The sequence below is a fragment of the Drosophila simulans genome, chromosome 3R (genome assembly GCF_016746395.2).
Source record: "Drosophila simulans strain w501 chromosome 3R, Prin_Dsim_3.1, whole genome shotgun sequence".
Lineage (NCBI taxonomy): Eukaryota > Metazoa > Arthropoda > Insecta > Diptera > Drosophilidae > Drosophila > Drosophila simulans.
Window position 1 is genome coordinate 17,099,183 of NC_052523.2, and position 220,676 is coordinate 17,319,858.

The window sequence follows — 220,676 nt, forward strand, 5'->3', positions numbered from 1 at the left end:
GCCAGCAGCATCTTCATCTCGTTCCCAAAAAATCCCCCCTTTTGGAGAAAAAAAAACCGCCATGAGATGATGATCAGAACCTTAACTTAAAGCTCATTACGATGGTTATCAAGTGGTGGGGTTAGGGGAGTTGGGGGATTCTGGGGAGGAAGCGTGGGTACAGCAGGCGAAATAATGAAGCAGAATCGCCTGCATGACAATGATTACTGTAAGCCAAACGAAAAAGAGAAAGAAATAAAGAAAGACACGGCCCGCAGCACTCGCCATCCCACTTCCACTCGAAGATTTGAAGAGTCGAGTTGGGAACCGCTGTCGGTTTTTTTTTTTTCAGAATATTTGGGCCAAAGCGCCAAATGTAAACATTGAGAAAATAAAATGGAAAAAAACTCCACTGATGATGATGGTTACTTAACAATGTTGAACAATAAATGAGCTCCAAATGTGCACGTGTGTGTGTGTGTGGGTGCCCAAAGTGATTGTGGGTGTTGTGAAATCAGAAATGCGAAGAAAGAAAAAGAGGGTATGCAGGTGCCAAAGGGTTTTACCCGCGTTGAGTCATTCGAATAATTATAAAAGCAAGTAGCTATAAGACTCAAAATCGAAATTATACAATAATCCAAAATTTGTGAAAATGCTTCTATTCTTATCTCTAAAAACAATCTCTCGCTCGCTCCAATTTGGCATGCAGCCCATGCTTTTTGTTAAGATTTAATAAATTCCCAAAATTAAAAAAATGTATACATCAACTTATAATTTCTTTGCATTGTATTCTTTAAGCTATTGTGCTTCTACCTCAACAATAAGGCCTTCGATATGATGTCATATGGTATTTGTCTTGGCCAACTTATGAATACACAAACACACATTTCATTTTTTTTTTTTCTAAGCATAATTTATATTTGGGTGTTCCCACCTCCCGAAAGTCTCCAGATTCTGCTATACCTCTCTCTTTTTACTACTCTATGTATATTTCTGTCTCTTTCGTTTTGTGTGTGCCCATCTCTTTCAGGCACAATTTGCAAATGGGTTTTTGGTTGATTCTTTTGGCTCTGACTTTGGCTTTGGGTTAATTAGTGAGTATCTTTCCTCAGCACGCACAAATAAGAGAACAACAACAATGCTTTTGGCGTTTGAGTTGTATATATTTATTTTTTTATTTTGTTGTATTTTTATGTGTGTTTGTGTGTGGGCAATGGCGGCGGCATTGCTGTTCTTATTAGCGTTGTAGCTTTTAAGCTTAAGCTTGCCCCTAAAATCTGGGTCACCAGTGTCGTTAAAGCCACTCTTCCTCTTCTACATACATATGTATGTGTGTATGTATAGATACATGTGTGTGAGTGCGCAAATTAAATATTCACAGCGTTGGCTAAGCAAATAAAATCTTTCAAGCTCTTTCGCTTGTTGTTGCATTTCCTTCTGGCCACTTTTGTTAGCTGTTTTGTCTGCCTCTTGTTTTGGGCCCGAACAATCGGAGATGGTTCGGCGCATGAAAGTGAATCAGAATGTTTTAGCCATTCTGTGCAAAACAAATGAGATCAAAAGTGGGCTTTTGTCGCATCTCTTTAACCTGAATATGTCAACCCCACTTATTTCGCTGCTTTTTAAGCGAATTTTTTCGTTTTGCCAAAAAGAAAGAAGCCCATGTAGCCAATATACAGTATTCAACATAGCTAAAAGCCAAAAGAGAATGTTTTCTTAAAGAATCACCAATAAACCGGATTTAATATAAATAAAATATAAATTTAAATAATTAGCATTTTAAAATTAGCTTAAAAGGCTTTAACGGATAAAATGATACTTCAGATTTGCATCAAAGATTTGTAAAAGTTGTCAGAATTTTGAATTCAATAATTCCTTCGGCAAATACTCGAATGTCCAGATGTTCTGTTTACATTCTCTGTGTAATCTCGCAATTTTTGGTGTGGATTTGTGAAAAAATAATGAAGCAAGAAAACAGAATCGCTGTGGGCGTACCTTATTATGAGTTATATGGATGTACATATGTACATACATATGAGATGGACAAGAATTCGGCGTTGCCGTCAGCCGTTGGCTATAAAGGGGTGTGCCATGACCCAATTTTGTTATTATTTTTATTTGTATTTTTTTTCTCCTCTCAGTCTTTCGCTACCTTGCCTTTGTTTATTCACGCATGAGCTCAGTATTACGCGGGGAAGAATTTTTATAGTTCAAGGGGAGTAGTAATAGTAAAAGCATTCTTAACCCTTCGCCGAGGATGTCATTAAGTAAATATCCATGCCATGCATTTTGCATCATTCGGCGGCGGGCAGGTAAAGGAGGCGCAGCACAATGTCAAAGGACGGCAAACGGTGAAATTTACAATTTAATGGCGGACTTTAAGTGGAAAACGGCAAACAGTCAGTCGGAGGCAGAAACAGCGGTTTTATGGCCATGACAAAAGACAGCCGGCGACAAATGTTGCATCCGCATTGCAGCAGCACCATCCTCCAGCAGCAGCACCATCCACTCATGCACCGCTGTCTTCAACTGAAAATCTGCAATGGTATAGTGGCTCATTCTCTCGCCAAGTCGTAAATCATGCGGCAATGTTTTGCATGTGACACGGACCGAGTGACAAGAGATTGACCCAATTTCCCAGACTAATCCGCAGCGTAGCCGATCTCGATTTCCTCAGCCGCCTGGCGAAAACCCTTCTTGAAGATATTTGTGTACAAATAAAGGCCTTTGTGAAGGGCAGGTAAACAGATCTTCAGCTACATACATATATCAAATAAGTATTTGGAAGAAAGTTTATAAAATATATATCAATTCCTTGGTTACGTTATTTGATACATGAGAGTTATAACCGCTCAAATGCCATAATAAAATCTTATCTTGAGTACACTATAGGCAGAATTTGTCTCAGTGTAACAATTGACCTTCAAATGGTGCAATATCCACAGATTAAAGAATGTTTTTTTTTTTTCAATGGTTATGTAATCTGCTGACAAAGTCAGGAGTGTGCCTATTATCCCTTTTGTGCGGCACACGACTTACACACATGTGAGGAGTAGAATGTTGCATGGGTGGCAAAATTGCGCAACCTTCAAACAAATTAGTTAACTGTGAATGAATGAGAAGGGAAAATGTTCTTTGTCCTGCCAAATCAACAAATTTCTTTCAAAACTTTTAAATATTGGTACTAATGCCATATTTTTTTTTCACGAAATGGTTCTAGCAAATCAAAAGACTTGGGAAGCGAACTTGATGATAATATTATTTTATTCACAACTAAAGCACTGAGTTAAGTAAATGCCAAATATTGACAAATACGAATCTTGAAACATGTTCAGCACAAACAGATCCAACAAAAAACGTACTTAGTGTAATGACTCAAATTATGATTGCTCGAAATGGGAGAGTTTTCAATGGCAGCCAGTAGAAAGACTAAAAAATAACAAACGGATACATAATGGTGGAAGGAAAACTGTTACTTTCACATCAGCTAAAGGCCAAGATTATACACAGCAGCAGCAACAACAACAAGCGAATAATAGAAGCGTAATAGTTGCTAATTTTGTGCATTGCTCTGGCCCCAAAAATAAAAACGTCAACAAAAAGGGCTAATTATGAGCACACTTTCGGCCAAAAACGGACGGAATGAGCCAGCGAGCAGACAATGCAAAAGAATCACGTCGTTATAAACTGTTTTTGCTGCCGCAGTAATTTTTTTTCGTTATTTATTTTTGAGACGTTGATTTCAATGGGATTCGGAATTTCTCGGTGTTGTTGCCACTTTTTGGGGTAGTGCACAAAAAGGTGAGCACTTAAATGAAAGTTGTTCAACTTGCTCACGGAGCCCTAAATTGTTGCAGTCTTATATGTGCGTGTGTGTTTACTCAAGATGGGGGGTAATTGTTGTGTCTGAAATAAATAAGGAAATCGAGGACATCACAATATACATTATGCTATTCGGCAAAATAAATTATCTAAATAAAATAAATTATCCAAATCATCTGGCTTCATGTTCTTGTCTTCTGCTGCATTACTTTTGATGTATTCCCCTATTTTAAGTTGTATTATTCTAAATCTGTTTTATATGGCCGCAAACATCGGGTACATCACAGATAGTATAATTATGAAGAAGCCCCAAAATAATTATGCTTTCGGCTCCTCTCACCCGTGGATGAATTTGGAAGTAGCTGGAGGAACAGCCAGGTTACCGTAATGGAACCCAGGTCTTGAGTTGGGATCGAGGAATATAGCCAGAGGTTTGTCATGCTTATTAAACTTTTGGTTCTGTTCCAAAAACTATTTTGGGCGGCCGCACTTTATGATTGGTAATTAAAAATATATATTTCTTCTTTTTTTTTTGGTTTTGTTTTTGCCACTTTGGGTACATTGTGTGCGTCTGTTTTTGGGGGCCGGGCCAAGTCATGGTTGGCTTAGTTGCGTCTTGACTTGGCTTGCTCCCATTGACAGCAAACGGGTTGCCAAAGTGCGTAGAGTCGAGGGCTGGCGGGGATGGGCATCGGCGGCAGACATCCCAAAAACCAACAAACAAGCAGCCAAATGTTGCACTACATTTAGCTGTAGTTGCTCCTGCACCCGGATTTCAAACCGGAGTCGGAGCTGGAGCTCAGGTTGGCATCGTCATCGCCGCAGTTGCCAAACTTGTTGCACATGTCGGATACTAGTCAGCTTTTTTATTGAGGGGAAACTGAAGACAGTTTGGAGTCGCCAAGACGGCTATATTTTAGCGCATTCTGGCTAGATGAATGGCTCCATACAGGAAAATTACTAAATTATTACAATCTTTGTGAAAAATTGGAAGTTTAAGAAAATGTAAATCATAAATAAGCTGTATTGTATTTCGAATTAAATCATATATATATTATATTGTACTTTTATTATTAAATAAGTTTTATGGTATTTGAAATTAAGAACATTTTATGAGATATTTTTGGGCCAACACTGAATTCAACACGTAGTTGAAGTTGTTCCAGGCTGAGGCTGTTCCTAGTTGTATTAAAAACACTTAACAACTTGTAAAATTCTCCGACTGCTGCAGTTGACACACATCTGTCAAAGCGGCCAAGTGGGTCAGCTGGTGGGGCAAGTGGTGCTGCTAGTGGAGTGGTGCGATCTTGTTAATCGTTTTTGATTGCCGCGTTGATGTTCCACCACCTGAAGCACTCAAATGATGATTGTCGTTTAGAGCGTCGAGCCGTCGACTGTCACAGATTCTTTACTTTTACCCAGCGCGTTGCTTGCTTTCTTGATTGTTGTTATTATTTGTTATTGTTATAGTTGGAGCGGCTATTTTAGTGCCATGGCTTATTATGTGCATTATTAGCTTGGCTAGATAGCTTCTGGCCTGCCTATCAGCTTTTGGTGTTTAAATCGTGACAAAAAAGGGGGAGATTCTTATACCTAGCTGTCATGAATGTAAACTTAACTATTTAGCTTCGAATGGCTGATTATACTAACAGCTTATACTCAATTTAAAGAACCAATAATATTCTTACAACTGAAAGTTTAAGTTCGAAATATGCCAAGAGCATTAAACATTTTCTGACCATATCTCATACAAAACGTTTTCTTCCAAAAGCACGAACTTTTTTATGGCTAAGTAATTTTGTAATGATTTAATGTAATGCACTGGCCCTACTTTATTAACTACCGCATTTATACAGGAAGATTTACGTGTCGCAGCCATTATAATCGCATAAATTCTGTATAGGAAGAACCGAAACGGCCGAAAAAATAAGTCACACAATCAGAATCAAAATCTCATTCTCTTCTTTGCCCCGCGGAATGTAAAGCCGAGCCATGCCCACTTTTAATATTCAATAAACATTTAACGAGACATGTTAAACGCTTTTGCAGTCACAGAATGCATAAATAATTATAGAATTGAGCAACAATTTCAGCAAAGCCATAAAAAACATCAAGACAACAAAGAAAAAAAATCAAGTTGAGATACGGCAATTAAATTCAATTTCGTGGCCAATAAAGATGAGAAAGAGTGAAGAAAGAAAGAGCCAGAATATGGAGGGGTTGTGTGATGTACCAGGAACAGTTATGGCCAAACACTGAGATAATAATTTTGTTTAAATTTAATTGTGAGTTATATTTGTACGGTAAATCACGTAGCAGCATGAAACGGTCGGATGGCAAGGGGAGGGCTCAGATACGGGGCATAATAACCATGTATTGGTCATGGCCCAAGGGGAAGCCTAATTGGCCAAATTGATATATTACTATATATGTCTTCCTCTTGGCGGCAATTGAAGCATGAATGCGGCAACAGAACAACAAAGGAAGAAATGTAAAGAAAAGAATTAGTTGACAAAATAAAAACTTACTAATATTATACATATTTATAACCCTGTAACTGTCACTTTTAAATCAATTGATAAGGAAAGAGTGGCTTTTAAACGTGCTAATTTATTTTTTCTCACATATTTGCCATTTGCGTTTCTAGGAAAAACACAACCAAATAGCTATCGAAAACCTTTGGCTCAAAGAAAGAAATTCTCTGACCAATCATAAATAACTTAAGCAAAACAACAATAAGCCAGAAGTTAGCAACATAAAAGGAAAGGAAACGAAGAAATGTGTGCAGAGAAGAGCCAACAACAAAAACTCGGTCATGAAATCGCAAGTGACCCACTTGGCAAGCGAACGACGCAAAAAAAAGAGGTATCAAAAAGAAAAAAGAATGAAGCGGAGGAAAAAACGAAAGACTCAGGCAACGAACGCGATGCAGACAAATATGACAAGCGACGCTAGAGCGAGCGATAGAGACAACACTTGCCGCGCAGAAAGAGACGGCAAGCCAGCAGCAGGCATGGTAGCGAATCTAAAAGAGGACACCATAATTGGAAAACAAGGGGGCTCTCAGGCGGGGGGCACGGGGTAGACCCGCCATGAATGACTCGACCAGCTCGCAGCCGGACCTGTATGCGTCACTAAACTTGACCAAATTGTGTGCATGTACAAGGAAGTCTGCAGACTCCACCTCATCATGGCTTACCCCGCCTCCGCCTCCGCATACGCACTCCACTTTGCTTTCTAGTCGTGTTAGCTAATGACATTTTTAGTGGACCTGGATCGTCCCGGGCACAGTCTCCGTCTCCGTTGGCCGTCTGAGTCTGGGTCTGGTCAAAACAGCAGGTTCAAGTCAAAGTGCGGGCGTCTTGGCTCGCTTTTTCATGTGGCGATGGGAAATTTCCTTGGGGCACGAGGAGTTTCCCAATTGGGGGTTTTTCTTAAAGTGAAAGCAAAGGAAGACATTGGGCAGCGGAATTTACCATTAATCGATCACGAGTGGGTTACATTCACATGGGTGGAAAAACTCTCAAAGCTAAAATCTTTATTTAGTGGGTTAAAATCTTCTTGGCTGAAAATAAAATTATTGTTAACACAGCATATATGGTATTAATAATGATGGAGCATTAGAATTGTTAGAACTTAAAATTAGCTGCATGGGTATGCAATTTTTAGTTTTTATCGTAGAAACATTCAGTAAGTAGTTCTAGTAGGTAAAACTAGATGCAGTATTATTCAATAAATTATTTCGATATTTATAGCCCCAATATCTAAAAGTTTTAAAAGCCAACCCTAGGCTTTATTTAAATCGGAGTGCACCTCGAAACTCTTAGCAACGATATTATAATAAATCTTAATAAACAATTTCTCACAGGCTCAGCCCCTTTGGTTTTTTTCCAGCAATTTTCCCAATATTTCCCCCGCTTTTGGCCAGACTTTGAGCCGCTGTAGACACGGCATACTATCCACCACTAGCCGCATAATAGACTTGGCCTACATACGAGGCACTCAGACACTCAAGGCATTCTTTACACACACTCTCCGCCTCTTTCACTTTTACTCTCGGCTCATAAGCATAATCATGCTTACTCATGATAATCAGACTCTGTTTCTGTTTCTTGGCTGCTCAGCTCATTACCATGCCGAGCCACAACAACAACAAAAAAGCAGCAACGATAGTAACAATAACAATTATTATACCGACTTTAACTAGTTTCCACACTTGGCCTGGTCTAGTCCCAGCCCGCACAATTTTCCATTTCCATTTTCTTGCAAATGCGGTCGAGCTGCCGGCATTTTGCCCGCCGTCTTCTCTCTCATCCAAAATGTGGTGAAACAAAAAACTTTTAAAAGAAATAAAAAATACAAGTTCTCTCAGATTGGTGGCGGCCACTGGGGAGCTGTTTCCTGATGTGCCAATAATTTGGGTAATTAAAATTACTGCCCCAAGCCGTGGATCCTATAAAAAACGGTGGTAAAGGAAGTACATTTACATATCTTTGCTAATGGGTAATACATAATATATATAAACCATGGGTTCATAGAAAAAAGTTTGCATACGCTATTAAATTTTAAATAAAAAGTTTCTTTATGTTTTAATATGTTAGGAATTAAATATTATATTTGTAAATATTTAAAAAAATAGAGTGATTGCTGTTTACAAACACCTAACAAATAAATAGTTTACTTTAATTATGGTTTTTAAAATGCCTTGAAATACATGAAGCGCAAAGAAACATTTGCATAAATAGTATAATTATCAAAACGAAAAGCTATCAATATACACTCGCATCAAAATACTATAAAATACATTCATTTTATTTATCACTATAAGCTTAACGGAAGCAAGAAAATAAATAAATACGCACCTAAATAATAATCGGCAGTTTAAGGAAGCAGGATGTACTGCCAATTTGGTTCCACTGTGCTGCGGCGGTATACCGGTATATATTGCAAGTTGCAACTCAAAAGAAGACCGCTACACACACACACGCGCACCCATACACTTGCACTTAAAACGTTTTTCGAATATTTTGAATAACGGTTCATGGTGCATACCAAAATCAAATCAAGTGGAATCGCCGTGGGTTTGGCTTTATTTTTGTTTTTGCTTTTGGGCTTCGGATTTTTTGGGTCTTGGAACCCCCCTTCCCCCCCTCTCACCACTTGACCAAAAACCCACGAAACGACAAAACGAGACGCATATGAATTTTTTTTTCTCCATTTCTTATATTTGGTCGATGGCAACAAGTGCGCCGACTGACCATACAAAATCCAAAACCGAAACCTGTTGGCCCATATCACGTACCTTCTGGCCGCCTCCCCACCACCCCGCCAATCCGCCATTCCAGCGCACCCCATTTCCAGCTCCAGCTCCAGCTCCTCCTTGGGAGCCACATAAAAAGTTGGAACGCCGCCGCTTGGCGGAATTAATTATGTAGCCCAAAGCTGAATTATATGCGAAAGCAACTACCCACCACCCCATGCTGCCCGCAACACCCCCGTCTCCGCCCTCCGCCACCACCACAGTATCCCAGATAGTCGTTGTGTTGTTGTCCCCCTTTTTCAGTTTATCTTCCGAATGCGATGCGAAACTTGTTTGTGCATTTAATTTATGGGCGCGACGCGAAGAACAGAAGACCGAAGACGGCGGCCAGAAGAAGCGGACTCCGGGAAGACAAACGCACTGCACTTGTTCGAAGGGGGTGGGGTTTAGTTGGAGACGGAGTGCGGTGGACACCCTAACTTACGCACACCCAGCCTCCGGCGGCCTCTGCGGATCACGAACGGCCCAACAACGGAAAGATGTCAGATCGAAGCACGTGACCCAATTTGTGATGGTTCTTAATGCACACTGAGAAAAATACGATTTAACTGCTTATTACATGTTTTCTGAAATTGTTTTTTAAGTACTTCAAGCTTTAATAACTGGGTTTTCGATGATTTATGTTTAAATATTATTTTGGAATTTTTGTAAGCTTATCTGTTTTTTTTGGCTGCAACTGTGTAGAAGGAAAGGTTAAAGAGACTGACTTGAAATGAGCAGGATACTATAGCATCCTTTGTCCGCTTTGATTATGTTGCGCCTCTCATAATTGGGTTAATTTTGTGTGGCACCATCGAGCGGACAATAATTCGCTTCATTTTTCCCCATCATCTCGCCATTTCTTTTATTTCGTTTTTTATATTTTCTCATTTTTTTTTTGACAGCGCCTGACAGGCGTTAAGTTTTGGCCAAGATTTCTGTGCTGTTGTGGTTAAAGGTGAACAGCGAAAGATTCGCGCCGAGTTCATATCCGAGTGCTTCCTCTGCTTCATCGCTTTGTTGGCGTTTGACAGCCGTGACGCGTGCAACATAATGTAAGAAATTAATGAGAATTCGAAAAGATTCAGATGCGCCTTTAAGACTGATGAAAGAAAGGCTACATCTGTGCACTTTGTGCATTTAACTTTCTGTGTGGAAAGCTAGCTAAAATCTTTGGCAAATCAAAAGACCTAGGCAACGAACTTGATTTCAAATGCCAACTATTTCTTAGAAAGAAAATCTTAATTCAAATATAATCTTTTACATTTAAAAAAGAATTAATGTCTAACATGTCTTTGGAATTATATTTATATATATTATATATATCGTACATCGGCTGCTTGGCTATCGGTGTTGCAGCTGAATTTCTTTTCTGCCACAAAAACGTGCCAGGCAAAGTATCTGGCAGATACATTGTAGAGTTTGTCTGAGGCCCGCTCAATTTAATGGCAAACTGATTGTAGAGTGACACCCGCCGATATGCTAAAAACTAACAGAGAAGTGCACCAAACAAGAGCAAAGATATTCGGTTGATATGGATACCATTTGGGCCAGAAAAAGTTGGTACCATTGCGTCGGATTCGCTGCTAATTGATTAATTTGCTACGCTGCGGCTTGAAGCAACGGTAACAGAAATGTTGGAGGTAAATAATAATGCCCTTTCTGATGACAATCCAGCAGTTGAGCCGCTTAAACGGTATTTACTCCAAAAAACATTTCCCGCTGCACAAGTAGAAGAAAATTCAATTAAAAAGCCAGTGAAAAGATGAGCGAGCATCGGTTTGTATTTGGCCCTGTCATTGGTATGGTCAAAATGCATTTGAGCACCTTCGTATCTTGTAGCTACGTGGAAAGTGAAAAAGGTTCCGTTTTCGTTTGTCGGTTCAAATAATGCGATGCGCTTCTTCATCGAACATTTTGGGACTTCACCGTTATGATTGCTAGTGTGAAGGCAGTTCTGTAAGCTTGGATGCCCTTTTCCAGTTATTCCAGCCGCCAAAGTTCGTTGCCTGAGTCAGCCGGCGGGACAGACGGCGGTATATAAAGGATGATATAAAATATATAATCCTAAATAGTAAGAGAATATTATAAATATAATTATTATTTTATTAATATTTATAAAAACGATTGCAAAAAAAAATATGCAAGCTCTTCTTCGCAACATATCAGCCGTAAAATGTATGAAAATGTCTATGGGTCTCATATTTCACCTTTTCCTCGTCGAATGGAACTTCATTAGATGCAGCAGTTGGTTTGTCAAGAGCGAAGTCAGCCAAAGTCATGCCCATGACACTCCACACGGCACGCAGACATAGAGCCAGCCTTTTGGCCACTCGTCTATCTGGCCAACATTGCCGACTTGGGTTCGCCACCGCCAACAGACCTCCTTGGTGCCCCGCACCCTTTGCTCTTTGGGGGCCATTGGCAATGTTAATGGTGTGCATTATTTTCATGTTTATTTATGTTGCTGGCACACACAGCATGGAACAGCACACGGCATCTGCAACATGTGGCAAATGCAATTTGCATTTGCATCTCAATTGCATTTTGCATTGTCTGTTGTTTGTTTTGTGTTGTTTGTTCGGTTGTGGTTGCTGGTCTTGCTGCCTGTGCTGTTGCCATTTGTTGTTTATCTCTTTCCATACACAGCTGCGTTTGAAGCGGATCCGGTTTTCGTTGACCCACTTCCGGTGCTGCCAGTTGCAGTTGCATGAGGCTGTGAATGCGCCTACCGCGCTGTCAATTGCGTTTCGTCTTGACCTTTGCCTAGCTGCAGAGCCACCCACACAACCACCGAAAACCACAAACACAGGAAAAAATATTGGGCCAATTTGGAAATTCTTAAAAGTGTGCGAATTTTTTATATAATATTCAAAAGGTAATTTTATGCACGGCTCAAACCTGCTTGTTCATATGGTTAAACTAATAGACCTATTAAAGAACATTTAAGCTTATTTTAAGGATTTTTTGAGCTTGATTTTCTGTCTCTGTAGACAGTCACCCACCCGAAAGGCCTCCCACACTTTGCACTACATTCATATTTCTCCTAGATCCATTTCATCGCTTCCTCTGTCGCACACATGTAGCCATTTATTTACCATTTTTATTGCCGCCTCGTTTTGTTGTTCTCGTTCTTGCTTTCTTTCACCTTTATTGCTTGCTTCGGTTTGTTTTGTTGTCTTTTGCGTGTTATTAACGTTGATAAGCCTCCATATTGACAGCGACTCCAGCGTAGATATCCACATGGCAATGTTCTATAGCCATCTCTTTGTCTCCCCCTTTCTGGGCTAACTGACGCCCGCACCTTGGCTCACAAACAAAGTCAAGAGAAAAAAAAGTGGTAGAAGTGGTTGAAGAGTACAAAATTATGCATGCCAAATTTGCATTATTATTGATGTTTGTTCTTGTTATTGCTGCTGTTGTAGCTGTTAGATATGATGCGAAATTTATGCAACGTTTGACATCAATTCGAAGATTTGGTTAGAAGATACACGAGATTTGGGCATGGATGTGGTAAAAGAAGGATTTGTAAGATCTAAAAATGGGAATATTTATGTATAAAATGTATCTAAGCCACATTGTTGATAGTAAAAAATATATATTCCTAATTTTAGAAGTAATAATAGTAGTTATAAAAGGGCGAAAATTATAACAAATAATAAAAAAACGGAATAATAATAAAATGTGTATGTATGTAAGTTACGTCTATCAATACCATACAAAAGACTTAAGCGACAAACTGAATGGAAAGTGAAAGAAAATAGAGAAACAGTTTTTCAGTAGGCAAACTAAACTAATTTGAGACACTTAAGGGTACATAAATTCTGCCTGTCGAATCGATGCTACCTCTCCCACAATGTCCACCCCAGGAGCACTTGTTCTCCTGGTGTTTCGTCTCCGGATTCCGTCACATTTGCAGTTCGTTTTCGGTCTTATTTTGGGTAAATAGAAAGGTGCAGCTCGCAGGCGTTGCAAATTGCGTTGACTTCTGCGCATTTTGTTATTTGCACCTCAATTTACAGATCTTTTGCGGTCAAGCGAACTGAACCGCCCGTGGTGTGTGATCTCCGGAAGATCTTCATTTTGTTTTGGGCGCATTTATTTTGTGTTCAGTTTGTCTAACCCAAATGCGTGTGAGGGGCACTGAAGCCGAATCTACTGACAAATGCACAAATCTTGTTCTGAGGGCCTGACCCTCGTGTCAATATTTACACAATGTGCGGTTGAGTTTTATTTTCTTTTACTTTTTTACCGTTGCCCCATTGACCTCTCCCCCCGGCCGCCACTCTATGTTTTTTCAAACTCTTTGGCGTTTGCCTGAATTTGATTGCTTGCCTTTATTTGCCTGGAACAAAATGCTTTGACTGATGGCTTGACTTCAGAGGCACTTACCCATATTGTTCGGTTTGGTTCTCCGTTTTTCATTTTTTTTTTGGGTGAAGTGTCACGCTGTCCAAGTTCAATTAGTTTTGTATGCGCTCCTCACAAGTTTTGCCGAACTTCTTTAATGCCAAGATTGATTCCGTCTGAAGCTGAGGCTCTGTGTATACACATATGTGTATGCAGATTGACATTTGACGTGCATAGAATTTGTCTAACTGTATTTTTCCCTTTGCCAGAATGTTTGCCTCTTGTCTCGGCTTTTGCCATAAAAATTATTGATCTTGGGACGCAGAACTTGGCAGGAGCTTCGCTTGAATTCGTTTTCTTCTGGGGTAAGCAATTAATAAATTCCGTTTTGTTCTGTGTCAATTTTTTGATTGATTTACCAATTGTTTCACACACAAATTGATCTGAATGTGTAAAAGGCTTTATAGAAATTTGTTTAAACATGTATGGTACTTATTCTAAACGGTGTAATAAGTCATTATGCAGAACCTACATATTTTTCACATTTATTTTTATATTTTTTTTTATAATACTGCAGTTAAATTTAATTACGCAGATGCTTCCCAAGTATCTATTCAAAGAAACCATTATATTCAAGACCATTCTTTTGCTAGCAATTGTTAATCATACGCCAGCCACCGAGCCAAACAAAAGACTTAGGCGGCAAACTTGGCCATGAAACCTCCTTCCCTTCGAAGTAGGTGACAAAGTTCAAGACAATCCCAAGATAAATTTTTATTAACTCCCATGAGTCACGCATGGAAAGAAAACAAAAATATTTGATATGAAAAAAAATTGGCCAGCATGCATATAAAATACTTTTGCGAAATAAAAAACGCAAGTTAATTCCAGCGAAGCAAAATCAGACATCACAAATACGGACTATGACTGCGGTCCAAAAAAGGGGGGAGAAGTTGCGGCGGCAGATGAAAAACAAATCATGAGGCATAAACATGACCAACAATCCAGACGGATACGGCGGAGGCGACGGGGAAAGTATCCATAGCCACCAAGTCCGTAGTGACGCAGTTGCATTTTGGTCAACACGGTGATGAGGCGGCTCTTGTTTATGCTAATGCCAGTGCCAACCAACAGAGATACCAACTTCCATATGGGATTGGTAGTACCAAATGCCGAATAGTCAAATACCCTAATAGTCGTCCAATAGTTAGTCATATTCACCATTATAGAACTAAGAACTTTCATATGTACATAAATGTTTTTTACAAATATTTTACAATCAGAAATTAATATATGGAAAATGATAAAGGCTCTTAAAATATATAATACTACCAATTTGGCAGAGTACTGAATCAACAAACAAAATCACAGCAACTGCTGTTGTGGCAAAAAAGTCGTGAGCAAAAACACAAAAATCCACACAAAACTTTGCAACCTGCGAGCGCTGCTCGGAGCTTTCATTTTCGAAGCGATACCGTTAACTGCACGGGCACTGCTAAAACAACAACAACAACAATATTAGCAGCAGTGTCAGTGGCAGCAATAACAACAATCAGGCTAAAGAACAACAATGGCAAGTGCCAAGAAGGAAATGCAGCCGCTGCTGAATACCATATAAATAATATATGAAATAAGTATTTACTTTTAAGTGCTAGAAAAAATGATAAAAATATACTAATTGGTAAAGAAATATTTTACATTCTGCAGACGTATTTTTAATAATTAAAAAATGAAAATAGCATTGGTAATACAAATTTAACATAAAGCAAGCTATACGTTGGCAACATGTTGCTGGCCCCGGCAAACTGTAAATTGCTGGCAACATGTTTATAAGGCGGAATAACAGGAAAAAATGTTTAAATTTTTACTAAGTAGGTCAAGTTGCATGGCAGCTTCAAACAGGTATGAGCTTGAAGCAGCACATGAAATTTAAGGAAAAATAAATGTTAAGATAAGCTTGAGATTGCAATAGAATAAATTTATTAAAAATGTTCTACTTAAAAATTAATTATTTGGAAAAGGTAAATTAAGCGATGTGACCGAAATAAAACAAATTTTAAACACTAAAACCTAATATTTCATGCACAGGGCTAAATATATTTACAACTGCAAAGCATTACAAGTAACATGTCAATTGATTTTATATCGAAAACCCAAAAAATCTGCCGCTTTTGCCGACATTTAAGCAACATAAACAAACTTAGCCCTGACTTTGAACTCACGTTGGAGCCGAGGTCTGCGCTTCGAACATGTTGCGATGCTCTCCGGCGCTCCGCTCCGACTCGGACCCGAACGTGATTTGTATCTTTGTATCTGCGCGAGCGTCGACGTCGCCGTCGCCGTCGCCGTTGGCTCGGAAATTTCTTTTCGTGTTGCGCCTGCGCACAGTTGGCTTTCTACCTTTGACGTCTGCGGATTTGTGCGCACCCAGTGTCTGCGTTCTTTCGCGGTTCGGTTCGATTTGATTGTGGACGTGGACTTCTTCCACCTCTTCGCAGACATCTACACAGATAGAGATACAGATACAGCTACAGCTACAGTGGCGAACATGTGAAGTGGCAATAATCGAAAGAGCAAGCAACAGAAATTAGAACAAACGCACAGCGAAAATACAAGAGAAATAAGAATCGCAAAAGAAGTGAACAAAAACGCAAAATTTTAATTGAGCTAAAATGCGGCTAATAAATTGTGAAAATGGTTGACAACGAGTTAAAGAAATTGTCAAATACATTACAAATCCAACTACCAAAATCCCCAACAAAGTGCTAAAAGTGAACAAAAACAGTGCAATAAAAAAGGAAATACGCTAAAGAAAAAGTTAAAAACCAAAACAAAACATACGAAATACACATGCAAAATACTTCTAAAAACGCTGTTGTAAATATTTTAACCCGGAAATCGTTGATTTGTTTCATTGTACATACTGCAAAAAGTCAGATAAAAACCAAGAATATTGGAAAGCAATCCAAATTAAACCACTATCCACTACGGAACTATCATCCCAGATTGCAGTGCTGCAATTCATATCTATATCCCACACATAATAAACAATCTACTCGTACTACTACCCGTTCATTATTTTTTGCATAGTTTTATGTCTTCCTCCCATTGTTTTTGTGAGTATACAAAAATATTATTTTTATTTTTTACTCTCCTCACTTAAAGTTTCGGTGTTGGTCTTTTATTATTTATCCTCTTTTGGTGTTTTAAATTTTGCCCACCTCCTCTATCTTAAATGCTTTGAATTCAATCTGCCAAAAAATCATCAAAAACTAATATATATAAATGATAACCTAATGAGGATTTTTAAATTACAACCCCCAAGGATTATTATATAATTGAACACGGATTACCGCAAAGCAAAACTTAAACAGAAAGCTCCAGAAAACATCTGACACAGAACGTTGATCAATTTTTGGGTATATTTTTCAAAATGCCTATTAGCTGAAGCTGCAATTTCGTAACAGTAAGTAATCAATGAATGTTCTACCCCAATATACCAAAGCCAGTGCAAAACCAAACAAACCGAAATTCCTCAAGTCAACGGCCCCGCAAATAAGAAGAATATTCTCAATTCTGGCTTATAAACAAATCAGGCAAAAGTCATTGACCGAAATCGTTTCCGATATGTTCGTATATTACTCACCTGTTATGAAATACAAATAGACGGCCTTTAGACAGGCAGGTGGATCGCGAGGGGGGTTGGGGGATGGTGATTGGGCTAAGGAACGTGGGTTACCATCCGTAGGGCTCCACTTATGACAATTGTGAAATTCACATCCCACTAATGGGCAGTGACAAGGCATCCCGAGATGGATACAATGCTAATTAGAAGTGGGAACGGATTTTGGCGCTGAGTTCTTTTTTTTTTTTTTGAGGTGAAGAAACTATTGCAGAAAAATGTTCTCATTAGTCTAACTAGCTAGCTAATATACTAAATTCTTGGCTACGAACAGCCTCAGTAATTAAATTCAATGTTGTTGTAAATGTGTTAAATCCAAGTTTTTATAGGTCTGGATTGTTCCATGCCATTTATGTGAATAAACACATTGTGATCTCATTATAAAGATATGTTTAAGATCTGTTAATTCTTTTTGTAAACAATAGGATTTTATGTTAATGAAAACTTTAGGAAACTAAGAGAACTTCTACATATTAATTTTCTATTATAAAAAAAACTACAAGAAATTATATTATTATATTCCCGGTGGGGAATCTTGGAAGGTGTTCCTCAAACAAACATCTTTAGTTGATCGGATTTTACACTTTTATCGTTTAATCGATAAAATTCGGCTCTTCCCACGTGACGTATGCGCAATGTGCAGCCAAAAATTCACAAGCTGGAAAATATAATGATTCCAAAACAATTAAGCGTCTTTAGGCGACCTCAAAACGAACTTCAACTTGCCCACTGCAGTCGGAAGTAAGAAGTAGTGCTCCTCCTCTTCTCTCTTCGTTTTACAGCTAGCACTTAAGCGTTTTTTATATTTTTCGGTAAAAGGGAAGGGGAAGTTTTGGCGGGGGTTGCGAAGGGGGCAGGGCGGCTACTGTTGCCAAGCCGTTGGACGGGCTAAAAATAAACCATAAAACCGTTTGTTTGTCTGACAAAAATGGTCTAAAATACAACAACAATCGGCTGGTAAGAACGGAATGGCAATGCCAGCCAAAAAAAAAAAAATTAAAAAACTCCAACAACAATGGCAACAACAACAGTAGCGGCTGTTTGTACCGTTAGATGACGCAAAATTACGCTTACTCATTCGGCAAGCGGCAGTTCCCCCAAAAACAAAGCAAAGCGGACGAGATAGAGATGCACTGGGAAAAATATTAGGGTACAAGTTAGGAAGGCCAAATAGTCTTGGGTGTTTAAAATAGGTGATTAGCCAAAACAAAACAATTATTTTAATATAATAAATAATTAAGAAAAATATTATAGTTCAGCATTTAAATCTTTGTCTTGCCAATTTACTCCAATTTATTTCACATCTTTAAAAATAACTGAGTTGTATCCGATTTCCGGTTTATATCTTATACTTTTTAGTTCTTATCCGAATTTTTCTCAGTGTAAGCCAGAGTTAGCTGGTATATGGAATAGGCCCGGCATCAACATGAAGATCAACACCAACTCTTTCAGCTGTCTGGCGGCGTCAATAAGCGTAACAAATTCGCTGAGCATTGAGTTGCATTTTGGGTTAAAGATTTTCGTTGCTGCCTCCATATCTTTCTCTCTGAAATTTTCTGCTTTTTTCTTCATTCGGTTTTTAATTGAATTTCAAAATTGAGCTCACAATCGGCTGCGATTCGATCTTTAATTAAGAGGTGTGCTGGGTGAGTTAAGGGGGCCTTTTCCCGTGAAGACAGCAAATGAGAAGGCGAGCATAACATATCAATTACAAGAATTGTAACGAAATTAAGTTCTTGAGCTTGGCTTAGCCATAAGCTTTCGAATAATTAAGGTATCGCATTAATTTGATGCACTAATTTTGAGAAATTAGTATTTTTTAAAGGTGAAACTAAAGTATTTGTGCCTTGCTTAATTGTTGCTTCGGGCTATTACAAATTTTATATAATATTGTATGAAAAAATAAAATATTATATATACAAAATGTTACCTGAGTTATCAATATAAAAGATTTTTAATACATTTATCAATATTTTATGAACCCTGTAAAAAAACGGGGACTTTTGTCTGTTAATTTTTCTCAGCTCAAACCGACCAATCAACTTCAGTCATTATGTGATCATTACTAAAGTTCTAAAGATGATCAAATAATTTGGCAAATATGTTTGTATGTATGCAAATGAGTTCAGAAATATTTTTAAACCGACAACTGCCAAGGAGTCTCCTCATCGCAAAACTTTTATGTTTAATTTGCACATTTAGCTGCAGATCGAAAAGGAATACAACTACAAATGGAATAAACTACGCAAATATTATTCACAAAGCCAGCGGAGAGAAAAAAGTTCGCTGACCTGGGCAATGCTTTTTGGGACTTGCCAGACATGCTGTCATTGTGGTTGTTGTTATGGTTGTGCTGGCTTCAGCTGCTCTCGGATGACCACAACAAACCCACGAACGAGAAATAATAATAATAATAATAATAGAGTCTCGACACGCACACACACACGCACACACAGACACACACTGGCGGACCGCATTTAAATAACAACAAAAAAGCGGCGACTAAAAATAGTTAAGCATCATAAAAACTACACAAAAATTTGCATAGTTGTTGCTGGGCCTCCAGGGAGTGGATTTGGATCCGCTGCGTGGAGGGTCCACTACCCATGAAGAGTGCCAGAGTTCCAGTACATCTCTTTCTCGCATACAGCCTCGGTCATAAAAGTATCGCCAAGTCGGACCGAGCCAAGCCAAGCCTTCCTGCTGGCCTTTCAGGCCGGCCTTATCGCCATCGCCAACTTGTCATCTGGCTTGTTGGACACATGTTGGCCACAAAAAGGGAGTGGAGCCCGTGGAAGCTAACGGCAGTTGTAGTTCCCGACCAGACCTGGATGCCCGGGAAGTTATGTCGAGGCGAGTCAAGTGCCGACCAGAGCAAATTGGTGTGCCAGAAGTTCATTCATGGCTTAAACAAACCGCCGACGATAAAACCACAAGAGTTTAATGAAAGATTAAACAGATGTGTGGAGCGAAAGATACACGAATATCTAGAGTAGGGGCAAAGCAGGGAGACTAACCTGTTTATATCTGCAAAGAATTTTGAGCATTTCAGAAATTTAAAAAACATTTGGTTATCTCAAACAGGTTTTTTTGAAATTATTTAGAGCAAACCACAACATCTATCTCTCATCTCATCGAGAGTAGTTAATTTAAACCCAATTTACACTTCGCACAGCATAATTCTTGTGCAGATAGACAGCTATCAGGCAACTACGCCCACCCATTTGCTAAAGACTTCAAGTCTCTTGGCCGTATTCCCCTCGTACACTGAGAGAAAATGTTTAAATTGTCTTAGAAAAATGAACCTGAAATATAAGAAACTGTGTACTTAAGTTCGACTTCAAATTTCTTTCACTGTCCACTTGAGAAAACAAGATTTTGATAGCGTCTGTGGCGAAGTGCTGCGCCTATTTGCTGACCAGTCTGCATGGATGGGCTTGGCATTGGCTCCCCGTCTGTCTGTGGGTTAGTTAGTCATTCCGGCGGGGTCCACGAGGGGCATGCCACAATTCACACAGCTAGGCCATTCCCCACCATGGCACACGTGCCACATGTGCGGTCAAGTGCGCAGCTGCCAAGGAGATGAGGAACTGGAACCAAGAGCACAGAATCGAGAATTGGGAACCAAGCACGTTTCCCACCGCCACTGCCTTGGCCAGTCGGTTTTCCAGTTTTGTGCTTTCAGAGTCCGGTTCTTAATAGCTTAAACACCCTTTAAGTATAAAAGTATATTCAAAATTCCATTTTGTTTATCAATAAGTGCGAAACAAACCAATTGTGTGCAGGAAATCAGGTCAGTTAGCTTAAGAATTTTAGGAAAAACCACCAGCTTACTCCCAATTTTGTTGATAACCCAGACAGGCACCAACCAATAGAATTTAAATCGGCTTATTATGACTTAAGTAGGAGCATCCAAGAGTATTCAGGCGGCCGACTAGCCAACTGGAGTCTTATGCTTCTCGGCTCGTTCGCTTTTCACTGCCAACAAATTGTTGCATCCACATCCGAGTGGGCCAAGATAGATGAAGGGGCAGGGGCATGAGGCACGGTGGCAAGCTCACAGCATCGCAAACCTTCAATGACTGATGGCGACCTCAATGCAAGCCACACGTTTCCGAGGCTTTTTTTCGGCTTCTCGGTCTTGGTCAAAGTTTTTTTTCTCCTTCACAGTGGAAGCTGGTACGTGCGGTTTTTTTTTGTGTTTTGTTTTTTATTTTGATTTTCTTGCGGTTGTAAATTTTGCAATCAAATAATTTTTCATTCGCTTTTTCCAGCGATCCGCCTTGTGGCAGCCAATGCCGACCTGATTTTTCTTTTCATTTTCGGGTCCGTGAGGAGGTGGAGGGTGGAAAGTGTTTGCAGCTTGACTTTGGCCAAAACGTTTTGACCTTTGCCGCCGCATCGTGTTCGAACATTTAAACGGAAGTTGATTGCCGCCAAAGGTTAAGACCAATTTCCGTTCGAGTTTTCTAGGAAACGTTAAGAACTCAATTTCCATCTGATCAGCAGCTGTTGTTCGGTTCGTGTTGTTGATGCAGTTTAGAGTTCATTTCGCTGGTCAATTGCTTGGGTCAGACATTTAGTTGCCAGTTAGATGGTTAAGTAAGTTATTTTTTTGTCTTCGACCTGAGATAGTTGGTCGATCAATTGTCCAAGGAATTTGTGAAGGGATTTTGTTGGCTTATCTGTAGGTATTTTACACCATACTGGATTAGCAGAACGTTTATCAGATGGCGGATAGTTTCCCATAGTCTCTGAATATGACAAAATGTTACTTCAATGTTAACCGTTTCTTTTTATGGTAGTTCGATTGAGTTTGGTACCATACTAATATCAAGTTCGTGTCTTAAGTCATTTGTTTCAGTAAATTTTTTGCTCTGTATATACTCACAAGAAAACTAAATTTTATTATGCATTTTAACTAAACTATTAAGAAACAATTTAATAGATAGCTGTCAGTTATATAATTAAGCCATTGCCCGAAATCTAACCCCAGCGTCATCAACACATTAAACCGTATATGAAAACAGCTGAGCGGTCATAAAATCACTCGGCTGTCAAAAATTCGCACTAATTCGTTCGGAATAACCGTTAAAGGTTTTCGGCCCGGTTGACTGACATATAGCAGTAATTATAATGCCCCCACAGTCGATCTTTGTCGGCTGACATTGTCCATTGTGGAGGCTTCTGACCATTTACAAGCTTAAATTACAATAGAGGCCCATTGTGCGGCGCGCCCCCGCGATTTGTGTGATGGTGTTGGAGTCTTCCGAAGTGGGTGTGTGTGTGTGAGTGGGACGGTGGGCATTCAAATGCAAACGGACCAGCACAACACCGTTACAATGTGGCTCATTAAAAGCAAAATGCTCATGTAGCAGCCACAATAAAACGCCGGCCAAACAAAAATGTGTAAAATCTGACGCGCAGTCAAACAATAACAATAGGCGACTCTGATTCAGATTCAGAATGGGAATGGGAATGAGTGGCGTTTTTGTTTGCCATAAAATATTTCACGCCAATTATAATAGCTGGACTCAGTCAGGTTTTTAGCGCCCCAAAAAAACACTAAAACTATTGGGATTATTTTTAATATATTAATTGATATTTAAAAAGAAATTTATAAATTTGGAAAATTTTATATATATATTCAGAGAAATGTTCATTAATAATTTATAACTACTGTTTTCAAAAATAATAAGCATTTTCTTTTATTCTGAGTGTACTCATTTGCAATTTAAAATTCATAAAATCAAAGACGAGCTTAAGGAAACAACAACAAGAATCCCCGAAACTGTGCCAACAAAAAGTTTGTAATGAGAATGAGCGTGAGCATCCAAAAACTCCACAATTATTACAATGGCAGAGCGAGAGAGGGAGTTCCAAGAGAAGTAGAAAGAGAGGCTTAGTGGAGAGTGGGGGAAACAGCGAAGCCGGGCTTCGGCAAAAGCGTTCGGGCTTTGCCGATCGCGGAAGTATGTCAGCAGGTCTCTTCTTCTCGTCTCTCGGCTAACGGTAGTTTTTCTGCCGCTCCTCTGCCGCCACGCTTAGCTGCGCCTGCTTAGCTGGCTTGACTGAGTCGCTGTTGTTGTTGCCGCTTCATCTTCTTCTTCTTTCCGCATGCTAGCTGAACTGGCAACATGTTGCTGTAGATCCGGCAATATGGGGCTATAAATGTTGCCAGCGCCAACCTGTTGAAAGCGAAATTTTCTCTTTGCAGCTGGACAGTGTCTAGCTTTGATTTCTGCCTCTTCTTCGCATTCGTCTGTTTGGTCTTCTTCTCTCTGGCCAAGCCTCGAAATCAAGTTAACTGTTTATGCACAAAAGGTAGTGGAGTGATAGAGAGGGAGAGAAAAAGAAAGAGGGGGGTGTTGCTGCTTTACCGTTTCTTTCATTTCATTTCGTTTTGTGTTCCAACTAGTTAACCAAATGAACTTATACACTTTAAAAAAAAAGCTAAAAGTCTTGTATCATTATATCATTTAAAATAGTATTTAGCTTATATCCATGTTAGCTGAAATATTAATTACTAAATCAAACATTTTTTTATTTTACCACTCTGTTAATGTAACTAGTATTAAATATTGCTTTCTCATATTTTGTTCAGTGTATATAATTGTTGGTGGCTAGTGTGGGCCGACTTTGCTTCTTCTTCTCTAAGTTTTTTGGGTCTACACCTGTGTGTTTTTGTGGTGCTTTCGTTGTCGGTCTTTTATATGATGTCGCTCCGTTGAAGAACTTCCACTTGGGTTCCAATCAAGCGTGCACCATCGACATACAAATATCGACTACGATCGCGCATTCGTAGCCAAATGCGGTCTCTTTCCCACTTGGTATTGCCATCTCGCTCGCTCGCCACCAATTTATATGCTAATTTAACTGATTATTAATGTTTTGACCCAAATACCGGTTGGAAATTATTATTGGCCGATTCTGGTATCGATTTTCGTTTCTTCTTCGTTTCCTATGCATCCATCCCATGTGACTGCTTCTTTTCGTTTACGGACATTAAGGCTTATCGAATGTCTTAACTTAATCTCTATTTGGCTGGAAGAAGCGGGAGTGGGAAAGCCCCGTGGAAAGATATATTTTTGGTCAACGGGCGGGTCCGACTTTTGTTTAATATTTTCATATTAAAGAATCATTAGTGAGGGCTATCAGTGGGTCGGAATCGATGGGTCAGGTTGTCAGCAAGTGCAGGGCGGTAAGGTGGGTCGCCAAGAACCTGATATTAATTATATAGAGGTGGGGTCAGCACAGTGGAAAGCTAGTATGAGCTTAATTATTATCCAAGATTATTCTTTGTCTTAAAGAAATCTGGTAGATGTTTTATCTAAGAATGGATCAGTGGGCCAAGCTTAATTTTGATGAATGAAGTTCCACTTGATGTGGTAGTCAGAGGAATTTGGGATACAAGTTTAATTAATATGGGTTCATTTAAAGTTAATGCTTCATTTTTATAATTATTTTCGTATTTTTGGAAGAGATTAACATTGTTATGTTTTGTAGGCCGAATTTGGCAACTATTTCTAACTATTTTCTAACTAACTAATAAGAGAAGACTGCTTCTTAGCCCTCACATAATTTAAAGATTTTATTTGTTATCTAACCTCTTTCCAGTAAAAACTTGGACCTTGAATAGCGTAGGATCTGATAACACTCGGATCGCCGGAAGATTCGCCTCGATCGCCCGGGTCCACTGACAATGAAGTTTTGCAGCATGAACGGCCCAAGTGAATCGGAAGTTGAGAGCCTGCTGATGAGTCCGTGCTGGGGACCGCCCCAGACCTCCGCCCAGGATCAGTATCTGCTCGATGGACACAAGCTGTTGCTGGAGCACGACCTGGACTCCCTGCCCAGCGATGCGGATCAGAAGAACTCGCTGGACGTGCTGGACAATCTGCTCCTGAACGGATCGTCGCTGAATGCGCTGTCGGATCTAAAGCCACTGCCGCCCTTCACAGGCTACACGGGCCACCTGTCCATCAATGGGATCTCCGGCCACCATTACCATGCCATTGCCCAGAGGCTGCCGGATGAGAGCAACAACAACTACATGCAGAGTGCCTATCACCCGCAGAACCAATCGAATCCCACATCCACCACGCAATCGAGCGGAGGCAGCAATAGCAACTCCAACAACTCCAATGAGCACAACATAGTATCCTCCTCCACCTGCTTACCAGAAAGTGTACTCAGCGGGAGCGGCGGAGGAGGAGGTGGCAACGATGCCTGCCTGGCGGACGTGAAGCTCTTCGCCGATAGTCAACTAGATTCTAAGCTTTACTCCGTGGCCGATAGCTGTGTGATGAACGGATCCGGTTCGGGATCGGCAGCTAATGGCAATGGAGCCGGTCCCAGCATAGCCACATTAACGCCCATCGACCAGGTGGCCGATTCCCTGCACAATTCCGGCGTCCGCATCTACAAAGATCTGACGGAGTATGTGGACATGAACTCCATTGATGATATAGCCGCCATCATAGGTTCCGCAATTGCGGACACCACGGTGCCGAATCAACTGGACAAGGATGACAATAACGATACGCGGGACAGCTGGATGGATCTGGATGCCTGGATCGACGGCAATTGCATACAGCAGGAGTCGGCCAAGGTACTGGTCTCGCAGCAGGATTCGCTGGGTGACTTTATACTGCCACACAGTCCACTGCCCATGCATGCCAGTAGTTCCACGCTCCAGAGTTTACTGAGCCATGGCTACATGCCCCTGCTACAGAATCGCCTCCAGAATGGCCCGCCCAACGGCAATTCCTCGGGCGGCGGAGGAGGAGCGAATCAAGGAGCGGGGATCAAGGGAGATCCCCAGGCGCCCACATCTACCTCGTACTGCAATGAACTGGCGGCGGCCACCAGCAGCAGTTGTAGTCCACCCGGTTCGGTGGTCAGCACCACGGACAATCCAAATGGTCTGATGATCAATCCGCGCTACTTGAGTAATCCGACCAACAATCAGGCGACGGGGAATCTCCACCAGCAGGGTGGCTATTCCATGCAAGCATCGGGCCTCTCCCTCAAGGATAATGGCCTGTGCTCGCCGGATCTCCTGGGTAACTATCCGCATACGACAACGGCCAGCACGACGGGTTCGGAGATGCGAACTGGAGCGCCCAAGGCCAAGAGATCGCGATCCCAAAAGAAGTCCAACCAGCAACAGCAGCAGCAGCAACAGCAACAACAGCAGCAGGGCGAGGGCGGTGGACCACCCACCACGCCCCAAATGAGCGCCATTTCGCCCAGCGGCTTCAGTGCCAGCGATCTGAGTGGCCTGCTCGGCAAGGAGAAGCCCGTGCATCGGTGCAGCATCTGCAATCGCGGATTCCTCAACAAGTCCAACATCAAGGTGCACTTGCGCACCCACACGGGCGAGAAGCCCTTCCGGTGCGACGTCTGCGCCAAGGCCTTTCGCCAGAAGGCGCACCTGCTCAAACATCAACAGATACACAAGAGAATTGGGCGTGACTGACGCTCCTCCGCGAGCTTTATGTTATGTTAGCCGAACAACCAGTAGCATCTCCCAGGGAGAAATTCCATTCCCAGCACAGAAAAAATAAGATCATATACTGATTTGGCCGAAATCGGAACGGTTATAATCAGCTTTCAGAAATCACTTTGTGGACTTTTTGAAAGCTGCATTATGCTTACCAAAAACGCCAAAATTCAATAAGCAAAAATGCCAGAAATCTTTGTAGATCTAAAAACAATAAGGTCGGGTTTCAAAAGTGGGTAGTACCACCGAAGTCTCTAGGATTTAAAAACTCTTGAAAATGTGCCTAAGTGTATGCAATACTATATATACATACTTTGCAGCGTTTCAAGTGATTTCAAATCACTAAAAGCCTTAAATATTGTTTTCGAGTAATATGAAAATTCTCGTAAATTAGTAAATTATGTTTTTTTGCAATTTGGTTTCTCCAAGGATCTAAATAGTCTGTCGAATGGTTTCTCCCTGCGTTCTCTGTGTGTGTGTGTGTGTCAGTGCTGGGCCAGGATAATGTCCGAGTATCGTTCAGAACTCGGAGATTTTCCAGTCTATATATTAATATATATATATAGAGAAACACTTAAAAGGTCACGCAGTGACATACACACACTTTTTGATATTCGTTGTTGTTGGTTGCTTTTGATCTCTTCGCTTATTCGTAGTTAGTGAAAATTAAAAAATTAGAAAGAAAAAAAGAAACTACAAAGTAAAAACTCCAAGAAGGATAAAGGACACTTTGTTTACAACATTTTATAGCTAGTATATTTGATATTTTCGTTCAGTACAGACATTGCCCAGTTGAAATTTGAATAGCATTCTTAGTGCAGTTTAGCTTGACATCAACCTACTACCTCTTATCAAGAAAAGGGTACATTTTTCAGATGATTAGGAGTTTTAGTTTCAGAAAAGTTTAGTTTCGAAAATCCAAAGAGACCACAAGCAATGTAAGAACAACGAAGCGTCCAATTGTCATTCTGCAACTGTTGTTCTGTTTTGATGCAGGGACGCGAACTTCGAGCAACCAAGGTCCTGGCACAGGTAAATCATTTAATATTTAATAACAATCTAGACAATAATACCAATTAAGGACGGGGGATCGAGAGGAAGTTGTATAAAGTTCTGAATGTTGTCTGTACCTCATCATGTTGAAAACTGAAAAAGTGTCGCATACAAATTACATTTTAAATTAACACTAATCAAGCAGAAGCAATAACAATTTTAAATTAATTAATCGTAAAATGTACAAACCAATGGAAAGATGTTATTTATAAAAATGTATAGGCATAAGAATTTGTAGCGGGCTTGGCAAAATATTATTCATAATAATTAATTTGCAAAATATGAAAACGTTAAAAATCAAAATCGAAATCGATGGAAATGATGAAAATCGTTAGCAATGTACTCAAGTAATAAACTCGATTTAATTTAGCCAATATCGTAATGCGTTGTTAATTTGTTTTTTAAAAAGTTTGTTGCTAAAGTTTTAACGTTAATCTTAAACTTAAATTATATTCGATATACCCGAAATTATTTATACTTAATCCTTGGACACACTCAGCACCCGAAAAGAAACCCAACAATTAAAAAGCAACCCTAAATTAGTTTAATTTTTATTTATATGTATGTATCATTTCTATAAAGAAATGACAATATTAATTGTGTTATTTTAGTTATCGTGCAATTTTATTTATTTTTACAAAAGCAAACTTGAATTTTGTTCAACACATTTCGATTTGTAAATATTTATTTCGTAACTTTAATGCCTAATATTTAATTAATTATATTTAAATAAATTCAAATGTCATTCAAAATGTGCAAAACAAACTAAGCCTACGAATCGCCAGAGTGTTTTCATTTACTCTTTTTTTTTTTTGAGCTTCCGTGGTCCACATGTCGTATGCGTAATGTATGGAAATTTCAGCATTAGATGGAATCTCAAAGGTAAGCGAGTGACATTTGGGTGTTGCCCCATTGCTTATGCCCCACACGCCCCACGGACCCGCTTTTAAGGTCCCATTAGCAACCTGACGGCGTAGCATTGAGGCACGTTCGGCCACAAATATAAAGAAAGAAACATAAAATGGAGTAGTAGCCACAAAAATATGCGAGCAGCCCAGTCAAGTTGCGACCAAGAAACCAAACCAAACCAAACTAAACCGAACCAGCCAGTCGGCCAGAATCATTATATTGACCACAAAGAAAGCCAGCCAAAGAAGAAAGAGCCAAAGAAAGACCGAAGAAGTAGCGAAGAAATGAAGCCCACACGGTTGTAGGGGATATACAATATACGTATGTATGTAAGTCGGTATGGATATATAGCTTACAGATACGAGTACGACTACAGAAAAAGCTAAAGATACAGATACAAAGACGGAGCCGGAGAATGCCATGCATACTGTGCCACTGACCCAATTTCCAGACTCGTTTCCACAGAGAACCGCAGCGGATTTGAAATGTTAAGATACTAAGATACTTTGCTCTTTCACCGCAGTCCGTCTGGAGGTAGACACCGATATATACCCATATACTCTATACATTGTGTGCCTGTGTGTACCTGTGTGTGTATGTGTATATATGCGAAGTGGGGTCTCCAGTTCGCATCCGCATTTCTATGCCGCCGACTCCGAGTCCGACTTTGACTTCAGCTCCGAGGAGAGACCTCATCTTGTGGCGCGCCTGCTTCAGCTTCTTGATGTATCTGTAACTCGTTTCTGTATCTTGCGCCTTGTATCTGTGGCACTTAAATTTATGCAACATCATGGCTGCTGCTGCTGTTGCTGTTACTCCTCTGTTGCCTTTGCTGCGGCTTCGTTTTGTTCTAATCAAACTGTGCTACGTGTTGCGACGCGCGGGCTGTCATGGGTTAAGCTTTTCTTACTTTGTTATACTGGCACTGAGAAAAAATCTACAACATTATTTATTTGGCAAGCAAAAGTAAATAGAATTTCTTTTCTTTTTAAAAATGAAAATTTCTATAGTACAAAATGTCTTTTAATTATTATAAATAAATATTTATTTAAAGTTTTTCCCTGCTCATGAGATTTTGGCAAAAGGGCACCTCATGAAGTAATTTTAAATGCATTAAAAAAGTAAAAGACAAACCTCTTTGGAATTTCTTCTCCATTTTAAATTTATCTTTATGTCAATTAAAAGTAATTTTCCACTCTCATCTCATAGTTTTCGGCCACTTAATTGCATTCAGCTAACAATGTGGCTAAGCATGACCCAGATTAAGGTGTCGGCGTAGATAACACGACTGATGGGGGAATCCTGAGATTGAAGTGCCCAAGATAGCGATGCCTAAGCAGACATTTAGGTTGACTTAAGCAGCATGGCAGTGCTTAATTGATGGAGATGGAGAGTGAAGAAGATACTTCACAGAATGTAGTAGGACTAGATAAACTAGGGAAATTTAAAAAATAAATATACTAGTGATTTTGAACAAGTTTTAGGATAATCTAATGCTACACAGCTCATCGCTCGATTACTTGCCAATAAGATGGACATGTGGCAAGTGATCATCCAGATTCCTCTCGACCTTTCCCAGAAAACGAAGATCAGCTTTTGCTACTTCAGTCTGCAAGTTGCTTTGGTTTATTTTTGGCACTCGGCACTTGTAGTAGCAAGTGCAACAGAAAACGCTTCCCCCTCGAAATCTCCTGTTCCTTCGCTGAATCACTCCGCCTCCTCCTCTTGACAGACAATCAGGCTAGCTGGTGTTCATATACTCTTCAAAAGGGTGCATAAGCTATTGCAAGGATTTTAAAAATAATATATTTTATACAAATCTTTCATTTTCTTAAACTTTTGATATACTGCTACTTAAGCATTTTATGCTAATTAATGAATTATAATCAATTTCAATTAAATATATTTCAGTTAAAATGAGTTTTTGGTATGTATTTGTTTTATATTTATATAAGGTTGAGTAAAATTGGTTAAATATTATATGTTTATTTGAAAGGGTATGGGTTTTTCGGTAAGCAAAGGTTAAACAAACAGGCTTTTGTTTTTTGAGCAAAGTAACAAATCGGGCGTCGGTCGCTTAGACGATCGTGTCGAGTCGCCGTCGCATATTCATATTGTCCAGTAGTTGCAAGTAGCTAGTTGCTGTTGTTGTTGTTGTTGTTGCTGCTGTTGTTGTTGCTGCTGCCTTGCTGTTTTGTGCTGTGGCGCAGTTAAAGACACAATGACCTTGGGTGAAAGTTGCTCTCCATTTCTATTTTGTGTGTGTATTGTTGTTTGTTTGTTATTTTCTGTGTTTTGTGGCCCATTCGATGGGGCTGTTGCTGTTGCTGTCGCCTCTGCCATGCCATTTTTTACACACATATACACATGCATATATCTATATATATTGTTATTTCTAACGATTTTGCCTTATTTGCTCTTGTCGCGCCCCGACTTCTTCCCTTTTTGTTTACGGCCATGATTTGTGTGTGCTTGGCTTTATTTGTTCGGATTGTGTTTTTTCCCCCCATTGTCGCTATTAGTTTTGATTACTTTTGCTCTTGATTGAGACTTTGATTGATGCAAGGTGGACGGGCGCGGGCGGTGGTGGGTGGGGGGCAGGAAGCAGCAGAGCTGCAAAGCAGAACGGAAATGGATCGCGTGCCGGAAGTGGAGGAGCTGAAGATCCATACTTGGACTTGTTCGGCTCGAAATTTCGCAATTTTCATAATTTATGCACTCGCTCATTTTCGGCAATTAAAAAATGTAATTCATAGCCGAAGTGCAACTTTTGATTTTGCAACAATCACTGCACTTATTCACGCCTCGCCGATCCGCTGACCAAGATTCTAGCGAGAATAAATCATGTCTGTAATAACATTATAATCAATTATTAATATTTAAGTGTTGTTCTGGTTTTATTATTGTTCTTGCAGCTCTGCAGAAAACATTAATTAGCAGCAAAAGCAAACAGTGCACAACGAAAATCTTATGAAATACGCAATTAAACTTGATTATTGTTACGATCCAAAAATGTAGAAGGCTGCCAGTTGTTAAATGATTGTAACAAGATCAAAGGCAAGACTACACCGGATGCAAATTCTAAAGCGAAATAATTATTATTTAAATGTATGTTGACATTAGGGTTTTACAATGGTTTACCAAACGAGGTGCCCAAAATCACTTTACAGAACTTATATCTAGTCACAGGGAAAGTCTTTAAGCTCGAAGAGAAATATTTCACCATTTATTCCGTTCCGTTGTCAAGTTCGTGTTGCATTTTAATGGCACACACGATGGATGGCCTAAAACTGGTTGAGAACGGTTCAAGCCAAAAAATCCAAAACAGACGCGACGCGACTGCAATTAATTTACAATGCACAACGGCAACAACTACAGAAAAAACAACTAAAACAACAACATGAGCAGACGGCGCGTGATCTATGCGATCAATGGTCAGTGGGGTTCCGAGTTGGCTATTCGAGGGGCTTGCGGGAGGGGGGCTCTACTACTTCAACCGACTGGCCAACGACAAGTGACCCCATTTTTATTGGAACCTCTAAACGTGCGGCGTTGTTGCTGCCGCTGCCGCTGCCGCTTGTTCTACTTTGAAATTTCACTTTTCAAATCCCAGCTCGTGTGTGAGTGTAGTAGATGCGGCCAAGCAGGCAGGCAAAAAAATAATTAATAAGAAAAACATAAAAAACGTGCGAGCATGCGTGAGTTCAAAGTAATTTCTTGCCAAGTTCGCTGCCTAAGTCTTTTGAATGGAGTGCAGTCAGTGCAAGGCAGCATTCGATGTGATGAACAATAATGCCAAAAAAAACAGCATCAGGCACAATAATGCCGCACGAAATATTATGGGTATATTCCCCAAGAGAGACAGCCCCATCCACATCCACATCCACACAGCAACCAATGCAGCCAGAGAGCAAGACCAAGGCAACAACATTGACGATTTAACCTCAAACTTCAAAGTGTCACTGTCATGGCCCTTTTTACTACTCCGCCGCAGTCGAGCCGCGGCAACAAAAACAGCAACCAAGCCATCCGTCGTCTTCGTGGTAGTCGCCATAACCTGTTGGCAATTCAGTTTATGACTTTTTTGCCCGGCACAGTGTGGCCAAAATCCATAAATCCGTTATATATTTTGTATTTAAATTTTTCTAAGCATTTTTACAATTATAAATATAGTGAAAATAAGGTAATTTAATTTTTAAAATATTTTCTATTATTTTTCTTAATCGAACTGTTGCTTATATGATAATTTTAAAATTCTCATCTATTTTTATTTGTAAAGCTCGTAGATTTCACTAAGGTTTTGGCCCACTGTTCGGGCTCACGTATTGCCACCAAAAGTGGGTCAGCATGAAACAAGCCAGAAAAAAGTAAAAAAGCGGCAGCAGCCACAGCAACAATACTAATACCAATACCACTACCATTGGCAACTGCACAGGCAGCAACAACAACGCCAAATCACGCTGACGAACTGAATTGAAAAAAAAGACTGGCTCGAAGAAAGCACACACACCAGCGCACACAGACACACACACACACACACTCATAGACGCAAACAACTTGTTGAATTGCCAGAGCTTAAAGCAGTTGTAAATTTATTTTTGGGGCTTGGCCTTTAGGAATTTATGTAAACCCGTCGTCAAAGTCGCAGGCGCAGGGCTAAAACAGCCAAAGGCCCCTTTTTGGGAGGCTGGGTGGGCGAAAGAAATGGTTAATGGGTTCAAGTTGCTAGTTTTAAATTTCTTATAAAAAGTATTAAGTATTTAAAGAATGTTTGCAGAAATTATAAACCATATTCCAGGATTTTAAACTTATTAAAGCACTTTTAGGATTATTAGTTGTTCGGTATAAAATGTAAAACTCTCTAGTAATTATTAGCATTATATATTTACCTAAGAAAAAATTCCTTTAATTCAAGTCAAAATTAAAGAGCACAAATATCTAAAATCAAAATATAATAAGGACTTAAAATTTGAATTAATTTTTGATCTTACATAAAATGTAAGTAATAACAATATAAGATAAAAAAACAGTGTTTTTCATGCGAAATTCCACCACAAATTTAAATCAGAATTATGAATTAATTTGAAGTTAATTATGAATCAAGCAAAATACTGATGACACCTTCTAAGGGTTAAATGGATTGAGTCCCCGCTAAGCCATGCTTATCATGGCTCTGCACCTATCCTGGTGCACAGACATTCACGTGCGGTACACGTTCGATAGTATCGCTTAAGAATCGCCCAACGTTCCAGCACTAATTGTTTTTTAAGGCCCGCAAAAATGGACATCGGCGAACTGCTGGCGTTTAAGGTAAATATATGGACGATACCAATGATATTCATGCACCTGGACCATTCCAAACTGTAGCCGGAACAGACGCCAAAGCGTCCGCACGACGACGAGGACGACGACTTCGATTTGGCGAGCTCGCACGGAAAACGGGGCGGTGTCGATGAGAAAACCAAACGCATGCGGCGCATCGCCGAAGCCAAGGAGTCCGCACACTATGTCAAGCAAAGTGGAGGAGCCACCGGTGGCAGCGGCACCTCCGCCTTCGAATTCGATCCGGAACTGACGGAGGAGGAGCGCCTGAACATCCTGAAGTACGTGGAGAACGAGGAGGCCGATGGCGATGTTCTGGATGAGCAGAGCCTGAAGAAACTGATACTGGTGTTCGAGAAGCGGAACTTGAAGAACCAGGAGATGCGCATCAAGTTCGCCGACAGTCCCGAAAAGTTCATGGACTCGGAGGTGGAGCTGCACACGGTAATCCAGGAGCTGAAGGGCGTGGCCACGGTGCCCGATCTGTATCCAATCCTCGTGGAGCTGCACGGCCTGCACAGTTTGCTGGAACTGCTGGCACATCAGAACACAGACATAGCCGTGGCCGTGGTAGATCTGCTGCAGGAAGTGACCGATGTTGATATCCTGGGCGAAAGTCAAGAGGGTGCCGAATCCTTGATCGAAGCGCTGAGAAAAGAGCAAATTTGTGCTCTGCTTGTCCAGAATCTGGAGCGACTGAACGAACAGGTTAAGGAGGAGGCCGACGGCGTGCACAATACGCTGGCCATAGTGGAGAACCTTACCGAAATCGATTCGGAATTCGTGAAGGAAGCCGCTGAACAGGGACTGCTCGCCTGGCTGCTGAAACGCCTGCGCGGCAAGTCGCCCTTCGATCCCAACAAACTGTACTGCAGCGAGATACTTTCCATACTTATACAAACGGAGAACGAAAACCGATTACTGCTGGGCTCTCTGGATGGCGTGGATGTGCTGCTCCAGCAGCTGGCTGTCTACAAGAGACACGATCCCGCCAGCAACGAGGAGCAGGAGTATATGCAGAACCTCTTCAATTGCCTTTGTTCCGCCTTGATGGCCCGCGAGAATCGCGATCGTTTCCTCAGCGGCGAGGGTCTGCAGCTGATGAACCTAATGCTGCGCGAGAAGAAGATGTCCAGAAATGGATCGCTTAAGGTTTTGGATCATGCCATGGCTGGCCAAGATGGCAGAGACAATTGCAACAAGTTTGTCGAGATTCTCGGCTTGCGCACCATTTTCCCACTCTTCATGAAAACGCCCAAGCGCAACAAGCAGCGCCTGATCTCCGCCGATGAGCACGAGGAGCATGTGGCCTCCGTGATCGCATCAATGCTGCGAAACTGCAAGGGCACACACCGCCAGCGAATGTTGGCCAAGTTCACGGAGAACGATCACGAGAAGGTGGATCGCCTGCTGGAGCTGCACCTCAAGTATCTGGCCAAGGTGGAGGCCATAGACAAGGAGATCGATCAGCAGGCTAAGGTACGAAGTGAAGCTTTATTTGTAACCATAGACTAATCATTTGAAAACCAATATCATGCCACAGGATCCCAGCATTGATGAGGACGAGGAGGCGGAGAATAACTATATAAAACGACTGACCGGCGGTCTGTTCACGCTGCAGCGCATCGACTACATCCTGCTGGAGGTCAGTGCCACTGGCGACACCGTCAAGCAGCGTGTACTGCAGATCCTTAACTTGCGCGGCGCATCCATGAAGACCATTCGCAGCATTATGAGGGGTAAACCACAAATGGAATGCCCAGTAAAAATCAAATGTTAAATATTAAATTCATTCACAGAATATGCTGGCAACCTGGGCGACGGCGACACCGACTGGCGGGAACAGGAGCAGACCCACATATTATCTCTAGTCGATCGTTTCTAAGGCTCAACACAGAATAAACAAAACATAAATATGACGAAAATCTTTAAAAATGTGGCGGGTCAGAAGTTTACATCTGAAATTTGAGATTACAATTTTGAACAATGAAATTGTTGTGGATTTTGAATTTAAGCAATGGCTTCCTTCTTATTGATGGTGTAAGTCTCAAACACATCCGGCTCGATCCTGCCTTGTTTATTACAAAATGTGTATCCCTTTACTTTTTACCTTTCTTGTCGCAAATGTCTTTCTTTTCTTCCTTTTTCTTTTCCTCTTTTTTTGTGCAATCAGATTTCTTGTCAGCTTTCTTCTCCGACTTCTGGCCACCTTTACTGTCCGCCTTTTTTTGATCTTTCTTGCAATCGCCCTTGCCCCTAAGTTGCAGTGATTAAAGTTAGTAAGAAACTATTTAAAAATAAACTAAAACGCACTGTTTTAAGCAGTCTTTGGATAACGCAAAAGGCAGGTTCGGTTTATGATTGTTTGGTGTTTTAATTTAAAGCAAACTAAATAGCATAATACACAAGATGATGCATCTGCTTTAGAAGCAGCGTCGCATTTCAATAAATAAAATTTAAATGAACTTTTGCAAAAATCACAATTAAAACGTATTTTCATTTCCATTTTCTATTATTCACGTGCAATTAATGTTGACTATTTAGGATACAATATAGAAATTGTTTAGGTGCAAAGAGAACACTCAACTTGCTCGATTATTCGAATTATCTATGACATATCCTTAGGACTTTAAACAGCTTTAAACTTAACATTTTTGCAAAATTAATTCATCAATTGTTCGACCGATCGTTACGAATACATAATGCTCTAACTACGAACCGATGGCATAGTTTCATTGAGTAGTTTACGTGTGGCTAGAGTAAATGTTAGGTTTTGGTTCTACTTTTTTGTCGACTTTCATTTTGTGTCTGCGTGTGCTTATGAGTGTTGACTTAGCCGGTAACTGATGGAGCTATCTACTTTTGGGCATCGGGAATCTCGAAGTTCACGTCCATCTTCATTTCGCGGGCCAGTTTGACGATTTGCGCCAAGTGCACGGCGAGATCGGCAGCCTTGTCCAGATCATCGCGGGCCAGAATCTTCAGTCCAGATGTGCGAATCAGTTCGCGGGCCTCCTTGACTTTGGTTCCCTGCAATGCAAACCAGTTTTGTTTAGCATATCTCTGCAACTCAGCTAAATGCATCCACGAAAACTCACCTGAAGACGCACAACCACGGGCATGTTCAGATTCAGATCCTTGGTGGCGGAGATGATACCCTCGGCAATGACATCACATCGCATAATACCACCGAAGATGTTGACCAGAATGCAAAGCACCTTCGGATCGGAAGTGATGATCTTGAAGGCGGCCTTGACCGCCTCGGCAGTGGCACCACCACCGACATCCAGGAAATTGGCCGGTTCACCACCATACAACTTGATGATATCCATGGTGGCCATGGCCAGACCGGCGCCGTTCACCATGCAGCCGATGGTGCCATCCAGGGCAATGTAGTTCAGATTGTATTTGGCAGCCTCGACTTCCTTGGGATCCTCCTGGGTCCAATCGCGCAGCGCAAACAGCTCCTTCTGACGAAACTCGGCGTTGTCATCGAATCGCAGCTTAGCATCCAATGCGAAGACTACGGATAAGCATTAAAAGTTGTTACAAATCATTAGGTTTAAACATAGTTTAATGGGTGGAAAGTGTTATTTTTGGTGAAATATACTTACAGCCTGGATAGAAAACATGAAATCCAGTTCAATGACATTCACAAATGAGTTAGTTCGTTAGGATGAGACAGACATTAGAATTAGACCACAACACACAACTTAAGAGAACATATATAACCAAACTTACAGCCGGACATGGCATCCTCGGCATAGGGGTTGATCTCAACCAGGAGGGCATCCTTCTTGACGAACAGGTCATACAGATTCAACAGCATCTGGACATGTGTGTCCTCGCCATCGCCGCCCAGACCAACCTTCTTGACGATCTTTTCGGCCTGCTCACTGGTCAAACCAGTGCCAATATCGATGGGTTCGTACAGAATGGCATCTGGACTGCTGGCAGCCACCTCCTCAATATCAACACCACCCTCCTTGGAGGCAATCAGCACGGGACCCTGGAAATTCAATCGTATTTTGTAACTTAATAGGATCGATCAAGTGAATGGGTGTAGAACTTACGTTAAAGGCACGCTCCATCATCACGGCGAAGTAGAACTCACGGCGGGGGAACTTCCTTTCGGCAACCATCACCTTCTTGCAGATGCGACCGGCTGCTCCAGTTTGCTTGGTGACCAGAAGCTGATCAATCATCTTGCCTGAAAGTTCCTCAGCGGTCTGGGGACTTTAGAGTAAGATTTGTTATTTATGTTTTACTGTAGATATCAGACATATATCACAACTTACTCGTAGACCACTCGCACACCTCCCTTCAGGCCATTCTTAAAAGTTCCCTTGCCTCGTCCTCCGGCCAAAACCTGAGCCTTCAGCACCAGGTTATCGGTCTTCAGCTTGGTGGCGATATCGTTGGCCTCCTTGCCGTTCTTGGCAACAGCGAAACTGCAAAAGTAATGAATCACTTAGTACAGGAAATAATTTCGGGGGCTCTCTGAAAAATTGTTGATAGAAACATTTCATATGAATTTCCTTATCAGTGGACCACAAAGGTTGAAAATTGAGACAAGGTTAATCGGTCATTCGGGAGACGACAAGCCCACTTTTTAGAAAATAAAACAGTCGCCTGATTTTACTTGAATAATCGCAAAAGCTAAAATTGGTTCTATTAAAATCACAATTTAAGAATTTAAACCTTTAAAATATATTTTCTTTACCGAAATTATAAATTTAGTATGTGTAATTATGATAGACGTAAAATACTGCCGCTTCCATCTTATCAAAGCCCACGTCACTGACCCTTGTCACTTTACGGCGATCAAAGTGTGTTATAGTATAAAACTTGTTATCACCCTTATCATCGGCGGCTGCGTTTCTCTGGTTTGTTTACCCCGTAGTCGGGCTATACTCAATGCATATAATTAAGTTAAGACAAAGTCCAAAACGCACATAAGCTAAAGAAACAGACGACGCAACGACAACGCGGCACTTTCATTGAACTTTGGACCGCGACTTTGACGCAAATTGTTGGTTGTTTGCTCGCGATTTTGATAATTCCGATTAGGTTTACTCACCGAGGTGTTGGGATCTTGGCCTCATTGAGGAGACTGTAGGAAACGTGTTCCTGGACATTGAGGTTCCTCAGCTGCTGGACGGCGATGGGAGCCAGGCCAAGAATCTGAAAAGGTTGAATTTTTGTCATGTTAGTATGCGAAAATTTGATGCTAATTAAAGAGATCAAGATAAATAATTAAAAATATATTTAAAAAGATAAAAATAAGAACGATTTCGGAACTGATTGTACTATCTTATAAATGAAACCTTAATTCCAGTCACGAGGTCATTGTCAAGCAAAAATTAAACATAAAAAACTGGTTCGGTGATTCATGCGAAAAAAACATAAACAAAAAGCGGCGAAAAGAGACAAAATCTGGGTTAAGAGCAAGTTCGTCTGGCTAACGGCGTTTCCCGGTGATAACCGAAACTAATTCACAGATTAAGAATTTAATTAGAGGGCCCGGCGACAACAGCAACAACAACCACAAACGATAAGCAACAGTTGTCAGCTGCTCATTGATAAAAAACAAACTAAATTAAGTGGGGGGAATAAATGGGGCTTTCAAGGTCCCCACAAACACACACACATGCGTACGAAAAGCGCACAGTTGCGTCACACTGATACAATAAAAAAGTCAGGTGTCTTCGGCGATCGTGACTCTCTTTAAATCTCACACTCTCCCCGTTTCTCTGGAGAAATATTTAGTTAACAAATGGAAAGAACTTAAATTAGCGCTACAGTTTTTTTTTTACCGATAAACGATCAGCATTTCACATGTGTGAGTAAGAGAGAGAGAGAGAGAGAAAGGGAGAGCGTAGGTGTGCACATCTCTCTTTTCGCCTTATTATGTAAAGCGACGGATTTTCGCATTTTTTACACACAAATATGACCACTAATTGGCGAACTCACCTTTTTCACGGCCGCTGGCCTAACGGCTTCGATCAGGGGGCCGCCAGTTCGTGCCAAGAATGAAGCCATTTTGTTCTGAAATTGAATGGGAACGTACGTTTAACGATTTGAAAGCGAATTTTGACGTTACTGCTTACATTTCAAGATTTTTTTGCCGTCGCCTGCTGATGGAGGTGGTAGAGCTTCGATAGCAGAGACTTTTTTATGCTTTTACAATCGAAAATGCCGAAAAACTATCGTGCACTCAATGCAAGGTGGGAAACTGTAATATATTAGCAAAGATTCAAACCAATTTGGCGGGAATTTTTAAAATTGAATGCCAACTAAATTGGTTTTCAGCTTCCGTTTTTTGTGATAATAATATAATCACTAATATAATAATATACTCTAGACAACTTTTAAATCGAAAATAATTCAATTAATTCCCACTTACTTTGAACATAGCTTAAATCAAACAAAAACATTGTTTTCCCTTTTGATTTATTATTTTTTCATTTTTTTTTTTGGATTTTACATTGCAGCTTGTTATAGGACAAAAAAAACGTGATCACCATCAATACATACAATTAACATACATTCAAGACAATAAATAAGTTTATAAATAGTAGATAGCTATCTAGAAGACTTTAAAGTAGAGCTGTAAATTACGCCAGAATTCTACACTGTGCTACAAACAAGCGCTTAGTGCGCACTTCCGGTTGCGTGTCTGCAGCAGAGTGTAAGCATATTATAAACTTTTTTGCAAACGGAAACAAGAAGACGAAAATCGCGCAAATGCTTCACTTGAATTTGCTTGAGCACATTAATAATAAATCAGCCGCGGCGTTGATTTTGTGCAAGCGAATTTTCCAAGTAAAGCAAGTGCATTTTCATTACGGCCAAAATGCAGCATGGCTCATATGTATACGTACCACGCCCACTCCGCCCTTCTTCTTAAGGGGAAGTGGCAGGTTGTGATACAGGAGCATGCCGAATTTTGGCCCACACAAAAAGTATATAGAACAAAAAACAGTTTATAAGCATTGCAATGATTTGCATTTAAATTCCATTTCGCGGTGTAATCTGATTTTGTAAAAACAGATTTCAAGGCAAAATGGTTTTGGGAAAAGCGGAAAAGTTTGAAGAGAAGTTTTCAGCTGCTTGCGCTTATTTTGCATTTGATTATTTTACACAGCTTTTGGGATAGCAGCAAAAAGTGTGCAGAAAATCAATGGCATCGGCAAAACAAATCACAGACAGCGGAAAATGGAGAAGTTAAAATCTAACATAGAACACAAAACACACAATAATATACAATAATGGACTAGGACAAGTGAACGAACATATAAATAAACAAAGACAGGGGACATACTACATATAAAACATATTAAAACTAAGCGAATTCCGTAAAAGCAGCGATCCATCAGCGTAAATCGTAAAATCATCAAAAATCATTCTTTTGTCGGTTCCGGTGCCAGCCCAGTCAAAATGTACATATATGTATCTTGATTAAGAACCCAACTTAATACTCCAGACTCGTTTCAATAATTTGCAGCACGCGCTGCCGCCCGATTTTGTTCCAGAACAGATAGGGTTCCTTGGAACCGGTGACTTGGCGTGGTGAGCTGAAAAGTGGCACAAATCGTAAATTCTTACGATGTATTTATATAGTATAAAGTCTTACGTCTGAAAGCAATCAAATCGCACAACGCCCCTTTCGTTGACTAGACATGAGTGTATGTCGATGACCTTTAGGTGACAGCACTCGCTTCGGATGAACTTGTTGAATCGGTAGATCTTGTCACACAATACCTTGTCGTGGCAATAGTTGCCCAGCGGTGCAAGATTTGTGAGAATGGGCACCAATCGCATATTGTGCATCTCCTTGATCAGCAACCGGAAATCGTGCTCGATCTGAACCAAAGGCCTGCCACGCATAATGTCCACCGATCCGATATTGACGATGATCTGGGTACCCTCGGGTAATTGCACTCTTTTCAAACGATTTCGGGCGCCATTGATCGTCAGTCCGGATACACAAAGTCCTGACTGCAGGACGCGTTCGTGCCGCCTAAATCGGCATTTTAGCTCCATTCGGGCGAGATATAGCATAAAATCATCGCCCATAAGCGGAAAGTCCAGCAGATAGGCATCGTAATCCGAGTTAATCGTCAGCAGAGAATCGTTGTAGGTTCCACTGGTTAAAATCGTGGGCGTGGGCGTCATTTCGTGGCGTCTCTTCAATACGTTCATGTCGTTAAATGGATGCACAAAGATGCCCAAATGGCGGTTTTCAGTGGGTTCGGGTTTCTTGCTCTGGGTTCTGCAGCAGCTTGGCTGTTGCCCAGGTGCAGCCAAATGGGTTGGTTCCTCCGGGGCATCGCTGTAGATGTTGATGGGTACTGGCATTTGGGGCGCATTTACGCTGGCTTGCTGGTAGAAATTGTTGCTAGGAGTTCAGTAGAAAGAATAGTACATTTATTAACTAAATAAATAGAAACTAAGGTTTCTTATATGCATTTTTGCTATAGTTGCACTGTCTGCATAAACACTTGTTCAGTACTCACAGATGCTTCCAATTATCCTGGTAGCACCAGTTCGACTCCGCTGCCTCATTGGCCATTTGATGCAGCGAAGCCGGTCTGGTGGGGATCTCCTTAGTCTGCTCATCCGTTATCTTGGGCACGGTCCTCGGGCTGGTGTTCAGCTGGGACAGAGCCCTCCGTTTAAAGGCATTCTTCCAGTAGCGTGGTGGTGCTCGTGGTATGTTCTCCAGGGACGGAGCTCCGCTGCTGTAGTCGCTGGTGCTGTTGGTGGTGCGCTGTTTCTGGTTGAGCACCATATCCAGGAGGTGACCGTTCTTCAGGTTCGCTTTCAGGTTGAAGATCCGCTTCCCGGTCTCGCTGCACTCGGCGGTCACATTGGGAATGGTCAGCAGGAAGTCCGTCACGTTGTCGTGAAGTGGAAATGGATTGCCCGTCAGTTTTCGATATTCACCTGGCGATTTCGATTATAGAATTTATTAAAGGTTAAGCATACAAAAAAGAAATATAAAAAAAATTCTAAAAATAATTATACAAAATTATAAACATTATATAATCCATGTAAGATTGAATAACCTGCTTAAAGTTTATACATTCTAGTTTTCAAATTCAATAAAGCCACTTAGAGAAAGTTCTGAAGTGTTTGATGAAGTCGAAACTTCTGGAAAGATTTTTCCAAGAAGAAAGCTTTCAAAGTGTGCTTGAGAAAACATAAAGCTACTCACTCTTGATGTTCGATATCGTGATTCCATTCTGGGCGTGGCTCAGCAATATGGCGCGCACCTCGGCATCTATATCGGGATAATCCTCGCGCACGGATATATAGTTGCTCTCGATAATGGTCATGTTGCTCTCGCTGGTGTTGCTGTTGCTGCTGTAGGTGATTTCCTTGGTGGAAATCTGAGTGGACGAGAAGAGTCTGGCTACGATGTGCAACTGCTGGCTGCTCTGCCGGCTGGTGAGTTCATGAGCCACCAATGGCACCTTCCACAACTCCGGCGATTCGGTTTTTCGCGCCGATTTGAAGATCTTCTGAAAGCGTTCACCGCATGCGGAGAAATCGGACTTCACGAAGATCTTGTAGAGGCGGCTGGATGAAGAACTCTTGCGAAAGGAACCGAATGGCTGGAGTTTTTCGCGCAACTGCTGGAAACACGTGGTCAGCCGCTTTTTCACGGACTTAAGATAATAGGTTTTGGCGGAAGTATTGGTGCTGGTATAACTGATCGGTTTGCTGGGGAATTCACTTGTGACTGTGGCCATCGCTTGGAGGAAAGTGATCCAATATTCTTGGATCCCTCGCCATCGCGCTCCACTTCTCCATTCATCTGGATTTTGGAGACTTACGGTGGTTTTCGTACTGGAAGGCGAAAGAGCAGGCGCAAAAGAAGTAACGGTGAGCAGTTTGCAGAGATAATGTTTCCAGATCAACAGCATTTGTGAAAATACATTAGGGTGGTACAACCAAAAATTTAGCAAAAATATAAACCTGTTTTCAAAAGCTCAAATATGCTATATATATTTATTTTCTTTAAGTTTTTTTCAGGCTTTTATCAATTTGTTCCCATTTTGCCCACCATTAGGTTAACATTCAAAGCAGGCTACGTAGCCAGTAAAAATAATTAAACGAAATTACCACCTGCATAGCCATTTGACGACCATTACACAAAACAGTTTGCACTCCGTTCCAGCTGGACATTCGTTTTAATGGCCTTTCTCCTGGTCCAGATTAGAAAACAGCACGCCAGTGGGTCTGCAGTGCTTGATAAGTAATTACGAAGTAGCACATAAATTCCAGAGTAACTCAAATGGTGCCGACGAGCGTTACCACGTGCGGTGCTCTGGTGGTCTGTCGGCTAATCGGCAAATGGAGCTGCTTGGCAGCAATTCCCCAGGAGATGATTATCCATCCATACAGCAAGTGCACCTGAAACGCAGAGAAGGGTAATGGAGGCACTTGCTCTGAGGGTTAGTCCAGCGATTGATGGATGACTCAGGGGCTTTCGTACATCTCGTGATGATTCCGGCACCCCGGAAGAAGCACAGACAATCGGAAGGAGGATTATGGCCTCTTAGCTTAAGCAACTTCATACAGTCAAACATCAGTAATGCGTACCAGCAAGAAGTTAAATTGGTAAAAACACATTTTACTTAGCTAGCAGATGAGAAAAGCTTAGAAAAAATAATTTTTAATAGGTGTTGATGTGTTCAAAGGGTAATATATATAGAATGGGGAAGTGACACTACCAAATAACTGTGCTTTAAGGAAGTGCTTCCTTGTAGATGTTTTACTGTAATTTTCCCCTAGCCCTGCCTTAATTGCAGAGGAAGCTGCAGAGACGTGACGAGCAATACAATTTATATGTGGAAAAACTCGGCAAGAACATGTGGTCCAATTGATAAATCTCGCCCCTTCTCCCAATTTCTGTTTGCTGAATGTGTAAGCCCAATAATTTAGAGTGGGATGAATCAGCCGGATTTTCGTGCCATTCAATTTTCCCGTTCGGGTGGTGTTTCAAATATTTTGAATGCAGCGCAATTGTCCGGTAATAATAGTAATTTGCATTCCAGGCCCTCTCTCATTCTCTCCACTCCCACCTAAGAATTACAGTGGTCACTCGATTGTAAGGTAAGGAAATATATATGTATATATGTTATTTTGTTACTTTCTTGTATTTTTATAAGCGTAATTGTTTGAAGTAACCAGTGAATAATACATTTGTTTAATATATTTAACATTTTTTATATTTTCCTACTCTCTTCCTTTCTAACAACTAGTTTTTTATATAGCACTTATGCTTCTCTCATTTTCCCCATGATTGAAGACCATTTTTGATTGACAACTTTTGCATTTGCGTGTGGTGGGTGTGCATTGGAAATCGCAAAAAGCAATTTACCGCCTAGATTTGTGAACGACACTTTTCATTGGGTTCGACTGCATTTCTGCATAAATTATGGAAGCCGACGGAGCAAGTTGTTGTTATTCTATATCTGCTGTTTTAGAATTTTTACCAGCAGCGAGTTTATTTCGCAGAGGGCGGCTAAAAGTTGGGGGATAGGCAAATTATTGTAATCAATTTATGCGAACAATTTAGCTATTGCCTCACTTTGGTGGGGCGGAGACACCTGTTAATCTGCTGACAGGCGGAAAATCTCAGGAATGCTGATTGCGTTGCACACGATTAACCAGAAGTTCACCCCAATGGCAACGGAATCTGATCGCCTTTCGGCGGCAGCTCCATCACTAATTTCCAGTAATTATCCTTATCCGTTTCCAGAGTCTGGCTTAACATCTGTTATTATTACTCCGCAGCAAATCGATTGATTGCCCTGCAAAAGGGCCTTAATCAGGGCGCCGCAATTCAAACACACGTAATTAGAGCCCTGCTGTAATGTTATGGATGTGGAATGCATTGAAGAAAAAACATTGTAAAATATAAGGAGAAATGGTTTTAGTAAATCAATCCAGTTCGATTTTAAATAGCTAGCAATATTACAATGAGTAGAATATGAAGTTAACTTATTTCGAAATTAAGTAGATTTAAGTTCTTGATTTTCAATCAATTTTTGGACAGTGCACGGCTACCTCCTTTATGATGACCGCTTACAGGTTGGCCAACAGATTGTAAAATGGCAAAACACTCGAGATAAACGGCTAAGCATCTGGCTGAGTGTGTGGCCGGTTGGCAATTAATCAAGGCTAGGTGTCGCAGACCGTAAGACTGCTTCCGATTCCGGTTTTTGAGCCCCAAGAAAGTCCTCATTATGCCCACACGATATGGTAATTCGAAGCTGTCTGGACGGAAGGCTGCCAGTCACTTTGGATATTTATTTTCGAAAATAATAAATGTCTGTTTATTTTTAAAAGTTTTAAAAAATTATCTTACATTGTATTTAGTAGAAAACTTCATTACAATTTAAATCACATATATTTGATTTACGGTTTATTTTCGGTTTATAATATTTCAACAAAGTCAAAAAGCAGTAAAGGCAATTGTCAAAGGCAAAGTCAATGCAAACACAATTTACAAATACAAGCAAAGATAAGCAACTACAAAAAGGGAAACGCTTCTGTCATTCCTAAAAGGTCCAAAAATCAAAGAGACGTTGTTTGCCCTGTAATTTTTCATGTATTGATTTTTAAGAAAAGACTTTATTTTAAAATAAGATTTAATGTTGAATATGTAAAATTTTAAATTCCTACTCAATAACGGTTATGCGACTTAAGTTATCGATAACTTGTTGATGAACCATTTTGTTGTTACTCGCCAGTAATGGCGATCCGTTAGCGGTTACCAGCTAAAGGCTAGAAAGAAATCTAAATAGCCAGACGAAGTGAATTTACTAATTTATCCAAGGACTACTAAGAAATATTCAATAGCAGATATAAGAAAATAATAACAACACATCATCGTAATCCAAACATAGGTCAGTTTCACGCAGTTTGTAATTTTTTAGCTATACTGCTTGCACATTTCCCCGCCAGAAACAGGTTTTTGGCCGCAACGACGCATCTCTGACGATTGTATTTGCTTTGCAGCTGCTTCGCTCGAAATCGGTTCTCATTCGGTTCAGATTATCGCGCTTGTGCGGTTGTGCGGAGCGGACGAGTTGAAATGGCCGAGTCGTGAACTTGAAAATACAGGCGTTTTAAAACATAAACAAACAAATACGAATGCGACAAAGTGCCGGTAAAAGTTTAAATGTTTGATCTCGGAAACATAAATCATTTTTGACCAGCACACACGAACTAACGAATTTTCAGCTAGCGAATTGCGGTGTAATAAAAAACGAAAAACATAAATGGCGCGCGATTTTACGTGTTACTCGTCTAAAAGTGAGAAAATCTCAAATAAAAAGGATTAAACAAAGCTTAAACTTAAAACAGTTAAAATATAACTGTTTACTGTCGTTTTTTGTTTGGCAAAATAAAGTGCAAGCCAGTGAAGAAATTATTAAGCTAAACTACTAGTGCATGAATAACCGTACAACCCATTGAAATAATTAACAAAAAAGCTAATATAAATATAAAAAATAAAAGTGAATCCAATTCGTATAAATTTTAAGTCTCACAAGAAAATGCCCGCAAAATGGCAATGTGATTTGTTTGTGTAGCTGGAGAGTGCAATAAATAACAGTAAGAAGTAACAGTAAACAACGGAGGAAGCCAAGATGACGCGAGAGGAAGAGGAAGAGGTGCGCTCCCTGCTCTCCCGCCACCAGGAGCGGATTATGCTGGACCTGGGGAGCACCGATCTGTTGGCAGTTCTGGTCAAGAACTCGGTGCTTAGTCAATCGGAAGAGGATCTCCTATTGAAGCCCTACAACGCAGTTACGCCCACGCCCTCTGCTGCCGCCTCTGCCACAGTGGAGCCTCCCGGCAGTGCACCCTCGCTCACCAAGCGGAAACTAAGTGCCGTCGCCAGTAGTGGGAGTACGGCCAGCGGGGGGAGTGCCGGCAGCGGAGGCAGTGGATCCTCCAGGTGCGCCAGCGTAAACGGAGACGCCAACTGCGACAGTCGCTCACTAACGCCCTCTGGCGGGGGACCATGTTCTGGGCTAAACGACGCCGAAATCCTGCGCGTCCAGTGCTCCAATCTCATCGATATCATTGCCAAGAACGGATTCGAGAAGTTCAAGCAGTTCTGCTACGCCATCGAGTGCGAGTGTCCGCAGCTCATCGAGGATCTAATTAACGATCGTCTTAAGACCGGTAAGTACCTGGCTTAATTTCGTACACGGGGAGAAAATATCACAAGCAAGGGGTATTTGTTTCTATCGGAATTTGCTAATATTCTTGGTAAACATCAGCAATATATAGTATTTTCCTGGTGTAGAAGCCACCTTTCGATTAAAATACACGAAAACACCTTCTCTTAACCGGTTCTGTATGATCTACCTGATCCCACAATGCGTTGGCAGCTTTAGTAGCCCATATCTCAGCTGTAAATTATTCACGTAATTGTTCGCGATCGGCTCTCGAAATTCTCATCTCTGCTAATTGGTTTTGCTGTACAGGGAGCACTCGTTAAATATAATTTTAACATTTTAATTTAACATGGAAGAAAAGAGGTAGTAATTCGGATGGCAAAATATGTTCGATAGTGAATAGAAATCATTTTTGCGGAGCAATAAATATATTAAGGTTTCCAATTTCGGAGCGATCACTGTTCAGTTCTTCGAGTTTCTTTTCGTCGCGTAAGCTTTTTTACCATGAATACGTGGGCGTTTGTCTAGAAGGTGTGCGAGTGGGCGGGACACCAACCATTTACAGTGGCGCGTTAATAATAATTGGCATTATTTGAGATTATAACGCTGATTACGGAGTTTTAATATTTATGCAAATACTTTTTATGAGATGGGGCAGGTGCCATTTCAAGCGTTTTCCAAACGATATCACACTTTATAAATGTTCTATACTTGGAACTTCACACCATATTTCTGTGAAAAAACTCTTATCGAAAGTGAGACGCGCTAGCTGATGTGTTAGAAATTCAAATAAAAGACTGAATAGAAGAATCAACAACTGAAAGACGAGCATTTCAAGACGTTTTTTTATGTTTCTGTCTGATAAGAAAATGATTGTTTGCTTTTCGTCAAAAAAATTAAGTGGTGATGAAAAAGAAGTACAGCCAAGGGATGAGGGAGCAGATGATCTTCTCTTCTTACATTTCATTCATTTGTTTTCACATTATCATCGTCTTCAATTTGAAGTATGCAAGTTCATATCTTTTCCATTTTCAGTAGATAGCCAAATTTTGGGTTTGCCATTTAAGATTTAAGATCTCTTCACAAAATAGCAAAATTCCTTTGTTGTTCCATTAGGTGAATCATTAGTTTTTAAGCGAAAATGAGTAATTTTCGGTTGATAAAGAATGCATTATGTATGGGAGTATTAATCAACTTCTTCCACATTCCATTAAAAAATTGTTATTTATTTTTGCTAAATTATTTTTCTCTGAGGTCATACCTTTAGTATCTTTGCTATGTATATCCACTCCCATTTCTCCTTCTCAAATGAACTTCCTCCAAGCGATCCGCCAAGAGTTCGCACAGCTGTTGCGGATCCACGCGCTGATTCATTGACCCACAAGTTCAGCAGTTGTAGCCAAGCCCATCATCCAATGGTCTACAACAACAATTCAACAAGAACATCAACAACAGTTCTACAACGACAACAACTAACATTTCAAGAAAAACAACAACTCCGTGTAGACATGTAAATTTTGCTGCCCAGACTTGTAAATTACCCACCAAAAGGCAGAAGACAGGAAAAGTAGAGGGAGTTGTGGCAATCTGAAGAGCTAAAACCGAAAATTGAGATTACAACTGAAAGCAGCTAAAAAAACAAAAACAACACGAAAAAAATAGCCCTTGTTGTTCTTTGATTTCGCTTGTTTTATTCCGCTCTAATGAAAAAGTTGTCGGCCGGAGGGAGTGGTAAAGAAAATAATCATACATTCAGATACAAGATCCACACAATTAGAAAAAAATAAAAGTAAAAGGTAAAAGAACAATGAAACCTAAAATGATTCTAAATAAAGTGGCCAAGAAAGTAAGGCCACAGATACAAATGAAATGCTTTTTATAGGTGTATTGCCGATCCTTTAAACCAGCAGATACTATCGTTAGATTAACATTTAAATCCTTCTTTAAGATTTCTAGGAACATTACCTATGAATCATAAGTAAGATTTTTTTGTAGGGCATCGAAAAGTGCCAACAACAAGAACACATCATTTGAAAAACAAGAACACTAAAAACATAACAACAAAAACAAACCCATGGCAAAACGTATTGTACACATAAAGCCCTCGATCACGTTTTACGATTCCGGCCACGATTACAGAAAAAGGAAAGAGACAGCGGACGGGGGAGTGAAAGAGAGCGCGTGGTCCATGTCCATGTTCTTGTCGTATATGTGTTGGTGTCTTTTTATTTCTTATTTTTTAGTAACTCCATTTGCCCAACTGCCCCCGCAGGCGATTTCCCTGACCCCTCTCATTGGACTGTTCCCCCTTTCCACTATTTTCCCCACCGTCTGTGTGAGTCGTAGACCAATCCATTCATCATCATCATGATCAGGTTGGGGAACATCATAATCCGTTGCGCAGCCGTTTCGCTTTTACTTCTTTACGACTCTTAGAGCTCCTCCTCTTCCTCCGCACTCTCTTTGGCTCTCTGCTTCGTTAGCTCGTTCTGTGTTTGCTAATTTCTTGTACGTGCTGTTCTGGCTTTGCTCTTGCCTACTACTCCTCCCCCTCACGTTTTATCCTCATCCTCGGGTTCTCTTTACCTTTGCCGCGGCGTCTCAGGTAGGTAGAGTATATAGCAGGTACAGTACAGGTGCAAATAATAGAACTTGCCTCTCATCATTTATTTGGTAAAAGATAAAATGGATGTGTTGGTCTAGTGTCTAAAAACGAGTTAAAAAGTTGGTAAATTGAAAAGAATATGTACTTAGTACTTTGGACAATGTAAAATAGTACATTTTCAAACGCATGCGAGCGTTACTAATATTGTGAACACAATAGTAAATGCTAGGGTAGAGCCGGTACCCTTCTCCACGTAAATTACAATTATTTACAGCGCGCAATGTCTGGCTGCTCTCTTCGCATTCGGATTTCTTCCCACTTTGTGCGGCGCTCCCTTTTGGTAGTGTCTTTTTGCATTTGATAATTTATGCAGCATAATCTGGCCGATGACGTTTATCGTTTGCCATTCCCATTTGTCCCCTCCGTTCGGTATCTTTGCTCCCTTGTCCTCTGTCCTCGCCCCTCCTCCCACATTTCCTTTTTCGGGCTGCCTTATCGCGTTCTGCTTCATCTTTTGTGTCTGTTTGCACTGCCCCTGAGAATCGTTTCCTTTTATGTTTTATTTGTTGATTTCTTTGATTTCGCTTTTTCTTCTTTTTCCTTTTTTGTTTTTTAGTTCTGATGATAATGATGTTCACCTTTGGTTTCGTTCCATTTCGTTTCGTTTCTACTGCGCATGCGCATCCTGTTTTCGAACGTCTTTGTTTTCCACTTTTGTCCTACTTCTACTGCCGTCTCTTTCTCTCGGTTGAAGTAGGTCTTGGGGTTTGTTGTTGTTTTGTTTGTTGCCTTCTGCGTTTTGATTTCCCAGCCTCTCTTCTTCTCTTCCGTTCCACTTTGCCCGAGGAGGGAAACTTACTTGGTTTTGCGGTTCAGGATCTGAAGTCTTGTCGTCATTAAATTTTCAAAAATAGTGCCTAGAAAAGTGGAGGAAAACTGCAAAATGGGTCGTCTACAATCGTAAATTACTGGATTTTATGGATTTTGATTTTTTTTTATAACATGAAGAAAATTAATTATGTTTGATTCCAATAAATGATGTTTGACTCTTAAATGAATCGAATTAAATTATTATAAACCTTAATTATATCATTGTAAACAAATTGTTGACCAGTTGTCTAGACTGCGAGGTACTACTTTTTAAACCTTTTTTTTTCGCTTTGACGCTTTTTCAATTCCGCTTTATCTTAATCCATCGCTTGCAACAAAGTTGTAGTCGTTTTCCGATCATTGACTTGAATCTCGTAAGATCCCAAGCGAATGTGTTAATTTTTTAATTGGAAGCCCAAACTAACTAGTTTGTTCAACCCAAACTGGAACTGGTACAGCACTAAATCTAAGTCGAATTAGATCTTCTGGGTGGGCAGATGCTGATGAATGAGACGACCTGACAATTAATGGTGATTCTAGTGATTACAATTTAATTTCCCTTGGGTCTGCAGTCTCTGCCCTATGAAATCATTATTCATTTCGGTAGCTGATCGCAAGTTATGGTCCATGATACGGGGGGTTTTCCATCCCGAACTCCTCGGATCTGGTGAGTCTGGCTGGGACAGTCTGCTAAGCCGCTTACCCACACAACTGTCACGCAATCAGCCCGCGGTCCTCATTTCCTTGCCTCTGCAGGTAACTTGTTTGCCTCTCTTTCGGCCATTCTCGCCGTTTCCACGCTCGTTCTCAATTCAAAGAACGAAAATGGGTAAAAAAGCTATGACTCACCGGGGCCATAAAGCCATTCTCCAAAAACGGGCACCGCTCCATTGGTTCCAGACTGATGGCGTCTGCTGCAAGTTGCAAGTTGCTAGTTGCAGTTGTTGCAGCTGGAAGCCGCTTTAACTGTATCTCCACTGGCCGTCTCTGTTCCCACTGGAAATCGCTACAGGGGTCTGTCGATATAAGTGAAGCTACATTCAAGCTACATTGGGTCATTTTCGTATAAAATAACTAACAACCACTTCGAAATTTATACAATTTAGACCAACACATAAGCAAGTTTCTCGAGTAAATCTTTTCGAGTTACCACTGTACTCCACATGGTTGGGAAAAGGTGAGAAAAAACAGGAGAGCCGTTGTGTTTACTGCATTTTGACCCGCTGCTTTTATACCGGCAGCAGCCACAAAAAAGTCGAATGCAGAATCATCTTCGTTCCCTGGGGATTTTCTTCCCATCTTTTCTTCTATTTTTTTTTTTGTGTTTATCAATTTCTACTCCTTTTCTATGGTTTTTGTACAAGTCATTAGCTTTAATTTACAAATACGAAGATCAAGCACATGGTTAGTTTCATTCATAGTTTGTGTTCTGTTCAATGAGAGCACCCTAAATGGTTTTCCTCATTTTCTTGGCATTGGGAAATGCATCAACAAGATCGATCTGTTGTGCCGCTCCATTGCATTCTGCCCAACCCACATAAAGTCGTTTTTATGATTCTCTTTTTTTTATCGATTGAAAGTTCAATCTTGGTGGGCCATTGATCCCACAACACTCAATCCCTCGAAGTTCGTTTGCAATCTTTATTTTCGATGTTCATCGGTGTCTTTTTGTATCGTTCGAAATTATGATTAATTAGTTTGATCGAACTGTTTGACTTCGCAAATGTTTGATTTAACGCTTCGTTGATCGCGGGTCTATAAATACCCTTCGACTAATGGAGTCTTCTTAGATTCGGTTGGCAGGTTTCAAAACATGCATAGCAATTGAAATTATTTGTTTAATTAATGGTTATTAAATTATTATATTAAAATTGATATTTAAGTAAAGCACAAAATAATCAAACAAATTATAATTAATTCAATGCACATGTATCTACTTTTGCCCTATTTTTAGTTCTTTCTCTGACTCAATTATTTTCAAATTACAAGCACTTTCCCCCACTCAGTAGTATTTAGACTATTATTTGCTGATTTTTTTTAAACCTTTTTGGGGACCATTTGAAATGAGTTTCGCAGTGGGACCACGCAGAAACAATGACCGCAATGTTTTTTTTTATTTTTGCTTTTCAGCTTTTTGTTTTGCAATTCAAGCAATTTTCCGTCCAAAACAAAGTCTAATTTCGCAAAACTTTCTTTTTTTCAATTGCACAAAAAGCGCCTTTATTGTTGTTTTTCCTGTTATTATTGTTGTAGCGATGTTGGCCTTTGTTTAGATATCCCCCCAATAATGATGACGATGACAACTAAATGGGGGGAATAACAAAAACTAGAGGTAGAAGGGGGAGTTCAAGCAATGTCAACAGGTCCAAATGAAATTTGCTACGCTTGGTAGCTACTGTAAGCCAAATAAATCCAATTAATTTGAATAAACCATTCATTTCAAGGCTATAAATAATAAACGCCCAAGCTCAGTTAATAATTCAATTAAATCAAAACGAAAATTTGACATTGAAATGAGAAATATGGAATATAAATTACCTTGAATAGTAAAAGAAACAAAATCTGATAGCTCATATAAGCTTGATCTTTTGAAAGTGGGAAACTTGGAAGTTTTGTTGACTTCTTGACTTCTTGTTTAATAATCATAAAATCGTAAAATGTTCCTTTTCTGATTAATATTTTTACATGTTTATATCTGGTTGGAGCATTCGATAAAAAGTCACTTTACAAGCAGCAAACAAAATGCTTTCAAAATACAATTAAACACTCCATTAACGCAGAGACCCTGAAAAGGCCATAAAATTAAAAAAAAAAACTGAGAAACTGAGGAACGAGTATCATCAAACTGTAATGGTTATCGATAATTTATTTACTTTTAATCAAACCAAAGACAGAAAATGAACATGATTTTATTTTTTGTGTGTTTTTCATTTCCCTTGCGCCTTCTATTTACTCGGCTATGAGGTTTTAGAAGAGGGTCATCTGGAGTTCAACTTTAATTGACAGCGACACACCACAGAGGAGTGTGCCAATGGCCAGCTGTCCTCCCCCCCCCTTTTTTCTCGCTGTGTGGTCAGCTTGCGGCTTGGAGTGACAGCATTTTATGCCGCCTCAGGCGGAAATGGCAATACACAAACTTTATGGCCACAGTGGGTCAAATTCCCCGAGAACTTCGCATGCACATAATCCATGGCAAAGTTCCAGACAACTTTGATGTTGAACTTCCCGGGAAGATGGCCCCAAAATCAACGGCAGCTCCGTTTATAAATAAACAAAGCGAATAACAACCATTTTTGCTGACTTTTGGCAAGCCAACCCGAAATTTGTTTATGGCGTTAAATTGTTGAAACGCTCCCAAGAAATCAATGTGATGATGGCAGTGCGAGAAATAAACCCGATTTATGCATTTTGGCCAAAGCAAACAAGTCTCACTTCGGATGTTTCGAAATGATTTTGAAATTGGCTATGAATAGTCAGTCGATTAATCGATTCAAATTCAAATTAATGCAATTTTTCATGACTTTCACATGTGGTTTTGAATGAAACTAAGCGGGAGATAAATTGATCGGTTATTATCAAAAGATTAAAAGTTCTTCCGTTTTTGAAGTGTCAGCTAGACAATGATTTAAAGTTATTGGCTTTTTGGCTGGCAATAAATAAACAAACCAGACTTGTTAAATTGTTCTAGGAAATAACATAGAAAAGTAAAGAAATGGTCTACAATCTTTTCAAAAATAACACTTGATTAATATGTAAGCGTAAAATTGGTTTTCCCTTTCCAACATATCGTTCAATTTCAGTTGCTGCTATTTTGTGTCGAACATAAATCAGTGTAAAATGGATATTTATATGATTATCAATCACCATTACGTTTAAAAAACAAGTTGAATCGTCTTGGGCTGCACTAACTAGCTGTGAGATGTTAATCGGAACTGAGGATCTGGGCGCATTTATCATTATTCTGGGGAGTTGTCGACTCAACAGCTCGGGCCATAAATATTCTTCAAAAACTAATATGCAAGCTATAAAAATGAAGATTTTTACTAAATTATAGCAAAGCGAATTTTGTGCACTGTAAGAAATAAAAATGATTAACATTTCTAGAAGTATTACTATGTGAGTTAGTCAACGAGTTGGTTAATATGATATGAATATAGGCCACATCATATGGCCTTAACATTGCAGAACTGAAAACTAATAACTTATAGCGAGCTAATAACTATTTTTGCTGAGATACAATATTTTTTTCAGTGCCTAGGATCGTTCTGTAAGCACTTTATAGAGGGGCTAGGGGGCGCCACTATGATTTTTATGTGCGCTAGTGCAGGCAGCTTCCGGCGAATCGAGAGTTGGATGGTTACGATGGACCTGGGGACCTGCGTTGTTTATCTCAATCATCGACGGTCGTTCCAAGTTCAGGGGAACCCCCCTGCTCGCATCTTCTCCCCTTCAGAAGATTCTACATACATGTTCTTCGTTCTTCCACTCTCTCTTTCGGTGGCCGGTTTCTTTTCTTTCTGGTTTTTTTCTTTATTTTCTTCTTGGCTTTAATGAAATTTCTTAATTGAAGCAGCTGGACGTCAGACGCCACAGTAGACTTGTTCTGCTTGTTCTGCTGTGATTTGATCTATATTAATCAAGATCCAGGCTGGCGTCACAAAGTACATACATACATACATTTTTTATGGGAAGATCACTATGCTTTTGATTGAATTATCTCAGATTTGGCATGCTTATTTCAGACCTTTAGTTATGCAAATTTATAGCGATTTTATTTATTTAAACAACTCAGGAGTTTGTTCATTTTCGGTTCTTTGTTGTTTTTCATATTTACTCTCAACCACTTAAAATTTCTTTTTTTTGCATTAAATTGAAAGCAATTGTGCCCAATTGATTGATACATAAATTGATTAAAAAATGCAATTGGCCACTTTGATTTCGGCTGATTTAATTAATTTTCGACTTCATTGAATGCAAATTTCACTGGCTTTATTTCGCGCTCGATATGCCATACCAGGTGGGCGTAATTAATGCCTAACCCCAGTTTATTTATCTACTACTGCCCACTTCCCCGCCCTTCCCCCGCTCCTTTTAATACTATATCGCACCTGTCGCAGTCACCGCAATAACATTGAACAAACATCGCTGATTGGAAGCCATTAGTTTGGTGGGGCCAGCATGTGACACACATGTGTGTGGACAAACGTAATAAATTCAATACAAAATGCAATACAATGGCAAATTAGAGCAGCTTTCGATGACGAGGCGTGGCTGCCTTAAAAACATCACTAAATTTAATATATAGTGGCTATGAGTTGGCGTTGACTGTAACACATTGACGTCATTACAATGCGTACTTTCAAAGTTAAAACTAGTAAATAAATTACATTTGTTTTTGTGTAGATATTCTGCTTAAAAACATAGTTTATTGGATGCGTAATTTTTGGCAAACGAATGCAGCTTAGAGGTCGTGATATATGGCCAGCAATATGCGCACATTTCCATTAATTTTGCACGAAAATTAGGGGAAAATATATGAAAAGGGATGCGAATCGAAACATCAGCGGGTGTGTAAATATTTTCTTTGCACGTGCCCCAGGATCACGAAACCCTGAAACGGAAATGGGAAACTTCCCTTCCGCTGCGTGGCCACAAAACCACTCGCTGTGCAATTATTGCATGCAATTTTCCACCATCGCCCCTCACCCCTCACCAGTGAACCGTTTGTCCTGTGGGAAAATGCAATTTCCCTTTGGCCGTCTGCAACATTTTTGGTTCACACAGTCAGTCGGAACTTGCACTCATCATTTATTTATGGCTTCTGTCTGCAATTGATAATTTAATTTCGCACAATTATTGTTATTTATTATGCGTCTGCTGATCCTCGCGACCACAGGGAACACACCAGTGGATCAGCTTTTATTGCACTTCTTGTGTCCAGGGACTGGAATTTTATTAACTGGGGAATTTATGTATAATGATTGAACAACAATGTGGGTATTCAGCTGCGATTTGCTGACTGATGAAGCCTTTCAATTTCGAATTGCATTGCGAGATTAAGTTAATCAATGCGACCGTCTTGATGTGATAAGAAGTTCAGGGTTAATATAGCTTAAATGACATAAACCAATAATAATATAGAGTACCTTTTGTCACCGAATTTATCGACTCATCTATGGACCTAATAACTTTAAAGTATTTCCTCTATAAACCATTTACCCACGCCCTCTTTTTCCCCCGCCAATTGTTGTCCAGTGTCAATGACCAATTTAAATGACGTAAAGAAACCCCAAAAGTAAACTGAGGAGGCGAAGAAAACCCACTTTTCACGCCTCCCACACGAACTTGCACACTTGTGCACTCGGATGCATTTCGTTTGGACACCGCTTATGTGAACTTGAGTCTGGGTAAACCTTTTTTTTTGTTTCCATCTTAACTAGCAGCAATAAATACAAGAGTGTGCTTCTGCTGCCCCCGCGAACTCCTCATCCGATGATTGGCAGCTGGAAAGAGGTTCATTAGAGCGCTAATAACCAGATATGTAACAGTCTCGAAAAAAAAAACAACGCTGCAACAAAGATGGAAAACAGAAATCATGGAAATTACACGACGCCCAACATGGAAATTAGTGCAGTTGTGTGCGTTGCGTGCAGCAGGAAATGGACGCCTACAAATACAAATGCACTGGAAAAACATGTTCAATTATAAAAAAAATATATAATTTTTAATTATTAAAACAAAATATATGTTTCTAGCTAATGATTTTTGTTTGCAGCTTACAAGAAACTTATATTTGACACCAGAAAACTTGGCTTTTTCGCTCAGTGCCTTCTCACACTTAACCAAATGGGGGCGTTGGGCGTGTCCCCAAGTGGTGGCGACTAAACAAGAGCAAATTCCAAGTAAAGAAACCGATAACCCCGAGAGCAATTAGATGACATGCGAAGGGGGCAGAGTGCGTGGTTTCCTTGCCACCACCATCATTAAATTAATTTACTGCAAAGCCAAACTCAACGAACTCAAGCACATCGAAGACTTAAATAAATTGTTCTGCTCGCAACGGCCAAATGTAGCGTAAAATCATACCAAAACATCAGCAGCAGCAACAACAAATAAATATAAGACCAAGTGTTGCATAAATTAATAAATTTTCCTTGGCCGCATAAAATTTCCATATCAGAGAGCCAAACACGAAAAGTGCAGTCGTAGCAAGAAGGAAATTGCTATAAATTACAATGCAACGCGATGCATTTTCATGGCTCAGTTGGTTTTCGGAATAACGAAAATACATGCCACTAAAATAGACCCAAGTGAATTGATCGCATCTGAAGAATGGGGGTTTTCAATTAAAGTTAAGAGGGAGCAAAGAAATTCTTTCAAGTTGGGGAATCTTACGGAAATTCTAAATCTAAAGACAATGAAACAATCAGACATCCGATTCTTGCACTATCAATTCTGCCAATATTTTTTCGATGCAAATTATAAGGCCAACTGAAAATGCCGCTCTTGACCGCCTTCATGTCACTTCTGTCACGTTAGCTGTTGGCAACAGATGTTTGAGCTGATTGAGCGACTGCCGCCATCATCATCACCAGCAGCAGCAGCAGCAGCAACATTAGCTGCATTTGCAACAGCAGCAACTGCAACATCGCAGCAGCAACTGCAACATCGCAGCAGCAACTGCAACATCGCAGCAGCAACCTCATCAGTGCAATGCTGGTCTTTTGGCTGCTGTCGGATCCGCCTTGTCGGCTCATCGCTCAAAAAATCGAGTGAAATAGGGGGAACGGGGACTGGGACTTGGACTGGGGGCATCGAAACCCGTGCTACTTGACTTGGAACTTCCACCTTCCCGACTTCGGCGGCAGCTCGGCCATGAGCATTAATTTGTGCCCGCCAGTCAGACATTTTACGACTCCCACTGTAAAAATGGCAGTCACAAGCGTATTTTGTTAGAGGTGTAGCAGACTAAATATACCCTATATTTTTATGTAATAATTTGAGTCTTTTACATTCTGAAATTCAAAGAATATTATTATTTTCTAAAAAAATAATTTTTATCGAACTGAAATCGGTTGCTATACCTATATTTCTACATGTAGATTACAGGGTATTTGTTGCTTCGATATGCATCTTTCGATATCTTTCCCATTTGCTGGCTCCATGTTGCTGCTTCGATGGTTCAATGGTGCCCGCTCCGACCTGGCCCCCAGCTCACCATCGCCCCGATCCTGCTCCTTTGTCCGCCCAATCAAACACATGTCAAATGCCGCTGATGTTGCCTGTCGCCGCATGTCCACATGCCCGCCATTGGGGAGCAGGAACCTGCATCTGCATCTGCATCTAATCACAGCTCCGGGCGCGTTTCACTTTCGCCGCGTCATGTAAATGTGCTCTCACCTGTCCCCCGAATCCCTCCCTGGAATCCCCAGAGACCCGCGACGACCACGCTTGCCATATAGTTAGTACGTCAGTTGGGTCAGCCCATGCTGTCCACGTATGGAAACTCTTTCCAATAGCCAAGTCCTACATGGAGAAAAATAATCCATGGTTGGGTTAACTCGATAATATTTAAAAGTTTGCTAAAATATATGTTGTGACTTAAAGGATTTGGTATTGATATTTTAATATATATATACATATATTGGCATAATTAGTAAAAAATCGATTTAATCGATTAAATCGATTTTATTTCTTAGTGCAAGCTGGTTTTCCTATCCGTTTTTCGATAGCCGAGTGGGCGCCAAACTAAACCATTACGAGTATCGGACAAACATCGATGTCGAAGTAGTTTTACCTCGATGTTGTTGCTGATTTTGTCGTTGTGGCTGTTTTTGATTTTGCTGTTTAGTTGGGGGCCATACACATGTAGTTTGGCACCCACACTTGCTAGTCGCTTTCCTCAGTCCCATTGGTCTTTCATTTTTGCCTACTCGCAGTTTGTAACTCCCAATGGCAAAGCACTCAGCATACAGCGCCAAATAAAGTTAGTCAGTATTCACTGTACAGTGGGCTGGGAGTAGGCGAAAAGGTCGCTGGTGTTTGGCTGGCATATAACGGTTAGGTAAAGGTTAATGGTTCGTAGTCAAACTTGGACTTAAGTGGGTAAAGAGGTATTTAAAAACAGATAGCTTGGGGCACTTGTTGTGTACTTATAAATAATACAGTGTGAGATATCTGTTTAATAAAAAATATTACCATATTAAGCAATGTTATCTTGCTTCCTTTGATTCCAATTAACTGGAATACCTTGCTTTCTTATAGTCATTTAATTAGCGCACCCAATAATTTCGGTGGTTAACCAGGTATAAGTAACACGTGTTATTAGCAATTCCGCTCATTAAGTTAAGTACCCAAACTGATGACTTCCCAGCTCGAATTTAATTTTAGTCGAATTTCATTAATGTCAATTAGCTTTACCCATCTGTTCGCCTGGCTGAGTTGCCAAGCTGCGTATATATATATTTTGTAAAACATATATGATTTAATTTAAGGCAGCTTTTCAACAAGTCGGCGCCCACAGTGAAGCGCACTGCCCCGGGCTACAAAGTTATTAAAAGTCAATATTTTTCACTGCAATGAAGTTAAATGACGGAAATTCAGTTATTATAAAGTTGAGCACGCCGGATGATAGATGAGATTTTAAACATGTGAAGTGAAAAAGTTCATGCAATACTATATGTGCACATGGGAAAAAATTAAACAGGAGTGCGAAACTGAACTTAAAGTCCATCGGGACCAAAAGCCGCATTTGGCTGAAAGCGGAAACGGAAGTGGTGCTGTTTTGCCCTTATTTCAGTCCTAGCATAGACAACAAATTGCTCAGTTATTCTCGTACAGAGCTCCTGTTCGTCCTGATAAAAATCCGGTTCAGGACCACTGAAATGAATTAACATTTTGCATGTTGGCAAAAACGGAGGAGAGCGTGGAAATGGTGACGTGGAATAACCTTTTTGGCTAGGATAAGGGCACATCCCCCATCCGTGTTTATCTTGGTCAAAACGTTTTAGTTTCTCCGGTTTTTGTTCGTTCCTGTTTTTTTTATTTTTTTTGATTTCATTTTATTGTATTTTGCTTCTGCATTTTGCGGTTGTGGCCGAAACAGAAGCCCATATAACATTTGCAGCAGCCTCGTTTGCATTTTTTATACAGTGCAGAAGGAGTCAGGTTAACGCCTTTTTGGCTTTAATGGTGCAACTTTAGTGCTTAAGTGGTATAAATTGCAGTTGCAGTTGCACAGTTCTGTGCAGTTCGCTTCGGTTTTGGCAGAGATGCATATCGTTGAAAGTGCTTTAGACCCCAAAAAGCCCAAGGGATACCTGCATTCATTCCCCTCATTTCATTTGGTTCTATTGAAATCGCTTTTTGTCTACCTCTTACGTACGTAATTTATAACTGTGCAGAAACAAAAGTAACTTAGGGCGGGCTGAGGATTGGCTGCAAGGATTAAGAATAATGTACATTTTAAGTAGTTAATGTTTAAATTGGGAAAATAGATTCTTGGTTTATATTAAAGATTTTCAAAGATGTACAAATTAGCATTGTTGAATATTAATTTATAAATATTTTTCTTCATATTACCCCTCTAATGCACACTTCGTGTTTAACAAATTACGAACCATAGCCAATCTGAGCCACTATGCAGGCCTAATCTTAAACTACAAAACCCTTTTCGTGTTGTTTAGATTCCTCAGTTTTCTTCCCACATCACGCTATCCAAAAACTGTCAAAAAACCGTAGGCAAATCCATCAAAATTAACCAAAAAAACAGGAATTTTATGGAATTCGAGGCGGGTGAAAAGAATTTACTTAATGTAAAATTGGAAAGCGTAATTATTATTAATTTGTCAAGAATGTAAAACAGATGCTCGGTCGGAAAAGCCGACCAAATAAGGGAAAACGAGCATATGCACATGCGGGCTATGTGAGAATACGTATGTAGCATGAAATGCATTTATTTTTATTCGGTTTGGTTTGGTGCCACGTGCCACATTTCCATGGAAAGCCCGCCGACCGAATCGGAGCAATTCGAGTTGAGAACTTTGAATGCAAATCAACAATCCAACCGTTGGAATATAAAATTAAAACAAGTGCCCAGACTTCCCGACCGAATTTGTATATAAATATCCATGCGCTCTGTGGAGCAGTGCTCCCTTTTTTTTTTTTTTTTTGTAAGTTCCTCTATTTTTACATACAGCATGCTCCATCCATTAAATGCATTTGTGCATATTTCGAAATCGTGGCACATTTACATTTTTTCGTTGATTTCTGGTGCGGTTGTATTTTATTTTTTATTTCAGTTTTGTGTATTTCTGCATTTTGTGCTGTCAGCTTTGTTCGATTTTTACTTTTCGCCATGAGTAGACAATAATTTTCCTTGACTCTTTCCTGCATGGAAAATGGAAAATCCAAATGCAATTGCGAGCAACTTAGTTTCAATTTTTGTTGTATTTTTTTTTGTTTGGCAACCGTTCCGCTTTTATTCCGGTTTTTTATTTTATTTCATCTGATGGCTTTTGAAGTCGAAGACTTTTGGCTGCGAGTTGAGATCACATGCTGCGAATTTACTAGATAATCTGATGTAATGAACTGTAATCTGACATCGATTTAATATATAATTGCACATTTCCTAATCGAATTTGATCGCAGATTTTGAATACACAAAATCAGATAAAAAGATTAAAAACACAAGTGAATGGCTGATATAAAGGTTATTAATTCTCTTAATAGAACAAAAGTAATTAAATACAAAAAGTCTTTTTTATCAATGTTTTCCCGCTCTAAAGCAAACATTTTGCTCGTTAAAAAGCCTGAAAGCAATTTGAACTTTACCCAAGAAGGACTTACCTGCCGTTGGTGTCATTGTCCTTGTGCATGGTGGCGTGTTGCAAGTTCCCCCCTCCCCCCACACACTCTTTGTTTCTCCTAGCTGCCTTTGCATATGGTAAAAAGAGTATATTTTTAGCACAAAATGTAAATAAATTTGCATACACATGGAGTCGCTGGCGAACAATTGCCACAAGGAGGCAACCGGAATGGCATGGTGGTGATGTGGAGGGCGGCAAAGGGAACTGGCTGGTAGTCCTGGCGCGGCATTAAAGGATTACAAAAGGCCAGCAGCAGCAGTTGCCGCAATAATCCTGTTAGTTTATTTTGCACCACAGAGCACACAATGTCAAGTGCAGAATGAATGGAGCATTACGAAGTGGGGTTTCCCGGTTTGGGGGGATTCGAGCCATCTGACAGACAATCGTAGACTGAGGTGTTGGAATGGAATGATGATGGTCGTCCTAATGAAGTCATACGAATACCCAAGCCGTAAATTACATGTCCAACTAAGTGATGCTCCCTGGTCGTTTTATCCGTCATGCCATCCAATCCCTGTGTCCCTCAAATATTCAAGTCATCTAAAGTTGAATGAGACGCACACTTTTCGATGCCAGGAACTGCAGGCAATTTCCTATGAATTTTCCAAATGACAGAAGTGCAAGCCAAGTGTCATCCACTCGAACACATCCTGTTCTGCTCACCTCACAATATGCATACGCCATCCCCTGACCATTAATCTTGGGCATTGTTCTAGCCTCCTCGGCTAGTGTCATAGTTATAAATTATGCAGCAGTTGAGTTAGGAATCGAGATGGCAATAAGGATAAGAGTGCGCTTGCACTTAGGAAAACTTGGTCCTAATGCTAATTTAGAATTATTTATGAGTAATCTTAACAGATGCTTAAAGTTTAAAATGCAATCTTCTACAATGATACTTATGCATTTTGCCTCTATTTGGTATGTTATATATCCAGCAATAGAAAACACTTTTTAAAGTGCACAGCATAGAGCACTCTTGAAAATCGATGGCCAAGGGCCCATGCATATCGAGTGTCCAATCCAATCCACCCCGCTCCTCACCATTCCATTCCATTTCGAGTCGAGACGAGACGAGTGCAAAAAAATGCAACCAAGCGTAAAATCAAATAAAACGTCAACCCAAAATGGACACGAGTGGGAGGAAGGGCAGCTGAGGCTAAGGATGAGTTGGCTTGTGATGAGGAACCACCACCAACATGGACGCAATCCGCGGAGAACCCAAACCCACCACGTTGATGGCCCGGACCGCCGGCTACCGACGATGTTCAAGTGTCAATTGGGTTTACTTACGGGCCACTTTGTCGACGGCACACTGTACTCGGTGCCCTTTTAAATGTATATACATATATGCTGTATATATACCCGTATATATATGCTCACACATCAATGTAAATGCCGCCTTCGAGTGGTTTTGTTGTAAAACTCTCATTCTGCTCGTTGTTTGTGTAATTGGATAAGCTGAAAACGCCCATAATGATGAATTGTGATTTGCAGATTGCGGTGGAAGTTATAGTAACTGAATACGCAATAGATTCTTTGCGGTTAGAAAATATGCTAAAAGCAGTTAGAAAATATGCTAAAAGCAGTTGTTTTGTTTGAGTTTGGAGCTGTAAGGAGTTTTTTGCTTACCAGCTATCTAGATTTGGATCAAATCTTCTTAAATATTCCATTATCTTCCTTTTTTTCAAAATAACCTAAAAAACACAGAGTACCCATTTGGAATAATATTATCTTGCTGGCTGGCTTTCTTCCAATTGTTTTCATTACTCCAATTGAATGGGCCATATGATTTCGACCACAATCACTTCTCCCACTCGAAGCGAAAACATTTCCGATGCACTTAAAATATTTTTGTGGAGCGAACGTTTTGTTTAGACGCAACTCAAGTGTTGCTCAAGTGCAAACTGCATTTTCTCCCCCCGCAGCTCCGAATTCGATTCGATTCGATTTCTAACTCCAAAACGCCGACTGTGATTGCATTGGGGGGCAAAGTGCAGGGCCATTTAATCGACTGTGGAAATGTGTGCCCCAAAGAGCTGGGCGATTAGAGAACTGGGTCAATTGCGCTGCAAGGGAAACCGAAGAATTATGTTTATGTTCTCCCAAGAATCAAAGCAATTGCACTGGTAGACCGAGCAGCACTCAACGCTCGATAATTGTTTACCAAAAACAAAAAATAAAAAACTGAGTATGCGTTAACCCAATTTCCTTGCCACGAAAAAGAAAAAAAACAATCATTAAAAGTATCCATTACATTCTAAAGTATTTTATTTGTTCTTTTCTCGTTGCAGGTATGTATACAAACGAATATGACCATTATGCTGTGGGTGTGTGCTGTTTGTGCCCCTTTGGCTTTGACTCCATCGAAATTTGCATAAACTTTGGGCCACAAGCAAAGCGGCCAAATGTCAACAACTCTATCTATCAGCCAGAAAGATACGAAGCCGGCAATCTTTTGGTAGCGAATTTCAGAAAACCTCTAACGTCAATTTCAACGCAAATTGGCAACACAAATCTGTCAACGGGCCGGGAGATGGCCGAACTTACCAGGCAAACATTCGAAGCACAGGCACACTGGCAGAAAAAGTGTGATTTTTAGGGCTTAAAGGAACGATAATTCTTATAAAAACTGATTATTTCGATAACTTTTGGTTTCTACTTCTTCTTTGAGTTCTTCAGAAAACTCTTAACGAAATAAGATTATTGCTTTTGATTGATTAACTATAACTAGATCTTTAGCAATAGATCGATTTTTTTTAGAGTGCAGTCATTCGGGCCCGACTCACCTGTTGTCTTGGCCAAGTCGAGCCTGGCACTTAACAAGTTTTCAATTTGTAAACGCGCGTGCTTTGAATACTCCCCGAGATCTTTGGCCGGAGTTGGAGCTGAAGAAGGCAGACAATTGAGCCGAGATTGAATAAGTTTTGTGTGGGGAGTTGGCGGTGTAGGCCAATTGGGTACCAAGTCCAAAACAGCACGCGTGCCACGGGAGAAGGAAAAGCCCGAGATCATGCCAATTTCCAATCACTCAGAGAACGGCTTTTTTTTTCCCATTACGCAAAACTTGACTGGCAGAGTATTTAGTTCGTATCCGTTAACTCTGTTATAATTTCATTAAAACGATAATTGCAAATGCGTGCAGAGAATATAAAAACTTTGGTCCGCGCTGAAATGACAGTAAAAAAATGTTTAAAGCCTGTAAATAATGCTTATCCTTTATGTCTCTATAAAAACTAAATGATGAATCTTCCGTATAAATAATTACATGTTTTTCTACAAGAGGTAATTGAATCTACTTAAAAAAGAAGAAAAAATCTTCTTGGCAATCCCATTTGAAAGTAAATGTCTTGTTTTTAGATTAAATGGAAGATCTATTTGAAATTCTTCGTCGTTGGCCTGTGAAGGCCTAGATTTGCATTTTTATGGTTACACATCACGGTCAGGTGATTAAGTCGTTAACAAAGCATTGATTATTTGTAAGGTTTACGATGGCATTATAACACGGATCTTGGTTGGGTTTATTGTTTGAATACAGAGGCGTAATATGAGTTGCCAAACATGCCACATTGCTCTTCTTTCTTGGATGATTGGTAATAGGTGCATTTTGTTTGGCTTTTAAATATGTATATGTGCTGGTAATTGGTAGTGATATTTCTAACCATTTCGATAAATATGAAACCAAAACGATTTTTGTTCATTTTTAAAAGATACCAATCTCTTAAAGAGAGATACTTTAAAATGAGTAATCTTCAATATCCTCAATAAATCATTTCAACTTAATTATAAATCAGCACCTGGAAATTTGCATCTTTATGAATTTCCAATGCTATCGAGCAATTTATCGAAACGCCTTTGCAAATTGCTTTACAATGCTCGCGAGCCAAATACAGAAGTCAATTTGAATGCCTCCGAAATGGTTTTATTATAATCGTTAGGCTATCCAGGCGTTCTGATGTCAAAAACCTTTGCCAACAATCGTTTTATTTTCCAATGATTTTTTTTTTTGCCGGCCATTGTTTGTTGTCTCGTTGATTACCATGGCTTTTGCCATTTTATTTGAACATTTATTTATGATATTTTTGTTTATTTTCTGCCGCTGTTTTTCCTTTCCTTCTCTATTTCATAATGATTCTTATTGTTATGCTTTTGCTTTGTGGTTTTAGGTTTGTTTTGTGTTCTTTTGCACGTGTTTTATGTAAGAATAGAAATGGCTAAAATATAATGGGAAAAATGAGCAAAGAAGGATATAACCAATTGTCTATTTTTGAAGCTTTAATTATGATGGTTTTGACTCAAAAGAACATTAAGTTTTATGTTGGCAAGATTTGTCAAGGTTTTTTTACTCGATTTTCCGAGCAACAAAAAATTGGCTGCAAATTAGAAAATCATGAAAACTCCAAGCATGTCTAAATTAGCAAACGTTTTTTCAGCCAAGCCATAAAAAAGTCGAACAATTAAATGATCAGACAATCCGCAACCATATCTAATAACTATATCAAACTGTAAGTTGTTCGGCTTGTAAAATTGGAATTACAAATTGAACAAGAAAATTGTCAAATTGGCTTATAGCATTTACACGCATCGCATTGCAATGGATCGCATTGCATTGGCAATTGCAAATTGTTAAATAACAAATTTGCTTTTGACCAAATGCGGCTGGCCTAAGTCGACATAAACAACTGAGCACGTTAATAAATCATTTTTGACCAATTTGAGACACCCTTTCGGCCGACTGCCATTGGCTTGGCTGTTGGCTGCTAACGCATTTGGTCAAAACCAATTCATCAATGGCCCAAAATCTTGGCAACTGCCAGCCAGCCAACCAAGCCAAGAAAACCAAACCCACCAAATATGTCAAAATGCAGGTGGCAAAATTAGACAGAGAAACACAAAAACGCCAAAATTATAAATATTTCGCTTTTTTGCGCCATTGCGCAAAGTCAACAGAAAAAGCAATGGAAAAAAATTGTAAATATATTGACAACTTTGCAGATTTTGATTTTCCGCTTATGCGAGACAAATTATTTATTTGCTTGTTTTTACCCACAGTATTTACACTGCGCCAATTTTATGTTTATATTGTTGATCACCGCAAAATAATTGAAAGGAAAAAATATGGTAAAAGCAAAACAAATAAACAAAGTATAAGCGGCGCCACAGCGTCTTGCCAAAAAGTATGTTGGTCAAAAAGAAAAATAAAGGAACTAGTAACGACTATACGATACCCATTATTCAAAATATTTTAGTTTGAGGGGCTGGAATTATTACTATTTAGTGAAGCAAACTAGAATGAATGTAGCATTTGATTTCTTCTAACATTTATTTAAGTCAATTATCCCTCTAATGAATATACTTTTCGTTGGCAATTGCAGGGTACTAATGAAATTGCTGTATCTTTGCAGTTTCTGGACTCGCAAAGAGCCAAAATCAGATTTATATTCACATATGTAGCTGGCTGGCTAAAACCGAAGCCAAAGTTTTGGCAAATAGCCGAATTAAGCTTAAGACAAAGGCGACGAAAACTAGAAAATCAAATTTATCTTCATTATGGCCCTAATGAATGGTGCGAATGACATCATCAGAATTATCTTTATCGCTTTTGTTTTCTCTGTTGGAAGTGTGTAAATACATATTTGTGACGCCTTTTCATGTGCAACGATGCAAAACATTTTTTTTTATCGCCACCTCCGCCGCCAAACGTGTGATTCGAATAATTGCTTTGCAATTTGCCGCCTCAGGCAACAAAAAAAAAAAAATATTAAAAAAAAATAACAACGAAGCAGCTAAATAATATTATTACGCCACGCTCTTGGCATACAAAATCGCTTTTTATTATTTTTTTCTGGCCACGTTATCTTCGGGTATTGTATTACAGGCGACACACACAAGATGTGTGTAAGATGTCAGGTGTGGCCGAAACCGTTTCTGATATATCAATTCAGATTCAGAATCAGATTTTGAGTTACGCGAGAGGTGGCGAGATCTGCGGGGCATTAAGTTGATATTCAGTTACCTCCCGGTATTGTTTGTGAATTGGAATTTATGAATTCCACTTGCGAAGTGTCGCATAATGCGATTTCAGCTCACGTACTCTGTCGGCTACTGAAAGCGATTTATAATTTTAGATTTATGGATCGCAAGTGATAAATTTAATTGGATAAATTTTGAGGCAAAGTTAAAATAATACCTTCAGCAAATATGCAAATAAATTTGTCATCAGATAAAGATTTAAACATCATTTTATAGACTATTTCAATTGCATTTTACTGCTGCAATTAATTTACTTTTCACGAAGTAAAACTTACGAATACAAATTTCCCCTTGAAACTTTCTCTAAAAACACCTTTTGCCATCTTGTGGAACCCACTTACTCTCCCATAACCCATAACCTTTCATGAAAAGGGGGGCTCGTCTTCTCTTAACCGGCCATAACTTACGATGACCCATTGAAATCTTTGGCGGCGCCTTAAAATTCCCAACAATTTATTGTAATTTGTGAAGGGCATAGCAAGTGAAAATAAACCAAAATATTTGACACTTTCGAATGGTATATTTTCATGGTGGACTTAAAGCCAAAGCTCTGTGTTAACTATGAGCACATAAATGGAATATAAAACTTGTCAATCCTGTTTTTGCGGCGATTACTTAATGGGGCTTACGTGACTTCCAGGGAATCGGGCCGACATCGATCATATAATTTGCCTAAGCCCGGTCTAATGAATCTTCATTTTTGGTCCAGCCACATGCAAACCTTTGAGCACGCTTCCACATCGCAGCGAATGAAAGACGAAGGAACAGAATATTTTTTAACACATAACAAAACACCTCATAAATTTTATTACCCACGCCGACACGGACCAAAAAAAAGCAAACTAAAACTCCACTCATTAGCAACAGAAACAAAAAAAAAAATAGAGAAAAATCCAAAATCCAGAGGCAAATCCCTTGAAAGCCAAGCCCAAACTTTACAACTTTTTTGTTTGCCTTTTTTTCATGGCTTTTATTTCAACTTCATTTGAATGACTCGGTTTGCCGCCATATGAGAAGTCCTCTGATTTGGTTCTTTTTCTTTTTTTATTGTTATTTTTTATACCAACTTTATATGGCAAAACGTGCCGCTGTCTGAATACAGCAGTTCTTTTATTTATCTTGTGTCTGTTTTTTGGTTTTCAATTCGAAAATCACTTTTGGCCATCTGACAACTAACACAACGCCAGTGGCCAACAGGCTGTCATAGAACTTCACCCACATAAATAATGTTTAGTTGTTCGCCAAGTTGTTGTTTTTTTTCTTTCAATTTATTAAAAAACAAGATATTCAAGGTTGATTGGTTAACTCACAAAGTTTGTAAGTTTTAGAAACACATTTTTGGTTTAATTTATATATATTTTAAAAACAGCTTTAAGCTGTGTAGATATGATTAGCAGTGCTTTGGTTTTAGTTGTAATAACTAATACAATTTTTATGAGTATTAGCTGACTTTATACTTTTATTAGGCCAGCTTGTTAACTGCTTTGAATTTGCAAAGATTTCCTATCTATTGACTGAGCATTTATTTGACTTAACTTTAGTCATTTACGTACGTAGACTGCGTTATTGTCTCGACTCACTAGCAACTCACGAAAGGAAAATATTTGTGCAAGCGCTCCTTCGTCGACTTTTCAGCGGACTTTAAGATGTTCGGGCACAGATACAGTGTGTACAGGGTATAAACTATTGTAAATAAGGCGAGCAATCCAGTAGCTGTCGGCATTGCGTGCAGATCTTGTTGGGTTTGGTTTGTGCTCATATATGTATGTGTATGTGTTCGAGTGGCCCAGTCGGTTGAGATTAAAAACGCTTAAATATTTATTAAATGTGGGAGCGTGCAAAAGACAAGACAAGCAAGTTTGTGAGTCAGCTTAGAATGGCTTGGTTGGCCATACAAACGCGTGTGCTTGTATGTTTGTATCCGAGTGCTAAATGAATGCTAAATATTTGCATTGATTTATTTGGTGCATTAGACAGTGGCACTAAGTGGTATTATAAATATTTGGAACAAGAATAGATAAATTGTTAGTGTATGTACGATTTATTGTTTTTCGATTGTTTGCCGTCCAAATCGGTAGCTGACTATGAGATGTTAATCTGCAGTGTCATTAATTCAGTTTCGCTCTTTCCTGCATATATCTTATCTTATCTATATCTTTGTATTTTCCTATATGATTGCCACAATAACCGCACCGGAAATGCGATATCAACCGATTGTCGAGAGGCTCTTTCTCTTGAATTTCCGACTCTGAGGTTAACTTTCTCCAGGCGGACCGCACAAATGGCAAGCCGAGCTCCCAGGGTTTTGAGTACACGATTAAAAAGTTGAAGTTTAAGTCTTCTTAGTGAATATATTGTTAAATAGTATTAATAATAATTTCTCTCTGTGCACGGGTTGTCACTTTCAAACACATACCCATCATATTGACAAGCGTAATGCCTGCAACGACCCATCCATCTATCTCCTATGTGAAATTGCAGCAATGGGAGCAGCAACAACAAGCTGCAGATACATTTGTATCTTTGTATCTGCTGAAAGGCTTTCAGCGTGCAGCGTGCAGGATGTGCTGGCCAACAAACAAGACGTTGACTTGACGGGTACAGTCATCTACGGATCTGCTTGATTTTTTAATTATTTATGCCTAAGACACGTTAATGATTTTCCAAGGAATCGCCTCAGAATGCACAACCAACTGGTTTTCCAGTCTCCCCAGCTGCATCTTCCCATCCCCAGACGACTTCTTCCGACTAAAGTTGGTTAGTCACTTGGTAATTGGTTACACTTTGATTTCGCCTCGACTCAATCGCTGACCTGCAAAACGAGTGACAACCTGAAATGTGGAAAATCGGACGGGCTTTTCACTCACTTTGTCACAATCGCTTGACAAGTGTTTGATGCTCGTGATTGAATCGCCGGAATTTTTGTAGTGAAAAAAGTGAGATAGATTTGTGATACGAACTGAAAAAAAGATTGTTGTCATTAAGATGTTTGACATTGTGTTGGAGAAATTAGGATCTGATAGCAAAGATACATTAAACTTAATTCAGCAAATAATAAACAAACATGCCAAGAAGCTTAAATATGTAGTTCAATACTATATTTTTGTTATATAAAATATGATGCTTATCAATTTCTTTTTCTAATGTTCTCATTGCAATAAATTTATTTAAACAAGGAAAAAATGAACATGAAATCACCGCACATTAGTTCAGCTCTCATAAATCCCCTCACACGTTTATATAAGCGCTCAAAGCTAATTGAACAATGGAATTCTAATGAAATTCGCCATGTGATTGCAGTAAACATTCGTAATGTGCAAATAAAAACCATTCAAATAAAAAAATCAATACCGCTGAGACGCGATTAGACAGTCAGCATGTAACGATGCCTTTGTGGTTCGACTATATGTACATACATATATGTACATATATGACGATATAAGTATATGCTTAAATCAGGCGATACATATTTATGGCCCGCACTTGTGCTGCACTCGATATTCAATGGAAAAACGATGCATCAAAGTCACATATGTACGGTGGAGAGGAGACACTTGTCATGATGTCGGTTTTCATTTTAACCTTCAATTGGGTGGCAGTCAACTTACAGCACACGATTTTCCCTCACTTCGATGTGCTGGCATGACAATTGAATTGCAATTAAGCGGCCAAGTGCAATTAACTCAAACAATTACCAAGTCACCAAAGTCAGGCCCAAAAGTCACCGAAGTCGCCGCCATCATAATTGCTGTAGCCGTAAATGTTTCGCTTTGATCTTAACTAAGGGGTATATATCATATATCATATAATATTCTCTATAAAATGCATCTTAATTTGTTTAAGATTTTTAGTGAGTAAGTTGAGATATCTGCAGCTTATCATTTTATTATAACATCTCTTTAAGTCTGTTTAAGTCTTATAGAGTATTTAAAAAATCGGCTTAACTTAGTTAACCTACTTCTCCTTTTTTCGCTTTGTTTATTCCATTGCTTCGCACGAATCGTGTGCAACTTTTGGCGGCACTTTGCAGTTGATTTAATTACAATCAGTAGCTCATAGGGGGAAACTTGAACTCGAGATCAATGCAACTTGGTCTATATACTATATATGTATATTTTCGACTCTCTATCACAATGTTTTCCCTATTCTACATATCACAGGCCTTCGCACGCTCCAGTTTGCCCGCTCAAATGCAACTGAGAAAATCTTTAAGAGTAGAAAAAAAAGAAAAAAACAACATAAAAATTAGCCTACACAATGCAATTAGTGGGGAAATTTGCTTTTAATGACATGATGGCACCAACTTGCAGATGGAATTCGCTTTTTGAGGTTGTGCGCGTAAATTGCGTAGAAATCGTCGAACGAAAAGGGGATCCGAACGGAACTGCACTGAAAGTGGGTTAAGAATTGTCATAATTGTTTTGCTGTTTTTTTTCCCTGCCTTGCAATTTTTTTATTCGCAATAGAGATATTGCTGTTCTTAAGCTATCACTTAATGGAGTTCATTTAATGCAGAGAAAGGGGAACGAGATAATTGCGTGAGAAGTCAGGCTAAGTAAGTGATTTCTTTATAACAATTGCTAATAGATCTCTGGGGGGAATAATGTTTAACAGCATGAAGATCTTTATCAAAGGGTTGTTAGTTATTTAATAAGAAGCTATTAAGATTTTAGAGAAGAATATATGTAGGTATCAGATTCATTAGCTTTCAACTGCATCATTTTCTATTAGCGTGATCTATTGATTTATTTCCGTCGCTTAATCTGCCATCTTTTCCCCACTTTGAAATCCAATAATATTCCCCCATTTTATTCACGTTTCACTGTTGCAGACTGCAAACGCTTAGGGCTTGATAAAAATCTACCCAATTGGTGTAGAAATCTGCACTGAAATCTGAGGCTCTTCCTCTGAAAATCAAACCCAATGCGAAGCGACTCGTGCTATTGACAGCTGACATTACAACAAGTGTTTTGTATCCTGGTGTACATGTAATTGCTTTGCTTTTTGCAAAGGAAAGGGCTCAGAAAGGGTTGATTTCGAGGCCAAAAAGGAGGTGAAGGGACATCATGACACGCACACTCCATGACGAAAGGCCATATGGCAGGTGCCTCTCAGATCAGCCCACAGGCAAATAACGTTTTTTCATTATGATTTTGAGGGAAATTTGATACTCCCCCGAACAAACTCTGCACACGGATGTCACTCCCAGTGCACTTGGAAAAAAACTATCGTATTCTTGAAGATTAATTACCTTGAACTCAAAAATAATATGGTTAAATGAAAGGAAAAACTACAGTGAAGTAGAAGCATATGTTTGATAAGTTCTTTTTTTTATTTTATAGTTTTCCTTTGTTATAGTATTTCGCTCAGTGTACAATCTGCAACCCTTGGATGCTTTTGGCAACCCATTTTGCGCACTCAGCGACCTGCACATCCACCCCTCGTTTTTCTGCTCCTGCAACATTAAAGTTTGGGCGAATTTTGTTGCAAATTCTAGTCAAATATGCGAAATTTGTCGTCTGCAGCTGTTGGCCTGCTGCCCGTTCTTCCCCCTGTTTCCCCCCTGTTTTCCCCTGCTTTTCCCCCTGTTTTCCCCCGATATATTCCCCCACAAAATGCACTCGCTTCAGTGCATTTGCGTCTCAGTCGAATTTCATTCCGCTTAAACCCACGCCAAGGAAGGATGTCGTCGAAAAAATTCGAAACGCTTATGCTAGAGTTTATTTTTTACTCTTTTTTAATAATTTCTGCATAAATTCAATTCCGTTTAACGTTCAGTTTGTTTTTGCTCTATAAGCATTATTGGAAATATATAAACTTAGTCTTTATTTAAGCTAGCATTGCAATATTATTCTTTTAACCGGATGTGGTTTGTTTCACGATCAAATTAACAACGTTAACTTAAATTTTCCTAAATTGTTGAATTATATGCTTATACGATTTTCACAGATTTTATTACTGCCTTTCGAACGGAAACGGATGTATTAGTTAGATAAATTGATATTATATTTTCAAATGTGTTAACTGAGGCGGCGCAATTAAGTTAATTATAGATTATCGTAGGTATCAGACTCAAATTTGGCTTTGTGAAAGCTTAAAAATGAATATGCCACAAAAATAATAAGTTGATTTCCTTTAAAGTAAGCCAAAAGCAATATGTTACAGTCACCAGTTGCTGAATCCCACACGAAGATTAAAGCTCGAGCTCAGTTTGTTTATAATTTATTATGCCTGCGTATATATTTAATTTTAATTTCAGTAGATGGGTTTCTGTTATTTTTTTTTGGTGTCTCTTCAAAATTATATGCCTACAAATATGGAAGTGCCATCGAATTAATCGCCACTTTGCGTTTACCTCTTTGTTTTCGTTTTCGATTCGGAAGATCCATTATGGGTTGCCCAGGCAGGCCTATGTCAGTCTGGTGACCTTCAGATCGGAGCCGACTATAAATAGCGATTCGAGAAATCGGCATTGTCATTCACGCAGATCTAGAAGATACTCTACTCGCACAATCCGTCAGTTTGCCAGCTCATTCATAATTCCATTCGTTACTTTGATGAGTTGCCGCACTTGAGCGCACTTCACCATTGACTTTTGATGTTGTTTTTTGTGCGTTTTTTTGAGTTTTTTTTCATTTGAATTGTACTTGAATAAAAAAGTGCTACAACACTCGAACACTTCCAGGCCGATAGACGGAACCAGCACTTGAATAGGAAGCTGAAAAAAGTGTAAGAACGAGACATGAACAAAATTTGAATCTAATGCTAATAAAATTGATTACCATGACGCAGATTGATGACTGGCAGGGCCAAGACTGCCTCGCACTCAGTACCAAGTTTAAATTCCTATCTGGATTGCTGCACTAAAAGAAAATGTGTCTTTATATAACAAACATATATGCCAATAAATATACTTTTAAAAAAAAGTGTGTTTAAAATATGATTTGAAAAATCACTTTCAATATGTGCTATAATATTGTTACTTTTTAAGAATTCATTTTAAAAATATTAAAATTTTTCTGTGTATATATACACTAGATGAATTGTCAGCCAACGCAGATCGATTTGTGTTTCACATGTCTAATCCCCAGTTTATTTTAAACATTTTCGGTGGCACAACACTGACATTGCAACACTTCTGGCCGCCCAAGGGTTAATCTCTGTGAAATTTTATGTTAAGCTGGGTATAAAAATTAAATTTTGACTGACAGCGTTGAAGGGGTCATTATTATTTCATTGATAAATCGCCGAAGCGTGCGTTTTTCCCCTTTTCAAAAAAAATATTTACATAGCGCAACCTCAAGCATCGCTTTAATCATTTTCATTTCCGAGCGTTATGTGGAAAATGTTTTGATGCTAAGCGAGATTTTCCATGTGCCGACATTCCACAGATATCTTTTGTACATTCCATTTTGTCACATTAATGAGATAATTATGCTTTGATTAATATTTAATTGAGCAATTAAATGCAAGCGTTTTAGGCCGAAAGTGCAGTGTGTTTTGGTTTTATAGCTTAAAATTTGAATTTTAAGATATTTGCTTATAAAATACCTTTACTGCTTTACGTTTGCAACTCTTCACATATTTTCATTTCGCTAAAAAAAAGGTTCCCAGACCTTTTATTTCCCATATGCATAACCCCAGCCCCTATATCACATATCATATATCACACGCACTTAATCCCCACTTTCATTTTCGCCTCTCTTCCTCTTCCACTCCCCGCGAACATTACACAATTTTTATTTAATTGAAAATCATCCGTTTGAGTTTATTTCTCGACTTTGAGTGTCTATTTGAATCGCCTTAACTCTTTGAAAGAAAAACATAAAAAATTGTGTCACTTGCGGCTTTTCTCTCAGCCCTAAACATTGTAATTGTTGTCGAGTATATACATATATAGATATATATGGATATATATTTCTCTTTATTTCCCTGCTTTGTGCATAAAACTGTCTGGAGTAACTTGATACTCGAAGTAAAAACTGTCGCGACAATTGTTTGGCTTTTTTCACTGGTTGTTTTGGGATTGGGCGAACTTACTTACTTTGTGGTAGCTGCAAAGACTTTGGGCTAAGGTTGTGGAGTTTAAACTGAAGTGCTTGTATATTTGACTTTTTGCCGTTTCATGTTACGCTTAAATACCATATGTTTGTTATTGGCCTTAAATTTGTTGCATAAAATTTATGATTATTGTTTTGGGTCTTCTCTGCCATGATTTTTGCCGCTCTTTCCCACGCTGATTTATTTAGTCATTGGAAACATTTTTTCACTGGCAGTAATTGTAAACTACTTCTACTTTTTTTTTTGTAATTTGTGCAGCCACCGCAACTACTCAGGCATTTGTCTCTTTCTGGCTTGAAAAATACTTAGCATATTTTATTGGCCAACATTCGTCACGTTGCTGGAGTGCAGGGAAAACAAATATTTCCCTATAGGAGGTGACTTTCTTCAGTTGCCCGCCATTTGTCACCCGGCATGAGGTGTCCGATCCCGAGTTCTGGGTTCTCAATTACAGAACCCATAAAACTGGCTTAAAACCACAAATTGCCGTAACTTGGCTAAGATATATCCGCTTCCGCTTTGCCCGCTGCGGCATCGTTTATCTTCCCTTCGTTTTTTGGTTCTTCTTTGGCTACTAGTTCATATTCTAACATTAATCTATGTTCTGCTGCGGTTTGATTTGCATTCATTTGTGGCAGAAATTGTGCTTGTAACTTACGCATATTCTTTTCTGCGTGAAAATTACTGGCAACTTTGAAGTGGCGAGAAGTTCATTGTCTGCTTAAGTTTCGTTTTTATTAACACCGCAGACCAACCGCAGAAAGAGATTTTCACTCCAGTGTTGGCCAATAAAATGTTAATCCATTTACGGTGAGTTAACTGTATTTTGCTAACAAAAAGCCATAATGATCGAAATAATAAAAGTAAGCCAACAATGTTCTCCATAGAATTCTCGTAGCAGTTGGAATGCATTTTACTTAAATCGCACTGCAGTTAACCTTCAAAGTGCCGCCGGCGCAATTGCAACACATTTTCCGATCGTAAAATTTGAGAACATTATTCCAGGGTGATCAATCCACATCGCTGACAGAGGCAACAACCTAAAAACGTGCCAAACTTGGCCCGCAGTCATATGCAAAACATTTTACTATACATAATATGCCACACATGCCCACATTCTCCTTGCGGCAGAGCATCTTCATCTCGTCTGCGTAATTTACAAGTATGAAATCGGGCAATGGCCATCATCCTGGTCTAAAGAGTCCACAGTCTGGTAGGGATCGCATTCCCATTCGCTGAAGAAGCTTCTGGCGTTGCATAAATATGCAGTTGCTGCTGCCGTGAGAAGTTCTGCGATGATTTTCTCACGCATGTCTCTAGGATATGCACGAGTGAGCTTCTTGTACTTGTAGTGCAACTACACGGACTTATTATAATTTTGTGAACTATTTTTTCAACAGAGAGGAGTATCTCCAATTAGCATTCCGCTTGGGAACAGAACATACATACATGTATATATATACTTATTTCAAGGGGGTTACAACAAATTGCAACAGGTTGAAAAACTAATTTGCATGCATGAAATTGCACTGCGAGTTCAGCTGACTTGACTTGTCTGAAGTTCTCGGCTGGAGTTTTAGTTTGCAGACACGATCGAGACATAGATACATATATACATGTGCCTGTGGAGCACCAAGAATAATCAGAAACTTGTCGAAAACTATAGCAACAGCTGGCACAGTTCAGATCAGATCAGATCAAGCCTAGCCTCAATCTGTTTATATATATATATATATATATATCCGAGTGTGCGATTTGCCATTGTCTGGCAATGCGGTTGGTCTTTATTCGCATTTCATAGTTTTTTTCAATTGAACTTGAAGTGTCTGTCATGGAGTGACGCTCCCCTGACTTCAAAGACCGAAAAAGACTTGCCTAGATTTGGACAAGTCGCTGGATACGTGTGTGGCAAATACAGTGCGTTTCAGTGAATTAAAACTACTTTTTGACTTTAATAGCAAGAATAAGGAAATATGAATAGTACCTAAGAGTACCAATACAACATATCAGCTCAACTGTTAGAAGTAAGCAACATAATAATAGTATTGACCTATCCACTTATATTCAGCTTAGGGTATCTCTTGTTCGATTTGTTTTGTGTACTTTACTTACCTTGTCTTGCGTGTGTTTAATATTTATTCTGTGCGCCATAAATGAATGCTATCACTTTGATCTCACTCACTTTGGCGGGGAGTTCGATATAAAAGTGTCTGTCAGGGTGTCTTTATAGCGCTTATATGTACACATTACCCCATCCAAATTCATTATATTGCTCCACATACATATATACATATGTACATATGTGTGTTCAGTGTTGATTGACATTTGGCCGGCATTTGAAGTGATCTATATGCTTCGCTCAGCTGTGGCTGCTGTCTCGTAAATCATGCCACGAACAACGATTTATATGTCTGCACAGACTGTATATATATATAGTTTGTGAGTCTAAGGTTAAACAGGATTATTTGTACACCTTTTTCTTTTGGGTCTCGAGTTGTGTGGTGCGTGAGTTTTGTGTGTTTGCCATTTGCCTACATTAGAGTTCTTGTTTTGTCTGCGACTTTTTGCCACGCTAATTATAATTTATGTTGGTCATGTTGGATGTGACATGTGTTTACCATTTTACGGAGAATGCAACTCATAAATTTAGTTTGCAACTATAATTTATGCAACGACAAAGTTCTACTATATACATGAAAGTGTAGACTAAACTAATTATGCCGCTTTTGTTTCCTTCTTTCAGATGCCGCCAATTTGGAGGAGAGTCGCGATGGGGAAAAAATGCAAAAGGAAATAGAAACGATCGATTACATTGACAAGTAAGTGGTCACAAATAAGTTGGATTTATTGCAAGAAATGAATTACCATGTCAGTGTGGAGTGTGGAGTGGACAATTACCAGGTCTTGGCCTGAACTTGTGCAATTTTCCTGTTTTCTGTCTGGTTAACGCCCTACGAGTAAATTTATTCGCCGCCAATTGCTGGGCGGTGAATTAACTTGTTGCAATTTCGAAAATCGCGAAAAACCATAATTGTTTACTAATCTCAGTGTGCTCGCTGCACTTAAAAAGTTAAAGTTTGGCTGCCGGTGTCTGTTACTATTCATTTGCTGGCTGCTGTGCCGCAATGTTTACGTTCGATTGTGCAAATTGTGTATACGACACGTTGACCAATCCTCAAAATTGACAAAACACGGCGACGACAGTTGGGTGTTATTATCGTTGTTTTGCCTGATTGCACTGCAATTTGCCGATTGTGCGATGAAAATTTATCGATTTCGATTGTAGAAATCTCTTTGATTAGTGTTGGAAATCATTAAAAAATCCAAGAAATATATGCTTGTTTCATATGCAGTAAATGTAAGTTCACTGTAATTTAAACGAAATAAAGCTAATTAGGACTTGTAAGTAAAATCAATTTCCAATTTCTCACCACCAAAAAGGCTCATTAAACATCGTATGAAACGACGTACCGTTTTGGCCTGGTCCGCAGCATTGAAACAAGCTCAAAGTGTGAATTATGCAGCCATTTTTTTTGCCGGCGTTTTTATGTTCGTCTTAATTATTTTATTGCCTGCGGTCATGAGCGCGCATTTAAGCCATTTGCGGACTGCAATTGAGCGACAGCTTGACCACAAATGCAACAACAGATCGGAGAGATTTGGATCGTCGAAGTTGTTACCGTTTATATGGCCAATGAACACGGGCAAGTTTCTGCAGAAGTAGTCGTTTTTTTTTTCCATTTTATTCATCGTATTCCCCCAGTTGTTGCGCAATATTTAATTCACTTAAACAGCCGCCAAAATCGGTTGGTGTGGCGAGATTTTCTTTACTTTTTTTTTTTGTTTCTTCGCTCTGTGGCAACTTGTTAACTCTTTTTTTGCAGTCTTTTTAACTGTCCCGAGATCATGTTGTTTTACGGGCGGTGGCGGCCTGTCCAATCGTCAATGTGTTTAATACATAATTTCCTTATCGTTGCGCGGATTTTCTTGTTTCGGCTTTTTTCTTGTGCCATTGCTTGGTTAACTTTTGATATGTAGTTGAGATTTGATTTTCTGAAGTTTAATGACTTAAAATAATTATGATATTCAGTCAGGTAGCCCCGGAGTTTGCTGAACATTATTGATGGCTGTGTGCGGCACTTTTTTGGTTTCTGGTTTCCAATTGATGCAATATCAGAAACAAGTTCCCATGTCTGCCACTTCTTCGACGACTTCTTCTTAATTAACTTCCCATACTATATCAATTTCACTCCGAGATTGAAGACCGAAGTGGAAGTTGCTTGGGAAGAGTCAACAAACGAAGGCGAAATAAGCGAAAAAACATAAAATGAGCTGAAAATAAAAGGTTTTTGCAATAATGAAGCTCAGCGATTGGACTAATAAAATACAACACATTAAGAGATTACACCACCATGCTTTGTTAATAATAAAATGTTTTTTGAAAACATAAAAGCCAAACTTAAAGCTTAACTTTACTTACACATTTTGCGGAGGCGTGACATTTCCTTTGGCCATAAACAAATTTCTGGCCAAACCCCAAATCGTTATCCATCCGCATCAGTGCTCACATAATGTCTCGGCGTAGGTTAAAAGTCATCTCGACCACTTAACCATAAATTAAATCGTCATCATTAGTGTGGCTCTGACCCATAATTAGAATATTATCTCGGTTGGCTAATCAAATGCATTTGAATTTAGATAAATAAACAAATTGAACAAACAGCCGAGTCATTTCAAACTCCTACAACTTAATGAGGCACCATCGTTGTATATTTTTTTTAGCTTCTTTAGTGCGGGAGGCAACACTTTCTTTTGGGATACGTTTCACTTTCCACTCGAGAAATCAAAGACCTTTTGATTGGGCTAAAACGTTAACAAAAACACGAAACTGGTTCAGCTCACGTATGCAAATGAAGTTCAACAAACGCACGATTCCAACTGGCAATTTGTCGCCCCAACGAAACGCATTTAAATTAGCATTTGGGAAGAAAAAAACTACAAAAAACGTGCGAATATCGAAGCAAGTTTTATTGGAAGTTCGATTACGACATTTTGTATGCGAAAAGATGGATGGAAACTTTCACTTGTCGTTTTTAATTGCCGATTTGGGTTTTTGCTGAGAAGGAGGAGTTTCAAGGATAGCTGCTGTTATATGGGTTTCCCCTTAATTTAAAAGCAATTCCGTCAGTTTTCCGTGATTTTCCTTGCCCGAAAGTCAAAGACTTTTGCAGATTACAGTTTGAGCAGCCAATTGCCAATTGCCACTTGCCACTTGTGGCATGCCGATGCGTTTGATGAACTTTTCATTGAGTCGGAAAACGTGTAACCGTAAACCCTGCTGCTGGCATATCATTACACGATTTCTTACAGAAAGAAAACCCCAAAAAGACGGCGCCAAAACAGGTGTAACCAGTGACCGACCGATCGTCTATTACGTGACGTCTTGATGGGAGACTCCGCCGAGCAGACAGATTATAATAACAATAACAATAGCAAATGCAACGAAACGGCACAAATAAAACACGGCAACAGCAACAACCAGCATTTAGTGCTATAAAGAGAAGTTTGTTTTAGCTGCCGCTGGCTAAAGTCAAGTTTAAATACCAAAAGGTTGCCACCAATTGGTTTTAGCATAACAAAAGCAAAGCAAATGGAACCACAGCAGAAATTCGAGATCGAAACAATAAATACGATTTAAAAACAGCTTTCAAAGGGTCGAGGGTAAAGGGCAGCACTGGGTGCGGATACAAATTGGGGGATTTACTTATGCCAAATAATGATGCAGATATAAACGATAGGCTAATTTGTTAAGCTTTCACACAGAGCTATAAACGATGTAATAATCACATTCAGCATTTAATTATAAATAATTAATAAATCCAGTTTGGTAAACCATGCGCTTCAGAAAAACTTGAATTTATGTTGCATGTCATTTTTTAAACAAAAAATATAATTGTTGCTACAGCCGAATAAGCTGCACTCGTCGATGATCCATCAAAGCTAAAATTTCCCACCAAGATACCATGGCAATCTATGCAAAACAGTAATCTATCTGGCTGAAACACAAAGAAACGAGTTTGTCGCCTAAGTCTTTTGTTTTGTCATGCCACCGAGTAGACAATAAATCTATTTATAATGATAAATTAATATGTGAAGAAAAAGACAATCATGTTATTGTTTTTTGCGCAGTGAGGAGGTAAGGGGGCGGCAAACATTTAACGCTCTAATTAAACATTTATCCTTTATCGGATTTGCCATTGCAACACATCATCCGGCTACGCCTGCAATGCAATCAAAGACCTGAAACGAAATATTTTATGGCTTTTTAATGGATGATGGAAAATGGTTAAAATGCAGCCGTATGCCTTGCACAACTAGTGGGCGTTTTGCCAGTGCCCCACATTTTTTGTTGTCTTATATATATCTGTATATCTGTGGCTTAGACCACCTACAAATATTATGAGCCATTATTAAGTGCAGCATTTCTATTGGAACACAGACACACAGGTCGAAGTTGCCAAATCGTTGTATTATTATTTTTTATTTTTCATATTTTTTTTTAATATTTTTATTCTATGCACACCTCGCTGCAAAACGCTTTCACAACAATAAAAGAGAAAAAAAGTATGAATAAAACTACGTTTATGGCCTGCGGGGGCACATGGCACGAGCCTTGGCCAAGTTGAAATGCAAAAACCGAAAGAGAGACAAGTAAATTAAGAGGTGGAGACCGCGTTGGTGCCTTTTTTGGTGGTGTTGGAGTTATGTTTCTCAACTTGCTCATGGAAAACGAAATGAATATACGAGGAAATGGTTAACCAAAAATGGTTGCTATTCATTACATCAAGATTGTAATGAGAGTCTTGTAATCACCTTCTAGACCAAATTTGGAATGTTCATATAGACCTTGAATATTAAAGTAAAAAATGATTTATTATGAGTTTTATTTACCTTAACATATATACCTTCCACCACCCTGCACATTTTATTAAATTAATAACTCTGCGTGGCGAGCTGTTAAGATTTCAGCTTTGTTGGCACCTAAATTGCTCGTCGCCTTTTTCAAAACTGTTGATTATGCAGATTGCAGCTGAGTCAGAGAAACGAACTGCAATTGCCCAGTCAAAATTTTGTACTTTTGCCGGAGAAGGAAGTGTCTGACATTACCGTTAGGGCCACGTCAGGCGCCACTGCGAGTAGAACCGACTAAAGTAAAAGTTAAAATTCAGAAAACGTTGGCCATGTGGGAAATTAGCATAGGCAGAGATGAAGAAGTAGAAGAAGCTAGCCAACGTGAGCGTCATGAAATCTAACACAGTTTGCCCCCTGCTTTGTCAGCCAACAATAAAACATAACTATAAACTGTTTGGCCATATAACACTGGTCTTAGCATGCAAGCAGCGATCATCGTTCAACTTCAACTCCAACTCCAGCTTTAAGCCAGACTTTCAAGGGGGTTTATGAACACTCGGCGGACTCCACGAGATGGAAACAAACTTGCACGACAGCAGCTGTTGGCGTTGCTCTGACAATCATCCGGACGAGGGGGATTTTGGGGATACGAGGGATATGTTAGAGGAATACGATGGCGGTACAGGCAGGACTTGGTGGCTTGGCCAGTCAGCTTTCAGCCAGCTGAAAGCGACAGATAAACAAGTTGGCGTGGCAGCCTTTTCTTTGCTGCAGTTTCGGTTATTTTCTTGAATTTATATGCCAAAGACGTGCAAATTTTGAACCAGTTTATAAACAAAGCCGGGCCAACAGGCAAGCAGGCAGGCCGTAAACAAAAGCGTCTCCCGTGAGCCATGTGAGTTATGGCGAAATTTGTATGCCTTGCACCCCTCAACAATTGACTACTGCACATGGGTTTATTATGGCCAAGTGAGGGTCTTTTTTTATTGCTGGATAGGACTAGGCATATTGAATGTTGATCCGGGTTTAAATAGGCACAATGGATGGGACAGCATAATAGCTAAAATGGTACTAAAACATATAGTTTACTTTAATCCAACTAGATTAGACTTTGTGCTGATAATATAGATTTCAAATATTTTAATATATTCGAGATTAAATTAAATTGTTCTTGAATTATTTTTTTTAAGTGTTCTCGGAACTCTTTTTTCCATCCCGAGCTTAAGTTTGTTCCCCAGTTTTAAGTGGTGGACAAACATTGCCAGCCTCCATTAGAGCAGCGTACTCCGCCTTCGGTCGACTGGAAGTCGGACTTGGACAAGGGGAAAAACAGGATTATCTCTTATCCCCGGCGAATGAGTCATGCTCGAGCAAATCCCCAGCTGGGTCACTCGCTCAAAGATAAATTGGCAACACGCGTCGCAGATGGCTCTGTGGATCCCGATCCCGATCCCGATCCCCCGCCTTTGGGCCAACTCTCTTTCTTTTTTTTTTCCTGACCAAGTTCGAAATGAAAGAAAAGAAACCCATTCTCCGGCAGCTGTTCATGATTTAGTTTTAGCTTTTGTGGAGCTCGACTTGCGTTCTCTAATTGATGTCTTGGCTGTGGCTCTGTACGGTTAATTGTGCAAAGATTTATTAACTTTCGACAGAGAAATAGAGCTGAATGGCAAAAGGATTACACTCGAGGCTAATGGATACAAATGATAATAATAGACCGAATTCACTGGCCACTGGTTTTGCATCAATCGCATTGGCCGCTGGCTGCTGAGTTCGTGATGTCGAAGAAATGAAATTGATTGCCTCTCTTCCAATTTATGACTCAATCAATCCTTTTGGCCAATTGCAATTTGGCAACTACACCCCAAAATCCGAGCAATTGTAGTCGCAAATTGGCCCGAAGCAAATTAGTGCAACCTTTTTGTGTGTGTGCTTTGATTTAGTTTCATGTTTCGTTTGGGGCTATAATTTGCTTAAATTTTGTGCAAATTTTCGTGCTTTTCTGTCTGTTTTTTTATTTTGGGTGGGGTCATTATTTCTTACAGGAATCGAACATGTGTCAATCACTTTGAAGGCTTTGCGTGACCAATGTTTTCAACACCTTTCAGCTGTTTTTTGGGTTCCCGTCTTAAATTTTAACCGGCATACCTGTTTTTTTTTTTTTTGTTCTGCCTGGTTTAGGTGATGTGTTAATCCCAAACAAAAATTAGAAAATAAATAACCAAAGTGATGTATGAAAAATTATGCATACGCCAAAAACACTTTAGAAACTTGTTTTGACTTATGAGTGGCTGCAGTTAAATATTAAAAAATAACCTTGGATTTTTGCTTTGGCCTTAATGGGCTTAAATTATGATTAGCCAAAGCAAAAGTTACGTCTTTCTAGTAATTGTGTTTTTGATGAATTCTTTTAATTGTTTGTACCACAAGCAAGTATTAATGCTTTTTAAATAAGTTTAAAGGTAAATTAAAAAATCAGTTATTTCTCATACTTTGCATACAAGTTTAGGTGTAATTTAATCGCCATAATTTCCGCTCAATTTACTGTATAAGTAAGCCAAATTGCGTTCATGGTTTTCACACGCCTACCATAATTATCCAGTAAATTTTTCACATATCATGGGAATTGAGCCGCTCCATTACAGTTAAACCGGAACCAGATCTTCACATCTACAGGTCCTCAACGGGAGGTCTTCCACTTCGACGCAGACCATCAAAAAGCCGTTTAAAGTGGGTGGACCCCTGCAGACATGGCCCATACACTTAACTCATTATGTGAAATCAATACCAGCATTTAGAGAGATATTTTTTGTGGATAGGATTTCATGATGAGGTTGAAAGTGTAATAGATAGAGTAACCAATTTCCGAGAAACTCCCATAATGAGCTTTCATTTCAATTTGCTGGTTTATTTTGACGCGCTTTGCATTTGGCAAAAACGAAACCAGTTAAGCTGTCTCGACCCCTGATTTATGACCTGCAATTAAATGCGTCAAAGAAAAATCCACTTCAATTGGCGGTAATTTTTTCGAATTTTTTTTGGCTCGTGTTTGCCAACTGTAATGTTTATTTCTACGTTGCCGTCGAATGGATGCCTCATTGTCTCCTAAATTATTTTCTCACACAGCAGCTGGCTAAAAGGGTTGCCAAGTTTTGTGTGTATATTTGTTTTCGTTGATTATTATTTTGGCTGTGGCTGTTATTTATAGCGACAAATGCAGGGCAATGTTTGTGTTGCTCCACCTTTCGTCTACATTTTAACAAAGCTATTTTAAAGTTTGAAATCATTTAGATCGTGTGGTATGGCTGTGAAACATTATTGCCAAGGCAAGATATCGGAAGTGACTTATGATTTATGCTGGCGATGAGTTATAGGCTATAAATCTTGGGAATATGTTTGTACTAATAGAAACACTTCCTTGGATCAAAAAGCATATAAACTTTTCTCTTGAAAAGAACCAGTTCTGTATATATATTTGTATATATCTATATATTTCAGCCTTCTCTCTTGTAAAGAAACCTGTTTGCATACGCATACGTACTCCACATTACAAATGTCCACTGCATTTTCATAATTAATTATCATTTTTCTCGGTCAGAAATTAAATTAAGACCACGTGCCCAGTATCTATCATATGAACTGTCAGCGCTACTTAATCGCACTATTCGAGTCTTAGTCATATACATTTTTTAAACATTTTTCTTTGTCTTGAGGCTCCCTGAAAATGGCTGCTGCCTCTCTCTTTGTTTTTCCATTTTTCCATTTTTTTTTTTTTGTGCCAAGAGGTTAAAATCATTTGACATCTTGTGCATTGTAATTGCACTTAACATAGCTTTCATAGTGCAACGTCTGCGGCCGCGACGTGCAGTTTAATTCAATTAATCCCCGGGTGACACTAATCGAATCGATTATAGACATTTTAAAATTCCCGCCCGACTTAAGTTGGTTTGGTTTGGGGTCGTGAAAGGTAAACGATGTCAAGTGGTTTAAACACTGTGATTAGAAGGGTACAAGATTAACATATTAATACACTAAGCTTTGTAAAACAATTAGAAATTTGTGATAAATCAAAACGATAAAAAGAAGTTTATATTATTTACCTTGCAATAGATATAAATTTATTTTATTTACAAATATTTAGTTGCCGCATTCCTTAAGCACACATTTATCTAAGCTATAGCCCCAAAAATATATATATATATATCTGATTTATGCAACTCTCTTTGGCTGCATTTATTTATAGCACGAATTCCCGCTCTGTTATCTTAAAGATCTACTTTTTTCGCCCCTCCTGTAGTGCTTTAATTAATTCTGCGCCGTTTGCAACCCACATGCACATTTATAAAATAATATATATATATATATATATATGTATGTATATATATGGACAGAGTGTTCGATCGATGCCATTCCATTTGGTTCCATTTGCTGCCTGCATTGTTAATTTAACGCTCTCGGACAATTGGACTTAAGTTCCATGTACTCGTAGCCAGCACGCCCGTTTTAGAACTGATTTAATTGCATTTGTGCGGCAGTCATGCAATTGTTATCAAAACACACACACACACACACCCCTCGAAATGCGGGCTAATCCACACCCAACTTTAATTAACAAGTGTAATTGATAGAACTTTCAATCGAACCGGGTGCACTGCTCCCTTTCCTTTCATTAATCTCGCCAATTGCAAGAAAAGTGAGCAGACAAAGGCAAAGATGTCAATAAAAGTCTTTGCCCAAAATGACACACATTTTCGGACATGGAAAATGGGAAAATGAATGCGTGACAAGTGAAAATGTTGCGTTTTCTCAACACACCACCACTTCATCCGTGTTTATTTTTAATAACACCAATAACAACAGAAACAGTTTACGTTTCTTTTTTTTTTTTTTAATAAATTTTTCTGAAGAGTCACGGCAATTGAAGACAAGCTGCAGAAAGCAGAAGAAAGAAAGAGAGAGGGACTAATTTTTAAGCGGCTGACATTTATTTTGCATGACATTTCACACACGAAGAGCCACGGGCATATGGGAACTTTGGGTGTGCACCTCGTTATCCAGGGAATTGTCTCCACGGAGAATGTTTCGGTTCTTGTAATGCCCTGCGAAAGGGTATATACACTCGGACCAAAACTTGGCAATCACAAGAGTTAAATTTGAGAAAATAGTATGGTACAAAGATAAGATATAATATTTCTTGTATATATTTATATTTCTAATATGAAAATAGTATCTTTGGATTTAACTATTACAATTTAACTAATAACAAAGTTATTAACATAACTTTGGATTTTAAAGGGTTGTTTTGTGTCATTGGATTGTATAAAATGAATTTTTTTTTTTTTATTATTAAGTATTAAAGGGTATTTTGCAGTCTTTATTCTTTTATACAAGCTAATATTTTCCTCTGATTTGTTTCTTTTCCCTTTGGCCGCCGCTCTTCGTTGTTGCTTTTATTTTGGTCCCCCGATATTAAGCAATTTAGTCAAACACAATGTTTGTTCTTATTTGGCGCACTCTCTTCCGCTTGAAGTCTTCCCCCTTCCCCCTCCCCCTTCCCCCTCCACCAGCCCAAACAACTCACTCTCCCAATTTTCTCAGTGTTTTGGACGATTTTCGAGTCTGTCGCGCATGTTTCCGTCCGAGAGGGTTGTATTTGTTGCTGATGCCCCACGGCGGCTACGAGATTTCCGTGGCTCTATTCGAAATCAGTTCGGAAATTGCCGGCGGTCAGCACAATTTACTTTGAACAGCCGCGGCGTGAAGTGAAAAGTTCTATTCGAAAAGAAAAAATCACGTTTTATTTGAACTTTTCTATCTTAGTTTATATCTAAGAACATTTTCGTGTGTGCGCTCGTGTTTCGTTATTAACAATTGTAAATGATATAGTACAGCAAAATTGGTATTTGTTTTGAAAATTGCTGGGAAATTCGCTGACCCAATCAAAGTATTTTTAGAATGATTTACGCGAGCAAGTCTGTGGACAATGGGCATAAATACCAAAAATATTTAAATATTGTGCTAAAAAGTAACAGAAATAAAAGTTAAAATGGAATAATAAAGATAAATGCTTACAAAAATTATCTATAAATAAATTAAAACATTTTTTAGAATTGGCGACCAGCCATGCAAATGCTCCCCTTTTTCTGACAGATTTCCCCATTTCCATAAACACAGGCGCCTCAAATGCTAATTTTCCTTTGGGCAATCAAAAATTATCCATCCGGCTGTTTCCCCCATTTCTCTCGTTTGTCATTAATCACGTTTAATATGCAATTCTATGCTGTAAAGAGGAAAATAATTGCAACAATAAAATAAATATAAACAACAGCAGGAGTGGCAACCCAATTCCGTTGTAATCTTCATATCCGGAGTGTCGCTGTCTGCGAATTCTGCAGTTGGAATCTCCTCCAGTCGCACATTTTCCCCTCAGGGATCACTTTTTGCATCATCATTACGATGGAGCCTCTTTATAGAGAATTTTTTTGTATAATGTGGAGTTTTTTTTTCAGTGGGGGTTGGTTTGCTATATAGGAAGTTTAAACGGGAGTCTGGCACTCAGTCGTTTCCTTGTTTGACATTTTAATTGCAATGTTGATGGATTTCACTGTTGACACTTTCCTTTTTCACCCCATTAATGAATAATGAACTTTTAGTCTGCAAATTTTCTAGCTAGCCAGGCCGCAAAGTTAAATTTGCCTTTCGTGCATATAGTAAATTTAAAAATGAGATTCCTAAAAGAACATTCTACTTTAACAATTATGACTTACTTTCGGTAAAATGCCCTTTTAGCTTTCCCACTGATTTCTTTTGTGTTTGCGACCGTAGTAAATTGTCTGTGAAAAGTCTTGGCCAAGTTAAGTATCATAAGTAGAACGTCTTCCGTTCAACACCTCATTAGGCCAACTTTTCGACGGAGGCCGAAAACGACTTTTAATTGTGCCCACTGGACATACACAACCACTGAATTTTTTTCTGGCAGGAAGCACGATTGTCCAGAGGGTGAACATAATAAATGCCTTGGCCAGTCTAATGTTCTTTTGCCACCAGAAAATATCCAAACTCTAGTGGAGCAATTAAGTGCCAGGCCAACTGAAAATGTCATTTAACATTTGTCAGGGAAAAATTAAAGTAAAGCACTCAACTAAAAAACAGCAACAAGTTGCAGACTAATTAAATAATTGAAACATTTTACGTGGGAGTCGCAAAGACACAATGACAATGAACTAAATGTGTGTGCAAACGAAAAGCCAAACAAATAAAGACAAATACAATGTCGCAATTGGACTATACCTGTTATACGGTGCCCGAGTGTTCCACGGATGATGATGCTGATGATGACGATGAGCTGGGCAGTAATGTGACCCTGGAGAACAAGGATCATTCGGATTGCACGCTGGAATCGGATGCTACGACCACCACATCTTCACTGGAGCGTCATATGTATCGGGATCGGTATCGCTCCAATAGAAGTTTCGGTCCCCAGAGGGTTTCCATGCCCATTCTCAGATGCAGTCGATCCAGGGAGATGACGCCTCAGTTGGGCATGTACCATGAGGGTCCGGATCAAGATCCTCAATGGGGTTACTTTGTACCCCTGTCGCCCAACTGTTTCTTTAGTCCACCGATGCAGAGGAGGCGTTATAGGTAGATTTATATAGTGTTTAGTACTTAAAACATAATATTTATTATCTAGTAAAACTTACATTGAAAATTCTAATAAATTAAATTTTAATTTCCTTTCAGGGAAAAGGAAAACGATCGCAATCGTCGCGCTGTTAGTTATGGCGGTGACGTCACCTCCTCCCCCCATTCGGCCACCATACCCCGCGCCGCTCCCCGTCGCGTGGCCTTGATGAAGGATCCACCGCCACCGCCGCCACCCAAGCCGCAATTGGGCTCCAAAGCGGACTCCGTAACGCATTTGGCCAGCAAATATCCCCAATCCGAGTACAATCTCATACAGAAAATCGACTCGAATAGCACACTAACTGCTCCGGCGCAATATCAACCGCAGAATTTCTACGCAAATACTGGCACCATATCCTCAACGAATGGCTATGGATCGCTGTTGTGCCACGCCAGTTCGACGACCAGTCCGCTGGCGGTCCGGAAGCGGGACAAGCTGCTTCATCGCTTCAGCGATGCCGCCACCTTGGGCCGGAAGCTCAAGAAGAAGAAGAACACGAATCGCACCTGCAGATCCATGACCGAGGCCATTGAGATGCTGGCCGATCCCGTCATCGAGGATGAATTCTTTGTGAGTACAATGATTTATGCAAAATATATAGAATTAAAAAAAAACACTCAAAATATTCCCGAAACAAAATAGATTACATCATATATCTTGATTGATATATATTAAATGTTTGGCTGTGATTTTTAATTAGCTGCATGTTCAGCATTCAAACCTTTTTATTCTTGGTTTTTTTCCCGCAAACATCTGCCCCATTCCAAAATTTTACGCTTTTAGGGGGTGTATTTGTTTGGCTTAAGCCCCTCATTTCGTCTCATTTCACTTGGGCTCTGCTCAGCTCAGTCCAAGCTTTATCGCAATCGCTTTTGTTCTTGTATTCTCCTCCAGCTGGAAACGCTATCCATTGGAAAATGTGCTCGTGTCCGATAGGCTCTTGAAATTCATTGAATTCATTTCAGTTTAGTTCGTATTTGAGCCTCGTCGCGATTGAAACGAAAAGAAATCCCCATCAAAAATAAACGATTTTCGTAGGCGGAAGTGTTGGAAAGACAAACGTCAAATAGATAAGGTGGAAATAATAGGAAGTTGACAGATTGAAACTGAGAAGGGCCATTGAATTAAGTGGAGTGACAGAAGTGATAGAATAAAGGGGAAACTTGAATATATTAAACAAGAAAGAGAGTGATTTATATTTGACCACATCTTTTCCACTAAGTTTTAAACTATTAAATATTATTATTGCATATTATAGATCCCTGTAATATAACCTTGAAAGTATTTTCCGACGGCTGAACTCAATTCGCAATCATTAAGTGAAAAAGGGGCGTCAATAATACTATCGAAAGTTCAATAGACCGCACATTCATTGACCCAATCGGGTTACCTTTGAGTTTTCGCAACGTTTTGAGCTTGTAAATTGGTATTGGGGTCGAGCAGGGCTAAGCCACAATTATTTGCCAAATCAGTCTTTAATTAACCAACTCAGAGTTGACAGATTAGCATGGCTCTCTCTCTCTCTCTCTATTCTGCATTCTGTCTCACCCATATGACAGCTCGGTTGACAGTTCAGGAAGACGAATGTGTCTAACAAAACAAGTGACTCGCAAACTGTGTCAATACTTTGGGTTCGAAAAACAATTTACCTTGCGCAAAGACGACGGCTCGAAAGGTGAACCCCGGCTAATTGGATTGGCAGTGCGTGCCTTCCAGCAAACAACAGAAAAGCAGAAAAAGTTGTTGCAATAAAATCAAACAATTGCAGTGGAAAATCGAACGTGCAGTGTGCCGAACGTGTTGGTCGCGTAAAAACCTTAAAAAATCGGTTATTTTCAATATAGTTTATAGGGTCTATCTCTTTTTTATTGGCATCTCTTAGGCGTTTTTAAAACACAAATGTTGCCTACTTTAGTGCGCTGTTAAATAAGAAGGCCATGATAAATAATTCTACCATATTTGTAGCATACTTTTACGCGGTCGAAAAATACATTTGACATAGAACAAAAATTGTCGAGATTTACGCTTATTAAATTTAATCACACACTTGAAACGTTAATTTGTTGTTATTTTTTAATTATTTCTTAACGAAAAAATAACATTTTTCTTGATCTAATTTTACTTGTAATCATAAAACATTATATTGTCAGCCAAAAAACATGTAAATTTTATGTGAAATTTGCCAAGTGCATCTTAAAGTTTTTTTTGGTTTTGTGTATTTACTTTATGATTTTAGTTCGCAACAAATTTAATTTTTTTAAGAACAAAATTCAATTTTCTTTCAAAAAAAATAAAAAAAGAAAAAAAAAATTTACTTTGGTGTCGACCGTGACAGGACTCGAACCTGCAATCTTCGGATCCGAAGTCCGACGCCTTATCCATTAGGCCACACGGTCGCTTGTTTCAAGCACGCTTAAACTCGAAAACATTTGATACGTGCGCACGCAACCCACAGCACAAGGGTGGATTTTCTATAGAGCAAACATTCTGTAATCGCGGGGTGCAAATACACAAACGAACAAAAACGAAATATTAAATACAACAAAAATATGAAGCCCAGCACGCGACGTCGCAGTTTCAAAACTAAACCCCCCAAATCGAATGTATATAACCCGCTGGTTCGCTATCGACCGACGGCCTATGTCCGAAACGGAATTATTGGCGGCGGCGATGGTCCCGGCTCGAGTGGAGTGTACCAAATCGCGGATAGGGTCTATACCACCAGCAAGATGTTTCTACGCGATGGCTACATGTATCCGCGTCAACCGGGTCAGACCATGGATCCCCGTTTCCCCCTCGAGTTGCACGAGTTCCCACAGCAATTCGGCGCCACTGGCCTGCAGTTGGTTAGTGCACCCAAGGTTCATATAGCCGGCGAATATCTGGCCAATGAACAGCAGCAGCAGGAGCAACAACAGCAGCAGCATCAACATGTGCAGGAGCAACAACAATTGGGCAGAAGAAAAGCTGCGGCAGCCGCCGAAATAAATTTGGCAAATCAGGTTTACTGGCTGGGCAAGCAAAAGACCAGATCCCGATCGCGCAGCAATAGTGTGGGCAATCGGAGCATAACCAGCTGCATGGGTGGCGGTGGAGGGGGTGGCGATAAGGAAAGGGAACGCGGCGGGGATCGAGATCGCCCCTATATACGCAACGTTGACGATCTTCTCCAGGCACTGGGCAAAAGGGATGGGGGGGATAACAACAGCAATCTGCTCGAAACTGCATCGACACACTCTTCATCGCAGCGAAGGCGCTTTAAGAAGGTGAGATACATACTTACAAGGTGTGATAAATGCAACCAAATGCGCTCAAATCTCATTTTCATAAAATAAAAAAAATAAAAAAAGTTATTGTTTCGACCGTGACAGGACTCGAACCTGCAATCTTCGGATCCGAAGTCCGACGCCTTATCCATTAGGCCACACGGTCAGTTGGCAACTCTGAAAAATATGACTAACATAAAGACAGGCTTTACAAATAATTTAATTTTCCACCATTAATATTTGTTAAATCGTTGTTTATCCAAATACCTAATTTAAGATTCTAAGTTTAAAAAATAAATATAAAAATCACTAGACAGGACTTCAAGTGGCACATGTTAGTTGCATATTTTACGCCCCAGATATAAAATATATTTAAGGAAAATTCCTTGATTTCCTAATTTTAAAATTCTTTACGCCACTGAATACCACCACCTCAGCCATCAATCACCACATTGCATTGCTCTTGAGCAACATCGAAATTTGTCAACTCGCGTTGCAACACTTTCAATTGTCGCTGTGGCACCTATTTTTCCATTTGGCCACCTTAATTACACTCGTGGATGTACATACGTGGATGTATGGAGGTGGTGTGGCTCGTTGCGCCAGGTCATCATCAGTCATCACTCGTGGCTTGTCTGCAGTGTCCAGAATGGAGGCAGTGAAGCCTACCGCCCCTGGGGTGCGTCTGCGCAAAAATTAAAATTAATGATGTTCAAAATTTCGCTTGGGGCCATTAATGGAAATGGGATGAAGAAATAAACGAGGTGAGAGATTGGCAAAGCCGGAATGGAGATGAAAGGGAGAGGAGCTGCTGGTCAGACGGTAGCTGCTAATTTGGCATCCTCGAACACACCTGCCCCAAAATGATATTCACTGCGGCCTTTCAATTTCTCAAAAAAGATTCAAAGTCAAAGCTCGACTGCGGTTCCTTTTACCTCTTTCAATGCAGGCCCTTTTCTTTTGTTGACCATTTTATGCATTTTTAAGCCGCTGCTGCTCAGGCTTCCATGACGATATAGACTTTTTTTCGGTTTGATTTTATTCTTTTGTTTTTCTTTCATTTTCGCTATCGTCATTAGTGGATATATATGTATATAGTTTTCGTTTTAGCTTAATTCCACATTCGCCTGGGGCACAATTTATGCGCTTCTGTTTCGAATCCAGATTCGGGCTCTGAGGAGCACTTGAGTTTGAGAAATTGGTTTCGTTGATTGTGGCTTTAAACATGGTTAAAACAGTGGGCGAATGTTATTAAAAAGAGTACTTACAAAATAGGTGAAAAGGTAGCAAAAAATAATAAATATTTTGTAATTTTATGTAGATAGAAAAATTAATACAAAATTTAAGAAAATTTTGGTTTATAAATAATTTTGAATCAATTAAAGCCCAATGTACTTCGCCTTCGCCCATGACTCAACTTCCGGCGTGTGTATAAATCCATTTAGAACTCGGATGAAACGAAATAAATTGCTGCTGGAAACTCAAGCGAAGTGAACATAAATTTATTTCTTTAAATTCTTGCTTTAGTCTCAGGTCGAAAGGGTTAAGAAATTTAAGCCCAATTCTGGTGGAAAATGACTTCAGTGTGACTTCCATATGCAAAGTAAACAAAAAGTAAAAACAATTGCGATGCAGCTCAAGTCTGTCTGGGGACTTCCCCTTTGGCTGCAGTGCCTCGTAAATCGAATGAAGCACACGACTTCGTCACCCATCCCCCATTTCCCCCACTTTGTGGTATCTTTTTGTGGTTCCGCTGGGGAAGCGAAGAAAGTTGCGCCAGTAACTTGTTTAAAACATTTTACAGATTTTCCTTTGCCGACAGTTTTTTGTTTTAATTTCGTATTCCAAGGCAGTAGTCACGTGCCAAGATATTTTTGTAGACGAATTGCTGCAGCTTATTGAAAATGCAAGGCAGAATAAACTCAATCAAGAAAGAAGGGAAAAAACTGTGTGTTATCTTAATAAAGTCTGGCAGCTTATTAGTAATAAGTGGAAATATTATTATTTGAGACCATGCGGTGCATAAAATATTATTCTTAAAGAGTTAATGAGTAAAAGCAAGAAACGAAAATTATTTTTCCAAGAGTCAACATGTACAAATAAATTATATGTTGAAATAAATAAAAACAGTCACAGAATATTATTAAATCTAAGAAAATGGTATAAGCCTTCGGACACAATTATTGCACAATTTTTCAAAGGTAAAATCCCTCCCAGGTTTAAATATTTTTGGCCAAAAATTACAGGCCATGAAACTTTATTTGATTACACTTAACAGAATAATATGTACTTCATTTCAATACTTTTACCTAATATTATCTATTATCTAGTATCTACCATCACTTTCTTTGTATTAAAAATAAAGACCTGATTTTGCATTTTGTAAATTAATATTAAAAATGTTTCTCAAAAACTTAACAATATTTTCGAAAAGTGTAGTTGCAGTGCAGCTCGCTCTCGTGTACAAATCAAATTATCCAATTGCAAGACTATTGTGCATAGGCCCCCATTTGCCACTCCCCCCGCCCCAAAGTTCGTAATGACCGGCAGCAGCCACCAGGTGGCGTAGTCAACGATTTCAGCTTTTTCGTAATAGCAATAATTGTGTCAAAATATAACAAAAAAAATGACAACGAAAAAAACTTATAAAGACACACCGACAATTTGAAATGTTGCACGTGCTCAACCGCTCAAAGAAAATACAAATAATGAAAAAACAACAACAACACGGAGATATAAAGTAATAGCAGTGCATTAAGTTTTTTGGTAATTGCTTCACATAAGCCAGGTCATTAACGAAGCCTCCCGTCTACTAGATAAAAATCAGCGCCTCAAAAAAGCAGTTTGAGGTAATTGAATTTGGGAAATAAAAACAAAAACCTCTAAACTAGACGGACATTATCGGGCAGAACTAATCAAAAACTTAATTGAAATACGTTTACTGGCTTCCCATTTTCCAAAACAACGTATATGTGTATATAGTTGTAGCATGACCTAGGTTAATACTCAGCTATTTGACCCATTGGTCTATGGGTTTTCCACTTTTCCTCTACCATTCCTGTGCACTTTTTGTCTACTCATTCCAGCCACTTGAGCAAACAGAAAACTTATATTCTTTTGTTATTGTTGGGCTAGGACATGCACTTTTTGGAATGCACTCAAAAAGGTTAATAATAAATCATTTCAGCTTAAACTATTTAATAGATTGAAAGTAGAAAAATGTTTGTACTTCTGTATTTCCCTTTTTTTTAGTGTAGTACAACGTAGTTTTTCTTCGCCCAGTCAATTGAAATTCCTTTCCCTTCAAAGCTTATGATCGTGGAATTCCCTGGCATACCTGCAAATCGAAAACATATATATTTATGTGGAATAACGCCCTTGCAGCCGTTGACTCATTGCATTTTCATTGCACTTCAGCAGCCATCTGTTGAGCTCCTTTTTTACCTGTTTTTAAGTTCCTTAACCATTTCGCTCATTGCAAATTCACAGCAGCACTGGCAACAGCAACAACAACCAGCATTCCTATAAATACCAACTTCACACTGCTGCATTGCCAGCAAAAAAAAAAAACAAAAAAAACATCAGAATTTTGCCAAGTTTTTCTTTTATCTTTGATTGCAAACTTGAACAGCAACAACAACTGCGTAACTCCTTCGCACAAAAGAGAGGGGCAAATAAAAGAAAGAGAGGGACATGTGTGTACAGGAATAAGTTCTTGCTTAACCCTATGATATAAAACTCTTAATTATAAACTAAAAATGATAAGGATAAAAAATTTTAAATGTTGTATAAATTATATTTTGTAAAAAACGAACACTTTTATAAAATATTTATTTAGTAAATTCCCATATTAGCATTTGCATTTTATTAATAATAATTTTCAAAGGATTGACGGGTCAAAACTTTTGGGGTTAACAACGCAAGGAGTCTCCAATTTAAAGCGAAACCCGTTGCCAGTGCTGCCCATTCTCATTCAGATTTTGTAGCTTTGTCGCCCAACCACCACACATTCGAGCGATTTGAGTGAGCCGAAACTCTACACAACACACCTGTACACACATACAAACACACACACACACACAGTGGTAAACGTGTCCCATAAAATAAGGTTCAAACCGGGTTGCCAGCGAAAAGTTGCCGGGCAACATTTTTCGCTCATGTTGCCAGCAACAAGTTTACGTGTTTTTGTCGTCTACCTGTGTGTGCAGGTGTATGTGTGTGTGTGTGTGTATGCTTACCTGGCTCACATGCACGCACACACCTTTGTTGGTATTAGTGAGTGGGCATTTTTGAGCATATTTCGAACTGAACGTTTTCCACGTACGTCGGTCGGCTTTTGCTTTCTTGAGTCTATTTCAAAAGTGGCCAACGTTTGCTGGCGAGTGGACGCGATTAACGGACGAATTTTTCAACTAAATATCGCGGCGGCGATTCCTTCAATATTTTTGTATTCGCCCCCCACTCTCGTTTCTTTTGATTTGTCCGTTTTCGTTGGGGGCGCCTGTACTTTTTTTGTCGCTTCGAACTTTGCCGATTTTCGTTTGTCACGCGCGCGTCTCGCGACTGCAATTAATTAAGCAGAAAAACAGAGAAATAAGATATGTAGGAAACCATACGAATAATAATACCTAAAACGAAAATAAAACCCCAAAGAAAAATGTAATTCAAGTGTCATTCGTGTGTTTCGCCAGTTAAATGTTTTAACTAACCAAGTGCTTGGAAACCAGTTTCTGTGAATATCTTGAATTTACATTTCTGCCAGCGAGATTTCAAATGTGCAACATGTGGCACTAAGCAACAGCAATAGCAACAGCGAGTGCAGCAACCACAGTAACCTCCTTTAGACGCGAAAAATCAATCAATTCGAAATGGATATAGTCAGCGGATCGGCAACGGGCAACCAGCTCGTCCTGCCAAACAATCATTTTCGCCATGAATCATTTCAGCAACAGGTAAAGATTGGAATTCCAAGGAATTTTCTGAGGGTTTTCGAAGTTTGTTAGTTTGCATAGTTATTTAGGTTTGGGTATATTTTCTTTGAAATATGTTGAATTTTTCTTGAATTTTTGTCAAAAATAATGATCAACCTTAGGGTTACCTCTAATAGTTTAATTGACTATCAAATGCCCAGGAGTCATTTCTATTTATGTAATTAAATGTCATCATTAGCAAAATAGAACAAAATTGTCACCTTGGGCTAGGAATATAATAATATAATAGAGCAATGACCAATAGAAGTGTTTAAATTTAAAAATCTTAAATCAAAGATAGCCATAAAATTAAATCTTAAATCTCTGGTATAATGGTTTCCATTTTAGCTGACCGCTTTAAACGATTTTTCCGTAGCGGAAAACTCAAAATGGACAACTCTGAAAACAATGTAATTAATTAACTCAAAGAAACACATGTAAGGTGTGCTTAAGACCATCCTTTTAGCCTCCCCACTTCGCCGCTCATTAGTGAGGCAAAATCTGTTTACACTCTTTATTTGCTTGAAAACTCTCACCTCATCAGCAAAAAGCCAAGCCGAATGGGGAAAAAAGTGCCAAGTTTGCAGTAAGTGAAAATGCATTGAAAAACACGACGAGAAAACTTTTTTTTTTTTTTCGAACAGACAAACCCCAGCCATAAAGGTTATAAAAAAAAAAGAAAACAAAAAACGAACAAAGTTTTGAGGTTTCAGCTGCGCAAATTGATGGTTAGAGCGATGCCAAAAGTTTGATAACACATCGAAGCCCCTTCATTTTCAATCACCAGAGAATTGGCAATGATAAAATCGAAGAAAATGGCGAAAAATCAAACGGAAGTCCAAGGAAATTGTTGATTAACATAAAGTGTGTAATTCCCATATGACCAGCTAGCTATGCTATAAAATAATTAACAAAACCACAAATTGTTGCAGTTTGGTGAGTAGTGAGTCGAGGACCTCAACGGCCAACCGTCTGCGGAGTAATAAACATGGGTTAAGAAATTGCCAACCCAAAAACCCGTAGTCGTTAACTTAATGAATATTTCGAAAGTGAAACTTTGATTCAGGTTTTCGTGTGTTTTCTGAAAATGAATGTGGAAACAGCTTTTAAATATTTCAGATAGGCCATGCAGATAGGGAAATTTCGTGGAAGAAAGTCAACAAAAGCAGGTGTTTATTAAATTCTTTTTTATTGTCTAAGGCTAATAAATATATTTCTGTGGAATCCATAAGCGATTTTTATTGTTTAAAATTTTCCCCCTTCATTTTCCACCGATGATCAGCCAGCTTAAAAAACTTGACATTGCTTAGACTAGACATAAAATGACATTCACTTTTTATTTTGAACTCCAGAGCTGCAGCAAACTGAAATGCATAATTCATGGCTGCAAATAATAATAAAAATACAAAAAATATTGATTATAGTTAAGCGACTTGACTTGGCCACATTCCGTGGATTCTACTCCGTTTTTATGAGCATGCTAATGACTATTTATGAGAATCTTCGATATGCGTATGCCATAGAAAGTGGAAATCTAATGCTGTATTACTAAGTATAACTTATGAAAGATCAGTTGGCTTAAGTTCTAATCCCCTCACAAACAAGATGTTCATTTCTATCACATTCGCCATTGCCAAGTTCAGATATCCCATATTTATGAAGACATTTTCAAGCACCTTAAACCGCAATTTATGCTCGCCGCTGTTCAAGTTTGTGAAATCCTTTAAACCGATTTCTGGAAAAGCAAATACAGCAGGCCCATAAAGAATCTCTACCAACACATCGAGCGGGGCAAACCAGTTTCATGCGACCATAAAAATGGGTAAAAAAAATTAAAAAAAAGCGATCTCGCTGTTCGATCTGGAAATAAAATAAGAGAGCCAGAACCAGAAACACGATTCGTGGCCCTAAGACTCGAGAACTCTCCAAGGATTGAGTCTTATATAGTTGTATGTATGTAATTCCACTCAGATAAAAATAAACTCGCTTCAAAAGAAAGAAAAAGTCTTTGGCCAGCATCCAAGTCAAGTTGTTCAACTGGTTTCTGCTGGCTAAGTAAACGATAGCCGGTGCCCTTTGGAGACTTTGAGATTTCGATCCCCCCTCATTTACAGTGTTGTATTCTCGTTGATCGAGCGATGCGGGTGTTGGTTTTCGTTGTGTTTAACCCATTGATTTATATTGGTAATTTAACGCCATTATGCTGCAGCTGCCAGTCAGTCGAACTTTGGAAAGTTATCTAGTCACGAGGCCATGAACTGCATTCAATTGATCCGTCGGGGGCAATTGAGTGATTTTTTGCTGGGACCCTTCCCATGTTGAGGCAATTACCGTGGATATCCGTATCCATTTGTATCTGTTGTATCCATGTATCTATGTATCTCCGCCCAGTTGGTTGCCATGTTGTTGCGCATAATTGTTTGGGCCGCCAATCGGGGAAAGCCCCTTTTCCACTTTCCCCGCCCGCCGACTGCAGCTGTAAAATTGTTAATTTAGCTTCTGTCTTGTGTTAGTCACGTGAGCTTCAAATTAACTCTATTTTTTTATTTTTTTTTTTTTTTGCTGCACTTTGATGAAGTCATTCCTTTGTAATTACCTTGATTTTCTATGGCGGGTGGGGCATGGGTTTCATGTGAAAATTTGATTGAAAACAAAAGGATTTTTGGCAGGAGTGTGGGTTTACTTTTCGCCACGTTGGCATCTAATTAAGATTTTAGCCATTCAATTATTTAACTTAGTTAGTTAACATTAACCTTGAGCGTAATATAAATATATAAATAAATATATCCGATTTCGCCTTCAAATTCTTAACTCATTCCACCTGCTCCACTTCCCAAAGCCATACAAAACACACATTTCACACACAATTTACGCAAAACGATCTTATTAAGAGCCAAGATTTATTAGCATTTTGAAATGGAAATCCGAAATCAAAAGCGACAATCTAGATACAGCACATAAAACTGGATTTCAAACTGCGACTGGTGCAAAATCCCAAACAAAACCAAATCGGTTCAAGATATGTGTGGTTCATTCAGCAAAGAGTTGCATAGTTTTAAAGACTCGAAAAAATGCACAATAAAACATGTAAAATGCGTTGAGAGCTGCATTCTGTGGTGGCCAAGACTCGTTTTTTGTTTTCTTTTGGCCCCTTGCGAAACCAACTCGATGGCAGAAACAAACACTGAGCTTTGAGGTAGTAGCGGCATTGATTGGGAAATGAATGGTCACAATTTGTAGTTGTGTCTTTGCAGTTGCTGGATATACAACTTCACTTGACACGCTGCCCCAAACCGCACACACACCGCACCCAGACTCAAATTCTTGTCGATTGAATCATATTAATAAGGAGAAAACCTGTTCCAAAGCAAAGGCACACATTCTGCATACACTGGAAAATAATTACTCACATAAAGTACAATATGTATTAAAGTAGTGTTGAATAATGCCAAATGAGTACATCTTGAACATAAAGATAGTTTCCCTTTAAGATAGTTTTACTTTTTGTGCACTTATGAGTAACTTAACTTCAATCTATTCACATCAAATCAGGCAGAACCCGGGTATCCAGCGAATTCCATGCATAATCCGACACACCTGGCTCAATGCCTGTGGTTTCTTGAGCCTTTCCTCATTTGCATTCAATTAATTCCCTTTTCATGAGGCCACACTGTGATTCATACCCCACTCGCTGTCCATTGAAGTGCTCTTTCTTCTGCTCTTCCATTTTCGGTTTGATTTACAATAAATTTCCTTTGTTTCGGTTTATGCCAAATATTTATTCGTTTGATTTTTCACCATAAATATCAATATCATTTTTTTTGCCAGCTTTATTTTTGTTTATACAATTGGAAAGCTGTCGAAACCTGATAAAAGTAATTGGCTTTTTCGCTGTTTGCATTTTCTGTCATTGCATTTTCATAAAAGGGCTGCAGCGATGACACAGAATATGAATATTTAATGAAATAATTGAATTTCCATTTTTAATTTTAAATTTATTTGATATTCCTAAATAGTTAGTGCTCAATGACATCGTCTAGACAATTTAAACTAAGTGTAGGCTTGATTAGAGACGCCTCATTTAATTTCACAGTCAATGATTTTCCAGTCGCCTTCTTAAAGGTCAAAGTTAAATTTGAATTTTAAGGTCTCTGTCTCGCGCAAATTAAGAGAATTACATGTGAAAGTTACTTTCGTGGATAATATTTAACCTGAATAAACCAGAAGCAGGCGAAACATGCTAACAAGCAATTTTATATGCAAATCAATAGCCGACTGAATAAAACATCAGGCATCGAAGGGAAAAAAGAACTCCAAACTCTGTGAACGGAGTTGTTTCGCATTTTTGCCAGCATGAAACCTTTATTTTTAACTTTTTTGAATGCTAATTGAAAGTGTTTATCAGATTTTATGTTGATTCGCTTTTGACCGTCTTTCCAATCGAAATTTGAATACAAAGATAAAGCCAAAGATTGATGGTTTCGAGCGACCTATGATTCATTTGGGGGAAAAAAACCTGAAATTCGACAATGTGCTCATTGGTAAACAAAATAGAGTGTAATCTGTTTATTTGGGTTTTGGGAAATAAAAAACCAATTTGATATGCATGATATGTGGGATTTTTTCGCAGGGCCCTAAATTTATTAGTTTTAATGCTCATAATTATATAATTATTAAACATTTTGCTTCTGTTTTCTCTCTCTCTTTGCAGGTGAGTTAAACGTTCTTTTAAAACAATTTGCATGCCCTTTGGGCATTTTCGTGAGTATGAATAATTTCAGCATAATTAAGGGAGCAGGAGCTTCTCCAGACTAGTGAATGATTCGCTGCGGGCTCATTATGGCCTCGCATGATGGATGGACTTGGAGTCCGAACTCTCCCATGCATTTTATAAGCTAGTCTATTGGTGCTGGGGCGACGGGTCATTTGGGTTCAGTTCTTCACACATTTTCCACTTGACTTCCCCCGGGTTGAAACGAGATTCCATGGGATTGCACTTTTTCATTGCGATCGCTTTGGTGCACCAAACGAATCATTGATGCATCAAAGGTGTGGACATCAAGCCTACACTGCAGAATTATGTAGTGTTTATTGTGCTGAAAATTCTGCAACCATTTTTATGCATTACACACACTGACACACTGTGTCTATGATTAATGCATTTTTCAAATACTGCACCCAAAACCCATTGCCAATTATTTTCATGGCGTTTATCTAAAGTGACACCGCAGCCATGCAAATTGCACTTAAATCGATTGCGTGGGTATCGATAATCGTCTGCGGTTGTTCTTTTTTTTATTTAAGCGATGTTGATGGTTACCACATAGTTTGCATATATGTATGTACATATTACAAACGAGTAACATTAACTATTATGGACTTTTCCAGTCTTTTTTTCTCTAAGAGATACTTGAATGCTAAGATTTCGCGTGGGTTTTGTGATCTGTTTTGAGTCGAACACTTGTTTCTGCGATTTAATTGCTGAGTGGAGAATTGCTTTTGAAAAATCGTTAAAATTATAAAACTCAATTAAAAGCCAACAAATAACGTAGGAATAGTTTACCACTAATTGCTATGGAATTTATATTTGAATGTGTAGCTATTGCATCGTTCTGTTAGTTTAATGCATGCTGTTAATCATTAATCATTAATCATTAATCATTAATTTAAAATTGAAAACCTGTGAAAATTTCCAGTTTGATTACATATTGTTATCGGAATGTAAAAAAGGAATTTCAGTTAGCTGATTGAAGCTTCAATCTTATTTACATTGCTTGATTATAGCCGTTTGTTCCTTTCAATTCGATTGACTCGATTTTCTTTTCACATTTCCATGCCACATTTTCCAGCGAACCTTTTTCCGATGGCAGGGATTTGAAGGAAACTTCACCTTTGCTCTACTTTTGCCAGTCGCAATGCACACAGTGATTAGAATGTGACACAATGATTTCGACCCGGAGACGTGTCAGTCGGCATTTTCCCGGTTCCTTTGGCACTTCATGTTTCCTTCGTGTTCGCTACCCTCACTCCTTGTTTGCCTTGGAAAATTACACACTCATTTTCAGAGTGTTTACTTTTTGCATACGGAAAGAACAGATAGTAGCAAGATGTAAGAGCCATGGAAAACGTATTCCGTAGCCTGTATCCTGTTGTATCCCATTTCCTGTTTACATATCGTTCTTATACAAAAAGAAGTGAAAATGGAGTAGGTGTTTGCTCTGGGCCATAGAAAGGCGCACAGAGCCTCATTGTGTGTTGAGGATAACACGTCCTGACAAGTGAAAGGATGCTCGAATGCTTTTTTTTTTTATCCGGACCATAACAATGGCGAGGGGTCAAAGTGTAAAGCTTTAAGGAGTAAAGCTTTGGAGGCCTAAGTTAAGTAATCTCTTTAAAATCGCATAAGAACTAAGAATACCAAGTAAGTGGTTGTAGATAAACCAAAGAAATCATGACCATTTTCTTTTTCAAAGGTATTTATCTATGTTTTTTTTTTATATATAAGCGGATTTAAAGAATTCCCGAATTTCGTTTAAACTTTTATCACTTGATTATATCCCAAATATTAGGCAGTGAAGCGAAGGTTTTCCTTCTTAGATGTTAAATCCTTTGATAAAAAATCCCTTTTTGGGCTAAGATCCCATTATCATTTGTCACATCCTTCCATCATTACCTTGGTTTGATCTTAAGATATCTTGTTTCAAGAAACACCAAATTCTGTTTGAGTTCGCCCCCGACTTTAATCCATCCTGCTCGTCTGACCCAAATAAGTTACCTAAGGTCGTTTTCATTAGAGAGCTAAAATCTATCTATAGACATGGTTGCATTGCATTCCCGAGGGCATTTCCATTTCCCATTTTCAAGTGGCACGCATGCGCACCATAACTCAAACACATGAACGCACTTTGCTGGAAACTCAAATGCAATGCGAGGGGTGTGGGGGTGGAGTGCCTAATTTATATACATACATATGTATATATAGTGTATGAAATGAAATCTAGAGTTTTGTAGTTCAAGCACGTACCACGCACAAAGCGAAAAGTAAAGAACAATAGAAAACACTCGATAAATGGGAACAGATAGAAATTCTTTCGAACAAAAAATGCCCATGGAAAGTTTTCATACACTTATATAGATATGTAGATACATAGATACTCTCGAGTCAAATTCATGCTTTCGATTGCCGCACTTTAAGCTGACTGCAAAACATTAACACGTCGCGACGGCATAAAACCAGTTAAATGCTCCCCAAAGGACAAACACTCAGACGCCTTATTTGGTCTGACACAAATACACTGGGAGAAACTAGATCAGTACTTATGTAGCTTAAAATATATAAAAACATAAGAGATACAAAACAATTTCAACTGTATTTCGCACATTCAACTTAAATTTAAACTACTATTTAGACTTCTTCGGCCAAGATTATTTCCAGTGGCTGCACAGGCAATATGCAAATTTTGTTATTGAAAAGCTCTTGGCCAAAATGGCCTCGACATGTCAAGCGGGTGGGCTGCGCCGCCCGTTCCACCTGCTGCAGCCCCACTGTTCCCATTATCCTGCCACCCACCTTGTCACTTTGCCATTACCACCAGGCCATCGTCCTTCCGTTTCGGTAATCGCCGCAGACAAGTCGTATGTCATCTACGTGGCCGCCAGGATAACGCGACCTCGACCAGTTGTCGTTGTTGTGGATACGCCTGCGGTGTCCTCCAATGATGCCACAGTTCGCTTCCTTTGGCCACCACAGCGGCGCCGAAGGGGTAAAAGCACAGTTTGATGTCGCTTAACACCCAGCAGACAAGTGGCCAACTTGGGCACAGAAACACCACGTCCAAGGAAGGACCTCTGACATGCATGCGAATCAGTTGCCGGGAAGAGTCACAGCTGCCTCACCGCATGCATTGTCAATGTGGCAACATGGTGACGCATGGTCGAATTTAAAATGTATTGAAAAATGTGTTAGCATGTAAAAAACGTGCCAAATAATATGAAAAATACTCTACTGAATTTAAAATTAATCACAAATAATAATCCAAACATTATGTGAACTCATTCGACAACTGATTTATGCTTTAGAGATATTCGATAATCTACAAGTATATATTTAGCCAGTAAATGGCTAAAATTCTTGGTAATTTGTACAACATGTGTGTATATATTTTCATTCAATGAAAAAAAAAAAAAAACAAAAACATCTGCTGAGCCACCCTAGTGCAAACAGGCCAACTAAAATCAGCTGTATCATTAAACAAGAACAAAACTCGATAAAAATCCTTAGCTTGCAAACTTATTTACTCGGATTCGTGCCTCTTGGACAAATAAAGTGCAGCTTCTAAAAGAAGTAGGCAAAAACGCGAAAAACAAAACTTTTTGGCTGCCCTGCCAACTTTTTATACAAAACTTTATCCTGTGCCGAGAAAAAAAAAGAATAAATAGTGAGAGAGGGAGAGGGAATGAGCGGAGTACTTAAATTAAAATTGTCATGGCTGATTGCATTTTTGTGCCTGTGTGTGTGTGTGTGTGTGCTGCACAAGAGTCAATTGTTTATCAATTGAGGTACACAAAACACAAAGAGCAGCCACCACTTCTCTGGCTTTCCTTTTTCGAGTGGAATGTGTTTCAGGAACCAGAATACCATCCACATAGGTCGTGTCCCGACATGTTTGCAGCCTCCTAGATACCTGAAATACAACAGATTCCTACCTGACCGATCTCACTGGGAACGAAGATACAGACTGTACAACAGGGTCAATAGAGAGGGAGAAATAGAAATAGATTAAAAATTCATTAAAACGTTGATAAATTGCGTGAGAGCGAAAGAAAGAAATAAAATGGGCTTAGTCCCTTTTTTTTCGAATCTCAGTAGGTGTTGAAGAAATCTAAAGCGATCATTTAGTTGGGATCTGACCTGGGGCATTCAACATGATTTATGCATCTGCAATGGTATATCATTGTTTTGGCCCCAAACTAAGCAATTCAATATCATCGTGGCCCAACAATTATTTGCCTTTGTTTTAGTTGGCTGGCTTTTGTCTTTTACCCCACTATTTTGGCAGCAAAGTTCACGCGGCGACAACAAGAAATTCTACTTTATAAGGAATTCCAGACTGGAGCTCTATTGTTTGGCAGCTTTCCGTGGTATTGGCAATGGCGTCAGAATCGTTTACATATATATATTTTTTTTCTATGCTGATGTGGAGTGTGCAAATGGAAATCGTAGTGCCTCGTTGATTTGCTTTTAATTTTGCATAAATATGCGCGATTCTTGAGGCGGGGGGATGCTGCCGTCAGTTGCAGTCTCGGTTGCTGACAGTCTGGATGGTGGATTACTTTACTCTACACATCTACATGTATGAATAACTACCCACAGTGCATTCATGATGAAACTTGTGTAGAACTTGGAACAAGAACCAGAAACCAAGAACAGAAAGGAGATTTTAAAATAATATTAGCGTTGAGTTAAAGCATCTATATTCGCATTTATATTCGTGCATATGGAAGCTTCACTGTTAATGTTTATCTGCATATGAAACCCTCCACCCGTGGCCCTTTTTAAAGCTGACTTTTAGCTTTTCGCTGCCTCTGAAATTCATGAATGCAGCAATTTCTGCATCGCTTGCACTTCAATGTGCAGAATTTAATTCACGGAATATTCTTGTGTCACTCGCGACTTCAGTTCAGTTCAGTTTAGCTCAGTAGTCGCATAATGGAGTGATCTCTGTGGCTCTTTCGCTCCGGGGTCTCATGTTTGTCACTTTAAACGTTTAAACGTTTAATAAGCGATCTCTTGATTGAATTAATATGCCATTGTTGACCGGCTGCACATGATCTTTCGGATTGAAAAAAGAGAGAGAGAGAGAGTTAATTGAATTGAAGTTGCCTTTCTCAAGCTATGAACTTTTCAACTTTTCAGCACTTCTCAAGTGGAAAAATCTTTGAATAGATGAAGATTTATTGCATCGATTGAGCAAGTGTTAGATTCTTTGCAGCGATTGCAGTTTTAGTTTTTTGAGTCATCATGCATTTATATTCATTTTCAATTCATGATGAAATTCCTCCCTTTGTTTGATGTGGCACATCTCCTTTGATCCTCAGCAGAAGTTCCAGACATTAAACCGGATCATAGCCCTTTTCTTTAATCCACAGATACGTTCCACACCCAAAGAGATACACACAGACATTCTCCATAGACCCGCACTTTGTGAAAAGAAACTCCAATCTGAAAATCTCTTTCATACACAATTTTATCAAATATTTTCTATTCGTCTGGCTCTCATTCTCGGTTTGTTTACATTTACTTGTTCGCCTTTCCGGCCTTTTAATTTAAAAGTGGAACCCATGCCCGCCAACACCATCCACACAGTTACGTTCATATCGCACAGACACAACAGCACACAACACACACACACATTCCAGTATTTATTCTCGTGTTTGTTTTGCGCTGCGCCTTCGTTCGTTGGATCGCGTTGCCTGCTGGCTGGCATTTGGCATCCACATCGACGAGTCCACAATCGTAGGTAAAAACAGTTTCGAAGCGTGTTTCAAGCCGTCAACGTCAACGGTTGCCGCCAGCGGACAACTGCGACGGCGCGACGTATCCAAGAGATACGACGAATATCCGTATATCTATCTGCACCCTTCTTCCTCCATCTGCTGTGTGTGTTGTGTTAGTTCATTACGAAAGTGTTAAAGTTAATAAGTTGGCTCAGCTTATTCAAGTGCGCGGTGGCATTATAATCAACAGATACTCGCGAGAGATACTAAGATACTAAACCTAAAGATACATAGCAAAAAGTTACAAGAGAAAGATATGAAAAACTCAAACTCACAATGCAGATGTTACTTGCAACAAATCTTAATAATTAGTTAAATAAAGTCCAAAATCGGTATATTTGCAAACCCTTAAAAGGAAACCCCATATAGCAACAGGAATCGCTAGGGTTTTCTAACAACCGGCAAACAGAAACGTTAGCCCAGTGCAATACGCAATCCAAGACCTAAAAGGCAATCCGTAATGCTCAGCGGAGCGCAGCTGTGAACATTTCACTTTCGGTGCATCCGACAGATACGAGCGATTGTTGCACGCCGCTCCAAATTTGCAACGCAAAGTTTGCTGGTCATTGGCTTTTGGCTCTTGACGGCAAGAAACCTTTTGCACGATGCAAATGTCTCTATAAAGAGAGAGATAGATTCGGTGTATCTATGAGCTACTTTTGCTATCCACGTAGCGTTTGTCTCGGTGTTGGTGACTATTCATGCTAATTTGCACCGAAACTTTATGGGAGTGTAAAGTATCTCCGAGAGCCACTCGATGACGCCTCGTTCAGATATTTCTTGCCAACGAGCCATTAGCATATGCAAAGCTACTTCCAATCAAATCGAATAGAATCGAATTCGCAACTGAAATCGAAACCAAACTTTAAATGGCGTGAAGTTGCAGCAAATAAGTAAAAGTTTATTTATAAATCATTACCTCAATTAGCTGGTGTTTTCCACAGATGAATTGACATATTCAACTAAACATTTCGCGTGTGTTAACAACAATTGAAAGTGACATCAGCAGCGAAACTTTATTATCGCAAAATTCCTCGGCTTTTGCATTTTATTTACTTTGTTGTGCCTTTATTATTACCATTTGTTAAAAATTATATTTATTTTCTGTGTTAGTGTGTGCGTGCTTCAAGTGCCCAAATTACGTGCATTCATATCGCAAAGCAATCAAGTGAGATTACACACTCCCTATAAACATGTCATACGAAGCCAATTAAATAGTCAAATTAATTGCTTTGATTCGCTCAAAGTGCATTGTTTGAGATACATTTCAATTTGCGGCCAAACGAAACCAAATAAAAGCAAACACGATGAAGTTTCCGGATTATGTTCCAAACAACATGTTGGTGGTAAGCAAAAACCAGGGGCAAACATCTTAGTATCTCAGTTGCTTCCCTATAATTAAAGTGATTAAGAGTGTGTGTAACTGGGCCATAAATCATTCGGTTGCGACTTAAATTATGACTAAAGAGAAGGGTGGGGTCTTAGAACCAACCAGATAAACAATCTGATGAATGCCTGCGCTGTAGCAGATGAAGGTTACTACTTAGAATCGAAAAAACTTCTTTGGCAACAAAACTTCATTGGAAGAAAACTTGGCAACGCACACACGACAAGATTAATTATGGACCATATTCGGTATAAAGAAAGTCTTTACTTCTGCTGCACACCATTAAATTTCCGACTAATTTCACTTGCAATTAAGTTAATTATAATTTTACCGCCCCCATCAAAATGCACAAAGTCGGTCAAAAATCCAGCAAACGTATTCATATATCTTCTTTCATGTTTTCGGCTCCCTCGGTTTTATTTTTGTTTTATGCAAGCCAAGCATAACCAAAGATTTCTGGGCAGATGTGGATGTGCAGTCAGTCCGATGCAAATCCATATATATGTAGATAGTACATAGCTACACCTGCAGCAGACGTATAACTTTATAAATATTTATTAGCTTTAGCTTGGCCCACGCGACTACACAAATTTGTATTTTTGTTAGTTAATTTCGTTTATTATTTATAACAGCCCACGCGTGGAATGTTACTCCGAGTTTTTGTAATTGGATGCGTTGTGTTGCGTCTGTCTGTTAAAATTAAATGTAGTCTTTCTTTTTTTTTTTTGGTTTGTGGCGCCCACCTGAGACAGGCATGAAAATTTCGCTTTAATTTTTTTGTTTTAGGGGATTGGCTGACTCGCTGACCCGCAATTGATTGCATTTTCGAATGGTTTTTTCGTGGAGTTTTGTCGAGTGAATCACGTTGAATTGAATGCAAACTGGATTGGGCAACAGCATGATGGGATTCGACTTTAATTGATTTATCTTCATTGTATATTGGATTTGTGTAATGACTGAGCTGGATCTCTCAATTGAGTTAGTCGTCCATATGGGGGAAGTGTGTCGAATTGCGATTTGGGTTCCACCCAGCACCTGCTGTGAGGGTAAATGAAGTCAAACTGAAATGATTTTGTAATTGCAGGTGGTAAATTGGGTGAGGAAGTGCGTGCTAGCCGATTGAAATCATTCATTTAATTGAGTTGTATTTGATTTTTCCAGCATTACACTTTAAATAGATTTATAAATGCAGGCATATAAAAATTCTTTCCATTATCCTATCCATTCTATCCATTATTCATAATTAAAACAGTAAACTTGAGAAGAGAAATTAAGTTTTTACCCGATCCATTAAAAAGTACATTTACATGTTTATATCTCACATTTCTAGTTCATCCCAAACATCTTTCATTTCCCCAATTCTTTTGTCCTACACAAATAGAAATATTTATATCTCTGCTGACTTTATGTATGTAGATTCAACTTCATTCGTGGCATTTTCAAATAGAATCGTTTTCAGCTTTATTTAGTTCCGCTTTTGTGTCAGGTGTCTCAGTCAGAAAAACAACAAATGCAAAGTAAACGCCACAAATTCCCATTCAGTCACAGCGAGTGCACACCCAACAAGTCCTATTTCCTTCATTATTTGTACCATTATTTTTACAACTAACCACTGCCCCCCCTTTACGCACTTCTGCTGGAACCTCTAGTGCATAAAATTGAATCGTGTCCGAGTGGCTAAACATTCATGGGTCGTTCAAAGGGCCTGGGCAACAGGTCGCATACGAGAGTGTGTAAAAGTAATGGAAATGCGGAAGTCACATGTGCATTTCCGCCTGGCAGCCGTCCTTAACAAATTTCAATTCCAATTAAATTATATTGAAATAAATTGGTAAAGGCAGCAAAGAGACTACAATTTTTAAATCATTTATTTGGTTTTTTGTTTAGTTGTATGTTTACTTTTTGTTTAAAATTCGAAACCATCTAACATATTCAATATTATTTCTCGATTTTCCAGGGTGATCGAACCACATGGGAGTACCACACGGTGGCGGTGACTCGGGTGCCGGGCTATGGATTCGGCATCGCCGTTTCCGGTGGACGTGATAATCCGCACTTCGCCAACGGCGATCCCTCGATAGCAGTTAGCGATGTGCTGAAAGGTGGCCCCGCCGAGGATCGATTGCAGTAAGTACCCTCGCGATGACTCAACAGAAGTTACTGACCCCGTAGGAAGTAAACCTTTTCAATGCATTTTGAATTATTATCTGGCAGGAAACTAATTGTTGTTCGGAATAAGTCCGACATGCTGAATAGACCCCCATGCAGGCTGATCAAATAGAAGACTATATAACCAGAACTAGTCATCCACTGCTCCAAACGAACAACGGGCATTATAAATTCCCGACATGCTGCTGACAATTGACATCGTTAATCTTGCGCTTAGAACGTATTTTTCTTCTTCTTTTATATACCCACTCCTTCAAATATAAAAACCCGAAATGCGCACACTTCAATACTTCAAACTCACGTAGAGTCGGTCCCCAAAAAGAAAAGGTATTTAATTAAACCAACGCCTCGAGAACTCGACAACTCGGTCCCTCTGAAGCTGTTCCTCTCTTGGCGATAATAAAAATTCCAAAGCGTTTTTCAATAGACAGCGCAGAGACCGTAGTGATTACGAACTTGTCATAATCTTTTTTCCCAAGAAACTATTTACCCTGGCCCAGACATGCAGAGAACTATTTTCACGTTGTCCCTTTTACCTGCGACTGCCGGAGGATTTCAAAAGGAAAATCCCGCTGCCGAGGCTGGAAAATTGTTGGCCAAGTGAGCGGAGACAAGTGGAAATTAGCTGCAGCCCAGCACATGTGTCTGTGAAAAGCTGGCTAAGAGCATGTGGGTTCAGTATGGCCAAAGTTTCGCTGTTATGCAGCTCAGTAACAAGTATACACTCAGAAAAAAATATAACTTGAGATTGAGATACTCCAAAAATAAGTTCTTTTTCTACAAACTACTTACCCACTTAATTTTGTATTAAATAAATCAAATCTTTTATACTTTTTTGTTGACTTGTGTAACAACACATTTTTCCTCATCACATAGCAGGGTTTTTCCAAACCCAACTTATGGCATTCCAAGGCGCATTTTCCGCATTTTGGACGGCTTAATCGTTAAGCCGCTCCAGACCAGACCCAATGGTTCCATCCATGGCGAACCGAAAGTAAAACGCGGCTCAGGTTGACTTGGTTCGGCTGCCGCTTCTTTCTGCACTCGTAGACAACTTAATTATGGTTATGTTTCGGCTCAGACATGCAACATAATTTGTATCATTAGGCACTTTGTCTGCCGCGACGAGAGCAGAGCAACACACACTTATTGTATCTGTATCTAAAGTATAACATTCTTGTCGTTAATTCGTCATGTGCTATTTACTATAACATTTTTACTTTTCATTCCTCCACTTCAGTGTTCCGTTCCAAGAACGGGCCGTAATTGTTCAGGCCAGGCCTGTACAAATAAACCAAGTACCGCCAGAGCTATTCCTCAGAAATCCATGGAAGCCGCTTATAGCAGACGCCTCGATTCTCCATTACTTCCAGTCTAGTCATGCCGCAGAACTCAGACAATTGCCGGTTTATTAGCGTATGTTTTCAATCCGAGTCCAACCTGATTTCACTTCAAGTTGCTGCGGGGACTGAGAGTGAGAAGTCTGATCTTTGCCTGTCCGATCGCATTGCACTCAATGATCCGAAACGAATTGTATTTGCAGCTGAAGTAGCAGCGAAGATATATCAGGTGTGCTACTGTTTTCAATACCCTGTACTCAACTGTGACATTGAGTAAGTCCAATCAGGTGATGATAGTAAACCACTTGAAAGTAAATATTCACGATAATTATTTATTCAGGTCAATATGATAGTGTTTCTAATTATTGAATAGCTGATATGATAACTATGTATAGTGATCTTCAAACTATATTTCCTGGGTATTTCCAAGTTGCAACTATCCCAAAATGTTACCTTAATTATGGCTGCAGGTCTAATGACTGTGTAGAAATGGACAAGGTCGCTTCTAATGACCTGCATATAAACAGAAACTTCTGTTCTCCTAGTTTGGTCACGATTCGGTCATTAGGGCAGGGTTTACGATCTACCCGACAATTACTTGGCCAAGCCAAGTGATCCATATTATTATGCCTGGCACTAAACCCATTTCTATTACTCCTCTTTGCAGAGTCAACGATCGGATAATCTCGGTGAACGGCGTCTCCCTGGAGAACGTGGAATATGCCACCGCGGTGCAGGTGTTGCGCGATAGTGGCAACACGGTGCAATTGGTGGTCAAGCGTCGCGTGCCCCTCAATCCCATTAATGCTGCAGGTGCAGTGCAGCATCAGCATTCACACAGTCTCAGTTCGGTTGGTCTAATGGCCAATGGAAGTGGAGGAGTGGCACCAACTCCCCTGACGAGTCTGAGTCAACCCAACTCCCTGAACTCTTCCCTGGTGCAGAATGCCAGCAGTGGTCAGCCCATCAAGGTGACCCTCACCAAAGGCGGAAAGAAAGATGACTATGGTGTGGTGCTCGGCTGCCGGCTGTTTGTCAAGGAGATCTCCTCCAAAGCTCGCGAGCAACTGAATGCCAATGGTTATAGCTTGCAAGAGGGTGACATCATCACCCGCATCCACAACACCAACTGCGGGGATACGATGAGTCTCAAGGAGGCGAAAAAGATCATCGATGGCTGCAAGGAGCGATTGAACCTAGTGGTTCTAAGGGACATTACCAACCAAGCAGCTGTTAGCCAACTGAATCTGAACAATTCAGCCAGCCACCAGGCGTCGGGAAATATATACGCCACGCATCAGCCTCAGGTATCCGGATGTAGCAGCAGTAATAACAATCTTGAAGATCCATATCTGCCGGGCGGAGCCAGTTACTCCTCGCAGAATCTGTACGTGCAACCTCCAACGCGCACCTCCAATGGTCCCAATATCAATGGCAATGGGCTGAACGATGAAAAGAGTAACCTCACGCCGCGTGGTCGCTCCCGGGGCCCCATAATGGATGGAGTATCCTTGCAGCAGTTGGATAGACCCGTAACACCGACTCGGGGCAGGAGTGCAGCCATCGACGAGCCGCCACGTCCACCACCACCAAGGGGATCGAGCGGTGGAGCGGCCCAAGAGGATTTCTACAGCTCCCGCAGGCAATTGTACGAGGAGCGTCAGAGTGCCGAGCCGAGATTCATTTCCTTCCAGAAGGAAGGAAGCGTAGGCATCCGGCTAACCGGCGGCAATGAAGCTGGTATTTTTGTGACTGCCGTACAACCAGGATCTCCAGCATCACTGCAAGGTCTAATGCCTGGCGATAAGATCCTCAAGGTCAACGACATGGACATGAACGGAGTGACGCGCGAGGAGGCTGTGCTCTTCCTGTTGAGCCTCCAGGATCGCATCGATCTGATTGTGCAGTACTGCAAGGAGGAGTACGACGAGGTGGTGACCAACCAACGTGGTGACTCCTTCCACATCAAGACACATTTCCACTGCGATAATCCTTCCAAAGGCGAGATGGCCTTCAAGGCGGGCGATGTTTTCCGGGTGATCGATACCCTGCACAATGGTGTGGTCGGATCCTGGCAGGTGCTGAAGATCGGTCGGGGTCACCAGGAGATGCAGCGCGGCGTAATACCGAACAAGTCGCGGGCCGAAGAACTGGCCACAGCCCAGTTCAATGCCACCAAGAAGGAGATGAATGCCAACGAATCGAGAGGCAACTTCTTCCGGCGACGACGGTAAGTTCATTAGTCTTCTCTAAAGAAGGAATATTTAATAATTTTTATTTATTTACCAACAGTTCGACGCACCGACGCTCGAAGAGTCTGTCCCGCGAGAACTGGGACGATGTGGTCTTCTCCGACAGCATTTCCAAATTCCCCGCCTACGAGCGTGTCGTTCTGCGACATCCTGGCTTTGTCCGACCCGTAGTGCTCTTCGGACCCGTATCCGATTTGGCCCGCGAGCGATTGGCCAAGGATTTCCCCGACAAGTTTTCGACTCCACTGCAGGATGACGACAAGTCAGCCGCAACAAGTGGAAAGTGCCGCATCGTGAGGCTCTCGAATATACGCGATGTGATGGATCGTGGAAAGCACGCCCTGCTGGACATTACGCCCAATGCAGTGGATCGTCTCAACTACGCGCAGTTCTATCCGGTGGTGATCTTCCTGAAGACAGACAGCAAGCACGTGATCAAGCAGCTGCGTCACGGACTTCCCAAGGCGGCGCACAAGAGCTCCAAGAAGCTGCTGGAGCAGTGCCAGAAACTGGAGCGCGTCTGGTCGCACATCTTTAGCACCCAGATCGCGTTGAGCGACGAGGAGTCCTGGTACCGAAAGTTGCGCGATTCGATCGATCTGCAGCAGAGCGGCGCCGTGTGGATGTCCGAGTCTAAGGTGAGTCTTTTCGTTTTCACATCCGGATCTCAAGTCCATCCTAGTTGTTGTCTGAGTATTGTCCAATGTAGTTAGTCCTTAAGTCTTATTAAAACCAAAGCATCTATTGGATGTCGTGACTCCATTTGATAACTTCGTAATGTCTAACTTAACGATGTCCTAACTGTCCAAGCGGGTGATGGATTAATAACTGTAGGTTTTAGGAGAGAAATATTTAATTTCGAAAATTTTAAGTTTAACTTAACAACACAGAAACCTTGTTTTGTTTTCAACACTTAAGTAGGTATCAAAATAAATGAAAAACCAGTTTGGTTTTCTCCTTGCTTTTCAGCAAAACTTAGAACTATTTAGCATCTATTAGATCAATTAACATGTAAACACTAATGTACATGAAAACTTTAGACAACAATATTAAATATAATATCAATATCAGTTTATTTGATATAGTTTTAGTTATACCAATGATATCCCAGCCCAATAGTTTTTTCCAATCTTAAATAATCTGATTTATCGAATGGACTCCTTAACTAATTTGAAACCCCTATAACTCTATAATTTCTACAAATGGTTATGGTCAATATTCTAATTTTTACTTTCGATACTTTTTCTTATTCGTTTTTTAAAACACACAACCACACACACACTTACAAACATGCCCATGATTGTTGTCAACGAACCGTATAAAAAAAAACATATTAACAGTTCCCCGATTCCCCCACCGAAATGTTATTCCCCCCCTACATCGCCCAGCCATGCAAGTTAGCTTGTTGCCGCCCCATATCATCTACCTCAGTGCCACGCTACTCGCAGGATTTGAATCTGAATCTGAACCAGAATCCGAGTAAATCCTATTCGCTAATCCAGAACCAGGCACACACCCCTCCGCCGCCACGCCCACCGCCCGTGGGTTACGCCCACAGCCAGAGTTTGGCCGAAAAGCCTCGAGATCGCAGGTCCTATACCATGGTGCCGATCATAAAGCCCGCTTCTTCGATGCCCAGTGGTCTGGCACCTCCAGTGGAGCCTGCTCCCATGATGCCACTAGACGATAGTGTTCTGGCCATGGACGGGTCCAACTCCCAGTATCATAGTTCTCAGCCAAATCTAATGAGTCAGAGTTATTTGAACTCGAATCTAAATGGTGGCAGTACGAATGCCGTGAATCAATCGAATCACTCAAACACCATGAGGGGCTTTCAGCCCGGACCATCGGCAGTCAGCCGCTATGGATTGCGGACCAATGCCCAGGTGGAACGTAGGACCACGCCCTACTACTACCACGAGCTCCTGCTGCAGAAGAATCTCTTCGATTCCAGTCTCAATCTTCTGCCCCAGCAGCAGCAGCAGCCGGATCTGGCCAAGAGCAAGAACAGCAATGTGCAGCTGGAGCAGCAGCAGCAGCAGCAGCATCTTGCAGATGCATCGAATGCATCCAAAAGGGCACCGATGGCCAAGCCACAGCAGCGTTTGATTAGCAATGGTCAGGGCAGGAGCAACTACTCCTCCTCGGGATCACTGAGCAATCTTCTGGGCAACGGCCATGGGCTGAGCAATGGTCACGAGAGCAGCGATGGCACTTTGGCGGATGAGGGCAGCTTTACACTGGCCTTCAATAATCTCACCAATCAAATAGCCAGTCTCAATAATTCAAGTAGCCTAAACAACAATAATTGTAGCACCAGCAGGAGCATCAACAACAACAGCAACAGCCATAATATTAATGCCAACAACAACAATAGCCATGCTAATAATGCTGATTCCAACAACAATGTTGGCCAAAGTAACGAATGCATTGCATGAGAATCGGTGTTAATTTAGTTGAAAAGGTCCAGAGAACGAGATCTGATTCTATAAATCTGATATATTCCGATCTTGGGGCACAAGTCTTTTCAACTGAATCGAATCTCCACTATCCTTCCTTTCAGCCCCTTCTTTGTGTAATTATCGCATGTAGTTGTTTATACTAAATTATTCATAAGACCCAAATCTTCACATGTAGCATGATCAAGAACAATAATATTGCGTGTAGCCCGCTATTCGTTGAATATGTATGTACATATAAATGTGTGTAATCGTGAAGCTAAAAGCATGTAGAGGTATCACAAACTACCATATAATCCAAAGCACGAAAGTTGTCATTCCAGGGTATAAAGTAAACTAATTAAACTCAAGAGATCTAAGATCTGCATTTTAACTTCTCACATTTCCACTTTGTACTCCCAACGAATGACAGTTTTCCAACTCCAAACGAACTCATTATCAATATACCAATACCAATTCTATCGAACCAAATTTGACATACATATTTAGGCTTAAGTATTTACGCAAAAATCGCCATACAAATTTTTGCCAATATTTTTATAAAGTTGCTAACTAAATGTTTTTCGTTTCATTTGTTTCTTTTATTTACATACCAAAAACCAAATATACATCATCATGGTCATTCCCCGCTTAATCACCCGTAAAACCCGATGCATATAATCAAACAAACACCACAAATAATAATCAAAATGTCCTCGTCCAAAACTAAAAACAAAAACCAAACAACGAAATATACTCAAAATGCCAAATATCTTGTGTTCGTCCACACATCACGTATCCAAATGCTTCGCAATCGAACGCCTTTCAATCAAACGAATCGTATCGAATCAATCATAACTTTCAATGTTTCATAAACGTTTCTTGTTGCTGTTCTTGCGTTTAAATTGACAACAATTGAAAACAAATGTTGCTCGCTCCCAACGCGCTAAATTTTGACATTCGAAAACAAAACCAAAAAAAAAAAATAACTATCGCTAAAATTCAATTAACTTTTGCCAACCAATTGCGCCCAATCCTGCAAACTACCAAACCCCAGCCAGTAGAATCCCTCTCCGACGATTTCCTCTTCCCCATGACCACATCCCGACTCTCGTATGCATCAAGTCCCGAATCCGATTTGGAACTGAGTCCCGGCCCATCCGCATCATTGTCGCTTGGCAATTTGCCGCAGTTGGTTAAAGCGAGCTCAGATCCATCGATTGCCACTAATCAGGATAACTTGGATAGGGATAGAGACATAATTGGTGAAGGACTACCACCTCCATATACGGTAAGAGGTCGAAAAACCAACCAAACAAACAAACAAACAACCAATCAAACAAACAAACAAACAAACAAACAAAACAAACTCAAACTAAGAAATGGCATGCGCTTACACTAAAATCAAAGAGAAAAAACAACCAAAAACTTGGGAAGTTTCTAAGCGTCCATCCAATTCTCATCCAAATAACAATGGTCAACAAAAATAAAGCAAATATTGAGAGAAATTTACAAGAAACATTCTAAAATCAATATTTTCAATAATAGTTTCTCAAGAAAGTTTATTTTTGCTGACTAGTGTGCTAATCTATTTCACCATCCACTCACAAACCCCTTGCAATGCACCTGCTGCAGGTACCCTACGACCATGCTGTACCCGCGAATCCCAATCGCCGCCAGACCATGGACTCCAGCAAGTACAGCATCTACGGCACCAATGTGCCACCGCAGCCGCAGCAGCCCGGCGTTGGAGGAGATCCGGCTGGAGTGAGGCCGCAATCCCTGTACGGCATTAATGCTCCCGATCTGCCGCCCCGCATCGATCGTCAGTCCAAGCCGGGGGATATACCACTGAACACCTCGGGCTCATCGTCGCGAAATGGCACCCTGGGTCGAAGTGCACAGGAGCGTCTGTTTGGCAAGGCTGTGGTGCAGGACGATGTCCAGGCGGAGTACATAACCCGAAATGCTCTGGTCGGGTCCGGAGCAGCTGAAACCCTGGATCGCCAGCAGCAGCAGCAGCAGCAAACCCACGCATCCTTGGAGCGCCAAGCGCGTTTGAATGCGCAGCTAAAGGCCAACGGAGTAGGCGCCGGAGGAGGTGGTGCATCCACCTACGACAGTGTGTCCAGCTACGACTCGTACAACAATACACAAATGGCCATGCAAAACTTGGGACGACTGGGTCCCAATGCACCCGATGATCTCAAATCAGTGCCAAATGCAAAGTGAGTTTATATTTAATGTAGCTTTTGTACTTTAGTATTTATACGTTTTTCCAAATTGATTTAGTGGTCGCCCCTTGCCTCCGACGGGTCAGTCACACGACTACGGTCGCACTCCGCACGATCATCGCAGTTTCGGAGGACCAAACGATCTGAACCGGCAGAGCAGTCCGGGCAGGCCGCACTACCATGACATGAATGCGTCCCGTAATATCGGTGAGTGGCTCTATATGCCATGGTTTATTCAAAACTAACATATTTCATATCATTCGACAGATCCACGCAATGGCACACCACAGCGTCCTTCGAATCTGGGCCTGGAAAGCAGCCCACGCAAGCCTTTGGTGGAGACGAAAACGGATTACGGCAAATACAGGTATGCGTGATGAAAATCCATTACTTTGGGGGAACGCCCTCGAAAAGTGTATAAATTGCGAGGCTCAGTCAGAAATAAAAACATACTTCTTACTTTCTTTTTCTCCTGCGCCGTCGTTATTATCTGAAATCACTCGCATGAATCTTTGTCGACTGTGTCGTAAATATTCCTTTGTATCGTTCTGAATAAATGCAATATGATTATGTGTATATCCATCTGTGTCCCTGGCCCATTAGACGCTATCATTTACATGCGCCCCATTTGAAGCACTTGCATATGATGCACTCGCTCTCACCTTCGTCCTCGTTGTCGCTCTCACCTTCGCCCTCGTCCTTGCCCCTTCACATGTCCTGCGGCCTTCAGCTGACACAGCAGCAGCTGCTCCGCCTCTCCACCGGCGGTTTCGATCGCCGACCCATTGCTGCACCACGTCTGCATGCGCTGATGGCACCACTGCCACCGCCAGCTCTGATGTCCAGTGCCTCGGCCTACGATACACTCGTCTAAGCAACGAAATCGAAATCGAACTTATTTTATAGATACACTACGACTTTTTATATGCGATGATACTGCACTGAAAACATTCCTTTAGTACATGTTTTTAACACCTAAAATTAAATACTTTGCCTGTGTCACTTTCATAGTTTTTAGAAAGTCGATCTAATTGAAATTGTTCTTATTTTACATTTTACCTTCAAGTTGATGGTTAAAGCCTTTAGTGTTCTAAATGATCTGTATTGATACCTTCGACCATGTAAATAGTAAACTCTTTTGCGAGCTCCAATCCAAAGTGCAATAAACGATACTGATTAAAACCCGATTGACCCAGATTTTTGTATGCCGTCTAAGCACGATGAATATTTATCATATTTCTACCACACATATCCTTATAATTACATAAACTTTTTTCTCTTTTTTGCTTATGTATTGTGCTCGCCATCATCAACTGTTTGTCCCCAAAAACAAAACTCAATCTCACACACCCAAAACCACTGCAAAACCACCCATAACGCAATTATATATCACCGAATCCACAATCCCGAAACCATTTGAATCAACAATCCATCAGTCGGAATAACTCCGTAACGCAAGCGGATTACACAAAGCTACCGAAGACGGCGCCACATGGAGTGGTTCCACCGCCGAATGTGAGCAATGGCCAGAGCCAGATGAATGGCAGCGGAACGCCCAGCAGCAATGGCAGTGGACCCTTCAAGCCGGTGCCACCACCCAAACCCAAAAACTATAGGCCACCTGTGCAGAGTGGTGGTAGCAGTGGCAGCGGTGGCACAACTCCTTGGGAGAATGGGGTAAGTTTCATACTTCGGCATTCAATTCTCTCTTTCTTAGACTTTCGACTCATCATATACTCCCTTTTTAAGGACTCTGGTTCGCCACGTTCCCCGAATGGCTTCTATTATCCACCAACGCCTTCGCATCATCATTACGGCCAGCAGGCGACCCCGGGTTCACCCAGCAATGGCCACATGCAGCCACCACCACCGCAGCAGCAGCAGCCCACCTACGGCGGAAGTAATGGCAACTATGGCCAGGCACCACCACCACAACCCTATCCGCAGGCCAATGGCTACAATGGGAATGGCCATCACTACAACGGGGGCAGCGGCACAGGACCCTATATTGCACCGCATCGCGGCATGCCACCGCCAATAGGTGCGTGGTAACCCTATCTGAAGGGGTTATATCTTCTAAGCATTGCATATCCTAATACCTACTTAAATGTTAACCATAGGAAACCTGCCGCCTCACACGCCCGAACGTCATGCTCTGGACTTGGCCGGAAGTCGGGAGCAGCGTGGTTCGGCCTTCGAACTGTATCGTAAACCGCAAATCGGAGCTACCGCCGGGCACCATCACAACATGAGGTGAGTCCATCAGACCATTAGATACCCGTAGCTCCCTGAATAAATCCATTGCTCTCCCAAAAGGGCATCTTCCTTGCCAAAAGTAAAAAACAAAAAATGAAATGAAACACACGAAAACATACAGAACTCTTATTGATTCCCCACCCTCCAATTTTCAACATTTGTGTTAACGAAAAATGTTTTATATTCTTGTTAAATGCCATTTTTGTACTTTACAATATCAAACATTCAGTCAGCGAAACAATCAGCCAATCAATCAGTCAATCATTATGCCAATCTCTTCATACTTTCATGCGGTTGATGGTCATTACAAATTATTCGATGCAAAATTTCACGAAAAACGCACAACGAAAACAGATCGCATATATTCCATAAATTTAATAATTATTGTATTTTGCAATAACCAAAATTATTAACCAAACCATAAATTAAAGCATAACAAAGTTTGTAAAAACCAAAGCTAAGGTTGTTGAGTTGAGCGCTTCACGCACATGTAAAAAATGAAAAAAACGAAAATAAAACATTTTTCGGGTTAACTTCTACTTGCTATTTTAGTTTACAGTACAAAGATTCGTATCCACATTTCTCTACTTTCAAACTCAAACTCGTATTACTATTTAATATGATCATGCTTTTAGCTGGTTCCTTAAATATAACTACTCTCAATACATTTCTCGGGTATTCGAAAGTTAATCTTGAATCTAACTATGGTTTTGGGTAAATTCAACCTTTCTAAATAAAAACGATAACTAACAAAAAACTACTTTAAAATAAAGTTTAAATATTTGGTAAATGGTGTTTATTCTACAGTTTTGGTTAATATGCAAAGTATTTAATATAAATATATGAATATATTTTACACGTGCGCTTCTTGTGTGTCGTAAGCGAAAGTTTTGCAGGAATAAATTGCAAGTTAGACATGTTTGTTCAATATTTTTACTTCCCTTACTTAAATGATGAAATGTACCGCCTCGAATTAAAACATATTCTGGTGGCCATTTTTAATAAACAAATTGATTGCTAAAGTTCTAAAGTTCACGAAATCCCCCACATCGAAAACATTAAAAAAAAAACTCCTTGCTAATTGCACACAAAAATTTCGAATCACATAATAAATCTTTAGCGAAATGGAGCCGTACGATGAGCGCTACGATGATTACTATAACATGCCACCCCCTGCCGCCCATCCATCCCAAGGGCATCATATGCAGCGATCCCGATCAGCTCCACGTTATCCCCACGAGCGACCTCCTCACGCCCAAGATCCGAACTACTACGGCCACTATGGAACGTCCAGGGGACATAGTCAGCCGCGCCAGCAGTATCCTCAGCATCACCAACAGCAGTATTACGATGATCATGGCATGGAGATGGGTCCACCACCACTGCCGCCACATAAGAAGAAGAAATCGGTGCTAAAAAGCCCACTGGTGGCACTAAAGAATGCGCTGCTTAAGAGTACGAGGCCACTGCGGAGAATGAACAGCATGGTGGAACCGGAGAGGAAACCGAAGGGACTTCGACGCCAGCAATCGATGCTGGAGAGGGGTGTGCAAAGACCCTACTATCCGGATGAGTATCCAACGTATCCAGCTGGCTTTGAGGAGCGTGCCCATGGCGGACAAGGCATGATGCAACCTCATCCGCAAGATGCCTACTATCAAAGGGGTGGTCACTACGCGCCGCAACAGCAGGATATGATGAACAGCACCTACCAGAATCTGGAGGGTGAGGATATCTATGGGAATATCGGCAACACAGTTCCTAGAATGCCGCATCACCAGGACAATGGTTACGGATATGACCAATATGATCTCTATGCGAATCGAGCGTGCATCGATCTGGAAAGAAGGCAAGCAGAGGCAGCTGCAGCTTCTGGCGGAAGAAATGGAAGGAGAATTGTAAGGCGCCACAGCACCACCACTGCAGATCGTGGAGGAAATCCCGGACCGCCAAGGAGGCCTATGATCAGTCCTGGTTATGAACAAGATCCGCAAGAGATCTACCAGACCCGCAACGGAGCCTACATGCTGCCCGATCAGCGAAGGGCGCCCAGTTCGGAGGTAATGACCCGTAGACGATTCTATCCGGGGGCTGCCAATGAACAGACTGAGGAGGAACCTCTCTACCAATCTCGACGCGAAATGCAGCGTGAAATGCAGAGGAATCATCTGTACCAATCGAAACGAGAAATGCAGGAGAGGATTAGCCAGGGCAAGAGGGATATGGAGCGAGAGTTTAGCCCCCAGAGCAGCAGCAGCCAGTCGGAGGCCTCCAATCCGGAGGCAATATACCAGAGTCGCCGGGAGGCCAAGGAAAGTGCTCTGAAAACGAGGTCACAACTGAGGGATCAGATCTATCAGACTAGACGGGAAGCCCTGGACAGCATGGCGGAACCGATATATGTATCCAAAAGAGATATGGGCAGACCAGCCCCAATCTATGAGACCCGTGAAGAGAGTATCCTCCAGTCCCGAGAAAATGAAACAGATGAGAAGAAGGAAAAGGAGTGCAAAACCGAGCAGATTCAGGTGGAGATTAATGCTCAACCGGAAGAACAGATCGAAGATTCGACCTTAAGTCGTTCGGACCTGCAGAAATCTTCGGACACGGTGATAGAAAATCCAGCGAGAGCTCCTCTTGTGCAGGACGAAGTAGATGATGACGAAGATGAGGAGGTTCAGGATCAGAATGATCCCGCTGAGAGCTCTGCTGATCAGACAGAGCAGCCAACGGCTATTGAAAATAATCTGCACAACGAGGGAATGGTGGAACAAGCACAGAATGATTCGGATGACGTGTTCGAAGCAGCAGATAAGGTTTCTCCCCTGGCCCCTCCACCAGCTCCTGTTCAACCGCCGACCCCGCGATCCGGTAGAGCTCCCTTCCACATTTCGAATATCCTTAAGCGAACAGCACCTCCTCCGAGTTCCCCAATCGGCGACAGCTGCACCTCCATCGAAACCCAGTACACATCACAAGCCAGCTTGCCAGTGGGTCCACCCAATGCGACCAGTACGCCATTCAGTAGCAGCATGTCGTTGCCCATCGCCGGACCAGTAAATAATCAACCTCCGGCCAACGGACCCTTTCCCACTCTGCCCCGTGAACCCAGCACCTCGCGCGGATTCTTCGACTCTAATGGCGGCACTCTGGCGGATAAGCTGTGGCACGTCTCACTGCAAATCCCGCCGGGAGCCATTCCGGCCGGAGTACGACAAGAGATTTACTTCACCGTGAGCGATCCGCGAATGGGACAAGCCGTCGGCGGTCCTCCGCTGGACATGGAAAATGGTTGGTCCCACTAAACACAAAAACCCACTCTACTTCGTATTGTATCCATCCACCAAAACCACCGCCACTACCACAAACCTCTTGATTTTATTTTTATTACAGCATTGTTTTGTGTTTTTTGTTAATAACCATTATGTTTTACGTACTTAACCTTTAGAAATGGTGGCTGGTGATTTGCTGTAGTTTAAACATTAGTTTTAGATTTTATGCAATATATACTAACTTGTAGTTTTGCTTCCTGCATGTAATATCATATACATTTTTAGACCTACCTTTATACATTTTGTCTCACGTTACCTCTAAACTATTTTCAATTTTTTATCCAAAGACTTTATAATCTTTTGCACGAATCGTTTGTGTTTCCAACCGAGTGGAGTCTATGCCTGTGTCCACTTACCTACTTCCTATAACCCCACACGTTTTACCACCACACTCTATTAAACACAACTATATTTGCATTTGTAAAACCCAAGGAAATTATAAATATCTCCTACTAATGGCCTTGTTATTTGCCTTCGCAGGTGAGACAATGCTGTCACCGTTGGTGATGTGCGGGCCGCAGGGCCTTGAGTTCCTCGTACCGGTTACGCTCAACATACCGCACTGCGCCGGACGAACTGCATCACTGGGACTGGCCCTCAAGGCGACCGATAGCGAGAAGAACCTGCACACCGAGTGGGACAACATCGACCTGCCCAGCAATGCCGCCGCCCACACGGTCTCCGTCAAGGTGGATCACTTCTAATCATTAAGATTCATAGCACTACCATTCACCAGCCAACTTGAACGATATACGAAATTGTAAATAGATCCGTAGTATCATATATGTAGTCTTAGGGCCGCAATTCCAGGGCAGACGAAACGAGCTGAGCAAAGAGGTAGTATAGGCATTGCTTATATAATATAATTAATTTAATTCGATATTGTCTGTTAATTGTGCCTTTAAGTGATCGTTTGGCTCTGCCTCTGAACTATTATATCGAGCTAGAAATTAATCAATCGAATGCAATGGATACTTGTATAAAGCGACTAGAATTTAATTTCATACACAAATTATTTTGTATATTTTAAATCATCCAATTACTATGTATTTTAAATGTATTCATATATTTAACATTTTAAATGATATATTCGACATTTTATTAGATATTCGCATATTGCTTCGACCCATGATCAATTTTAATTGCATTCAAATTGTTAAATGCGTGCAAGTATTGCATGCTAAAGTTAAACATATACCATTTATAAATCGTAGCGATATCCTTAGAGCCAATATACACGCCTGTATAACCAGAAAGAAATCATACTTTACAAATATTTATACGCATTTTTGAATTAAAGATTATACACACGTGGAAAGTTTGGGAATAAATAAAAGAGCAACAATAATAATCACATTCTCTAAATCATTTTGCCCAACATTCAAAATTCTTCTTATACAGGTAAGCAAGTTTCTCACGTAGTGACGAAGCGCACCGAGAGAGTGTGCGACATTTAACAGATCGATATAAAAAAACTTGAGTTCTACCCCCGTGGTTAAATAAATCGCCAATGGTTTTTGACTTCGTTAAGAGGTGATTTGGTCTGATTTTATATACATGTAATATTTATATATTTTGTATACTTATGTAAAAAACTTGCACAGAATATGTTTTTGCTTTAAGTGCACTGTTTTAGCTATAAAAGTCTCGCAAAGCACTTTAAATCTTATAGATTACATCGAGTTTACGCATCCAGAGATTTGATTATTTAAAATATAATTACAAAACTAAGCAAAAGAAGGCAACGCTTTTGCTTCTGGCACTGCTGTTGCTGAAGCCGGAGTGGCTGTACCGGCCGAAACGGATGTCATAGAGGAGGTGAGGAGTATTTCCTGGTCGGGAATAACAGACACGGCCTCCTTCACATAGCCGTAGATGTGCTTGCGCGTATCATTGACAACATCGCGAACCATCAACTTGAAGAAGTTGGTGTGCAGTGGCGTTTCCGTGTAACGTTCGTATTGATCCAGGGAGTCCTGCAGTTTGAGCGTGAGGTCGTAGTTCTTGCGCACCACATCGAGTATCTGCTCCTCCGTGGGCGTAGAGAGTCCTTGTTCTGCCAGCCATTCCTTGATCTTGTTCTGGAAGTGCTTAACAATGGCCAGGATATTGACCAATGCGTTTAAGAGCTTGATTACATCGTCTTTGTATTCGCACTCCGGCATCGTTGTGTAGCGAAGAACTAAAATTAAAAAGGTTAGTTTTGTTTCTACAGATAGAATCTGAACAGTCTCACCCATGGCATGTATTTCCGTAAATACCTTCTCCTCGCGGTTCAGTTCGTAGTAGAGCTCATCATAGCTATTTGTTGTGGCCAGGAAAGTATCACCGTAAGTAATAAACAGATTAAATATATTCACCACCTGTAGCGACAGATGGAATATGTTGCATTTTTTGACCAGCGTCTGCTCTTGGTTGACCAAGAACCGGAGAAGGCCAATGAGAGCCGACCAAAGTTCCTTCCACGGATAATTGAGTCGCACTCTACATCTCTTTTGATAGCACAAGATTCGATGGATAACTCCAATGCAGAGCAGATACAGCTCCATCGGAAACTTTTTCATCAAATGCGATACAATGAACTCCACCAGAAGGTCCAGTAGAGTGGCAGCCAAAGGCTGGGACTTGCCCACCCGATCAACATTCAGCTTGCGATGTCGCATCTGCGCCCGATGCAGCATGACTTTGAAAGTAAGATTGCTGTCGTGCATCATAGAGTTTGCGTACTGGTCCTCGGAAATGCAGGTGAGGATGAGGAAACACAGCTTCAGATTAGCAATGCTCGATTCGTTCTTATTGTCCTGCATCACGATGGAACAGTACTGAAATACGGCCACCAGCAGATTGGTGGGATACTGTGTAATGTCAATGATGGGTGCATTGGATAGATCCGGCACAGGTTGGGCCAGACTCAATGTGTTACTGGGCGAGGGCGGGGCACTGGACTCCGCCTGCGTGTGAGCCAGAGTTGTGATGAAGTTCCGATTCAGGTGCACTGCCTCGTAGAGCGCAAGTAGAAGGCCATTATTCGCCTTGATCTGCTGCACCCGTTCGCATCCTTCATCCGACACAAACATGTTGCCCACAATATTCGACAGCGACGAAAACCAGGAAGAGGATTGCACATTGTTAAGACTCTGAATGTACTGGCGACAGAAATCAATTAGCGATTGCGATATCATTTGGCCATAGCTGAAATCAAGATAAAGTTCGGGTTACTATCGAAATAAGATATGCGAGCTCGTGGCAAGTTATCTGTTTGATGACGTCAGTCACCAACTGCTGCCACATAAAAGAATTTGGTGATTCAGTTTAAATATTTGATTACCCTCGATTATAAATTCTTTAAGCCAATTGCTTTAATATAAGTTGTCAGAAATATATACTAAATGGACTTACCCATTTAAAGCCAGCTCATCAGCGAGTATGGAGAGCTGCACCACATAGGGGTTAGTAGCTTCATGCTTGCGATAGTTGACCAGGATAGTAAGTAGGATAACGATGTCGTGTCCATGCTGGCTGCGGAACGTAGGATCACTGAGTAGCCTGACGAAGGCGTCGAACATGCTGTGCATCATTAGGTGCTCGAAGAGGGCGTTCTGGTTGACGTTATCCGTGCCCGTGACCAGAACCTGCAGCAGTTTGAGGCACATAAAGCGAGCGTTTTCGGGCACATCGCCCAGTAGGATGCGATTGCAGTACTGCATGAGAAGCTTCAGCCATTCGTCCATCTTCTCGTGACCGAAGATCTCGTTTAGGATGTTAAACGTAGGATCTGCGTTGGACTTCTTAAAGATCCCGTAGAATAGGGAGCACAGCGTTTGTAGGCTGTTGCACAGCCGCTTGGGATGATCTTCTGGGGGAAATCACGGGTTATAGGTGGCTTGAGGTGTATATTAATAGGTCAAACTGGTCTACCCGTGTCAAGCATTTCGATGCACCTCTGGAAGAGGGTGTTCAGGTTCGGTTTCACCAGCTGCAGCTGCTCGTTGTTAAGTTTGCCAATCTCATTCTCCAGCGCCTCGAAGTTCGGCTGCAGCAGGAAGAACTCGTTCCAAAATTCCGGACTCTCGCTGCTGGGATCCTCACCCCGGCACAACAGTTCGTATATATAGACCACCTGCAATAAATTCCAATTAGTCAAGCAAATCACAAATCTTCGAGGGCGGAGCTCATCAAATCCGGTGCTCCGAGCGAACCTTCTCCTTGGGCCGCTTGGTCGAGCCGCTGCCACTACGCTTGCGTGAGGTCATGACTGAATGTGGATATTATTGACCTAGGGGACTAGTTTCAGAAACTCATAGTCTGCTGCTGTAAAAATATATTGGAAGTTGGCAGAAATTGTGGGTGGGCAATAGTAAACTTTGTGATTAGGGAGTGACCATAGGAGTGAGTTTACAAAATACCTGGCTAGCTGCCAACTCAGAGTGTGATTTAAAATGCAAGAGGGTAATTTATTCCAGCTTTTTATGGCTGATAAAAAATTACGTATAACTTATAATAAATAACTGTACTGTTTTTTAAGGAGTAAATAAAAATATAAGAAATCTGTTATAAAATCGATAACATATCGACAACAGCATTAGCTGGTCTTTCACATCTGCTTTAAAACGGGCACACTGTCAATCAGCTGTTTCTAACACGCAGTTGCCTGTGTTTTTCCGTTCTCTTCGAATTTCACAACAATTGTTCAATAAATTGATTTATTTAATTGACATAAGCAATTTAAATATGTCCCTGGTGCGAAACTCCTCCCGGTTGCTGCGATCGCAGCTGAAGCGCGTACAAAGTGTCCCGGTGGCATTGTATCATGAAAATGTAAGTTAGAACTCGCAATTGCCGCGCGGAAGGTTCTTTCGTAATAACTAGAAGCTGTATAATATAGATAAGAAACGAATTTGTTGTCGTTCTGATAGACAGCGTTTCAGGCGGCACGCAAAGTGATAAGCGTGATAGCACAACCCCCCGGTGACTAACACACCTACCCATTTCAACCCACAGGTCGTTGAGCACTACGAAAACCCGCGCAACGTGGGATCTTTGGACAAGAAGGATGTCACAGTGGGCACCGGCCTGGTCGGAGCACCTGCCTGCGGCGACGTGATGAAGCTGCAGATCAAGGTGGACGAGAACGGCAAGATAGTGGACGCCAAGTTCAAGACCTTTGGCTGTGGATCGGCCATTGCCAGCAGCTCCCTGGCCACCGAGTGGGTGAAGGGCAAGTCCATCGACGAGGCCGGAAAGCTAAAGAACACGGACATCGCCAAGGAGCTGCGTCTGCCGCCCGTCAAGCTGCACTGCTCCATGCTGGCCGAGGATGCCATCAAGGCGGCCCTGGCTGACTACAAGGTCAAGCAGCAGAAGAAGGTGGCCAACTGAGAGGCGGAACGGAATCTGTGAATGTAGTAGAGCGTATCTCTGAACAACTACTAAAAAAAAAACAACTATAAGTACTCTACCATACAATACAATACCATATACTATATATTACTTGGCATTAGGTCGTAGTATGCGATTATTGTTCGCTAGAGCTCTGTGAGTGGTGAGTCAAATGGTGTGGATACAGTGAATGGCGGTTAAGAGGAACTACATACATATTTGTTAATATGTATGACAATGCAAAATAATCCTCGTTTATTGCCTATTGGCTAGTTGCTCTTAACACACTTTTACTGCAATAATAACAATAATACTCGTGCAAACTGATTAATGCTTTGATTTTGATTGCAGATTGGCCGCGTGACTGCTGATAAGTGCATAGGAGTTTAGGAATCGTCTGTAATTGATACTAAAGGATAGCTGGAACTGATCTTGTATGAATGCATATACACGTGTGTGTTTTGAAGGGGAATCCTACGTAGTCCCGAGAGCTAATTAAATTTTCTGTTCTGTTATGCGAAATACATGCTTGCGTCGAAAACAAATAAAACGTTCCCGTTGGAATAAAAAATACATGAATATTTTATTGCACCATCAGTGAAAGATGTTCAATCGTCAAAAGTGTTGAAATTGGACTTCCGGTTCCTAGGACAGACGAACGCTCACTCCGCCGCCGCACTCTCCCTTGGACTTCTGCTCGAATGCTGCGAAAGGATTAAATTATATTTTATTCTGTAAGGATATTGTGGAGGATCTCTTACGATCGTCGGCATGCTGGCAGTTGTAGTTGGCCATGACGCACGGGCTGCCAAAGGTGAGGAGGCGCTCCTTGCTGCTGTTTTTGGCCTTGGCGCAAACGGGCTCGTACACTTCACCGCAGTTGCGCTGGCAACTGTTGGTGGCCGGCTTCTTGGTGTCCTTCGCCGGAGTAGCCAGAACGAACGCCAGCAAGCACAGTGCTAAATAAGTTTGTTAAATAAGATGGTCATGTTAAAATTCTTAAGGACGCTCAGATATGTTTGCTTAAATTAAAACTAGAAAAGTATGTATTGATACTTTACAAATTTAATTACATCACGGTTTAAAGCTCATAATAATTTTGTAGATCACAATATAATTTTGTCCGTGAGATCATTCATTTGGGCTTTTGGTCTTAATGGATATCTAATTATTTTTAGCACTTTCCAATTATACAACAAATTGCTTCGATTTATCCTAAATTGTATTTACAATTTTGTTTATTTTCGATACCTAAACTGGACCCTTTGTATTTTTTATTGATGCTAATTAAAAGAGTTGTTTTTATGTACCTAGAAAAGCAAACAGAGCGAAACGCATTTTGAGTAACAATCGAAATTTCCACGAAATCACAACTAGAATAAAAAAGATTCGACTTTCGCAAAAACCGGCTTCGAGTCGCGTTTGAAGTGAACTGAATTTTAGACTGCGAGATTGATCACCTTTATATACAAAGCCGGACTCATGAACAATAGAAAACCAGCACAGACACAGCTGCAGAATATATAGATGGGCAAACCGGCGACACATATAAGTACGTGTGATAGGAATCGTATCTCTCACCTCAACCCACACAATCGCGGATTGGTGTGTATTAAAAACAAGCAAGTAAACATAAAGTGCACTTGTTTATATGGGTACCCCGTCGGGGGATAACAATGGTGGGTCAACGAGATGATAATGACGATGCTGTCGCAGCAATTTGGATAGATAATGGGTTTGATCAGGCTGGATCTGAGCATGGGCGGGTTTTGAGTGACACGCGTCGCCGGTTGTAAGCGGTTCTCATCATCCTATTTTATTTTATTTTATTTATCCACTTGACGGGGCATCCCACGATGACATCCTGAACGAAATATGTCATAATACCCCATCGCGCACTTTTTAACCGCGGAAAACAAAATTTGTGTCCGATTTTTTGATGCTTTGAATTCGTATACGGTAATTACTTGCGTTACCCAGCTACTTCGGCATATTTCAAAAGATATATGCAACTGATAATCTAATGTCACATTAATCCGAGATAAAAAGATTGTGTAACAGTTATGTATGTGCCTAAAACAATAAAATAGCAAGGGCGTTGAATTCAATTTGAGCTTCAACCATTAAAATTAAGATAGTATACCCAATAAGGAGAAGATGACAATCTTTAATTGCTTCAATTTCGTGTTTAATGACTTAATTTTTAATTGCAAACGTGATGTTTTCATTTTACGTGCTCTTAATCTTTTAAATTTACATGTAAAGTTTTATTTACTATTTATATATTGATATACCAAAAACAACCGCTTATGCGCCAAACTAAAATAAATTGAATATTTGTTGACAGAAGATAGCTATAATCCGGATTTAGGCCTAAATCCATTCCAAAATGCCAGCTGTCGTATTTTATTCAATTTCAAATTTTGCCGCGCACTTGGTTTTCTTAAAACAGCAGATGTGACAACTCAACTCTCTCTCTAGGTAGCAATCAAAAGCAGGTAGATTTCATTTGTTGTACCAATATTGAACATTTGTTTCACGGCCAAGTCCGCGAATACACAATATTGACAATTTTGAGTAAAAACAATTAAAATTAATCTTTAATATACTAACAGCAGTCACCGCTTGTCTGAACAGGCCTTACTCTTCCCGGTTTGAGTATCCACTGATTCACCCGTGACTCGAACCCAGAGTTGCATAAACATATTTCGATGTACATAAAGAGGGAAATTTATTTTTTTGCCCTGGCAATGCCGCAGCGGGCATATAAAAGTCCACGCAGTCTTGCGATTGTGTGAGTCATGGTGGAAAATTCGAGGCAAGCGTACCGATGCGCAAAGAACAAGCATAAGCGAAGAAGATAAAGATATCGATTAAAATTTCTGCTACAAAAATAAATATATATGTAACGCATATTGTAAATGTCCTAAGTTAAGTGATATAAATCAAATATTTGTGTAAAGTTTAATATTTTAATACGCGTCGAAGTACAACGAGTGAGGCTACAAAAAAGCACACACTAAAGTGGAGTACTTGGCGAGCGCAAATAACGGAAATCAAATTCGAAATAAACGCTGCGCAATAGACGGTGGTGTACATAAGAGTTTAACAAAATCCGAATCAGAATCAGTTGAAAGTGTGATTTTTTTGAGCCTTTGTCTGTAAGTGAAGAGAAAGCTTTAAGCGGAATTACATCTATATATATATATATAAATATATAAATACGAAGCCAGCCCGTCGCCATTTTGAAAGTGATTTTACAATACACACACACACATATATACACAGCTGCGAACACATCCACACATAACCCCAAATAAAATCCGAAGAAAAGAGCAAAAAAAAAAACGCAAAGCAAACCAATTTCCGCAACATTTTAAAGTGAAACATCCAAATCAAGGCAACTTTTAAACCAAACTCAACCCATTTTGTATATAACGCTTGTCGAAATATCGAAATCTGTATAACGAAGTGGCTGAGAAAACTGCGACACACACACGCTCGCACGCTCGTTGGTGTGAGAAGGTCTACGGCAAAAAAGTAAGTCGCAATTGTGTTAGTTATTGCTGCGCGTGTATGTATGCGCGTGTGTGTGTTTATTCATTAATTCAGGTATTCTCGCAAAATAAATGTACATATGTATGGTTATATATACATGTGGGGTCGTCCCTCTGACGTACCAAGTTTGCTTGAATAGCCAAACAAACACCTTTTGTTGACGTAAATAGCACACACAGTATACACACACTCACACGCTGAGACGATAATGCAGCCGTTACGTAGTTAGCACTACGTTACAGGTTGTTGCTACCTGGAAATGTAATCTTTCCATGTCTTATTTCCCCTTTTCGGATTCCCGTTTCTTATTATAAACACACACGCGGCCATCGAAATATAAGTGCTTTGTTTTACCTTTGAAACGTTACATTTCGTACGCAGGTAAAAAGGGAATTCTGATGTCTATGTACATAATTACCTTTCTTACTCAACCTAAATTTAAATATAGGCCTTTTAACGTCAGAATGTATTTAAATAAACTGCAGTTTTCGTTGTTAACTTAACATAATTTTGTTGAGCATTGTATTTAATGCGGTTGATGAAATACTCCAACTGTCTCCCTTTAAACATAAGCCAATATGTATCGCTTCGATTTTTCAATGGTTTCTTTCGCTCTTCTCCAAAAAACAGGATCAGCACGGCTTGGAATGCGAAAGCAGCAGTTGAATCAGCGAAGAACAGAAAGAGTTTGCGAAATTATAGCTAAGGATAGCTTAACCGGAGTAAAAGAGATAAATCAACAGACTGATAAACAATACATAACGTTACAAGTAAAACTAAATAAAGTAAAGTAAACAGCAGCTGTACATAAAACATAAAGGAGAAGTGGAAAGCAGCTACGTGCTCAGCCGCCCGTCGCCCTTTTCGTTTCCATTTTGGAGGTCATCTCAACTTCGGCGACTATCAGCTACCAAAGAAAATAGAGCGGCGCAGCTACATCAACATCTCAATAGCAATAGCAGCAGAAGCAGAATCAGAAACAGAAGGCGTTTGGTTTCGATTTATAAAGAATTGATTTAAGTGCGTGTGATATTTAACGTTAAGCATTAATTTAGCGAATTAACCAAAAACAAAAAGGCAAAACAGCAGAAATTTTAATAAGAGAAAGAGAAGAGGAGAGCGGAGAGAGAGAGATATCGATCCAGAGATCGGAAAGCGACGAAATTACTATGACATACTCGCACAATAGCGTTAGGAACAACATCAGAATGACAACCGCATCGGCCACCAAGTCCATACGATTAAAAAAGGGAGCAGCATCAGCGACCTCCGCATCCAACTCATCCACCCCCTCGCCCACATCCGCACCCGTCTCCCCCACATCCGTATCCGCATCCGCACCAGCAACGCCCTTGGTAACTGCACATTCCAACAGTATTGCCAGCAGTACAAATAACGCCCAATTCCTGAGCTCCTCGCCCACGAGTCTCGGTCTTGGCCTGGGTCTATCCGCCCTTGCCACGCCCCCCAACCAGAGGCAGCGGCAACTGCAGTCCCAATCCCAGTCGACCGGATCCAAGAACAAGTATCAGCAGTCGCAGCAGCAGCGCCAGTCGCCGCAGCAGCAGCAGGGATCCTCTGTAGGCGGTGGAGGCTTCTTCTTTGCCAACAACAACCGAAAGAACGGAGGAGGACGTTCGCCCCAGGGAGCTATGCAGGTGCGGCAGTCACCAGCCACCATTTTGGGTGGAGGCTTCTCGCCGGGAATCGTCGGAGGATCGGCTCGCAAGCAGAGGAAGAGCCCTTCGTTAGGCGGAAAGATATCGCCCCAGCACCAGATGCAGATGCAGCAGCAGCACCCACTCATACCCACCGCACTGACGCATTTCGCGGGCAGCAAGTGCTTTGATGCACCAGCTCCAACGGCGCTGCCCAAGCCACCGCAGCACTGGACGTTGTCCAGGTCGGAGGGTAAGCTTCCCATGATGATGCCGTCGATGCCCAAGTTCCAGGTGCCGATGCAGACAGGCCGCTCGAAGCGGAATCTCCTCGATGACTTCGACACGCACAACCTGAAGTTGCTGCTTAATGTGCAGTCGTAACCACACTGGTGCTGGAGGATCAGTGTCAGGAGCAGGGAAGCAGGAACAGGATCTGGATCTAGAGCTGGATCTGAAGATGGATCTGGAGGACCGACATGAATGGCAAGAACACCCGGTGGACCCCGAACCCGTCAATGAGTTGCAAAAAAATCGAAATGAACATAAAATCAACAAAAAAAATTAACAAAAACACAAAACAAAAAATGGAAAATGAAAAAACTTTTACAAAAAAAGCGAAAACATTTCAACTGGAAATTTGAACTTTTTTAAACAAAAACAAAAAAAAAAACAAGAGTAATGTTTGTGATCTCAAGTGTGTATCATAAAACAATTAAACCAATTTGAGAAGCTATAAAGTGAGAAGAGAAATACTGTTTCAAGGAAAGAAAACTGAAAGTAAACAAAATACAAGTAAAACACACAAACAACTGTCCTCACACAACCGACCGACAAGAAAGAACATCAACAACGAACGACAATGAGAACAAATCAACACAGCGAAAAAGATGCAAAATTCCCCGCTACATAGAACATCCCCCCAAACTCCAAAACTCCACTGTCAACTTCAATGCGCAATCTTTATAGAGACAGCCAGCCAATCGACAAACTGCAACCAGTACAACACCCAATGGATGCCCGGCTGAAATACAAGGAAAACCAAATGGAATGAGGACTTAAGCGAAGGAAAAGCCGATCAGAGGAAGGAGAACTTTATATGTCTAACAACGGATACTTCACAACTGAACATTGTTTTAAACGTGATACGCAAATAGACTTGAAAATTAATTAATAAGTAAAATTATAAATATAATAATATTTATGAGTAATTCAAAAATGGACGCTAGAAGCGCAACATAACGTACAGTTTATGTTTATCCCCCGAAAAGCGGACAAAATGTGCAACGTACCTTAAATGTTGATAAAGAAAAAATGCAGAGAGCAGCAAAAGCTAACAGAGTTTATTCAAGAGACACGATAATACCTATTAACTAATAATAATAATAATAATGCAACTACTATAAATCGTATACCCACCAAATCACAAAGACTAATTCAAACAAAAACTCAACGACAACAACTCAACGCAGCCGCCGCAGCAGAGCAGCAGCAGAGCCGCAGCGCAAAATGCACTCAACTTGCCTATGAAAAGCAAATCAACACCTGTAACTCTCCTCTACCTTAAGAAATATTGATCCACAATTGTATTGTAATTTTGACCAACCTAGATACTTCCATTACTTTTAGTTTTACGTCGCGCGATAGGGAAGCAATTGCCCAAAAATACTGAGCTACAAATGCGAACTGCGAACATGTTTAATTATTCTTAATGTATAATTGCGAAATGGCTTTAAAAAATTCTAATTTAAACATTCTTGAATTGTACATAAAAGGGAACAACGCTAAAATGTTCAAATAAAATTTTCTAAAAACGAGAAATCGATAAACAATAAGAATAAGATCATAAGATCAGCACTTGTAAATGTGGTAGCACGCAATTGGCGCAAGCAAGATTTTATTTATACCAAAATATGTTTGATCTTGCGCCGAGCGGAAACAACAATTGTGAAAACAACTAAAAACTTTATAAGTTGCAATCCCCAAAGCGAAGGCTTTACGAGAGAGGAAAAGATATAGTAATCGCGAGATGAGGATGAAATGAAACTACTTTATGTAAACTATTCGTTGATGCTCAATACTGAAACACTTGAACCCAGTACCTTATTTTCATTATTAGCATTACTTATTAATTGTTAATATTAATATGTATGTAAATTATTTAAGCCACCCCAAGCAAGCATCCCATACTTCCCGATATATCCCCAGCGAATCCAAAGTTATTTGTATTTTGCGTAGAAAGAGGCAGCGTGAGTTTTGTTATGTGTTTTTGCCAAGTGAATTGGCACCGAAGTGATAAGCCAAAAACAAAAGGAACCCCAAAACGTAATTGATAGTGGAAAACCCCAGAAATAAGATCGCACTTGAGTTTTGTTTATGCATATTGTTTAACTTCCCGAACCAGCTAAATTATGAAACACGAGAATGAGAGATGAAGAGATATGAAACTATAACAAAACACTCGATGATAGTTTTAAAAATGTTGAAAAGCCAAAAAAGTCAAGTACTGTTTAGGTTTACTGAGCAAGTTGTCATATATTGGTAGCTTTAAAGCTTGTATCTTCAAGTTACACTACAAGTACACCCCATCCACCACATACCCACTACTTAGAGTATTGAACCGAGCAGTGGGGGTCACTCGAGCAGTGCTCGGGAAAGCCCCAGCTCACCCCCATTTACCCCCCGCCCCCCATACGAAGTACACACACACACCCCACAGAAAAACTCTAAACTTGTCGCGCAGAATTTTGCATTTTTTTTTAAGTGTAAGCAAAACGTTTGTTACTTACTGGACGTCAGTTTAAGCGGAGAACAGCTTAGATTTCATTGAAGCAGGATAGAGATACAGATACAGATACAAAGCCTATTTGTAAAATTCAAAAGAAGAGAAAACCACTCCTCTCAAAACAGACAAAAACAGCCCAGATTCGCCGGCTCTGCCGTGGACTGTGGGCACAAACGTTCCGGCCCGCTGACTTTTTCAACACCAATCAGTACAAATTAATTTCCATTTCAAAGTTGGGAGCCCGAAACAAGATCGCGGCGGAGCTCTCCATGCTGCGAGTCCAAGGCGTTTGTGTCCCCAACCAAGGCGACTGCGAGTCGAAGGCCTCTGAAATTATAATTCAAATTCAATTTTTTAATTTAAACTTAAAGCGTAACGACGACGATTCGACCAAGTTCGAATATTATTTTTAACCTCTTTTATTTAAGCCGAAACATGATTCGTCGTTCTAAAAACAATGAAAAGAAAGCAACCATGCACTATGTATTTTTTTAATTTCTCCATTGATCTAATTTACAATTTAATTTGCAATTTTTTGTGATACTTTGCTATATTTTTAAACCTGGTATGTATACAAATTAAAAACAAATACAACTGAAGAGAAAACGATTAATTAAATACCCTCACAATTACCTTAAATGGACCATAAGATGAATGCGAATATGAAGAGCAAACTCGCCATTCAATATTGTAATTATAGAAACGATTGTGAATAAAAATCTGAGAAGAATTGTAAAGCAATATTGAAAATGTGTTAAATCCAAGTCAACTTTTAAAATTTGAGAAAAAAGAAAGAAAACCCCACAAACCAAACAACAACAACAACAAAACAATAGAAAAAAAAACAAATAAACAATTGTACATGGCTTTCGTAAAGAAATTTATTAAAGCTTTGTATGATTAACCAAAAAAAATCCTGAAATTTGTGTTTTTATTTGCGTTATCACGTACAGTTTTTCGTTGGCAATTTTAATTCCAGAGCTAATCGGCAAAATCCTCATAACCATAATATACCCCCCGTACAGAACCATAACCCCCCTCCACATTCCAGAAGATTCGAACAACATGTGCTCCGAAAAATTCCACTACGCGAGGTTCTCACATGTTTTTGTTTTCAGCACAATATCTAAGCGGACAGAAAAGAACCAGAATAAAATTGAAAAATAAAAAGCGCTTTGCTAGGAGATCGAGACAAAGGAAAATGCGCATATAGTATATATGCATATAAATATACATACATACATACATATATATATAAATGCAGCTGCATTTGTGCTGCGATTTCACAAACACTCAGATATTGCGACATACATACATGCATGCAAAGTAAAATAAAACGATAAGCAACTTTACAGAGCCGAAGGGCATATGTAATAGAACCATTTCCAACTCCGTTTTAGATGTGAAAAACTATCCTGATTGTTCCTATGTTAGTTCTGAGTAGATGCCTACTATTTGTGCAACCGCAATCGGATCGGCGAATCCATAAACAACTATGCGATAAGTGCGAATTGTCATTGTGAGTTGAGGAAATTTATATACATACGCAACATGTAAGCATTTTATAGATTCTTACACAGCAGTCAGCATGATAACGATAAATGTTTAAAGGTTTTACCACATCACCACTACACAAAATAGATACATAAATGTATAAGAAGTTTATATACATCAATTGATATGAGACGATCGATAAGATCTTAGCCAGAGGAGAGCTCAGCTAGCAGCAAAGTCAAGTCAAGTTAAAACTCAAGCAAACCAAACAATTGCCTAACGGTCAAACAATCAATGTGTAAATCCCCTCCCAAAAAGCACCCCAGCCAGTCGATGAATCCCCACATCCCCACATCCCATTCCCACCCAACCCAGCCACCTTCCCCAAATCCCCTAAAAAGTGAACAGAGAGATACAAATATTTTCAATGGAAACCCCCAACGTCGAGATCCAGATGACGTCCAACTTCTCCGGCTCGAAAATCCGCATGTCATATAGTAAATAATTGGATTTTTTTAGCCCAGCTCTTATTTTTACTAGCTTGAAGTTTTCAGTTCTTGGATCAGAAATAAGCTTATAATCCATTAGATACGCTCTTTTTTTTTAACTTTTTCAAACTGAAAACAGCTTACAAATCCGATTAGAAAAAATTGAGTCAAGGCAACTTCTCGAGTTTCGAGGGAAGGGAATTTCCATTTGGTTAGATATTTAGAAACCCATTAACATATGATTATGATTTCCTATGAGTTCTTTGTTTAAACAGTTGCTTAAAAATAGAGCTTGGCTGATTGCAAAATTGCACAAAGTTGAAGTGAATATGGATGGATGGCTTATTGGATATTTCGAGTTAGGAGGGAAAATGGCCCGACTGCGATGGAACCCCCGAAAAGTGGCGATCCCAGAAGGAGGACAGTGGAGAGAGAGCTGTTGGATCAGTTTAGTTCAGAGGTAAGTGGGCAAAACACGAATGTGACTCACTGGCGGTACAAACTAGTATTATCTAGGTGGATTTCTCTAGAGGTTGCTCGAAGACAAAAAAACGGACGCCGAGTGAGTGGCGAACGTGCTTCGAATCACCTCATCTCGCACCTACCGCTCCACGCAGAGAAACAAATATGCTGCAACTTTACACGTTTTAAATGCAGTTTTCTAAAAAAAAAATAATATGTGTGAAATTTGTATACCCATTTAGATCAATTTTAACGTGCTTTGATAAGTCTCGAAAACGATTTGAGTTTCGGATGAAATGAATCATCACCCTAATTGTTGTTACTCTGCATTTGATGTTTGTGTTTTTTACCCCGCCGCTTTGGGATTTCTTTATAAACGATGTCGCAAAAGAAAACTGGATTCACAGACAACACACTATGTTGGCAATGGGCTTCGGTTTTGAATTCGGTGTCGTTGTTTACCGCTTCGCTACCTCTGATGTATATATGTATGTACATATGTACATACATATGTACTTACCATTATGCTTGTACTTTATATGTACTATATCCGATCGAGTCGAATGAATACAAGACAATAACTGTACGGGTTGTCCATATTTGAGCATCAAAAGCGTTTTCCCCTCGTCGAATTCGTTTAATGCTGAGCCCCGCAAGTCTTTAATTTTTTGTTATGCTCTCAACGGTTTTCAGGCCACCCCCGAGAAATATACATACACGTACATACATATGTATGTATGTATGCATGACTGAGGACAATGTTTACGTAGTGACGAAAAGCACCCTGAGTAAATATGTAGGCCTGTTTTAAAACTCAATACTGAAATAAAAATATAAAATATTTAGATGTAACTTTAATATTTATGGGTATCAGGTAGTCGAGGTGCTCGTGCATTGTTGATTTTAAGCTTCACAAGAGGTGTATCTGTGTGTGCTACCCATATTTGTTGCCCTGGATGTCTGTATGTCTGCACACAAACTTAAGGCAAATCAAAAGCGTAAACAATTTTGTTTTTATTTTGCTTTCGGTTGCTACTCTTTTATTTTTATGGCGCTTTGCTTAAGCTAATTGCAAACTATAAATGGCGGCGGCGATAGTGGATTTCAGCGAGGTTGGTCGGTAAGGGGGCAGATACTTCGCCCCCTTCCCTCACGACCGTTCGAATTCGCGATTGCAAACATAAAAACAAAAGACCAGAGCTAAAGAAAAAACATATAAATGTATAAATCATGGGGAAACGTGACTTAATGGAAACGTTCATACCCCTTGATTGGCATTTTGACATCATTTTGATGTACATTGCTTATAACTAATAAATTTCTGAATTTAAAATAAGTTGTTATGCTTATTAGCAAAACGTTCTAAATAGAAACGAATACGCTTTCGCCCAATATACCCTAACTGCGGGGTATCCAAAACGAGATGTGGCAAAACAAAAAGCTGCGTGCACTGGTCTCGAACTGGCCCCGTAGATGTATCTGTATCTACGCAATTGGTATCTGTAAGATACACACACATCCGAATGCTCACGTTGTGCCGCCACACGCGCTGTGTGCCGAGCGGGATGGAGATACTGGTGGAGCGAGATGGGCGGCGTTCGTATTTACAAGTTTTGTGCGTTGGTCTCTGACGACCCCTTGGCCACCCACCTCCTACGTCCCCCTGGTCACAGTCCCCATTCCCCACTCCGCTGTATTTTTGTACAACCATACATATGTATGTATGCACGTATGCGTGCAAAGTACGCAAATGGCGAAGAAAAATATAAAAAAAAATTAAATATAAAAATAAGTTAAACACACAAGAGAAAAATATTCATTTCAAGTGAATGCTGGTAGTGTATTTTAATGTATTTATGGGCTATAAAGATTAAATCTTTTCGGTTTTCATTTATTGCTGTTATTTCCATGATGTTTCGCTGAAACACTATGTTTTTTTTCTTATCGAAACTTTTAAAGAAAATTAACAGCTGAAAAACTCCACTTGAACTTTTGGTTGTTTCGTGTTCATAAAAATATCAACAGTTTTTTTAGGTGTATAAATTGTGAATATATTATGGGCAATCATGTGAGTGTGTGTCAACGGTTATTTTATTTTTTTTTTTTTCCTTTCGGTTTTTGTTATTTTCAGGCAGTGGAATAATTTCATTCTGCTGCGCAATTTCTACTATTGATTCCCATTCGTATTCCCACATTTTATGCTTTTCTTTGGCCTGCCCCTATCGCCATGGCTTCGCTTCCATGAACTGCCCTGCTTTGATACCATTTTCTAAATTAAGGCATACTTTCGCACAAACAAACATCCGACTGTCTACATACATACATATGTACATACATATATGTGGGGTACTTGCGAACCCTGATAGCATTCGCACCTTATCGCTATAGTGGCTCTGTGTACATTATAATTATTATTGCACGCGTAAACATCATATATAGTGATAAGAGCGCTTGTTGTTACCTCAGACGGATGATAAGCGTAGTGTAGTCGAGCAGATGTTAACCCTCAGAGAGTCGGAAATTCGGTTGAGTTCGTAACGGAAATGACTTTGTGAAATGGGTTCCCAAAAAAGGTGGATGATTCACGGACTCCAAATAACCATGCGGGCTATTAACCAGTCCATCGAATCTTTTATGTCAAATGTATTACGATTATATGTAGCACATAGCACACATTTTTTGTTTAAATTTGTATTTCAAGTGGGAACTTTATAGGGATGGATATATCCATATCAGCCAATTGATAATAACTGCATTCAGATCACCCTCAATCTGCATACTCATTGTTTTATTACAGTACAACTACCACTAATTAATATTAATAGGCACATACGGCATTCGTTTAGTCAGTTTCAGATTATTCTGATTTCTGTATACCCTCGGCAGGTTCAAAGAACTTACTAGTTTCCATAGAGGTCATATTGGATACGAAGCTCTCAGCAAATTGAAATACTTGCTATTCCAAGCACCTTGAAATGGTCTTAGGTTGGCAATCGCTCACCTCACTGTACTGACTTTTCATCTCGGCGAACACGTGACTTGCGCTTTGTCTGGCAATGGAAAATTCCCCCCACCGCGGGCTCCCCAGTCTATGTGTTTCCAAAGCTAGAAAACTCATCGAATGTGAATGAATCTGTTATCGGTCAAGTGGGAACGATGTGTGATAACCCCGTGGCTTGATAAGCAGCGATGTCGAGCCTGGATTGCATGAAGTGGTCTGATCGTGAGATTTCAGCTTGGAATCAGTCAAACATTTCCCAGTTCGCCGTCAAGATGTGGTCCTCTACGACTATTTTGGTTTTCCTAGCAATACTAACTTTGGTCCAGGCATGTTTTCGATTGTGCAAGCATGCGGGCTGTTTCCTAACCAAATTTCTAATCCTTACAGGGTAGCATGCGGTTCCACTTCACCCTGGATTTCCATGTACCGCAGCCGCCGAATGCATCCGACACCATCGACAAGACCATTATTGTGGAGAACAATCGGATATCTATGGTGGACAACGAGGGAGCGACTACTAAGGCTCCGATGACCCAGTGGACGGATCAGGATCAGTATAACCAGGACGCGTTGCTGAAGGTGACCGATACGCGCAGATCGGTGCAACAGCTGAATACGGAGCTATCACCCTTGGTTGGCAGGAGCACCGATTTGGCCAGAAGGATTAAGCAGAGTATGCGATACGTCAACGAGGTGGATGCTAATCTCGATGATTTGACCAACTTTGGGCAGCTGGTGGAGCTGCTGAAGAAGTTCGTTATCCTAGTGGATAACCTAAGGGATCCAAACAATCTCGGAGGGATTCGAAGCCTGGAGTACGTGCTCCTCAAGTTGGCTCTAGAGAAGTACGACCTTCTCAGCAAGCGACAGGAGATCGGTGAATACTTGGAAAGGGCGGAGAGTGCCTGGCGAAGATACCAAAACACGCAGGTGGTTGTTCTGGATAACTCCACCTGAGTCGGGCTCAGATGCCTATGACCACCACATTAGCAACTTAGTTTTAGGATAAACCAGGACAAAGACCAGCATCATAGGTCGACACAATCGCTGCACCATGATCTACTAGAGCGGCTTGGCTCTTGAAAGGAATAAAAGCCAACGAAGGGACTTCCTGTCTATTATTCGATTTCACTGCGATGCCCAGAATTGCTACAGGTATGCGAGGGGAGTACCACCGATTCCAGGGGTAGTAAACCCTAAATTCCCTTCGGTGGCCGGTTTCGTTAAGGCTGGAAAGTACGTTACACACGCTGGGAATGCCTTTGTACACTGCGAAAAATTATAGTTATAAGTCCTAAAAGCGTAAGCAATCATGATAAATAAGTATTTTACCCTAAACAAAAATTCTGCTTGTTTTTTATTTGGCTTGTTTCAAGAAAAAAGTTTATTTCTTAGCTTAAGTATTAATTTATTGATATTGATATTAAATTTAATTTGAATAATGAACAACAGCAATAGAATACTTGAAAAAGAAAATACGAAAAAGTTCTCAGTGCATTTCCATTCAGCAAATGCAGGTAGTCGGAATCGAGGATCTAAGGGAGCATTTAATAGGGTAGAACAGCTGCCAGAGCCGTGGCTAATGGATGAAGTGGAGGGTAGGGTCCCGATCGCAGACAGAAATTTCCGAAACCCGAAACAACCACTAACAAAAACCATATGCAGTTAAGTGGGAAATGGAATGGGGCGATCCCGAGGAGAACGGCATCATCAGGACGTTACGAGTACCATTTGTCGGGTGGAGTGCGGGGGCGGGTATTCGGGGTAACGATATCGTCGTACCCCCCATAGACGGTACTCAGGGAATTCCCAGCAGTGTGGAACGCTTGAAAGGCGACACCGCATCCAAATCTCTGAGTTACCCCTATGGCTTCCTTAACGGTTTTCAGCGATTTCTTTTTTAGGGGTGTCGTCTGGAGTGTCTACTTATAAATACGCTCGTACAATCCATAAATTTGCCTTTGTGTTGAGCAAAAACCATGAAGAAATCGGTATACATAATGAAAACTCGATTGGCATAAGAGGTACAAGCTGTATGAATACAGGTTTAAGCTCTTTTTTTATCAACATCAGCCGAAACTGGTCGAACGGCTTTGGAACATGGGCCATCCGATGGCTTATGTATCGTTTTGACAGTTTATGTTTGTACTAAAATTTCGCTGCAGGCGATAAATATGTATTGAAACAGCATCCGGCCCAAGAAAGTAGTGGCTGGGGGGATGAAAAACAGAACATGGGATTTATGTAAAAATATCAATTACACATGGGGACAATGTGCTTGCATACATAGTACATACATATATCATACAAACCCATGTTGTAAATCTATTACTCAGAAATTGATATTGAAAACCACGTACAGAAATATATTTCCATCGTAAGATCATTTATTGTTTAAAACAAAATAAAATGCTTATTTTGTATACGTTATTTAATTGTTTTTATTTTTTATGTCTAATTCTAGTTCTCTACAACTATTGTATTCTTATAAAAATTACAAAAATAAGCGTATAATATATACATTGCACAAAACGCAGAAAGAGAAAACTATTTGACGCGTTATTAAAAACTAAAAAAATAATTGAATCATTGGTTGCATTAAAGCTCAACCCTTGGTTTGTGAATATTATTGTTTGTATATTTAATTACAAATTACAGTTCAGTGTTTAAATTTCGCGCCCTAAACATTAGACGATGTACGATAACGATTAACTGTGTTCTTATTGCCTATGTTAACTTGCTGTTAAAAGAATTTTGCCCTTATTGTAAATGCATTTGTAAATGATTTGACTGGTGAATATTCAATTCGGCTTGAAGTTGCGTAGAATTTTCAGGACCTCGATCTGAAAGTCGAGCTTGCGATCGGCGCACATCTGCTGCATGTGAGGCTTAATGGTGTCGAAGAAGGCCTGATCAGGATCGGCGGACAAGTAGGCGGTGTTTGCACTGCAGGGTAGATCTGGTGGTAACTGTGGAATATATGCGATTTCCGGAGTGGCAGTGTCCCCCTTGGCGCAGCCCAGATCTTCCAAAACCGTATTTATGTTGTCCGGAATGGCTGGGTTGCGGATGGCAGGCTCAATATTCGATTCCTGGTCGGAGTTTCTCTTTCGTGGAGTTTTTGCAGATCTCTGTGCGGCAGTGCTCACTCGCTTCCGTTTGCCCTGAGGCTTGGGTTGCTCTTTCAAGGATTCTACATCGTCCTCCGACTCTGCTTTCACGTTCAGCAGGAAACTCAGTTCCTTTTCGTAGATGTAGGAAGCTCTGGCCACCTCCTCGCCACTTTGACGTAGCCGGTTGACCCGTAGGTAGCTGTCCCTCGTGTTTTTCCAACGTTTAAGCAGGGTTTTAACTGGAATTGGAAGTTATGTATGATATAGACTCAAATAGGTAGGGCACCACCTACCTATTTCCTGCCTCTCCGGCTCGCTGGAGTCGTCAAAATTCGCGCAAAGCTCGTGGCCAATTTGCTGCCAGGCCTCATCTCTGAGTTCGCGGTTATGGAAGTTTGGGTGGCTTCGTTCCCATATAATAGAACGTTTGTGTACCGCGTCAATGAACTCGTACATTGAATAGCGCAAATTGTTTCCCGCCGATCGAAGAACTTTATGATTGCCCATTATTTATTGTTTATTTTCGATTGGGATTGGATTAACAATATGTTGCTTGCGTTTAACAGCACCACTGCAGCTGCTTAACAGCACTCCCCGCAGAGTTGCCACTTCGCCCCGCATTCAAACTAAAAACGTTCTGTATGTTATGAAAATACAATTTTCAATTTTGTGTTTTATTATTAAACATATACAGATAGGTCAGTGGATTATTTTTGCTGTTGTTCTTGCTTCGAAGCGTGCGAAATGCGAAGGTATGACCGAGTAATACGTGTACGTGTTAAATTAGGAGAGAAATGCAAGTGAGTTATGATGATTAAGGTGTAGTGTTCTCTGGATTTCTGAATGATTCTATTTACATGGGCCTGCCCATTCCGCGGCCCATTCCCATGCCACCGCCGGCCATCGGGGGTTCTCCGGCCTTGGGACTCTTTATTGTCTCATCGACGGAAAGGATCATGCAGGCTGCCTCGGCGGCCGCCGTCAGTGCATTGATCTTGATGATAGACGGCTCCCAGACGCACTGCTCATAGTTGTCCGAAATGTCTTCCTTGTTGATGTCGACGCCGAACCACTGGCCTCCTGCAAAAATGGCAAAAAAATGGCTTAGCTTCAAAACACTGTTACTTAGAATATAAAATCTATACTATACTATTACGTTGCATGATCACGCATAGTTTTATTTAATAAAATTAATTCAGAGTAATGTATCAATTTTTAATTAGAGTTCAAAATTAGTCTACCGATTTGAATTCGCTAACGATTTTAGCAGATAACATTCCGCCCAGGTGGCAGCGCCGCATACAGCCCGCGCAATAAACGAATTGAGAAGGTGCGAAAGAGCACAACATACAGCACATGTGACTAGAGTGAGAGAGGACGACTGACAGTGAGGTCGAAGAAAAACACGCGTTGTTGCGGCTAAAATTTCCGCTGTATTTACATTATTTGGAAGAAAAAACGCAGCCAAACAAAATGTCTAGCTCCGGGAGAAAGCGCAAGCAGCAACTGAAGCCGCGCCAGGACGATCACCGATCGCCGGTGAAGCGGCGCAGTGTGGACATCAAGTCGGAACCCTTGGACGGCTATCCGGCGCTCGCAGACTACGATTTAAGTACGGCCGATATCAAGCCGGATCTCACTGAACTCCAATTGCAGCTGGTGGCGGAGCAGCAGGCGCCCACCAACACCGTTCGCTTGGAATTGGAAGAGCAAGAAAGTGATTCCGACGAGGATGGCTACTCGGAGCTTGATTACCAAGCGGCAGATGTCTTCTGTCAGGGTAAGAAGGGTGCTCCTCCCGTCATTTCAAGCCCCCACTTATATAAATATCCTTTTCAAACCCAGACGATATGGATGACTACGATCCAGATTGGAGCAGCCAGCAGGCGGGCTCCAGACTACTCTTCAAATTTCCCATGCAGCAAACTGGGCTGAAATTCGGACAACGCTTCCAGGGACCACAGCACTACTTCAACCAACTGCTGGGAAATCGCTCCAAGTTCTTCAGTTCCCTAGCCCAAAGCTGCAACCTAAAGGGAGGAGAGCTCAAGTCCAAGCCCACAACTGCAGAAGAAATGGAAATCTTTATGGCGCTTTCCCTGCTTATGTGTGACCTGAAGTTGGAGCACCTTTCGGATTACTGGAGCACTAACATGTTTTACGGTCTCGTCGGATTCTCTGGAAAGATGCCCCTGGAACGGTATCAGCAGCTGCTGCACAGCCTTAACGTTGATGCACCGCAGCTACAAACAGGCAGAGCCAAACTGAAGAACTGTCTACTGCTAGACTTCATCAACGAGCGTATGGAAGAGATATACATTTGTGGCCAGCAAATGGTACTCAATGAACCTATCACTCTGTGGAAGGGTGCATTAAGGTACCAGGATGATCTTCCAAACAAATTCCGTACCAACGCACTACTGCTGCATATGCTAACTGAGCAGAGCGGTCTGGTGGTGAAGATTCTACCGGAGATTGTGCGGAAGGAAGACGCACCGGCATGGGTACGCAATTCCCGGCAGTTGGTGGAGCACCGAAACAAGATTGCCCTGAAACTAATGGAGGGTTACCAAGGAGGTCGCACTGTGTACGCCTCAAAGTTCTATGGAAGCTACGGCCTGGCTCAGGAGTTGGCCAAGAAAAGCACCTATTGCACTGGTCTGCTGGATAGGAATAGATATGGCAACAGTAAGGCACTGGTGCACCAGCGTTTGGATTCCAACAGCATCTCCACCAGCTATGCCACTTCTCTGATGATGGCCAAATGGCGACGACGGGCAAAGAGCTTGTACTTCTTCAGCTCTGACTGCTTGGCCATTTATTCCAAGGAGATGGCCATGCAAAAGACAAATGCAAAACCTAAGTTGATCCAGGAGCTCGAGTTTCAACTACGACCTGGAAACGATGGTCGCCACCACCTGATCCACTACCAAGCTGCCTGCAAGGAGCTGCCGGCAAACATGAAGCTGACCATTTTCCTACTCAACATCCTCGTGTACAATGCCTATTTGCTATACTTCGCCAATGGCCAGAATGCGCGAGTCGGACATCTTAAAAGTTACTCGGAGTTCCGGGTGATCATCATAAAGTCGCTTCTAAGAGAAGAAGTGACGAACGAACCGGTAATTAGTCCCCAGAAGCCAGAGACATATGAACGGTCAAAGAATAAACCGGTGCCCGAGCCCAGGTTGAAGACGGTTCTACACGAACCCATGCTTATCCAGCAGAACGGAAAGCCCGCCAAGAAAAACTGCCGCTATTGCCACAAAGGCGGAATGCTGCAGTTCAGCAGGTACATGTGCAACACCTGTCCCGATAAGCCGGGTCTATGCCAGGAACCCTGCTTTCTGCTCTGGCATGAGCAGCTCAAAAAGTAATCAGACAGACAATTGGACGAAATGAATAAAAATAGATTATAACTTGTTACAGAGGAACAAATGTTTTTTTGTTTAAAGTTTCATACACAAGTTCTTAAAAATAAAAACCTATTTTCCCCCCTTTCAAATATAAATTTCAAACTCACTCATTGTTAAGGTGGCTTTGTATGGACAAATAATATTGGACACTCACCCTGGGCGTGCTTCTGGCGCAACTTGTTGAGAATGTTGGTGGCATCGAAACCGGCGTTGTCGCACAGCTGGCGAGGAATGATCTCCAGGCCCTTGGCGATGGCAGCGATCAGCAGCTGCTCCTTGCCGGCAATGGTGCGCGAATAGTCGCGCAGCAGCTTGGACAACTCCATCTCAATGGCACCACCACCGGCCACCACGGAATCATGCTTGATGGTGCGGCGCACGATCATGATAGCGTCGTGGAGGGATCGCTCAGTCTCCTCCAGAAACTGTTCGGCACCGCCACGCAGGATAAGGGTGCTCGTCTTGGCATTGGGACAGCCTATTTAAAATGAAAAATATTAAGTGGTTGTTAAAATGAGTCTTTTTATTAAGTATGCGAATAAGATTCTTACCTTGGAAGAGGTTGAAACGTTCGCCGCCCACCTGACGCTCCTCGAAGTGTTCGCACAGACCGAGAACATTGGGCTTAATGTCATTGGCCGTCGTCATGACGGCTCCACCGCAAGCCTTCATGGTGCGCTTAAGATCTTCTTCGGGAACGCGGCCGGCGCAGAATATGTCGCGGTCGGCGAAATACTGTGTGGCCACATCACCGATGGGCAGCTTGGAGAGGACAACATTGGCGCCAGACTCGTGGATCTTGGCCAGCTTGTTGTAGAGGATTTGCCACTCGGCGTCGACCACCTTCTGGTACTCCTTGACGTTGTCTACGCGGATCTCGGCGTTGTCGCGCTCAGCCTTTAGCTCCAATTCGATGTTGAGCAGGGCAATTTTGCAGTTGTCATAGGATTTGGGGGCCATTTCGAAGCCGGCATAGGAAAAGGTCTTTTTGAAAGCCACGCCCGACACCAGCTGTGACTCCTCCAGCGAGCCACCGGTCACCTTCTTAATGCCAATCATGTTGAGGGGCAGCAGCTCATCCAGTGAGAGAACAGCATCGACTACAATGCGGGAGAAGAAGTCCTTCTGCTGGTGAATCAACTTAGAGGACATGGCAGTGGCTGCGCACTTCTCAAGGAGAGCACGCTGCTGGTCCTTGGACTGTTCGACAATCTGGACGGCCATTTCGTTGATCTTCTCCATGCAGAGCTGCAGGGCCTTGCGGATGGCCTTAATGATGACTCGTGGGTGCACTCCCTCCTCCACGAAGGGTTTCACCTGCTTAAGGAACTCGCCGGCCAGCAGAACCACGGACGTGGTGCCATCACCCACCTAAAGGAGAAGTCGAATCAAAGCTTTAGCTGTGTCACGTGCTTGGCTTCTCAGGGGTACCAATCACTTACCTCGGCGTCTTGTGACTTGGCAATGTCCACCAGGGTCTTGGCCGCCGGGTGGATGATCTCCAGCAGCTTCATGATGGTGGCTCCATCGTTGGAGATCGTTGCCTTGCCGCGGGCATCCACAATCAGCTTGTCCATGCCACGGGGACCCAGAGTGGTCCGCACCGCGTCCACGATCGACTGGCAGGCATTGATGTTGGACACCAGTTGCGGCTTGCCCTGCGACGAGTCAGTGCCTTCTTTGAGGAGCACGATTTGCGGTTGCTGCGGATCATACGGATATAGCGGAAAATATATAGTAAAAGTCTCCAATTAGTCAGCAGATGTCGTCGGCTTGCGAGAAGCTTCTTTGCAGGTTATGTTTACAATCGCATGCCGCTCGCGAAGGAGTCCATGATTGGGATTCCCCTGGTTATCCTCGGATTATTTGCGGTCGGTCTTACCATATTTATGTGATGGGGTTGGCCTTTAGCACGTATTACAGTTTAAAACAATAAAGTTCCTAGCAGACAGGCGGCAACTTGCTTTTCGTTCACGTTTTCCGCGATGAGTAATGGGCCAATCGATTAATCGGTGTTATTTTGGCTCTTATCGATGTTTGCAGCCAGTGTGAACGTTTGGGGATTTAGGCGCACTTTTCAATGAAGTATGAAATCCTAGCTCAACTGGAAAGATATTTTGTTACTCATTTTATATAAAACTATTTATTTATTTCTATCTTGCGAAATTGTACAATAACAATGCTAGTTCCCAAAATTTTTTCAATGGACTAAAAATATTTTTAATTAAACATTTTAAACTAATATGAAATGCAACTGTTGGTACTTATCGAAAAAGTCATCGATGGCTCCATGACGTCACTGTTGACCGGTGAGCGGTTTTTTGAAATTGCTCCCAACTTCAAATATAGATTTGTGATTCCTTCTATTTATATAATTTTGGCGATGCACGCACGCATGTCGCTTATTCCATTTTAGAAAGTGCGCCGCATCTTTAGTTTGTTCCTACCGCTCAACTTGAGTGAGTTGTGCACCGAGCAGCAATTAAATGGAAAATAAAAGAGTCATTTGAAAGGCCAAAACGCCAGAACATTCAACCGCAAATAGGTTTAAATGAAAGCACGCATTCTAAATCTAATTCGGTCATGTGGAATTGGAATTTTAGTTGCTCAAGACTCCTCTTAACGACGACACCGAACCACAATGGATGCCAATGGATACTAACCGGATACTAGACAATTGCCGAGTGATTACGAAACAAATCAGGATGCTGAACCGACTATGAGAAATGCAAATAGTGAGTAAGAAAAAGAAAAGTGAATTGGGGCTCCCACACGATAAGGCACTCAAATCAAAGTGCAAAGTTTGTTCCCCTTTTGTGCTTTTATTTAGATTTCCCCTGTGTTGACAGACTGGAATCGGAATGTGTTCTAATTGTGTCCATCATTCATCGTGTCGTTAAGGCGATTGTCAAATTTGTATGTGATTTGTGAAGTTTCAGCTGTTGGGGATTATAGACATAAAGATATTCATATGCAATACGTTTTGCATTTAAATCGAAATTAAAAGTATGAAATTTTAATCGCCTTAGTAAGACTATAAAAAAGTTGATCATCTTAAATGTTTTGCAAGTATGTTTATTATCAAATGTATTTACTTCTGGTCTAAGCATATAATAATAGATGCACATTTCAACAGCTTTAATGTCACGTCTTCAGAATGCACTTAAACTTAAACTAGCACAAATGCTTGATAAAACTATTTAAATCATGCGGAAGTACTTATAGCAATGTTTACACAGAGATAAGAATGTAACTGAATTTTATCATATCTACCTATACCGAATTAATATCCAATCAACCTGAAGTTCCGATATCTTTTATTTCAGTGTTTGTTATTTTGACCAAATTCGTGGCGGGTTGTGTGCATATTTTGGTTATTAATAAACACGCGACTGGTTTGTTTTTGTTATGAAGACGGGAACCGGGAGGAAAACATCTGCGGCTTTCAATGGATGGGTTCTTCCGGCTTTACGTCGGCCATTCTTCGGGGCACGCACATAGGCCCGAGCTTTGCCACCCCGTAACCCCAAGAAGTGCATGAATAAATGGCAAAGCTCCTTTTAATTAAATGGAAATGGAGGCAAATGTGAAAGAGCTTGCGAAAGCTCGAGAGGCCGAGTTAGTCAATCGGTGTCCGGCCGAAACGAAAGATCTCTGCTATCGCCGAGCAAACGAAATTTACCTAGTATAGAACACTTCTTTTAATTTTCAATTTAAATTGATTGCAACTAATTAGGATACTCCCCAAACGAACCGAACATAACTCACTTCTATTCCGACGAACTTGTGCAACTTACTTGATATAATTGCGAACTTCCTGTACGAACTGTGTGAATATATATATATTTAAACAAAAATATAACATACTTTGCTAAACAATTGTCGAAGAAGTGCTCCACATACCGACGATATTCAACTTGGTCTGTGCGCGAAAAAAGTTGATTGAAAATTAACGTATTGACGTCATTACACTGCAAGAAACAGTGGCAAGCTGGCAGTAAATAAACTGTTTACATTACAACATCGTCGGTCGACTTAGTGAGTGAGTGAGTGAATAAACATATACAGAAGTTTGAGGCACACCAACTGTTGGTCCACGACGCCCAAGGATTTCACAGCTAATGGTGCGTATACGTGATCTTCAGTGAATCAGCCGAAAGAGCCGCAGACTGTACACTCGACGGCTGACCGACTCATCGTTTGGCAATATTTTCAAATTGATATATGACTGAAAATACACATACTTAAAGAGCAAAAAAGAGACTTTCATCTGCCCATGTGGATGGCTGGCTGTGGATGTGGATGGCAATCGAGTGGGTGGCTTCGCTCGAACAAAACCAATCCCAACCAAGCCGGTCACACCGAGGCTGTGATGTCACCATGGCGTGTATGTCGACCCCAAAAACACTTTATTATCGAGTTGACTGGGGGCGGTTTTAAATTTAATTAAATGAAATGCAACATGAGAGCCATCATTAGTCCTTCAGTTTATACAAATGCCACAAAATAAAACACTGTTTTAGGGTAGTTTTTTCCACTTACATATGGGTTTTGAAATAGATCTTTTCCAAGAGTCAATATCATAAAGTTTACCAATACTTATAATTTATGTAATTTATGAAAGTAATAAACTTGGGCACCACCCACTTAAGATCCCTCGCTATTAACACCTAATGGATCGAGCTGGAAAAACAAATCAAATTCCAATTAAGCGCCAGAAGGTTGCTAAGTACACACATCTGTCGCTCTACATGTGTATATAGATCGTGGCCTTGATAAAGATGATCGGCCAGAAATCTCGGAGAGCATTCTATGAACATACATATGAACTGAGGGACCTAGTCGTGTGTGCACCTCATACAGTATATATATATAGATGCTTTGTTATAATCTTTGGGGCGGATGTGGGAGCAATGCAAAGAATTCTGTTCTAGAACAGAAAAAGTAACGAAAAGCGGTTTTATTGCGTGTAAAGCGCCCCAGAGGGGAACCTCAAAAAACACATGTATGCTGTATTCCAAAAGGCGCGCCACATGACGTCATTAAGAAAAGTCATTCGGGACCAGTTTATTTGGTAAGCTCAACGCAATTGGCGTTGTAAACTATTTCCCAGGGTGCCTATATGTTTCGTTTTTCATTCATGTGTGTGGCCCGACCCAATGTGGCGAAATGAAGGAAAAAGCTTTTCCGCTGAAATCAATAATGGGGGGAAAACTTGTTGATTAGTTCAACCCAGTGAAGAAAAGCGTTGAAGAGTCAACGGCTAAACAGAAGCCATTGAAATGCTGACAGACAAAGGGGAATCTTTGCGATTCTGAAGAAACAACCTCCATGCGGGCAAAGACTCGCAATTCTGTATACTGTGTACTTTTTCAAGGCATAATTTATAATAAGTAGATAAGAGTAGTGCTTTTAGATCACTCAGTTGTTGAAGAATAAGTAATAAAATATTGTATACCTTATTTTCAAAATATCGCTTACAGATTGAGGAGAATCCAACGATGACCAGGTGAAGTATAGCAGGGACTTTCGGCAGGGTCGGAGTGCACCGCATATGCAGTACTTGAAAAAGCAGAAACCCAAAAAAACGACGGCAACATTTTTATATACTAAAGTTACATAAAAATGGCTGAAAACCAAACCAAAACGACCTCTAGCAAGGGATGTAATACAATGAGCAGGACCGCCCATGTCCTGGCGCCCCACAATGGGACTGTGGTCCGCCGGACGGATCCTGGCTCCAAACTCAAAGAGAGCTTCCACATGGAGAAGCGCGATATCGAAGACTGGCAAACGATGGCCAAGAGCAAGTTGAAGCGCAAGAAGAAACTGAGCAGCTCCCTGACTTCCGTGGGGGATACGGTGAATCAGGAGAAGCGCACCCGCATCGAGGGCATTCAGCTGCATTGTCGCGGCAAATTGCGACCCAAGGATACCCAATCCTTTGAGGCCGAGAAGCGCCCACCAGCAGGCTCCCAGAAGCAAATGGGAAAGGCAGAAAAAGATCGGGAACGACCCGTAATAATTGGTGGCGTGACTACCACCAATGTGATAGCAGCACCTCCACAGAGGATCAAGAGGAAACTGCAGGAGAACATGGACACCATCCAGAAGCTAAATGCCCTTACGGAGCAACTGCGTCTGGAGGTGAATGAACTGAAGTCCAGTTTGATCACAGAACGCGGTGCAGTGAGGGCCTTAAGGTAAGCCCATTGATGTATACCAATAACGAAAGTGATAATCTCATTTTATTTTACCTTAATCGCACCATTTTATATTGCATAATGTTTTGAAACTTTTTAAATTGAGTTATCAAATACAAATACATTCGTTTTAAATATATTCGTGCACTGAAACCATATTTGACCTTTCATGAAAGTGACGATTGGCAATCAGTAAACTCAGAAATATAATCTGTCAAGAAATGTATGTATGTACATATATGTATATGCAATCAGTTTATTTAAGAGTGCATTTAAAGATTATTGGTTTTATTCAGACATCTAAAAATATGATAGAATAGTCGCACGTTTGATAATTAAACCCATTTCGATCTGACCTTTTGAATTCATGGAGATATTAAAAATCTCTTTTTTGTTTTAACCCAGGGCTCAGAATGACGCAGATAGTCGTCGGTGGAAGAGTGAAGTGAAGAAGTTGCAGCACACACTGGAAATGGCCAAGAAGAGCAACGGTATAAAGAAGGCCATCGAATCGGGCCCAGAATCGAGTGGTGCACATGTGACCGCCGATGGCCTCATCAACTATGAAATCCAAAGACTGACTAACGAGATTGCCGTGCTGAAGGAAGCGAATCGAAACAAGGAGGAGAAGACCCAGGTAAGTGGACGCCACATCAACACAATCATCCGCCTCACATTGCATGCTGCATGCGATAGTTAGTTAGTGCCGCCGCTTTGTTACCGCCAAATTGTAGTTGTGGGTCAAGTGCTCCCAGGCCAGCACAATGCATGCCATCCCGATCCCCACCAGCCACAGAGCGAATACGGCGTGGAAATGCTGCAGTTTGAGGACCACCGGTTCATCATTGCCACTCCCGCGACGACGGTTCACCACCTTCACACCCGACTTGATGAAGGCGGAGTTCATGATGCGATCCCAGTATCGCTCGAATCCAAACTCATGCGAACTCCGGATCAGCCAGTTCAGGAAACCCAAGTAGGGTGATCCGTAGGGAACGATATAAACGGCGTGAAACGGCACCAGGCAGCTGTTCATCAGGTGGAAAAGCGGACGACCCAGGTGCATGTGCACTCGGCTGTTCACCTGGAAACGTGCGATGTGATACTTCTCCAAATAGGCAAATCTGGGAAAGAAGATTTTATGGAATCACTGCAATCAATCCACTTACACACATACCTTATGTCATTGTTCCTCATCATTTCGTACATCTGGGTGTCGGAAACTTCCAGCATTTGTTCCCGAATTCTGGACTCGTGCTTGTGTCCCAGGGTCAGGAAGTGTTGGATGTGTTTAACATGCCTCGGACGAATGATGATGTGGTAGTGGGACCTGGCCAACGCACCCAGTTGGTTTATATCGGGCAGATACGGCTGGAACACCATCATGCTGGTCAGATTTCCCTTGAATGCCGAGCATATGAGTAGTCCAAAGTAAAGCCAGAAGATCAGGAACAATCGGATCGAGTGGTTGAGCGGAATCCGGGTCATGGGCATAGTCAAAGCTCCGGCGAATAGTTGCATGGGAACCCTACCCACTTCGGATTTCAGGATGTAGCAGAAGACATTCGCCACCAGGACAGAAACCAGAATTAGGGCCCAAACTAATGCGCCAAACGAGCGAAATATGTTCCAGAAAGTGGGAGCAGTCTTGGCTTTCGGCACAATCACGCAAAGATCATCACGCGTGTGGGATACCGTGCTCTCCGCCTGTTTCCTGAAGGTATCCGGAACCAAGAAACGGATGTTCATGGCCACATCCACGTACTCCTTGGCCACCTCCAGGAAACATATGTCCGAGCTGAGATTGTGGTTGTTATACGAGTGCGGACGCGTTATCATCATGGTCGCGTTCAGTCGCTCAGCCACATAGGCTGCCAGGAGGCCGTCGGTCCCCAGGATAATTCCCTGTCTCCAGAAGATTGCCCTCACATCGTCCCTGTAGATGCACATCCTCAGCGGTTTCCTCTGCATATTCGGTATGGTCTTTGGGAAAAGCTGCTCTAAAGTTGGAACCTCATTTGGCTTATTGTCGACTGGTATCAGATAGTTGTCCATAAACGGGTTGTACCGATAGGCATTCAGGCGTCCATCTCGCCAGTAGAGGATCACGATATTCAGTAGCCATATCTTCCAGAATTGCCGGAAACTGGCCCGCATCCAAGCATCGGAAACGGTATCCGCATCTCTGACCAAGAGAAAAACATGCGATCGATGCTTGGCAGCCGATTTCTTCCGGATGAGTGAAAGCTCCAATGGTTGCGATATGTTTGTGATGATCATCACCATGTACATTAGTATGCCATCATCCTTGACCGCCTCCAGTGGTGTATTTTGATTCCTGAGAGTAAAATATTCAAATATTTGTGTTTATTATATCAATTATATATATTATGATCAACTTGCCTGAGAGATATGTATGAAATGTCGCACTTGGTCACCTCTTTGAGTATCTGACCCGTATGCTCGTGGGAGGTTTGATTCTCGAAGTAGACGAACAGAACCTTAATCCGAGCCTGGCAAAGTATCTGGCTCATCTTGACCATCACGATCGAATTTTTCTTCAAATCTATCGGAATGCGATTCTCCCGTGCTCCGGCCAAATTGACCAGGATTGCCAGGAGCAGGATGTGTTTTAGCCACTGTACGGACATTGCAATGCCAACTGTTTGGGCAGAGGGATGACACCTTTGTTTTTATACCCAGAGCCAATTTCGATATAGCAATTTCCCTAATGCTTGCCATATCGGCAAAGGGCGTTAAGCAAATATTATGCTATATCTTCTGCACTTTCATACCCTGCAAAGTATCTTTTCGAGTTCCTGCCTACGGATTGCATTATTTAATTAACACAGAAATATTCCAACTTCATGATTTAGTGCCCTTTATAATTCCCCAGAATATGCGATGAATTTTAAATAGGCATTATAACTCAAAAAAGTGAAAGTCTTTAGGTGTTTGCTATTTGTAATATTTTCGTTTTTTTTTTATGAAGGGTATGCGATTCTTCGACTGTGGCAAGAACTTTCCTTTCCCGTTCTTTTTGTAGCATTTTTTGTGTGTTTTTGTGTCTCGTTTGGTTAATGGACGTGCGCGACCTAATCGCAAAGTGCAAACTAACAGCATGGATTAACTTGCTACTGGTATCTCCCGCTGCTTGGAGCCCCGTATCCAAAACGTTGGCAACACGCAAACATGTATGATTCGACCATTTCTTGCAGATTATGGGGCAGGCTGATAGACTCAAGGCTGCCGATATGCGGCAATTGAAGAACGCGTACGAAAACCGATTGACTCACATACAGAAATCAGCCAAAATTGAAATAACACGTTTGGTAAGTTGTGCGTAGCGGCTGCTAACGGGTCACCAAAAGTTGGCTCGAAAGAAGTGGCGGAAGGGGGAGGGGAAGCGGTACGGAACGGAACCCGGCGGTTCAGAAGCGGACGGGCAACTTTTCATACCACCATTGAAATTCATACATGCATTTTGAATTTGCACAGCAAGAAAACAGGTCATATTCAACTAGCTGCCATAAAGTACCCATATTATAAGCCTCATATTGTTTCGATTTACTGATCGTATATTTGTATAAACATTTTCATTTTTCATGAAGAGAGTTTAGTTTCAATCAGCAAGACCATATATATACATTTCTTTTGGCACTTACACCAAACTAATGGGATATAGTTACTATTTATTCGCCATAAAAACATACACAACAAGTTGTTTAGTTCTAGTAAGCGTATAAACATAAAATAACATTGAATTGAGCTTCTATAAATATTAGACCAATTCTGGTTGATTATTATTGAACAGTACTGCAGGTGGATGAACACATATTGCTCATATATTTCTAAACTCCATATGTGCAGAGTATGATTCCAACTAATCTCTGCTACTTATTGTTCCAGCTAGAGGAAATAAAGACCAAAGAACGTAATATAGGACAACTGAGGAAGGACTTGCTGGCACTGCAGAGTCCCAAGAAGCTGAAGCAGAATGAAGCCAAAGTGCCAGCGACGACGAAACCCAAAACGAACCCCAACGAAACGAGCCAAAAGCCAAAGAAACCCACTACGAAGGCGGCGGGAGAAACAAAAGCTAAAACCGAACCAGATACAGATACAGATATATCCGAGCAAAATCCCATACGCCAGGCTCAAGTTACACCTGAGGTGAGTCTGTATTTTGTTTCTTTTTTTGTCTTTTAGCTGTTTGGAGTGGGGGCAGCACTTGAACTTGCCGGAGAGTCGGGTTAAAAGTTAAGAGCTCGGCCAGATACAGTATCTGTATCTCGGGATGCAAGTGTATCCATGCATGTATCTGTCTGGCGATGGTGCCCGAGTATCTGTATCTTTTACCCCTGTGGTTATGCACTATTGGCATGATCTATGATATAATTTTGCGTTAGTTATGAGAATGGCAAAGACAACAATCGCCGCGTCGATAAGCGGTGGGCATAAAAAAAAAAGTAAGACGAAAAAAAGGGAAAAAAGTGAGAAAAAACCTGCTGCGGCAGTTGCAGCGTTGCAGTTGCGGCAGCGCAAGTGTTGCAAGTGGATCGCTGGCGCGAGCGAGAGAGAAAGAGAGATAAAGAGAGTGGAGCGGACGATTTCAAGCCGGTTTTTCGCACCACTCACTCACTCACTCACTTTCTCTCCCGCCGCTCGAGAGTTTACCGCTCGCATGAATGGCCGTCAGTTCGGTTTTTAAGTTCGCAGCGGTCGCAGGTGTCGCAGGTGTCTCAGAGATACTATACGAGCCCGTATAACATACCAAAAATCCTAAAAAGCATACAGCCAGTGAAGTGCACAAATCAAATGGGTACATATCCGAGTTCAAGCGGTGCATAATCAGGTGAAATTCGCGGCCCAGAATCGTCGCTAATGAAAATCGGCGTATATCGGGGTGCATTGTCTGGATTTCTATGCCGAAAATGAAGGAACCAAATGCCACACATTGATGTGTATACATGCCGTCACAAACAATCGTTACCTTTTGAATAGGAAAACCGATTCGCAGTTTGTCTTTCACTTTGGCATTGTCTAACGCACACGAAACAACCATAATTTCACCGACTTTGCACTATAATAGTTTAGTGAAACATGCCAAAAACGATCAAAATTAATTGCCTTTCACACCGTTGCCCCCTCCATCTCTCCTTCTGCCACCGACTGGCAATTTGTGGCCATATAGCCATATAGCCGCGTTACGTTCCAGTGATCGAATTCGATTTTACAGTTCATTAATCTTGCCTTGTTTCATTGCTCGTAATTGTTTTATTGCCGCCAAAGTAGTCGAGCATTTGTTACGTCCAAGAGCCAAGATGCCCAGATCCCCAGATCCCGAGATCACCGAGCCGTGTCATCTGGATCTGGAATGGGTGTGGATCGGATTCGCATCTGCCAGATCTCTTTAATCCGCGATCGAATGTCGGCCAGTGCGCCAGTTTCTAGCAGTCAGCAGTCATTTGCATAGCAAAATAGCAAATTGCAGCAGCAACATCATCAGCAATCGGTCAACGATGTCATCCAGCAGCAGCAAGAATTAAATGTGGCATCAATTAATGCACGCAGAGAAAAAGTGTATACCAAAATCGTTTAAATAGCGCCTCTTTAAAGGGTAACAACCTGGGCAAACATTTAAGTGTGTGTGCGCAATTAACTGCCCCATAAAATATTTTATTAATTTAACGACACCCAAAAGGTGTGATCCCATCAGAAATAAAAAGTCGCATTGTTGTTAAATATATAAAAATTAAAAAACTAATTAGTAACTAAATCAACGTAATGTAGTTAAAACGAGTGTCAAAAGGTTGGGAACTGCACACCTTAAATTGTGGCAAGCAGCTATTATTAATAATAATTAAAGAAAAGTGCAGTGACGAATGAAAGTAGTACCTTTAAGGCCCAAAAGCAGACAATTACTATGTTTTTACACTATAAACCAAATAGCTTTGCATTAGCCAAAAGTTTTGCAGTGAATAAGACGTTGTACCATTATTTACCGAATGCATATTGATCTTTCCACCTTATTGATTGATGTTTTCGCCTGGTGTAGTAGCCACCAACTAGCCACCTAGCCACCTAGCCACCTTAGCCACCACTCTCGCCTGCAAGTCAAGAGTCTTTAAGGAAAAAGTGTGTGGTTGTGGGCAGTGTGTGTGCACACCACCAATTGGGGTCAGTGAAAAGCTTATAAAATGTTAACGCTATTTTAAATACGATACGTTGCTACGAGTATGACTATGACGCGGAGGCCTGCAAAAATTTAGTCATCCCCAACTTCCCATCGCCATTTCCATCGCCATCGCCAAACGACAGTAAAAGCGATGGGATGGATTTGGATGGGATGGGTTGGTAATGATGATTGTGATGATGATGTTGCTAAAACAAGACGCTACTCGGACCAATATGCAAAGTAATCACAACACAAAAAGTGTGCAGACAACAAAAACTAGAAACCAAAACGACATGAGAGATGGAGAAAAAAAAGGGGTGTGTGAAATGGAAATGTGAACCATATGCAAATCGCGGATCGTTTGCCGGAATGTGTCTATAAATTTCGATGTTTTAGTGAAATTACCACGGTGAAAACTATTCGACGAGAGACGAAAACTTAAAAAATTGCGGCTAATTGTTTTTGTCAACCCAAAATCGACACCTTCATATGTGGGAATAATGCATAAATACGCCTGACAATGGATTACTACTATAACCGGAGGGATGTCAAGGTAATTGACCACTGCCAAAGCCAGAGCAAATATACACAAACTTGCATATAGTATAAGCCATTAAGTGATTCCTATTTCTGGTGGCACTTGTTACTCATTTCACGGGCATTGCTCATACGACGCATAGTCCATAGACAATTAGTTTTGTGTGGGAAATCTGATTTATGGGAATGGAATGGTGGGGCGTATTGCTTATACACCTGTCCGATTGGCGCCTAATTTATAGATTATGATGAGAGAATTTAACGAGCGAAGATGTTCCATTTAAAAAAAGGGGAAGGAACAAATGTTTAGATTGTTGTTGCTTCGCTTCCAGGTTAGTTAAAACTATAAATTTTCGATGGTGTTTCAAAGCAATTTAAACTTTATGTGTACCCCGAATACAATAACATTGTTAACAACATTTCTCCGCAAGGCAAATTGCTTGCAAAACTCGGTAATATCAAGACGCCGAACATAAGTATGAAAATAAAACTTTATTTCGAAAGCTGGCACCAATCGCAAAAAACACACTTATTAAATTATAAAACATAATGCGTAGTAAACAGCTCGGCGAGCGAGAAACTGGAGCTTATCGGCCCCAATTCAATCCACTTTCAAAAACCATTAAAAGATCATCTCGGATGATTAACTATCAATCGGCTATATCAAAAGTGGTCTCTGCCTGACATTTCTGCCACACAGCGTCTATAATAAAATCTTGCAAATTTTTGAGCACAAAGGGGGCCATCATCAAAAACAGTTGAGGCCGCGACGGATGAATAATTACTTCGCTGTGGTATCTCAGATCGAAAGGGAAAGGCTTTGACTTGAAGTCGGACTTCGGCCGAGGAAGTTGGCCATCGCCACAGTTGGACACCCCGGTTAATCCACGGGTTCGATGGGCGATATCGATGCAAATTAACGGACGCAATGCATATATGTCAACAGGGCCGCGCCAGTCCATTCATTAGTTCAATTAGCTTATCCCATCGGCGGGGGGAGTTGCGCTTGGCTGGCCCTGCCGATACCATATACCATATATACCATATATACCATATACCCTATACACCATATACCATCTGCAATACAATATAATTCATTAGCGCGTATAAACTTTCGCTTTCGCAAGATCAAATCAAAGCAGTGCCTTTGTGCAGAGAGCCAAACCTGAATTACAATGCCAAATGCAAATATAAGAAAATATACATGCCTACTAGTTGGTACATACAATTGGGGTCAAGCTGATAGGTCTAGAATCAGAAAACATGTATATTAATGATAATAATAGTTAAAAAATAAAAAGAATAATCTCATTGCTTGTGATCATCAATCGCTTAGATCGATTCTGCATTCAGGTCATGTCAGCATGCCAATGCTATTAATTTGGCCATGGCTGTTTGTAAGGCATCGGCGATGCCTTTTGATGCTGTTACACGTAATCGTCCACGTCCACGGACCGGGGGAGTCGAACCCGGAACGTTGGAGCTTGGAGCTGCAGATGGAGTGGCGTTGCAGTGGCAGTTGCACCGATCGAAGTGAAACCTGTCTGCGGAAAGGAAAATCATTTCACACAATCACAATCACAATCACAATCACTTGGCCCGCGGCTTGTGCAAACAAACCGACAGCGAGACATAAACACACCCATGTGCATCCGAGTCTCCGCGTATCTGAGTATCTGAGTGTCTGGGTATCTCTGTATCTGGGTATCTCCGCATCGTATATGGCTCAGCAGGTTGCCTGTCTGCCGACAGATTTACAAACAATCCATCGAGCGTTTGAAATCGACCCGATGGCGCATCTCCGTCTCGCAACGTCGACGATGCATTTAGCGCAATCTGCATATGGCATACGAGTATGGCATCAATAGAGCCATCAAAAAGTCCCCCGGAATGATCCGACTCGGAGTCGGAGATTCAGTGGAGCTGAGTGGATTGGAATCCAGGTGCGGGGAATGGCCACATTCGCTTAATCGCCCCGAGCACGTCGATCGAGTTCGTTAACCGGCCGTTATGCAAAAAGTTCTTTTGGAATCGATCCAAGAAATTACCATAACGGTTAGCTCGGTGGTGTCTGACCAGCAGTCAGTATCGGTCGGCAATCTCTGGGCCCGGCTCTCCACGACAGCCGATAATTTCAATCGAAGACGTGCAGGCATGCGACACCAACGCCAGCAGCAATACTTCAGCAAAGGCAACTCCATTTTGGGCTCAGTCCCTGGATATTCACGTATCATATAAGTAGCTCTCTGCACTTGGAACAACTGATCGGGAGAACTAGCTTTAAAATCTATCTTAATATGGCAGAACCTAAATCAACTGTGGGTCAAGTTGCTCTAAAGCAATAATGTGATTCTTGATAAGACAGTGCAATGGAGATATAGAGATATATATGAAGATATATATGGAGGTCTAAAGATAGTTATTAGTGCATCCGAGACTATATTATCTTAAGAGCAGCTTTTGAGTTTCTGAAGTATACATACATTTTTCCCAGTGCGATCAGTTGTGAAATGAAGCGATGTGCGATGTGGTTGGTCATTGCACTGGACGCACTTGGCTCACGGGAAACCTTTGGGCATACGAATATATATGTACATACGTGCCTATAGCTCGTTTCACAATTGATTAATGATTTCTCCGGCACCCAACACACATGTCCAACGAGACCCACAAATTAGCATAATGCTGCATTATGCGTATAATAACACTGCTATTATGGGTGTTATATAAAACATGCGATTGACATGAAAGTAAAACATAACTGGGCGTTGCTTGATTGGAAAGTGATTTGGCTTTTTGAACTGGGTTCGGCTTGAATTGCTTGATTTTTGAGCTGAGTAGAGTTGAGTTGATTTGGCTTTGGGCTTAGAGGCTAATTAGCTGACAGCTGGCCAGATGGATGGCATCGTGACCATGAAAGTCGTGATGCGACCCGGCGATAAAGCGAAATCTTTCGAATGGTAAACTCAATAGTGCGTGGAGTGTCGTGATGCACGACCAGGATCATGGATGTGGATGTGGACGAGGCCGGTGCCTTGGCCCAGCTAATCTGCGATTAAGACGCACCTCTGCCGACCGCTCTGATCTCTCGACCGTGTCATTGAACCCACTTTTGGGACCCACTGTGTTAGCCCCATTGTCCGGATCAAAAGCAACCTGTGTACCTGTCCATAGTAATGATTGGGCGCTTTTTAAGCGAAAAGTGTGTCTGTGGCAAGAAATCAAGTCATAACTGTTAACACACATGTAAAGAGCACACCGCAAAGCGGAGCGTTCTTTTCAAAGTTCTTCGTTCTTTAAAGTCCCCCCCCCATCCCCCCTCTTTATATAGCATATGCCACAAACACGCTCCACGAACAGCAGATAAAAAACAGATTCTTTTGTTAATTGCTTTGTCCATTCTGAGCCAGGTCGCCCGAAGAAAACGTGGGTAAACGGAGTGATAGAGAGTGATGGTGAATAGGTGGTGAATAAATGTAACTATGGCACGACATTTTCTAATTTTCCCCCATCCATTTCCCGCAGATAACCCAACTCAAGAACATTGAGCTAATCAACAATACGAAAAATGCACATAAATCAGCGCTCGAGATGCGCACAACAATGAAGAGCAGTCAGCCGAATGGATTGGATGATGCTCCTACACGGATGAGGGCCCCCGACGAGATGAGGGCCACCACTTGGATGACGACGCTGCTAGGCAGTCACAGCCACAGCCATCCGGCAGTAGCCAAGTCGAAGGTGAGTGAGTCATGACATAGAAATTCCGTCGAATTCTGGCATTCGATTAACCCCGCTCTCCCCGCCTTTCCAAGGATCCCAATTCGGACACGGACTCGGCCTTGTCCTCGGCCCCGCCCTCCATCAGCCCGCAGCCGCCCTCCAGCGGATCCGACAGCGGCGTGATTTGGCAAACAGTAAGTACCCGGAATCTCTTTGCCAAGAGATAGACCTACATAAAGCAGGCTTTTAAAAATCCATCACAAGTCCATCAGATTTTTGGCATGAGAATTTTGCTTTGAATAGATTTGATTAATGATAGTCCGTGGCTAACGATTTATCTTAACTAGAAAACCAAAGCAAGATCTCTTAGTTAATAGTCTTACGATTTCTTCTTTGATAACTCTTCATACATGTTTGCTTTTAAAAACTAGATTTTTTTATTTTGATTTAGATTTCTAATTAAAAACCAAATAAATGTTTGTAGAATAGATAAACCAACAAAAAAATGCACATATTAAAAAACGTTTCGCAGAATTGAAGATAGTTTTCCCATCGTTTCTAGAACCGTTTCCGTTTCAAATCAAATCCACCCCCGTTTTCTTGCAGCTGCAGGATCTGGACAAGTTGCAAAAGGAAGCGGAAATGTACCAAAAGGAGAACGAGCGCCTGCAGACGGAGGTGCAGCTGATGAAACAGGAGCTGGATGCCGCGGAAAAGGCGGCCATGAGCAGTGGCAAGAAGCAGGCCCAGATCGGGGAGCTGATGCAGCGCATCAAGGAGCTGGAGGAGAAGCAGTCGAGCTTGGAGGACGAGGCCAGCGAACTGAGGGAACAGAATGAACTCCTTGAGTTTCGCATACTCGAGCTGGAAGATGATAGCGATAAGGTAGGCAAACGGCACCCCCACCACCAGGCACGATTCACTCGAAGACCAGTTTGCGAATCCACTCGAACGAGTGACTCACTTGGCTTGGTTGTTTATGAATGAATTGAGCGATTCGGTGGAACCCGACTTGAGTTCGCTCAGAGCCAAGCTAGCGATGTTGGCCAACTTTGTGTGCTGGAGTCTCTTTTAGTTTTGTTTGGCATCTAAGCCAGCACGGAAATTGTTTTGGTTTAACGGCAACAACAATCTTTCTATTTTCCAATTGAAATTGTTTCACTGGATCAGCCGCAGTTAATGGCTAACTCATTAGCCTGTGTTGTTATAAAATATTCAGGAATTGAAAACTGTGGTTAAACTTTCCAATTGTTAGTGACTCTATCTGCGCACATTGGCTTTTATGTCACTACCTCGATCTGTGATCAACGCCTACAATTTTCCCCGTGCTAGTGTCGCTTCTTGGCCATGTAGACGCTTTGGTCTAAGAGTTGTTTTAGCCAAATCAGTGTTGAAGCGCTTAAAACGCTACTTATAAGGGTAGCGCCCTAAGTGGATGCCATCTATGTATCTTGTTATACTTATGAGTGTTTTGCCATTGCTCATAGACAACCAAATCGAGCAAAAAGGCTTTGTTGGCCCCACACCTTCGTGGTGACCATTTATTTGGAGCAAATGAAGGTATATCGAAGATATGGGGGCTTAGAAATATTTTCAATCTATGTGATTCCATAATCCTGTACTATATTCAATCACATAAATGTCTGCGCTATAATGCTTAGTTATCTGTAAAATCTCTTAAGGGGTATCTCCAGTTCGATGCCCTATTCCGTCAATCATTTCTGCTGCTTTTCAGTTTCGGTACGCTTAATTTCTAGAGCCGAACAGTTTCAGCTGGCAGCCAGCAGCAGCGAAGTCGTTCAGCTTGAAAATCCAATTCACTCGTCTAATTGCAATAACCAAAAGTAATCATTCGAGCAGCCAGCAAAGTGAAATTAGATGTAGATCGCTGTGCACATGAGAGTGTGTCAGTGGTGGCAGTGGAGCATTAAGCCAGTGTTAATTTGCCTAAGTAACTGTTAATCAGCGGATTATATCTAATCGCATCACCCCCCAAATCTCCGATCTAGATGGAGAGCACCTGCGAGGGCCACTGCCAGAGTCTGCAGGAACTGCTGGAGCAGTCTGCCCAGCAGCTGGAGGATCGGGAAAAGCGCTGCTTGCAACAATTGCTGCAGTGCGTCCAGCAACTGGATCTGGATGCCATAAAGCCAGGCGATCAGGTGTGTAATGCCCGCAGCCCTCAAGTTTCGGCTTTTGTTCGGTTTACATCTTACTAGAAACTCTACAGCACAGCTAGCACATTGATGTTTGTCAGTTATTCGTGGAAAAACTTACATACGTTGTTGCAAATATATACAATCCATACATTTATTGATTCCCAGATCACTATTTTCATTACCCTCGTTTAAACATTGTTATTATTTTGAGCAAAGACATCGCTAAAATTCAAGTTCTATTTTATTCCCGTACATACAGAACCGGACGGAAACTCCCAGAAGGCACAATCCAACACATAGTCACAGCCACAGTCAAAGTCACAACCACAGGATCGTAGCCACAGTTCAGCCGTATAGCAACTGTGCCACGCCCACAGCTCCGCCCACGCCAAGCAAGAGGCACTGCAGCCAGGTGAGCTCGTGGCAGAGCAGCAGCCTCAGCGAGAGCGGAGTGTTCGTAGAGTGCGATCTGCCTTCGAATCCCAATCCCATTGGCCACCCGCATCTGCTGTTCTACCAGGAGCGATTGGAGCAGTTGGAGGGCAAGCTGCTGATCTACGAGAGCAGCGGCGAGACCCAGGCACGGCACTTGGCCCAGAGACTGCAGCGGGAACTGCAGCTGGAGAAGGATCTCAAAGAGCTTGCGGACCGAGTGGAATTGCTAATCGAGCAAAACGCCCAGTTGGAGGAGGCCAAGTGCGAGTTTGAGGAGGCCGAGAACGATACACGACTCCATTTGCAGCGTAACGAGGTGGAACTTGAAATTCTTCGCCAGCGCAACGTGGAGTTGGAATTTGGCAAGGAAGCCCTGGGCGCCAAGTATCAGGATTGCAGGGCGGAGGTACTAATCCTTCGAGAGGATCTCGCGGCAGCTGAAACCCAACTGGAGCATCTGCAGGCTGAAAGAAAGCAAGCCAGAAAGGAGCTTCAGGATCTGAGAAGATCGCTTCCATTACTCCTAATCTTCCGCTTCTTATCACTAGCCAAAATGGGCAACGAGGAATCCTCCATGGGAGGCAGACCCCGCCTATCCTCGGGCTACACTTCTTCTATACACCAGGATCGTGATTTCAGTGCCAAGATGCAAACAACGGAATTTGGCCTCGGTCAAGCGGGATTCACCGATTCCGGTGAGGATCGGGAGATCGTTTACCTAAAGGAAGAAGTCAAGAGTCTGCGTAGCCAACTGAAAGAGCTAAATGCCCGGCACTACGAAGCCATGGAAACAGCAGACTCACACTGGGTAGATCTGGAGCAGCAGTACAAGGAGCGCGAGGAGGCCCAACAGGCCAAGGAGGCCAGTCTCAAGCAGAAGATAGCCCAACTGCAAGATTGCCTCCGGGAGGATTCCCGGGCGGCAACCGAAAAGATCCAGCAGCTGGAGGAGGGGGAACTGTCACTGAAGTCCTGTCTGGTCCGCATGACCAAGGAGCATCGCGACTTGCTCACCGAGAATCGCACTCTACAGTGCAGCTTGGAGAGTCTAATGGCCAAAATGGAAAAGGAGGCAGAACACAAGATGCCCCTGACAGAGGCTCTGGAAAACGAGAGGCGCAGGACCCAGACACTGATGGATGACCTCATCTTTGCCAAGAAGGTGCAGCAGAACACCGAGGATCAGTTGAGGCAGGAGACGGATGCTTTGCGCACCCAGATCTTCAACATCAAAAAGGATTACCTGCACATCGAGGTCACCAACGGCGAGCTGAAAGAGGAGGTGGGCACGCTGGAGAACAAAATCCGCCAGATGGAGAACCAAATGAGGGATTCGGAGGAGCGGGCGCGCTGCCTGGAGGACGAGCTGCGCACCAAGGACGAACAATGCCAGCTCTTGGAACGCAAACTGGGCGTTATGCCCGAAGGCTACAGCCTGGCCGATGAACTCCATGATAGTCCTGCAAAGCGGGCCAAGAAGGATGAGGTGCCGAGCCTCCAGGCTGCCAGCCAGGGACTGGGCGTGGCCCTACTCGATCTAGAGGTGAGTCTGGTAGTATTTAGAATTTTACCGAAACCTTACAGCACCATCTCATTACAGGGTCGTGATTTTGGTCTACCACTCCACAAGGACTTCCAAGCGATCGCCTGCAGTGTGAAGCAATTGGCGGATACCCTTCTCTCGCAGAGTCCGTCCGAGGTGAGTCTTCAAAGCAAAGAGCCTGCCAAGCCAGCTGGTTCGGAACCCGAAGGCTCCAGTTGGGCTACGGTACAGGATGCCTCCTCAGAAAAAATACCTGAGACGGGATTATCAACTGTGACTAGTCTAGAATGCCAGGGAAATCAAGAAACTCAAGATTATCAGGTCATTCAAGAAAATTCGGGAAGTCTAGGAAGTCAAGTCGATTCGGAATGTCTAGAAAGTCAAGAAAGAAATCCCGTTAGCAGCAAGAAATCTAGTTATGTTAGTGTCCTGACATCCTCATGCCGGTCAATAGTCCGGGAATTAGCTGGGGGATCAGCCCAAAAATCTGAACTACACCTTGGTGAATCGGACAGCAGGGCGGATCCGCAGATAATTCAACCAACGGATGAGGAAGAGAAGAAGGTCACCGCGTTGCCGTCTTCCATGAGGCAGCTGTTCAACGAGGTTTGCTCTGTGGATCACGAACCCGAGCACGAACCCGAGCTTAAGAAGAAAAGCAAAAAGGGGGCAAAGGATAAGAAGGAGAAGCACCCAAAACCAAACAGTCGCCAGCGAAGAATACAGCGTTTCCTCTTCCGTCACATTTACCATCCACGTACGGGCGATCGAGCTCTGGGTTTCCCGCTTGAAAAGAGCCTCTCCTGCAGTAGTTTCTACTCGCTTTTGTCAGTTCACTCGGTTCACTCGGCCAGATCCGGCATTTCTATGCACTCCCTTCACGCTGAAGTTGTTAATCGTGATTTGGGATCTCTGACCAGTGTGTCATTTGTACAAACGGACGAGCTGAAAACCCTGGAGGGGGAGGTTCAGGTCACGGCAGAGAGCAATGAACAGGAGATACAAGTTCAACCAGAGACGGTCGAGTGTGGAACACAGGTCGATGTGGGTGTGGAGCAACGACTGCTCCTGATGCCTCTGAGAACCAGGTGCTTCGTGGATTTGCTTCAGGGCGCCGTTGACGGATACCTCGATGTTGCCGCCTTCCGGACCCGTCTTCTTCGCTTATGGGAGGGTGGAGAGGATTTCCGTGAACACCTTGAATTTTTGCAAGACATGTGGATTGAAAAGAGTACTCAGAAGTCGCAGGAGAGCTACGAAGGATTTGTGGCTGCTCTGGACTGTGTGCACAACTTAAAGTTGGCCCTTAAGCCCGCATCTTCGGCGCTTCTGCAACAGATCGAGCGGCGAATCCACACAAGACTTCTGCTCTTCCACAACCACAAGGCGGAATCGGAGTTCTGCTGCACTGTCTACATTCCCGTGGAGAGGAGCAATTCCACGTTGTTCAGGGCTAATAAATAGTAGCCTTTACCTCTATGTAAATACTCCATACATAAATGTAAATTACCAAGTGACTGTCCCTTATTTTTGTCTCCGTGAGGGTTTGAGGTCTCGGAAGTAGTGAGATCTAGTTATAGGAGGCTAACCAGGACCATTATAATTCAACATCAATAGTGCCCTGAGATTATTGTCTTTGTATAGAGTAGACTGTTTTATCGGCAGATTCGTATCGGCATCAGATTAATCCAAATTGTTTGAACGTTGAGCATTATGATTGGCGAGTTTGAGGACTTAGACATCTTCCATGACTGCCGCAGTGACGACGAGGAGAATCCAGATGTGCAAGTGGGCGGTGGTGATGAAGTGATCTGCAAGCAAGCGCCTCGATTCGACGATCCTGTCCAGATTCGGGCCGTTTTGGAGCGGGCAGCCACTGCCACCCAGCGGTTGCTGAGGTGCTACGGAGGCACTGATTGCGTGCCAACTCGTCCTTTGATGACACTTTTCTATCCGGCCACCCTGGAGGTCAGTGCCCGTCTGCACACGGACGACAAGTGTCCTTGCCCCAAGGACAGGCAGTGCAAGTTGATTGGCGACCCAGTGACCCTGAGGTTGCCAATCGAACTGAATCCGGAAAGCGGCCAGGTGAAAGTCAACATCTTCCAGCCCAAGTCGATTGGCACATTTTGTGGATGCAATGCACCTGGAAATCAGAACAAGTCGAAGAGCAGGAGATCGAGTGTAAAGTGGTCCAACAAGGATGAAGTATGTCCCGATTGCCAGGAAGCTAATCAAGCCTCGTGAATTTTAAACTTATCAAGAGCCACATTATGTTCACTTAGTTGTTTTTTCTCGAAATTCATTGGTGACTAAATTGGATTTTGTTTGAAAAATGCGTTTTTTTTTCAGTGGTAATTGCTGGGGTATGTTGGGTGTTAGAATATGTATCTGTATCTTAATTAACTTTCGCTTTGCTTTGGCTACACACATACAGAAGAGAACAGGAAAATCGAAAATTCATAGCAGGCAGTGAAGTCAAGTTTTCAATCCTGTCACTATTTTGCTCCATTTGGTATCAGTATTTTAGACACAATCGAGCATTCAACACACACTAAAAAATTTAATGTGAGTTCAGAGCTTGATTTGGGGAAAACAGTTCTAGCACTTTAAGCGTGATGGACGAGGAATTCTCCAATCAGGCCTTCGATCCAAGCATCGCGCAAAGTGACTTCTCCAGGAGTCGTTTCGTTAACCAGAGCGCCTTGACATTGCCTCACGGATTGGACTCCACCCGACTGCTTTTCGTAGGCGAAAACTTCCAGCAGACGCGCAGCGAACAGGACTTATTTTACGACTGTCAAGGTCCGGGGGAGGATTCGCCAAAGGAGGGACGCAGTGCCACCAGCCGGTGCAAGTTCGATGATCCGGCGGCGATACGAGATGCCCTGGAACGGGCGGCCAATGCCACACAGATGCTACTCAAGAATTTTGACAAGTCCGGTGGTTGGAATCAGCCATGTGCCGTCACCCTGGAGTTGACCGCTCGGTTGGTGGACCCCAAGAAGGGTCGCGCCGGTTGTCCGTTGCACGGAAAGCCCGTCACCGTCCAGATGCCGCTGGAGTTCAATCCGCAGAGCGGCAAGGTGGTCAAGTGTCAGCAGAAGAAGCAGCCGGTCACCAGGCATCGCAAGGAGTCCATCTGCCAGTGCCGCTCGCAGCAGTATATGCGTTCCGCTCCAAGGGCTCCAAAGCCCAGCTCAGGTAAATCCGCCAGCGAACACTTTCGTCCATGTGAATCGCAACAGCTAACCGAAGGGTCCGCCAGTTCGGTATACATAGGAAGCTGTGGGGATTCAACATCTCGGTGTAACCGTTGCACTCCGGCCACATGTTGCCGCTGGCACGACCCAGGGGCACGGGAGGTTATCTCAATCTGCTGCCTGCCCCTACCGGACATCGAATCAGAGCTCACTCTTACCCCAGTTCCGGAGCCACTGCCAATTGAAGAATCGTTGGTGGAGATAGAAGCAACGGCCCCGAAGGAGCACTTGATAATCTATGCTCCAGAGCCGGAACACGAGATCACCGAGTCGGATGATTCCGATGATCTCTTGTCTAGCGAGCTGGAAACGTTCGGACCGCAGCCGGAAGAAGAAATGGGACCGCCGCCGCCGGAAAGGTCGCCGGGAAGCAAGCGGTACTACCTTGCCCTGCCCCAAAACAAGGAGTTCTCCAACTGTTCGCCGTGCCGCTTCGATCCCAGTCCCATTATGGACGAGGAAGGCAATGTGTTTTGTCCCGGCAACTGTGGCTGCTGCATGTGTCCGTGGAAGCAACGTTCCTTTGCCCCAAACCAGCAGCACACCAATGTCAAGGTTTGCCGATGCGTACAGCGCGGCACCATCTTCACCAAGTTCGAGGATCGGGAGGTCTGCAGCCAGACCTCCTACTTCGACTTTTGTCCGTGCCGCGAAAAGGCGGAGGCCAAGTTCTTAGAATTGTACCACGCTGAAATGTGGTCCCGTCCGGACATTACGCGGGGTCGCGAGATCCAACTCAATGAGATCAAGGAACTGCTCGTACCCGCGAGCCATCCAATCGAATAAAATGTGTTTGCTCACCGAATCAAATCGAATCGAATCATGTGTGTTCTAGCCGGGGAATCGAGTCGAAACGGTTTTAGGAATCGGTTCGGTATCGGTTTAGAGTGCTCGTCTTTTCGAGCCTTAGCCGCCACAATATCGTAAGCGTGCTAACTTTCCTGCTGACCTGTTTTCTTCTATTATATTTCAATTGTAATCACTTCTCTTTATTGAAGTAACAGATTTAGAATATAATGGTACGATTTTGGGAATTTGATTTTTAAGGCATATTTATGTCGCTTATGTAAGCGGCTTAGGCTCTATTTCGGAATATCGTGCAAATCAAGATGTTTGCAAGAAACCTCAATGGTAGCCAAGAATTTTTGAAAATTGATTTAAATCTATATGAACGGATACAGAAGGGCGGGCTATAAACAGACTCTTATTTTACCTGAATAGATATTTATTTTATCGCAAACATTTCATCCACAGAATGCCCGGCTCTGATGTACATGCAGCATGAGCGACATTCCGACAGCGACCCCAACTCCCGCCATCAACAAACCGACATATCCCACATAAGAGACCACTGGAAGCCGTCAAAATCCCAACAGTCGCAACAATCTGATCGTGAAGGCCCTCTTGCCAAGCCTTCGCAGACGGAGGTCTCCTTTCTGCAGAAACACCACACGCCCAAGAACCCGGAATCGAAGGCTAATGATGGGGCGTCCTGCTCATGCGCCGCAAAGAGGTCCAAGTCCGCCGATCCACCAGCGGTTAAAGCTAACACCTGTGCATGTGGACAGGGTCATGAGGAGCAATCCACCTTTAAGAAGCCCTGCTCCCAGAAAACATCGGTTTCGGAACCAGGGAAGGCTTCCTCATTCAAGAGTGCTTTAACAGCATGTACCAAGGAGCTCCTCGATCCATGCAGCTGTGGCGCCCACCCACCATACTGGGCTGGTCAAAGCAACTTGGTAACCGGACCATCCTACAGTAGAGCAATGGACCCCGCCACCTATAAGAGTTCAAGCACTCTCGCTCCCTTGCATAGACCCGGAGCATCAAAAGGCAGCCTTGGTCGATCCAAGAGTTTGGCCAGTCTGCCCAGTAAACCTAATGCGCCAACTCAGAGTGGCGTCACTTGGTACTCGGCTTTAAAGGATCCGGAGAGTACATGCTGCTCTTCCAAAGAGGATGAACGTCCTCCATGTACCTGCAACGCTACCCAGACTAATCAGGATCCTTCAATGAGTTCACTTCCTCAGAGCCACCCCAATTATCGCAGTATGACAACCAAATCAAGTACTTCCAGGGTGCCAAACCCGTGCAATCAACCCTCCTTTGGGCCAGGCGATGAGACCTCAGCCACCACGCGATCCCAGTCGATTGTAGGCCAGATCACCTGCCTATGCGCATCGGAGCATCAGCCCACCAAGGCCTTTGTGTCGAACCTGGCCGATCGGGAATGCACAAATGAGATCCAGATTGCGCCATGCCCCTCCACAAGAATACACCATCCATCCGGGTTTGCCCAGTTCACCGATTGTCAGAACTCTCAATGCGACCCCAATACCTCTTTCCGTTCTAGGAAAGTGAGCGTTAAGGGTCACGAGGAGTTTTGCGACTGTGATGCTTCTGATAACTTCTCCGAACTGTCCGATCCCATCCAGACCAGTCTTCATACGCACAGGAGTCTTTCCGGGGGCAGTTGCCTGTGCAACGACGATGCAGATCCTCCGAAGGAACCCGAAAACGCTACGTGTGTCAGCAAGCAATGCCAGTGCTCGTCGAAGGACGACCTTCAGGGAATGCAAAGTGCCCAAGCGGGCACCGGCTATCAGACACCAGAGGATCTTTGCGGAAATAAGGCTATGGCCTGCTGTTCGCGTAAAGAACGCATCCTGATGCTGATGGAGAAACTCACCAGTCCTGGGTGCGATTGCGGTATATCTCGCCCCTGCCTGACTCAACAACTTTTCCGGGAACTAACACTACTCCTGAGATCGGAAAAAGATGATGCAGTTGCCCCAGCGGATGAAGCAAGTCCACCGTGCCTAACCTTCGATGAGTGCTGTGCGGCCCAACATGCTGGCAATGGAGAAGGAGATCCAGCCGAAAAACCGCCGTCAAAGAGGGAGCTCCAAAGAGTCGAGTGCTTCCATCAACTGGAGGAATACCTCTGCAAGTGCTTCCTACCGCCGGCAGAATCTCAAATCCCTGAGACCGATATCTATGCTTTCGAACTAGATCCGGACTTTCCACCAGAACCCGAGCCGCCAAAATGTCACAAGGGAAATGACAACATGCAACCTTGTCAGTGCCCGGAACAATTCTTTGACATTGGAAATGCACTAACCTGTTCGGGTGATGGCTTGGATGATGACTTCTTTCGTGATTGTGAGGATGACGAGGTTACAAATTTCAAAAGTAAGGATGATGGTAAAGCAACCACGGAGCCGGATCTCTGTCAATCTCTTAAAGCATTCATCGACAAGGAACTGCAAGAAATTCTTGCGGAGGAGGCCAATAAGGAAGGCGATGAGGTGGAAGAAAAAACTCCTAGCACAGTACTAAGGGAAATCTGTGAGAGACCCACAACCGTGGCGCCACCGAAAGAAGAGGAGAAACAGATTGAGTGTCCATTTGCTGGCATGGTGTCCTGTCCTCCATGGACCACACAGCAAACAGACTGGGCAGCCTTCCCCTACAACTTAGATCCCTGTGCGCAAAAGGAGTCACCTAGCCCGGCGACCCGGGGTCCACGTACTGGGCTATTGCCCGAAGGACCTCTGTCACCCGATATGAGGAACCTCTGCGAGCAGCTTTTGCGAAAAGCTCTCAAGGATTGTGGTCTGTGCGGTGGCGACGACGTGTACTCCTGCGAGGACGATGTATGCGAAGAGTGTGCGCTTGATTGTGAGGCATGCCCGGAAGATTGCCCGTTGGAAAAGTGCGAGGAATGCGATGATGATGAGTGTCCCCCAGATCAACAAGGATGCCTTTGCTGCCACTGTCGCGCTCTCATATGCGACGAGGAGTGCAAGACGGTTGCCAATACCCTGCGCTCCGGAATGTGTGATCCACTCTGCGAAATGGTGAGAAACTTCGAGATTCCATCATTATCTTGTATACCTATTATTTATGTTTTGCAGAAATACTTTATAGACTCCATCATCGTTGATATGCATGCCATGGACTGTGTGCTCGGCAACAAGAAAGCGACCCCAAAGGTTCGACACCCACTGTCGTTGATAATATGCATTTCCTTAATAATAACACCTTATTTTTAATTCCATAGCACCATAAGCCTACGGGCTCGATCTGCAGAGGTGGACCCGGCGATAGTTTTCCCATCAAAATTAAGAGTGTGTGGCCATTGGGTAACACCGCTCTCTACGTCCAATGGAAATTGGAGGACTGTCGCGCTGTAGCAGGATATGAGGTGAGGAAGAAGTCCGTCCTGCAAATACTGGCAAACATTTTTCAAACGTTCTCTACTTTCCAGATTTACTTGGATGGGCATTTGACGAACCGATTCTACAGTTTTCGTCACGAGGCCGGAGTTATTACCAATGCGGATGTGACCAATCCGCACCAGGTTGTGCTGCGCGCCGTGGCGGTGGGTCAGGAGTTTCCCGGCGAGGGTCCGGGTAAGGATGCGACCGAGGAATGTGGCTGCCAGGCGGTGGCACTTGCTCATCCCGAATTGAAGGCGGGAGCACAGAGGCCGTGGACGCCCAGTCTCTACTATTATGATCCCAACCAATTGCCGCCGGCGGAGGACGCGCAGCAGTGCTAGTCAAGAATCATATGTATATCATTATATCGAATATCGTCGGATATCACCGTTATCGGAACAAAGGAGCTAAACGCTCCCTCACTTTTTAGCTTGTACATATAGCGTATTTATATGTAGTGTTTGTTAAGAGTTCTTTATCTGGAGGATACCAATTGAAATTGTCTGTACGTAGTGCTTTGCATAGTGCCTTAAATCGTAATTGTAGATCGTAAGCAAAGATCAATGCATTGTAAAGGAATTGAAAGCAGATGGCTTCATTCCGATGGCACGTTTGAGTTCACCAACACCAAATTCACTTTGAATAAATGAATCTCATTGTTAGAGATGAAAAAGTTAAAATGTTTGATTCCATACCTAGACTAATGCTCCTGTTTTGATATTATTGGGGTAAAATATTTCTGTATAACCCAATTTGATCACAACTCATTGCTTCAGCAGTTGAAAAATTTATAAAAATTCACTTTTTGTAGCCAACTTTTTCTATCAGTAAGCTTAAGAGCTAAAAATGTCTGCCGGAAAAGGTGGATCAGGAAATAGAGGAGGAGGTGGTGGTGGTCGCGGAGGTGGAGTTGGTGGACGTGGTGGAGATGGAGGTGGTGGTCGTGGTGGAGATGGGGGAGGAAAAAATGGAGCCGGCAAATCAGGAAGTCCTGGAAGTGAAAACCAAGCAGCTGAGAAATCTAACGAAGGCAAGAAAAATCCAAGGGATGGCAAGGACGGAGGATCAGGACGTGGTGGCGATGGAGGTGGCAAACATGGTGGTAAAGGAGGCGGTAAAGAAGAAAACAAATGAGCCGGATCAATGATCAATACATAAATATATATATTTAGTCAACTTTTAACTAAAAGGCCCGAATCGACTCTCCATGTTTTGGAAAATGTACGAACAGCTTTGGTCATCGTAGGATGGCTCAATCTTATCGGCCGTAACGCTGGCCAAAATCAGGAATTTGGTTTCTGGGCTCTGGAAATTATATTATAGTGATAAGATTAAAAACAACTCTTACTTGGAATGTAAGATTAGGATAGCTACCTCCTTGGGTTCGTTGTGCTTCCACAGCTCGTTGGCCTCCAGAAAGGTCTTCAGGAGGATGCGCCACTGCCAATAGTTCTCCTTGCCATGGAGCTTCGGTATGGAATGGAAATCCAGCTGCAGGTGACCCATTTCGTTCCACTTTGCCGCACGAACTGATTAGACCAGACCCAGTTAACCTTAGTTAGGTACACCAGATATGAAAGCTCGAAAGCTTTTCCTATCGCGGACTTAACATTCGCCCAGTTTAACAGCTCTAGACGGGATTAGTGTTAGATCGAGCGGAATGTTGTGGGCCGTGAATCATTAAACAAATTCTGGTGCCAAGTTGTTAACAGTTTTCCGGGGCGCTGAGGGAAATGCGATTGCATTTCAAGCGGAAAGTGTCAAACATGAATCGACACCAAATTGTTTGCAATTAAACTATTAAGTTATTAGAATCAAATTTAATGGCTAAAAAATGTGGAGCACCTACAAAATTGTTTTTGAACAATGAAAGTATTCAGATAAATAAAACTATCGAACCAGAGAGTTGTCAACACGGCGTGTCTATACTTTATTTATTTGGTGATATTTTTGGGGAATACTCTTTTGCTTAGTTCAGTCATAGTAGACCACCTATGCAACATACACATATGGTAATAAATATTTTGGTAAAAGTAGGAAATAGTATTATTATATACTACAAATGGGCATATGAAAAGAGTAACTCCACTTCGTGGTGCAGTTACTACTCGCCTAATTTGCTTTTTATGATTGCTTTTTTGTTGCTTCTATGCAGTGGGGAAAATCCCTGAGCAGAGGAGGCCATTCGTCAGTCAATTTAATAGGGGGAGTTATGGACAGGCCATCGCTATATAGCCGACCACAATTTTGTCGCCTCGATTTAGTTGTCATTGGCTATGACTCAGTTCGGTCGCATGTGGTGGCTGCCATTGCTGCAGTGGCTCACCATCGGATCAGGATCAGGTGTGGGTGCCTGGAGCTTTGGACCAGTTCAATCGGATGCCAGTCAGGATACAAATCGAGTGCCGCAACCCATCGATGCGGGGAGCACAGCGAATCACACAAGTAAGTATCTCCAATCAACGCAATGATTTGTGCTGGATTTTATGGCCCATCAGTACTCGCCAGGCAGCTGATTGTGGGCACATTGCTGCCACCGCAGGTTGCGCCGGGCACCTGGCCACCTGTGCCCTCCATCGTGAATCCCGGAACCAGCTACTGTCAGTGCGTTCCACCCGGATCATGCGCCAATCCTGTGCCCACCGCACCCAGCGATGGCAGTGGCCAGATTGACATCAGGATTGTCAACAATGGAGGATATGTAAGGGATAGATAACCATAAAATAATTGGGTTATACTGTTTAACTCCTGTAACTCCTGCTTAGCCCACTGTTCCAACCACATCTTCCACGCTGACGTGTAGCTATGGTTTGGTGGCCTGCTGCCAGGCGGGAAGCTATCAGTGTGGTCGGAGGTTCCCGCCTCCGCCGGGATCCACTGCCGCAGGGCCTGGACAGGCCAGTTTCGGAGCATATCCTTGGCAGGCCGCACTGTTGACCACCGCGGATGTTTATCTGGGTGGCGGAGCACTGATCACCGCACAACATGTTCTGACCGCCGCCCACAAAGTTTACAATCTGGGGTAGGTTCGTTTCTATATTTCCCCAAGATCCCTGTCCAACTCTTCAACTTCATCGTGTAGGCTCACTTCCTTTAAGGTTCGCCTGGGCGAATGGGATGCTGCCAGTACGAGCGAACCGATTCCCGCCCAGGATGTGTACATCTCGAATGTGTACGTGAATCCGTCCTTCAATCCCAACAATCTGCAGAACGATGTGGCCATCCTGAAGTTGTCCACACCCGTTTCGCTGACCAGCAAATCCACGGTGGGCACTGTCTGTCTGCCCACCACCAGTTTCGTGGGTCAGAGATGCTGGGTAGCTGGGTGGGGCAAGAATGACTTCGGTGCCACCGGAGCGTACCAGGCCATTGAGAGGCAAGTGGACGTGCCCCTGATTCCCAATGCCAATTGCCAGGCGGCGCTGCAGGCAACCCGACTGGGCTCCTCCTTCGTCCTCAGTCCCACCAGCTTCATTTGTGCCGGCGGAGAAGCTGGCAAGGATGCCTGCACCGGGGATGGGGGTTCTCCGCTAGTCTGCACCAGCAATGGTGTATGGTACGTGGTGGGTTTGGTGGCCTGGGGCATTGGATGCGCCCAGGCAGGAGTTCCGGGTGTCTACGTCAATGTGGGCACCTATCTGCCCTGGATCCAAACAACGCTGACGTTATAGAAACCAATTTTAAACAATAAACTTTACTGCTTGCTTAATATTTTTTCTTAGTTAATACATTTTATAATAACATTTACAATTTCAAACCAATTACATTACATCAAATTACATTACATTCATTCAATAAGACTAAAATTTGTTTCATTATATTTATATCATTATTATTTATATTTCACTAAACATATTGGACAGACCACTTGCAATTTAACTAATCAAATTATTGGCAATCAATGGCTTAATAACGCAATCCCAGAAGTTCGTAGAGCGGCACCTCAGCCACAGATTCACTGGCGCTGGACTCCTCAAAGTCACCGCTCTGCAGGAGATACTGTGGCCGCTCCAGTTCCGGATGGGCCAGATAGAAATCGATGAGGGCAGTGGTGCTCCGCAGGTGGGTGATGCCCTTAAAGATCTTCTCGCGGGTCAGCAGATCATCCGGATAGACCGTCTTAATGACGGTGTCCCCGGATCGTTTTAACCAGGGACGATCCTTCAGTGGAACAGTGCGTCCAAATGCACTTAGCAGGGGCTTCTGGTTCACTCGGGTTGCGTGGTCATTGATGTGCTTCTCGTACTTAAGCTCAATGGCCATCTAGAAGTGAATAAAATTAATAATTTGGGTAACTTATAGTATATATCGTTTTCTCTATTGTTACCCACATGTGGCTTGTTCCACTTATCGGCCACTGTCTGAGCAATGGCGTTGACCTCCTTGGGATCTGTCTTCACGGAGGCCAACAGGGTGCGATCGCCCTTGATGGAAAAAAGGTTCTTGACCTTTTCCGGGGTCAAATTGCTTTCCAAGGTGCCAAAGGAGTTCAGCCACTCGACAAAACGTTCTGCTGACTGTGGAGATGGGCATTTTAAGGATATAATGTAATAGAAAAGAGTAACCATACTAACCGCATCCATGAGGTTCTCAGCCTGCTCGTCCAGCGTGACCATGGAGAAGTTCTGGCCAGGATGTTCGACGCGACTCTGCCAGCTGACTCTCTTATCGCGCGGCGCGCACAGGAACTTGGCATACCAACTGGACTTGTCCACGACGCGATGGGTGTGTCCCACCGGCTCATCCAACTTCAGATCGAACTTCTCGAACTCGTGCTCCATGCGCACAATATCCGAGTGGTCACTCTCGTTGAAGTACTCCTCCACCTTCTTGCGTCCAATCTCAAGGAGCTAAATTATCAGAGGATTTATATAAGGTATTGTGGAAATCACTCTGAACTACTCCATATCTACCACGTGGTCCTCTTCCTCCTCACTTTTTTCGCTGCTCTCGGCGCTCATATAGTCCTCGGGTCGCACCTCCTGCATTTCGTCTCTGATGTAGATGTCCTCGTCCGACTTGGAATAGTCGTAGTTCTGGATGCACTTGACCCTCTCGCGCAGTCGTGGCGGCAGCACCAGGGAATAGTCGATGACGGGAATGCGCGGCTGGAAGCGGCAGGCGGCAGTGAACTCCACATCCTCAATGGCCGCGTTCCAGTAATCCTTGCCCACCAGTCCCTCACGACTTGTCAGCTTGGAGAATCCGCTCATCCCAGTGCTGGAGGATCGCTCCTTCTGCATGAGCTGCGCCTTAGCCTCCATCCGCTTCGCCTTAACTGGCTTGGCCGCAGTCTGACCAATCGTGGAGTCCAGTCGGGCGGATCGCAACATTCGGTTGATAATTGGCCGATTGGACCGCGCCACAATCGTGTTTCGCACAGTCGACCCATACTGGTGCTCCCTCCTAATTGACATGGCTGCGACTGGGGATGTACAAAGAATATATAACGAAACTGCCGCCGGTGGAGTATCGGAATTTTCGTTCAGTTTGTTTGTTCAATACACATTCGAGTTTCGTTCTATGACAACCAGAGCTTGTAGGCGAGTGTAACACACCAGCTGCTGAAATCTATAATTTATAAACTTAGGCAGCTGATTCTAAATTGCTCACATTAGCTTGAGGATGTTCTCCAAAGCATGTACTTAGATACTTATTTGCTTAAAGGTATTTATTAAAAAGGTCAAGGTCTGCTGGGATTAAGTAATCTTGGTGATTTTACTTTCATAGAGGAGTCACTTTAAGTGACCCGCCCACATTGCCGGCTTAAAGGCGCCATGGCCTGCTGGGGCAACGATTTAAGTGAAACCTTTATGGCAATAATTGCGCATACGACCCGTTGGTGCGCTGCGGACACAAAGAATGTCCGACTGGTGGCAAAAAACCAGAGCGGCACACACAGACGAAGGCATAGGTGAAACAAGCGGAGTCGGGCTGAATTTATACCCAAAAGCCAACAGGTTGCCCGAGCCATCTGTTTTACTTTGCTATCAGTGTGTGCAAACTCACGGATGGGCAGACAGGCACCACACGCAGACACACACACACACGCACACACAATCCCAAAGGCAGACACCTCTGGCCATTTGATGCTCACTTAGCTGCGTCCCACTCATAAACAAGCCACTCATTTGCAGCCAATGCCCAAGGGGTTAATCCCCCCGAATAAACCCTCCAATTTCCCTTATTCACGGCGTGAAATTGGCATGCAAATTTTATGAATTTCGGTTCAATTTAATAAAGACTGTGACTTTACAAAAGAAAAATGTTTAGTTATGTGATTTTAAGCGTAAATCATATATTGATTCGTATATTTAAATATCAGTGTTTAGCTTACAATAATCATATATTAAGAAAATCTGCCATAAAATATTTTAGAAAAATTTAAAAATGTATTTTGCATAAGTAAAATTTGTCTGCGGCAATTCCAATGATTTAATGTGGCATCCGACTCACCTCAAGTCCCTTCCGTTGCAAACCGGAAATGAATCACGTCGCACAAAAACTGAAAATCCAAAAAGGATATAAAAATAAGCGGCGAACCGAGTAAGCGCGTAAAAAATGCAAGCGGCAAACGACAGGAAGGCAAAGCAACAATTCAGCCATAAAGGCAGTCATGCTAATACCGAATCCCACTCAAACAGCCGAGTGCCAACTGCAACTACTCACTCGAAGAGCCGATTGAAGCCGAGCGGCGAGTCCTTAGACGGAGTTCCTTCAGTCCGTCCTCGGCTTTCGAGCGTTACAGTCGCGAGTTCGGATCGAAAAGGACACTGGGCGAGTGCAGAGCGTTCAAAGTGGTACCAACAACAAATGCCTCAGTATTATAGCCAATGCTAGAAAGTGTTAGTGTTGTTTCGCTTGATTCCAGCCAAGCCAGAAGCCACAAGCAGTGTTGTGTAATCCAGTGAAGATGAATACTATCTATGGCCATCACACGGAGTATTATTTCCTGATTAAATGCTGTGCTTTCATGCGACACACTTGGCTAGTATTGTTAGTTGACTTGGCCTAATGGCCTTCATGTCGCCATCAAGTCGGAGTGACACGCCGACGGCGCTTACGCCCCTCCCACAGACATTTAATGCCAATTAAAATGTTTGCTCTTTGATGTTTCATTTGCAGAATGAGTGAGGAAACCGAATGCCAGCGAAATCAAAAATAATCAAATGATAAATACAAATATTAAACAGATATAAAAGCGAGAGCCCCAAATGAACCAACGTATTAAGAGTCCGAAGCGTAAGCGAAAGGCGAACCAAGTTTTGTAGCATACTTTTTTGGGTTTACGTCATGTTTGTCTACGCGAACCGCCATTTGTGCTTGTGTGCTTGAGTCCGCACACAAACACGCACACCATTATGTCGCCTGTATTCGTGCCTGTGTCTGTGCCTGTGTTTGTGTTTGCATTGGTGTCTGTGAGCCAGAATGCATGCCAATCAGTATCAGAATCAGAGTCCTCAATCCTGAGTCCTGAGTCCTGAGTCCTGAATCATCGACTGTCCAAACATCGTGCATTGCTTTTGTCCGCCTGGGCTAATTAGCTGCAGGTAGCAGGTAGCTGGTCCTTGTGCCGTTTTACGTAAGTGTCCTCCCACATCCACATGCATTCCCCCATAAGTGCCCAATTAATTTTAAATACCACACACTCTCCCCTTTAACTAAGTGCCTTGCATTGTCTCTGTGCCGTCTACTAGCCAAATTCAAAGCCATCTCTTCGTTCATAAACCAAACACATCTTTCGAATCCAGCTCATGCCCGCCACTCAAATACAATTTTCAACACTCGAGCTTAATTGAGAAATGCATGTACATCTAATGCATATTTGAAATTGCATAAAACAGCTTTCGAACTAATTTAATTTGCATATTGACCTGAAATTTTCCTTGAACAACTTCATTTAGCTTGATTTGATTTCTTTTACTTTGAATCCGGAATGGTCCTTGAATGATTTGAATTCAATGCCATCTGTTTTTTTAAAACGAATGCTAAGCGTAAGTGTAATTTCCTGCACCTATTTATAAGCATGAATATTTAAAAGATTTCCGCCCGCACTTACCCCGATTTCCCCAAAATCTCGATTTCGATTCGGTCCTTTCCGTTTCCTGTCAATCTGCAAGCAATGACAGCAACATTAGCTCTCGACTCTAGAGAACTCTATAAATAAATGGAAATTATGGGTGGCGGGGGGGTATGGGTGGGTATACCGCGTGAGGAGGAGCTGTTGCGATGCGATGGCATATCCATGTCCTGCATGTCCTGCTGACCCTCCACGAACGGGGGATTACTCATACGTCGTTTAATATGAAAATATAATTCGCTTTTTGTTGTGCCATGTACTCTCTTCTGTGGACTTTCCCGCTGTGCGTGTGGCCAAGAGATATGGGTACGCGTGGTATCCCCACGTACCCCTTCCGTCACCCGATCCTTCACTTTTCCACGCCGCAGGACACAAGGACCGCAATCAGCTAAGCAAACGCGTCAAATGCATGCATTTTCCACCAGCCGTGCGACAAGCTCTTAATAAAACAAGGAAAACTGCGGCGTGGAAACAAACCGATGTGGTCAATGCCCTGAAAATGTAATGGAAAAATTGTATTAAATTTGTAAATTGCCCTCAAATTATGGCGGTTTTATCTTCAATTATGAAAATCACCCGAATGGCAGAACAAGTTGAATAACTAGCAATATAAGGTGCTTGAAAAGGTGCTTAAGGCAATAAAAAACGAATAACATACGAAAGTTAGATGATTCAAATTCAAAAATATACTTTTTTCCGTTCGGTTAAAAACCAGATATTCAGAAAGCCCTGCCTTTTCGTTAGAACAGACTTAATTAGTGTCCTTTGAAGAGTATCTTGAAATGATGAGTGATGGCGCCGACAAGCGAGTTGTTCACAGTTTTGCGACGGATTCCTAGCTTATATGACACATGAGATGCATTCGAGTGAAATGTGCACACAGACTGATGTATGCAGTCATATGCTTTATGGCCTTTCAGGTCGCAAAATATTTACCCAGCCATGGTAATCATCTGAGAGGTATCCAATAAATGTTGCTATTCGATGGCCGGAAGCTAAGGCCGTGTCACAGATGTGTTCCTCGAATGGTGATAACTTTGATTGGGAATCTCGACATTTCCACATTGAGCACTTCAACGAGCGCGGAGGGCGGAAAATTCCGATCAGGTGCAAGGACTACAATGCAATCCCCGTACGCTGGCACTTCGATCCATTGAGGAGAACAGGCAATGTCAATCTGGCGAGGATGGTACATCACCACTCCACCTCCTCCCTGTTCTCCTCCTGCCTTAAAACTTTTCCATGGCGGAGGGCAAAAAAAAATCGAAGCGTTTGACATGTGACCAACATGTCAGGGGAGTTCCCATTCCCCATTCTTGTGTGTTCTTGCCTCGCGGCGTTTGCAAGGTATGGATTGAATGCAACCAGGCAGCCAGGTGGGGGGCATCTTAGACATGGAGCCAAGCATTTTACAGATGCGCCACTTGCCAAAGTCGAAAAACAAGATGCTATTTCTATTCCGAGCTGTATCAATTAAGTGAAAGGAACTCAAATATGATGATAGAAACTAATGAAACTGATGATGGACCTTCAATGGCATATTCATTAATCTCCTAGAGCTTCCCTTTTAAGTAGTTTTCCACTGTGCAGTTGCAACTTCCTTGAAGTGCAAGAACACTTGAGGGAATAAAAGGCAGTCTTCATACGGATACCCGCATCCTCGTATGGCCATCGGCAATGCTGCATGTCTGGGGGAGTGCGAGTCCTGCATTGTGGCGCCACATCCGAGTAGTGGGCACCCAGAATGGAGAACTGGGAGCCGAAAACTGAAGACTGGCACTATTTGCTGACGGTCTCGGCCTCCTTTGTCAGCCATTGTTTGACTGGATGGCCTTGTGCTCCATTTCACACAGTCGAGTGGGGCACGTCACAATATTTTATAGTTATGGTGTGTTTCCCTTTGCTGTTGCCGCTTATTGTTCATTGTCATAAGTTGGCTTTGTTGGGCCAAGTGTTGGCTGGTTTTATGTGGGGCGCGCAATAAATAAATTAGCCACAAATCACTACGTTTAAGTGTGGTATGCTAACTATAGCATAAGCATAAGCAATAATTTTATGTTGGCAACTTTTGATTTATTGCACAACGTTGTTATATGACATGAAGACAGTAAGACAGTAACAAAGCACCGAAAACATGGCCTGTAATTGCTGTCAGCGGGTGACTTTTCGGTGGGTGGTGGGTGGTGGCTTAGGCCATGGCCAAGTCAACAAAATATGGCCGCTCTTCCTTTCAGTCTCTCAGACTTTTTAAGGCAACTTTTTTCTACACGTTCTTAGAATGTATACGTATTAGGAATTTGGCAAGACATGCGACATTTTTAGCCCTAATTTGAGAGCACTCACTGATGATGATAACAATGTTGAACTTTTCATTATGCAAAGTGAGCAAAAGTGGCATTAATAATTCAGGCACAAATAAGAAAATTAAGCAACGAGCAATGTCAAAGATAAGGACCTTAATATATATATATATACACGTACGTATATATTATTTCAATTGCTATATCAAATTATGGCCACTCAGCGTCGTGGGTGTGGCCTTCTTAATGCCTGGGCATCAACTTGAGGTCAAAGTTCAGAATACCCTATAAATGCTTTACACACTTTAACAAATATTATTGACAAGAAAGATCTTTGAATATTGGTGCATATTTTAGCACTTTTAGCGAACCAAATATTCGACAAACTCAGCTCGTTATCAACTTACTTTATTACTGCGAAACTTATTTAGCTGATTTTTCCATGGAATCTTGAACCCAAAAGAAAACTTTTCCGACTCTTACCCACAAACACTGAAATGGTATTTTTCTTTGTATTTTTGGGTAAATGTTTTTTCTGTTCTTTTTTTCTTGGTTGAAAATGAAAACTGCTCAATTGAAATGCGCATTTGGAAAATTGGCAAAAACAAGTGACTGAAATTCAATATTATATATGTATCTATATATTAAATATATATTATATGGCAGAGGGAAACTTTCCATTCGCCAGCCAGTTTGAAAAATGAGCACAAACAGGTCCTGACCTGCGTGGCAATATTGGCCGACCAAGGGCTTCCAGGACTTGATAAATGGGCTGATTTGACTCTCGACTCGTAAACACTCACAAACACACGTACACTCGCGCACACACAGATACTCACACCCACTTGCGGGTGGCGGGGGGACAGACAAACAAACACTCGTGAAGTCGACCAGTTGGTTATCTTAAATGCTACAAGTGCTTTGGAAATTGATTGAAAATACTGCCCGCCTGCCAATGGATTTTCTCGAGTTTGTATTTCACGCTATTCGCACCATTTCCCTCGGCTGCTTCGAACGTATTGAATAATGCATCCAGACCAAATAACAAATATGCACGCATATAAACTCAGTGCGTATACGCCCCGTTGGCGGTGGCAAATGGGCACACTTGCCTGCCTGCCCAATGGTTAAAATATTTAATTAAATTTCGTTTGGCTTTCGTGCGGAATGAAGCTAATTGTTGCAAATAGTATACAGGTTAAAATTAAATTGTTTCACCCGAAACGTTAATGGCTATTTATAATGACCCGACAAAGTCAAAGCACATAAGGTGTGCACATCTACTGTGGGAAAAGTTTAGGTGTTTATTAAATGTGCCATTAGTAAACTTTTATGGATTCATTTAACTTCGTATATAATAAGGAAATGCATAAATTAAAGCGAAATTGCACATTTATTGAACGTAAAACGTATTTAATGCATTTTTCCTAAAATTAAACCATTTTTATTGCTGTACGCAGAGTTCCTTTGAGCATTCAATTAAACTTTTTTATACCATCGTATAATTTTATTCAAATGAATATGGTTTAATAGATGCAAAAACTGTGCACAAAAAAAATCCCGGCCATTCTCCCCAGAGTGTTCAATTAAGCTTTTTTTTCTCATATGGACGAGTCCATCGATTTGTTCCACCTGGCAAACCGCAACTCCTGGCTATTAAATAATTAAGCCTTGACGTCAATGCAGTGCTCACGCACACTCGCACAACCAGTCCTCATAGAGGACATACAGACCCATGGGACATGCGAACATTTCGCTGATGTTTCCACTTGATTTGCTGCAAAACGGCGAACGGAAAACGAGAACCTTCGAAAACGGAATAACCCAACAGCTAAATGACACACGCAACAGAACATGCCCCATCTTCAGGATCTGCCCCAAAAATGTTTGTTGGAATTTCGCAATTTTCGTAATGCACTCGGGTGCACGCAAATGTCAGGGTGAGATGTCAGGACATGACTTCGAGTTATGACTCGCGCCTCAACAAGTTGAGAAATTATGCAAATTTATTCAGCCCAAGGAGCCGTTTAATTGTTGTCTCGCCGGCAGGAGGCAAACTTTCAATTGCAACTTTGATTTGTTTTACGGCCAACGGACATGCGAAAGTTAGAAAGGAAATTGCAGCTTGTGTATAGATCGATATTTTAGGGATTACAAGTAATTTCTCTTTACTTTAGAGCTGGCATTATGAAGTAAACCCACACTGCTGCTGCCAAAACAATTTGGCTAATGAGAACTTCCCTTGACCGAACAAATATCAAAGTCCTGGTATTTCACAAAAAACTTAAAACAAGCTGAGGACTATAAGCCGAATTAAATGGTCTTGATATATGAATCTCACATATAAATCTGCTACAATTTTTATAAAAGACGGGGTTTGGATGGAAAATTGTTAAATCTGCTGTAAAGAGTTAGGGTTTGGAATATGTAATGAAGTACGTACACATATATTTGCATGTGCGATCCATACACATAGGGCCAAACGACGCTTTTTCCTTGTATCATGACGGGAAAAATATGAATATTAATGCGTTTTCACTCGTTCAATAAACATGGTAAGCCATTCATATTCATGTTCGACACGTACACCCACATTTTCATATTCAAAGCCAGTTGCGATGGCAAAAATAGGGAGTAAAGTGATTCAAGTCAAACGCAATTACGATAAAGAGGACAACATGGCGTATGCGCAATTTTAACGCTGGGCTTCATAGATTTATGATTGCATAAAGCGTTGAGATTCGAGGATACCTTGAAGTTTAAAGTTTCGATTTTAAATTGTAGTAGGAGAAAATCCTAATGGAAAGTGGAACTAAAAATGCTAAGTGGCTAACCACATACTTAGAGTACTTGCAAAAAGTGGAAAGGACGACAAGAGGTTGCCATGGGCGTTGTCGCAGGACAATTCATATTTCATAGGATTAAGGTCCTAAGTCAACTGCGAAATTGCTTGCCGCCATCGATTTTCTGACGATGAAAATGAGGAAAACCCAAGCAGGAAAACAAAATTTCTGCTGCATCATTTACTGGCTGAAATATTTATATTCAATTTGATATTTTCGAGGGCTTGGCCTTGGACAAAAACTCGCCTGGAAACTGGCTGTACAGTGCAAGCACAGCAGTTGGGCACCGTCTAATCCTGTCCAGCGTTTGGCATAGAGATGACAGCTGTAATACAGATCTGTCCATTTCAATAAAGTAAGATTTTACTGCTTAAAGGAATATGCTTAAATGATCAAATATTTGAATAGGAGTATACAGATCTAAAATATTTTCTTTAAATTTATCATTGAACTAGGTCGTTGGCATCACTGGCGACTAGGTAGCAGCAACAACAAGTTGGAGGACACGCCTCTGGGGGCGGTTCTTAGCCCCGCCCACTCTTCAGAAGTTTTTTTATGGAAGAAAGTGTGGGTGCCGACATGATGATGCCGCTGCCAGGCTGTCTTGGCATGTCTTGACGATTGCCCCATAAATTTTTTAGATTGACCCGAATAGCAGAAGCCTTTGACATCATCGCTGGCACACGCTTTTCCTCCTTTTTTTATATATCATCCCCCTGCCCGTATTGACAAAACTATTTCCCGGCAGAAGTTGCTGGGCAGAGAAGAAAGTTGAGGACAAGGAGAAAAGTTGGCATTCGATTGGGGTGGCTCACACCTTGACCTAACCCGACCCGACCCGAGCTGTCTTAAAGTGTAATGAGCTTGGAATTGTCGCCGAGTCCTGAGCTCCTTATCAGCTTAAGTTGGCCACCACCACTCGAAGGTTTGGGAGCACAGAAGGAAATCCGACAGAGCAAACCTTATGAATTCAATTTATGCATTTTCGCCGCTCATAAAAATGTTCTCGTTAAACAAAGTTTGGCAAACTTTACGACTTTGGCCTTGAGGTTGCAGGCACCACCAGACAGACAGACAGTGAAAAATCGCCGGGAAAATGTAATCTAGCAGGCGCCCCGAATGTTATAAATAACCGGGGGGAAAATGGGGGGAAAAAATGTGTCAGATTGCCGGCAGGCTGCGCCCTTGAATGCACTTACCATCCGTATCGCGCATACGCCGCGTTGGCCAAACACAATGGCAGTGAAAGTGGAGCTAAAGAGCCACGGGCAATTGGCCAAATCTCGGCGAGAAAAACTGGGCCATAGTGAGTTGGGAATTGCCGGAACTAATCCCGCCAACTGACACACTATATGTACATACATATATTTTGCAATAATGCAGCCTGCAATTAGTGAGGTTTTTCATATGCTCCCGCACTTTTCAACCTCTGCAACCACTTGAATAAATTAAACGCAGACCATTTGCGGATCTAGACACTGTCTGTTTATGGTGCCATGCATGAAATTTCATATTAATGTGGGGGCAGGGACGGAGCATGTGTGTCCGCATTTGCGTTTTTGCTGCATGTTGGCATTTCACAAAATTAACTGCCTTTATCTAGTTTTTCTCCTGGCTGACAACCCATTAATTTGCCGGAAGAGTTGGGTTTCTGTGTCATTTGAGCCCCAACGTGCACGAACAGATGTCGGCAAAACGCACACCAACTGGTAATGGCCACATATACTATATGTACGACTCTGCGGCAAGGAATAATTTAATGACAATGCCTGGCATTAAGATATCTAAGTGCCAGGCTACCCCTATTATTATATAAATGCTTTCGGTCTGGAGCCTAATGAATTGTAATGGGTATTTTCATTATTAAACAGGATTTCATTAAAATGGCTGAGAGGTTTGTACCTGCTCTTTTGATTGTAAAGACCCTAAAGTGTCGATAAATTATTAACATTCTTAGTCGCAATCATTTCAGAAGCTTAAGATTTCATCATAAAAACTACTCCCCAGGGAATACTTATTCAATTTTCGGCACTTTTCGCCTCGTATGCTTCCGCAAACAGATTCTTATATCCCCGTGGTGTGATTTATGTGCATAATTAGCCAGAAATTGCATAAGATTAGTTTTAATTAGTTGGAGCAACTTTTGGGCAAAGAACGAGGAAGCAGCCGCCTCGGCCCGAAATGCTAAATAAATAAGTTGCCTGCAGTTCAGCCAGAAGCCAAGAAACTTCTGTGGATCACGCCGCATCCGCATCCCCATCCTCATCCTCATCCGCGTCCGGGTCCGGATCCGTTGCGTGAACAGCACGGACTACTCTCCATCCTCCGGCAAAAGTGCAAGGAGCCGCCGCCTGCAAAGGAAATAAACAAAAACTTTTCCACTCGACGCCCGAAAAAGCAGGCCACGATTCCTTACTCGCGGTTGTACATTCATCGGAGGTGGCTGCGATTTATTGCGAAAAACTCCAAGAAGTGAAATGTGCTAACGTAATCTTAAAAAAATGTTAAGGTTGTATGGTTTTGAAATCAATTTACTTAATTAATACTTAATTAAAAATGTAAATAGCTTATATATAGCTTATATATATAGTCAGTCTTATGAGTGGTATTACTAATCCAACTAGCACCATTCATAGAAGAGCAGTCCTTCGAGATTCGCATCACTCCCGTTAAGGACATGGCGAGGACATCCTCCTTCGCTCGGGCTCCAAATGTTCGCGCATTATTTTTCATTTGCATTGCGTCATTTGTACAATGGAGCTACTAAAGGAGGAGCACCGCCTGGCCAGGAGCCGCACTGACTGCTCGGACGGGTAATTTATGTTGACCCCTTTTGGGGAGGAGCACTTCGTCCTGCGGAGTTCCGCCAGCTGTGGCAGTTGTTGCCCTCCGTCCGCCGCAGTTGATTGCCAAGGCGACCGCAAAACGTTGCCCGGGTAACAACACTAACAATTCCGACTTAAAGCTGCCACATGTATGTGAATGTATGTACATTCCACCTTCAATCGAGTGCTGCTTTTAATTGCTGGCATAAAAAATAAAGACGTTTCCAGTCCAATTGTTGCCTGGAAAAGCGGTGCTAAAGTTGCAATTGCGGTGAGAACTTTAATGGTTGGTCTAGAAATAAAGTCTAAAATATATAGAAAGTTTACTCGAAAGTGCTCTGCGTTCCTGACATTTTTTTAGTTTAAAGGTGTGATCATAAAATGGTTAAATATAGTATATCTCAAGAATTTTAATAAAGCCCCAAAGAGCTATCACTCTCTTCTTCTTTGTTGCAGCTTCCGGCTTTCCAGTTTGCCTGTATGTGTGTGTCCGTGTGTCTGTGCCTTTGTGTGTGTGTTTGGGTGCCTATAATGCACAGCGAACTTTAAAGCCAATAGCCGTTTTATGGAAACTTTCGACACTGGGCAAACATTTGCCAACTTTTGCAGCTCTTCTTGTTCGTCTTTCAGTCGTTAGGAGTGTAAACAGTGCCTCAGTTGGCCCGCAACTATGTATAGCGACTATAGAAACTATATCCTATATCACGCTTTTGTGGCGAACTCTAGACTTACACACACACACACACCCAATATTTTCAGCATCCTTTCACTCGCTTCAAGTATTCAAGTATTCGCATTTGGCTGATGCACTTTTAGCCAACTTTTGTAAGGCACTCACGTCCACGCTACGTTGCATGTGTGCCTGTGAAACGTGCTGGATGCCAATTGTATTGCGTAAGTGTGCAGCATTGGGGACAATACACTGAGAGAAAGTATGGTCAACAGCGAATATTCTCTTATATCATAAATACTCTAAAAACTGTGTTTATGTAATAAGTTTTAAGCATAGGAAAGTTTTGCAACCAGAAAATTCTTAAATTTTCATAGTATAATTATATCATATACATTTATTATATATTATAATATTATTCGCTCCGGTTTTTTCGGCAGTTTTCAGTCAAAAGACTTTTGAAAGGAAGTGCTGAACCGACTGACAAGTGGCCAACTCATGGCATATTCAAATTATTCTCGTGCCCGCGCCGCCAAACTGAACCGATTCCTGGGCTTCCGGCTCACCGGGGTCATCATGCGTGTTAATTAATTCCAGTTCCAGTTGCTCCTGCCGCGACTCTGACCTACTGACCAAACCGACATCAGCAGGCACGTGTGTGTCTGCCGATCAATTATGCTAACGTCGGGTAGTCTCGCAGCCCATCACCCTCATTTCATTTGCATTAAAAATTTAAGAAACTAGTGCAAATGTGAGTTGGAAGGATGGCAGCAGCACGTGCCTGGCGACTAAAATCAGGCGAGGTGATCTGGGATCAAGCCAACGACGTGCAAATGACTTCAGACTTACTTAAAAATGATTTGGCTCTCACAGGTTTAAAACGAACTTAAGTAATTTGTCTAAATATTTGATTAATCAGTTGTTTGGGGTAGGACAGCATTTATGTATACTTCAAATAGTAATAGCATTAAAAACTATATTTTAATGAAATACACAAATATTTCTCATTTAAAAATATTGATCTTTAATACTAAATCCCTAACTGAAATCACTTAAATGCTGCAAACGTGTGCACATAGCTGCTATTAAGGCAATGTTTAATGAAGTTTAATTAGATTCCAAAAGCAATATGCACAAGCCAAACTTGGCCTAATTTGTCCTAATGCCACGACACAAAGCAAACGAAAATGTTGAATTAAAATTAAAATTCCCGTCGGCCGCAAAGCAAAGACAATCCCACGTGCTGACCACAAAGGAGTACCATGTCAGATGTGGCCAGTTGGGAAACTGGGTGGAAATGCGGTCGGTCCTGGGCCGCATAAGCATCCGCATATGACTGGCGGTGTTAGCCCGCATCTAACCCCCGGCACACCTGCTGCACTTCGGTAAGTGGCCAGGCGCAAGGAACAAATTGAATTTGCCACGGGGCGGATACGTAATGTGGGTGGCGGGGCGGGGACGCTGGCCAGCAGTCCAGCCACCGGATATCCGCTGGGCGCCATGGCCGCCTCATGTAATATGCAACAGCCATTCAGCCCAAACCTCCGGACTTTTCCGCCGTACTTTTCTTCCGTTCGCCGGCTATGCGGCCGGATTCAGGTCGCACCGCACACAATTGAATCCTTGGCCATTTCAAACAGCGCCAAATTCAAATTCAGCTGAATATTTGGCACCAGCAGTGGTGGCAACTATGAAGTCTGATTAGATTAGGCCAGGGGGGTGTGCTGTTTATAAGGAATTTTAAATGCAATTTGGGTTTATTAGGTGCAAAGGAAAGGCAAGAAATTCGAAATTAAATTAAAATATAATTTCAATTCGTTCTTCGTGTTTTTCTAAAGAAAGCTACTGTGCAACTAACATATTAAACCTCATAACCTCATCATAATTATTTAGTTCTCTTAAAGGAGGTACATACATATATATTGTCTATATTCTACACTGTTTAACAATGTTGTTTTAAAAAATAAACTGCACCTTAGTTGCTCTTGCACATTAGATACTCGTATTACTCGTACTTGTAATCATTGCAATAGACAGCACTTTTCGTAGAAGAATTCTTCCTGTCCCGTCTTAGTTCTCGACTCTCTATTCTTCAAACTCATGTTGTACATTTGTTTTCTTCTACTTTCTTTCTTTTTATAGCTTCAAGCTAAGCAAAAACGTAGTAAATGAACAAACGAAAAAAACAAATATCAAAAGTCCAAATCAAAACAAGACAAACATCAATGTAAATTGGTATGCAAATAAACTAAACCATAATTGCCGATGCAACAACAACAACAACAGATCAAACAATACAACAGCAACAATAAAAACTACAATAACAACAACAGCAACAACAAGAACAGAGTTACTGCAACAAGAACAGCAACAACAACCGCTGCTAGTAGATATATATATATATAAAAAAAACCGTAAAACATTTATGTAAAACTTACATACATTTTTTGTCGAGGCACCCAAGCAAAGTAATATTTTGCAACGTAGACTCTTAGGCGTCGCACACAAAAAACAACCCAAGAACACAACAGCAACATCTCAACAACAGCAACATCTGCAACATCAGCAACATCTGCAACATCAGCAACCAGAGCAACATACAACATCCATCCGAAACCGCAAACATTCAACAATCCACCATCGCCACCACCACGAACCACATGAGCCTGAACAAGATCAAGAAGCGGGACGCGAGCGACTTATGACTGATGCGCTCCAAGGGCAACGTCGGCGTCGGCGTTGGGGTCAACGTCGGCGTCGCCGTTGGCAGCGGCAGCCGGTACAAGGTGACGGCCCGCTGTGTGCCCGAAGTGAGCATCACGTCGCCGACGACAGCAACCGGCTCCATCCAGCCCAAGCACTTTGCCCTGCTCCGCAGTCGCTCGCAACCTTCGCCGCCGACGTCTAACATCCTTTTCTCCACGCCAGGCGGGGCCACTCTGGTCGAAGAGGAGGATTTCAGCTTGGCCAGCGGCAGTGGTACAGCGGTTAAGAACGTGCTTCAGCGCCAGCTGGCCACCACAGTTCAGCAGGAGGATCCGGATCTGGAGCATTCCGCGCAGGAGCAGCACACCAAGTTGTCCGAGCCGGCGGAAGCGCCCAATGAGCTAACGCCGTTGGTGGAGGAGCCCGCTTCTGTAGCGCCAACCACATCGAGCCAGCGTTATAGCCACAACTCCAAGACCACTCGCTCGTGGCCAGTCATCTACCGGAATCCACATCACTGCGACTACGAGGCCTTGTACGTGCAACAGCAGCAGCAGCAACAGCAGAGCTTCAAGCAGAACTGCTACTCGAATCAGTTTAAGCAGTCCATCGTCTACTCCAGCAGCAATGAGGAGTTGCCCGGCGGCGAGCCGGTAGCCTCGAGTTCCGCCGATAACCGCCAGACGACGTGCTACTACTTTGCACCCAGCCGGCACAACAGCATTTATGAGCACCCCTCCTCGGTAGTTGGAGGATCCCTGCAGTTCGATAATCCAACGACCACAGCAGCAGCGGCGGCGGCAGTCGAGAGCCTAAGGCGGAGCAACAGCATCTTGTTGCGCCAGAACAGCTGCGCCAAGGTCATTCAGCGTCGGGGCAGCGGTAGTGGTTCACCCAACTCACTGGGCTCCCAGATGGAGGGTCTGGGAATGGGCATGGGCGGCAGGGGAGGCGGCAGCGCCTGTTGCTCCAGCTGCTGCATGGGCCCGCCGCCGGTGCTCTTCCTGTTCGTCACTCTCCTGATGACCACAAGCGCCACAGCCATGCTGTGCGCCGCCATCATGACTGATCACTGGGAGCACGTCACATGGGATCGCAACAGCCTTGATCGCTACTCCAATCGATCGGGACTGCATCTGGAGTGGCTTCTCGACGACCAGGTGGCTATGCTCAAGCCGGACAAGAGGGGTGAGCCGAATAGATATATTTAATAACTAATATTTATCTTCCTATACCGATAATACTGAATCCCTCGGTGCGTTTCTCCTCCCGCAGCCGATCATCGCTTTCGGCGCGACTCCGTTTTCCTGGTGCCCATGCACGGCGGCATCTGGACACTGTGCATTGATCTGCCCATTCAGCAGCTGCAGGAACTGCGACGCAATCCCAAGTTCCCACGCGGTGCTCCGCCGTGTGTCAACTACCTGGCCGGCTCAATGGAAAACGCACGCGGCGAGGAGCAGCGCAACGACTGGCAGCACAGTGAGTCACAGGTCACTCTGCAGCCGCATCTGAGTACGTATCCAGGGGCAGCCCGTTTGTTTATCCCAGTCCCAGATCCACATCCGCTCTTCTAACTTTCTGGGGAAAATCTCCCGTATTTATTGTGTACACTTTTTGCCTTCCTACTTAGTTTTTTCGTTTAATACAAAACATTATTTTATGTACGCACTTAGCACTAATTGTGATTGTAAACTTACAGACTTACAGAGAATTTTGGTAGAAAACAGCAAACAAATAGCATAAATATGTAGGTTCGAGGTATAGGACAGTTGAATGGTGTTTAATGCGTGTGGGTTGGTTTAAGTAGCCGATGAGTGTGGTGTATTTTAAGGGCTTGGTTGTGAGTGGGTGCTGGTGTGCCACTGGGCAACTGGAATGATTCCCCTAGACGGCGGCACGCTTGGCCGGCGAGCACAGGGCCTCAGCCTCCGAGCTGGGATCCTCCGGCTTCTTGCGCTTGATCAAATGTGTGATGTCTGTGGGCTTGGCCGAACTGCTGCTAATGGTCGATGAGGAGGCCGCCGCAGCACCTTTGGAGGAGGATGACGACGAAGAGCTGGCGGCTCCATTGGCTGACGACGACGACGAGGAGGAGGCTGCAGCTGCATCGCCACTGCTCATTGGCTTGATGTAGCTATCCAGGGCAGCTCGCACCTCAGCAATGGTCTAAGAGAGGGAAATATTTTGTTTAGATAATGTGAAAATTAAGTTGCTCAATATTTATTTACCTGGGCCTGCATCTCCTCGATTTCCTGTATCTTGGCCAAAATCTCCTGCTTAGTTTCCTCCAAATCCAACATATTGTTTCTGTCGCGCTCGCTAGGTTCGTTCTTGCCCTTAATCTCGGCGATTTCCTCCTCGATCAACACGCTCGATTGTCGCAGGGCAGTCGCTCCTTCCTTGTTGAGTTGCTGCATCAAATAGGTCAACCCGATCTTGTAATGCAACTCGGCCAAAGCACGTCGGTTTCTTGTGGGCAGCTCCCCGTGGATCTTCAGTGCTTTCTCTATAATGTAAGATGTCCATTAGTTACAGTACCGATTATACAAAATGTCTTTCTAAACTCACCATAATCTTCGCGTGCCGCCTCTAGTATTCCGTTCTCAAACTCAATGTTAGCCAGCTCAGTCTGAACTTCAGCCAAGTAGGGGAGACCACTGAGCCCCTGTCGCGAGAATATCTGAGCAGCCGCCTCCAGAATTTCCCAGGCCAACTGCAGACTTCCGCTTACTCCTTCCTCTTCTTCCGGTTCCTCCTCTCCAGCAGCTGCTGCACCATTGGAACAACTAGCTGTGACTTCACCATTCGATGTGCTCGGTCGCTCGTCATCGTTGACGGCAGCTCCGCCACCGCCATTGCTGCTGCTGACCTCATCCACGCCGGTTGGTACCTTCTTGGAGGGCTTCTCATCACTCTGAGCTTGCTCGGCTTCTCCGGTAGAGTCGGCCTCATCGGATCCCTCCTTGATAGTGTCCAGTTCCTTGCCGTTAGAGCTGCTTGCACCATTTTCGGCCTCCTTGGTATCTTTCTTTTCCTCCTTCTTAGCCGCTCCATCCTCGGCACTTTCTTCCTCGTCGTCGTCCACATCCTCATCGTCATCGTCATCGGCAGCCTCGTCAGGCACATCGATCACTTTGTTCTCGTCCAAGGCCATTGCAATTAATGCCTTTGCATAGCTGCATTGGAAGTAAAGGATTAGGGAGGGTTTCATACAAAGCAACATATTTCTACAATTTATAAAATTAGGGGACTTTCAGTGCCCATGTTGCATCATACTCACAGCAATAGGGGCTGACCCAGCTCGTCGGCCAGTTCCCCGTAGACTTCCTCGTACAGTTGGCACACCTGGCTCAGCTCGTCAGCTGCCTCGTCGTAGCTCTTGACCAGGAAGTTGCGCGATCCCTGGCTGAACAGCTCCTTGCCTTTAAGTATTTTCTCTGCGCGTTCCTGCTCTGCCTTTCCGCTTCCCTCAGTGGACACAGCCGGAGCATTGTCCGGCGTTGTATCAGCAGCAACGGGCTCCACAGCGACTGTCTTGCTTGGAGATGATACATCGGCAGCGGCCGTTGTGACAATTGCTTCGGCTTCAGCAGACATTTTAAGTAGTTAAATAAATAGCTGAAAAAAATTGTAGGGAAAATAACGATTAATTAAGTTATGGAAGCAGCTTATCAGTCTAGTTTTGAACTCTGTAGTGTTTTTAATTTTATCTTCACCATCCTAACTGCTTTAAGTTTATGTATTATCCCCTCATTCCACACTCCAATATTCCTCGTAGGTTGAGCCCTAGACGTCACTTTCGATGTATGTAGAAGACCACAAATATTAATTTTGTTTTCCACAAATTCATATAAATTCTATTAATACGCACCAGCACGAGCTTTGAGCACCAGCCGCCACATGATTCACCCAGATTCATTTCACTTGGCTTAAAATTTTAGCTCCAAGCCAGCGCACATTTCACAAGTCATTACCGCAAATCCCATTTGCAGCAGCTCAAAGATGTGGGTTCCAACCAATCCCCGGAGCACATCAGATGGAAAAACAATAGCAAAAGCCAGGGACCAACAATGGCCGGGAGCGGGAACATGGACAGGAACAATGAGTGTCCTTGTAGCGTCTATATAAAGTAATTACCACAGCAACTAACCGAGCTTGCATCCGGTTTTCTATATTGTCAATACTGGTCGGTCTCCCGCTCCCCGAAGATGAAACATGTCCGTGTCGAGAGATCCTTGCCAATAGCTGTTTAGCTAAAGGCGGGGGACCGGGTTTGGTGGTTTCCAATATGGGTCAACATGTGGCTTGGTTTGCCTCATCCTCTCCCGCCTGCGTTCTAAAAATGGCAATTGCCACTTTGGAACTTTTTGCTGTAGTTCTTATGGTGTTCCTATGCAATCAAACACATCCACCCACATGCGATTTGATTGCCATGGTGCTATTGGGTAATTGGGTTTACAGTTGCCCAGATTGTGAGCGGAAATTGGAGAACTGAGCTGGGCCACAATGAATTTGCAAAAGCAATTAGGATAGACAAATTCATGAAAGTCTTCCCAGAGAAAAGGATGCATTTGTAGCACCAGTTGTAATCCTAATCCTTTGCTAATACATAAACACATTTTCACAATGCTATGCTCTCGCTTATCATCCCTACACTCTGTACAAAGTCCAAGTTTCCAAGATATTCGAACATTTAGAAACCTTTTCTAATGAAACGTTAATCTGCGATAGGAATGCAAAACCTCTCCATATCCTGCTCATTGGTCTGCCTCATCATTCTGGGTAGTGCCGCCCTTGTGGGCGCCTTTGGCGTCTGCCAGCGCCAAATCAGCGCCATTTTAATCACAGGAGTGATGTATTTACTGGCGGGTAAGTGTGATTAAACTGAATTACTACTTTAGACTCTTAACCAATAAGCAATTTACTACCCAACAGCGCTGTTTGCCCTCTTCACGCTCATGATCATTCACTTCAAGCGGCAGCAGGGACGTCCCATGCTGGACAGCGACTACGATGGCACGGTGGACGGAATAGTGGCGCGACCAGGAGGCGTGGCCATAATGGCCAAGCCGCTGCTGGGAGCGCGCATCTTCCTCACCTCGTGGAGCCTCGACTTGGGATGGGGCGGTGTGGTGCTCTGCGCCATCACCTCGGTACTGTGGATCCTGCTCTCCAAGATCATGCGGTACAACCCCTTCTCGGCGCTCATGATTTAGCTAAACGCCTTGCCGCTCGGCGTCTACGGAGCCAGCTACGGGAGTCTGGGCAGCTGTGAGAGCTACGGCAGCTACGGGAGCACCCACACCCACAGCGGCACCAGTAGTGGCGGCAGCTCCAGTTTCCTCCTGGCGGCGGTCTCGTCGACGCGGCAAGCAGAGCATCGGGGCAAAGGAAAATACATCCTGTAGGCGATGCCCCGCCTTGATCACACTCTCTAATAAACCGGATGAATATTGACCCTTACCCAACTTATTTGGGATAGAGGCTTCCGAGGGTTTTACAAATACAGTACTTGTACAACTTTTGGCTAAATTCGCCTTATTAAGGTTCATTTTTGCTATATTAAGTTGAACTTTTTGGAAGTGCACCTACTCATCCCTATGTAAACCCCATATTAGTTAGCTATGTATGTTGGAAATGTACCAAACTAAAAACTCAATTGCCTTGTTCTTTATATATACACACACAACTTATACAACTTAATCTTATACTTATTCTTATTATACGGTGTACTTAACTTAACCCAATTGTAAATTCAATTTACACTCCCTATTTACAAGTAAACCTTTTTGTATACATTCGATTTGGCTCTAATTCTACACGCCTCTAAACACCCCACTAATTAATCCTTGCTAAAATGTGAGACATTTATTTACACGAGACGAGCGAAATGGGCATGGGAATAGGAATTCCAGGTGAGGCTTTGGCTTTAAAGTGCTTTCTAGTAACAGTTCGCCTGCATAGCTTTAACCCAACCCAAAAATAGTTAATTGAGTGCGGCAGTTGCTTAAATTAGAAAAACTGACTGGGGAGGGATGAGATACGACTAACACAAAATCAGGTAGAATTTAGAAAAGTGCTTGCGATATTCAAAACAGTTTGCTTGGCCCGTATGAAATCAAGAGACGCCTCAACCAAAGCTTAGCTATCCCGATCCATTGCCCTCCATCCAGTTGGTTTAGTAGAATTCTAGGGCTTGTCATGGAAGCATAATGAATTGTAGAACTTGGCGAGTACTTATTGAGCTCCAGAGGAACAGTTGTACGCGAAGCATAAAGTAATGAGATCATTTAGTGCTTTAGGACAAATGGTTTACAAAACGAATTGTACTTGTATAGAAGCCACCACAAACCAAACAAAATGCTAAAAGTATAATAATGTATTTTTATGCATAAACGCTTTGCCTTAAAACAACAAAACAAACAAGAACAACATATTTAAATACAGAAAGATAATTTCTTTTAAAAAGTTTACAAGATGTGTTTTTATCTTTCAATGGGGATTCTGTAAGTTCTAAGTATACCACGTTTTATTTACATTAAATTGAAACGTCCTTTGTTTATGAACCAATGTGGTCTATAAATAACCGACACACATTTATGAAATTCCATTTAGCAGTCAATTCTGTAAAAATTGTATTGCGAATTTCTGTCGGCCGGTAAGGTTCATTAACATTTGCGGAGCTGCTGCTGTGGAAACAAATTAAGCAAACATGCAAATGAACTCGCAAAAAAATTGGCAAGAAAACTTGACACTTTCGCGAGCTTTTGTACGAGAAACGGAGACACCACGTAAAAGAGAACGATGCAGGACAATTAGCAGAGATAGGAAAAACAGCTGGCAAAAGGAAAACTCAGGGGAAAACACAACATGTGTGCGTTTTGTTTTCGCGCGCTCAAAGCAATTACAAAATTCACACACTGCGCGGCGGCACAGCAACAAATTGCGATTACAAAACAACGTAAAAAGGTTCATTCACCTGTGTGCGTTGTGTCTGTTTCGCGGTTTTACGTGTTTATGCGTTAGACAAAGTCGTGGAAACATGAAATATTCCCAAATGTTAACTAAGTAAATATATAAGTACATACATATTTTCGAAGGAGTAGTTTATAATGAACATGTTTACAAACAATAGTAGAAAATACTATTCATTTAGTAAATTACCAATGAATATTTGACTACACTTAATTTCCTTCAGGGCAAGATCAAAGGTAAATTATTTAACCGCATTTATTTTGCATAAATGTACCCACAGCGTACTTTAAAAATGGTAGAGTAGTGTTTGAGCTTTTAATAACGTGATCAAAGCGAATGTCGCATAAACCCTTTGCAAAAAATAAGTGCGAGTGTATGCGGATTGCCCGCCATTCGCCCGCGCCAACAACCACAAACACACACAGACAACACACATACACCTACACTAACACCGGTAAAGCGCAATTGGCCATTTAGTTTCGCGCAAATAACAACGGCACGTTTCGCATATTTATAGCGAAACAGACATTGCGACAATTAATTAATGTTTAGCACAAACAACGTAGTAACAACAGCAACAACACACAAACAACGGGCCAAAACGAAATTCGCAAATTCGCGTGTCGCTGTTTTGGCTGCGTTTGTGTGCGTGAGTGCCTGCATCGGCATTTAACTGTAAAAATCGAGCTTAAACTTACTTGATCCTCAATTATTTCTATTGCTTTCAAAGCAATGGACAGTAAAACCAATTGATTGTCGATAAATACAGCACTAAAATCAATGATAGACCATGCAAAACTCAATATTCGCCGATAAAAATTACAGATCCCGCGAAATGCTGAAAAGTAGCGACAATGTGAACGCACTGGGGGCGCTTTAAAAAGCCGTCTGATACAATTAAAATACTACAAAATATACTGAAAAATCGAGTTGGGAGCTGCCAACTCGGTTGATTGGACATATAATATTGTGTTTCCTATCGACGACTCGATTACCAGAAATATCGCTTGGCTTGACCAATTCACTTCGAATTTCAAATCGAAGCAGAAACGTCGGTCCGCGGCGGAAACAGTCGTTAGCAGTTCCATTTCGTAGCGACATTAATTGGTAACCATTCGGACTCGAAGTGCAACACACAAAACTGGACTGTGCAGCGCGATTTATGTTAGTATTCGATTCAGAAGGCGAAGTTCTGGGCGGTGAAACCACCCTCCGGCAATTGTTAAATATTTATACACACCACCAACGGAACGCACGCACTTACATATATTTCCCCATTGCGAGTGGCGCCAACATATGTAAAGTAGCGATAAGAAAACAACCCAGAAAAGGAAGGCACACTTATTGTAAGTGAATGTGCACTGTGTTACATGGTTATGGATATTTCGAAGTTGTATTGATTTTTGGGTTCTCCAAAGTTTTTTGCCGCCTTCGATGTGTTTTTGTCGCCTTTTGTTTTGTTCTTTTGCTTCCGTGTGTGTTCGTTCGCCTTGATTTTTCCATTCAACTGGGTTTACGTCTTTATTGTCCTGTTTTTTACCTCCCCCTCCCCCTCATCAATTTGTGGGTGGGTTGGGCGCTTGAACCGCTGTTGATTCACCTGCCGTTTGTTTTTTTCTCTTATTTTCGTTTTCAACTTCACGGGCAGCTGCGAAATCTCAGCTGCTCCAGCAAAAACAACAACAACAACAACCGAAACAAGAACAACAAAAGTCAGCTTTCGTTGGTGCAATAACCGGTTTTCAAGCTTTATCGTATTTCGAAACTGTGCTAATAGCTGGTGTTGTTTTTCGTTTGGCATATTTTGCCGCTTTGTTACCCACATGATTATAAACTTACTAATAGTAATGACTGTAAAACTGACTGGCGATAATTTACAAATGCGGAGCACTTGCTAATTTATCGGATTTCAGTAGCAGCATTGGCAGGCAGTTTGATTTTGACGCAAAAACTTTTCCACTTAAAATGCCAGTTATTCATTTTTTGTACAACATTTTTACCTGCCAACTGCAGTTGCATATGATGGATGCTTCCTCCTGCTCCTTTGTACTCGCACACTGAGAGAAATGCATGATAATCTTCATTTTACCGAACTCAAACAAAAATAAAAACTTCATAAAAATAATATTATAAAATTTTATAAGGAATGATTACCTATAAGAATTTAAAAACATAAAAACTTGATTTTCTGAATAGTATCTTATTTCCTGAGTTCCTTGAACTGAAGCTTAGATTTCAGTGTAGCTAGCATAATTTCTCGTTGAGCCTTTCGGACATGCAGCAGGCAATTGCTATGTCCTGAAACAAGCCAAAAGCACTCGCTCCAAGGATAACAGGCTCGTCAGGCCACAAAATCGATTCTCCACGAAGCCCAATACCTTGGAGAAAACCCGACACGTGATGGCGCCTGGCTGGGAATTACGGAAAATGCAAAAAAAAGAGGCCACGGAATAAAGAAACAGGATGGCTTGGAATGGGCATGCCAATGGGAACTTTCAACTCGTTCTGGTCCCTGCCCTTTTCACAACTTCTGGCGCAAACTGCGGCAAAATTCGAACGGGTGAAAAACATGCCGGATATAAGCTGTAAATTAAAGGGGACAACTCGGTCAGATATTTTGGGGGAACTAAGTTTAGAATCCAGGGTGCAGATGCATGTGGCAAACAACAAGCAGATACCGTATCTAAGATTATCCAAACTTCTTATTGGGGGTGATTTCCGGCTGAGAACGGGGATTACCTACCACACTTCTGAAGCGATTGCATCAGTATGGTTAGCTTTATTCTGTAGACCAGTCGCAGTAGTAAACAAATTGCTTTATAAGATAAGTAATCTCTAGTTTTATCAGGGATTACAATTGCAAAGTGCGAATCGCACAAAAATGCAATTATTTTTAAGAATTATATGCCCCAAACGGTTGTTTGCATAATACAACCATCGTTAGCCCCATTAATATCTATTTTGTAGTTTTTTATTGAGACTTGACTTCTACAGACCAAAACACACATTCATAGTATCACACATCATTGTTAATCCCTTCTTTCAAAAACTTTTTCTTTTTTAATACACCCCCCTGACTCTAAGGCCAAACTTTTTTAGGGAAACTTCGGCACTTAAACGCATCAAAAATTCCTTTTCAACTGGCGCCCGACAAAATCCCTAGGAATTCAATCACTTTCGCTTGGCAACCAAAAAATTTTCACAATTCTTCTTGTAAGTAGTGGGGAATGTGGTGTAGTTGGTGGTGCACAGATGCCTGAAACTAACTTTGAACTATGCATGCACATTGGGAAAATATTTTGTTTCTCCATTTTATATATTTTTCGCCGGCTTCTTTTTCGTTTCGAGCTGGCGAGGAGCAGGCACACAGACTCCTGGCTGCCGTCTGGTTTGTTCCCAGGGGATGGGGTTGCATGAAGTTGTTCTGTCTGCGCTCCATCCACAACTGGCGGGCTTCCCAGGTCCTGCTCCGCCTGCTTCCCGGCGCCCAACATCCTTTGTTGTCTCGCTAGAAACGGAGATGGCGAACGGCGCTGCCGTTGGCTCTTTTATGACGCAGTTGGTCCGGGCAAGTTGAAGTTTGTTTGCTCGGCCGTGCCTGCAAAGGAGTTCATTCTTCTATAATGCATTAGCGAGCCACTGAAGAAGTTGTCTCAGTATAGTATGTCCGTGTTTGTTTAAAGCCAATCGGGTACAATAAGTGGCTTCTCCTTCTATCCGCAAAACCCGCAAAAATCCGAGCTCAACCGAAAAAAGTTTCCGGCTCATTAAAACCAATTTGCCTGGGAACATTTATAGAACTTTATGCCTTTGATGAAAAGCAACCATTTGGCGCTAGACCAGCCGCATGAAAATAAATAACATTTTGCCAATTTCCAATTAATCAGCAAAGTCAACAGCAGCAAAGGTTCATTGAATTTGCAGCTGTTTGGGGTTTTGGCGGGGTGGGGATTTCGGTAAATGGATTGGAATTAGAAGAGGGGTATATCTGGGGCTTAAGGTTTCTCTCCAAGCACGCTCCGCTTCCAATGATTAGTCAGCCGAGTGATATGACTAAGCGAACCACCAAAGCGTTTGGCCACCACGCGAGACGGAATGAAATTCAAATTAAAACTAGAAGTCGGAGAGGTGAGGTTGGTTGGCTGGGGACTGACAGCCAATCGGTCACTTAACCCGCCGCAAGGTCTTGTACAGTGGGGGCTCCTTGTAATGGACGTCCTTTCTGGGAACAATTTCACTTACTCTTAATATGATTAACGTACATATCCGACTATAGAGAGACTTTGCACTTGAGCACTTAACGAAAACTGTCTTGGCAATTATATTTTTTATTAGAAAGAATGAAAGAAATTCCACTTTCAAGAGCTTCTACTGTAAGTGAACAACCGTGGCACCTGACAAACCGAGAAGTCCGTCAGTGGGCAGCCATTTGACACCGAACAGTGCAATATTATCTGGAGCTAGCTGGAGGTGGAGAACAGATTTCACGGGTGGACAGGGGCCGGGATGTGGGCGGGGTATCTGGGGCGGACAAAGTGGCTCGTTGGTTGCTCAATTGCGCTGCGGGACAGTCGAGAAGTTGGTGTTTGCCTCTTTGTTTGCCACAGTTCTTTGGCCCGGGCCTTGACTCCGTTTGAATTGTCTTTGTTGCCATCAACATTTAATTTAATATGTGAGTTGAGTGCCCCGAAAGTCCGTCCATCGTTCCTTCTCCATCCTACATCAACTGGTTACTGGTTTTCTAGATTTGCATGGAGTGACAGCGCCCAGGAGTTTGGATTCCACTCATTTGTATGCTTGGCAACAAGTCTTCGGCAGAGGCCAAACCCAAGAGCCATCCGCCGCCAGACAGACTTAGTTGAGGCTTCCCATTTAATTTATTCATGCAGGATTAGTCGTATATAAGTCCTACATAAACCGACGACAGCTGTCGCTACCTGGCCAACAAGCAAAGACTTCAATTCAATTTATGCAAATTATATTGTGGGCTTGCCAAATGTGTGTGGAGTTTGTTAGGCGGCATCGAATTTTCCGCCAGATGTTTGCGAAATCCAACAAAAAATCAACCAATTAGTCGAGTGGCATGGGAATGGCTTTTCTTCGCCGTAATTATAGGGCTTTAAAAACAATCATACTAAATGTCTTGTGTGAGGGTGGTTTGATACTATAGCTAGCAAGTCCGATAGGTAATTTACCCTTAATACCATACATAAGACCCGGCACTCCTTTGATATTGCTTCTCTAGGCCCGAATTATTTCGCCTTGCCCCAGTTTTAGTTTATTGTATTCGGCTTGTGGCAAGTTCCTCAAGTATAGTTTTTCGTGGCTGAAAAGCGGGCCAAGTGGCGCGACCCGAAAAGCGGAAAAACAAGGGGAAAACATGCAAGCGGAAATGCAGTGGGGGAAAACTGGGTGGGTTTGGGTGCTCTTAGCTCCTTTGGCATTGGCGTTAAGTGAGAATGCACATGGAAGGCACATGGAACAAAGGATGTTTCTCAACTTCTGACACACATGCAATCCCCCAAAGGGATCTTAACTTTCCATTTCATCGCGCCGTCAATTGAATGGCACTGAAATGCATTCACTGGAATAGATTCGCATTCGCATACGGATGGGGAGATCTCGAACTGAATCTGCGGTATGAGACCCCATTAATGCAAATTGTTGCAACAGGAAATGAGGCGTACCACGCACAGTCACAATGTTGAACACGCCAATTAGGTGGCAATTTATAAGAAATTTTTCGAAAACTGGGAAGAGAGACTCCTCAACTCCTCCTTTGTTTCGCCACATGCATATCGCTTCATATTCACGACGCCATTTTCGAGGTGAAGGAACTCTTTAGTGATTGTTTTCGTGCGGTTTACATAATGTAAAACATTTTAATTGCCACATTTTAATGAAGCCCCAGGCCGTGTTGGGCCCACTTTAGCACGATGGGGGGTTCCTTTTTTGTCCTGGTGGCCGGTCTAATGCATTATTTATGCAGCTGACGGCTTGTCCAATGAGTCAACACATGGTCAAATATTGGGGGAAAAGCTTTTCAGCTAAATGCATAGAACTCTGGACATTTGGAACTCTGTGTTGGGGGAACCCGTCCATTTTGCTTAATGCATTTGCTACTTAATATTTTATTTTTATGAGAAAAATTGCAAATGAGGAAATGAAAATTAAGCATGCATTTCTTATCCAAGATTGCCTTTACTGCGGTTGAATCAGCACTTGCCTCGTGCCTGTGGTTTGTGCAACCGGTTTTGTTCCTATATATTGTAATTTCCATAAGGGAGAATCATTTAATCTAAGGTCTTAGAAGACGTAAGCCACACAACATACACGTTAAGGAGGGAACTCGCTACAAAAGCAAGATACTTAAGTGGGTCGCTCGAAATGATTGAAATATTTGGGAGCTCGTAATCAAGCAGACAGCTCTATTTAATCTACAGCTCAACGACGGCCTTCAACTTTCTTTCGAAGAAACACGCAATGAATGCAACAAATTTTCACTTTCGTGTCTCTGCTTTTATAGCTTCTTGTTGTTTGTTGTCTGGCCCAAACAGAAGCACACAAAACGGCTTTGAGCAGCTGCACTTGACTTGTGCTGCTAAGGCTTTTTCTTTGACTGCGGCTTTGGCCCACCGACTGCACCTTGAGATTCCACAATATGCAGCACATAGCACATGGCACATAATCTGCAGACAACTCGCTTTCCACATGCCTCAAGTGCATCCAGCCTCTGAATGTCACGGGTGTGTTTGCATTTGGTTGGAACCCAACGAAGTCTTGTTTGCATTGGGTTTTAGCACTTCTCCCTCGTAAATCCACACACATTTTAAGTATGCACAAAAGAATCTCGAAGCGGAGCAGAGAAACCAATCTCCACATCTAATTAACCCAGTGTGTAAACAAGAATTCCGCGCATCTGATTAGCTCAGAAAATTTAGCTGATTTCGAAGGCGACGGGAAATGCATTTCAAAGCCCCTGCCCAAATGAGTTTTTCAAGCGAGAAATTCGCTCAGACTTTTTTGTTTTGACGGGCGGCAGCTATAAATACGGGCCAACACAACTATTTTTGGTTGGAGGAAGCGCAAATGGTTTATTTTGGTTTTGGGGCATAAACAACGTTCGAAAGACTCACGAGATCTGCGCCACATCCCATAATATTTACTCAGTTGTTTTTAATACACTACGGATCGCCCCACCCAGATCTTGCACAATGATCTCACAGCACCACGTTACTATTTCCCCATTTCCACGCTTGATTAGTTTCAAGTGTTGAAAATTTCGATGGTCCCGAAATCCAATCGAAAAGTGTCGATTGATTGCGGCACACGCCTCTGAGAATTGTTTCTTGATTTTGGGGGAGTGTCACTGCAATTAAAGATTATAAAAATAATATACGTGATTAAACAAAACGGGTGCTACGGACATCTCACATGAGTTTACTTCTTAGTCCAGGGATTTTCCATCTCTATATAGCCTATACATATTCTCGGCACGTGCCGTCAGGTGGACAAAAGCCAGATCTTAAATAATTTGTGACCACCCACAATGGGCACTCATAAGCGAAAAAGCTGAGGGAATTGAGAAGCCAGTAAGTCACAGTCAGATGCCCTTTGTGTGTCAAGTGATGACGACTCTGATTGACGTGGATGAGTAGATCTGGAGGAGCTGGCGTAAAGAAATTGGAGCAATTGCAGATGGGAACTACAAAACGCTTGTGGCTGAGCTCTTGCGGTGCAGTTGTAATCTCTTTGGCTGCACATTTAATCGCAAGCTGCACATTGTTGCGGCCAAATTGAATTGTTTTGTGGCGATGTGAAGGTGGGCTTTTCAATCAACCATATTGATTGCCCTGGACCGGCATCGGAGTGCACACAGCTGGCTGCGCCTCAATGCATCCACAGAAAGATATATCTATATAACCACATGGGCACTCAGCTATCCATCCCTTTCGTCCAGCGATCGACTTTGTCTCGCGGCTCTGATTTTTCAATTCATTTGATTTGTATCTGGGATATGTGGATATGGTAATGGAAAATCTCCCACTCCTGCACTTAATGGTTATGTGGGTTAATTTGATTTTAATGCCCTGCCGCAAGGAATGCGGGTGTGGTGGCAATCAGATCAGTGCACAGCAATTGCCAAGAAATCGTGCATCTTGTGGCCATCAGAAATTGAATTACATTACTCGCTGATTGATTCGTGAGTGCAGTTCAAGTTCGTCGAAACTCGAACAATTGGTTCAGGGTTCATGCGATTTCGCGTGCCTTTAAGTGCCGTTTATGAGAAGCGCATAGAGAGGCGTTCCGTCCCACACTATTCACCGTTAATCGACATAGTTTTTAATGGACCACTCATTTGTCACTTGAAGTACTTATGGATGAAATTAAAGTGGTTGATTGTGTTTTTTCTTTTTATTTATATCTTTGAAACATTTGTGAAAATTTCAGCAACAACAAGGGGATCTCTTGAATAATTGCCCCCATCAACGAAACTACTATGCCGACTTTTTGTTGTTGTTTATCATTTATACAAATCGTTTTGTGTACAGCGTCTAAGGAAAAGCATCGCTACGGCAATTGCTGCTGAAGATTAGCATTTATTGTGTTTGCAATCCATTGTAATCTCGCCGAGATGAAGGCTGCCTTGGCGTTGCATTGTCTACGAGAACGGATCAGGTAGTTAAATGCCCTAACACGGCAATTAAAAGTCGTCTGCGATAGCGGTGGAGAGTTAGATACATAATTGTACAGCAGACCTTGGTGTGTTTCTCGCCGGCAAACTTCGCTTTATTTTACCCCTATATGATATCATCTTTCCGTTGAAACCGAACTTGAAGCTGTCAGAATCCGAAAACCCAACATCTGCTGGAGTTGCAGGTCGCCCCAGGCAGTTGGTTTGTCCATTCATTAATCATCAACACACCAGTGATGCCAGTTATTTAATTCATGCTAAAGGACTGTTTGAAGGTTGATCCTGATATAAATTTATAAATTAACAAATGTTCTGATAAATCAAGTCGCTAAGTATTCATAAATGATAATCCTGAAGGCAAAGGAGTTCGGTACATAAGTTAATCCATAAACACATTCAAATTGGTTCAGCGAAGAACCAAATTGGCATCTCTGGTTCAGCACACATGCGGAGAGCCCTGCTAAAAGCTATGTCATCTGAAGCCCGAAGGAAGGATGGGATTTCTGTGTCCGCATCAGTTCAGTGTCTACTGCATTCGCAATGAGCTGGGTGAAAGCCCATTCACAGGGTTGGATTTCTCCTCTGACATCCTGCTCCTGATGAGCGAAGGGTTTTGTGTGGCCAGGGAAAGGATGCAGGGCCTGCGGCAACTAAAAAGCACATCCCGTCATTAGGAGTAGGCGGTTGAAAGGAGGGAGTAATGCCAGTTATGCGGCTGCCTCTGCAATTTGCTTGTAATTCTTTCGTGTTTGCCCTGCCCCATTTAATTGCATAATTTATTGATAATTAAATGAAGCTCTAAATTAAACTCTCTTTGCAGGGTCGGCGGCTGGATTCGTTTGGAGTGACTCGACTCCCACAACAATTGCCACTGATGAGGTGAACGAACTGGTCAGCATCCCAGCATCCATTTTTTAGCCCCTCCATCTCTGGCTATTAAGAGAACCCTAATTGGAGGGCGACAACTGCTGGCGAGGAGGAGGGAGCAACTCGACTAAAGATGCCGTCGCTGCGTCAGAAGGTCACCACTTACTTCCGCCAGTTGAGCTTCATCGCGGAGCCTCGCGAGGGTCGCCGGCGGGCCAGCGAGCACGAGGATGATGATGGTAGCTTCATAACCAAATATCTGGAGGGGTAAGTAAATAGAAACTAGAAGCCGGCCAGAGTTGCTAAAATATTTACCCGACCACCTTCACCGACAGCCGAATGCAGCGACAGTTTGTTGATGGTCCGGAAATTTACAATGGCCAGGATCCCACTGAGATGCCCGTTCTCAAGTTGGATGCATACGAAGCTGGAAATTGCTCCATAACAGCCGCCTGCACAGGTCCTGACGAAGGGCTCACCGGCATCAAGCGCTCCAAACTTCACTTGAGCACCAGCTTCGCGGATGACATTGACTTCATAGATACGCAACAGGAGAACGATGATTGCTATGGAGTCAGGAAGAGTACACCGCCAGTTCAGGTGGCCACACAGAACTCAACCCGACTTACCAGCAAATTCGGACGGCCTCCGGCAGGACCTCGCAGACAGAGCAGTGCAGAGCAGCCATCCGGATCTGCTTCCGTGTCGGGAATGCGTTCCCGCAAGAATTCCAAGAGCAGCATAGCCAATCTGGCCGCTGCGTCGGCTGGCACGGATGCTGGAAAAGCCAACAGCGATCAGAACAATAGAAATGTGTTAAATGCAAAGACTGAGGTCTCGACGGATGGGGATCCCAACTTGGAGCGGGAACGTCTGCTCCGCGAAGCAGTAAGCAACCAGGGTGGCTCTGCTCCCGCAGCTTTGATCGCTGGCGTGGAGAACTGGCGCATGGAGTGCGACTTCGCATATGGTATATCGGTGTCCCTCTACGAGACCAACATGCTGACTAAGGAACCCATGGGCAATCCCATCGCCGACTGCTACGGAATGGTAGTGCGCGGAGACTCAGCTGCCATGGCCATGGCAGATGGTGTCAACTGGGGTGATGGCGCTCGTCTGGCCGCCCGTTCAGCTGTTCACGGTTGTCTGGACTATCTGGACCGGGCGGTCTTCGGTCAGGCGCTGGAGTGCCGAGCCACCACAACCCAGGAGGTTTTTGTGAGTTTGCTGCGTAGTCTTTGGGAGGGACACGGTTGTATCCTGGAAGTTGGAGGAGCCCTATCTACTCTGACCATAGCCGTGGTGCTGCCGCTGGACGGAGCGCCAGGGAAATATGTCGTGTGCTCGTGTAATGTTGGCGATTCCCTGGGTTATGTGTACTCCAAGAAGCACGGAGTACGGGAACTAACACAGGCCTCCCACGACATCAGTTCTATGCGGGACATGCGCGATGCGTTGGGTGCCCTTGGACCGGCGGATGGCAACAAGCCAGAGCTGAGCAATCTAACCTTCTCGATGACCTGCATTGAAAGTGGAGACATAGTCTTTTTAACTTCGGATGGAATCAGCGATAACTTCGATCCAGTTGTGGGCAAGTTTGCCGAAGCCTGGACGCCGGATGTTAAGCTCCAGACGTCGGGACATGGCAAGCCTGCCAACTTGGCACCCAAACGGCAGAACAAGAGTGCATCCGCCATCTATGCCCGTCTGCATCCTTCGACTCCGCCCACACGGCCAGCTCGTCAGTCCAAGGCGGGAAGTCCACCTAATAATGCGCCAAGTCGACCAAAGTATATGCGCTCCCAAACACTCATTGAACCACGCCAGGGATTGGTATCAGCTCCACCGCCATCGGTGGCGCCCCAACGCATTCCAAAGTCCATCTCAGGACTGCCCCTTGTTACCGGTCCCCAGCGGCATGCTCTTACCCTCTACCGCTTGGAGGATCTGCTCAGCTATGGCATCAACGGCACGTTTTCGCCCTGCGTATCGGCTCGCAGGCTCTGCCACCTGCTCATTGATTTTGTAAGGATGATAACGTCAGCCAGGAGGAAGACTCTCGAGCAAAGGGAACTCTTCTACAAACTCTCTACGGGACCAGATGGCGCCAAGCGCGAGGTGCAACTGAACCGCATACAGCATCGCGCGGCCAGGAAGCGTGTGGTGGACAGCAGCGCCTTTGTAGCATTGCCCGGGAAACTGGACCATGCCACTGTGATGGCCTACACGGTGGGCGGCGGAGAGGAGCACAATAATGGAAATGAAAACGGCGATGGGGTAGCTATTTCGCCTGTACTGCAATCCAAGGAGTTTAAGGAGACGAATTTCTAAATTGGAGGAAACGCTAGACTGCCGACTAAGCTTTTTATACATTTTTCTCACGCATCTCCGGCATGGGTAGTTCTATCTCAAAAGTAAAAACAATTCTCTTTAGGGCCTTGAATAAACTGGAATAATATTATGTTTTGGTTTTTTAATTATATATTTGTGCAAGAAGTGCCAATTAATTTAATATTGTAATAGACCTGCATAATATTGTTGAATTATTTGCCAAATACTTTGTTTAATTTTCAAACATTTAGTTTTCTTATTTCTGTACAAGTTTAATAATTAAATAGTTTATATCTAAGCCCATAAAAAGGTTAACTACTCGTAAATATTTAAGGACCCTTCAGAAAATCGTTAATATCTTTGATCAAGAAATACCCATTTGGAATCATATATATATATATATAT

General features: G+C 41.8%; 24 protein-coding genes and 2 non-coding genes across 52 annotated transcripts; 14 read left to right on the plus strand and 12 right to left on the minus strand.

Annotated features, from left to right (window-relative positions):
- Window positions 1-15,681: 15,681 nt before the first annotated feature.
- On the plus strand, window positions 15,682-28,064 carry LOC27209373 (ichor). 2 transcript variants are annotated; one of them, XM_039294996.2, is made up of 3 exons: window positions 15,682-16,566; window positions 16,776-16,916; window positions 24,750-28,064. In XM_039294996.2, exon 3 carries the CDS (start codon window positions 24,835-24,837, stop codon window positions 26,611-26,613), a length of 1,779 nt encoding a protein of 592 aa, XP_039150930.1. In that variant the 5' UTR covers window positions 15,682-16,566; window positions 16,776-16,916; window positions 24,750-24,834; the 3' UTR covers window positions 26,614-28,064. The 2 variants fall into 2 exon arrangements, with proteins under 2 accessions (XP_039150930.1, XP_039150931.1); XM_039294997.2 differs by lacking the exon at window positions 16,776-16,916 and having other exon boundaries at window positions 15,683-16,566.
- A 5,728-nt stretch (window positions 28,065-33,792) lies between these two features.
- On the plus strand, window positions 33,793-35,840 carry LOC6728860 (beta-catenin-like protein 1). Its single transcript, XM_002104158.4, has 4 exons — window positions 33,793-33,909; window positions 33,967-35,400; window positions 35,465-35,660; window positions 35,721-35,840. The coding sequence occupies exons 1-4, from the start codon at window positions 33,880-33,882 to the stop codon at window positions 35,804-35,806; spliced, it is 1,746 nt and encodes a 581-aa protein (XP_002104194.2). The 5' UTR covers window positions 33,793-33,879; the 3' UTR covers window positions 35,807-35,840.
- Window positions 35,836-40,139, minus strand: LOC6728861 (succinate--CoA ligase [ADP-forming] subunit beta, mitochondrial). 3 transcript variants are annotated; one of them, XM_016175000.3, is made up of 10 exons: window positions 40,032-40,139; window positions 39,895-39,969; window positions 39,002-39,105; window positions 38,220-38,372; window positions 37,995-38,157; window positions 37,663-37,930; window positions 37,536-37,538; window positions 37,020-37,444; window positions 36,782-36,951; window positions 35,836-36,177 (listed from the first exon to the last, which is right to left on the minus strand). In XM_016175000.3, the coding sequence occupies exons 2-10, from the start codon at window positions 39,961-39,963 to the stop codon at window positions 36,021-36,023; spliced, it is 1,512 nt and encodes a 503-aa protein (XP_016035542.1). In that variant the 5' UTR covers window positions 39,964-39,969; window positions 40,032-40,139; the 3' UTR covers window positions 35,836-36,020. The 3 variants fall into 3 exon arrangements, with proteins under 3 accessions (XP_016035542.1, XP_016035544.1, XP_016035545.1); XM_016175002.3 differs by lacking the exon at window positions 37,536-37,538; XM_016175003.3 differs by having other exon boundaries at window positions 39,895-40,033.
- Window positions 40,140-40,357: 218 nt separating this feature from the next.
- On the minus strand, window positions 40,358-43,734 carry LOC6728862 (maternal effect protein oskar). 2 transcript variants are annotated; one of them, XM_016174999.3, is made up of 4 exons: window positions 43,142-43,734; window positions 42,441-42,870; window positions 41,558-42,331; window positions 40,358-41,498 (listed from the first exon to the last, which is right to left on the minus strand). In XM_016174999.3, the coding sequence occupies exons 1-4, from the start codon at window positions 43,677-43,679 to the stop codon at window positions 41,396-41,398; spliced, it is 1,845 nt and encodes a 614-aa protein (XP_016035546.1). In that variant the 5' UTR covers window positions 43,680-43,734; the 3' UTR covers window positions 40,358-41,395. The 2 variants fall into 2 exon arrangements, with proteins under 2 accessions (XP_016035546.1, XP_002104196.1); XM_002104160.4 differs by having other exon boundaries at window positions 41,558-42,322; window positions 43,142-43,731.
- Window positions 43,735-46,952: 3,218 nt separating this feature from the next.
- Window positions 46,953-129,709, plus strand: LOC6728866 (tight junction protein ZO-1). Of its 15 annotated transcripts, XM_016177180.2 has the most exons (15): window positions 46,954-48,129; window positions 80,302-80,377; window positions 92,214-92,727; window positions 114,295-114,464; window positions 116,514-118,076; window positions 118,139-118,736; window positions 121,594-121,827; window positions 122,172-122,764; window positions 122,829-122,977; window positions 123,038-123,137; window positions 124,207-124,447; window positions 124,520-124,811; window positions 124,891-125,023; window positions 126,147-128,317; window positions 128,839-129,709. In XM_016177180.2, exons 1-15 carry the CDS (start codon window positions 47,589-47,591, stop codon window positions 129,060-129,062), a joined length of 7,599 nt encoding a protein of 2,532 aa, XP_016035558.1. In that variant the 5' UTR covers window positions 46,954-47,588; the 3' UTR covers window positions 129,063-129,709. The 15 variants fall into 15 exon arrangements, with proteins under 15 accessions (XP_016035554.1, XP_016035558.1, XP_016035549.1 ...); XM_016177171.2 differs by lacking the exon at window positions 121,594-121,827; XM_016177177.3 differs by lacking the exon at window positions 126,147-128,317 and having other exon boundaries at window positions 128,839-129,065.
- Trnar-ucg lies at window positions 94,481-94,553 on the minus strand. The gene has a single exon. It is a non-coding gene; the product is annotated as a tRNA-Arg (tRNA).
- On the minus strand, window positions 95,517-95,589 carry Trnar-ucg. Its single transcript has one exon. It is a non-coding gene; the product is annotated as a tRNA-Arg (tRNA).
- Window positions 129,710-129,902: 193 nt separating the features above from the next.
- LOC6728867 (armadillo-like helical domain-containing protein 3) lies at window positions 129,903-132,769 on the minus strand. Of its 2 annotated transcripts, none has more exons than XM_016174998.3 (5): window positions 132,558-132,769; window positions 132,277-132,478; window positions 131,758-132,211; window positions 130,595-131,550; window positions 129,903-130,540 (listed from the first exon to the last, which is right to left on the minus strand). In XM_016174998.3, exons 1-5 carry the CDS (start codon window positions 132,609-132,611, stop codon window positions 130,086-130,088), a joined length of 2,121 nt encoding a protein of 706 aa, XP_016035562.1. In that variant the 5' UTR covers window positions 132,612-132,769; the 3' UTR covers window positions 129,903-130,085. The 2 variants fall into 2 exon arrangements, with proteins under 2 accessions (XP_016035562.1, XP_002104200.2); XM_002104164.4 differs by having other exon boundaries at window positions 131,758-132,214.
- A 190-nt stretch (window positions 132,770-132,959) lies between these two features.
- On the plus strand, window positions 132,960-134,310 carry LOC27207852 (iron-sulfur cluster assembly scaffold protein IscU). Its single transcript, XM_016183496.3, has 3 exons — window positions 132,960-133,176; window positions 133,360-133,900; window positions 134,089-134,310. The coding sequence occupies exons 1-2, from the start codon at window positions 133,090-133,092 to the stop codon at window positions 133,735-133,737; spliced, it is 465 nt and encodes a 154-aa protein (XP_016035563.1). The 5' UTR covers window positions 132,960-133,089; the 3' UTR covers window positions 133,738-133,900; window positions 134,089-134,310.
- LOC27207064 (vasotab) lies at window positions 134,296-135,206 on the minus strand. The gene is made up of 3 exons (XM_016182815.2): window positions 135,048-135,206; window positions 134,499-134,696; window positions 134,296-134,441 (listed from the first exon to the last, which is right to left on the minus strand). The coding sequence occupies exons 1-3, from the start codon at window positions 135,073-135,075 to the stop codon at window positions 134,383-134,385; spliced, it is 285 nt and encodes a 94-aa protein (XP_016035564.1). The 5' UTR covers window positions 135,076-135,206; the 3' UTR covers window positions 134,296-134,382.
- Window positions 135,207-136,494: 1,288 nt separating this feature from the next.
- On the plus strand, window positions 136,495-140,774 carry LOC27207382 (protein MLP1 homolog). Its single transcript, XM_016183076.3, has 2 exons — window positions 136,495-137,277; window positions 137,926-140,774. Exon 2 carries the CDS (start codon window positions 138,465-138,467, stop codon window positions 139,335-139,337), a length of 873 nt encoding a protein of 290 aa, XP_016035565.1. The 5' UTR covers window positions 136,495-137,277; window positions 137,926-138,464; the 3' UTR covers window positions 139,338-140,774.
- A 6,295-nt stretch (window positions 140,775-147,069) lies between these two features.
- LOC6728868 lies at window positions 147,070-148,527 on the plus strand. Its single transcript, XM_002104165.4, has 2 exons — window positions 147,070-147,509; window positions 147,571-148,527. Exons 1-2 carry the CDS (start codon window positions 147,372-147,374, stop codon window positions 148,138-148,140), a joined length of 708 nt encoding a protein of 235 aa, XP_002104201.2. The 5' UTR covers window positions 147,070-147,371; the 3' UTR covers window positions 148,141-148,527.
- A 1,272-nt stretch (window positions 148,528-149,799) lies between these two features.
- Window positions 149,800-150,922, minus strand: LOC6728869. Its single transcript, XM_002104166.4, has 2 exons — window positions 150,590-150,922; window positions 149,800-150,535 (listed from the first exon to the last, which is right to left on the minus strand). Exons 1-2 carry the CDS (start codon window positions 150,801-150,803, stop codon window positions 149,985-149,987), a joined length of 765 nt encoding a protein of 254 aa, XP_002104202.1. The 5' UTR covers window positions 150,804-150,922; the 3' UTR covers window positions 149,800-149,984.
- Window positions 150,923-150,931: 9 nt separating this feature from the next.
- Window positions 150,932-155,752, minus strand: LOC6728872 (T-complex protein 1 subunit eta). The gene is made up of 5 exons (XM_016174997.3): window positions 155,595-155,752; window positions 155,155-155,415; window positions 154,264-155,083; window positions 153,867-154,190; window positions 150,932-151,376 (listed from the first exon to the last, which is right to left on the minus strand). Exons 1-5 carry the CDS (start codon window positions 155,595-155,597, stop codon window positions 151,150-151,152), a joined length of 1,635 nt encoding a protein of 544 aa, XP_016035566.1. The 5' UTR covers window positions 155,598-155,752; the 3' UTR covers window positions 150,932-151,149.
- LOC6728871 lies at window positions 151,608-153,727 on the plus strand. Its single transcript, XM_016177184.3, has 2 exons — window positions 151,608-152,076; window positions 152,142-153,727. Exons 1-2 carry the CDS (start codon window positions 151,770-151,772, stop codon window positions 153,671-153,673), a joined length of 1,839 nt encoding a protein of 612 aa, XP_016035567.1. The 5' UTR covers window positions 151,608-151,769; the 3' UTR covers window positions 153,674-153,727.
- Window positions 155,753-156,157: 405 nt separating the features above from the next.
- LOC6728875 (rootletin) lies at window positions 156,158-179,087 on the plus strand. 5 transcript variants are annotated; one of them, XM_016177186.3, is made up of 12 exons: window positions 157,320-157,836; window positions 159,196-159,915; window positions 160,321-160,552; window positions 163,134-163,247; window positions 163,825-164,088; window positions 170,156-170,371; window positions 170,446-170,547; window positions 170,960-171,238; window positions 172,363-172,515; window positions 172,772-174,490; window positions 174,548-174,646; window positions 179,008-179,087. In XM_016177186.3, the coding sequence occupies exons 2-12, from the start codon at window positions 159,338-159,340 to the stop codon at window positions 179,020-179,022; spliced, it is 3,771 nt and encodes a 1,256-aa protein (XP_016035572.1). In that variant the 5' UTR covers window positions 157,320-157,836; window positions 159,196-159,337; the 3' UTR covers window positions 179,023-179,087. The 5 variants fall into 5 exon arrangements, with proteins under 5 accessions (XP_039151120.1, XP_039151119.1, XP_039151121.1 ...); XM_039295186.2 differs by lacking the exons at window positions 157,320-157,836; window positions 179,008-179,087 and adding an exon at window positions 156,158-156,447 and having other exon boundaries at window positions 174,548-176,007; XM_039295185.2 differs by lacking the exon at window positions 179,008-179,087 and having other exon boundaries at window positions 157,318-157,836; window positions 174,548-176,007.
- LOC6728874 lies at window positions 160,344-163,101 on the minus strand. The gene is made up of 3 exons (XM_016174996.3): window positions 162,334-163,101; window positions 161,093-162,253; window positions 160,344-161,039 (listed from the first exon to the last, which is right to left on the minus strand). The coding sequence occupies exons 1-3, from the start codon at window positions 162,564-162,566 to the stop codon at window positions 160,616-160,618; spliced, it is 1,818 nt and encodes a 605-aa protein (XP_016035573.1). The 5' UTR covers window positions 162,567-163,101; the 3' UTR covers window positions 160,344-160,615.
- Window positions 176,089-176,826, plus strand: LOC6728877. The gene has a single exon (XM_002104174.4). It carries the CDS (start codon window positions 176,204-176,206, stop codon window positions 176,735-176,737), a length of 534 nt encoding a protein of 177 aa, XP_002104210.2. The 5' UTR covers window positions 176,089-176,203; the 3' UTR covers window positions 176,738-176,826.
- LOC6728879 lies at window positions 177,001-182,656 on the plus strand. The gene is made up of 5 exons (XM_016177187.3): window positions 177,001-177,694; window positions 179,008-181,613; window positions 181,671-181,748; window positions 181,817-181,960; window positions 182,024-182,656. The coding sequence occupies exons 1-5, from the start codon at window positions 177,109-177,111 to the stop codon at window positions 182,315-182,317; spliced, it is 3,708 nt and encodes a 1,235-aa protein (XP_016035568.1). The 5' UTR covers window positions 177,001-177,108; the 3' UTR covers window positions 182,318-182,656.
- Window positions 182,657-182,822: 166 nt separating this feature from the next.
- Window positions 182,823-183,110, plus strand: LOC123327313 (cold shock domain-containing protein 4-like). Its single transcript, XM_044923416.1, has one exon. It carries the CDS (start codon window positions 182,823-182,825, stop codon window positions 183,108-183,110), a length of 288 nt encoding a protein of 95 aa, XP_044779351.1.
- A 6-nt stretch (window positions 183,111-183,116) lies between these two features.
- Window positions 183,117-183,776, minus strand: LOC27208561. The gene is made up of 2 exons (XM_016184137.3): window positions 183,351-183,776; window positions 183,117-183,281 (listed from the first exon to the last, which is right to left on the minus strand). The coding sequence occupies exons 1-2, from the start codon at window positions 183,480-183,482 to the stop codon at window positions 183,156-183,158; spliced, it is 258 nt and encodes an 85-aa protein (XP_016035574.1). The 5' UTR covers window positions 183,483-183,776; the 3' UTR covers window positions 183,117-183,155.
- Window positions 183,777-184,191: 415 nt separating this feature from the next.
- Window positions 184,192-185,687, plus strand: LOC6728880 (phenoloxidase-activating factor 2). 2 transcript variants are annotated; one of them, XM_039295010.2, is made up of 4 exons: window positions 184,192-184,421; window positions 184,475-184,677; window positions 184,742-184,998; window positions 185,075-185,297. In XM_039295010.2, exons 1-4 carry the CDS (start codon window positions 184,253-184,255, stop codon window positions 185,154-185,156), a joined length of 711 nt encoding a protein of 236 aa, XP_039150944.1. In that variant the 5' UTR covers window positions 184,192-184,252; the 3' UTR covers window positions 185,157-185,297. The 2 variants fall into 2 exon arrangements, with proteins under 2 accessions (XP_039150944.1, XP_002104213.2); XM_002104177.4 differs by having other exon boundaries at window positions 184,198-184,421; window positions 185,059-185,687.
- Window positions 185,688-185,799: 112 nt separating this feature from the next.
- On the minus strand, window positions 185,800-187,548 carry LOC6728881. The gene is made up of 4 exons (XM_002104178.4): window positions 186,890-187,548; window positions 186,551-186,826; window positions 186,308-186,493; window positions 185,800-186,239 (listed from the first exon to the last, which is right to left on the minus strand). Exons 1-4 carry the CDS (start codon window positions 187,391-187,393, stop codon window positions 185,883-185,885), a joined length of 1,323 nt encoding a protein of 440 aa, XP_002104214.2. The 5' UTR covers window positions 187,394-187,548; the 3' UTR covers window positions 185,800-185,882.
- A 1,137-nt stretch (window positions 187,549-188,685) lies between these two features.
- LOC6739701 lies at window positions 188,686-207,876 on the plus strand. The gene is made up of 5 exons (XM_039295364.2): window positions 188,686-189,218; window positions 200,837-202,588; window positions 202,676-202,915; window positions 206,135-206,272; window positions 206,339-207,876. The coding sequence occupies exons 2-5, from the start codon at window positions 201,403-201,405 to the stop codon at window positions 206,617-206,619; spliced, it is 1,845 nt and encodes a 614-aa protein (XP_039151298.1). The 5' UTR covers window positions 188,686-189,218; window positions 200,837-201,402; the 3' UTR covers window positions 206,620-207,876.
- Window positions 202,975-209,278, minus strand: LOC6728883 (protein NASP homolog). Its single transcript, XM_039295365.2, has 5 exons — window positions 209,077-209,278; window positions 204,684-205,021; window positions 203,972-204,579; window positions 203,632-203,909; window positions 202,975-203,569 (listed from the first exon to the last, which is right to left on the minus strand). The coding sequence occupies exons 2-5, from the start codon at window positions 204,998-205,000 to the stop codon at window positions 203,288-203,290; spliced, it is 1,485 nt and encodes a 494-aa protein (XP_039151299.1). The 5' UTR covers window positions 205,001-205,021; window positions 209,077-209,278; the 3' UTR covers window positions 202,975-203,287.
- Window positions 209,279-209,367: 89 nt separating this feature from the next.
- Window positions 209,368-220,401, plus strand: LOC6728885 (PP2C-like domain-containing protein CG9801). Of its 3 annotated transcripts, none has more exons than XM_016177191.3 (3): window positions 209,368-209,724; window positions 217,894-218,207; window positions 218,276-220,401. In XM_016177191.3, exons 2-3 carry the CDS (start codon window positions 218,074-218,076, stop codon window positions 220,269-220,271), a joined length of 2,130 nt encoding a protein of 709 aa, XP_016035577.1. In that variant the 5' UTR covers window positions 209,368-209,724; window positions 217,894-218,073; the 3' UTR covers window positions 220,272-220,401. The 3 variants fall into 3 exon arrangements, with proteins under 3 accessions (XP_016035577.1, XP_016035578.1, XP_016035576.1); XM_016177192.3 differs by having other exon boundaries at window positions 209,368-209,542; XM_016177190.3 differs by lacking the exon at window positions 209,368-209,724 and adding an exon at window positions 211,396-211,591.
- The last annotated feature ends 275 nt before the right edge of the window (window positions 220,402-220,676 follow it).

Coding starts and splice junctions, on each gene's coding strand:
- LOC27207382 (XM_016183076.3), top strand. CDS start 138,465: ATGACATACTCGCACAATAGCGTTAGGAACAACATCAGAATGACAACC.
- LOC6728875 (XM_039295186.2), top strand. CDS start 159,338: ATGGCTGAAAACCAAACCAAAACGACCTCTAGCAAGGGATGTAATACA. Junction 159,916..160,320: donor GGTGCAGTGAGGGCCTTAAG/GTAAGCCCATTG, acceptor GTTTTAACCCAG/GGCTCAGAATGACGCAGATA. Junction 163,248..163,824: donor AAATTGAAATAACACGTTTG/GTAAGTTGTGCG, acceptor TTATTGTTCCAG/CTAGAGGAAATAAAGACCAA.
- LOC27207064 (XM_016182815.2), bottom strand. CDS start 135,075: ATGCGTTTCGCTCTGTTTGCTTTTCTAG. Junction 134,697..135,047: donor CGCTCTGTTTGCTTTTCTAG/GTACATAAAAAC, acceptor AAACTTATTTAG/CACTGTGCTTGCTGGCGTTC. Junction 134,442..134,498: donor CTGCCAGCATGCCGACGATC/GTAAGAGATCCT, acceptor ATCCTTTCGCAG/CATTCGAGCAGAAGTCCAAG.
- LOC6728881 (XM_002104178.4), bottom strand. CDS start 187,393: ATGTCAATTAGGAGGGAGCACCAGTATGGGTCGACTGTGCGAAACACG. Junction 186,827..186,889: donor AGGAGGAAGAGGACCACGTG/GTAGATATGGAG, acceptor CTGATAATTTAG/CTCCTTGAGATTGGACGCAA. Junction 186,240..186,307: donor ATAAGTGGAACAAGCCACAT/GTGGGTAACAAT, acceptor ATTCACTTCTAG/ATGGCCATTGAGCTTAAGTA.
- LOC27208561 (XM_016184137.3), bottom strand. CDS start 183,482: ATGGGTCACCTGCAGCTGGATTTCCATTCCATACCGAAGCTCCATGGC. Junction 183,282..183,350: donor AGCACAACGAACCCAAGGAG/GTAGCTATCCTA, acceptor TATAATTTCCAG/AGCCCAGAAACCAAATTCCT.
- LOC6728872 (XM_016174997.3), bottom strand. Junction 155,084..155,154: donor CCAAGTCACAAGACGCCGAG/GTAAGTGATTGG, acceptor CTTCTCCTTTAG/GTGGGTGATGGCACCACGTC. Junction 151,377..153,866: donor GCGCCAGAAGCACGCCCAGG/GTGAGTGTCCAA, acceptor CCATTTTTGCAG/GAGGCCAGTGGTTCGGCGTC.
- LOC27207852 (XM_016183496.3), top strand. CDS start 133,090: ATGTCCCTGGTGCGAAACTCCTCCCGGTTGCTGCGATCGCAGCTGAAG. Junction 133,177..133,359: donor TGGCATTGTATCATGAAAAT/GTAAGTTAGAAC, acceptor TTCAACCCACAG/GTCGTTGAGCACTACGAAAA.
- LOC6728877 (XM_002104174.4), top strand. CDS start 176,204: ATGATTGGCGAGTTTGAGGACTTAGACATCTTCCATGACTGCCGCAGT.
- LOC6728868 (XM_002104165.4), top strand. CDS start 147,372: ATGTCGAGCCTGGATTGCATGAAGTGGTCTGATCGTGAGATTTCAGCT. Junction 147,510..147,570: donor CAATACTAACTTTGGTCCAG/GCATGTTTTCGA, acceptor TAATCCTTACAG/GGTAGCATGCGGTTCCACTT.
- LOC6728869 (XM_002104166.4), bottom strand. CDS start 150,803: ATGGGCAATCATAAAGTTCTTCGATCGGCGGGAAACAATTTGCGCTAT. Junction 150,536..150,589: donor GCCGGAGAGGCAGGAAATAG/GTAGGTGGTGCC, acceptor TTCCAATTCCAG/TTAAAACCCTGCTTAAACGT.
- LOC6728866 (XM_016177180.2), top strand. CDS start 47,589: ATGACGCGAGAGGAAGAGGAAGAGGTGCGCTCCCTGCTCTCCCGCCAC. Junction 92,728..114,294: donor TCATCGAGGATGAATTCTTT/GTGAGTACAATG, acceptor TCGATTTTCCAG/GGTGATCGAACCACATGGGA. Junction 124,448..124,519: donor CAACTCCTTGGGAGAATGGG/GTAAGTTTCATA, acceptor TCCCTTTTTAAG/GACTCTGGTTCGCCACGTTC.
- LOC6728867 (XM_002104164.4), bottom strand. CDS start 132,611: ATGACCTCACGCAAGCGTAGTGGCAGCGGCTCGACCAAGCGGCCCAAG. Junction 132,479..132,557: donor CCAAGCGGCCCAAGGAGAAG/GTTCGCTCGGAG, acceptor AATTTATTGCAG/GTGGTCTATATATACGAACT. Junction 132,215..132,276: donor CATCGAAATGCTTGACACGG/GTAGACCAGTTT, acceptor GATTTCCCCCAG/AAGATCATCCCAAGCGGCTG.
- LOC27209373 (XM_039294996.2), top strand. CDS start 24,835: ATGAAGTTTTGCAGCATGAACGGCCCAAGTGAATCGGAAGTTGAGAGC.
- LOC123327313 (XM_044923416.1), top strand. CDS start 182,823: ATGTCTGCCGGAAAAGGTGGATCAGGAAATAGAGGAGGAGGTGGTGGT.
- LOC6728861 (XM_016175000.3), bottom strand. CDS start 39,963: ATGGCTTCATTCTTGGCACGAACTGGCGGCCCCCTGATCGAAGCCGTT. Junction 38,158..38,219: donor GGTGTGCGAGTGGTCTACGA/GTAAGTTGTGAT, acceptor CTTACTCTAAAG/TCCCCAGACCGCTGAGGAAC. Junction 37,931..37,994: donor TGATGGAGCGTGCCTTTAAC/GTAAGTTCTACA, acceptor TTGAATTTCCAG/GGTCCCGTGCTGATTGCCTC.
- LOC6728885 (XM_016177191.3), top strand. CDS start 218,074: ATGCCGTCGCTGCGTCAGAAGGTCACCACTTACTTCCGCCAGTTGAGC. Junction 218,208..218,275: donor ATAACCAAATATCTGGAGGG/GTAAGTAAATAG, acceptor CTTCACCGACAG/CCGAATGCAGCGACAGTTTG.
- LOC6728883 (XM_039295365.2), bottom strand. CDS start 205,000: ATGTCTGCTGAAGCCGAAGCAATTGTCACAACGGCCGCTGCCGATGTA. Junction 203,910..203,971: donor GGCGGCACGCGAAGATTATG/GTGAGTTTAGAA, acceptor CTTACATTATAG/AGAAAGCACTGAAGATCCAC. Junction 203,570..203,631: donor TCGAGGAGATGCAGGCCCAG/GTAAATAAATAT, acceptor TCCCTCTCTTAG/ACCATTGCTGAGGTGCGAGC.
- LOC6728862 (XM_016174999.3), bottom strand. CDS start 43,679: ATGGCCACAGTCACAAGTGAATTCCCCAGCAAACCGATCAGTTATACC. Junction 42,871..43,141: donor CACGATATCGAACATCAAGA/GTGAGTAGCTTT, acceptor CGAAATCGCCAG/GTGAATATCGAAAACTGACG. Junction 42,332..42,440: donor CAGGATAATTGGAAGCATCT/GTGAGTACTGAA, acceptor TTCTTTCTACTG/AACTCCTAGCAACAATTTCT.
- LOC6739701 (XM_039295364.2), top strand. CDS start 201,403: ATGCGCTCCAAGGGCAACGTCGGCGTCGGCGTTGGGGTCAACGTCGGC. Junction 202,589..202,675: donor GCTCAAGCCGGACAAGAGGG/GTGAGCCGAATA, acceptor CTCCTCCCGCAG/CCGATCATCGCTTTCGGCGC. Junction 202,916..206,134: donor CACTCTGCAGCCGCATCTGA/GTACGTATCCAG, acceptor AATCTGCGATAG/GAATGCAAAACCTCTCCATA.
- LOC6728879 (XM_016177187.3), top strand. CDS start 177,109: ATGGACGAGGAATTCTCCAATCAGGCCTTCGATCCAAGCATCGCGCAA. Junction 181,614..181,670: donor GTGATCCACTCTGCGAAATG/GTGAGAAACTTC, acceptor TATGTTTTGCAG/AAATACTTTATAGACTCCAT. Junction 181,749..181,816: donor ACAAGAAAGCGACCCCAAAG/GTTCGACACCCA, acceptor TTAATTCCATAG/CACCATAAGCCTACGGGCTC.
- LOC6728874 (XM_016174996.3), bottom strand. CDS start 162,566: ATGTCCGTACAGTGGCTAAAACACATCCTGCTCCTGGCAATCCTGGTC. Junction 162,254..162,333: donor GTGACCAAGTGCGACATTTC/ATACATATCTCT, acceptor TTTTACTCTCAG/GAATCAAAATACACCACTGG. Junction 161,040..161,092: donor ATGAGGAACAATGACATAAG/GTATGTGTGTAA, acceptor CTTCTTTCCCAG/ATTTGCCTATTTGGAGAAGT.
- LOC6728880 (XM_002104177.4), top strand. CDS start 184,253: ATGACTCAGTTCGGTCGCATGTGGTGGCTGCCATTGCTGCAGTGGCTC. Junction 184,422..184,474: donor GAGCACAGCGAATCACACAA/GTAAGTATCTCC, acceptor ATGGCCCATCAG/TACTCGCCAGGCAGCTGATT. Junction 184,999..185,058: donor CACAAAGTTTACAATCTGGG/GTAGGTTCGTTT, acceptor TTCATCGTGTAG/GCTCACTTCCTTTAAGGTTC.
- LOC6728860 (XM_002104158.4), top strand. CDS start 33,880: ATGGACATCGGCGAACTGCTGGCGTTTAAG. Junction 33,910..33,966: donor GCGAACTGCTGGCGTTTAAG/GTAAATATATGG, acceptor TCCAAACTGTAG/CCGGAACAGACGCCAAAGCG. Junction 35,401..35,464: donor AGATCGATCAGCAGGCTAAG/GTACGAAGTGAA, acceptor ATCATGCCACAG/GATCCCAGCATTGATGAGGA.
- LOC6728871 (XM_016177184.3), top strand. CDS start 151,770: ATGTCTAGCTCCGGGAGAAAGCGCAAGCAGCAACTGAAGCCGCGCCAG. Junction 152,077..152,141: donor GGCAGATGTCTTCTGTCAGG/GTAAGAAGGGTG, acceptor TTTCAAACCCAG/ACGATATGGATGACTACGAT.